This window comes from Neltuma alba, unplaced genomic scaffold (assembly GCF_004799145.2).
Source record: "Neltuma alba isolate B1F8T4 unplaced genomic scaffold, ASM479914v2 tig00011243_pilon, whole genome shotgun sequence".
In the NCBI taxonomy this organism is placed as follows: Eukaryota; Viridiplantae; Streptophyta; class Magnoliopsida; order Fabales; family Fabaceae; genus Neltuma; species Neltuma alba.
The window spans coordinates 211971-490497 of record NW_021635961.1 but is presented as its reverse complement, the minus strand read 5'-3'; the positions used below and the strand labels follow the sequence as shown (position 1 = coordinate 490497).

Here is a 278527-nt window from a genome sequence, read left to right as displayed (position 1 = left end):
CTTTATATTCATAATAATTTTTTGTGATATCTCTAAGATTTTAAAATATATTTAAGTCATTAAATTTCACTTCTTCATATTAAAATAATTTAAATTTATTGTATTATGTAAATTTGTTTCTTTATCATTTTTTATTATTTAATAAAACTCATATTCATTTTAGTAATTTTATAAATTAAATTTACTAAATTCATTGTATTATGTAAATTCATTCTTTTAATCATTTTTCATTATTTAATAAAGCTCATACCTATTTTGGTAATTTTACAAACTAAACTTATTTTTATTCAATCATAATCCAAACAATCTTTTATCTAATCTAACTTTTATAAATTAACTTTTGTAAAATCCAATCCAAACACAATTTAAATTACTTTTACTCAATCTAACTTTTTTGAAAATTAAATAAGTTACTTTTCCTACTACTAATCCAAACAAATCCTTAATCTTTTTCGACCACACTAACTCCCATCGTCTTATCGATATTAAGATACGTGTATAATTCATAATTTTAAATATATGCAATTGTCTACATATCATGAATCTCCTACACAAATACACTAATTTCACATATCTAGAACTAGAAGTTAAAGACGTAAAAAACTTGATTATCAGTACTCCCCACCCCATACTATACTATATACATATCCGATGTAAATCTTAGATGAATAATAATTTAGAATCAATATCTGAAGTCACAGACGAGTTTTTTTTTTTTTTTTAAAACAAAAGCCCTTCTAATTGATCAAAAGAGATCAGTTTTGGAGTTTAGAAAATATGGAGTTTATAATTCAACTTGAACAATCTCTGCACTTTAATACATCCTCTCTGATGCCTCACATGAAAGGAAACACCAACAGAAAAGAAGACGATGAAAAGCATGCATGTATAATAATCACAAGTCAAAAAGTGGGATTCATAAGGCAAATGAACAAAGTTTCTGCTACCTTAATAATCTGACGGACACATACAGATGGATATGATAGAATTGACGCCATTAATTAGTTGTCTGGTTTCTTGGTGGTGGAGGAGGTATCGTCGTTGAGGAAGTCGAGCAAGACGGTGCTCTTGCACTTGGGGCATTTAGGATCCACATCTGATAACAGAACATACATGAGGCACCGCCGACAACCTACGAGCTGCATCGACCTTGTCTCCACGCTCTCATTTTCTGCCTCCCAAGACACGCACGATGACCCCTCCACCGTCGTCTCCGACGAGTTGTTTGACCACGTCACTATCTCCGACGATGAGTTCACAGGCGACAAGTTCAGCCTCAGATCCAGCCTCGGACTTCTTCTTCCTCTTTCACCGCTCAACAATTTCCCAGGCTCCATTGCCACAGACCTGAATGCATATTGTGAAGGGTCATGAATTTTTCCCACATGTACATGCGTTCAATATTTAGACAGAGTAAAAAATAGAGATGAGTTTTTGAGAATACCTTAATATAATTGACGGAGATCACAGGAACAACTTGGGGTCGCGTCAAAATTGCAGGAGTAGATAGCTGGATGTGAAGAGGGGATTTTGTGTATGTGTGTTTTTGTTTGATTCAAAGGGTGGATTATATAGTGGATGGTATAGATAGAGACCACTAATTGCCCTTTAATAATCAAATTAATTTGCGAGTACGAGTAGAGGAGAATATAAACAATACAGGAGAGGCAACTTATTTCTAGTATTCCTACTTCGTTGATCCTTAATGTCGACATATATATGAAAGTTCATTTTGCTAGAGTCCTCGTAAAACAAAAGCAAGTGTTTGACGAGAAGAGGAAATACAAATCATTTTCACAGTCATAACTATTCATTAATCAAGTGGATAACCTTTAAAATTAATCACAGAAAAGTAGAGATGTATTTGTCACCCTGCTTTTAGTGATCACCATACTAAATTAAAGACATAAAAAGACTAACAAATTGTGGCCATTCAATGATGCTTGGATCAACTGCCCATGAACAAAAAAGGGAGGAGGAGGTTTTGTGATTGGTATTAATTATGAGAAATTCATCAACCAAAACTGCTGGCTTTAGATAACGTAAGTGGTAATAAGGATTGAAGAGAGTAGATGGTCTGTCTCATGAATCACATCACGCCCAACAGAAATTGTAGTTGACAGATCCATTCATGTAGTTGATAATTGCATGTAGCTAATCGTAATAATATGTCCACCGTACACGAGATCCTTGTTACTTGCACACCAACTCGATCCATCCCATATTTGTATGCCTTACCTGTTGCCACTTATAATTAAGACTGTCAAAGTTCTATCTCGCGTTTGTTTGAGAGTTACTGATATCCATTCGTTGTTGGATATATTTATTGTGGTTAGTTATTAGTTAATACCACATTTCATCCCTTATCGGATACTTCTTACTCTTGCAAACATTTTCTTTCGTGTTTCTGCCAAGGAAGTTAAAGAAAAATATGAATTAACCGTAGAGTTGAACTCTTCTTATGTAATGTTCGATACGGAGAAATGTACCCATCTGTCATGTACTTATATATGTTTTGATACATAGATATCTGAAATTATTTATGGAGAGCGAAGTGTACGTGGAAGGGAGAGTTTAAAGTGAGAGCAGAAACAAAGAGGAGAATAAATGAAAAGAGAAGATAGGGCATGGACCGGATTCCCACATTTTCAATTTGAAACACTTATTTTGGTTGGATACTGAATATGGAATCATATTTACAAGGCAATTTGTAATAATGGTGAAACACCAAGCTACGCAACAGATATTTGGCCAGAACAAATATTGACTCATTAGAAAAGGAATAAATAATACTACCCTGGTCTTAATTATAAGACCTTGTTTATAATCTACAAATAAGGTCTTATAATCAGGATCAAAAGTAATACAAGGAACGAGTTTCAGTGCGAAGCAGCTTGATAAGCACAAGGAGCTCATCATCGCTACGCACCGTTTCATTAACGTTCGAATTGATCTTGACCGTTGGATGATGAGCGATCTAAAATGCTGAAGGTGCGGGCGATTTCAATCCTCTCTCTTCGTTCCCCCTTCTTCTTTGGCATCATCTTCATGTGCAGGTAAACACCTGATCAATAATCTCAGCAAGATGCTTCAGGAGGTGCCTATAAAGAGTAGGTTTTGAAGGATCTTGCTTGATAGTTGGGGTGTAAAGTGCTGCGACTTTGACTTCTCTGACTTGAAAAATTCATTGCCTTGATCTTTCAGAGACATTTGTTTTTTTTTAATTTAGCTTCTGCTTCTGCTGAGACAGTCGCCATTGGTATTTTTCCTTTTTTTTTTAATGAAAAGGCAAAATGCATTAATTAAATAGAGATACAGATTTAAAGGTTCATTACACTAGAAAAAAACAGGACTAACCGAAGCAGCTGCTTTAAAATGATCAAAAGTAAAAGTCTAAGAGCTGCAGAAAGTCCGAGACGATAACATCCCGTGATTGTGCTTTGCAGCAGATTTAGACTTGCTTTTTAATTGAGAAAATATCCTCTCTTTTTTTTTTGAATGGCTGCCTCCTGAAAAGGAGAGTTGGTATCCAAACCAAAGCTGCCCTTAAACAACAGCGGAGGAGGTTTCTGTTGAAACATTTGAGTTTTTCCCAGGGGACTTTGATCGAAGACTGGCCCGGGCATTTTTCTTCGAAGAGGAAGAGAAGCGAAAATTTGGAACTTGCATATTATTAAAATAGAAAAAAATAGAACTTGCCTTGAATGGAGGGAACTTCGTTAACTTTATCTCAGAGAACGACGTCGCATGGCAATTAAATAGAGGGAACTCGTCCTTGGCTTTGTTAAAACGGTGCGCATAAATGATGAGCTCTCAGTGCTCATCATCTTGCTTAGCAGCGAAACTGGGTCCGTAGTACAAGCCACAAGGGTATATAAAGAGAGAAGATTTTTTTTTTCAGTGGCAAAAGGAAAAGCCATTCGCACATATGACTTGGATTTTGAAATTTAAATTTTATTTATTAACTTGTTTCTAAAATTTATTATCTAAAATTGAAACGTTACAACTTATTATTGTTAGAGAATATCTATCCAATTGATAACCATCATAATTGAATGCTGTTTATCCAAATTCATTATTCACGCAAAATAAGACAGCCTTTGCAAATTTTTGCTCAGCATAAAAAAAAAAAGAAGGGACAGCCTTTGAAAATATCTTTTCATTCTCTAAGAATGCACTCAACCAAAAAGTGAAAATGCTAAAATTGTATATTATAAGTGGCTAAGTTGTATTCTAAAGTAACATTATCTACATTTCTTAATAAATAGACAATATACGTTTTAATAAAACAAATGCCTATAGCAGGTCAGTAATTTACTCATTCATAAATCATAAATCTTCAAGGTCAAAAGAATAACTCATAAGTCTTAATTCTTACGTAATACTACCTTCTTTTCTTAATATAAAAACTAAATAACTAATTTAAAAATATTAAAAAAATTAATTGAATTAGTTATTTGTAACAAATATGTGTTAACTTCTTTAAGTTACCTTTATTCAATCATGTATTTTGAAACTACATTTGGGCAGAAGTACCTTGCAATCAATAGAGATATTTTTGAGAACACATTATAATTTGAGAGACAAAATGAACTGGAGTTTTATATTTAGGACTGTCAACTAGCTCTTATATTTAAAATTAGAGGTAGTATAACACACTATTCATATTCTCTGTTTTTTTCGCTAGCGATGCTTTTGTAATTCATGAAGACAATCTGTTCGGTAGCATAATTTATTGCCATTACGTGCGTAATACAGTTTAGGCTTCCCTCGTTGACTTGAACCTTTTGTGAATTTCTTACTATGAATTAACCGGCAAAGAATACGTATGTCCATTGAGGAAAAAGATACATACAAGTGTACTGACAAAAAGATACATAGGAAAATATAAACAGAATGAATGGTAAATTTATTTGCTTTTTAATTAAAATTTTAATTTCTTTTCAGAATCACTTGTATTGAAGGTCTTAATAATATAATTGGCAGAAAAGAAAAAGAAAGGTATTAATAATATAAAAGACTAAATGCATCCTCCCCCCTCCGCTGGGCCCCCTCATCTATTAATCTATTAATCAGTAATAAAAAATGTCAACGAAACATTGAGATGGAAACTCAACCAGGGGACGGCATTTAAGACTTCGATCTTACAATGCTTCCCTGAAAAAATCAGACATAAATGAATAGTAAAAAGCTTATAAGATAAGCGCTTGCACCGAGCATTGAGATACACACTTTTTTTCAAGAGAAAAAAATCTCGCCAAATCACGAGACCCTCATAATATTTCAAGGATGAACTTCAGCTTCCCTGTTTTTTATCCTCCGCGTAATTAGTTTCTTTTGCCGAAACAGTTTCTTTCGCCCAAAAAAAAGTAGCTTTTTAAACCTCAAATTTAATTCCGAATGTTCGACCCAAATGGTCGTTCTATATTATGTTGCCTTATCAAACATGGATTAGAAGGAGATACCGCTCCTTTCAGTTTACATTTGAATAACGTGGGACTCACATTTAAATGATATCGCTATCGTTGTTCCGATGAGGAAGCAAATCTATTACAGCCTTTTTCTTTCAAACGAATAGACAAACAGTTTTGCCAAAAAAAAAAGAAGAGAAACTTTACAAATTACAACTTAACGTAGGGACGAGCGTATCAGACATGCTTGTTGTCTCAGCCTAATCCTCAAGAGTTTGCTGTCGTTCAAGCTCAAGAATGCGCTCGGTCAGAGGAGTCACGGTACCATTAGTTGTTCGGTTATTGCTTCTACACTGTTGCAGTTGTTCCTGGAGATGCTTTACAAGCTCATTGAGTCTACGGATGTTCTTCTCTTGCACTAATATAATCTGCAGCAGGAAACATGCATTGATTATCGGATCAAGAATGATGTGGCCCTGCGGCCAATCCTGAGAACCAGCAGCTAAATTTGCTTGGTTGCAAATTTTCGATTTTAGCTATCAGGTATTTGAAGTTAGATGAGTGGAAATTGTGAAGGACATCACTTTTCATTGCGGAGCTTACATATGGTTCCAGACTTCAATGGCAAATAAACATTGCGTATTAACAGTTTCTAATACTGCTTCTGGTCCTTAATATAAGAACTAGTTGACTAATTTAAATAGAATAAGAAAATTAGTTAAGTTAGTCGTTTATAATAGACAAGTGTTATCTTCCCTATAATACCCTTGCTAATTAAGTGTCATTTGATGAAATATTTAATATATAAAACTACTATAAAGACTACCTCGGAAAAAAAGAATAAATATGAAAGTGGATTAGAATCTTATATTTGAGACCAAATTGAAAATCAAACAAGATCTTATATTAAGGACCAGAGGTAATATTTTCCAACAATTAATGTGATTTCATCACCAACATTACTACATTTAATTTAATTTCCCTGTATGTAGACAACCTCAACAAACGGGACAATGAGCTACATTCAAACCTAATTAAATGTGTCCACCATCTAGGTAGAACCTGTTCTGGGGTCAATGGACGCACTACTTTCAGCAGTCTGATAGCATTTGAATAGCATACAAGGCATGAGCTGTCACCAATGACAAAAGAATGATATTTTCTGAAACAATGCGCTAAACCAAATGCACCAGGAAATTCTTCCTCCAATTGGACCATTTGCATATATAATCATTAGAATTAGGATCCCAAGTCATGGATCCCTTGTTTACAAAATCAAAATAAAAGGGCTAGACCATTTCTTCACTAACTGGTTTGACTAATGTTAGTTGATTGTATATTTTATTGTAGTTCAATAATTCAGTGTACTATTTCCTATTTTATATCATTAAGTTCCATATTACCGATTTCAAAGCAGTGCGACGGGTAAACTGGTTTAACTTCAAGCTTACTACAATCTCAGCTGGTGACAAGTTATAAGCTAACTGGTAGCTTTATAAGGTTAGGCTTACTCATTTCTAAGATTTTTTATTTTCTTCTCTGACAAATTCTTAACCCCCAACTATGTTGAATTTTCATCTCGCATCAGCAAAAAGAAAAGGAAAAGGGATAAAAAGGACAAAACCTCCTGATGGTTTCCAAGAAACTTCATCCTTTCAATTTCATATCGGAAAACTACAGATTATCATGTAAAGCAAATGGCTAAAGCAGTGGCTAGCAAGTCATAAACAGGTGTGCCTCTTTACATATGCAACTGGAAGCAATCCAACTCAAAACAAGACCTGTATTACTGCCTAAATTCGGTAATATACAGGATCACCAAGACTGTTGAACTCATAGTATTGGGAGTAGAAAATTTACAATCTTTCGCATGCAGGAACTACTCCAAGAGCCAGGTTTTAAGACAGATCAAAAGAAATAGTAAAGAATCAGGAAACATGGCCAGCCCTTGGGTCGAGAAACAAATATGAAAGGAAATAAAATAAGAGGTATGAAAATTAACAGATTATTAATCCAAGCACAGTATCCAAATTCAATGCAATTTTGATTATCTTACAGTTCCTTCCACATTTTGTTTTCAAAAGAAAGGCTGAAGGTTAAACCAACCACCTATCCACCACTCCCACTAAAGAAAAATTGGACAACAAAGAAATGCAAAAAGAGCATGATCCTGCACTGTCAATAGGAGGCAATACAATTACAAACTGACAACGTTCCAGAGTTCATGTGCCGAATAATGAAAAGAATACATCTAAGGACAGCATAAACACAAACACTAACATACAACGAAATGCAGAAAGACAAAGGTGCAGACTGTGATTAGGTGATTAAAAAAATTATAAATAATCTCTATTGTAGTTTCAGATCTTTATTATACATAACAAACATGAAATATTAAGCATCATTCAGGTGGAAAAGCAGCTTGTAAGCATGACCCTATATGATCTTTTGGAAAGATATAATGCAAAATTGATAGTAATAATTCAATGCAGGGGGGTGGATCTCATCAAAAGAGAGTTTTGGATTGATACATGAAGGAAGAGGTAGAGCTATAATACCTTCTCCTTAACTGTTTCTTCTCTTTTCGAAATCTGGTTCTGCTTTTGAGATACACTGGGATTTGAATCAACATCGGCCACAAGCTGCTGTTTCCACTCAAACTGAGAAGTGATTATAAGTATAAGCAGCAAGAAAACAAGCAACATGGGCCTCGACATCATTACCAATTACAGACAGAAAACCTGCGGATAACAACAATTTAATATCAGCAATTAAAACTGCTGAAAAGGGAACAAATGCACCATCTAAAACCCGTCACTTTGCTCAACAACCAGAAAGAAAAAACCCTAAAGAATATGAGCATTTGTAGGAATGTGACCTAACAAGAATAGGAAAACTAAAATGCAGCACTATTAAAATCACGCCAGAAAGAAAGGGGAAAAAATCCGAAGCTCCCTTAAGGAGAGAAGGTTGTCGTACCAGTGATAACAGCAAGTTCTAACATTCACGGCAAAAGCCCCTCACCAACAATTTTTCTTTCTTTTGGGGGTCGGGGAGGGGGCATACCCATCGCGTCCAGTAATATTTGCAATTTCGATTTCCGAATTTCGAAAAACAAAAGTCAACCAGTTAAATCCGGTGAGGCACATTCAAAAAATTTTCAAATTAGGATATCTGCTATGCTGGATAGTGAAAATATCGGCCAACCAGGATAGTCTCCATTTTACGGGGAGTCCCAGAAAACGGTAAAAATGGTGATCAACGAAGAACTGCCCCGTATCAATTTCTGCATGAAAGGAAAGAAATCATATACATGAGAAATACTTACCGATCGATATAGCCGACAGAGCCCTATATTCATTATCGAAGCAAACTCGAGCTCCCCCAAGGTGACAGCGAACCGATTCGAGATCTGCCAAGAAGTGTCAGTGTTTCTGGAATCAGAGAGTAAAAAGACTTGAATTTGCTGGTCGCGGCTCCTATCGGAACTATCGAAGTCAAAAATAATTTAGGGTTGTATTCCGTTTCTAATGATTTTGTAAGCCCCGGCCAGCACCGTATACAACCTTCGAATATTATTTACTTTGTCTTTTTGACTGTGGGAGGAATTGGCAACTGCTTACGGCGGTAAGATGACGCGGCAAATGATGAATCGCATGCGGTTGGGACCATGGATGTTCCCGTGGGATGAAATGAAAACTCTGGGAACATTGCCACGTCACCTGGTCCCTTGCCGCCCGAGGCATTCACAACACCAGAAGTCCGCAACAAGCGCCTCACAAGAAGTGCCTGTTTGGCTGTTCCAGATGGGAAATCTCACAAGCGGTAGGTCAGCTAGAACCCAAAAAAAGAAAAATAGATGAAAAAACGTTTAACATATTCAGTGCAACAGATTTTTTATTCAAAGATCACTTCAAAACTAAAACAATTTTTATAATTTTTATTTTTTTGGTTTTTTTTTAAATTTAGCTCTTTTAGCATGGTTAATGGTACTAATAGAGTGAAGTTAAATTATTCAACTAAGAGAAAAAAATATAGGTAGCAAATACAATAATTGAGAGAAAGTATAAAATTTACATCAGGATCAGTTGTAGAAACAATTGTTTTTATTAATTAAGAGATGGGAGGTTTACTTCTTAATTTTTACAGTGTAACCGGACACCTGGTCACCAAAATTCCTAATATGGAAAGATGTTTGCAGTGTAGCACTTGAGAAAACGCCTACACATTTCATGAAATCATTCCTAAGATACTAATCCAAACACTTTCTTTGTCAACTTTAAATTTCTCTGTTGTTTGTGTGCTGTAAGAGTTAGGTAGCTGGGCCTTGGCCTATTTATAGTTGTATTGTAAGCCCATTTGTCCATTTATGTTTGGATACATATGGATCACTCTATGATCCTTTTTGGTGGATGGATTATCTTCAGGTTAATGACATACGTTTCCGATTCTTAGTAATGCATACTTTTCCCCGTTTTGTAATACAATTTATACTACAAGATAGGTTTCATAATGACCAGAGGGAGTAATATTTTTCCATTTCTCTGTTGCTTTGTGAGTTTATGTTAAGCCTTTACAGGCTATCATGTGCTATATATCAGTAACGTATACATTGGCTTGTGGAGGAAAATTTAGGTATTGAGGTCGAAAAATTGTTTATATAAAGACAATTTAACGCCCTGCGGGCCAAATAACATGGGGTCATTCTAGCATGACAAATAGTTCAGTGACTCATAAAATATTGAGTGTGCATATGTTTTTTAGGGGATGTCTGGTAACCATGAAAAGCATTTTTTAAAAACATTTTTCTGTAAATCGAAATAAATTTCTCTACTTATTTATTTCGTATGTCATAAAAATATTTTTAAAACAATAATTTTGATTCCATCCAGATATTTTTTTAGTTTATGTTCTATCTCCTGGATACAAAATAACTTGGAAAAGTAAAACAACAAAATTATATTGAGAATCGAATAAAAATTAGAAGAGTAAAATACTCTAGCCTTACTTACATTTTACCCTGATTACACGAATCTCCTTTTATTTTGAAAACATACATACAAGTTTAGACTATTAAATTCATTAAAAATATTTTCTTAATTAGAATTTATGGTGAAATACTTTTTCTTTACTAATTTACCCTTCATAATACTATTTTAAAGAATTTAAGATTTTTTTCTTTACTTTAATTTTTTATTTCTTATAAATAGTTATTTGTTTAATGTTTTTATCATATTGAAAAAAAAAGAGTAATTTAGTTAATGTAAACATAAAAAATTGAATGAAAAGTTGATTAATTCTTTAAATAAATAGATAATCGATCAAATAACTCATAAATGTTTTAAAAAAAGTTTTATTTAAAAAATTTTAAATTATAAATTTAAATAATTCATATGATGTTCCAAACCCACATGATTTATATTATCTGATAAAAAAAACATGAATCTAAAATATTTTCTACCCATTTAAAAGAAACCTAAATAAATAAGCTTTTAATACGTCATGAAGAACTAAAATTATAGATGCTATAATATGATAAAAATTAATAAATTTTATAACATATTAAAAAGTTTGAAACTACATGTATTATAATTAATTTTTGTTGTGTCAAAAATAATTTTTTTTGATAGACATAAATGTTTAAATAAAGTTTATATTGAGGAGGGATGTTTTGATCAAAATAAAAGTTTGAAAGTCAAACCTAGAGGTCAACTAATTGTTGGATGAATGTAAGTAAAATCTCAACCATATAAGAGAGATTTATGTAATATATATTTTAATTTTAATAGAGGTTTATATAAATTTTAAAAATAGAATGGAGGTTTATGTAATTTAAGCAAAACAAATGATGGTCAAGAGACAGGTGATTCCAATCAAGGCATTGAAAACCAGTAAGTATTAAATCTGTCGGGGCAAATTTAAGGATTAATAATCCAATCATGATTAAGTCCAAGTCAACATGTCACTTCTTTTATGGCCTTATATCTAACACTGCTACTATGATCTCGTTCAAGTATTGAGTTTAGTTGACCGTGTTACCCAAAAAAAAAAAAGAGAAAGGAATATTAAAGTATATAAACTGCACATAATCGAATGATATGAAGTTATTAAACACAAATCTATTTTTTATATAACTTCTTATTTTAAGATAACGACAAAAAAAAAACAAAAAATTCAATCTAGATCAATTTTCTCCCAAACTGTCGAGGAGTGATAAGAGATTAATTCACTGACATGAACTGGCGAGACGGATGGTGTCGCAGTATGATGATTCAGATGGAGGAAGCATCCCAGGTAAATGAAAATTGTAGAATCTGGAGAGATTGATCAATAATTGCTCAAGCCAGCGTTGAGCACACTGTAGCCACCATCCACCACAAGATTATGACCACTCACATACTTGGACTCCTCACTGCCCAAATAAAGAACTGCTTCTGCAATATCTTGGGCCGCAAGAGCAGTCCCTTTCAGATTAGAATAGAGCTCTGCAATTCCCTCATCGTCCATCTTCAGAAAAGTCCTAGTCATCGGCGTCGGAACCGCATACGGCGACACGCAGTTCACTCGAATCCCATATCTCCCAAGATCCACCGCTGCGTTCTTCATCAGCCCGATCACCCCATGCTTCGAACAAATGTACGCGCATGTGCCGACACCCCCCATGATTCCGCTCACGCTCGCCGTCGAAATTATGGAGCCCTTCCCTCTGGGGATCATCACCCTCGCCGCGTACTTGGTTCCCAGAAAAGAACCCACTAAGTTAACGCCGATCACTTTCTCGAAAACGCTCTTCTCGGAGTCCGCTATGCTGGATGCCGGCCCGTCTATTATTCCGGCGTTGTTGAACATGATGTCTAGCTTCCCGTACTTGGAAACCGCCGTGTTGACGGCGTTCTCGACGTCTTTTTCCTTGGTGACGTCGCAGTGGACGTAGGAGGAGGAATCAGATAGGTCTTTGCAAACAGAGAGACCCAAATCATCCTGGACATCGGCGATCACCAGTTTAGCTCCGTGCTTGGAGAAGAGTCTGGCAGTGTACTCGCCAATCCCCCTGGCGCCACCCGTGATCAGCGCCACCTTCCCTTCTAACCTGCTTATTAAATAAGTACGAGTTAATACTTTTCTGACTGTGTCTGTGTGTGAATCGTTAATCGAGAATGAAGAAAAGGTATCTCAGTGTGGGAGAGGAAGCCGGAGTATGTTATTACCTTCTGGCAGCAGCTGAGAGTAGAGTAGCCATGAGCCAGCCCGACAAAGTGTTGCAGAGCTTTGTCTGCCAAACTTGCTATTTACTGATTTCGGTGAGGAGGGAGGCCATAGTTGTCCTTATAATATTGCATTGCGTTATTGCCATGAAGGTTGCGAAAGTGGAGCCAGGACTGGATAATATATTTATTAGTCGCTACCTAATACCTCTTGGTTAGATGGGAAGGAAAGGATACGGCCAGAGAAGCTAAGAAGACATTAATTCCATGCCCCCACTGGGTTTGGTCAAATGATGTTTATCATGCAACCAGTTTCCACGCTCATGCTCATCCTAGAAATGAGCAGATCAAATTTCAAACATAAAGTTTTGATATTAATGGTTGAGATTTAATTGTTTATATTTTTTAAAAAAATAATTTTCTTTAATAGGTAAATAATCCAAAATAAATATAATATTTTAATTATAAATTTTTTAAAAACAATTTTTTATTTAAAAAATATTAGTTGAGAGTTTTAAATCTAGATCTTTAAAATTAAGTTTGAGTCGTGTAAATTTTACTAGCGCGATGAGCATTATGGTACTTATCACAATGATGAGCACCGAAATTGATTTTGTTTATCATGTGGTTGATATTATTATGAAAATCCATATGATGGAATCAATATATTTACTTCTCACACATCATTTCTTTGATTAAGAAATGCACAATCTCTAGCGAGTTTGGAAACTCATTAGAGTGATGAGCATTGAAAGCTCATCATATCTGGGCCATTTAGATCTTATTTGGATAGTTTAGATTTAATTCTTTTTTTGTTTTTATTTTTGGTTTTAAGTGAAAATTATTTTTAAAAAAATAATAGTTAAGAGATTATCTTTATTTTAGATTATATACCCATTAAAATAATTATTTTAAAAAAGTAAAAATAAAAAAAATTAAATTTGGACCATCCAAATTAGATATAAATGATTTAGATACGATGAGTTTTCAGTGCTTATCAGAAAACTGGTTCCATTGAAATTCAATGTTGTGTTTTCTTAATTGGACTCAAATAGATGGCTGTTGGACATAAATTTGACAATGAAAGGCTGCCCAATATATACCACTTGGCAGTGATATTTTTAAGCAGGGCAGGCCTAACTTTCTTTCTCTTTTTAATTTGGTGAAAATGCCAAAACATTTTCTGTCAATGAAATAATAGCTTTAATTTCACTGCATCAAGTGTCCTCAATATTACGCTTAGTTAAGACAATCTCGATCTCACAACTTCAATAGCTTTTTATCAGGATCCATCTCCTTCAATAATTGAAAGAAATTAAAAGAAATGGAGTTTCATTTCCACTTTCATAAAATATGCCACAACCATTCTGAAATGCGTGTAGGTTTGAACATTGGTGTATTTAATTGACTGGGAGGAATGAACGGAACAGTCAGTCGTGTTATTTACTTATTTATGAATAGCATACGCTATATGCTATATATGGTAAAATTCATAGTTTTACATTCATAATAAATATATATCGATATAAAATAAAATGTTATTTTGAGGAAAACATATATACCAAAAAGTTAAAACTCTTGCTTTCTCATTCCTATTATTTTCGTAGTTTTTTAAAAGCTGCTATCCCTTCAATGACTGGCAGCAAGAAAATCCACGTACCAGAAAATCCAACCCAACTTGGGTCAGGTATCGCGTTTGGAACTTTGAACTTGGTGAACCCACCCAAGCTCATCAGTCGTAGTTTTATCCTTAAGTGATCATACTCTGAATGCTAGAAACTTGTCCCTCCTTTTATGTACTTAGCCTTTTGTAATTTCTTGAGTTAATAAAATTCCCTTTTCACTCGGAAAAAAAAAGATATTAGTAGGACTATAATTATAATAATGCTTGTATAGGAGCATATAAAAAATTATAATTATGCTGACAAAAGATAAAAGAAAAGAAAAGTTTCTTCCGGTCTTGTTAAAAAAGTCATTGTGATAATAATAAAAGAATGCTGCGAAAAATAAATTGAATAATATATGGAAAATTTCTTTCAAGTTATTGAAAAATAAGATGTCATGATTTGTGTACTGATAATTGGTTTGAGAAGAGTGAACACGACTACGTCTTTCCTGCCCTTTTTTCCCCTCTTAACGTGGGCGTTCTCGAAGTACATCTACGAAACCACCATGCCAGAGCAAGACCTTAAGCCTCGTCTTTTTCATATATTCCTGTGAAGCTCGCGAAAGATAGTGCCGAGTCACAGTGTCAGTGTACTTCCCTCTGGGGATCATCACCCTCGCCGCGTACTTCCTCCCCAGAAAGAAACCCACCAAGTTATCGTCGATCACTTGCTCAAAAGCGCTCTTCTTCGAGTTCCCTATGCTGGATTCCTACCCGTCTATTATTCCGGCATCAATATATTTAATTCTTTTGTGTCATTTCATATAGTCGATTGAGAAATCCACCCTCTCTTACATATATATAGGGCTATCAGCGTTGTGTTTTCTTAACTGGACTCGAACAAATGGCTTGTGGACATCTATTTGACAGCGAAGAGTTGCCTAACACACACACACCACTTGCCAGTGAAATTTTTAAAGCAGGGCAAAACACTCTTTCTCTGTTTTTTTCTGGTAAACATATAATGGCAAATTATTTTCTGCCAATGAAATAATAGCTGCGATTATTTCATCGCATCAAGTATCCTCGATATTACGCTATGTCGATATCAAAACTTCAATAGCCTTTTGTGAGGATCCGTCTCCTCCACCTCAACGAAAAAGCGAATGTTGATGAGGGATAGTTAGTTACTCTGTTGTTTGTAATGGCTGTTTTGAATTTATGATATAAGTTTTCTATTAAAAAAGGGTCCGTTTCCTTCCATAATTTAAAGGAAAGAAATGGAGTTTCATTTCAACCTCCTTTAATTGCAAAACTCATAAAGCATGCAGCATCCATTATTTCTGAAATATGCGTAGCTTTGAACTTTGAACATTATGTTGATGTATTCAGTTAACTGGGTGGAATGAATTGAACAGTCAGTCATATTATTTACCAACTTGTAAAAATTTATATTTATATAAAATGAGATGTTATTCGGGGGAACATATGCCCAAAAGTTAAAGCTTGCTTTCTCAATCCTATTATTTTCTCAGTGTTTAATGATTCAACTTATCATTAGTGTTCAAATAATTAAATGGTGGATGGAATTAGAGATATAATAATTAAATCAAAATAATATTATATGCAAACATAATACTACATGTATAAAGAATAAAATATTAATATGATTATAATTATAAATAAAAGAAAATAAAAGTTTTTGCCTTGTAAAAAAGTTATTATTATAATAATAAAATAAATTTCCCAAGTTGTTTTCTCCGAATTTTTTGTAAATTTGATTGTCATTTGATAGAAGAAAATGACGCAATCTGTTGGGATTTTTTTTTGTCTTCTTTTTTCTTCATCTTGTTTGTGCATTCGAACGTGGTTTTTTTTTTTTTGGCCAAACCATTCGAACGTGGTTCAAACTTCATCTTTTGATTTTTGAGTCCGAAAAAAAAAACCTTCATCTTTTGATTTCGTCGCTAATTTGTTTTCATTATTTTTATTGTTCTTAGAGGGAAAATCATAAAGGGTAGGCACTGGGCTTTTTTGCTGGTGCTTCATCCTCCTCGTCCGTTGGGGCCTTTTTGTCATAATTTTTCCTATGATGAATTACGTATTTTGTTTTCTTTTTCTCCATAAACGTGAAAAATGTTCGCCCACTGATTTTCGGGGCCAATCCACAGACTTCATCCAAGGCATGTGAAGCTGATTAGCTGAGTAGGAGAGAGAGAGAGAGAACTGACGTTGGAAAGGTTATGGAAAAAATCTAGAACCCTCTCGTGTGCAATCCAAATAGAGTAAAGACGCTGTTTCAGCCTCCTGGAGAGTGAAAGATGTATTTCTTTAATGACTAAAATGGAGTAAAGATGTCTAGGTTCAATTAGTATTATGCAATCAATTGTGCCCACTGGGCTGAACCATTCCGATAAAGCCAGAGACAACGGAGAAGAAACCCGGCAAGGCATGGCGCTTGTAACTAGTCAAACTGTCAACGATGGGCCTTTGTTCGCCGAGGTTGATATGGGCTCCGATAACAACGCCACTACTGTCCGAGCCACGGTGGTTCAGGCCTCCACCATCTTCTACGATACCCCCGCCACTTTAGGTCCTGCTTCCTCCTCATTCTCCTTGTTCTTCAAATGAGTTGTGTCACTGATTGACCCGGATTCTCATGGTTTCAAATTGTTTGACTCCGAGAAATCCCTGTACTCTTTTCTTTCTTTTACTGATAAATCGATTTTTTTTGTCTGTTTTCAGTAAAAATGATCCTTTGGGTGCTTGGAATTGTTTCAAGTGAATTGAATGTGTTGTGTGATCTGTACATGTCTGGAGTTATTGCTTCCTCCTTGAACTATACTGCTGTTTGTTGAAATGCCGATGTTATATTGCGGGGGAATGGTATTTTATTTTTTAATCGCTCATGATTGCTCGACGCTTAAGCAGATAAGGCCGAGAGGTTGTTGGCTGAAGCCGCGAGCCACGGATCCCAGCTGGTTGTGTTTCCAGAAGCGTTTGTGGGTGGCTATCCCCGTGGTTCCAACTTCGGTGTTTCTATTGGAAATCGGACAGCTAAGGGTAAAGAGGAGTTCCGCAAGTATCATGCTGCAGCCATTGATGTGCCAGGTAAAGACTTATGACTGGCTGATAGTATTTGCTGGTACAAATTCTGTGAAGCTCGTAAAAGATAGATCTGACTGTGACTCACAGTGTCAGGGTATATGTTTTCTGGAGCTTTAGTAGTATTTTATATATTCACTGCTAATCAAGGTAATGTTGAAGTTTGGTTGATAATTAATATGGATAAGATTATTAAGGATATTTCTTGGTTAGTTATTTAGTCTCCAACTAGAAACAGCGAATAGAATCAATTTATTATCGTTACTTTCTTTAGTCTGGGTATAGTTTTATACATTGAATTGGGATCAATGGAACTCTAGGCATAACTTTTTACTAGCTTGTATGATGTTGCTGTAGGTCCTGAAGTTGATAGATTGGCGGCAATGGCCGGGAAGTATAAGGTGTATTTGGTAATAGGTGTTATAGAGAGAGATGGCTACACACTGTATTGCACTGTTCTCTTCTTTGATTCTCAAGGTCGTTACCTCGGAAAGCACAGGAAAGTTATGCCGACTGCGCTGGAACGGATTATCTGGGGATTTGGGGATGGATCAACCATCCCAGTTTTTGAAACTCCCATTGGAAAAATAGGTGCTGCCATTTGCTGGGAGAACAAAATGCCTCTTTTGAGGACAGCAATGTATGCAAAAGGTAGACATTTTTCTGTTAAATTCTATTGTGTCCGAGAAGATAACCTGGAATAGGAAATATCAGGATACCAAACACTATGATGCACGACCAACAGTAAATATGACCGAGCCATTATAACTTACATGACTTGTTTTAGGCTACTTGATTAGCATGGGAGAGTGGAGACAGTTTTGTTCGGTTTGGCTAAACATGTGGAACTTGGTTTCTTAGGTGTTGAGATATATTGCGCACCTACAGCTGACGCTAGGGATGTGTGGCAAGCATCTATGACCCACATTGCCCTAGAAGGTGGATGCTTTGTTCTGTCGGCAAACCAGTTCTGTAGAAGGAGAGATTACCCGCCCCCTCCCGAGTATGTTTTCTCAGGCACAGAAGAGGACCTGACACCAGATTCTGTTGTGTGCGCTGGGGGCAGTGTCATCATATCACCTTCAGGGGCTGTTCTGGCTGGACCAAATTACGAGGGGGAGGCTCTGATCTCGGCAGATCTTGGTATGTTATGCTTGTTTTGTTTACTATTCATAATTGCTGCTTCAACTTCAACTGCATTACAATGTTTCGCAGCAACCATGTTTTAGGGGGATGTGTCATGCCTTGCAAGAAACAATGAAAGATACGATAACCATCCAATGACTCTCTTTTCTTTTGCCAAACATAACACATAATGCATCAAAGTCCACTTAGTTTTTCTTCTCTCTCTGTTTCTTGGGCCAGGCACGAAATAAAACCAAGAGGCTATAGTGTGTCTATGTATAATGAAGTCGGGTGCTCTGCATTGTGAAATATACTGTGGTTGAACTCTCAGAATATTTTATTTCTGTTGTGTGTGGAAAGCAAGCTAAAATCGTTGATAGTGGTGAACACAGATTTGGGGGAAATAGCGAGGGCAAAGTTTGATTTTGATGTGGTTGGACACTACTCAAGGCCTGAAGTGCTGAGCTTGACGGTGAGGGACCATCCGACAAACCCAGTTATTTTCACATCAGCATCCTCAAAAATCGAGGACTCTCCCAAACCATGATCGGCATTTTTTTGAACGTCTAAATTTGGGGATTTTCACCCTTGTAATAATGTCGGATGGGTGTTGTAATATTGGACTCAAAACGTGTTTTTATTGTACGTACTTTTGTATGATTGATCAATATATTTAGTAAATAAACAATACTATTCCTTGACAATATATACGATGCATCGTGCACGTTTAGTGCAAAATTTGCTATGAGCATGAAGGAGTCGGAGGAGGAGTGGGGGAGCGAGGCGTAACCGCTCAAAATTTTGCTGCATAAAATGGTGTTTTTTTTTTTTTGGAATATAATATATAGAGCCCCGTATAAATTTGTACGATATAAAGAAATGACTGGATGAAAAAAGGCACCATTTTTTGGCGTTTTGGGTGCTCCGTTGACGGGAACGGAGAGGTCGGAAATGGGAACTGAGAATCAGCCCGAGCGATTACCAGAAGCCAGGAGAGAAGAAAATGCTAACGACTAACGATTCTCTCTTTTCTTTACTGATGACCAGACTTTTTAAGATAAAACAAGTACCTTGTGAAAATTTTCTATCATCAAAATTATTCCGAGAATTATCCAAGTCCCTATGATCAGCAAAGTGGATGCACCTCATCAACTCGAATTACGTTTAGAATGTAAACTCACTCAAACGTTGGGACCAAATTCACGACAGAAAAACATGGATACACAAGTACATACAAGCGCAGGAGGGGGAAAAACATTATTATTGGGGTAAAGATGTGAATTATACAGTCCTACATCACGAGAATGTGCTGTCAGTGTTGACATCCAAACAAAAAGAACGGCAATGGCAATGGAATACAGAGGACGGTGTTCAAACGTTTGAATCCTTGGAAGCATCCAATAATGCTCATCTCTGTCACCCTGTCTGCGCCAGACCCTACTCACTCTTGTTTAAATCTCAGCCACACCCCCCCCCCAACCCATTTTATGTGTTGTCATACCCCAGCCGGAATCTCGTTTCTCTTATTTTGCAGCCCTGGCACCCAACAGCTCTCCATTATTTTCTTCTCCACTCCCCCACCAAAAAAAAAAAAAGAATCCTTTTCATTTTCATGCCATCATTAGTCTCGCTACTCTGAATTAACAAGTTCAAATAGAAATGCTATTTCTCTTCTCCTTCCTCTTCAAACGAGAAACAGATGACCAGAAGCAAAACTGTTGTGTGCTATTGTACTTAATTTAATTAATATATACAGTTTTTTCGCTATATATAACTTGGATGGATGCAAACTATGATGCCAGCGATGATGACCCTTGAACATATTCAGCAAACCAAGAATTAATAATATGGAACAACATTGGTGAAACCTAGGTATTGTGCTGATTATCATCATCTCTTACCGTCCGGATTTTCTACCCGCAGCTTCTCGCATCAAATCTTCTCTCTCTATGACGACAGAATTATCCTCAGATTCGCCAACTGTATCCTGCAAAAACAATGGTTGACCACATCTCTGAGCAGGATTAGCACATGATATTCCATCTCGGAGACCCATCATAGACCTGTAACTCTCAATTTTATCCATGTCATCTCGCGCATGACCTCGTGGAGACAACCCGCTGGATATTTCCTGATCAAGTTCATCAGAAATTTCCTTGATTTCTATACCAAAATCCCTCTTCTTACTACCGGTATTTCCCTTGTTGAAACAAATGCTTGTCCACTGAATTTTCTCGGAGAAAGATTTCCTTCCTATACTTTCTTCTTTGTCCACTGAAATTCCTCCAGAATCGTCTTGAGCGTCATTTCCATAAGTACAACTCCACTTGCAGCTTTTGTTGTCATTGTCCATGTTTAATTCAATGGAATGAAGATCACTGTCAGCAGAGTCATCTCCTTCGTGATCCACTCCATCTCCAACATCCAAATCGTCCTCTTTCCGAGCAGTTTGATATCCCCAATATGTTTTGTTCCAATAAGATTCGAGATCCTTTATGTTTTTGAACCCTGGAGAAACATCATCTTTCCCTTCATCATCCTTAGTTCTCAAAAAGGCCTCAAGCTCGTTTCTCAGCCTTTCAAGGACAGCATTTTTCTCCTCAAATTGATATTTAGCCTCTGAAAGTTTCATTTGGACTCTCTCCTCACGCCAAACATCAGCCAACTGAAGCATCTCTTTCTCCTTTTCCACTTCTTTCCGAACTTTAGCTGACTCCCTTTTGAGTTCTTCTACCTGTGCTCTGTCTTCTCCGATTCCTTTAGCTAGCTCATCACAAATCTGCTCCAGAATCTCCTTTGCCCGTTTCTCCCTTTCAAGCTCCTTCGATGTTTTCAAGTGTGAAGCTTTCACATTAGCCATTTCTTCAGCAATCTTTTTGTTTAACCTTTCAGTTTGCCTTCTTAGCTTCTTCTCCACCTCAAGCTCCTCTGCAACATGTGTTATGGCATCTCGAACTTTTTCACGTTCCCTTCTTTTCCAAGCAGCCCTTTCTTCCGCAAAACGCTTCATGAGGAACTCAATATCATTCTGATTTGAGCTCTGGTCTCGAATCAGTTGATCAATCTGGTTGTAAGCCCGATCAAGTTCACTTCCCAGGGCCAAGATGACGGGTATGCTTGACGAATGCGGCTCTTGGAGGCACATTTGGTTTAAAATCTTCAGAAGCTTCCTAGATGTGGATAGACCACTTCTAGCCTCCTTCAAACGGTTCTTAACACCTGTTGTGCATTTACCACAAGTCTTGTTTCTTGGCTGATTTTCTGCCTACAGTTTAACATAATTCAGCTTCATACTTCTCGACAATCAGAAAATAGAACAGAAAAGCAATTTTATCCCCTTTTTTTTTCAAAATAAATTTACTGATATTAGCTGATATTTGCTAAAATGAACAGACTACTAGAATTTCCAAGCAATACTACAAGGCCGAATATGGAATTACATTCGCACTCAATCAATAAGATTGCATATAGTTTCATCTGCAGTTACTAAATATCATATCAGAACAGTTCAGAATGAAAGAATAACAACTGCTTGAACTTGAACTACGTGAAGTTTAAGTACGATTTTTGAGTAGCTAAGGTTGTGGTTGAAAACGAAGAAAGGCGAGGTGTCATCGAGTTGATCGAAAAATGATCATTTATCAGACAAATTTGAAATTTTGGAGCCAGCTCGTCTAATGTGTCATTATTATTGTCCACCTTCCACTCCTATATCAGTAGAGCAGAGTTAAATAACTGGACGATCATTACGAAAAATATGACTAGTTTATGTTCACATTTTTCTGATATTTATTGTACCTCCTTGAAAGCGGGACTGCTAAGAACATCGAACCCTCCGAAGTAGTGATCACCCGCCTGAAGTTTATTAGACACTCTTTTTTTCAACTTTTGACCTTTAGTCCCGTTCATCTGCGTCAGTCAACCAATTTTACAGCAAGAACAGGAACTTACGTTAGACGCTATAAACCAACATAAAAACAGTCCTCGGATGAAAATGTGATGAGAATTCACCTCTGATTTAGGAGTGTCCAATGGATCTGACACATGAGGCCGCAATAAGTCCGATCTCGATAAGCTCATGGCTTTCTCTCTGCTTCTCATCCCCTTACGTCTACTTACTCGTTCTGTCTCTAGATCCTTGTCGATCTTCGATGAAGATACATCGTTGATTTCCCACAATGCAGCAGCGAGTTTTCTCGCCGACACAGAGAATTCATTATCTTCGGCGGTGAAGCCAGAAGGAGGAGACAAGGTGTTCGGGAATTTAGCAAGGTGATGGGCGGCAGGAGAAGGGGACGACGTCGAGCGAGTCTTCCACATGGGCACGGGGGTGCTTGAACCTCCTTTCTTGGCAACCAAAATGGCTCGCTTGAATCGGTGTTTTCGTCGGACCAAAGAAGAGGAAGAAGAAGAGGAACAAGCACGCTTCCTGATGTTGTTTTGGTTGTCACGAAGCCCTTTTTCGGAATCCAGCGAGGAGCCAGAGGACATGATGAAGCAAAAAGAGACAGAGCAAAATTCAGGGAGCGGGAATAGTGAATAGGCGAAATTTATGAGACGAATGGAACATAGAGGGGAGGGAAAACAAGTGCACAGAGTTCATGGGGAGCGGCCTAGAATTCAGCAAACAAAAGCGGGCCAATCAAGGCAATAGAGATTATTATGAGAAGCGAAGAAAGTGGGAAAGTGTCGAGAAATGGAAAGATACGTTAGCGTTGGAAAGGAAAGGGAAGGAAGAAGGAAGGAAACTGCAGAATCTAGGGGTGTCAGAGAGAGAGGGGGAGAGGAGAAGAGGGCTGAAGCAGCAGAGGGAAGAGCGGTGAGTGGAAAGTTGAGAGAGATAGTCAGCAAAACACGACGGAGGGCTTAAAAAGCAGAAGGGATGGAGACACGTGAGGGGCAGGTGCGATGATGAAGGAGGGACGTGCATGTTCATCCAAAAGAAGGCCATTTCCAAATTTCCTAATTCCTATTGAGACTTGATTCTGTGAATTGATTCATTTTCACGCAATTCCCTATTATATTAACCCCCCCGGTCAGCTTTCTCTTTCTTTTCCTCCCATCTCTTGCGTAATCTCCTGCCATCCCTCCTCAATCTCTTATTATTATCCCATTACTATATGTTATTATACTACCATGTTTTTACACACCCACACCAACGATAAAATTTATAATTATTAAGCCGCGTTATATATTAATTATTTAAACAGCATTTCATTTTGATCTATTTCGTTTAAATGTTAACGAGAAAAGGTTTTAAAGCGTATTTTATTTGGAAGTATACTCACAAAATGTTGTATGTACTAAATTTTTTAAATCACACAGAGAAGTATGGATTTTAAATGAAAATATGATTAGGAAAAAAAAATTAGAATTAGCGCCGCCTAAGCAAAGCCAGGCCAGCTCTGGCTACGTGGGTGCAGTGAATGATGGATAATCATGGGGGCATCCACTCACGTAATTTGATCAGAGGAAAAGATAATCCCAAGATTGAAGCGATTTTAATTAATTAAAAATTAATTGCGGATTAAGAGAGAAAAGATCCGACCCAGAAAGGCTAGAAGCAGAACATTTTAGAGGGGGGCAAACTAACAAGTACGAAGGGGTAGGTATAATAATTGGATTTGGAGGCTAATCTTCGCCATCAAATCAATCACTGGCCTTCCTTTTAGCACGAGCATGGCCCCAACACAGCCCCTCCCAGTCATCGCTGCACTTTCATTTTGACATTTTCAGCTTCGACAAATGAGAACGTATTGCACTTTCAGACTAATAAAATCACATTTTACTACCCAGAATAATTGTATGCATTTTGCCTTTTTTAATTTAAAAAAAGAACATTTTACTATTAATTAACATATTTTATTTTACACTAGAAATATTGTCTTTTATTAATAAAGAAAGTGCCAAAAAAATCAATATAAAATGCACATGACCCCATTTCCACCTTATTCACCCTCTTCCCAAACATGCTGCGTGGTTTAATCCCCCCACTGCTTCCTCAGAGGCTATTACGCAGGAGTTCTACACTCTGTCAACTGATCAATTATTGTTTATTATGCATCAATTTGTTGGAGTTTGCGAGTGTGTGTGTGTGTATTATCATTATTTTCTAAACTCAGCTCTCTGATACACTGAATTGTATGTATCTGCTGTCTGTCTTCTACGCGACTCGAAACTACTAGTGTGTACCATGCATCGTTCGTGCACTTTGACACTTGTTCAAGTTTCAAAGCGTAATTACACGATTAATAAGAAGATCCTACTACTTTCCAACACAAAAACTCACCCGAAAGTTGCAGCTGACTCGCTAGTTTAATTCAGTGGGTTTTGGTTGGAATCCCATGCACGTTACAAAAATAATTCTCATCAGAATCCACCACATTATTATTTTAATTTCCTCGAAAATTGAAATGGCAATGCCATGTGGTTCTCGTTGTCTTTTTGTTCGTTTCTTGGAGCCAGCCTGCAGCTTTTGGCTATTATATATGGGTCCAATGTACCTCTCCTCAGATACACCCCACACATTACAGCTCGTGTTATTTATTTATTTATTTTTGCCTTCGCCAGATAATGATGCTCAGCCTCCATTATTGGTTCGGCAAAGATGAAATATTTCAATGAATTGACATAAGTTATATACAGGGAGAAAGACAGGAGCGAAATTTCATTATCGAAATTTCAGGTTTTGTTTAAGTGGAGGAGGGTAACCAAGATGACAAACATGGCCGATAAAGCATTTGCCTACGTTGCCTAAGGGAAGCGCGCGCCCACACACACTCATGTGAAAAGCCTTTGCTCGAACTAGGAGTTGCAGAAGCAAAGTGATGTCTTTTTCTTTTGAAAAGAAAAGGTTTGTGTCATAGGCTGCAGCAGTGGAAGTTAACATGAGTACTTTACGATATATTGAGAGAGAGAGAGGAATGTTAAAGGGACAGCATGAGTGGCCGGTTATTACATGCGATACAAGGAAGGAGAAGGCATTACGCAGATTTTCCAACAAAACAAGAAGAGAGAAAAAAGATGGCAGAATAGAGGATCCATTCAATAGATTACGAGGAGGTGATGATGAGAGGTACCAAAGCAAAAGGAACAGAGAGTTTACAGACCACAAAAGGGGAAAATTTAAAAGTAGTCTTCAGTCCTTCCCTTGAAGCCAATTTGCCCAAAAGTGAGGCACAGGAACAGCCCCAGGTGCCACGTGATCAGCCATAGCCTGCTCATAACGAAACACGCATACTTAGATATTACTTTAATCATGAATATTTTATTTATGATGCTTATGTTGGACGCAAGCCTTCGTCGTTGGTCCCATGGTCTAGTGGTCAGGACATTGGACTCTGAATCCAGTAACCCGAGTTCAAATCTCGGTGGGACCTTATAAATTCGGTTTTTAATTTTTTTTTTCTCAAAAAGGTTAGTGTTTCTGACTGAAACAAAAAATTAGGCCTTCTTATATTCTAAGGAATGGGCTTGAAAGTATTACTGTTTTCATACTACAGCCCATGTTTTTTATTCTTCACAACAGGGTAACCCAACAGTCATTTCATTAGTCAGGTTCTCCATCACGCGGCCGATCACATATAAAACTGGTGGATGCGAGATTTTCAATTGGGGACTTTATCATCTTCCAAGGATGATGATTTTCTTTTTACCAAAACAAGGATTACGAGGTTAAAGCCTATCAATATTTCATCTTCCTTTAGGATCAGCTACTCATCGCATGGCCCCTCTTTCTCCACTTTCAAGTCTATCGTTCTTCTTTCTCTATGTTTGTATCGCAAGACTACAATATGAACATTATTGACATATGGACTGTTCTCTATTTACTAAGTTTATTACTAGCCGAGAGATTTTCCAGTATGTTGATGAACCAAGACTGGGTTAGTTGAAGTGCAAAATCAATAAGCATGACAATTAAAATAAATATTAAGAAAGAAATATGGATGAAATGATGTAGACTTACCAGAACTGTGAGGTGAGAGCAGGAGGCGTGGGGAAGTGAGCGAGCTCAGCTCCGATGCTCTCAAAGAAGAGCCCAGTGAGACTCTTCCCATTGATTGCGGGTATGCTTGATGGAGCGAGCCACCCAATCAACCCGAACCCGATCACATTGAAATCCGTCCTCAGCCAGTTCCTCTCGAAGCTTCTCATATCCCAACCAATCAACAAGCCCACGATTTCATTCTTCAGACCCAAATTTTTACTCGCCAGACTAATAAATGCTAAATAATTAAACAATTGCAGGTACTGAAATCAGTAACTTACCATGTAAACCTCCCTCCTGAGGCACCCGCTACTCTCAGAGGATTCCTTGCCTTCACCGGCGAATTCAGAAACCCTGAAACCAAACAAGTCGATTCATATCCGAATACACTAAAGTTGACGATAGAAAAAGCGGCGCATTTTAAAGAGGTGACCTGAGGCGAGGCGTCGGCTGGACAACGGCGATGAGCTGACGAGTCCTACCACTGTCGACGGGGTGCCAAAAGTGGTTGCCATTTTCGCTATGAGATTTTCTTGACCACAATCGCGATACTTTAAAAACTTAAAATGCTTTCAGGCCATCGGTGGTCCAAAATCAATTCTTGCCGCTTCCCCTGTACGTTCTGATTGCGGAGATGAGGATGCTACTCAATGAATTTGTGCCACGTCAGGGTTTCCCCGATAAAGTGGAGCCCACTGTGATATTATCCATTCCCGCTTCATTATGTGGCCTGTGGGCATTTGACATTGGGCTCTCGTTCCCATACCGGGGAATATGGGTCGGTCAAACAGCCCATATGACCATTATATTAGGCGGGCTAGGACTCAAATAAAGACGTGTTTCTTCTTTAGCCCAAAGCATTTTACTTTTTATTTTAAGCTTATGTTTAAACTCAAATTTGAAACGATGTTAAACGACTGCTATTTTCTTTATTATTGATGAATGATCATTTGATTGTGATTGTGTATGTGAATTTCTTATTATTTGATATAGTGGGGGAACATGAATACGTCTTAAATTCAATTTTTTTTTTTGAAATTTTATCTAATGACTTATACTATACTTGCTATGAGGGAAGTGAAGGGAAAGAGAGGGGAAAAAATTTTAGTGAGCCAGATTTAAAAAAATTAAAAAATAGGATTGTACAATTTTAATAAAGAGAAGATGTAAAATAAAATAATAATAAAAATTAATTAAAAAATTTTAATTTCATCTCTTTAATTTTTTAAATCAAATTCGTTAAAAAAAATCATTTTCTCTTCGTTTTCTCCGTACTAAACCGACCCAGTTACACGGACGCAATTATGTGAGAATTAGTAAAAAAGAATTTACAAGTCACGTACCGTCAAGGATTCACAACTATGACAACGTCTTATGCATGCCAAGAATGGCGAAAAACAGAGGAGACAAGTGAAATTGCTACTCAAGTCGGGAAATGTCTGGAGCGGCGGAGGATGACGAGTTGCTGATCCTTTACATCCCCAGTGGACAACTTGACACTCTTCTGCAATCTCATTGGTTTTTGTGAATTTGCAATTCAACAACGATAATGATGACCTCAACCTTTCGTTTCTCTCTCTCTCTTTTCTTTTCTTTTCTTTTTTTCCCACTCCGTGTCCACTTTTATACCCGCAATTCGCTCTTCCAAGTTTCAATCATTTTCGCTCTCGGGAAACACTGATGTGACTCTACATTAGTTCTTTTACACCAACTCTCTAGCCCCTAAATCTTTTCAGCATATTATATGACATGAAGGAAAAACAACATTGATGTAAATACTCTTCTCATTCTAAATATAAGAATTAATAAGGAAAATAATTTAGTTCGCAGTGTAATATTTTAATTCATATTTATATACTCCTCCGGTCCTTATTATAAGACCCAATTTGACTTTTTATTTGGTCCTAATTATAAGATCCAATCCATTTTGTCTCTTATATTTATGCATTTTTTTCCAAAATAATCCTTCTAATAATGATAGTTTTAGCCAATATACTTAATTAGCAAGGATATTTTAGGAATGACAACACTTATTTATTATAAATAACCAACTTAACTTACTTCCTTAATCTCCTCAAATAAATCAATTGGGTCTTATAATTAGGACCGGAGGAGTACTCTTTTAAAAACTAACTTATCTCATCTAGGTCAGTGGTATGAATTAGGAAATATCAGAAGCAAAACAGAGGGGTCCGTCGTTTTGGAGAGCAGGATCCGAAGACCGGCGCGTTGGTTTATTGTCTGAGAGTCAAGTTAACGTCCAATCAGGGCGAGCTCCCAAGTCCATCTCGTCGTTTTCTCCCATACATTCTGTCGTTTGACCCTCTGGTCCAATACGTCCACTTCCCCACGCCCACACGGCTCTTCCCCTGCTTCATGCATCAATCCATCAGCCACATCGCCGTGCAATCTCATTTGCTTTGCGGCGGCCTATCCCATTTTTGAACCCCCCCCCCCTCCCCATTTTTAGTCCCTAACCCTTCTCACACGTATCCTTCCTCCACCCGGACACAACCCATTAAGAACACACTCCATCCTCTTTGATTGTTTTTCAGAGAATTTTAGATTCACTGCTGAGTTTAGATTAGCTAAACCTGAGTCTCAAATACTGTTACTTCTGATACTTAATATAATACTCCTCCTGTCCTTAATATAAGACCCATTTAACTAATTTGATTAGATTAAAGAAGTTAGGTAAGTTAGTTAATTATAAAAAATGTGACATGTTTTTCCTAAAACACCATAATCATCTTTCTTAATACCCCCTCCCTCTTCTACACTTGATTATGATTGAGGGAGTATCTATAGGGGTAATTTAGATAAAATTGATAAATATAAGAAATGGATTTTATATTTAGGACCAAAACCAATTCACCAATTGGGTCCTATATTAAGGATCGGAGGAGTGGCTAATTAACTAATTTGAGTTAATTAATGATTTGTAATAAATATATATTGTCTTTTCTTGTTAATCAAGTGTATTAACTATAACTATTGTTACTATAAGTACTAACTTGAGAAAAAATGAATAAATATAAGAGACAAAGTGAACTGGATCATATATTTAAGATCAAAATAAAAATCAAATTACTTTTTATATTAATGGTGGGAAGTAATATTTTCTAATTTGTAAATGGAATCCGTTAAAAATGTTGCAGAAACTATGATCGTAAAAGAATTTTCCAACTTGGACATCTGCTTGAATGCTTATGTATTCCACGAAGTCATGCCATGTTGTTCATTTTGGCCCCAAAAAAAAAAACTACTCCTTCGGTCCTTAATATAGGACCCAATTGTTGAGTTGTTTTTTATCATAAATATAAAACTTATTTCTCGTATTTATCATTTTTCTCTAAATTACCCCTATGGATATTCCCGAACTATAATCAAGTAAAAAAAAGAAAAGGGGTATTAAAAAAGATGATTATGGTGTTTTAAGAAAAACGTGTCACATTTCTTATAATTAACTAACTTACCTAACTTTCTTAATCTAATCAAATTAGTTAAATGAATCTTATATTAAGGACGGGAGGAGTATATTGTTCATTATTTTGGTCAAAAAAAGGGGACCGTGATATGTTTGATGAGTGCGATGTTTCGCCGTCTCTTGCTCTCGTCAAGGACTTAAGGTAGTCGCGGAAAAAAAGTAGCTGTTCGATTAAAATGTGCTGTAAAGCAATCTTTTCATGTTGGATTGGTGATCTATGTTCATTCCCCCAGCACGTTTTGTTTCAAGTCGTACTACTTGCAATTCCAAGCTATGAGCATCATGTGCAGACATTGAAGACCTTTACCTCCTCTGCTTTTCCTGGATTCTCAATAAACTAACACTGTACAAGATGAAAGAATTCATTACTATACAGTATACTTTACTGTATTGATATTAATTACACTATTCATTCAACTATTTCTTTCTGTTGCGTTAGGACTTTAGAACAGCATAAAACTGCAAAAGAATACAAAAACAAGGATGATGATCATAACTGAAATAATGTCCGTCGCTTTTTCTATCCTCTGTTTCCTTTCTCTCCTCTGTCTCTTCATCCCCAAGAATTTCTCATATCTCCCTTTTGCTTCTTCTTGGGTCACTTTTGTCCTCTCCGCACTTTCCATCGCCCTTTGAAGAATCCCCAGACTCTCCCTTCCAGTCATGCTTTTACCCTCCATATCCTCCACCATCAAGCTCACTCCCCTCACGTGCATCTCCCCTCCGGCCTTCCCACCGCACGTGACCTTTATCGTGCACTGCAAGCACTCCGATGACATCTGATCACGCGCCACCGTCACCGAGTACAGTATCTCCAGGTCCCTCGTCAACCAGTGCCGCTGCACCGAAACCGGCCTCCTGCTCGATAGATTCCCCGATCGCTTCCGGGTTGGGTCGATCAGGATCCAGCTCAAACTCAGGTTGTCCTCCAAGTGCTTCAACCACTCCTCGTCTTTCGGTACGTATTTAACGGGAGTCGGCACAAATTCTTTCGGGTCGAGCAGGTCGACCCACAAAGTCGAGCAGAGGAACCAGCCCGTTTGGGTATCGGTGCGCTGGACTTTGGAGAAGATGGGCGTGTCCTTGTAGTACATATCGACGGCGGAGATTAATTCCGTGGAGGGAGAAGGACGGTACAAATGCTTCTTTGTGGAAGGAAGAGGTTGGAGGGAGGGGAAGGAATCGTAAAAAATGGAACGGTGACCGTTGGGGAAGGCGGAGATGACGTCGCGCACAAGCGGGTCATCGAGAGAGGGCCACGTGGCTGCGCAGATATTCTTCCAGAGATCATCTTCGGCGCAAAGACGTCGTAATTGAGCTGATGCACATGCGGCGGAGGCGAGGGCAGGTCCGTCAAGTCGGGTGAGGATGTGAGTCTGAATGACGTCGGAGTGGATGGTGGAGATGGAAGACCCAGCACCGTCATCGACGGCGGAGATGTCTGCCGCTGAAGCCGGATCCATCACAACGGTAAGAATAGATTTGAATTGCTTCTTACAAGTGAGAACACAGGAAGATGTGATCAAGCCGTGACACCAAGAGGGTCTTGAATGCGAATGGCCTTTTATAGTGCTGAACAAGCCAGGTGCTCCGTCGAGGAGTTAGCAAAATAAATGAGAATTTTTTTTAAAAAAAAAAAGGGGGAGAGAAAAGCCACGTGGAGGAGTCAAGTCAACACGGCCTGTCCCAGCTGAAAACCAAACACTATTCAAAGATCCAAATTCCAAACATTGCTTCCCAACACTTTGCCTTGTTGGGGAACCATCCTAGATATTTCATTTCGGGTAGTACTAGCTTTTATTTCAGAATAAGTAAAAATAAAAAGTCCAACTAAGTAGCAGAATAGAGATCAGGATCTCAAATAATCAGGAAAAGTTTGACCATCATATTTATATATCACATACTCTCACTTTGTTTGTTTATTTACTATTAGTCTATTATTTGTAAACGCTGCGCATGTGTAACATGTACTCATATGTTAGTTCTTAATTACTTGATAACAACACAAGTGCGATTACCGGTCAAGTCATTGTTTATTAAATTGACTTTTATTCTAATTTCAATTTATGAAAAAAAAATTGGGATAAACAATCTTAATCTAAATAAACCTAGAATTAATTACTTTAGGATCTCATCAAAAGCAAGTTGCATAACGAAACTTGTAATTATATGGTATGTATAATGCCAATCAGGAATCTCGGGTGAAAGCTAAGGGCCCAGGCAGAGGCCCATTGACCCAGATAAAAGACAGTTTCTCAGGCAGAGTCGGCTTAAATAACATTTAATTGAAAAGCCAATGCACTCTATAAGAAAAATACTAATAATAATAATAATAAGCCGCCCCCCAACCCCAACTCAAAGGCATGAAGAAGATGACGTGTTCATTTATCTGATCCATTTCGGAGGTGGACTCCAGTTATCCATTGCCTAATCCTTGTAGGTCGTTACATGTTGTGCGGCACATCATTGTTGATTCATTTCATTTAGTGTACGTACAGTTTTTATTCCTTCTTGTCCACCACACGCACACACATCCTATCAATTAATTCGTACTACCTTAGATCCTATTTATAAAAGCTAGTTAACTAATTTGAGAAGTTTAAGGAAAGAAGTTAAGTTAGTTATTTATAATAAATATGTGTTGCCTTTCTTAAAATATCCTTACTAATCAAGTGTATTGGTTAGAACTATTATTATTAGAAGGACTATCTTAGAAAAAAAATATAAATATGAAAAATAAAGTGAATTGGCATCTTATATTTATGATCAAAATAAAAGTCAAACAAGATCTTATAGTAAGGACCGGAGGTAGTATTATTCAAAAACAAAGAGAGAGTTAGCTATTTTTCATCTAGAGAAATTGTCTTGCTTTTTAAGAAAAAATAACTACGCCATTAATAATTAGAATTTAACGTACGAATATAAAAATATCCTAATAAACAGGGATATCATATGAAAAAAAAAAATTAATACGAAAGATAAGAAGAATGACACTTCATATTTAAAATCAACGCAAAACTAGCAAAGGAGTTTTATACTACATTTGGGATAGAATTGGGCATATGCGTTCAGACCTTTTTTTCATCAAGAAAACTGACAAATTTTTGTCACGTTTTTTTTATGCGTATATGATACTACCAGTGTTTAATGTAAGACCTAATTGACTAATTTGAGAAAATTAAAAAAATTAGGTAAGTTAGCTATTTATAATAAATAAATGTTATTTTTTCTAGAATATGCTTAATAATAATGTGTAAAACTATCATTTGATGGAATCTTTAAACATATACAACTATTATAAGGACTACATTAAAAGAATGGATAAATATGAAAAACAAAGTGAATTAAGGTCTTATATCTAAGACCAAATTAAAAGTAAAACTAGCTCTTATATTAATGACCAAAAGTAGTATATATTGAATGGATCATTGTGACAAATGAACACGTGAGTAATAACATAATACAGTGCTAATTAACCACCAAAGAAAAGTAAGTAGCAAATTAGTGAACGGAACTGCATGATTAACAAATTAGGCAAAAAGATAAATCATCGCCTTCATGTCATGGGCACATGAGCCTGAGATTAATCAGAACCAGTTTCAGTGTTCATCATGTCGATAAGCATTACGATGCTCATCAGATCTCAATTGTGTAAATTTAATATGGACATTCAAGATTTAAATTTTTAAATTTTTGTTTTCTGAAAAATGTTGTTTAATATATATAATCCAAAATAAATATAATCTCTTGATTGTAGGTTTTTCAAAAAAATTAATTTTTTATTTAAAAATAATTAGTTCAAAATTTTAGATCTAAACCATTAAAAGTATATTTAAATTGTATAGATTTTACTACAATAACGAGCATCATAATATTTATTATTTTGATGAGTATTGAAACTGGTTTCGACATTAATTACTCTGATCATCTGCCAAATCAAGTACTCCGACTAATCAGTAAACAATCGCTATCTCATAACATTCTAGCTAGATTGCCAACAATATTGAAGAAAATGTCACCTAACATTGATTTGAATTCAAATAAAGATTAATTAAAAAATTATCTTCTTCGATCTTCTACTACATGTCTTCTCTTTTTTCCCCGCAAACTAACACATTTTTAAACTTGAAGAATGGTCATTTTTCTTTTTCGACTAGAGAGCAGTGACAACACGTTATTTGATTGGTTTAGAATTGACCTGAATATTCCATGAACTTTATTAATTTTAAAGTATAATTTATTCTAATAATAGTTTATGGTCTTCATCACCAGACAAATCCATTTAATTTGCATTTTTGTTAATTTTCCATGGCTTCTTCTGGGTGTGCTTTAATTTGATGTGTTTTCGACCCAATGTTTATCCGGATATACGCAACGTTTATGGTCAATAATATAGAAATTGAGGCAAACTCTCTCCATTTAAATCTCTTGTCACTCTTAACAATATGAGGCGGTCATTTAACTAAATGGTTTTTTCTGTATTACTACCTCCAATTCTTAATATAAGATCCTATTTGATTTTTATTTTGGTTCTAAATATAAGAATCCAATCCACTTTGTCTCTCATATTTATACTTTTTTTTTTCCAAAGTAACCCTTCTAACAATGATAGTTCTAGTCAATACACTTGATTAGTAAGGATATTTTAGGAAAGACAACATCTATTTAGGACAAATAACTAACTCAACTTACTTCTTTAATCTCCTCAAATTAATCAACTGGCTCTTATAATTAGAATCGGAAGTAGTACCATGTAAACGGAATTTTAACCATGCACAAGCCTTTATCTGCAACTCACCCATTTTAAACATCAAAATGAATAGTTGGTGGGGGGCGGGGAGACAAATGGGTTTTTTTAAAAAAAAAAATTCAAGTGTTTGTTAATTATTCTCGTATAACTTAATTACTTTAATTTGAAAAATACTTTTTGCTATGGTTAAACAGAAAAATAAACGCAGTTGAATGTGACATTCGTTTGAAAATTAAGATGCACGGAGCAGTTAACAACAGTGTGTATATATATATATATATATAAATGTAGTTATTTATGTTGTTATGAAGTTAATCACTTTTCTCATTTTTTTTATTCAAACATAAAATATTTTTTCTTTTCTTTTTCTTCTCTGTTATATTTATTTTTTTATCCCACGGTACGATGGGAAATTTCTTCGTCATCGACTCGCCGTCTTCACGGACACTTCATATACATTAAATTAACTACTCTTTTTTTAAAAAAAACAAATAAGTAACTCCTTTTTATTCTTATTCTTATCTTCAAACCCACGTCCTCATCTCATTTTGCTCCCAGCCTATTATTAAAAAACACTACACTTTGATTTCTTAACAACTGTCTTCGTCTTAATTAATGAATTAGGTCGTGCTGGGTTTAGTGTGTTCCAAGGAGATCCAAAATTCCACATTAAATTATGAGTTTGCCTTCTAGAACCTCATGCATTAAGTAACAACTACTTTTAATTCTAGAACTCTGCTAGATATGCTTGTCTTTTAGACCTCCGTTTGCACCAAACATTGAATTAACCTTATCAACTCAATTTTAACTAAGATTAGGTCCATAGATAAAAGTTGATTCACAATCAAATTTGCACAAGTCTAATCTAAAGACACTAACTGATAGAGAATCAATTTGCATCCTATAAACTAAGAAGAAGAGGAAGGAAAAAAGAATATTAACCCTTGATGAATAGGTACCTGGAATTGCTTATAAGATCAAAAAGCCTAAACTATATATACCAGACACATAAAATGGTTTGGTGATGACTATAAGAAAATGTCCCGTGGTTGAATGAAGAAATTGAGATATGTATATTTTAGTTTGTCTCCATGCGGAAGATGAACCAAAAATGGAGGCTACCAACTTCACCGATCAAATTCCATGTATTTGCCTTTTCGTTTTCTGATTCGTACAACTCCGTTGATTCCGCTCAATTTTCCCTTCTTTTTTTTTTAAACGCAAACTCAACAGACTTTTATTCCGACCTGGCCGATAAATTAATTTGACAAACTTGAGGTTGAGGAGCGAAAATAATGAAGGATCAAACAAAAAAGACGAAATTAAAGGTTCTGATCATTCCAAATACAGTGATTGTGACCCACAGTGTTCTCAGCTTCCAATAAAATTAATCAGATTCCTAATCAAGAATATAATTGCCTTCTTCTTAGATTTGCACCATCTAATTTGTTGATAGCTAGGCATAGTGTTGTGATGAATAATTATTTGGTGTTTGGGATGGGGAGCTGTATATCGTGGCGTTATTTCTGTTATTTAGTTATAAACGAAATTCTAGATAATTAGTGGCTGTTTTTTATTTAACTTGTTGGTTGTGGTGCTACATCCGATTTTAATATAAGAGCTAATTGACTAATTTGAGTAGATTAAAAAATTAATTAAATTAGTTATCCCTAATATACCCTTATTAACTATATGTATTAGTTATAAAACTAGTATTTGATGAAACATTTAATATGTACAACCATTACAAAGGCTATTTAAAATAAATAAATAAATATAAAAAATAAAATGGATTGAAATTTTATATTTAAGATCAAATTAAAAGTGAAACCAACTCTTATATTAAAAATAAAAAGTAGCATATATATATATATAAAATAAATAGCAAAGGAGCAAAGAAGAGACAGGGAACAAATACAAATTAAATTAAGAAGAAAAATAAATGAAGAAGGTGTATTAATGTAGGGTCAACGTTAAGGGAGAGGCCAGGCGTGTTGGAATATTGGACAGATGGATTAGCTTTGTATTGACTCATAGCGTAATCCTATTCCACTGGGTATGTGAATATTGCTCCAATATTACGTCTATTTCTGACGCGTATCCAGATAGTGTGTCCCTGAAATATCATCACGAGTCCTATCGTTAGTGTCATTCTAATTTGCTTGTTCCCCAAGTGGCAGCTGTTCGATTTCATACTTTTCCTTCAAGGAAACTTCTCAATGTTTTTTTTTCCTTAATTAAAAAAAAAAAGACTCTGGCTTGACCCATTTTCAGTAATTAAAATAAATGTACTAATTGGCAAATTATTTTTACAAAGTGTATCAATAAAAGTAAATATTTGTTGAAGAATAACATCAAAATAACGAGAATCATGATCAGAAACATACAACTAAAGATTGAATGCAGCTAAAAGTGAAGCATAGGTGAACATTAACATCATATAACTACATTTTAATTTGATTCGTTACAACTTGAGGGGTGTTTGGATGGAAACAAGACTATGGTTTTAAAAATGATTTTACGATATACAAAGTAAAAATATAAAAAAACTTGTCTCGATTAACGAAAAAGTGTTTTTGCAAGGCATTTTTATAGCTTCCCAAATACTCCCTTAGTCATAAATTTTGACTTACTGCAATTGAGTTATAATCATGTCAAAATTATAAGTCTAAAAGATTAATTATTTTCTTATTTTTATTGGTTTTTTTTCCTCCTCAGCTATTAAATCTATTGACTCGTGATGTGGTCCTTCGAATTAGAATTAGATTTAAAAAAAAAAAAACCTCCAACTACATAATAATAAAGTAACTATTTAGAGTGGAAAAATATATGATCACGTGGCATGGGCCAACGTGAATTGAAAAAGTGAAGTCATTTTTTCAAAGAGGCTGATGTTCAAAGTGTGGGCCACGTAAGCCGCCTCAATGGACGCTAGCCTTAATAAACCCATTAATCAAATGCCTACTCGTATATTCACCACACCCTCCTCATCAATATTTAAATATTTATTTTCTGCTTCGAATTAATATATATATTTAAATAGTTACAAGTGTCCTTATCCTGATCGATCCTTCATTTGAGAGCCTATCCATAATGCACTATTGGTTTATATTACGAGTATATATAATTGATCTTAATATGTTGTGCGCATTAGGAATAGCCATTTGTTATTAGTAGTGTTAACATCTGTAATTGGGTAATTTTAGTCCCTTAATTCAGTCAAAAGAAAGGTTCATGATTCATGATCACGTACAGGAAAGAATATATACTCCTCCGGACCTAAATATAAAACCCTTATACACACTAGTATAAAGGTCTTGTATTTAAGACCGAAAGAGTATTAATTATTATATGGCCCTAGCTACCAACTTCTTCATGTTAGTTCAATTAATGTGAACTTGTGTTCATTCCATTTTCCTGTTTGTACAACTGCATGCGTGCTTTCGGGTCAAATAATCATAGCCAACACAACAAAACTTGAAGGCGATTAAATTAACAAACGAATAATAATAATAATGATAATAATGGAGAGCCAAACATGGGATAATATTATACTACTTCCGGTCCTAATTATAAGAACCAGTTGACTAATTTGAGGAGATTAAAGAAGTAAGTTGAGTTAGTTATTTGTCCTGAATAGATGTTGTCTTTCCTAAAATATCTTTACTAATCAAGTGTATTAACTAGAACTATTATTTTTAAAAGGGCTATTTTGGAAAAAAATGTATAAATATGAGAGACAAAGTGGATTGGAGTCTTATATTTAGAACCAAAATAAAAGTCAAATAGGGTCTTATATAAAGGACTGGAGGTAGTATATTATTATTATATATATATATATATATTCGTTGTCTCCCTCCGACAGTGACAGATTCATGATGAGCTTCTTATAAAATTAGATCTCTAATGACTCTGCATGTTTGATTTTATTCTCCATTTGTCTATTAGAACACCCCCCCCCAAAAAAATTCTCATGGTTTCGTTATTGAGAGATGCATTATCATTTTTTAAAAATATTTCTGTTTCTGTTATCCAAGTATCCAACTGAACGGAAAATTCAAATCCTTACCTAATCAAAGATAATGTACGTGCATGATAGCCAGCGATGACTTGGAAAAAATTTCGGACTTGGAGTATCATTCGTTTTTGGCGAAATCTATAAATATATATAGATATATATTATAATTGATCTGTTTCATTCGGTGTTTTTATTGGTTCGAACCTAACGAACAAGCGGAAGCAAGCAGCTAAACATACCAACTCAATAACGGCCATTAATGACATTATTATTGTTATTATTATAATTGTCCCTCTTCTTCTTATTATAATTATTATTAGTATTACGTACCTATATAGGAAAATGTGATCGTGCTGCCGTTGTGTCTGGGCAATCCAAGACGGATTTGGTTGGGTTAGTGCAGACTGAATATTTAAGATTTATTTGAATTTGTATTGACAATGAGAGCATAAGCCTAAAAATTGCCCCAAATACCCATTTACCATGGGTTCAGTAGCAGCAATTACACCCTTTCACCTGAAAAGGAGGGGGTTTGATTTCTCGTCGCGGTGTTTGGAGAGCCATTCTAAAATGAGGGTACCTAAATTAACGTGTGAGGGTATACTGTAGGTTCGTCCTACCCATTATTAATATCACCTAGGAGGAGCTTGGCTTGGATTGAGCCCGAATCCTTATCTAAAATTTTTGTAGCAAAAAAAAAAAAAATTGCCCCCCATATTCCACTTGCATGTAATTTTAAATATACTACATATTTCGTTTTTTCTTTTTGAGCAGCTCATGTATAAATATAAGTGACTATAAGGTATAAGTTTTTTTGGCCAAAAATTATGGGGTTATACATGTTCGTATAGTGAACAAGGCTGGAGAAATTTTTGTTCATGTAAGGAAGCCACAGAATTTACTTGGGAAAAAAAAGTTAGATCAATAATGTTTGGACTTTGATATAACTTTGATCGCAGCTGACTTTTTGCCCCAAAAATCACTGTTTTTTTTTTTTCCCTGATTTTTGGATTTTATCCTTTTTTTTGGGTATATTTTAACCTTATAAAATCAACTTTTCAATATATCAGACAAATAAGTTACTTTCAAACAAATTTTCTTATAAAAATTTATTCAAATATAAATCATATTATATTAATTAATTTTTACCTCAATTTTAGTTTGTCAAAATCAGTTGAGATTAGAGTCGTTTTTGTTTTTGACAAGAAAAAAAACCTCATTTTTATCATTGTCAATCCAAACAAGCCCTATCTTTATGGGCCTACCGTGAGATGTTATTGCCATCTTTTTCAATCTGGGCCTTACAAATTGAAAAAAAAATTACTGAAAAGCCGTACACGTTACCATTCACCTCCACCTACAAGGTTGGGGCTATCAAAATTTGCCATTGATGGGTCTGACCACAATTAAACGCCAGTAAACAAACGCAGACAATTGGCTATTTTGGTAGACGGTCAAATTGCGGTGCCTGGTATGAGAATCTACTTCACACATTAAGATGTACTTCTTGGCAAAGCAACGATCAATACCTGTCTTGAAAGGAACAGTTTCTATCGAATCACAGATAGTGAGATGCAGCCCATCACTTGACTTTCAACCATAACAACGTTTGCTTTGAGCAAATAAAACATGGAGCCACGTTTCCAGGAGTAACACAATCACTTGAAATCTAAAGTATCGATTTTGCCCACCAAAGAAAACTATTTTGACCCACTCAATTTAACAACATATATTGGATAACAGTTAGAGAGACTACAATTTAAATTTGACCCTCTGTTCAAAACCTCTCATTGTTTCACGGCACTCCCATCATTATTGCCCTTATTTACGGCAAAAATGGTCAGGTGCTTAATTATCATATAGGAACAAGTAAACTCATCAAGAGCAAATGGGAATGCAATGGGAAGACCAACAGAACCATAACAGTTCGTTCAGTCTTCAACTTCTCATCATGAAGCATCGGCATAACTCCGGATAATTGTTACTCATCACCCCAGGTTGATGGCCCTCCCATTCCAATTTCAGATATCTGGTGAGATGGCGGCTCCACATTTCGCTTTTTAGAACTCTTGCGCTTGCCCACAGAGGGAACTGTGTCACTCACCAAATTCACATCCTTTAGCCCTTTTTCATTAACTTCTATTTTGCCACCCTGTTCTAGATCATCTGCGTCACTGACGTTAAAAAGATCCACAAATGAAGCTTCTGCATCATCAATAACATCAATATCACTTTGTTTCCTATTCTTTGGTCTCTTCTGTTTCTTACCAACCTTGGCAACATCCTCCTCAAAAGCCACACCCTCTTCTCGGGGCTTGTCATTGTTTCTTAGCTTTTTCTTTACAGACTTGTTCTCTCTGTCATTATCAACAGCGTCAGTAGAACCAGCATTCTTTCCCTCTATGACAGGATTTTTACGTTTCTTATCCTTATTCTGAGCCATATTTTCATCATCAATGACCAAGGCATCCTTCTCGGAGACAACATCAACCGTTTTCTTCCTTTTCTTGCTTGATTTCTTTCCTGTGGTTTCAAAATGAACATCCTCTCCTTCATCAATCTGATGATGTTTCACATCCTTCTTTTCGAAGGTACTTGTATTTTTATCCTTTCCACGTTCAGAACCTGCCAAAAAGTCTCCTCCATCAGCCCTGTCATTGTCCTCCTTCTTGGTATGCTTATCTACTGGTCTGGCATTGAATATCTGCAATTTTGGCAATGCTTTCCTAATCTGCAATATTGTATGCATGGCAGTTCACGTTAGAGCGGAAATTTAAACTTGAATGTGAGAATAACAACAAATGATAAAGAACAATAAAAAGGAATTACCTTTCTTGCTATTTTATCATTGGCAGCAACAGGATTTCCAAGAAGATTGAGATTTCTCAGATTCACCAGGGATTTGAGCACCTGCCATTGTATTACGTGAAAGAGATACATGGTAAAGACTATTTCCAATAATGATCAAAATCAGAAAATACGGAAAACTCCATATCTGCATGTCAGACCTTTAGGTCAGAGTATCTCATGATCACATTATTGCCCAAGTCCAAATTCAGAAGCTTAGAATTATGAGCTAATTCATCTGGAAGACTCTGAAAATCCCAAGAAGCACATAAAATGAGAACTCTTGAGTGAAAAAAAAAAAAACATGAGAAACCCAATTGCTGAATAAACAAAACACAAATTAAAAAGGGATTCCCAGGATAGTCAATTGTGAGTGTAGAAAGGGCAGGAAAGAGAGAGAAAGAGAAACATAAGCCATGTTTACAAACTACCCCAACTCTTTATTTATGGACCTAAGGCATTAACAACCCCTAATGGACTCACCTTGATCTCATTGTGAGCGAGACGGAGCTCCTTCAGATCGACACAAGACACGAGTGAGGAGTCAATAGTCTCAAGCTGGCAATAAGAGAGAGAAAGCTGGAAAACAGAAGTATTGTTATCTTTCAGAAGACAGTGCAGAACCAATCCCTAGAGAAGCTCAATATATTCGAGAGCAATTTACCTTAGTAATAGATTTCACTTTCGCAAGAGCATCCCCAAACTTACGGATAGGATTTTTGGACAGAACTGAAGGTAAAATCAAAGTGATAGAAAGATTAAATTCAAGTCACTAGAGAGTTCAACACTATGCAGAAAACAGACCCCACAAATCATATGGTACGAAGGGGGAGGGAGTGTGTTAACAATAGATTAAGACTAGTTCATATGTCGAAGTGAAAAGAAGAACACCCTATCTTCATGCATATGCGAGGTTAAGCAGCCCAGAATGTAACTTCTATGAAGTCAAAATTACAATATTTTTTCTTTTTAATTTTGTGGTCTTATCCAGATTTTGCACAAAGAAGAAGAACCACAAAATAAGCCATACCAAGAGTGTTCAAGTCTGTGATCTGATCAAGCTTGCAAATGGAGACGATCTCATTATCTACCCAACCCAAAATGAAAAATCAGTTAAAAGATGAAGAAAATAAATTAAAAGAAATCTGCTATCGATGTTAGTTAGTAGAAAATGTTATATTACAAGACTCACCATTCAAAATCACTGCTCTGAGGCCAACAAGCGACCTAACCTGATCCATAGACTTGAGCTTATTTTTGCCCGCATTCAACACCTGGTTGACAAATATGAGTAAACCTTGCCCTTATTTCCTCGTGTAACTCATTAAACTTCATAAGAAAAACTACCACATAGGCAGCTGAGTGCTCGTGAAATTATTTATCGATGGACACAAGAGTGCGCTAACAAACAAATACATGAACAGATACTTAAGAAACCTCATAACACAGGTTAACGTAGCAGCGTGTCAGCATTATCGCAACAAGCTCCAAAAATATCTGTCGGATTCTAAAACTAATTTTAATTAGATTAACACCTAACGTTGCATGTGAAAACGAAAATTTTCCCACAAACTTCATCTGAAAAAGTGTAGTCTTGAGCTTGGGCGTATCGATAACTTGTTCATACGGCTCGTTCAAATAAACACCTTCATCGCAGGTAAAGGAATATTACCGGTGGTTGAGTTCAATGCTCATAAGCAAATTGAAATTCTAGCTAATAAGTATCATAAGGAGAGCCATGACACTTAGTACATGAGACTACAATCACAACCATCCCAAGAAAATAAAAACTTCCACCTTGTCTCTATATGGTAGGTCCATCGTGCACTTACAGTGAGCTTAGTGAGACCTTGAATTCCTTCTAAGCTTTCTAATTTGTTTTCCACGACAGATAACCACTTCAAATTGACGCAAGACCTCAACCCCTGTTGTAGTGCGGGTGAAAACATTAGTCAGAGATGCCCATAGTTCAGCTTAGAAACAAAACAAAACAAGACGGGGAAAACCTCAAGGGAAGTTAGGTTGTTGAGCTTAAGGTCAAGCTTTTCCAAGTTCTTGAAGTCGGCCAAGACCGATACCTACGAATGTCCGATTAAAAAGGAAAACAGCACAACCTTTAGAACAGTTAGGCTCCAAAATCAAAGGGACAAAGAAATCCGAGGGAAGTGCGTAGAGTATTACATCGGAAAGAGCTTTGTGATTGAGGTGAAGAGCGGAAATGGAATTGGGATCGTGGGTATTGTTCTCCTTCAACACCCGCTCGGAGTTCAGGCGAGTCATCGTTTCCGGCACAATCCGATCACTGATTCAACCGCCAAGGTTCTAAAGCCATCGCAAATGAAAGCCCCCGCAATTTTATTTATTCTGGGCCAATGTTTTTTATGGGCCGACGTAAGAACCCTAAAATGTTTCTTCAATGTTATCTGGCTATTTTTATTGGCCCAAAGGTGTCATTTATTTTTTATTTTTCTTCTTTGGGCCAGGATAAAGTTGCGGCCTGGAATAGCGGCCTTCGGCTTCTTTACGGCCGAAACTCAATTTATTTGACACGTCAACGGTTTCCTGGCTTGGTGAGTAATATTAACATTCCAGCAGTAACTTTGCGGCCATTAAATGCTATATGGATGAGTTCAAGAAATTTAAAAACATGAACCTATTAAAATTTGATGCACATTATATGGAGAACATAATTTTATTTTCCCAAAAGTAAGTCTCCTATTTTTTTTTTTTGGTTGCAAGCAGAGACGATTACGAAGTCATAAGAAAGTTAACTACTAGCACTCTAGCAGGCCCAAGAAAGAGGGTAAATAGACACGATCACACAGCGTTTGACTCCACACATTCTGAATTACTCCAAAATCACTTGAAATAATAATAACTCGATTTTTAAAAAAATTATTAATTAATTTTTTGTCTAAAATTCCAATGACTTTCCCAAAAGAAAATATCATATCCACTCCTTCACTCATTATCATCTAGTTAAGCCTTGTTTGGAATTATGATGACAAATACTTATAAACAAACTTCACGTAAATCAAGATTAAATTTATCTTACATATTTATCTTGTGCTCTGTATAGGTCATTCCAAACAGACCTAATCTCGCATTTAGCAGGCTGACCACGTCAAGAGATTAAACCGACGGGAAGAGGAGATATTGTGTGTATCGCCGCTCTACATTCTCTACGAGTTCAACAAATGTTCGGTGGTATAGAGTTTTGGGGTCAATGGAAAAATCTAGCACCAAAGCTCGAACTGAACTAAAAATTGCGCAAAAGAAAAACGGAAATGTGTGAGGAAAACATATCACAGAATACATATAAAGTTGCCATTAAGGTTCAGTAATCAAGAGCAAGAATAGGTGGCCAACAAAGTCGAGTGATGAACATAAGACCCAAAATCATGAATTCTTTAATATATATTGGCCACTTCGCCCATGTTAGAATGCAGCACGCTTAATGAGATGCTCCAATATCCGACAGACATTCTCTCACGAGATGTATTTTTCCTGCTGCTCTTGAAGGAGCCTGGCCGATGATTTAGCATCCAAATATAATGAGCAAACCTCCTCAAGATCCGCCTACAAATTACATAAAATTCAAATCATACTCATTTAGTTGATGATAATGGCATAATAATACATCCAAGAACCTAGTGGAAAAAAAAATCACACAGTTACCTTGCAGATATTGTCTCGACCATTCATTTTGGCTACAATGCTGGCGGGGGATAAAAGCTGAACTGCGTGTCTGTCAAACCAATATAACTTGTAAGTGCCCAAGGAAAATGAAGCATCAAACCTAAGCCTATTCTATTGGATGAGGGTCAGCATTCAGATCGATTTTTAGCAGAACAGCAAGCTAAGGGTGTACCTTAAAGATGTCCTTTGTCCAATTTCCCCAAGGTAAGCTAAACTTTCCTCATCCACACCCAGCTCCTCTACTTGAGCACGGATAGCTAGAATCTGTCTCAAAAGTAAGGAGCATATACGTTAGTGAAACTCTAGATTCTACCAGACTTTCAAACATTAGAGGTTTGTCCTTGAAACAGAAGCAGCCTATTTAAATGCAAAGCAACCTGTATCATTTCAGCAGGACCATAGGTTTGTGTCCGAATTATCACCAACCGATCCAAAAGGTCAACAGGTATGCCATGAGGACTAGTCATATCCGTGCCTCTGCATAACAGGGCAGTTCAACATGTCAAGGTCGATAAATTGATTGTGGAGGGATAATGAAAATGCAACCAATCAACACCATAATCTGATCAGATATATACTGTTAGGACTTTTAGGACACAACAACACCTTTAAATTACAATAGTCCATCAATACTCCAAAATGCCCAAAAGCCAAGGAGGGCAGAATATGGAATACTATTCGTGTTTAGCAAAACAAAAATAATTGGCTAGCAATAGAAGCAACAAAGAGAATCATGACATGCTTTATTTAACCACAATAACAAGCAGCTTTATTCCACCATGTGGAGTTAGCTACATGGATTGTATGATACCATTATGCTCTGTTAACAACCAAGTCTTGGGATAAAATGTTAGCCATGAAGTCTCAATAAAATCATGTCTATAATTCAAATCTTGGGTGAACAGCTGATGCCATTCTATCATTTCATTCTGGTTTCTCCAAATTTACCTCTAAACCAATCTTTACAAAAGCAATTGCAAGAGTTTCATACCTTACACTGCATATTCCTCTATTAGTAGCAAAGATTACTATTGGAGATAAGGAACTCTCTAAAGCACGATTCAAATATGAAAAACACTCCATATCTAGCATATGCACCTGCAAAAAACATTTAGAAATCAAATTATTATAAAAAAAATAGGATGACCAGGTGAGAGAGTGAAAAAGTCACCTCATCAATAAATAGAACTCCAGGTACAAGCTCAGCTACTCCTTCATCGATATAACGGTTGACGACCTGTCAGTAATAGAAGCACATTGTAACACAGTCTTTTTAGTTTTTTTTGGCCTGAATCGTAATAAGCAGTCTACTTACATGGTCTATTATTCATTGTTCTCTCTTCCTATGGTTATTCTTCACACAAAAATTGACTACGTGGATATCATTGATTTCAAATCATTGCATATAACATCCAAAAGATTATAAAATTATAAAATATGTCAAGGGAATTTGAAAGCGGTCGACATTTGAGATTTGAAAAAGCAACTAAGAAGCACAAATTGAAGTTTCAACTCCCCCCATACACTTGGATACTGAGAAAACTTAGCATCTGCCAAAAGTTCTGCCTGTACCTTGTTAATTTCTTGTCTCAACTTATCAGTGATTTCAGTTTTCCTGGGTTTCATCATCTGGCCCATTAGAGACAGAATATCCTGGCCACCCTGAGGCCGTGCATTGGCAGCATCCAGATCATGCAGTGTTACATCCTTCAATTAAAAAAATGTAACTTTGATCACAATCAAGAACAAGCAATATATGTAATGTCTCAAAGAATTTACACTAGAATCTGCACCTTTCCGTTTAAATATTTCTTAACAGTTGTTCCAAAAAGTTCTGTGGCACAACTTAAAGTTACCCAAAAAGAGACAGAACTACTAGTTAGAAAACTTAAATCTCCTGAGTACCAGTAGCATAAGAACTTGATAAGGAATAGATCAGACTGAAAATAACAACAGAATTCACAGAAATGAAATGATGAATAATTTAGCTATCTCTCTCGTTCTCTCTCCTCTCTTCCATTCTCTCTCTTTTCTTCTTACCTCTTTCTCTTTACAACCTGGCATATAGAAAGTCTTGAGCCTGATAAAGTTAAAGCGGTTCTCATATAGACTAGTTACACTAAAATTGAATATCTTGAGAGAGATTTATCATTTTGTACAGATGTATTTCTTCAGATGAATTACCTGAACAATCTCCTTCTTTTTGTGAACCTCGCCCTTTGGAAGTGGGACATACTCCTCTGCTTCAAGGTCAAATTCTGTTGCAAAAGCATCACTTCTACCCACCCTTTTCACTGCTCCACTATTTGCTTCAATGTATATAACATCCCCAACAGCCACCTGTACGTAGAGTCGAACATTTTCAATTAAAACCTCAGATTATCTGGGTTCTCAGGTTCATATAATTATAAAATAGCTTCCAAGTAACCTTTTCAAGAGCTTATAACTTCTCTTATACATAAGAAAACAAGATTAAAAACACGAAGCCATAGAAATTGGAAAGCTCACCTTCTCCTTAATCAAGGCATCATATATGGTGGGATCCAACTTCAGTTGCTTGGTTCCTTTTACTGTTTTCAATCCAATGATGACATGACTAATTGCTTTACCATAGCCGCCTGTTAAACTCTCTGATTCTTCAGGTGAGAGCTCCGTTACCTAACAAAGGACTAGCAACACGTAAGGACTTGAAATCAACAATAATCTGAAGATGACAAGAACAGACTATGATACTGTCAACATTTTCAAATCGGCAATCAATGATAATCAACTCACCTCTCCTTCGTATACTTCCTTGTTTTCCTTGATTCGCAAGCCAATAGCCCGTCGGAAATTTTCCATCAGAACCTCTGTCTTCTTGACTTCTGATGAATACACTTCTGATCCAACCATAGGGCAGAATGGAACCTGCATATAAAAATCTAATGAAGCTGGCTCTGATAGGCCTTGCAACTAAGGCCAATAGCGGTAAAAGGACCAGCAAAACAAAATAGAATGCAGCAGTAACAAACTATCATGTGTAATGGAGTACAAGCTGGAAGGGAGATTTGGAGAGAGGAGAGGGCATAGCAGAAGGTTTTAAGAACATATTGCAGTTGGAGTCAGCAGGAAAATTCTGAGAAAATGGTTGGAAGTTTCTAATCTCTCAGACGCTAGAAAACCCCTTGTTTTTGCTCTTTTCTTTCAAGTTTTGGTTTGCTATAAGCTGAATACATTCATTTTGGCTTTGTTTTGAGGATTCCTACCCTTGAATATCATTACCAATAGGCCGGGGAAGTTCCCATCACTATTACAGTTTATTTTTATCAATAAGACGGACAAGAGAAGAATTGATATCAAAACATTATCCTTATGAAAGAATTATATAGCAACCTTGCTCCCAAGCTCCTGACTTATTCCAAGGGCTAGTGCAGTCTTTCCAGTTCCAGGAGGTCCAGCCAGTAAAAGTGCCCGGCCAGCCATCTTCTTTTGCCGAATCATATCAACCACAAGACCTGCTGCTTCTCTTGCCTCTGCCTGTCCCACAAAGCCGGCAGCAAAGGGCAGTGCTCTTCCATTGGCCTACACACACACACACACACACATATAGAGAGAGAGAGAGCGAGCAAGTCATTCACATGGTGTGATAATGGAAGAAGCAACTAATGATATACATATCCGACCAATAAAAAGCCGATGTTAGCCCACGGTAATACATTTGATGCTTCCTAAACCTCCGAGCTTCTCATTATTAGACAAAAAGAGGTTTCCCCCACAGCATTATATACGCGTATAAGAATCACCGCAAAAGGGAACCTCATTTAAACTTTGCAAGGTGCCACTGTTAACTGCGCTAAAGAACCAAATTTGACGAATAACAGAACGAGTATGCAACTCTTGCTTCACATAAAAGCAAAAGTTCAGTTTTGTCCATGGTGAGCTTCTAGCAATAATGAATTTGTAAAGACATTGAAACGCACTGATAGTATAAAATTTAAAGAAATGAAATTTTCCAGAGGTTAAGCACTACCCATTTGGAAAGTGAGAAGACCATTGCCGAGGTTGCGTAGCCATGGAAGTTTGAAAAACAAAATAAACAAAAATTAACAGTAACCAGGCTGCTAAAACCCACTGTCCTAAACGCTCAAGAGCCCGCTGACGATAAGGAAAAGTGGGGCAGCTTCCTTCGTTGGAATGTCAGTGATAAGTATGTTAGAGAGAAAGAAAGAACCTCGAGTCCTAGGCCTTTAATATGTGTATGTGTGGCAACGCGCTGCTTCTTGGTGGTAGATTGAACCTCTTCTATTTTCATCTTCTCCATGAATAACTCTCTTTAGCTATTCAGCTTTGCAGAAACTTCCAGTCAGGTGCTGAACGCTTTACACAGCCTCTGCACTGTTGCTTCCGTCGATTTCTGCGACAGATGGCTGTCGTTCTCGTCGTCACAGGTGGCTGCCGGAGGGAAACCACGGTTTCCACCTCTGTGGCCTGGGGTTTTCGAAAGAGAGAAGAGGAGGCGCGCGCGGGTTTTGGGTCGGGCCGTCGGCACAAGATCAAGGTTGTTTCCGCTCGGTCCTTTTGCTCACCGGTCACACTACTAAGGCAACCTATATTCCTCTTTAGACGGCCAAAAAAAAAAAAAAAAAAAGCAAGTACAAATCATTTTAAAATTATATTATCTAGCTAACTAATTTAGATAAATTAAAAAAATTAGTTAAGTTAGTTATTTATTATAATGTGTGTTGTTTTTTTAAAATATTCTTGTTAATTATATTTATTGGCTAAAACTATCATTATTAAAAGAAATATCTTGAAAATAAATAAATAAATATGAGAGATAAAGTGGATTGAAATCTTATATTTAGAATTAGAATAAAAGTTTAACGAGACTGGAGGTAATATATATGTTTCTAATATTTTATCTAATTAGTATATTTAAAAATATTAAAGAAGTAAAAATATTGTAAAAAAATCTAATAAAATATCGTGGAAGGTGGTCATCTTGTGGTTTATTTGCCTAAGAATTGACCTAGAAGGAAGGATAGTATCCAATGCACGCCATATGTTGCTCTTTATCGTTTAGAGTGTTTGTCTACTCTCATTGCATTCAGCTACTGTGTGGATCAACATGCAGACAACCTATCCAGTGAAATCATCCTAAAGTTTTGATTTACGGAGGATTTAGATTTAAATTTGTAATCAGAACCGGGACAAGGAGCGAAGGCCTTCAGGACTTATTGGAGATATCAATCACTTACGGGCAATGGCATTTCACTTTCCATCCGCAAGGCTTGTTATCCCAGCAGCAATCTCTTGACTTTTGTGGCAGCCATGTGTTGGGATATTTGTGTACCAGGTTGTTGTTCTCGGGGCAAGTTTATAAAAGACAATGAAGATTTACAATTTGTATTCCCATTAAATAAGCAAGCCTCGAGTGATTGACATACATGTTCTACTGTTTCTCAGCACAGAAATCAGATTCCTCTTCCAAACCGAGCTCTTCACTGTGGTAGACTTCGTGTCGTGTTCATTACTTACGTAGAGGGTCTGCGAGATAACCAGAAGCATTGATTTTTGAGCGAAATTTTACAGTCAGATACTCTTTCCTCTTGAAGCCTTGTTGATCTAATTTAATTTGTGTTTTATTTTGGTCTGTCTTTGGCGCTCGGAAATGGTTTTAAGGGGGTGCATTCGGCAAACTATTTTTCAAAGCTACTTGTTGAGTTAGATAATATTTATACTACTCTTATAATTTATAAATAAGATTTTATAATTAGAACCAAGGTAATATTTACCAGCTGTAATTTAGTCTCATAAAATAAAATGGCTAGTTAATGTTGCAAACTAATATTAAAAAATGTTCATGTTTAGCGTTTGAGAGGATTGTTTGCACCAAAAATAATAATTTGTTTATAGATACATGATGCCGAAATGATTTGTTTGGCACTTTGGCCAACCAATGCATAACTAAATTGATATCAATCTCAATATTGTGTAAAATTGCGTTAAACCTCATCATGAAGACATGAATCTTCTTTCAATTTAATTTATGCATATTAGGCTTTAAACATCGATGATCCCAAACCCAGCAACGTGACAACTGACAAGTGACCACAAGGCAGTAAATCCCGGTTTCACCTAACACTGGCTACACTGGAACTGAGCTTCTTTCTCCGTCTTCCATTCTCCCCTTCTTTTATCTCTCTTCCCAATCCTCTCGTTTTCCTACTGCGACCACCCTTACGACGTATAAACAATATATTTATGTGAGCCTGCTAGATCGCCACCATCATTCGCAGACCCCCCTAACCCTAGATCTCCATAATTATGGCGCCAAGAAAAGCTCGGGAGCCCCACCTGTTCCTGGAGTCCATGTACTCAGTTATTGCACTCCTCTTCCTCCTCGTTACTTGTGTTGAGCTCTGCGACGCTGCCACCGTAGTTGACGTCTACCGCCTGATTCAGTATGATATGTCCGGGGCTCCATTCGGATCTCGACTAGCTAGCCTCAATCACCATGCCGGCTCTCTCCACTTCTCTCCCCATGCTGATCTCTCACGCACTGTGCTCGTCATACCGCTTCGCGAGTTGAACATGACATTTGTCAAAGGTTTCTTTTTTCTTCCTATTTTCGTTTTTGTGCTGACTTGATTGCGCATCAAGTGATTTGTGACGCAATTCTGAAGCATAAGTCAATTATTCTTATGCTAGTTACAGCAGTTTTTTTTTTGCCTCGATAGTTACAGAAGTCTCAGTGAAGCAGCAAAATGACCATGGCGTTATGCAAGACTCCGAATTTTCTCGATTAATGTATGGGTTTGAACGCGTGTATTCATGGGGTCAACGAACCGAACTAAATTTTCATAACACTTGCGCTAAGCTGGAATTAGGGTCTATTCTGTTTTCTTATCAATACAAATCGTTGTATGACAATTTGACACCTTTTCAGATCCATGGCAAGGAGTGGTGGTTCAAATCGTTTCACTTGATTTTACTCCTCTTCACTCGCGCGAAATAATGGATATGCTTCTTCTTGATTTATGAGTAATAAAATTCTGAAGTGTTCAAATAATTAAAGTACTCTTACTAATCTGGAGAAACAAAGGATAATTATTAGAATCCCATCATGAGGTTTTGGAAGTGTTGAGTTACTTGGAAAGTAACAATATTTATGCTTGAGAGGGAGCTATATACCAATAGGAGGCATTAGGTAATGAACAATAAAGAGGCTTTCTAACATATTGTAATGTGACTTGGAGTGCTCATAAGTAGCTTCCATTAAATTTAGTCACGGTGCTTTCGTATGACTGGGAGGCATGAGAAGATATGCTGAGTTTATAAATTGTTAAATTGACAAGTTAGCTTTTGCAATTAACTTACTGATGTCATCCACTCCTGTTGCAGAAATATTAGTTAGCCACATATTATATTACTGTATTATCTTGTGTAGTTCTGTAGCTGAATGCTTAGCTTTTAATGCCTCTTTATCTGTCAAGATTATTATTTGAAGAATGTCATTAGATCTCTCACTCACAAATCTACCAAATGTTAATTTCTTGTGGATCCTACTGGGCAGAATATATCGTTGAAAAGAAGCCACTGGGGGGCTTATTATTTTTGCTGCCTAAGATGTTCAGTATAGAAAATAAAGGTGGCTTGAGAAGTGATCATCAAGATGATGGTAAGGAGCAGCTGAAGAATGTGTTGGCTGAACTTGAACAGATACTAATACACAACAACTTACCTGTGAGTACAGTGATCCAGTTTGTTTTGTACTATTTCCTCTTCTTAATTTTCTATAAAATGCTTTTCCAAGCTTAAATATAAGTTACTTTTAACCATCTCATCGGAAGTAAGAAAAGTTTGTCATCCCATTAAATTGGTCTTAAATTTGAAAATTGTCCATCTTTACTCCTAAGTAATATTGTTAATTTGAAAATCAAGTACTCTTTCTATCCTCTTTAAAGAAGGGCATTTTGGGAGACAAGCATCATATACCTCAAAAACTCATGCGAAGTGAGCCATAGTGAGGACCACAAATTCCTTCTAGAACATGACCTTTATTTAGGACCAGAGGGACTTTAGTTTTCCACTGGGGAGTGGTATACGAATTCCTTTTCATTACAACTGGTTTGATTTTTTTCCACTATCTATTATCCTTTGTTGTTGTTACATGTGTCTACAATATGTTATGTCACCTGTTACCTGGCCAAGCTGTATTCAAGAAGTATCTTCTCGATAGTATGAACTAATGGATTGATTTTTTTTTTTTTTTTTCCCAAAACTGTCCGTGTAAAATCATTGTAAGTGTGTATATTAGATGTTAGATTGTTTCATTATATGCATATCAGATTCATGAGATGTTAGATCTTTCCATTAATACTTCTCATTTTTAAAGTATGTGTTTCTTCCTTTTCATCGGAGGCGGAAATAATGGTTACTACAATTCCTCCCTTGCTGTCACGTTGTCTTTTTGCCTCTTTTACTTTCTTTTTTTGTGTTGTTGACTGAAGTGTAACTTTATGGGGTTGCTACTTGTTACAGTACCCTGTGTATTTTGCTTATGAGGATGACAACATTCATGCTGTGTTAGCTGATATAAAGAAAAATGATGCCACTGGCCAACCTGCTACTGCAACTAATGGCGGGTGAGTATCAATATGTGAATATAGCTTCATTGTTTGAACCAAATCTTGCTAAGTTGCTTGACAGTTGCGTTTTTACATGATTTTTTACTACTTGATTCATTGGTCTCTACGCCCTAGATATGGCACACTGAGTTGCAGTTTTCCCTGTTTGAATCCAATCATGCAAAGTTTATTGGCTGTCAGGTTGAGTTACATCGAGTGTTCTAACTCGTTTAGTTGGTCTCCATGCACCAGATGTGTATGGCATGGTCAATTGCTGATAGTATCATTGCTGCTATATCTTGGTCCTCTTAGTACTATTTGTTACTTTGCTGAATTATGTTCCAATCTATTGATTTTGGATTTGCTTTTTCTCTCTTGTGTCAATGCTGATGTTCTCATTTGTTTCTTTTCACGTGACATTGCAGATACAAGTTTGTTGTTTCAGCTCCGGAGCCAAAGAAAGTCGCATCTCCTACAATTACAAATATTCAGGTTTTTATTCAACCTTTTCAGTGTAGGCGGTGATTCGAACCATTATAAAACATATTGTAATACTACATGGTTAATAATCTTGATCTTGGTTTCTGATGTTTTAGTGTAGAGAGTATTCAAGACCTATAATAGTTTTAGGATCTAAAAAGCTTTCAGAAAAGCTTCTTTGGAATTAAAGATATATATTATTTTGATCTGGCTTGATTGTCGATAGATAGTTAGAGGCGTGATATGTCCCGAAATGCTACTTACTTGTATTGTGTAATATCAAAGGCTCTCTATGCTAATGCTCAAGAATTTTATCTATTTTCCATTTTCCTCTTCTTCTTTTTTGTCTAATATTTCCCTGTGTGAATATTATTGAACCTATTTTACCAACCTCACTCATTTCTACTATTCTGAAGAACTTGAATCACTAGTTTAACCACTATTCTGTATCAATGGTTTGCCTGCAGGGATGGTTGGCGGGAAAGAAGATGGATGATGATGCTAGTCAATTACCCACCATTGCTATAGTGGCATCATATGACACTTTTGGGGCTGCTCCTGTATGTATTTTTTCTTGCTGCACCTTCAAGATCACTTGGTTTGTATTTATGTATGTGTTGCAATTTGCAAATATAACTGTAGGCATTGTCAGTGGGAAGTGATAGTAATGGAAGTGGTGTTGTGGCTCTCCTTGAAGTAGCTAGGTTGTTTTCTCTCCTCTATTCTAATCCAAAGACAAGAGGACATTACAATCTACTCTTTGGACTGACATCTGGTGGGCCATACAACTACAATGGAACTCGTAAGGTGATAGACTTTGTTTGTAAGGTTCACTTTGTGCTGACAGATTGTCACATTTTAGTTAGTCTTTCCTGTTTATTGTCATGTTTTTTGTAACTTTGAATCTGCATGTTCCAGTGGCTTCGCAGCCTTGATCAACGTATGCGTGAAAGCATTGACTATGCTATCTGCTTGAATAGTATTGGCTCATGGGAAAAAGATTTGTGGATTCATGTGTCCAAGCCTCCAGAAAATGTGTATATAAAGCAAATTTTCGAAGTTAGTAAATTTTCACAGCAGAGTAGGTGGCTATACAGAGATGCATTGACTTGCAATTTATGTTTTGATGGTTTTGTTGGTGGATTTTGGTGTAGGATTTTTCTAGCGTGGCAGAAGAGTTGGGCTTCACTGTTAATCTAAAGCACAAGAAAATAAATATTTCAAATCCTCGAGTAAGTGCTACCTTACATATATGTTCAATCGTTAGTTTATAATCGGTTTTATTTATCGGTTTTATTTCACATTTCTTCTGTATTCGATTTCATTATAGATGCGACATTAAACAGTTATTTCCTTAACCCCCCCCCCTCCCTTTTTCCTTCCTTCCGTAATCTCAACAGATTGAACATATGTGCATAGCTGCATATACCTTTGTCTGTCCCAGTTAGCAACTTAGCAAGGTGCCCCACCGGCCGCATGGGGAGGAGGTGGGGTTTGGGGGCCTCTCTCTCACACACACACTCACACTCTCCATGCTTCTTTTTTGTTATCCTTTTTTACTTGGTTCTTGAAAGGAATATGTTAATGACTCATGGTTCATCTACTGTCGCCTGTTACTAATGTCTTGGCCTTTAAAGTTTTCTGCTTGATATCTTGTAGAAGTATTCTCTATTCTGCTACTAGTTTATTCTTTCATTTTCTTCCTTAAGTTGTCTCGAAGTTGGTTATCAAAGCTACTCGCTGTAGGTAGCTTGGGAGCATGAACAGTTTTCTAGGCTGAGAGTTACTGCTGCCACCCTCTCTGAACTCTCCACTGCACCTGAGTTGCTAGAAAGGACGGGGGGCCTTGTTGACAGCAGGTTCATCTTTTGACCTGAAAGCGAGATTATTATTCCTCTTATAGCATTTTTCTGAGAGCTTGATTCTGCAGGCATTTTGCTGATGAAACTGCAGTTGTCAGGAGTGTGAAGTTAATTGCTGAGAGTCTTGCGGTAGGGTTAATTTATTTACATTGCCTAGTGATCACAGGAACATTGTAAGAACAGATTGGCATGTGCATTAATTTTATGTTGTATCATTATGCTGTGAAGCTTCACTGTTTCTTAACCTTTGAAGTAAATCACCAGCTCTTCTTTCTGCAGAGGCATATTTACAGACATCAAGGAAAAAACATTCGGGTATTCGCAGACAACAGTAGTTTGGCTGTAAATCCTTCTTATATTCAATCATGGTTAAATGTGTTGTCACAAACACCTCGGGTGGCACCATTTCTGTCAAAAGATGATTCTTTTGTTGCTGCACTGAAAAAGGTATTGTTGTGATACGTTTGCCTGCTATGTTTTCTAGCCTTTTTACATAATGGGATAGTTTTGCTGGTAGGTTAGTTGAGGGTAAGTTTGCACCAACTTTAGGCTGTCTATGGCTTGGTTTTTGGTTGATTACGGACTGTATGTGCTGTGGGCAATGGGCTAAGCGCTGATAACTAATGTTGTGTAGTGTTTTAGGAGGAATGTCATTTTTCCAAGAAAAAGTTAGTGAAGGGGGCTAAATCCTCAATTCCTTTGAAACTGAGAGTTGACAACAAAGCATCCTGGTTTTATCACTTTTTTCTACTCACCCTAGTGGTATACTTGTTTACAGGAATTAGAAGATCACACTGACCAGGTTGATCTGCAACGAGATGTGCTAGATGGCATGTTCACTTTCTATGATTCAACTAGGGCAATGCTAAATGTATATCAGGTATTTGAAGATACTTTTGATTCATTGTGTCGTACAAGTTGTCTCTTCTTTTTTAAGTGGCTGGAGAGAACTCAATGGATGGATCTTTGTGGATAGAGGACTGGTTTAAATATTTTCAATCATCGTGCACCCTGATTGTTGTGTATGCTTCCTTTTTTTTTTGTGCTCCATTTTCTCAGGTTTTTTACCTGCCCTGCTTTATGTCTAAGTACATGTTATATATGCTTTTAGCTTGGGAAATAATCAAATTATTTAATTTTACAGGTTGCCAGTGTCACATTCGACCTTCTGTTGCTGTTAGTATTGGGTTCATATTTAATTTTGCTCTTCAGTTTCTTGGTCATCACAACTAGGGTATCATCTCTTACCTAACATCACTTTGCAAAATTTTATACACAGCGTTGTTTATGTGTAGTCATTGTTGGTGATGCTGTTAATCAGGGCCTTGACGATCTAATCAGCTTATTTCGACGTCCTCCCTCACGAAAAGTGAAGACCGCATAGTGATCATAGGCCAGATTTTCCATCAAGGTTTGGCCATGTATTGCAATTTCCAGTAGAACTTTAGGATGAGTCTCTAGCGAACTGCATAACGTTGATTGGTTGAGAGGTTGGGAACAGCAAGATGTATGATCTGTGTTCTGCGAAAATGAGGACTCCTAGGCTCAAGTAAAATTTTGATGTTTATTTTGAAAATATTGTTTGCTGCGTTTTGGCAGATCAAGGCATAATTGTAAGTGGGTAAACGATGAAATGAATTTAGCAGCATCGCGTCATTTTAAAGAATGAAACGTCGCTGCAATACCATTGCTATGGTCAGTTCTAGTAGTGAATAAGGCTGGAAAGCATAATATTGTTTTTCATGTTTTAGCGATTGCCACGTCAAAAACCATTAACGCTAACATAGGCGAACTGTTAGAATTGGTTTTTCGGGGGAAAGAAACCGTTAAAGATTTTGTTTGAAGAGCGCCTGGAATTTCCTGTACCTTGATCCTTGTTCAGCAAATTTTGTGATAGTGATTTTAGTTGAATCTCTTGGGATGATCAACTTTGCATTCCCATTGTTGCGGACTGATATCTCTCGGAGCGTTAGGCATGGGTATAACTATTAAAGTATCACTTGTCCAAAACTGCATTCGTCCTCAAAAATTGAATAATTGATTCGCAATAAATCACGTGTCGATATGAAGTTTAGTCTCGCTATAGTAATTAGAGAATATGTAGATCCGAAGATTCCTGAGTTAAGGCTGTTAAATTCATGGAAAGGCAAGAAATCTCTGGCGAACTCCTGCCTTCAGTGACCCTGGTACTTCCGGCAATTGTAGGGAGAACTGATGACCCCTAGCACTCCTTTTTTCGAAAGGGGAAAAAACGTTTTTCACGTGCTTTATTAGACTAAGTAACTTTTATGTCATCTCGCTAGTCACTACCGTACTAGAATATTAAAAAAATGAATACAATTTTTCAAAAAGTTATTTCTACCATAAAAGAAAAAAATATTAAGAGTTTGTTTAGAATGACTGATAAATAACCTTTCATTTATAGAATGAAATAAATATATAGAATGAATTTTGTCTTGACTTGCATACTCAGGGAATTGAATAAAAACAGCTCAAGTTTTCATCCCAACAGTTTCCTATCATGCACCAAATTTCAACCGGAAACGAGTGCACAAACAAGGTAAGATTTAAATCACTAAATTCCTCTTGGCGGTGGCATGGCCGAGTGTTCAGGCAAGGCATGACACTACCAAGTGACTGATGATCGTGCTAGTTGCTAGTGGTTTCTAAATGCACGAGGGATCAACATACATTCTGATTGACTAAAGTTCATTGCCCAAACAACTTGGGTCTCGTCATTTCTTTGTATGAGGCATGTCACCACTACAGTTGATGAGGCCGCTTATTTTGCATTAACAAGTAGCATAGTCGTAAGGCATGTCACCAATAAATTCAACTTATGTATATATACTTCTGTAATTTTTTTTTTTAAAAAAATACAATACGCCACGTCTGTCTCAAAATATGGCGACATTCAGAAAACTAGCAAAGACGCACGCGGACATCAGCAGCTTGTACAACCAATATTACAAATTGAGATACTTTACTGACATTCAAAGGCTTGTACATAATGATTAAAACCTGGCCTAAAAAATAACAGAGCAGATGTGAAGTGCCAAAAACAACGCCTCTAGCAAGTTGATGGTTTAACACCTCTTAAAAGTGATTATTGGTGAGCATTCAGCAGCGCTCTATAGACCATATCAATGAATTGGTTGTCCTAGCAGTAGCGCACAGCACAGTTAGGATACACGAGAATGGACGAGAAGAAAAACGGACAACAATCTACAACATATATAACAGATAGACCGACTCATACAATTTTGCTTGCAAATGGTATTATAGGCAGAATATCGAACAGTAACAAAGCAAGCAGACTAACCTGAACAAGCACTAGAAGCGCATCTCGAACCTTTTCCCTGGTAATCACTGGCCCATAGTTTGAAGGAGGAACGGAAGCAGGAGTAAGAGATGGCGGAGGATTTGGAGGTGGAAATGGTTGTAGCAGGGGAGTACCAAGTGGGCGTTGTATGCTAACAGCAGACTGAAGTGGAGGGGCCGCTGGATTGGATGCAGGCGCAGGAGGGACCATCAGCGTTGAAGAGGAAGGGGGAGGAACAAAAAAGGAAGATGGCTTCACAAGATTTGTGGCTAGGTTGTTGCTACCAGCTTCAGGAGTGTTGTGGAGGGACATTAGAGGTGTAGTTGCTGATAGAGCAGGTATCTGCAAGGTTGGCACAGTGGATGTAGCAGCATTCGTGGGCACAGAAAGAGAAGGAACCGTATGAGAAGATTGGTAAGACTGTCCAGAGATTGGAGCACTAGTCAAATTCCCAACGGTCAAAGCTGTCTGCAACATTGTAGGAGAAAAATCTTATCCTCATCAGAACTAAGTTCCAAAGGTTCACTTTACAATCAGAAACTCTGTTAACACCACAAAGTAGAATGTTTACATATGAGAAAGGCCACAAAACTCACAACACATCTAATGAAATACAGGCTAGAAAAAAGCGAAGATAGATCCATCACAAATTATCAGAAGCAAATAATTTTGTTTCTAAAGTACGTACACTGAAGAAGTTCACAAAGGAAGGATCATCAGGAACATCAACCGGATTGGAAGTAGAAGATGGTGACGGCTCCAGGGGTCCATCCATAACTGCCATAGTTGGTACTGCCTCCAGTTCCTCAAACTCACTGCAAGGAAATAAAAGCAGAGGCTTACTTCTCAAAGTCTAAGACAAGTAAATGTAGACAAGCTGTCAACTGCAGTGATAACCTACCAGACAAGAAAAAAGTAGAGGGGGTTGGAATATGAATGAATGAAATAACAGATCTCATACATTTTTCCCAAAGCTAAGAAATACTCCCACCGGTCCCAAATATAAGGTCCTCTTAACTAATTTGTAGAGTCCAAAAAAAGTAGTTGTTTGTAATTAATTCGTAAAGAACTTGTAACACTATTTCAAAAACAACATGCCCTAGGAAAAATAAACAAGCACCTTCAATAGAACATTAGGGCTACAGTTAATATGGTTACACAATCAGTACCACACGAGAACCTGGATATGATATTCTCAAGAGCATGGATATAAATATGGCATAATGAAAGAATTCTATGGGAAAGAAATAAGGAAAATAGAATACCATGAATTAAATCACATCAACCTTCCTTAAGGATGGATTGTGATAAGGAACAGATAGAATTAAACGAAATGTAAAAGAAAGAATTTTATTAATTTATTACCTCTTTGTCGAAGACAACTTTGACTTTTGAGGCACCTTCGAATAGGCGTTAAGAATCCTGAAAATCAACTGAACAAAACTGAATAATACGGTCGGACAAATGTTGTGACAATACTCAATTAATAATGTTACCAATTCCAAATAATTTGAAGCCCACGGCGACATTGGCATCAAATGCCATCAAACTACAACATCATTTCCTCAAACTTCTTTCTTTCCACGCTATCCCTTTTATTAAATAGTAACTATTCTGAGCACCCAACCCCACCTACCACCCCCCCCCCAAAAAAAAAGGAAGGTATCAAATTTAAATTAAAGTATATTAGTCAGTTGTGCTTTGGTCGAAAAAACATACATCCAATCAGCAAGAGGATGAAGGGAGAGATTATACTTGTTAGATTTGAAAATAGGAACCTCTCAATTAACATGGAAGGTTCACATCCTCACATGTTTCATGACCTAAATATGGGGGCATGGACGTACGAAAGAATAATGAAGACAGACTCAGAAGTAACCCATTGATTATTTATACATCACATTAAAGTGCCTGCAAGATAGCCGGTGCACGCGAAATTGCAAACCCAGTAAGAATAATACCTGTTAAAAAGATTTGCAACCTCTTCACATTCACGTGCATTATAAAACCAGATGCCATTCACTTCTTGAGTAGCATTTCTATAAAGCAGATATGGAATCTGAACTTCATACTCAAAATCTCCAAGCAGATTCTCCACCAAATTTTCTGCTTACGCCAACACAATTATATGCTAGTTCAAACATAGACGAGACTTAATGCAAGATACACAAAAAGGATACTAGAAATTTCCTTTCCCCATGTCTAGCACCAACATGATTATGTGATAAAATTATTGAAGCAAGTCATAGAAGGCATATTTGGCGTTCATATGTTCACTAATTTGCTATACTCACAATATTGAGTGTAAGAAGCCAGCCGTGGAGTGCCAATATCCAATACCTAAGCCCCAATCCTAAAATTTTAAGGCAGAAGCACACCTAATAACTACAAACATATTATATCATATACAAGAAAATACTAAATATACGGTATACTAAATATAAGACAAATCCTTCTGAAAACATTGTTCATGTGCAGGAGAGCTGAGCAAACATCACTGCTGCATTAACTTTAATAGTGAATCTACCGGAAGGAAGACTAGGAAGCAAACCGCAGAGTAGGTGCAGGCCATCCCCACAATCCACTTCTCTTTAAGATAAAGGTTTCATAAATTCATATCAACACTAAGACAAGTCATGAGCCAGGTTGAATTGCCAATAAGCCACGAAAATTTATAATTTTGGATTCTCAAGATTGTAATAGACCAACTGACGGCAGTAAACACAAGGGAGGTGGACTCACTAACCAGTATTGCGACGATTCATCACTATAAACTGAAATCGTGGCTGAGTATTCCTGCAGCAAAATAGAGCAACAAAGTTAGGCTTGATTAACATCAGCAGATAAATAGAAAACAAAGATTAAGAAAATCCAACATAAAAGCCCTGAGCTTCCGAAACATAGAATCATTCGGAACTTATTGATCGTTGAGCCTAAAAACCGTTTGATAAAGGTAACAGACCAGGTATTCAATTTATGTCACACCAATTTTATATCCTCTGTACATGGATTTCTCAACAGATTCCCAACTAACCATTAATCCACTTGCAACACCGTTTTGGACACAGTAATGTAAAAAGAAACTAACCTCTTGACAACGAAAAGAGATCCCTCAACGTCCTTGCGGCTCTGCAAACCAGTCATTCGAAAAGCAGAGAGAGAGGATGAGAAAGCAATCAGAAAAGTGCAAAACAGAAAAATGAAAAGTGGATGAATGGCAAACCCATTGGCTAAGGTCGATGTTGAATTCGTAGAAGGTGACATGAGCGGCGGTGATGAGAATTTCCTCGACGAAGGGATCGATTCGTTGAAGAACAGTAAGGTTGAGATGCCGGGTGCTCTGCTGGTCCAGATTGGGCATGAGCTTGCCGTTCTGAGACATTGTGGATGATCTCTGCAACGCAAACCCTAGAATTTGGGGCAAATGGGAAGCGTAAGGAGACAGGGACGGGCGAGGGGCGACGCAGGCAGGTGAACCAGTTGTTGTCCCTTAATTAAATAGAGAAAAGTTGATACGTAAGGAGCCTTGATATTGGGTTCTTTTCTACTTACGTAAGAATAAAAAATTTGTCATTCTCTTTATCAAAAAAAAAAAATTGTCATTCTAATTTCTAAACCCATCTTAGGATGTTTGATAACCTTTAAAAATATTTTTAAAATTTTTTTTTCATAAAATAAAGTAAACTTCTCTGTATATTTATTTTGTAAATCGTAAAAATATTTTTGAAACCATGATCTAATTTCTACCCAAACACTCGTTTAATAGTATTTAGTTTTTACGTACTAATAATGTAGAATGAATAAAATAGGTAAAATAGATTTTAGTTTATTTGAAATATATAAAGTAATAAATTATTGATATATGCATATATATTCATTTAATACTGCAATACTACCTCCGGTTCTTAATATAAGACCTCGTTTGACTTTTAGTTTGGTCCTAATTATAAGACCTAGGGGTGCACATGGGCATGGGCAGGGCTGGGCAGGGCGGGCTTCGTTGCCCAAAGAGTGATGCCCTGCCCTCATATCATGGGGAAAAAAATTCTATACACACCTAAAAATTACATTTTATAATTCTACATTTTAACACATTAAAATCATCTAAAAATAATTCAAAACAAGTGAAGTCATCCAGAAATCATCCAAAACATATCTTAACAATTATCCAATTAAATAACATCAATAATGCATTTCAAGCAAGACAATCTCAATATTATAACTAAAGCTTTGAAGTTCAAAAGGCATCACTCTCCACAATTTCCACAAAAAAATAGAACACCTGAAAAAATACAAATAAAAGTAATTATAACTTTAACATATTAGAAACAAAACAATTTTAAAAAAATGTACTTCTAAATTCTAAAGAATGAATAGATGCACCTTACCAACTTAGCCAATCACGCTTATAAAATGACCCTTCAACCACCAATAGCCATTCAATTCTCTCCTCCAGATGTAGCAACACCTAGGAAAGAAAATCAAAGAATAATTACATACCAAATTATGAAGTAATATATGGTGAACACTTTACTCTTCAATGAATCCAAAAGGTGTAAAGTTGTTTCAGTCTTGGTATGATTGTTAATTGATTTAAGCTAAGAAATAAAAGCAACATATATATATATACCTTTTAATTATTGAGGCTATATGAATTGAACAAAGATAATCCTGGACAAATTAATTAAAAGGTATACCTCCGCAAAGGTTGAACAAATTAATGAGCTACAATAATACTTTACTATAACAATATAGCAAAATAAGGTGTTCCTTGAAGCCAAGGGGTGATTATTATTGAATTCTCATACCATAATTAATCTCCTTAAAAATTGGTCATATCTTCCGTATTTGGGTCTAATAAAAAGGAATGGCCAAAACAGCAAGGCGTCCAATAGTATCAAAACAAAACACATCAAACTGCTAGCTGCCTAAAGAATAATCCTGATGGGTGATGGCACAAATTAATGTCTATTCATTTTTTGGTCTACCTTTACGAAACCGCTAGCTAAGAAGCAATGTCTTCATTATCAAATTTCCAATCTTATTCATGTTCCCACCATTGCTTATCAGATTATTTAATCAGAGCAACAAACTAATTAAGTAATTAATCAGTGCATCATACATTCATACTTAATTCATTTCTTTGGATCGATTAAGACGACAGCCCAAAAGTATAAGTTAGACGCAGCCATATAAAGTAGTTATTTTAGTAACTTCATGCGAATTAAATTATTGCAGATTCACTTAACTAATATATCAGATAGCCTCAATAACATGCACACCAAACATGAAACACGGATAGAAAATGGGTGGGAGAGACTAACTAACAGAGTTGGAGGCTGCCTTGCTGTGAGTTGCTTCGCTGGTCAGTGCCGCTGCTTCACTGGTCGGTGGTCGCTGCTTCGCTGGTCGGTGGAGGAAGATGAAGTGGAGCTGGTCGGTAGTCGTTGCTTCCGGTAGACCGTGACACAGCGACAGGAAGAGGGAGACTGAGAGACAGAGGGAGAGCGAGAGGGAGACTGAGAGACTGAGAGGGAAGAGCCGAAGAGGGAGATTGGGAGAGGTAGAACTCGACACGGCGACAGGCGAGACTAAGAGAGTGAGACGGAGATTGAGAGCGGGACTTCGTTCGCGAGGGGTTGGCGGCTGCTGCTTGGCTAGGGCTGGTCGACTGGTAAGTGGCGTGCCTGAGCTGAGTGAGCGAGTGTGAGTGTAAGTGGTCGCTGGCTGCCGCTATGATTGGTATTTTGGAAGACAAAAAAATAAAAAAAAATAAAAAGTAATATGTCTCGGGCAGGGCCAAAACGGGCAGGGCAGGGCACCCTGCCCAAAGCCCGGCCCTGCCCGTGATATGCCCTGCCCAAAAGTTTTTTTTTTTTGGGCTTCAATTTTTCGGGCCGGGCTGGGCTTTTTTTTCCCGGGCTTGGGCGGGCGCACCGGGCGGACGGGCATCGTGAACACCCCTAATAAGACCCCAATCCATTTTGTTTCTCATATTTATGCATTTTTCTTAAGATAGTCCTTCTAATAATGATAGTTCTAACCAACACACTTAATTAGCAAGGATATTTTAGGAATGACAACACTTATTTATTACAAATAACTAACTTAACTTACTTCTTTAATCTCCTCAAATTAGTCAAGTGGGTCTTATAATTAGGACCGGAGGTAGTATATTAAAACAAATTCTTCACTCATAAAAAAAATAAAAGAAAGAAACAAATTCTTCAATGAACTTTACTTAAGAAAAAACTAGTATATTAGCATGAGTCATTGAACTTTATTTGCATTTAAGATGCGCTTAGTATGAGGAAAATAAAAGAAAAGAGAGATGAGGATAAATTTTAATGAGCTCAATTTAAAAAAAAAAAATTAAAGAAGTGGGGTAAAAACTTTTAATTAATTTTTATTATTATTTTATATTACTTCTTCTCTTTATTAAAAATTTAAAACCCCACCTCTCTAATTTTTTAAATAGAGCTCGTCCAAATTTTTTCTCCCATTCCCTTTATTTCCCTCATAGCAAATATTACTTTAATGATGAAAATAAGCATGGCCAGATTTTGGCTAATTAAGCTTGTGCTTGTAACGGGATCTATGGTTTGAGTCTAGGCTTGGGCTTGTATACAGGCTTTTTTTTATACTTGAAAAGTCCATCAAGCTTGAATATTTTTTAAAGACCTCATATTTGGGCCTTGAAAGCTATAAGTAGGCTTTGAATCTATTAAAGTGTACATTTGACATCCTTCTAATGTTATATATTTAAAACCTACAACTAACTAATAGGGGTTGGGTCTAACAGAAGAGGTTAGTCTCTCATAACGTGGTGAATCAATATTCGAATCTCTACTGGAAGAGGTGCTCACATTTAGTGCTCGATAGTGTCTCGAATAGGATTTCCTCCAATAGAAGGATACCTATGCTTTAGCAAAAAAAAAAAAACAAGTGTTGGTCTAAGTAGAAGGAACTTGAGCATCTTAAACATCATATCATGAATTTGATTCTTGGGGCAGTACATATGGAAAAAATACTGCTGGGAGGGGTCTCCACTATGACATCGATAGTACCCTAAGAGATTAGTCTCTTACTGTTCGAGTAAGAGGATACTCTGGACAAAAAAAAACCTGCATATGACTAAAAATAAAAATAAAGCCTGATTTTTAATAATTTGTAAAATTTGTTAGATGTGATCACAATGCCAAAAAAATCCCATTAGAATACAATACGACAATAGTGCTAAAACAAAAGAATAAAATACGATAATAAAACAATCAACATACAATAACAACGTATGACATACATGTGTTCATTAAGAAGAACATCTAGGTGCATGTGTGCGTATATTTTGCCAACATACTTGCACATATATATAAATGTATAAAAAAGGAGCAGCAGATTAATAAGAAATTAATTATAAAACTAAGAAGATTGAACATAAGCTAAGAATAAAAGGAAACAACATATCTATACAAATAAAATAAGTCTTAAGTTAAAATATAAATTAAAGTATTATATATATTAAATAATTAATTAAAATATATAATATATTAAACAGGAAAGGCTTGCAGGGTAGATTTCGAAAAAAAAAAACCCAACCTGTTTAAGCAATTAGGCCTTTAAATAGATCTTTAGTCATAAACAGGCCCGCTTTGTCATGTTATTTTCCTAATCAGAAACGTGCGTCAATGCTAAAAAAAAGAAAAAAAAAATCTAAATGGTCCCTTCGAACTTCATTCTCGTGTTCCTTCAGACTACAAACTTAAGCTTCACCTCTCTTTCTCTTCACACCGAAAGCCTGGTCATGCTTTGGTTGATTGCAACGTTGCTTGTTCCCCTCTCTCCCACCTTCGTTAGCCCCTCCGTCTTACTAATGATCGCCAGCCTCCCCCCGTTCCTCAGCACCATCATGTTCCTCAGCACTTCCGTCCTGCTCTTGATCACCAGCCTTACCTCCGTCTTGTTCCTTAACACTCTCAGCACCATGGCCACCATCCTGCTCATCCACATTCTCACCACTCAAGTCACTTGACTCCTCCCCTTCATGAACTCCCTAATAAACCTCAATCCCAACCTAATCCATCCATATTAAAAAAAGAAGAAGTTAAAAAGCAATAATAAAATAAACCAAAGCACCCATATTAATTAAACTTACTATTTCTACGTCTCCAATTCCAGGTTGATCCCCAATTCCTCCACCCCCAGTTGGTTGCAAAGCATGCTTATCGGCAACAGCCCCCTCCTCAATGATGTCACTCAGTTCACTGAACTATTAGTCCTCGGGAACCCAGAAAGCATCAACGCCCACCCATGTAACCATCCATATGTAAGGAAATGAAAAAGAAAAGAAAGAAAAAAATCAAATGCTCACAGGGCAGTCTCAGTAAATCGGTGTCTATAGATTGATTAACCGTTGGATTGGGCCAAAACTTAGTTAGCTTTGCAACACCTAGTGCGTTATTTTCATCAACTAGATTGTCGATTTATTACTTGGTTTCAGAGATATTGATCATAGTGAAGCTGTGTTTTTTTTTTTTTTTAGTCTGGACAACTCTTAGTTTTTACCCTTGCATTGAGGGGTTTTCCAAGTCAATAATTTTGATGTTTTTTGTACTATTTAATTTCTTCCATATACTTATTTTGTTTCCTCGAAGATTCTTTTAAGCGGTGAGAAAATAGTTTTACTGTATGCAACTTAGGCTCAAATTGTGTGTTTTTCTCATCCTAGTGGTATTAGAGCCAAGTTGTTAGGTTCCCTAGTTGTCTAGTTGCCAAGTTACTGAGGTTCTTAAAATGATTGATTACTGATCATTAAGTTATTTGAATATTATACCTGAGTCTTGGGAGACATTTCAAGTTTTTATTACAAACTCAGTCCCTTAACAGGGTTATCTCTTTGCAGACAGCAAACAGTGATCCCCTTAATGAGGAAATAAGAAGCAAGGCCCAGGATTCATCTTATCAATTATTTGGTTCTCTCACTGTCACTGTGCAGTGTCATTATTGTCAAAGTCGTTGCTACTATCGGCGACATTATGGTGGTTGCCACCGCCTGCTCCTTACTCATTGATATTCTCTTCGGGTGGCACCATAATGGTTCCCATTACCCTCCTCATCTATTCTGCTTTCTCGATTTCACCTCTCTGACCTTACTCTTTTCCGAACTTGTGCTTTTCATCTCCTCACAAATATAATAGATATCAATGGCTTTTTTTCAAATCACCTTCTCACCACGACTTGCCAAATGAATCATAGCATTGCTTTGAAGTCCCTTTTTTTCATCCTTCTACATTAAACAAAGTCCTTAATGCACGAGAGGGAATTTGAAAAACTAACGTATGATCTATTACTGTAGGCAACAAAATACATTATTTGTATTATTTATAAACAGTACAACTTATTATAAATTATATAATTTATACTTAGGATACTAACGGCATTGTATTTTTCAAAACAAAAAAATATTAGGTAGGTTAAATCCCTAAAGCTCACCGTTCATTAGAGTCAAATCCTCACAGTTTTTTTTTTTTATCATACGTTAGTCCACAAATTTCTTTTATTAAAAATTGTCATTGTTGAAAAAATCATCAAATATTTCCCTTTCATGATTGTTTTCTCAGGCCACAATATATCTCTAAGCGTTGTTGGGGTCTCGCCGGGTTTTTTATATTTTAAGAAAAGTCCCTTTTCGTTGCCAGCCCCATGACCGAGCTCTTTCGTTACTACCCTTCCCATTTTTATTCCTCCTTCCTCAAGCGCAAGCTCTTCCTCTTCTCCTTCAGTTTCTGTTTCCTGTACCGCATTACCCAGGCATGGCATCCTCCAGCCAATTTCCATGACAGTGCTCAGGATGCTGCGCTCTGCACCTGATCTTGTACGGCAAAATTTTATGCTATTTTTTTTAAAAAATTTTTGGGACAATAAGGAAAACTGATTTTGATTCATTATTTAAAGAAGCTAATCCATGGGTGATGTAGGGTCTGAAATATCATATGCCTCTTTAATCTATTGCCCAATTAATCGTGGCTCTCCACATTGGTCATATTTCGTAATTAAAAAGAAAAATACAACCTAGCTACGTGAGTGGATTTCGTTCATGATTTACAGCACTTATATGTCAAAGTTATAATTTTTTAACAAATTTCCGCCAAAAATATTTTTAAAATAAAAATAAAATCTGAAAATTATCCCAAATTTTATAATATCTTCAGTCATTAATATAAAAGCTATTTGATTCACTTGAGTAAATTAAAAAAACTAGTTAAATTAGTTATTTCTAATAAATATGTGTTGTCTTTCCTAAAATATTCTTGCTAATCAAATGTATTGGTTAGAACTATTATTACTATAATACTATCTGAAAAAAATGAATAAATAAGAGATAAAATATATTTAAATCTTATATTCAAGATCAAAATAAAAATCAAATAAATTTTTATATTAAAGATCGAAAGTAGTATTATTATTGTTTTAATATGATAATGACAATAACAATTTTCTTACGAGGGCTGCTACAACCGCTTCGGTTCGGCGCCAATCCCCCGGGGCCTAGTCTTCCTCTCTCACCCGCACGTTCCCATTCCATCATACTCACAATTAGCCGGTACCCGGTCAAATTTTTAGTTGCAATCACGGCAAGCTCTCTCAGTTTTTGTATGGTTTTCTTCCCCACTTCGTCCTTCTCTACTGGCTTAAAAAGATGAAATCATAAGCTCGTTATGGACAGCATAATTTGGCGTCCCATAGAATCTTCACCCTCTTTTTTTTTTTTTTGAAAAAATATTTCAGTGAAATGGAGGCCCTGTAATGTAACAACCAAAGTAATTTACTATCTTTTCAAGCGTAATTATGGTTGGAAGCCGTTGGGAGCGAATAAAGAACAATAAAGCAAAACAAGTTTTCTTAGACTATAGAATTAGAGTGTGACTGGCGTTTTATTTGTGTAAGGAGTTAGAGGAGACTAACCAAATAGGCTTGAGCCTAAAGCATAAATATAAACCCTGCACATCTAAGCTTAAATATGTCTAAATTTTTTCTCTAGGTTCAAGTATGAGCCTTTCAAAGGCTTGATAAGATAAAAAAAAAACTCTTTTTAAAAATCTACTTAAAATGTGAGCCTTTAAATATGCTTAAGATTGTATGTCTTCAAGGTCAAATAACAAGAAAAAAATCTAATGTCAAAATAAAAAAAAGTAATAACAAAAAATAATAATCAGCTCAATATTTTCCAGTCTAGTCTGAGCCAAGAAAATAAATAAATCAATAATGTAGTCTAGTTAACTATCACCTATTCAATTAAATCGATAAATAATAATAGGAAAATTCAACTCAAAGTTTCATAGCCAAACTCCAAACAAATAAATAAACAAATCAACCCAACCTACGTGTTTATTCATGTATCTAATTCCCTGAAAAATTTGAATAACTGTTATTGCTACTTATAACTTTGGCATTGTTGTCACCATTAACGTTGTTTGGCAGAGTAGAACCCATAATAGAAGTAATAGCCGCTGTTAAAGCTGCTGTGAAGTTAGGATCAGCTGCTATAGCAGCACTCAATTGTAAGGGGTCTTTGTTATTCACTTGAAGCCCCGACATACTTGTTTGCTTGTTGCTACAAAGCGCTTGAGCCAAAACTTGAGTGAAATCATGAGGGGCATTATTTGAGAAAGGCATTTGAAATTGGGTAGGAGATTGTGGTGTTGGAGGAATAGTTAAGTCCAATGTAACGGTTGGAAATGGAGCTGAGGCTGAGAGAGTTGCCATGTTACTTGAAGAACAAGGTAGCAATGTCGTCCTTGTCAAGAAGCTTGCATTCATTAGACCATCATTGCTTGACATTGATCCTGAAAGCAATGTCCTTGCTGCCGCTGCTGTTGTTTGAGCCATCGCCATTGCTGCTGGAGGCAATGCGTGGTTATGACTTCCTTCATATGTTGTTACCAAAATTGTTCGATCCTCTGCACACCTTTGTACCTATAATTTTGTCCACAAGATTCAATTGTATTTTACGGCAAAAGTATTAAAAATATATGTCTTTCTTTATTTATTATATTTAGAGTTTTTCAGTATACTTGTTGAATCCATCTTAATAAAATAGTGTGATATCTTCTTTTACAAAGAAAATCTAAATTCAAATAAAATGAGAATTTCAAGACTTAATTGTAAAATGCATAGTCAACGAGACAACTACTATATACCATCAATTTTTAATGAGATAATATGTAACAAACTTCTTATTAGCATGAAGCATCACTAACAATAATTAGTTATGAGGCAAGCAATCATAGGAAGAAGAGATCTACTTGTTTTAATTTGATTGAAAAATTTTGAGTAATCGTCGTTTTGTTTTGATTTGATGAGATTTTTTTATTTTTAAAAATGATGAAATCAAATTTCCCCCGTTTGTTTATTTTAATTAAATTTTAGGCCCATTAATAATTCACTTTTTAATCCCTCCCTGGATTTTGAAAAACTTGACTGGAGCTCTTGCAATGGCATAATATATGAAACGTATGATAAAAGAATGAGGATAGATAAATACCTGTTTCTTAACGGGACAACCCGAACCCATGGTGCAACGATAATAGCTCGAGGGCATGGATTTCCTTTGGCCATCTTCTGACCATATTTTCTCCATTGACATCCATCAGTAATCTGATTATCACATCATTTAATCCGCCTATCAAATTCACAATAAAAGTTTGGCCCCAAAAAAAAACATTCACAATAAAAGAAGTATCAAGTTCACAGTAAAATAATCCAGATACAATTAATGCTACATGACGCACCATAGGTGCTTCTGATCGAACTCTGACTGCAACTCTTGCCTTCCTCATAATGTCTTCCAGCTGATCATCAACGTTTCTGGGAGGACTATATTTTTTATTAGTCTTGTCAGCTTCTTCAATTTCAGTTTCTCTGGTGAGTTCCTTCTTATCAGAACCAATTCTGGCCCTGCATTCCACTTCCAATGGCGATCTTGATCTGTCATTGGAGGAAGACAGCGAAGGCTCATCACTATTAGCCTCACCATCATTGATCGAAGCTAATCCAAGATCTATAAATTGCCTTGGCACTAGGGTTCCTCTGTTACTATCTGTTTGTTTCTTTTCTTCTGGACTCGCATCATCAGGCACTTGGTTTTCGGGTTTCTCAGCGTCCTCACTGCCCTTGCGAGACTCGATAAAGTCCACATGCATCTTCAGGGCATTGTAATTGGTGTTAACCTTATTCAGAGTGTCTTTCAGCTCATGATTCTCTTCCATGATCTTCTCTAACTCAGCTCGAAGAAGAGCAATCTCAGTCTGCAACTGTAAATGACACAGCCCCAGACACAACGTAAATGATTCAATCCCCAGACAAAAAACAAGAATCACCCAACACAAAAACGGGTCATTCATTTCAGTTCAATGTTACATCTACGAATCTCACCTCACTAATCTTGGCTCGTTTCTCTTCGAAATTTGAATATACGTCAAACGCACCATCCACCACGGATTGGTCGCCGTCAATGGTCAAGAGATTGAGAGCAGTCTAAATGACAGAACAAGAAACAAAAGAGAGTGAATATGAAACATACAGATATGCGTGTGCGCGTGTTTGTGTGAAGATGAAGCGAGAAAGAAGAACTCACGTTTACTTTGAATTCAAGAGGACGAGGAGGAGTGGAGGAATCATCATTGGAAGAGGAAGAGGAAGGCTTGAGATTGTTGTTAGAGAAGAAGTCCATCTCTGCAGGGAAAGGGAAGGAAGAGTCCATGGGAGGTAGTCTTCAAAGACGGAAAGAGTAGAGGACAATGGGATTGGAGAGGAAGAAGCCGCTCAAAGGTGGATCTGAATCAATGGAGAGTCCACTCCCTGTGGCCATAAGTTTCTATAGAGAGAGGAAGAGAGAGGGAGAGAAGGGAAACAGATCGACGTAGACTAGAGAGAGAAGTGAAGTCTTGAAAAGTTATGCAATAGACTCGGCATTAAAATTGGAGGAGCAAGTCTCATCAAGTGTTCCCAAGACGCTCAAGTGATGATCATCTGCGTTTTGCGTTGAACTGTCAAACCATCCACATATCTCTCTCTCATCCCTTTTTTTTATTTTTAAAATTCCATTTCAATTTCAATACCTAGTCATTCTTCCATTGAAAGTTTGGTCAAAACAATATTTTAAAAGGGAATGAGATTTTTTAAAAAATGAAAACATTTTTTAATCTAACAAACTTTCAAAAATCAATCCACTACCCGAGTCTTAAATTACATTCTATTAATTTTAAATTTTAAAATAATCAGATAAAATATAATTTTTATGTCTAAAATTTTCTCTCAATTATCAATTGAGTCCCTAAATTTATTTTAACTCTTCTAGAGTATAGAAATTGAATTGTTTTGAGTTAAAAAACCATAAGGAATAGTTTGTTCCAAGCCAAGAAATTATGAAGATTAATTGTTTCAAATCAAAGTTTACAGATTAGATTAATAATTGATGCGAATTTTAGGAATACAAATTATATTTTCAGGGGAGTTATCTCCCAAAGTTTGTAGGGATTATATATATGTATACAAACATAAAGTTTAAGGGTTATATAATTAACAATTGTGGGTCGTCTGTACAAATTTAAAAATTAGGGTGATTTGTTGTTAAGTTGTAAACATTAAGAGAGTTATTTATATATATAAAATTTAAAGTGTAGGAAGTTTTGTGTAATTTAATGTTAAATTAAGATTGAGACGTGCATCTTAAATTAAATGAAAGAATGAATTAGGAGGAGGAGATTGACGCGGTCCACTAAATAATTAACGATTTCGAAGGGGGTGGGGCCCAAAACAGTCTGTAATCTTGACTTTGGACACGTAAGAAGTATGGATTCGATTTGGGTTGACCCGATGATCACATAAAAATAGCATCTATACTGAATGTCGTTATTTACTTATTTGGTTGTAATAAATCTGTCCAAGCATTTTAAGTCTCACTAACTAACCGCCAAAGTCAACCCTCTCTCTTCTCCACACCCTTTAATTCGTTCCTCTTCTTCTTCCACCTCATCATTAACTCATTCCTCTCCTACTTTTAATTTGCTAAGATCTAGTCTTACAGTATCATATCTTTCTGATCTCCATCCATCCACACGTATATATTACAATTTATATATACCCATGTTATTAGCTGTAAAAGAAAAGAAAATAAAAGAAAATGTTGCTTCAATTTAACTGCATTTTACTCTTATTTCCAATCAAGGCATTCAATTTAACTGCATTTTACTCTTATTTCCAATGAAGGGATATTGTTACGGTGAACTGTTCATATTAAACAGATTCCCCCCCCCACACAAGTAGGAGTGTACTGTATGTTGTGTGGCTATATTTAAATCATGGATGTGTATTTCGCATATGCAAGAAAAAAGTTGTTTTAATATGATATTGGAAGCTTATAATTATTGCCGTTCTCTAATATTCGATTTTAGATGATTCACATGATTGAGATTAAATTCAGATGAATGAATATTGATGATGCATGGGGTTGATAAGGGGGTCACACACATATTTTGACACTATTTATCACCAACCACAGTCATCTTTCAATCATCGAGGTTATTATTATTTTTTTTTTTGGCTACGCATGACATCCTCTTATTGGAGACAATCCTATTCGAGATACCGTGAGTCATTAAATGTGAACATCTCTTTCAATAAAATTTTGAACATTGGTTCACAATATTGTGAGAAATTAGTCCCTTTCACTAAACCTAATCTCGTTTTTAATTATTGAGGTTATTAATGTTTAATTGCGGTGAATTAAATGGGGAGAAAAAGGCTACTGAACACACTTTGCAGGAAATAAGCGCAAAAGAAGATATATTATCTATTGGGAATCCGCAAATGTTTTATATAATTTGTTTTTTCATGAGATCTAAAGAATGTTTCGCGAGGAAATTAAAAGGTGATTTATATGTATTAGTATATGTAGTTACTTGTGAGAGGCAGCTTTCGCACTTTCTGCTAACTAGTTAACCAGGTCAAGGAAGGCCCAGCACACCCACACACACAGTATGTGGAAAGATAAGAGAAAGATTCAATCGTAGTACTCCTACGCTGTTAAATATAAAATCCATTTACACTATAAAATAGGATTTACATTTAAAATCAGAGAAGTATTTTATTTAAATACGAAGTGGTCAAAAAGTGCTGATTAATAATCAATTGCTCGTCAAATTTTCCAAATCGAAGGTTTCGTACGTGAGGTCAGGGTTCTAAGCAACTATTGCCTTGATTTTTTTTCCCCTTCTTTTTTTTGGGTCTTCAATCTTTATCTTCGTTTTCTATTTGGCAAATCCAACTAAAGCAGTCAAATTTACGCTAAAAATATGCTCCTTCACAGGCTTAAATAATCTGCATAAAACCACTAATTCCCAAGAAATCAATATAAAAATAAACCAAACACCAAAAAATATCAAAAGAAAAGTTGTTAAGAAGTTGCCATATATATATATGGGGGGTTTGGTTCTTAAAAACGTGCAAATCAACGCCAGGGGTTGATGACTATGTTAAGCAGACTAAAATTTACACACATATATTTAAGTAGATCACAGTTTTGAATAAATATTATCCTTGGCCAGCGCATATATAAACCCTATCCTCTCCGGGGAAATCATAGGGTGTGACCAGACTTTTTGTGGAGTCAAAGATTTTGGTAACTGCTTTGCGAGATCCCCATCATAATCCCTATTATGTTTTGCTTTTACACGCTTCAAATGTGACAAAAACCAAAATAAATGTCCAAAATGAGAATATTTGATACGGCCTATGGCATTCCATGCACATAATGAGAAAAATGAACTTTTAAATTATGTTATCCTAATCTCTGTCTTAAAAGAATTTCGAATGAGCAAAATGAAGAAAATTATTCATTTTAAGTACACATAGAGAGAATTCAATTAATCATCTCCGCTCGATGATAATCAAATTCATATTCATTTTCTTCTAAACTCGATCAAACTAGAATATTAAATCTTATGTAGATAAATGAGTGCTGTTATGCTGTCAATCAGTTTGTCTTTTATTAAATTCTCCCTTTTCTTTCTCAACTTTAGTACTCTCCAGCATGTTAATTCTTTTTCTGCCTGATCATGATCATATTCCTCAATCTACATAATGAATACTCCTGTCTCTTCCAGACAGATTATCCCTTGTTCCCTTGATTTTTCCCTTATATATATATATATATCTCGATATCATCAGTTATGGTCTTTCCTTCTTTTCCATTAATTTTATCCCTAAATGTTTTATAGACAGTTCACAGCACTCCCCCTACTTCAACGTAAATGTTAATACCAAATGAGATAGACTTTCACAAAGAAGAAGAAAAGGATATTATACTCTAACATTAATTGCAAACTACAAGATGATGAGTTGGGTATAGTCAATAGTAACGGTTCAAAATACCGCCGTGTAATGGCAACGAGCAACAGAATCTATTTGAAGTAGCTAGAGCTTCCATTGTTTAGAGGGACTCTAATCATCTTCTCCATCGTCTGAATCATCTGACCTCTTTCTTTTGGCTCCACCCTCAGTTTCATCGTTGATGTCTTCACCAGTCAAATCACTAGATCCTTCCTCATCCTCATCAGGAATTTCAGCACGGACGTCGACGATCTGTTAAAAAAAAAAAATTGAAGCATGAACCAAGAATTGAAATAAAGAAACTAAAAAGAGAAAAAGGAAAAACGATGCACAGGAAAAATCTTATTCAAACTGACATCGTCTGCAGCTCCCCCCTCCTCGTCACCGGAACCGTCATTGTTGCCATCGGAATCGTCGACACCACCATCGTGCTCGCCAGCATCTTCTTCCTCATCGTCGTCCTCATCATTATCCCCTTCGCCTTCAGGAGCTTCAACATTGTCACCATCATCTCCTTCCTCCTCCTGCTGCTCCTCCTCATCGTCTCCTTCACCGCCAGCGTCGTCGTCATCCTCGGCTTCTTCCACTTCATACAGATTCAAAACCACCTCATCTTCCTCCACATGCTCTTCAAGAAAGACTCGCATCATTCTTGTCATCTTCATTGCGGCTACGGAAGATCTCAAGCCAGGCACTGCACACTCTTCTGCGCTCACTTCTTTGGGCTTCCTCGATAGACTCTGCGCCAGAAAGCTGTTAATATTCTGTTAAATTAACCAAGAGTGAGAACATTCGCTTTGCATGCTTGGGTCGCTCAATGGCCAAAATGCCCATGGACTTAATTGCCCGTGGAAACAAAGAGCTGTACGTCAAAATTGGAGTAATGGAGTATGCCTGATGGTCCCTCTCCCATGGGTGGGGCGGGAGGGGATTTTAAATGGTTAAAATAAAATAAAATAAAATTAGTTAGTTAGTAGAAACTCTCAAGGACTCCGAGTTTACGACCAAATTTATGCTCTCTCCTATTAAAAGAAACCAATATTCAGTCCTACGTGGAAAATAGAGAAAACACATATAAAACAATTATATAAAAATTTCAAGAATATAATCATCTCCCCGTGTTTTGACGTTGGTTAAAATTTGAAGAAAACACCAGTCCCTTTTTCCATATAAAACATTTTTAAGAAGTACTTCGTCTGATTTATATTGCTTTAAGTTTTTAGATTTGAAAATTCAATATACTTTTTAATTTACATATGATATAAAAATTCTAACAATAGGATTTTTCTTTTTTCTTTCTGTTTTTTAACAATGAAAGGGCAAGCAAAAGCTTGAGAAATAATAGGATTATTTTTTCAATGTATGTACTACCTTCAGTCTTTAATATATGATCTTATTTGACTTTAATTTTGATCTTAAATATAAGATCTCAATCTACTTTGTCTCTCATATTTATGTTTTTTTTTAAAGATAGTCCTTCTAATAATTATAGTTCTAACCAATACACTTGATTAGTAAGGATATTTTAAAAAAGATAACACATATTTATTATAAATAAATAACTAACTTAACTTATTTTTTTAATCTTTTTAAATTAACTAACTGACTTTTATAATTAAGTAGTACTGAGAAGAATAGCATTATTCTTATTCGCGAGCAAAAAAATTGGAAACAAAAATTCGCAAGATCCTGTCGAGAAAAGTGCCAAGCAAGTGAAAGCTGACAAGGGCTGAAAAGAGAGGCGTACGGAAAAATGAATAAGCCTACAAGGTTGATATACCTTCGAATTTGACCAACACGATGCATCTCATTAACTTGATTAGGAAGTTGAGGAAACTGGGATGATTAAATTGAATTGTTTTAAGTCAATAAATGCACGAAGGATTAAACTGAAATATTCTATTAGACGAACACCAGAGTTAACCATCCGAATCTAAAGTAGTACTTTAAAACAGATATTCACAAAACCAGCAAATTTAGGAGCAAAGATAAAACCTCTGAAGATAAAAGCAAAAGATAGTCAGACATACATAAACACCTGAACAGATTTAGGAAATATTTATTTTACCCAATTCTTACAGTAGCATAGCGAGCATTCATATAAAATTTGTTAACTGAGTTGTGGTAATTGATCATTTCCTTTTTTGGACCTCATGCATATGCCGGATATTAAATTCAAAAAAGCCTAGTACAAGATTATTATTTAATTAATGGACTAGGACGATAGTTGAATATTTTAAGTTCCAAGTTTCGTCTTCATAAATTGACCACAGTTGACTACATTGCATGTCGCCTCCCAGTAAGTTCAGAGTTCATTCGGTGGCCTTGCCTTTCCGTCTGCTGCTGCTGCTGGTTTCCAAGAGGTAACAAACCATAGATTCCACATCATCCCCAAATATGCTATAGGCCTCTATCGCCTGCAGGTAGCTGAATCCCATGGATAGCACCATCTGCATGCTATTGCTCAGATTTGAATCTCGCTCTTTCCCCGTCTCCGTCTTGCCATCTCCACCTGATGATCCTGCCACACATTGATTTATCTACTCATTCAATGGGTTTCATGCCAAAATGTAAACAAGCCTCAACTTTTTACCACATTTCGGTCTCCTTCAGTTTTAAAAATTTGTGTTTGTATATGCATGAAGGTGATGAAGAAACTCACTTGCTCCAGAAGATGATGGTTCGGCATTTGAAGTGGAGGATTCTCTATGAGCAAGCTGCTGCTTAAATGTAACATCAGCAAGATATTCAGCCCGAGAAGCTTCTATCACCATGTGCTCAATCTCCTTTTCTGTAAACTCAAGATCGGAGTAAAACCGTCCCTCTGCTAAAAGTGCCTGTTCAGAGAAACAAGAAAATGCTGTCAACGCTAAACTCAACAACATTTAGTTCGCACCCCATTTCAAGATACTTGCATTATCAATCTGTTGGTCTTGCTGAGCTTTGATTGCAGCCTTGACTTGATCTTTGTCAACGTTTGTCTGCATTATAATGCCAAAAAAGCCAGAGAACAAAAAAAGAACATCAGCCATTAGTTGACCAAATGATATATATATATATATATATATATATATATATATGATGAAGAGTCATTTTCACGAGTTATAGGGTCACTTCCACGAGCTTCCTGAACCTTGGCGAGGTTTATGTGCCTACCAATTGTTTCAATTGGTATATAAACATCAATTACCAACATTTTTTATCAGAACAGAGCACAATAGAAAGAATACAAAAGGGAGGCACTGCAAGAAACAGAATGATAGGTAAGATACACACCCCACGAAGGCAGCTAAACCCCAGTCCTGCACCAATTGTCAAGCGTCGTGGGTCAATAAGGGAATTGTAATGATTCCCATGATGATAACTCAGTCGTATGGGTGGTGTGTCAGTGTCATAATTTCCATGAAAGATGTTGATGGGTTCTGCGTCAATAATTGATGTTAACAAAGAGCGCGTAACTAATAATGACAAACATTCATTAAAATCACTCCCTCTAATATGAATTAGTACCTATAGTATAATAGTATATATGAATGGGACGATTATACATCTCACACATGGACTGAATCTCAACATTGTTTCCATAGACCTGCCAAGCACAAAAAATACACATTAGAAAGGCTCCACCCCCGCCCAGAGGACCACGTGCATTTGATAGATAACATTAAAAGGATTGCAATGTCTTCGTCACATAACCAAATATGTGAATTGATCTTATTTCTAGTGCTCCTGTTCTATAACACTGAAAAGTGGTGACCACTGTCCCTCGAATTGTGCCATGTATTCATATTTTAACTCATGAATGAATAGAATGATAAAATTCAGTAAGTAAATGCTTACTTAGGAAGCGTTTGGTTCCTGGAAATGGGCCCTAGGGAATGGGGGGAATATGGCATTACATCACTTTGTGCATTTGGTTGCAGTCATTGTCACACTAACAAATGCCTGTTACCATAAATTAAGGAATCATCATTCCTTTGAAAAATGAGATGGCACATTTACCAAAATATCAAGATATCACATCATCATCCATATCCTTCCTCGCATTGTCAGGTCATCCATCTCATTCCTTGCATCGACCAATCTCCACAACTCTCATCTAGATGAAAGGAGAAACCATCTGTAATGATTGCATCTAGATCGTTCTGACATGGTTCACCCTTCCCCAGGCAGCAACAATTTTGTGTAGGCAACAATTTCTTTTTTATTTTTTTCACTGGATATGTGTTTCTGTTTTTTTTTTCTTGCACTGGATCTGTGTTTGCTGCTGAGAGAGGGATTGAGGTTGAAGAAAGGAGGAATGACAGCAATTGTAATGTGGATGCCAGGGCACAGCTGGGGAAGATGTTCAATTTTGGTGTGGATGCAATGATGGCACGTGTCAAACAAGGAAGAGAAGGAAGGGGAGAGGAAAAATTGATGCAGGCTGTTATAGTCTGTTAACTTCTATTTATATTTAGTTACATAAATATTTTTCCAATATCATACTACAAAATAGTTTGCTAGTTATCCAAACCCAATCTCTTCCCTTCTCCGGTTGCCGTAGAATTGACCTAAGGTGGCTTCTTTTTTTTTTTTTTTTTTAGTTTTTCCTTTCATAATACATTTAAACAAACTTATGTCATTTTTTAAATATTTCTTCAATTGAAATTTATTTTCCCGATTAATTATTACAGCATCCACTCTCTCCAACCAAATCATTAAATAGACTCAAATTTTACTCCAACTATCAATCTCATATTATATACTACCTCCGGTCTTTAATATAAGACCTTGTTTGACTTTTATTTTAATCCTAAATATAAGACCTCAATCCACTTTGTCTCTCATATTTATGCTTTTTTTTTTCTAAGGTAGTCCTTTAATAATGGTGGTTCTAACCAATACACTTGATTAGCAAGGATATTTTAGGAAAGACAATACCCATTTATTACAAATAACTAACTTAACTTCTTTCCTTAATCTCTTCAAATTAGTCAACTAGCTCTTATAATTAAGACCAGAGGTAATACATAATATATCTCCTTACTCAAAATATGTGTTCATTTAAAAATTTTATAAATGGAAAAAAACACAGCAAACATGCATCCCACCATTTTAACAAGATCAGCGATCTTCTGGCCATATCAAGCAAAACTGAGTGTGTTCCAGTCATCTTTAGCCACACCCAGCACATGTCATTCTCTTGTTTCAATGTCGCACACAATGGGCACAAGCAACGTCACATTCGTCATGCACAAGACAGGCAAGATCGCAGTTGCAACACAAGGATTTTAATATACAGCCCCTTATTGAGGTATGCAGCACACCCCCAGAATTGGCAATCATGTCCAGCCAACATCCATTCGGATGACTATCTCTGTATACTCACCCAACAGGAGGCTATGCTTTACTCTTAATCAGCATGCATAATTTCAAGGAAATAAAATTAAAATGACTAGAATTGAAAAAAGTGTTCAAACTACATAATAAATGGGAAATGGCTCTCTATAAAGCAACAAGAGAGTTGTCAATAAACTGTTTAACTCCACCACCCATGCAAAAAAAAGGCAGAGACAACACAAATCAAGCACTAATTATCATTTATGCACCCTCGCCCAAATGCATGCTTTAATATGTTCCTTAAAAATTCACTTCCCCACACACACTCCTCCCAGCAAACCAAAAGAAAAACCTCCAATGCTATTTTTTTCCCGGTTATATCCCACATGCAGCTTTGAAGGTCAAGTTTTCCATCTTGCAAAATGGTAACAGTCAATTTGAAATCGATATTAATAGGAAGAATAACTTGGCCAGCATGTCTCCTAAGATGCTCAACATCTAAAAAGATAAGTGGAAAAAAAAAAAAGGAGGGGCAGAAAGCAATTTATATAAACGCATATAATCAGATAACCCAATAACTAGAGATACAAACCACAAAATTAGAATCAATAGCATCTCAAACTATACTTCGGCATACCTTATCTCTTCTCTTCCTCTTACAATAAGATGTGAAGCCTTCCGTAATAAATTGAGAAAAGTGGTCTCTTTCTCGCTCCTGGAGATAATTAAGAAAAAAAACAATTGTTCTAAAGCTCAATAAAACTTCTATCAATGGATAAAGGCAAGAAAATAAAATATCCAGGAAGTGATATTCATGCACTGCGGAAAAAAGCTACATGTTATAGAGCAGAACCACTTTGCCAGTGAAGCATCCAATGAGTCATATAGTAGAAATATCATATTTTTCAATCAAATTACAATATCTGCATAGATGCATGACAAAATGGAGGAAGGTAACAGGAATCTTTAAAAATTCTCTCAAACAACGTAATAGCCCATTGCCACTCCCGTTCAACAATAGCATAAAACTAAACGTCATAAATCCAAATTACAATGTCAAAGGCCACAAAAATCATAGGCACGAAGGAGGATGTCATCAAATGGATATGCAATCAACAAGGCAGATTTTCAGATATAATAATGTGAGCCACAGATAGAAGATGAAGATTTAGAAACAAAATAACTAGAACGTCACAGTACCATATAGTCTATGCACATCTGTCGGACCCGATCATATAAATCAGAGTCCCCATAAACCTGGTCTGCAACTGCACGAAAAAGACAGTTTCCATCCTCCAGCATTCTTTTTACTTCATAACCTTTTGCCCTTCTGATATCAATTTCAAATTGCCGCTCTCTCTCCTACATTATATATCAATACCTCATCAATAAAGGATGAATATCATGGGAAACACTGTCAAGCAATAAATTGTAATATCGAAGCAGCAAAAACCAGTGGTGCCTGATTTACACTTTGCCAAGGCACATGGTGTGTGTATAACTCAGAGTTAGGGAGATACAGAATGTGTGATTGTGTATAATGTGGAAGGAAAATAAGGGTATGTTCCTTTGTTACACAGCAGAGGGAGGCAAGAGACTTTCGTTTTTTTCTGTCTAGTGCCAATTTAATTATTATAGATTAAATAGTTTATTTTTAAATTATCAGCATTAAATATCCTACTCCCCATCTTCCTTTTTACCTCCTGTATGCAAAATACAAAGTCAACCCAAACCAAATCAATTTCCTATTCTCCTCATATTCTCTCAATTATATTCCCACACCATATTCATTCCCTATATTTCGCTCTCAACCATTCACTCTGATACTAGAAACCAACAATACAACAATTAAAAATTTAATACACACACATACACAAAATAATGTAAAAATATGACATAAGAGACCAAAAAACTAAGGACGCTCAACAAAAAACACCAATGATTCCCTTTCTATTCTAGAATATTCTCATCTATGTTAGAGCCCATCCCAAATTGCCTTGCATGATTTCCTTAAGTCATCCAACTTCCTTTTCCATGCCAATAGCTGGCTGCTTGCATAGCAAGCACAAGTTGAGGTGTACGTAGCAGAAGCTGAGAACAAAACTGGTTTATTGATTTTGGAATTCCAATACACGAACATATCTTATTTGGAAACAGAGGATCAGGAACGGAATTCAAGGGGAAACCCAATTAAGAAACAAGGAAAGAAACAACCTCCAAATAGAAAAATACGTAAATATACCAGGGCAAGCCTTTACCACAAAACCAGCATAGAGGCTTCAAGTTTCAACATAAGATTTGTTCACAAAATCAAGTTATCTAAATCACCTATTCATCTAAATCAAATTATCATCAAAGAGAATTTATAAAGCCGATGCACAAGATTTGTTAACTAAATAAGATTTTGTTAACTGTTAACTTACTAAATCATCATAAGAGGACGGACAGCATGGAATCTGTTCGTCAGCGCTATTGTAGCCCTCATTCTCATTAAGAGACTTCGGGGAAGTGGGTCGAGACCCAGCAGGTGAAGTCCTGGCTGAAACAACGGGCCACGCAGATGCTCTTCGAGACGGTCCTATTTGGACAGCATTTGAATTTGATGACACATTTTTCTTTGAATTCAAGTTCGGGGCTGACGGTTTTGGAGGAGGAACAGGAGGAGGTGGCGGATTTGGAGTACTGTTAGCACTGCGCAAAGAATCACCGCTTGAACCCTCGCTTCCTGTTGCAGGTCTTTCTGAAATTTTCAATCCACACAACCCGTTGTCATATTCTCGCCTACCCGCTACCTCCTCCTTAACAGCTTCCTCAACGTCAGCTATTTCATCACTTGTGTCATTCTGATTCTGCTCAAAATGAAGATTTTCTACCAAATGATCGTCGTTCTTTGTCTTCCCGTCACTACTCCCGGAATAGTCCAAAAGCTCGTTGTTAACAACTAGGTCCGGTACCTCCTGTCCACTGTCCTCATCTTTCGCAGTCGCAGGAGCCGGGGGAACTACTGCGGATGGCTCTGCCCGAGTTGAAGAAGAACCGGACAGAGAAGAACGACTTGGGTTTGATGAAGAAGTGCCAGACGAACCCCGCTGAACCAAAATCCTCGTCATCGTATTTAATTATTCTTGTCCACAGATAAGCTCAGTCCTAATTTCCCTCTCCCGAATTTAAAGTTCCAAAACCCTGTTCATCGGTTTGTCGCGTGTTCTTGCCTTGGGCACAGTGATGCCAATCCCTTGTCTGAACGATGACTTCCAGCCCAGTCCCACGCAAAACGATCTCTGCATTCCCCTAACAATTCTCATGAGACCCAGACCTCGGACTTCAAACAACAAAACCAGCTAAAGCAGTCAAATTTACCCTAAAAAATACGCCTTCACAAGCTTAATCTGCAAAGAACCATTAATTTCCCAAGAAATCAATATAAAAATAAGCCAAATGCCATAGAAAATATTTTCAATATAAATTATGTCAAAAGAAAAGTTGTAAGAAATCGCCAAGGCAAGCACTGACCAGCGCAAGGGTTAGAAAAGAAAGGGAGCCAATTATAACCAATCACAAACAGTCGATCACAGACAATCAAGATAAAACGAAGCCCCCCATTTTAAAAAGAAAGCGAGGAAGAATAGAACGTGAACAAGAACTGGAACTGGAACTGGAACATCTGATTAAGCATGAAGAAGACGACGCACCTGAGGAAGAATGATAGGCAGGGAGGGAAGACCGCAATCCTAAAATGATCTGTGTAAACGCTGAGTGAAACCGCTGGGAAAACCAGTCAGAGGAAGAGAGAAATTGATTAGGGTTGTTGAGAACAAGAAGCAGCGTATACAGAAAATGAGAAACTTGCAGATAGAGGGAGGGCACGGGATGTGGCGTCCTATCGGTGAGACCTGAGGGAAGGGACAGCCACGTGACGTGGTGTCAAAGAGGTTCAGGCTCGTCTGCACTGCACTTTCCAGGGGCTATGTTCGGCATGCCTTGTGGCATGAGCGATGTCGATTTTATGGTTATAACTAGCTTTGTTTATTTGTTATTTCTGTAACTTAATATTTTCATTATATAGTTTTGGGAAAAGATTTGTAATAAATATACTTGCATGGACAGATTTTAAGTTTTAGATCTCGAATTAATTATAGTATGATTTTAACTTAAATGCTTATACAAAATATAAAGTGAAAAATATATATTTATAAAATTAAAATTTTAATAGAAATAAAATAATGTAATTTTCTATTCTCCCAATCCGAAATATAAAGCATCTTTACCTAATTCACAAAAATTAAGAAAAGAATTTAAATTGGGTTTTTTAATTAATGGGCCAACAATTTTTGATAATTTTTCTGAAATATTTTTCTCCTTTGTTGCATTATTGACTTTCATTCATTTAAATTAGCAAAAAAAATGATGCATTATATAAAGATATTTTTAAAAAAATAATTAATGTAATGAAAAATAACTTCTTGTATTAAGAACTAAATGAAAATTTCTAATAAGGTCATATAATTAAGATAGGAGTGTCTTTTTTTTTTTTTTTCACCCTACATCAAAGTTACATGTACGTGAGCAAGCACAGATAAAATATTCCACCATTTACATGCTGATCATATTAGGTAGTTTTTTTTTTAATTAGATGTTAGTTTTACATAAAAATAGCTAGGGAGAAATACTACGAATAGATTGATAACTCCCGGCCAAAAAAATTAGAAAAAAGATTGATATCGATGTTATTCTTTTCATCACCCTCTCGCTGGGACGTGCCAAATGGGTCATAGTCTTGCTTTGAAGTCCCGTTTTTAATCATTTTACATGAAACTAAATAGGTTTTTATTGCATTAGATAGAACATAAGTCAGGGCCATTTTGGCCAAAGATCGCCAGAGGATAACAGGCAGAAAAAAGAAAACATAGAATACTACTATAGTTTGCTCACAAACAATTTTATTCATCTCATCCACTGAATTGCCATACACGGAAGCTTCTCTTCCATAAATGCAAAGATCGCATGATTTATAGTACATCACTTAAAAATTGTTATGATGAAAGAATCAGAGCACGCCCATCTGTATATCCTATTTGTGCTATCAAAGAAAATTTATGCTTTGGCATATTCCAAAAATAATCGAACAAACCCCATAGAAGGGGCCACCGGAAAAAAAAAAAAAAAAGGGCATTACTGCACACTCAAACTGCATCCTCTACGTCGTCTTCAGTTTCCAACCTCGCGAAGCAAGTGTTTCACGAACCCTTTTAGCAGCATCAGCGGTATCGTTAAGAGGTGGGTAGCTCCAACTTTCTTTCATCTGAAAGATTTATTGACCACACTAACCAGTTAAAACTACCATAGGTTTTTCAAACACAAGGCAAATTCCAAAGCCTCCATCCTTCCACAATAATGTCAATATTAATATGATATATTTGATAGCTCCCTTATAAGCCTTAAAAAAAACTGCATTTCATAGTTAAGCCACAATGACACTATAACTTACATCTTCAGACCCTGTAAATGGCCGAACAACTCCTTTCTCCCTCAACAACTTGTGGAATTCAGTGAATTTCCATCTGCATCGCTCTGCTCCCATAACATAGACAGGCTTCCTGAAAGAACAAAATTGTCACATTAATAAAGATACGGTACTAAAACACTGGAATCAAGGAAAGTAAATAAGAATATTTTGTCACAAGATGCTTCTTCATAGGTATACCCAGTGCTGCAAGCCTCGCTTATCATACTGACTGAATCAGCAGTGACAACAAATGCATCAGCCCAAGCTAGATGCCCCATATGGGGGTTAGGTTCTGACAAATGCGGAAATCAATGGCAGCGTTAATGACTATATTAAACTAAAATTTACATATTTAAGTAGATCACAGTTTTGAATAAATATTTACCTTTGCCATCCCATATATAAACTTTTGGATTATTTCCCAATTCCTTCACTATAATGTTTGACAGCTGTTCAAAACGGCGAAAGTGTCAGAAATGAAGAGAGGTTCTCATATTTCTTTCCAGAAACATCATAGGTGTGGCTATACCTTTTGCGGAGTCCTCCTGGAGAAGGATATTCTCACACTCCCGCAGGAAACAAGAACACTGAGCAAAGACCTTGCTAACTGCTTTGCAAGGTCCCCACCATATCGGCAGTTTCCTATATAAAATATAGAAATTACAATATTTAATCCCTATATTTGGCACACTTCAAGTGCGACAAAAACCAAAATAAATGTAAAAAATGAGACTATTTGTTATGGCATTTCACATAATGAAAAACTTAACCTCTAAATTATTTTATCTTAATCTTTGCCCTAAAAGAATTTCAAATGAGCAAAATCATGAAAGAGAATTATTCATTTTATGTACGTAAAGAGAAAATTCAATGATATCCACTACATGAATAAGAGATACAGTCGAAAGTACTTCCATTTGTATTATTTAAGTTGTTTCCAGGTTGCCGTGATTAGTCCCTGTCGTCTCCAATGATTTCTTTACATGCATCAACTATCACATATTGGTAAGATAAACAATGAAGGGCAGGCAGCGGCAGTCATATTCATATTCACTTTCTTCTCAACTCAAACTAGAATCATAAATCTCATGTAGATAAATGTGTACTGTCGTAACCAATTAGGTAATTTAGCATAATGGAAGGAGTACCTAGTTGTCTTTTATTAATTTTTCTCTCCTCTTTCTCAACTTCAGTACTCCCCAGTTCCTTCTCCTGCGATTCACTCCCTGTTTATGTTCCTCTTCTATTAAAAGTTCACAGGGGGAATGGAAGAAGTTACTACCTCTTGTCCTAAATATAAAAGCTAAGAAGTTATTACCTCCGGTCCTAGTGGCTAGTTTGTAGTGTAAATTGCATTACAAGCTAGCTACAATATTTGGGACCGAAAGTAGTAATTCTTTTTCTATCTCATGGCCATATTCCTCAATCTACTTAATGAATGATTTTGTCTCTTTCAGGCAGATTCTCCCTTGTTCCCTTGATTTTTTCCTTCTTTTTCTATCTCATGACCATATTCCTCAATATAAGACCCACTTTATAGTATAATTTATAGTGCAAATTACACTACAAAATGGGTTTTATATTAAAAACCAGAGGAATTATTATCCTGCAACATATGAAAATTGCAAGATCAAGAGTTGAGCATGCCCAATGATAAAAGTTTTGCAGAAATTACGTGTTGGTCCTCCAATGTTAACCACGAGCAAGGGTCTAGGAACATGTTCAAAATCATCCCGCCATGTAATGGCAGCATTACGAAGAGCAGCAAAATCAATCTGATGTAGGGCTCCCGTTGTGAGAACCTGAATATGCATTACAACATAATTGAACACTCAGGAGTAGACCACAGGTAGGATCAGAATAAGGTCAATATCCCTCAAAACATGAGCTATTTTATGGTTATATGTGTATTATACATACCACACGACTATCAGGAGGCTCACGTGGAGTAATCCACTTTCGAATAAACCAAGGGACCTGTATCTGTGCTTCTGGAGTCAAGGGATAATAATCATGTTTAGGTGTAATCACCATATCAAACCTATGCAAATGTGACCTTGGATGTTGTATCTGCCCAACAAAATTAAAATCAGAAATCAAACCTGAAGTTTTATCCACGGTAAAGAGCTTCAAATAAATTACCCCAAAAAAACAAAAGAGAGAGAGAGCTGCAAGCAAAATGCTTATCAAAAAATGAATGCAAAAATTCAATATTTATTGGAAAATAATTGAACACGGGGGATTTCAAAGACAAAATATAATTAGTTAAGCCAGTTTCCCTGGAATGCATTTATAGCTCCCATTTTTGTTAATAACCTGCTGGATTTCCTTCTTGAAAACATCTAAAAGGCATTAAATCTTTCACTTCAGAATAAATCACAACTAACAAAATCAGTTGAGGTCATACTTCCAAAAAAAAAAAAAAGCATAAAATAATACAGCAGGAATGGAACTGAACCATATTGATTATGTCTACAAAACATCACCAGAAAAACACAATGGTACATCCGGTATATATTGATCCAACTTATCTATAATATAAGATGTCACGGAAAAGTTGAATGAAAAATGAATTACAGACCTGAACAACAAAAACATTGTCAGATGCTAAGCGTTTAATTGAGCTAGCAACAGAAATGGTATCTCTTCCAGATGCAACCACCAGTAAGGGTCCCTCCCTGGATAAAAATATCAATATCAATCTTAGCAAGTAGCCAAAGATTAGGAAGAAAATACAAGATGATGACCGTGAGCTGAAAGGACATCCAAGTACAAGAATGATGACTAATATTACAGACATAGGAATCAAAAAAGTAAACCAATTGGATTTTGTCTATCAAGTTAAACAAGTAAAAATATTTTTCATTTGGAGTAACAAAAGGTGTGACCAACACAGATGTTCGAGAAATCTTGGACAAGTTTGTATCTATTTCTCCTCTTAAATGAAAAAGGTAGATGAGGAACCGCAAAATCTAAGCAGGATAAGTTAATCATCAACAAGAAATTAACTTGCAAATCAATTTAACTGCCGATGCAATGTAAATTTTTAAAAAACCAATACTTCACCTAGACATCCTGTTCTCATTAAATCACAAAATTACGAATCACAAAAGCATTTGACATCAGTATCTGCAATTGCCATGACATGAAAGAAGAAGAAAACTAGATTTCCTATGCTCTGAAAATCATTTTAATTTACATTCGGCTTTACAACTAAAAGAATAGAAATGGGATGTACTTCTCATAAGTTTCACGAGCCAAATTTACTATATGCTTTACATCTGCTTCTAGAATAGCTGATAAGCCAACGCCATTTTCTGAAGGAGGAGGCATTAGATTCTTTTCTTGCGATTTCGTGAGTAGTTGAGAGTAGCCATGGATAAGATTTAGTAGATAATTTATTTTTTTGTGGACAGAGACAGGAAGCCAGCGAAGCCAATTGTTAATCCCTCCTTTTGGCCTGGTAACCCGCTGCAATAATTCAGTCATGAATTGTTAAACAAATAAACTTTCATGGTAGCTATGTTACATGAACATAGTGCTGCTAAAGGAAGACGCATTGAACCAAAATATGAACATAGCTAGAGAATATCCAGCAAACAAACAACATGGCCAAGCATATGCGGTTACTTATTTAGTCAGTTCCTAGATGCGAGGCATGACTTTTAAATTTTAATATTGCATATTAACTAATAACGAAGAAAACAAAATCAACTTTTCTCTGTACGAAAAATAAATGTTGACAAAGAAAATTCCAGCCCTCAGTAACATTTGTCACAGGACAATCACTACCAGTAGAGGGAACAAAATATCACCAGGATGAAAATCTTATTGCAGTTACCAGCATAAATACATTCATTTCCCTCAGTTCTTAACTATCCTTGTTCATCAATATCATCCTCGTTGCCGCCCCATCATTGAATAGGGTGCCCTTCCATTTTTTCAACCTTTTTCCTGGTTTCATATTTCCATTTGCCAATTAACAATTGACAACATCATTATTGTCATCAGAGGTGGCTTTTCTCCCCTAGCTTCCATGATTAGTTGCGAAATATTTAGGGAATAAGTAACTCGGTTCTACACAATCAATAAGGTGCGAAACTAGTTTCCAGCCTTTAACAACCAACATCATCGAAATACTTTTCTCACTCCGGCACTACTACTAGTCATGAGGGTTGACGGGTGTAAACCCGAGGTCAATCGCAAACCAAGTTTCTCCCGGTATCACTCTTGGCAAGCAAGACAACGCAATTTTTTCCCATTATAGGCATGCTCATCAGAGAACAGCCTTGAGGGTAGTTCAGAAGGCCATATGATCTAAAAGGGCACAGAAGAGGTGTTCATGTAATCCTAAGTTTGTTTTCAAATAAAGATATGAAGCTTGAAGGGCAAATTCAAAATTCAAGACCAGTCAACAGCACGCCCCTCATAAACCGCTGATAATTACGCTATCGGCTACAATATAAGAACCGGATGCAATGTCGAGAATAAACAAGATAAAAGCTCTACAACTCCCCCCCCCCCGGGGGGGGGCCCGGCGGCGCCGCGGGGGAAACTTACATATAACACATGTTGATCAGATAGGCCAAGAGCGCGAACTAATCCGATGCTCTGATTCTCGCAACTGGGAAAACCGTTTCCAATTACGACGGCGCGTCTGATAACGCTGTGGATTCCAGATTCGAAGATGTCCGGTGTACCCCGGGAGGTAGGGCTAGGCGGCTCAGGAAGTCGAATTGGTCTCATCTCATGGATTTGGACGCGAATACAGAGGTTTAGCGGGCATGAGCTTTTGGCTATTCAAAAGAAGGAAGAAATTCAGCGAAGCAAATGGAATCTCCAGACAGACAGAGAAAACCAGCACGGAAGTGCAGTTTTCTCCGCACTGTGTAACCTCGAATGGCTTTTCCCAGAGTGCAAGCAACACTCGGCGACGTAAATGTTCCCGGCAAAATGAAACGGATTGGGCCACTTGCACGGAGGGAGGCCCATGGGCTTTCTTTGAAACGGAAGCCGATCCAGTTCAAGTGGGCTGGGATTTCCCGACTCTTGTGAGATGCCGCGTAACACTGGGATTTTTTCCTTGGCTAGCAAGAGACAATGAGCTAATATATCTCATAAAGGATCACCATAAAATAAAATAATGCAAGTGTGTACATACAAAGTCAAGCGAAAACAAATGGAATTTGGTTTGTGTCCTTCTTCTTGTTGTATGGACCAAATTGCAATTGAAAAGAATTTGGTCGCATGGGCGAGAGAAGTGAGAAGGCCCCTTCCCCGTTGTTTTAACCTTGTTCTCCGGGAGAACCGAAGTAAAGCAGTTAGATCAGAGACGGGATTTCAGCGGAAGAAAGGCGACACCTGTAGAAAGCAACAGAACCGGAAGTTGAAGAGAAAACGGCAGCACGGAAACCAACATCCACATGGCACTCACTCTCTCTTGACACCTACTACTGAACCTCACTCTCATTCTCTCTTCGCGTCCTTCACTTCTTCCATCCCGACCTAAGTCTCCAAGCATCACCAAATCTCTTCGATACCTTCAATTATGGCGTCGCTACGCCCGCCTCTGCCTCCGATCCACCGCATGACGGTTGTCCTCTGCACTCTTCGCCGCTCCCAATGGCTGAACCACATCCACAGCCACCACACTCATCCCCGATGCCGCCAACATATCCGCCGGCTCTTTTGGCATATTGATCGGCTCCTACTTTATATTCGCCGCCACGGGCTCATCCCTGCCACGGCGTCGATCCGCCAAGCTCCCAGTGATGGCCGCCGGGGGCAGGAGGAGGGCGTGGCTCACATTCGTCCCCAGGACGTGGAGCTGCGGCGGATGCACCAGCAGCAGCTTCAGGAGTCGATGACCCGAATCCGACATTACACAAGGCCGCTCCATCGGTACTTGCTGCGTCACCAGCCCGGCCAGCTCACCAGCGACCACCAATGCATGAACATCCTCCACATCTTCGCAAGCGAGCTCTAAAATTCGGCCCCTGACTCTGCATTTTCATGTGTCGTGTCAATGAAAATAGCTTTTTCTTTTCTCTTGGCCAAATTCTAATAAGCTCTTTCATTGTACAGTTACAGTTGCGTCAGACCTCTGTTGTTACGCCTCTTGTTTTCATGGATTCAGGGGCTTAGTTATGGGACATTAACTGAGCAAAATCCTCTTTGTAATTTATTATTGTTAGTAAATTGATTTCAATTTGTCCTTAATTACGTTATGGACGTTACATTTTTTTTTTCCAAAGCTGTTCATTTCCTTTTAAAAATTGCATTCTTACATAAAATTTAAACAAAATATCAGCAATGAAAATTGGAAATTTATTTATAATATATGTATATATATTCATAGTGGATACAATAGATGAAGTTACACATAACTTTTGTTTCGTTTTTTACGGTAAAAAATGAGAAGGGTACTTGTGACTTCATTTCTGAGGTTCTTTGAAGTTTAAACTACATATGGGATGAGAGATTGTAGTCTTACATGCGTCCACGATAGGAATATTAAGCCTATCAACGATTTAAGAGACTATGGAACAAAGAATTCGATGGACCTTATGGTATTTATGCTCACTTCTTCACAAGCTCAGTGGGATCAAGTAATGTAATTGAAGTTAACTTATATTTAACATGCGAATTTACTAATGAGAACGTTATTAATGTGGAAAGACTCGGTGATAAAATGCAGAATCAGATACAATGATTTAACTGTCTGGACTTTCAGTCCCAAAAAAAAAAAAACTGTCTGGACGGCATTTAACCTTGAAATCATCAAATTACTAAGTATTGATAATTGATAAATGGTTGTAATTCTTTGAAGTATATTAGGATATGGATGGACATTTAATTCATAACCTTTCCATCAACCAATGGATTCCAAAGCGAGATTTCCCATCATTCTAGCCAAAGGCAGAGGACACTTGGTCACAATATCAAACCTACAAAAATTCGAGGCATGTCCGAAGAGAGATAAGCTAAGGCAAGCTAATTCCTTCAGAGACAACCTTGAAGAGAGAAAGCCTTGCCAGTAATAAGGTTTCAAGTCAAAGAAAGCATCGAAGAAGCTCCTGCTTCCATTCAAGTCAAGCCTCAACAGTGTTTCCATTCCAAAACAATAAAACTCCCTTGTGAATCTTCTCTCAATTGGCCAAAGACTATCCCAAACCTTCGCATAAAGCTGCGTCCCCCTGATCATCCTGGTCGACCCAAGGCATTCCACTATAGCCCTGGCTACAACCGGGGCTAGAGCCATGGTTCGAGCCACCATGTACCCTGTTGAAGGATGGACTACCCCAGAATTCCCGCCAAAAGCCATTACATTTTGGGGTATCCTAGGAAGAGGCCCTCCCATTGGGATCAGACATTTCTCATCCTCCAATATGTTAATCACTCTTATGCCCAAGTGTCTCAGCCTTGCTACCATCCTTCTCTTCACTTGCATATATGATAACACAGGACGGCTCACAAGGGAGGTTTCTTCCAGAAATATGAGGTTGGAATTGAATGGCATTGCATATAAGAAAGTTGGAAGCTTTTTATTGTTGTCTCTCAGGTATGGCTCATTACCAAGATGGGAATCTCTCCAATCCATGAGGACCATCTTGTCCAAATCAAAAGGGTGTTCTTCCACTTCAGCCAGAATCCCATGAGCAATTTGATATCCGTGGTTTCTACGCTTAGTGTTGTAGCCTATAAAATCACTGTTAAACCCACTGGCATCGACAATTAAACTCGCTTTGAGCTCATGATTATCATCACACAGAATCGAAGATTCAAACTCCTGGTGTTCGATTTTCCATACCTTTGCTTTATAAAACGTAACCCCGTTGGAGACACATCGTCCGATCAGTTTCTCCTTCAGTTTCTTCCGACTGACCCGACCATAAGAACGGTCCAAGTATTTGACCCTGCCATCATTAATATAAACGCAAGCCATGGGCCATGTTTTGTCCAAGCAATCATGGAGGTCCAAATCCTCAAACTCGTCGAACCAGACACCATAGTTGTTGGGCCACAGAGAAAGCGGGTCAGGATCGACACAACAAACCTCAATACCATAGGTTGACACTTGCTCTGCAAGGCGAATGCCGGCTGGTCCAGCACCGATGATGATGACGTCGAATTTACGAGGACGATGATCTGACGACGGGTGAAGCAAAGGAAGATCGAAATCCAAGTTGTGCGGCTTGTTCAGAGGCTGTAAGTGAAGAAAACTACCAAACTTAGTGGTGCTAGCTCTGATCTTTGTTGGGGCCGTCGTTCTTGAGTAATAGGTGTATGAGAATAAAGGGATTGATGAAGATGGGGTTGAGTGGAAAATTTGATGAGGCGGTGGTGAGGAGGAGGTAGAAAGGGAATACATTTTTTTTCTAAGAGGCGGGTGATGGAAGAGAGAAAGCAGGAAAAGTGGAAAGAAGAAGAAGAGTGTGAGGCAGAGGGAGGAACAGACAACAAGTCAAGAAGGAATCCTCAAGCGAACCTAATAAATGAGATGCTCTCGTTGCTAATTCTGGCGTAACTTGGTTTGGTTGTTCTGGTTTCACATTTCGGCTACGTTGGCGTGTTGCGAATAATCTATAGTAGGAAAGTTTGCTACGCCTAACGAGATGTCTCCCCAACGTGAGAAGACTGCCAAATCCCTTCAAGTATAGGGCGAGGCAGAGTTTCAATGAATCCTCATATCAGGGAATGAGACAGGGATGAGATGTTGTTAGGCTTATAGGCTTCATTAGCCTCAGATGCAAAAAAGGAGAGATGACAATAAGCGTTGAAAATTAACAGTATTTCAAAAAATATAGTACAACTACATGATTAACTTTATAGAAACCTGTAAAGGAATGAACGGCTCTTGGGAAGTGTTTGGATAGAAACCAAACCATGGTTTCAGAAGTGCTTTTACGGATTACGAAGTAAATATGTGGAGGAGGTTACCTCGTTTTGCGGAAAAGTACTTCTGAAACCAAGGTTTTAGAACATCCAAACAGGCCCTTGGTCTGATGTAGGTCATGCATGTAGAATTGTATGATCCATATGATAACTGTGGTTTATGAAACTCGGGATTAAAGATATCCTGACGGGCACGTCAATTTTGCTACTATATATATGCTGAGTCTTTCTTCTCGTTCAGACTAGTCTAACAATCTCTCTCTCTCTCTCTCTCACTCTCTCTCTCACACACACACACACAGACAGACGCGCACATTTTATCTCGGAGTATAGTTGTGCAGGTGGAATAGTCATTAAAAATGTCCACCGACATGACCCAGACTATTGATTCTTTCTATTCTGAGAATTGAAATATCCTTTTATTAAGGAGGTTAAGGCTTACATATGGTGGCGGTCAGAGAATCATCATATAGAAAACATAACATAGTGCCTAGAAGGAATAGAGCGAATTTTTTAACAAAACATATCAACTACGGTTTGCAGATTTGTACGCGTATATATTCCCCTTACATAAATCAGAGAGAATGACATTTGGATATTAAATTTTAATCCAAAATAGTTACCTCTAGTCTAATTTGTGATTGGTTAGGAAGTTGGCACTTGAATTATATAGGAGTGTTGGATTTCAACTTTTTAGTTCAATTTTGGTGCGAGTTAAGGATGACTTTGTTACAAACAATCACAAATGATTCATTATTTAGTTTAGAAAAATTGTTATGAAATCTTAAATAAGGAATATAATTATTAAAAAGTCTCACTAATAACAAAGCACAACCTGCAATAATAAGTTTCACAGTAATAAATGGCAATTGTCCCTTACTATTGAGACTTGCAGATAATTATTATCTTTCTTTGAAACCTCATTGTAATTTCTTTTTTTAGTTTATCCAACTGTCTATAAAATGCCACGCGTCTTGATCTTTTTTTCTTTTTTTGGGGGGGGGGGGGTTCAGATTCAATTGCAAAACACAGAAGCCGAATTAAGTAACCATGGTGGGGCCGAAAAACACTTAACAAAACAAAGGCAAGGAGGTATCCTGGAGTGAAATCATGAGATGCTCAGTCATATTTTGCGCATTATCTAGTCTAGTGGCAAACTAAAATTTGTTTAAACTAAAACGATGTCAGTGTCAACATGAGATGAGCAATATACGAATCCTACGAAGTGAGGGGTGAGTTGGAGTTCCAATGGCCAGGTCAGCTTTCAGATGCAGGTTTTATCATAGGACAAGTGTTTAGGTGGGGATTTGGATCGTGCTAACTCTGTTACGTAGTCCAGCTCTTAATATTAAAGAAAGATGAACACGAAAATGAAGTTGAATAATTTCTTCAACTTCGAATTAAGCAAATATATATCCATTGAAGATGACACTTCAATGGATTCCCGGCTTGCATAAGTTCTTAATATTATGTCAATGCATTCATAAATGAAAGGAGATTAGATACACACTCAATCAGCAGATTCATGATACGAGATTGATCAATTAAGATAAATCACAATGTCAAATGACAATATACTCATAACAAAATTTATGGCATCAAGGGTAGCTTTTCTGTTCCTAATAAAACCGTTTTGCCTTGTGAAGAGCTCCTGTGTGTTGATGAACATATGATAAACCCTCAACCACCTGAACTAATTTTTGCACGTCTTCGCATGGCCCTAGATCCTACCCCCAACCCTCCTTTTTCCAAAGAGAAAGAAGAATAAGACAGAAAGAAAAGGGTGGCTTTAATTTGTTTCATCATCATTTGTCAACAATAAGCCCACGTATTATCAAAGGCATCAAACCAGGATCGCATTGAAACGATTACGATTTTCCCTTACTTGTGTCGCTATCTCATTCTGATCCAGCTAATGAACAAACAGGCGTGGCCATAGCCTATCCAATCACACTCCATGAAATTAACGAAGAAAAATTATTTTAGCATACATGGTAAAGCAAAATGTAAAGAATCCAGAGTCCAGACATTTACAGCGGGATGCCCCTTGATCACAGACGAGTAACTAATCAGACTTCGGCATGCATTTGTGATACTGTGCCAAAAATGACGAAAGCAATATATATATATATATATATATATATATAAGTTATAACTTTTTCTGGATCCTTGCAGATGGATGTCACTTTGACTCGCTCAACTCATAAATTGAACCAGGTAGCTTGAATCTTTCTCCAATATATATTGGCATGAAAAACCTTTGATAGTTGCAAGCCTCAGAAACATTAAACAGCAAGAGTGTCTAATCAAGATCTGCAGGACGGTAAGGTGATGCCTCCACAAGCAGCAGCAATGATGAAGTAAAGAAACAGAACAATCAAGAATGTCAACAATGCCCTGTCAAAGAAAAAAGCAAAATTAATTAAGGCAAAATTTGATGCAAGCCTTAGCACGTTCATCGCTAACATTGCATCCAGCAATCTAAGATGTAAATTTTGAATACAAAGCATAGAAAAACATATGTGCTTACAAGAGCTTGGCATTTTTCATCCAAAGAGCTCTTCGGAGGCGCTTAGACTGTTTCCTAAAGTGAAACGAACTGTCTTGCATTGTTGCCGTCTTATCCACAAGAAGCTCAATCCGGTCACCTCTCTCCAATATTTTCTCAATATTTTCCACCATGATAGTTCGAATCTGAATGACAGATTATAAGCTCTAATGATCACCAATTAAGGCCAAAGGAATATTATTATAAATGCCAAAAGAGGATGCATATTGCACCAAATACAATAAATGGCAATGTAAGTTTTTTTTTTTTTTCCTTTTTGTGGTTTTTTTTTGGGGGGGGGGGGGGGCGCTGGCTAGAGCCTAGCTAAAACTTGCCTCACCAACTTCGCTCCTCATTCGGTTGAGAGTATCTGCATTAGAACTACTTGAGAAAAATTCCATTTGCTGATGTAAAACCCTTGAAAACTCATCATTCATTGCATAAGCTGGTGCATAAAGGGCCACTCTGCTGTAATTCTTCATAAACCTCATTTGAATATCTTCCAAGTAAGCAAAAGGAATCCTCCCTAAGCCAAGCAGTAATGAGACATCACAGTAAGAAAAATAGCCATGAAAAAACAAGACCATACAGCTTAAAAATGAGTATCCAATTCGATGCATATTCACTGGAGAAAATTAGACAAAGTCTACCGCCCTGGTAGTACAAATAGCACAAAGTGCTGTATCAAGTACTGATACACATGCCGTCATGGAAAACCGTGAATTAGGGAGCACTGATCAGGAGACAGCCATAAAATTGATATGTGACCAGTTGTTGTAAGGCAAGAGAAAACATTAATGTTATGATGTTTCAAAAACTTGGAAACAAGGACAAGACCTTTCAGTAGCTGGATAACTAGAATGCATGAATAAATTTGCAAGGAGATTGAATCCTCCGAATTTGTTTCTGTGAATTGCTTGTCAAGTTGGAAAGAAAGAGTGGGTGGGCGGGAGGGAGATCCAATCTCCTTTGCAAGGAAAATGGCAAGTTAGCCGCATGAGTTAGTAATTGGCTTGTTTGAGATAGATGGAGCTTGGTGCATGCTGGTTCTGAAAGCCTTGTTGCCATTCAATGTTCCAATGTTTCTGAATTTCCAGCTGCAGCTCATTCTGGTAATCAACAAAAATTAGACAATTTGCGCTTGCAATAAATATGGAAGTCAAGTGATGCTGGTGCCTATATAAGCACTGGAGTGGAGTAGAGGGGTCTGGCCAAACAATTGCATGACAATATTTCTTGAAATTATTATATACAGGGTTTTCCAGGGTATGTTGCTTTGAAGCATTGCGCAGAAGGAAGGAATAATCTGTTTTTGGAAAGCCTGATGCCTCATTTAGAACTCCGAGTTTGCTTGGAAGATTTTCATGGTTTCGTTAACTGCTGAAGTTTTTGTCTTTCATAGATTTCGCTCTTACAATTTCCAGAGAGGAAGAGTTTTTAAGAAGTAATTAATGAATAGACTAAATGTTGAGAGCCGCGTTATGCTCAATATGAAGGCTATGGTATTGAAATACATGGCAGCAAATATTGAACAATGGAAGAAGTGTTCAGTACAGAATGATAGAGTGATGTCCTCTTTAGACTGCGAAAGATTGTAAAGAATATCTATCTTTGCCAAAGCTGAACCCCAGCAGCAAGCTCATCGTTTGCCTGGTTTTTGCCCAATGAATTTTGGTTCTTTCTTTGGAGTACTGAAATTTTGCACCCGTTAATTGGGTGGTAGTAAGGGGAGGGAAGGAAAGGAGGGGGGGGGGCTGTATTCGTTAGAATAGAGTCTATAGGCACTCCCCACTTCACAGACACATCCACTGGCAGAGAAATGACTACAACTCCCTCAGGTCAAACCCTAAATATTTCTTCCACTAGAAACCTCGCTTCCCTAGACATTTGTTTAGCGCATATTACCATACCTACAGAATATACAGCAGCGATGTCCCGACTGAAGCGAACATTTTCCAGTGCTCATCAATTAGAATGATCCGAATAAACGAAAACACAATCACTTCAGCAAATGGTCGGGGGGTAAAAGTAAAACTCACTTCCAAAGGTGTCGTTGGCCATACAGAGGTAGGTTAGGCCATCGGATCGCAGTATGTGAAAAATATAACGATCCTGAGAGAAGCACAGCCTAGAATCGACCTCAGCCGGAAGCTTCTCCAGGATCCGGCGAGCCACAGCGCCTGTATTGCCGGTGACGGCGCTGAATTCCGCCAGCACCACCGTGCCTCTCGCCACCAAAGCGTAAAGAATCGCCATCGGGAATTGGCGGCCTGAGAGAGCTTTTCCTTCTCCCTTTCTAGTTAGATCTTCGAAGCCGCATCACGAGAGGAGAAGGACATGATTGGAAATTTGAACATTTCTATTATTATTGTATACTGGTATAGTACTAGTATTATTTTATTATCGTGCTCGGCGCAAGTACGGTATCATTTTGGGTGAGGGCAGGATCGGAATTTTAAAATTCTCATATCGTTAGCCACCGGTGAGTCCAGTACTGGTTGCTCTTGTATAAGCCCTAACTAAATTTTCAGAACTCCGTGGATAAAATAAGAAATAATCTACCGACAGGAATTGAGTCTAGTAGAAGAAACTAATCCCTTATAATATGATAAACTAAGATTTGAATCTCTTTTAGAAGAGGTACTTACGTTTAGTACTCGACAATACCTCGAATAGAATTGACTCTAATAAGAGGATACATATGCTTGTAAACCACCTGCAGTTTGATCCGGAAGAGATTTAATATTTTAGCTAAGATTTTCGGCTTTATAAACAAATAGGTTCGGGTTCGCACTTGAAGCTCCTCTAAGCATAATAATATTTGAATTTATATTAGCTATCAAATTGTCGTTAATAAAAAAAAAAGCCTTCTTTAGAGGTATTTATGTATTATGTATTTACTGTAAAAAAATTTAAACAGTAACCAAAAAAAAAGTATTCTTATATGTCATTATATGTCATGAGATTATGGTTCAAGAGAAAATAAATAAGTTGAGAGATTGTTTTAACAACCAATCGAGAGCGAAATTTAAATGTGATTTTCTAAAAGATAAAGGGACGACTTCAACCATTGAATATGACTCCAATTGTAGTAAATAAAAAATAAAAAATAAACACATCAAATATAATTCTTTTATTGTAAAGATAATGACTCCCTATGTTTTATTTGATTGTTTAAATTCTCATTTTGTTTAATTTCAAACAAATCGCAGAACTCGATCTGAAAGTTTAGTTCTAATGAAGGGGTCTCTTGTCTGGCTAATTTTTAAACCCAGCTTGTATTTGAAAGTTGGGTTCATTTGAAAAAGTCGCTGCATCCAGCGTTTGCAAATTTGGCCCAAAAGAAAAACATTTTGCAAAGATTTTCGGATAAAAATACGATACTCAAAATCTATTTGCTATTTGGTTGCAAGGGTTCAAGTATTCTTAAATCCTGACCGCTAGTCATACTCTATCATTCAATCAAGCGAGTTTTTACATTAAAAATTAGAGATAATATAATCTTTGATCTTTTAGGTTTGTTTTTATTTTGATTTCAGTTTCTCAAACTTCAAACCGTAAATTTTAGTCACTCAGAGGGTAAAATAACGTAGATTTTTATTAAATTATAAAACCTAATATTCTAAATAAAAATAAACTTAAGAGACCAAAAGCTATTATTTAAACTTAAAGAACTAATGTCAAAATAAGAACAAGCTTAAGAGCCTAATAATTATATTAAATAACTTTTATGTCAATTTAAACTTATTTTTGAGATAGATGTTCAAAAATTCTCGCAAATAATACATTTCATAGCATGATCCTAATCCCAAACTTGCTTTCGGGATGATCACCTGAGGGAGAACAGAGGAGGGGACATAAAGGCAGGGGCGTTGAAGAAAATTCATGTTCATGAACATCCACTCTTGTTCGATTTTTATGTTTATTTATTTTACACCAATTATGATCCTATATTGATGGGAAATTAGTCAAATATTCTTGTATAAAGTCCCGAATATATCTTTTTTTTATTTTGTCATGTTTCATGTTCTCCCAGCTGTCAACCATGATCTTGACACGTTTTAAAGACAACAAAGACACATTCAATTTCACTGGTGAACCGCGTTCCCACCAATACATAGGAAATGGATTTACAAACTGCTATACTAATCTTGAGATGGATTGAATTAATACAAAAAACATATTCGCGTAAAATATCTTTCACGTTAAAAAAAAAATAATCCTAATCGCACCTTCTGTAAACTAAATCAAATACCAGTACTGTGTTACAAATTAAACACCTATTTCGTCATTGAAACCATCATCAGCTTCGCCTAAGGTTAGAGTCCTGCACTGAATTAGAGCCAATTAAGTTGATCCCGTTTCCATGATTATCAGAGCCAGTTTTTTTTTTTTTTTCTGGGCTTTGATTATTAGAGCCAGTTAAGTTGTTCCCATTCCCATAGAGGCTCCGGTACAGTCTCATCATTGACATTCCGATTTGCACTGCTGGATCCTCCCGCTTCTGCATGGTCTGCTCCTGAGTTTGAAGTGTCGTCCGACGAGCCTGCTCTATCGACGTCCCTTCTTCCGCCAGAACCAGAAGCTCCCTCCGCCTCTAATGGCCGTCGATCAAATGCTCTGAAGCTCCCCGATATGACGTAAACTCGGCACAAGCTGAATTCGTGCCTCAACTGTAACAAACCCACATGAATCTTCCATAATGAGATATATGAAGAATGCTATAGAGTTACGCATATAATACAGAGGAACTGATGATGAATATATATATATGTACATACCGTGGGAATGGAGGCGGCGGATTGGTTAGAGCTGGATGGTTCAATGGCTCTATATTCATGCATCTTCCACTTGGTTTTCCTTCCCGTGGGAGCTTTTCCTCTGTAAAAGACCATCGTTTTCTTCACGCCGATCACTCTGTTATCGGAAGAGTAAACGTGACCAGGAGAACCGGTGGCTTTCCAGTACCCTGAAGCAGTGGTTCTGGTTGGCCTCCCTCCTCTGGCTTCTCTTTCCTGCCTCGGGGAGAAGAAGAACCACTGCTCTGTATCACCACGACACATCTCTCCTGCAAGCTCTGCACAAACACAAGTAAATGTGAGACAAGACATGACCGTGAGGGACAACCTTATACTAAATGACACAGAAGAGTGAATTGCGGTCGTACGTGGGAGGTTCCAAGGTTCGACGTCGTGGATTTGAACAACAGGAATGACTCTGTCCATGTCTGGTCTGAGACCTTCGAGCTTGTTGTGGAGGTAGAAGGAGACGAGCTCTTCTTCTGTAGGGTAGAAGCGAAAACCAGGGTAAGGCGCCTCCATTGGGTAACGTTAATAATGTTGAAGCTGTGTTTTGTGTAGATTTAGTTGAGATTTGCATGTTTAGGGATGAGATGATGTAGCAGCGTATTTATAATACGGCCACCAAAAACAAGCAGAGGTGGGACAGGGGATAGAGATTCAGCGTGTGAAGTGAGAAACTTTGGAGAGAGGGTGTTCGAGGTTGATGGGAGTAGAAACTTCCACGCGGTTGTGGGAGTGAGAATTTGTCTTTGTGCCCCGATAGGGTTTTCCCCTTCTCTGTGGCCCTATGCCTCTGTGCTATCCCATGAACCTTTTGAATCAGTCTTGTGTTTTTTGTCACTTTCTGGGCTGATGTGTCGGTTTGTTAATAGATGTCTAAGACTTTTTCCCCCTTTTCTCTGCACTTTTGGGCCATATGACATAGAGAAACGTTATTATAGGCGTGTTTAGAATAGTTTATAAATAATTTATTAATAATTTTTTAATAATAATTTACAGAATACGAGACAAATATATAAAAAAAGTTTTATTTTGATTTACATAAAATATGTTTATAAAAAAATTTTTAAACCCTCATAAACAGACCCTATATTAGAAGCCAGGTTATTATGACATACTACCTCCGTCATATAATATAAAACCTAATCTCTAGTATGAAAAGTTTGCAGCATAATTTACATTATGAACTAGTTCTTATATTTAGTAGTGAATGTAGTATTTGATAAAGATTCAATTTATAACCTGTAAAGCCGTGGATTTAGCTAAAAAAATCTGGATTCAAACCTTATTACCCTCATGAGAATTTTATCACCGAGTTATTTTCATGTGCATTGTATAAAAGATCTCTTCTTTGTTGGTGCGCTTCTCATTTTTTCCCTTGTATAGAGATAACATAAATCCAACTAAAAAGCATGTATATTTTTAGTCTTGCTTGTGTCTTGGGGAATAAAATCAAGACTGTATAAGCAGCCTTGTCTCACAAGGAAAAACTTGAAAATGGTTTCTTCAAGACTTCAGCAATCTGGGAACATGACATCATCAATTCATCAGTTTTGCCATCTGACCATGACATGACACTTCCCATATATGATTTTTTTTTCTTGGTGAGATATATGAGGTTAGTTTTGACCCGTTAAAACTTATTTGCTCTCCTTGCTTTTCTGGTTACAAAATTCAATTAAAAAAAGAGCTTGATGTACCTGAAAGGCGTTATTCTGAATGCTACACTCTAATCGCCAAGAAATATAAACAAAAATTATATTTACTCATTTAAGTATCACAGATAGAAAAAGCCATATTAAAAAAACTACTACCTCCTGTCCTTAAATAAGATCCTGTTTGACTTTTATTTTGGTTCTAAATATAAGATCCCAATTCACTTTGTCTCTCATATTTATATATTTTTTTCAAAGCAGCCCTTCAAATAATAATAGTTATAGTCAATACACTTGATTAGTAAGGAAATTTTAAGAAAGACAACACCTAATTATAACAAGTAACTAACTCAACTTACTTTCTTAATCTTCTCAAATTAGTCAACTAGCTCTTATAATTAGGATCAGAAGAAGTATCACTTACGCCCAACCCATCTAAAATATTTTTATAAATTTAAAAGCAGTATGACTTATTATGAATTTTATATTTTATACTGATGAGTTACATGTTTATTATTTTCTATGAAAGTAATTTTATATATGAATGTTTAAAATACGGCAAAATCATTTCAAGTTATACGCATAAGTCTACGAGTAAGCTAGTATCCGTGTTATTTACATTCAACACCTGATGTTATTTTATTTGTGTATCCAATACTCTTGATGTTATCTTCTAGTTATATCTAGTATCTTTAATCATATTTATGGTTTACGATGCTGAATCCCAGATGGATTATAAATAATATTTCCTTCAGTTCAAAATATAACATGAACTTTGTGAGAAAGATTTAGTTTTTTTTTTTTTATAAGATAACATTCATTTTTACGTAAGCATTCTCATTTTACCTTAACACATATTTCATTTTTTTATTCATTTATTATATCTTTTACTTATTTCTTCATTAATAAAGGCATATTTAGAGAAAAATACATGTCTTGTATATTTACGGTTTTAAATTGAATTTAACTAATTTCCTGATAAACGTAAATAGATAAAGTTTATTTTATATTTTAAACTGAAACGAGTACTATGACATTGAAATACTAATAAAAAATATTACCTCCGGTCCTTAATACAAGACCCTATTTGACTTTTATTTTGGTCTCAAATATAAGACTCCAATCTACTTTATCTCTCATATTTATACTTTTTTTTCCAAAATAGCCCTTCTAACAATGATAGTTCTAGTCAATACACTTGATTAGCAAGGATATTTTAGGAAAGACAATACCTATTTAAGACAAATAACTAACTTAACTTACTTATTTAATCTCCTCAGATTAGTCAACTGGCTTTTATAATTAAGACTGGAGGTAGTATAACATTAGGATAATGAATAGGCTATAAATAAAACTCGGATATTGGATGTAACTAAAAAAAAATATTAGGTGCTCCATATTACTTTGCCCTAAATTTAAAGGGGCGGGTTTTTTATTCAAGAAAAATAAACGCCGAGGGGGAGCCCGTATTGTTGAGAGGGTCATAGAGACTACCCGGATATTATAAGCAATGTAAACGGGACTTGGTCTTTGGGCATAACTTTGGGCCACAAAGGGCAATGTCAAAACATGTGCTTGGTCCCACCCACGTACAAGAACACGATCCTTTTATGGAAAGATCCATCTGACATTTGACATCTATGTATTTTATGGGACCTTGATTTTTTGGCTTCCCTTCTAAAATAATAATTCAAATAATTCTCAGATAATCCAGATACATTTTGTAAATCTTATATTAATTCGCCAAAAAGTCCAACAAAAGTCTCCTGCGTATGCTTTGCGTACTGAAGACTTCTGTACGCTACGTCATCCATTTTTGTCTCTACTTTAAGGACCGAATCAACTTGTTACACATGTAGTAAACGTAGTTTTTTATACAGACTGAGACCCTTTTTTTTTTTTTTTAAGTTTTGTATGCCGAAAATACAGACGGAGCCTATAATTCTATAATTACCCAAATTATAATGGCAAATGACACAATAATTAATGCTGTTAAAGATCAGCTAACATGATGTTTTTTTTTTAAAAAAAAAATCTATAATCCGGTTGCCAAATGCATAAGTCTCTATCAAATCAGGGTTAACTCAGCGCATTGAAATCCATTTAATTTTTCCAAGTATCTTTAAATTAAAAGTGATCGTCTCGTATCAAATCAATTCCACGTAATTTTAATTAATTATCAATAGCAAATAGATAAACGAATACGGCGGTGGTGGAGATGCCAGTTAAGGAAGTGATGAGTAATGTAATGAATCAGCGAAAAAATATATATGGAGGGGTGAAATGAATTGAGGAATGAGGGAAGGATTAAGATTACTATATTGGAGATGGGAGCAGGGGTAAATATTAGAGAAAATCACTGCATAATCAATGAATGATAAGTTTTACTGCCCCCAATTCTTATTTATAGTATATAAATAAGATCTTATAAATAAAATTATATAAAAAATAATAACAAATTGGGTGACGGTGCATTATTTTTAAAAAAAAAAATCTGACAGTAATTTCACGTATTCTGGGGGAAGGAAAGGTTCAATGCGGGAGAAAAGGACAACAGCGAAACGTGTGGCCATTATTCGCTGCCTTTCTCTGCTCACCAAACCAAACTACGCTATCGCTTTCCTTCGTCTTTCCGCGTACATCTTGCCATTCGGGCTTATCTGAGGGGCCCACCTCGGTCCCACCACTTTTTCTTTTGGATTTTAACGGAATATTCTTCCTTATCAGCTACGAGTGGGCCTATGACCCGGTAAATTCTCTACGTGGTCATCTGTTCCACTTATTTAAATACTCTTCTAATTTTATTTATATCCTATTTATAAGGTATTTAAAGAATTTTTTATATAAATATATAATTTTATATTTTATTTATTATTATATCGGTTTTGTTTATATAAAATATAATATGTATTAAATAGGAAAAAGTTGAAAAGCTGTTAAATTTTAAATAAAAACTAATGAAATTTAAGATTTTTCGCGATTTGTATGAAACATCAAACATATTAAAAATGATTTATAAATAGGACAAAATGAGTAATAATTAATTTTATTCATTTAAAACTCAAAAAGGCACAATATTTCAATGATAAATCTTACTATTTAAATATATACATTCAGACCCTAAAACAGGTCATGTCGTATGTAATTAATTCTATCAAGTCCACTTACCTATTTTGTATTTATATATTTTAAAAATCTTCACATTATTCATTTTTTACAAAAACCTAAAGTATACATTTGATCTTTTAACTTCTTATAAGGTTTTAATTTAGTCTCTTAACTTTAAAAATCATAGAATTGATCCTTTAGTCCTAAAATCATTAGATTTCAGTGATGATTTTTTGTAACAATTATATATGTTTTGAAAATTAAACTTAATATGTTAGCATTTGAGAATATTTTATCAACATTTAAGATCTTAAGGTCATCATTTTCTAAAAAAAAAATAGGATTAAAGGATTAAAAATATACTTTTTAAAATTAAGAACCAGATTAAAACTTTGTACAATGTTAAAAGACCAAATATATACTTTAGCCTTTAAAAAAAAACAATTAATAAAGAAGATGAACGAGGATCATAGTTTTGAGTTTATTTTATCGACTCTCACTCCATTGCATAAACGCTTTATTTTATCATGTCCCGCACAAAATTTCTTGAAATTGAAATGTGGTCGAGATATTCTTAAGGACAATATTGATTTATGAGTTATGTATTTGTCAGGTCTGTATTTCACATTTGTGATTCATAGGCAGGCATATCTACATGTAGATACACAAACCCCGGGCGCCTTCTTTGATTTAAATGAATGTCTTAGTTCAGACTTTCAGACCAGGCAAAGGGGTGGGAAAAAGGCACTTCGATTGCGACTTTATCTTCTGGGTAAAATTTGGACTGTGAGGTTTAAGAGGCCTTTAGCTTGGTTTGGGGGAGGACTATTACAGTCGACACTTCCGGTCAAGTTGGTTCCTTATTTCTATGAGCAACCCTCCAACCTTAGTTTCACTGATCGGTTCTTTTTGCATACCTGTGTCCTTACAACTTCAACGAGTTTTGCCTTTGTATATTTAATTAGGTCACTTTCAATTTGTTTAAAAAAACATTAAATCTGGTTAACTCTGTTTAAAAATTTAACAAACTTTAAACTTTGCTCTTATTATTAAATATACATATTTTTAAAATTAAATTATACATAAACATTTAATGACAGGTAAAGTAACAAGTTATAAAAAAAATTAATGACATGTCTTATAATCAGAATAAAAAATTCCGTCCCCCCCTGTAAATAGGATAAAAGTGGTATGTGTAGCTGAGTAAACACCGACTTACATAGATATGAACAATTTAATATGTCTGGATAATTTTGTTTTATTAATTTTGCACAATCATGCATCTTAAATAATCAATCATTTTAATAATGTGTTATGAGGTGTCTAAAATCTTCCCAACCGCACAACTGACTCCCAAATCCAAGGACTCCATGTTTTTATTAATCCAGTTTTCCTTTGAAAAATCAAATTTAGGGCCCGACACGTACGTACACACACACACACATATATGAGCTACATATACATTATATGTTCACATTTAACTAATTACCACCAAACTAAACCTACACATCATGTTATATTATTCCAAGGAACGTGAATCACACAAATATAAGTAACATGAGATGCGGGTCACATTATATTATTCCAAGGCACGCGACTAGTTAATTAAGCAGTGAAATTCTACTTTGGCGAGCTCCATGATGATGAAGATCAGCACAGCCATGAACATAGCCGACAACTTTGACTGAGTCAGACTATAAACACACACACACACGCACAATCAAGATTAAAACAAAAAAGGTACTCAATAATATTAAGAGATTGAGTAATATTTTAAGAAATTTTACGAGATTGCTAGTTCCAGCTTTGCGGCCGGTATTGGCCAACATGTTTCTATAGACAACACGTCTTGTTTATAATTAATGTTACTGTCCTTTCTGTTTTCCCCCATATTGTTCGATGAGTGGTAATTTCCATCATCAATGCCGGCCAGGTCCTAGGACCCATCGTTGTACTTCTCTAATCTCTTTGCCGGAGGTTAAGATCGACCTGCATGCCTGACGCAGTGAAACCATTAACATATATATAGTAGTTCTGGTTCTTAATATAAGAGTTTGTTTGATTTTTATTTTGGTCTTAAATATATAACCTCAATCTATTTTATTTCTCATATTTATCGATTTTGTTTCAAAATAGTCATTGTAGTAATGGTAGTTTTAATCAATATGTTTGGTTAGTAAATATATCTTAGGAAAGATAACACATTTTTATTACAAATAACTAACTTAACTAATTTTTTAATCCACTTAAATTATTTAACTAGCTTTTGTATTAAAGACATAAGGCTATATAATCTTTTTAATTTGAACTAGAAGTATTGGAGAAGATAAAGCGCACAAGAGAGTATTAAATAACGAAGCCGACAGCTTCATCATATAAACAATACAACGTATAAAATCGCACGTTCTGTAGTGCGAGTACATAACCATAAACACATATATAATAACCACACATTTGTTATAATATAATGATGAGACAATGACTAAGGGATTCCAATGATGGGGAAGAAAGGGACGTAGTAGCTAGAAGGTGCGAAGCCCCACTCCGGAGGAAGAGGAAGATCGAAGGTTTCTGACGCACCAAACTGCTTCGCGGCCTCACAGAGTGAGTTCTTAGGGCAAGATGTAAGGAAGCCAAGGGGCGTGGAAATGGTATAGGTGTTGGGCTCTGTGCCCTTCACGACTGGGGACACTTTGTCTTTCTCTGAAGCATAGAGCTGACTGGGTCCTCCAAGCAGTTCTGCTACGCAGTTTTTGGGGTCTCTTGGAAGGTCCGCTTTGAAGGAGCCATCGTCTTTTGTGGTTGCCACTGCCACTTTTCTCACATTCTCGCACTTCACTGAGACCTTGATCTCTGTCACCATTGTATTATTCAACCAAGAAACATAACTCATCATTGTTTTCAATTCAGAAGCTTGAAGCTTCTCTGCGCAAGTTGGGTTGAATTTTTTTAATACAGAAAAAGATCGTGCTATGGGCAGATCGTATTATATATTCCGATACTACTTCGGTCCTTAATAGAAGACTTAATTAACTAATTTGAATAGATTCAAAATTTTAATTAAATAAGTTAATATGATAAGTTTTTTTTCTAAAATACCCTAAATATCTTTCTTAATTCCTTCTAGCTCTCTCCTACTTGATTATTTTTTATGGAATATCAATGGGGTTATTTTTGGAAAAAAATTGATAAACATGTAAAATAGGTCTTATATATAAGATCAACATCAACTCCAAAATTAACTTCTATATTAAGGATCTGATAAGTGAAATCTCTACAAAAAAAAAAATGAAATTGTGTTTGTTATAATAATATTATGGTCCCTAGCATTACGGGGGTTTTCCAGCAAAAGCCAGAAATAATACTTATTCTAATTAACTAATTAAGAATCTTTTTTATGACATTATAATACTTTAACATACCTAATACTTAACATACCTTCACACGTGAAAGTCTTGTGTGAAATATAGACGAAGTAACTGATTTTTATTTTACATGGGTTAAACTCGCGAAGATTATAAGAAATTCTACTTCTACGTATACCAATATTGAAAAAAAAATGTGTTAATCAAACTAAAATAAGTGAATAAGATAATTTATTGATTTCAATAATACCATGCATATTGAACGAGTACGTTAACCAGCTCATTCCGTTTTTAGCATAGAAATTTAAATCTCACCTAATGTTACAGAGGATATATATGCAGAGACACACATGCAACAATATATATGAACGAATAATGAAGGTTGAGGGTTAGATTAAGGGGAAGAAATTACGAGAGAGATATTGGTTGGGAATGGTACAATCAAAGCAAGAGACTTTGGCGCTGAGCAGTTGGGATGCAGAAGCTTCAGCAAATGCAAAGAGAAGAAGCGTGATGATGAGACGAGACCGATGAAACGCCATGAATGAACAGAGAGAGTACTGTGTAGCACGTAATAAAAAGTGATTTGATAGAGAAGACAAGAAGGGGAGGTTATAAATAGATATATGTGAGGGCATATGCATTAAATGGAACAGTCCTTGAGCCCACATTAGTGGTTGCTAACTTGCTATCTATACTTATTGCGCTCACACACACACACACACACTCACTTCATTTCACTTCCCTTATCGTCTGGTAATTCATCCATTTTTTCTTTTCATATCAATTCATCATTAAATAACATTATTCACTCACTCTTAGGTTCCCTTCTGTGCATATATATTCTTCAACTTTTATCCATGTTAGGCGCTCCAAAAGCTGGATCGACCGCCATAAATCGACACACTCACATGTTTACTTATAAATATTTTCTATTTATAATATAATCCGCACTAAGTTTAGTTTATTTTTTCACTAACTTCTTAATTTTAATCAATATCTAAGAATTGCTAATTACTGTCTCATTACTTTATTGCATGGGTATGCAATGATAACTTTTTTCTTTTTTCTTTGATTATACAAGATAATATCCATGCAGTTACATGAATGGAGAATAAATTAGTTAAAAACTGAAAATAAAAAATATGGTGTGTACTATATTTTAAGTTTTTTTTTTCGGTTTCGAATTCTATAAGGGGGCTGACCAGCATATAGAAACTTTGCATCATGATCATGCATATGGTCAAAACTAAAACTTTTCACTGTGAATGAATGAAATGACTATGCAAAACTTGTTGGCTTTTAGCCTAAATTTACCCGTCCCATGAGCCTTCGAACCATTCCCTCTTCACTTCCAACCTCTCTTCAACTCCAATTACTTTTTTCTTTTACGTTTTGAGAGAATTACAATGAGATTTAAAAAAAAAAACAGTTACAAAATACGTCCTGCAAATTGTTATTTTTTACTTTAAAACTTGTATTCAGATTGTTATTAAGATTTTTTAGTAATTATTTTTTTTTCTCGAAACATCATTATAATTCTCCCTTCTGTTTTTATTGGGCATTAGTTATATTCAATCCTAATCATACCTCAATTCAAATTCATTATCCCTTGTTTGGTTGAAATATATGATGGAAGTAATCTGTGTTAGAAAATTAACCATTAATTAATCCTACGAAAAAGGCAGTATACATATGCAAATTAAAGAAGGTATAATGCACCGACTTACTTTTTTTCCCCCCCAAATAATCGAGTAGGAGAAATATTATTGTCCACATAAAATTACGTATGGTAGAAGGAGAAATTGAACATCAGAAAATAGAGTTAAAAAGTCAAATTTGGCCATTAACTCAGAGCATTGAAGAACCGTAAGATGTTGTTGATATTCATGATGATGAGGGCCGTCTGCTTGAACAGGAAGGAAACACCACATACAAATAAAGATGATTCAATTTATGAATGTCATGTGTATTCACGTTAATTATATTAATTTCTACACAAAATTCCAAAAGTCTGGCCCTTGTATATATATATTCACATAAAAAGAAACTCGTTTCATATTTCTTACTCACTAATTCAAATCGAGTGTTACATGGAATATGAAAATGAGTCGAAGAGTGGTTTTTGTTAAAGATTTTATAAATACTATGCTTAGGTTATTTCCCCGAACAAAACTATGTGAGGAAGAAATCTTATTAATGGCGGAAAATAATAATAAAGGCGTGTTATATAAATTTAATGAAGCCAACAAAAGTTCAAGCAAAGGAAAAACCACTTTGCCAGTATGGAAGTAGTTACTTTCACTTGCTTCTGGTTGGGTGCATCTGCCTGTATATAGCTTTAGCAATCAAAATCACGTGTGTACATTTCCTATAACTTTTTTCTTTCATTCAGTTTTCTTTTCTCTTTTTTTTTCCTTTTAAAAAAAGTAAACACGTGGAATTGTGGATTATATATAATTTATTCTGTAATAAATTATTGTTATGAATATCATTATCAATTTACAATCCCTTTGTTTTGATTTAATTAAATAAAATTATGTTATACTGGGGCACATATATAACTATGTGTAATTGAAAATTTTGATATAATAAATATAAGAAATCTGATAATCATTTTCTATAAAAGTCTTCTCTATATAAAAGTACAGAAAATTAGGAAAAGGGTAGATAGAACGGCCGCGGAAATATTAAATGGGTGGAGAGTCCAGAGAAATAGTTTAAAGAGGGCACGCTTTTCTTGTTGGAATCTCATGATATTCTGATTATGTATTTCCGCGCTGAAGGCCACAGCAATCCCACAAATTAAAATTTTGCATTTTTTCTTTATGTTAACTGCCTAATTGGCACCGTTCTAGTAGTACTACCTCCAATCCTAATTATAAGACCCAATTGACTAATTTGAGGAGATTAAGAAAGTAAGTTAGGTTAGTTATTTGTAATAAATAAGTGTTGTCATTCCTAAAATATTCTTACTAATTAAGTATATCGGTTAGAACTATCATTATTAGAAGGATTATCTTGGAAAAAAATGCATAAATATGAAAGACAAAATGGATTGGGGTCTTATAATTAGGACCAAACTAAAAGTCAAACGGAGTCTTATATTAAGAACCGGAGGTAGTATTATTATTTGTTTGACCTCTTACAGCCCGCGGTTTAGCATTATTAATTTTTTGCCAACTTAGTGTCATTAATTAATGATTAGTTTGTTATTACAAAATACTACTTCCGGTCCTAATTATGAAAGCCGGTTGACTAATTTGAGGAAATTAAAGAAGTAAGTTGAGTTAGTTATTTGTTCTAAATAGGTGTTGTTTTTCCTAAAATATCCTTGTTAATCAAGTGTACTGACTAGAACTATCATTGTTAGAATGACTATTTTGGAAAAAAATGTATAAATGAGAGACAAAGTGAATTAGGGTCTTATATTTAGGACCAAAATAAAAGTCAAACAGGGTCTTATATTAAGGACTTGAGATAATATTATATCTAAATCCATTAAATTATTTAGTTTGCTTTATTCTTCAAGTGTTTAATGTCAAATATATATACTCCTCTAATTCTTAATACGAGACTTAATTAATTGTTGAGTTGATTTTGGTCATAAATATAAGACCTATTTCTCATATTTATCAAATTTTTTCCTAAATTACCCATATGGATATTTTCTCAATCATAATCAAGTAGAAGAGGGAAGGAGGATATTAAGGAAAATGATTATGATATTTTAGAAAAAAACATTTTATATTTTTTATAATTAACTAACTTACCTAACTTCTTTAATCTAATCAAATTAGTTAAATAGGTCTTATATTAAAGACCAAAAGAGTATATATTTTTGACATAGGTCCTTGATACAACAAAACGTTGAAGAATATCATTGTGTTGTTACATTTTTTTTACGATTGGATTTGGTTTTGTATATACCATCTTAATTTGTTTTGTCTCTTAATTTTAAAAATCTTCTTATTGATTGTAAAAAGTTTCTGCCAAAAGATATTCCAATACACAAGATTGAAAAAGATGGTTTAGAGGGGGGGTCAATAGATATTTGTGATAAATAATCAATTTAACTAATTTTTTTATATCCTTAATTCAATTATGTAACTCTTATATTAAAGGGAAAGTAGTATACAAATTATATTATTTTTTTATGTCTCTTTGTTTGTCTTCTCTCCTAAGCCGCAATCATCGACTGGCTTGGCCCTTCGCTGTATTATGGACCAGTATTATCCAGCGATGTGAAATAAGCAAGCAGGTCAAAAGATTGGAGCCCACAAGATTAATGAGGTCAAACATGCGATATTGGGCATAACATTTCTTCTGGTCCAAAATCAAAGAGGACTCATTGGGCTCATGATTTTGTGCCCATATTTAATTACTTATCATAAAATTTTACAGTGTAATGTGTATATGTGATTTAGATACAACAACAATCTCACTCGGTGGAGTCGGCTACATGGATCACACGATGCTATTGAGCCTTATCCAAAGCCAAATCTTTGGATAGATTGTTAATTGAAAGACCTCTCTCAATGACTTCATTAAGCGTTGTTTTCAGCCTTTCTCTACTTTTTTAGAGGACTCCATACTGTTTGCTTAACTCTTTTTACCAATGTGTCCAAGACTTTCTTTGCACGTGACCAAACCATCTCAATCGGTTTTCTACTATTTTCTTATCAATAGCAGTCACTTCAACTTTTCCTCTTATATGTTCATTACAGATCTTGTCTTTTCTTGTAACACTAATAAAATAAATCACTTTTCCTCTTGATAAAACAGCTAATCACAAGACATTTCAATTCAAATATTAAATTGAGTTTATTGTCTCATCAAACTGGGGAGCGTTCCAATCCAGTTCATCATGTTCAAAGTAATGAAAGGATAAAATGTTCATCAACCTGGAAACATGAAGCCACTGATAAGTAACGTTTGTTCAAGGTATAAAGTCGGTAAAATTGTCTCTCTCGTGTGCGCGTCCGATATGGTCAAGCATCTTCTGGTTTTTTTTAAGGCCCAAGTAATTTTTTCAATACTACCTACAATACAAGTACATTCCAAAGTTTATATAGTATAATCCTTCCGACATTATGGGCTCCTTTGTCTTGCTAAATGACAGTATCAAACAGCTTACAGCGCAACAAAGAATTACCTCGTAATCTTCAAAAGTTTTAATCACCTGAATGGCCAGCAAATCATTGTTTTCTCCTCAAAATTTCCGACCTCTGCTATAAATTGATTGCTTTAATCCTGCCAAACTATCTCCATCCTCAAACCATCATCCTTTTCTTTTCCTTCAAGCTTCAAGCTTGCCATCTTCACAATCTCGGAACATGACTTCCGTTAGCCTTAAAGTACTCCTCTCTCTGGCCGTCGCTGCTTTTGCTATTGTGCAGACAACAACGGCCGGTGACCCAGACATTCTCGTTGACTATATTGCCCCCAGCAACGTTGCTGGAAACTTCTTCACTTTCACTAGCTTTCGTACTGTTGCACAGAGCCCACCACCTCAACCTTTACGGTCACCAAGGCAAGCATGAAAGAGTTTCCTGCACTTTTATTCTCATCCCACATCCCCACACCACCCACCCTCGATCTGCTGAGCTTCTCCTTGTATCTCAGGGTACCCTGCAAGTAAGGTTTGTGGACACCACCACCAAGCTCTTCACTTCCACACTCCAAACAGGAGACATGTTCATATTCCCAAAGGGACTCGTTCATTTTCAATACAATGCTGATAATCAAACAGCTGCTTTGGCTCTTTCTGCTTTTGGCAGTGCTAATCCAGGCACAGTGTCTATCCCAAGTACTCTCTTTAACTCCACCATTGATGATACTGTCTTGGCTTTGGCCTTCAAGACGGATGTTGCCACCATTCAGACTTTAAAGAAGGGCTTTTCTCCCAACTAAGCTTGAGGGAGTCACCCATGCATGGTTGAAAGTTATGATCTTATGTTCCCGTTTTTTCATTCTTTCACTTCAATAATAAATGTTTCTGCCAAGAAGGGGTTGTGTCTGCAAATTTGCTGTTCCATCTTCTGGGTTGGTAGGGTCAGTGAAGGGTAAGTGCTTCGCAGAAGGGGATCTGTGTTTGCTATAAAATTATGTGTTACTTGAGGAGAAATGTTCGGGGCTAGGTTGGACATTATATTTCTGACATTTCTTTTTAATTACTGCTTCTAAAATTCGTTTGTGGTTAATAAACACCGATTTCTGTTCTTTTGATGGAAATTGGGCGAATCTCATCACCTAGCTAGTTAACAATTTATGTTCTGGGAATCGAACCATTTTTGCGCGCGCGCGCGCACACACATCCGTATACTAATATGAAACTCATCCTCGTTTGGAAAAGAACCAGGAGAAATTTATAATGAATGATTAAAGTTATAACTCTATATAATGAATTTGAAAAGAAACAATAGAGAAATTTCTAATATGTAAGCCAATATACAATTAGCAGTATAAATCAATTATAATAAATAACAACTTATCTTAATTCTATAAGTAAGAAGCACAACTTACAATTCTATGGACACAAAGTCACTTTAAAAGAACACACGCAGATAATAAGCACGGCCACGTACACTGGTACACATGCACACAACATACTGTAACGACCCAGTTGGACCCAGGGATTTAAGTAGGAAAACCCAACATACTTGAACAGCATGTACAAAGGCTAAAAATATTTTGCATAAAAAAAAAAGGTGTTAAGAGTTAAGGGGGAAAAAGAAATAGCAGTAATATACTCTAATTAATAATTTAATGCTTTAATCTTATCTTAAGTTAACAAAGCTGTCTTGCATGATGTCTTGCTTGGATTTTTATTGTTCGTTACTTGTTATAGCAATGTCCTGTCAATTTCGATCAGCATATCATAAAATCCATGCCTATCATATATTATATTTTATTGTTTAAATTGTTTCCTTCCCCCTTCTCTTATGTGTGTGTAGGACTAGAGGTGGCCTAATGGAATTTACATAGTTACATCTAAAGCTGTATATTAGCTTTGTATATCCCCCAACCATACATTCCAGTATAATAATGCAACATGTTAATAAGGAAAATTAAATAGATTTATCAAATCACTCAAAAAAAAGACAATGTAATAATTGACAGTAACACAAGTAAATAGCATATACAAAGTGGACCAAACAAATTTTATTAGTTGGAAGGATAATCCACAAATGCTTATCTCCTTCTTCAAGGAACACACGATTATCTTTCAGATCTTTCACACTTATTATAACACTATATCGAGTCAGCAAAACCAAATGACGAATCAACTAATTTGCGAACACAGACCCTTGTGCGGAATCACTTATTACTTATCACACACACACACACACACACACACAGATTCATTATTCGGTCTCTACTACAGTGGACCGCATGAAGCTTACTGGGGAGCAAAGCCTTTCTTCAAAGTCTGGATGGTGGCAACATCAGTCTTAAAGGCCAAAGCCAAGAAACTGTCATCAATGGTGGAGTTAAACAAAGTACTGGGGATGGACACTGTGCCTGCATTGGCGCTACCAAAAACAGAAAGAGCCAAAGCTGTCTGATTATTATAAGCATTGTGTTGGAAGTGAACAAGTCCCTTTGGGAATATGAACATGTCTCCCGTCTGAAGTGTGGAAGTGAAGAGCTTATTATTAGTGTCCACAAACCCTACTTGTAGGGTACCTTGAGCCACAAGCAACAGCTCAGCAGATCGAGGGTGAGTGTGGGGCGGATTGATGCTGCCAGCAGGAATTGTAAGGCAGCATAAGAGACACTCTGCCCTAAAAGTGCAGGAAACTCTTTCATGCTTGCCTTTGTGACCCTAAAGGCTGGGGGTGGTGGGCCCTGTGCAATAGTGCGAAAGCCAGTGAAAGTGAAGAAGCTCCCTTCAGCATTGTCTGGCGCCACATAGTCGACGAGAATGTCAGGGTCAGCTGCCATTAGTATCTGCACAATGGCAAGAGCAGAAAAAGAAAAGAGAGGCTTTGAGGTTGTTGGAAGACATGTTGGGAGAGCCTGATCAAGATGAAAACTTGATGCTATAATTTAGGAAAACTAAGATGATAGTTGGAAGATGAGATGGTTTGGATTGATTTCAGGAGCACCTATTTATATAGGTTTCCGGGTTGGAGATTTTGAGAAGAATGTTGCAGGTCTTCTCTGTCTATATGTGAAGAGGCCATCCGAATAATTATGAAAGAGTTGAGAAGATTACGAGGTAGTTTTGCTGTAAATATGTAGACCTGTTTTATCTTTATATTCTTGTAATTATATTGCATATTAGTATATTGATTCAAATCAAGGCCATCCAGGGATGTTACGCACGAAGATGGCATATATGACAAGAGGACAGTTTTCCATCGTTACCAAAGATTAATTTAAAGTTTATGATAATGACGAAGGAGGGGGCCTTCTTGTCATTTCATTGTTATTTATTCCCTTTTGAGCCGCTGACATTGACAAATGAAAAGAAAGACATGAAAAGGGGATTGTTGAAGCATCCCAAAATGGCTAAAAAAAGTGAGGAAAGAATATTATCACAGTTTGTTCTTTTGGATCACTATGTTCCCCCATTCTTGAAGATTACACCGACATGCAAAGCCAATGATTACGAACGTTAACCATTGTATGTGAAGACAATATAATTGCCTCATAAATGATTGATTATAAATTTTCCACTAACGTGGTCCTCCTATACTGCATTTCTTCTCATAATTCTTATAATACAAGATAATTTGCAAAAATTAATAAAATATTCACGATTCTTTTTCAGAAAATAGCTTTTTTCCCCCAAGCCAAAATATAAAGATAATTTTAAAAAATTACTCAAAAAAGGTATATCTTTTTCAGAAATATATAAAAGATGCAGATGCATGCACAGCCCATTTCTAAGATGCGAGAATCGAGCCCTTTAGCATCTGCCGCAGACCGTAGCAGATGGCAGTATTACGCTACAAGTTAAACCGTACATTCATTTTCCGGAAAAAAAAAAAACCCTTTATGAATTAAAATTGTGTTTTTTTTTTTAACAAAAAAAATCTCAAACTTTTCCTGTCACTAAATTTTATTTTTTTGAAATCATCTAGTGAAATAGGCTAGTTTCTTATAACATTATAAGCTAATGTTTAAATTTGTATTGAGAAATAAGTACCCACGTTTATTATACTAGCCTGTTCAGAACAAGGTTGCTTTTCCATAGTTAAATCCATTTGCATGCGGGAAAAAAAATGGATGCATGGCCTCTAACATGAACCATTCAACTAAATCGTCTTATTTTACTGAATTATTCTCAAGTGCAATATTGATATTAAAGTCATTCGTCAATAGAGTTCAAAATTCTCATAACCTGTGCTGCGCCGGGCCTGGAAAATTCCGTATCCATATTACTACTTTGAGGGTGTGTTTGGGATAGCGGTGGCAGAAGTAACTTTTTTTAATCTGACTTTTACAGAAGTCAGATTGAGTAAAAGTTAGATAGGGTAATATGATTTATGTTTGGATTGGGTTTTGAAAAAAAAGTTAGTTTGATAAGCTGAAACTTATTTGGATGATAAATGTAAAAATAAGTTTGAATGTAAAATAACTGAAAAGGACATAAACTTTATTAAACAATATATATTTATTTTATATATTTATAATGTGATAATTGTCAGAGAAAAATTAAAATAAAATTATAAAAATAAAAATAGTTATTTTTTAAACAATAAATAATTTATTTTTAAAAAAATGATTTTATTATTCAAAAAATAATTTTTTTAATATTGAAAACTAATTGGTTGGATTAAAAAAAAAAAGAACTCACATAATGTATTCTCTCTCCTCCCTCACTCATGAGCCCCACGAAGTGTGTAGTGGAGAAGCTACAGGCAGGAAGACAGAAAAACTGGAGTGCGTGCGTGTCTTTTTTTGTCTTTGAGCTGAAGTGAGAGAAAAAGTATGCAGGAGGGTTAGTCAAGTAAAAAAATTAACATCCTAATAAAATACTCTAACGGTTTTCTCAACGCAGCTGTGCATCCGAAAAAAACACCCAAAATAAGCTTCTTCCAAAAGCCCATTTGCGTCTCACAAGTCAGATAGTCCCATCGCAAATCCAAACATATAAAACTACAGTCACATTAAAAGCCACATATTGGGACGCACGTTTGGGGCCCAAACGTGGCCCCAAACGGACCCTGAAATGGATTAGGAAATCAATCACTTTATAACCCATACTGTTCTCATCTATGTACGCGCTTTTACTTTTTGCCTCTTTGGTGAGTGAATATTTTAAATCTGTTTCATTTAGTCTTTTAATTAAAATGATACTTCTGGCAAAAAAAAAAAAATCCCGTATAAATATTTGTAAGTGTTATTTGGTTGACCATCCTTTTAAGTGAATATATATGAGAGACAGGGAGAGCAACAAATACTACAATTCTGATTTGTATTTTGAATGACCAACCCGCTCTTATTAAATGTTGTCAGTAAAGATAAAATAAATATATTGATCATTTAAATACTTAAAAGGAAGAAAGGATTATAGTTCAATGTTTGGGACGATATAATATCTGCTTCGTTTTGTTTCTTCAAAGGGAACATATTATGGAATTTATTAATTCCGCAAATAGTAAAAGACATGTTTTGAAGCTGTTGGATTGTCTTGAAATTTATAAAAATAAATTTTGAGATGCGAGCCAAAACCAAATGTAACCCTCAAATAATGGAGGCTCTTGTCTCGAGTCACCTCCTCAATTAGAAATTTTGATTGACTTCTCGTAAGAGGTCTGAAGTTATCTCCATTCCACTCTTGGTTTCATCAATATATCAATATATCTTTTAATACTATTCAACTCAAACCACGACTCAAATGACCTATTCTTTAGCTTCAAACTCATTTTACTGTTTATAAGGGGCTTTTGGCTTAATAATAGTCTCTCGGTTTCTGTGTCATATGGCTCATATAAATGGCTGCATGCAAAGACTATATTTTGAATTTCAAATCCCGCCTCATTTCTTATATTTTGAAATTTGAATCTTCTCCATTTATGAATCTTGTCAACACTGTCTTGTCCTTTCTATTTCTCCGGCATCACACATTCTCTCTCTCTCTCTCTCTCGTACGGCTCACTTCTCAACCCCTCTCATATCCTCTTTCTAGCCTCCAACTGTCAATTTCTTTTCAAACCACCTCACTCAGATTTTCTTCATTGGTCTTCAGACTACGCCTTCACTAATGAGGAGTTAAACACTGAAGATGGTGGGGAGATCTGGTGACGATGACAACAGCGGAGAGGCACTGATGAGAATGGCGATGATGCTGGGGAAGCAGAGATGAGGAGATCATGGCCATAGGAAGGTGAGTGACAGAAGTGAGGGCTACACATTGGTCCTCACCCTCTCTATTTCATCGCACTCTTCTTTTTCATTTCTCAGTGAGGACGGTAGGGAGATCTAGCAGCCTTGGTGACAACAGAGAAGCCATGATCATGATGGCCATGACAGTTGGGAGGCAGAGATAAGAGGGATCGGTGGTGATTCTTTTCAGGTGAGGATGTGACAGTGGAGAGAAACCGCTGAGGATATGACGGATAAAGTCAGCTTGCGGTGCTTTTGTCTTCTTTCTTTGATGATTATTTCCCCCCTTCTTCTTACATTATGTCATTGACCTTCATACCCATTGCATTTGCCTTCAGGTTCGTTTGAAAAAGGATGGTGGATGTTTCCACTTCATGACATCCCCCCTTCTTTTTCACAAGTATGGATATTAAAGAGGACAGCGAGTCTACGAGATAATAGCGATTGTACATTTATATTGTAATCCTCTATCTCCCTTTTATATTTCCTCATTTCTGTAATATTTCAGCTATCATTTTTTCTCATGCTGCCAAAATTTCATCTTTTTCCCAACCAGATTCAATGTTGTGACTACCAACTCTCTCTAGGTTCTCCATCCTTGAACATGTTATCAGAAGGATCAAGGAACATAGCAGAAAGAGGGAGATGTATGAAATGTTTGCAAGTGAAGAAGGATCACTATCAAAAAAAGGAAGACAAAATGCTTCTACGCCCTGTCAACAATTATGGTCCCACAAACCAGACCTTCATTCGATCCAAGGGCCTTCTTCAATGCACGTGCAAATGTTGTTATCTTTTCCAAGTCAAGAAGCTTTGTCCAAACCTCAAGAAGTATGTCTCATTGCTCTCCTCTATTTACTTGTTTTTGTTGATTTGGCATTTGAAACGATGTATCAAAATTAATTGATGGGGTTTTTCTACATTCTCTGTCCAATTGTAACGATCTACGCAAAAGACGAAATTAATTCACATAGGTGAAAGAAAGACAGAGTACGTCATTTTCCAGAAAAGATGAAATTGAATAACATGTGTGTGTACCTTTTAAACATGTATTTCTCTTCCACCCTAAAGGGGCATCCTGTTGCAAATAAAAATTAAAGTCAAATGTAAACCTTGTACTTTATACGTTGTGCTATCGAAGTCCAACTATTAATTTCATCTATATCTATAGAATATTTTTGATACTATTAACTGACCATGTATATGTCTGCAGAACTTCCCGAGCCACGAAATGCAAAGGATGCTCCAAATTCTTTTATTATTTAGAATTTGAATGTTTTTTTGACTTTTTGTGATGATCAAATAATGTGCTTTGAAATGCTGATTCACATTTAAGATCTAGTGCGATGGTTCATGGAATAAGACGGGATAGGATGTCAAGTAGTAAAAAGGTTCATGGGGGTGGATTTTTCAATCAGTTGACGTGCTGCACATTGGAAGATGTTAGATGTTGCGCAATTTTTGGACACGTACTCTGACCTTTGCTTAGAATGTATGATATGGACCGTGGTGGTTTATCCTATGAATAATTAAATTCTAAGCTAATGACTTGTAAGTGCTACAGAGCTTCGTATGCAGATAACTTTTGGTAATGCAAAATTATCCTGCAAAAGTACGGTGCAGGCTCTAAAATTTGTCTCTAACCAAACCGGTCAAAACTTCTGAAAAAGTTAACTTGACAAGGAAAAGCCATTCATCCTTTATCATAAGGAAAAGTCCAAGAGCTGCAAGTCAAAAGTTTAAAATTACGTATGACAAGAGAGTTATTCACTTAACCTCTATTCCCTTAATTCCACTCAATTGCCGGATCAATTTGAAAGTGCGAACATATCTCTGCTGTAAAATATAGACAGTGAAGCTGATGATTACTTCAGATTATGGAAATGAGATATTAACTCCTCGCTGTTATGGCCAAGTAGTACTTTGAGACTATTAATTTGCTTCCTTGATTTGGACACTAACAATGACAATGTTTATGCGTCAAATTTAATGAGTGAGATTTTTTCAAAACTACAACTCACTAATGAGACAATCTATTTCTTTGTTGCCAAAACTTTTTTAGGACTATATATACAACTCGCTAAGGAAACCATTGCGACAATCACTTCAAGTAACTCACTAACATGGCAACATGTATGGTTGCATACACATGAACATAATTATATGTGATCATATAAACATTGTTACTTTTAGTATAATAATAAATCATAATCAGATGCAGGATTTCTGCGCATAAAAAAACCTTCCATTAACAATAACAATGTTTATGTTCATAAAACTTTAGTGTTTTCATGTTTAACATAAAACATAGAATATGTTATTGGTAGTATAAGATTTTCATCTGAAAAAATAGAAGTTAAGATCATGTTGGTTGTTTGTTGTTTGTACGCATCTGGTCCATCGGCTATATTATGTTATTGTCATTGAAGAAATAAAAGATTAATAGGGACAGTTGCGCAAGAGAAAAGCTGCGTGGGTTGATTTTTCAGTTAAAAATCACAAGGCCATATTTAAAACTAATGCTGCCATGTCAATTTGAGGAACCGCAACAACTTATTACCAAATAGATAAAAGGAATACTAAACTATTTAAAATCAATTTTTATAGTCTGGATTTAAAATTTTCAATTGATGATTTTCAAGTAAAAATTTATTTTTTTAAAAAACTTATAGTTAAGATATTATATTTATTTTGGATTATATACCTATTAAAAGAAAAATATTTTTTAAGAAACAAAAATATTAAATATTAAATCTCAGCTGTTCATATTAAATTTGAATGGTTGACATTTGATGAGTATCATGGTGCTCATCATTGTGATCAGCGCTGAAACTAGATCCCTTTCAAAATCACCAACGAATACAGGAAGCACATTCCATGTTCACCACAATGATAAGTATGGAATGCTCATCACAATTTGAACAATTCAGATCGATTTTAGATAGTTCATATTGAATTTAAGTTTTTTTTAATATATTTTAATCAACTTTTTATTTTAATAGATACAGAATTTTAAATAAATATAATATTATAACTAACATATCTTTAAAAAATAAATTTATCACTTAAAAAAATTATATATTAAAAAATTTAAATCAGAACCATCTATATTAGATTTTGGATGGTTTAAATTGTATTATAGTGATGAGCACATAATATTTATTATTATGGTGAGCACTAAATGAAGACCGTGAAATTGATGGAAGATGGCATTTAATGGCGCATTGATTCTGGTAACTTTCTTTGTATCAAATAATAATATTACTCCCTCCGTTCCTTATTATAAGAGACAAATAACCGAAGTACGTTAATAAAAAAAACAGTTAAAATTAGTTAAGAACAATTAATATGTAGAAAGTATAATTTTTTTCCAAAAATGCCCTCATTAATAAGGAGAGAGAACAATTAAATTATTAAAAGAAAGAGAAGTGGGAGGGAGAGAGAGTGTGAGTTGGAGATAATAAATATGGGTAAAATAGTAAATCAACACAAAAAAGTAGAGACAACTTGTAAGTGTCTCTTATATATAGGAACATGCCATAAGCATCAAATGTCTCTTATAATAAGGAACGGAGGGAGTAGTAAACAACAAATTAAGCACTATGAAAAGCATCTGGAAATTACGCATTTATTAGCTTTAGATATTTTCATCATATTGTTGTGGATTATAGGCCCAATAGAGATTTTTTTCCCCTTAGTGAGTAATGATATTCGACCTAATTACAATATCAGATATTTTCATCAGTACGTTAAAGCATGGTGGTGGGACGTGCTTAGGGAGAAAAACAAAAAAGAGAGAGTCAAATACCAATTTAATCTATTGGGAGATACTTAGAGAATTGCAAATAAAATGGTCTCCAAATGTTACGTGGAAGCATCGCCATATAAGATAAGGTTGAACCGCGCGATAGTACAAGAGAGGGAGAACTCAGTTTTTTCAATGTTTGTACTGTTAACACTTTGATTTTTTTTTTTTAAGTGTAAAGAGACATTATTTTAGGTGAGGTTCTCATTTAAATTAATTGCTTCCCGTGCAATGGACGGGACAGCACAGTCTAGTCAACGCAATAAATTAGTTGCACGGGACAGCACCACTAGTCAACGCAATAAATTAGTTGCACGGGACAGCACCATCTACTCAACGCAATAAATTAGTTGTTGGGGTTTTTGGAATCAAACATCAAAACCGCGTTTGGGAGCAAGACAGCCGTTTAGGCAAAAAAAAAAAAAACAAAAAACAAAAAAAACAAAAATTCTCAAATAAAGTGGCGCCGCCACGGATCACTGAGCGCTTCCCATAGCTAAACGCTATCGAGAGTAGCCTCCGTGCGTTTGGGCGGCAAACCCCGCGAACAAAATGGAGAAGGGCAGAAACGTGGTGGTTTCAGCTCTACAGTTTGCCTGCACTGACGACGTCTCAACCAATGTCGCCACCGCCGAGAGGTGCCCATGTTTGGAACTCACTTTTGATTGATCATCTTTCCTTACAGCCCTAATTCACACTCTTAATGTCTAAAAAGCTGAACTTGATCACACTTGTATAGAAAATCTTGAGCTACCCGCGATAAAAAGATTTCTACTTTACCCTTTCCATGATCAGAAGTCTGTACATCGCTCATTTATTACAGATTGTGTTAACCTTCGAATGTTTAATATCACTGCTTTGTGCAACAGCTAAAACCTATAGTTCTTCTCTATGGAATCCACATGACAACTTTCTTGAAGGCGGACTACTTCAAAGAACTTTGATTGTTAGACAAAGATTTGAACATTTCTTGAGGAATCCATGTTAAATTCGTGCAAAATTCTCCTCACAAATCTTGAGCCAGTTTCTTTGTTAGAACCCAATTTCTGGTTCCAGTTTAAAATTGTTTATAGTTGGGCTAGGTTCTCGAGCAAATCAGTTCAACTCATTGCGCATATTTCAATCCTGGAATGTTTGCAAATATACATAAATATATATATTTTTGGGATACAGTAATGTTTGCAAATGCTTTGCGATAGTTCTTGCTGCAACCGATCCAGCATTCTGCTCTTCTTCTTTGTCCAGGAAGAGCGGCGTCTTTTTTAAGTTTCCTGGCTGCTACTTAGATGTTTAGAAACAGTTCGATCTTACGGGTTCTGTGACATTTAGATGCTAAAATAAAGTACATATAGTTCTATCTTATGGGCTGTGTCTTTCTGAGGCTACTTCTTTTTCCGTTTCCATGTGATTTCAATCATACGACGTAAAAAATTACCGTAATTATCAATGACAATATATCTATGGATGTCATTTGATGTTTCTGGCTCTTCTGTGCAGGCTTGTTAGAGCTGCTCATAAAAAAGGTGCAAATATTATTCTTATTCAGGTTTGTAAATCTTGAATGCGGGCTGTCTAGCTCTTGCATGCTCCCTCCTTATTTTACACTATTATAGAAATTCTAAAACACTACATCTTTTGTTGGATTCATATTGTTTATAAGCGAAAGGCTTGTGCTTCCTAATTATTTCATGAAGGGATTATCTACAGTCTATAATCTGATTGCACAGCGGCTTTTCTTCCATTGCTTTTATAAATGCCATTGTTCTCTCATTGGGCTGGAAAAGATAAGCTAAGCGATATTCTAAATGCCAAATATAGGATCTGGTTAAGTGATGAAGAAAGCAAAATCGTTCATTTTACTATGTTGTATCAAATGGAATTGGTGTTAGATTTGAACGATGTGCTATTCCACCTATAAACTATTCATTTGTATAAATTGTTCGGCCAGGATTGATTCTATGATGGTCGTTGGTCTTGCTTCATTTGATGCTTAACTTTTAATTTCAGCTTAAAACCTTCCATCTAAGGGAAATTGAATTTCTTGGTGTTAGATGTTTTTATGGAAACAATGGATTTCTGTCCAATGGCAGGACATTGTAGTGGACTCATTACTTCTGATGGTTATTGCATTCCTGATGGGTTGTTGATTAGTTCATCCTCACGAATGACTGTAGGAACTCTTTGAAGGTTATTACTTCTGTCAGGCACAGAGAGAGGATTACATTCAAAGAGCCAAGCCTCATGAGGGCCACCCAACAATTCTAAGGTTCATAGGAGAACTGTCTTTTGTAGTTTCGTTCTCTGTGTCTTTTGTAGGTACTCTTTGAAGGTTATTACTTCTGTCATGCCATTTTGGCTTGAATCATATACGGTTCTTTTTAAGCCTTTACTGGACAGGAATAAAATTTGAATATGACTTTAACTTGCATTGACTTTGCAGTTAATCATATCTTTTATTTCCATTCGCATGCTATAGGATGCAGAAACTTGCTAAGGAGTTAGGTGTAGTCATACCTGTTAGCTTCTTTGAGGAGGCAAACAATGCACATTATAATTCTATAGCCATTGTTGATGCTGATGGAACTGATCTTGGGGTCTACAGAAAGTCACACATCCCAGATGGACCAGGTATGAAATTTTGAGGTTATTTGAGCATAGTTTACCATCCAAACAACTTAAATCATTAACCCTTTCTACAGGTTACCAGGAAAAGTTCTATTTTAATCCAGGTGACACAGGCTTTAAGGTGGGCACCAAGGATAAACTTTACCAATATCCACTGCTTTTAGTGGCTCGTTTTTGTTTTATGGTTTCTGGGATGATATTGTAACACTGGATGTCTTTCAAAACAGGTTTTCCAGACCAAATTTGCAAAGATTGGAGTTGGTAAGACCAAAGAATTACTTTTACTGTTCACAGTTTATTCTATTAACCTGCTCTCTGAGAAGGTGATGTTAACCCTTTGTTTGGTATTTAGCATCAACTATGAAGACGTCTAAGACAGACGGAAAGGCATTGTACCTGTAATTTTTTCCGAGTTGTTTGGCCTTGGTTTTACTGTAGGATATACTTTTGCTACAAGTAACATTTCGGAAGTTTTATTTTTAATCTTTCTGCCAGATGGAACTTCACTGAGGATACGGGAGATTGAGTCTGACAATTATTATGTTTTAATTTTAATGTCAGCTATCTGCTGGGATCAGTGGTTTCCAGAGGCAGCACGGGCAATGGTTCTTCAAGGTGCTGAGGTTTTGCTTTATCCCACGGCTATTGGGTCTGAACCTCAAGACGAAGGGCTAGACTCCCGTGATCATTGGAAGCGGGTTATGCAAGGACATGCTGGGGCCAATTTGGTAGGTTTTGTAGATCACTTGACATGCTCACAAATATTTCTTTTACATTTACATCAATGTTTCTGTTCAAGAAGTTTCACTAACGTGGTGTTTGGCATGTGCAAAGTATAATCTCCTTTGCCCTTGGAACCCTATTAATGAGAATTTTTTTGGGTCGGATCATTAATGAGATATTTAAGAAAAAGAAATATTTAAATTTATGTGCCCCAAATAGTATAGGGATTTTCAAATTCTTGGAAGAAATTAAGAAAAAGCGTACAGTAAATGCTACTGAAGTCTTTACTCTCCAAGCTATTGAATAAAATAATTCTGGAATTTGCAGGTGCCTGTTGTGGCTTCAAATCGAATAGGAAAGGAGATAATTGACACTGAGCATGGGAAAAGTGAGATTACATTTTATGGAAACTCTTTTATCGCAGGTAGTTATTCTGACCTTTGTTTTAGTGCGTCGGGAAAAAAAAAAGCCTTAATCCCTGACTAATAATGGAATGGGGTCTTTCAATGAAAAATTGAAAACTGATCATCTTTCAACTCTTGAATCTTGATGTATCTTCTTGCTCTGTAGCCCCCTCCTCTGTTTTCTTGTTCATGATAGTTCAGTAAACTCAATGTCATTTTCTTCATCATCTGAGGAATTTAGCTGCAAATATAACTATTCTGAATCTTGTTTACTTTGTTTCAATGAACAGGACCTACTGGAGAAATTGTTTCAACTGCTGATGATAAAGAAGAAGCTGTTCTTATCGCTGAATTTGACCTGGACAAGATCAAATCACAGCGACATTGTTGGGGTGTATTCCGAGATCGCCGACCAGAACTATATAAGGTGCTACTGACACTAGATGGCACCAATACTGTTCTGTAAAAAAAAAAAAAAAAGCCTCCACGACATTGTTATGGAATTATGTATGGGATGTTTTAGTCCTCTAAATGCCTCCAGGACATGTATCATCATCAATAATGAGGGTGAACAAATATTATTATCTACCAGTCCATTGTAATTCAATAAATATGTAGACTTGAGAGCCATTCAGCCAAGTACTCGGATATTCTGTATTAGATCTTTCGGTTATTATGATTAACTTGAATCACTTCATATCATCTCTCAAGCCTTGTGTTTTGTCCATGTTGATAGTGTGGGAGATTGCTGTTTACTCCACAAAAGATTAGTCAAATTGCTTAGATATGTGAGTTGCGAAGCATGATCCTGCAGATGAAGATTCATTTGTCCTGTGATCGCCTTGATATAAAGATCTTATTTTAGGCAGAAATGTCGTTTTCTCCCTTTTTAAAGGTATACGTCAATTCTATCAAATGGATTTTTTTTTTTTTTGAAAAAAAAATCTATCCAATTGGGTTCCAATCTGCTTTTATTGTGGAAAAAACTTTGTTGTCCACTTGCCTTCTTTAATTTACGAAGTTAAAAGTTCAATAAAGAAGCTACTCTCAGAAAAGAGAGATAAAAAGAGGAACAGGGGCACAAGGATTCTCTTGCTAGAGCTTTCTTGTATTCTCCCGCGGCCATTCTCGTGAGAAAAATATCCTTTTATTTGTGGACAAATAGATGCCATATTTCTTCCAAGAATACGCTGTGTTTCTTGACTTTTCATCTCTGTGAAGACCAGAACCAAAAGGAACGGTGATCTCCCCCCCCCCCCTTCAAAAGAACGGTTATCTCTCTCTAGTCCATCCCTTTCCTAAAATATGAGTATAATAATTATGAAAATTTTTAAACTTGTGTTATATTTACTTTAAATAATATAGAAATGGTGGGTTATACCTAAAATAATTTATCGTTCAGCTTCATGTGTACGTTCGAGAAAACCGCATGCTAAACATCGCTAGTTTCAAGTGAGTCAACCCCTTTTGGCCACAGAATCTTCGACGTAGCCAATTTTTTGGAAACAGAGAACGCGTCAGGTCAGTTTAACCTCACGAAACTCATATGCTAAGTGAAACTATGATCTGATTTGAAATAGCTTGAGATTTACGTGGACAAAAAAGGGCAAATGATGGGATATACTATATCGATGAAGAGATCACGTACACAAGTATCCAAGAGTTTCCTCCTATGAATCGATACAAAATGAGCTAGGCATTGTACCTAACTCATGCATACAAATCATCCCTTTTTCTTATTAAAAAAACTGATACATATCAGAGGAATGCATATATATGTTTAAACACTAACACCATTTTCTACATTCACTTGATCTGTTTCATTAGTACCACTTTCTCCATTTCCACTATCTTCTTCTGCTTCTTCATCATCTTCTTCGTTTTCTGCTTCCTCCTCCTCCTCCTCTTCTTCAGCATCTTCTTGCAGAAGAACATCATCATCAGGCTGAACAAAGTTGAGCGTCAGCCTTCCATTTTCCCTATGAGCATGAAGAAATTCCTTGGTAGGTATTCTTATTTCTTTCAGCACAAATCTCCCATTGTCTCTGTAAGACCTGAAGCAAACCCATGGCTTCCCGTTCTTCCCTATACAAGAAATAGGAGGAGGGTATTGTGTCTCTCCCACACTTCCCCTTGACTTCCTCCCATAGTGCTGGCCATTGCTCGAATTTCCTAAAGGAATATCCTCTTTCACTTTCAGCACCTCCCAAGTTTCATTCATTCCATTCTTCAATTCTTCAACATTATCTGAGCTTTCGAAGCCAAGTCCCTCAGTGCAAAGTTGCAGACTTTCACTGCCTCGGAGACTTTTGGAGTGGCTTTTTGATTCTGGAGCTCTCACAGTATCTTTCTGGGGAACCGATTCTAGTGATGATGAAGAATAACATGCTGGTGGAGGAAAGGATAAGTCTGGACTCTCTTTGAAATGGAGCTCACCAAATATCTCAGTGAATGAGCTTTGCTCTATGGGTTTTTTAGGTTTAATTTGGCTAAATGAGAGGGATTCAAGTAGAGTTGGGTTTTCTGGCAATGGGTTTTCGAAGATGTGCTGCAGACTTCTGCAAGCTGCCATGGCTGAACTTGCCGTGCAGTATTCTTCTATAGGAAGATCAATGTTCTCTAGAGAAAGGGAAAGAGAGGAGAAGATAGAGGGCACGAGAGAAGCATGATCTGCAAAAGCCAAGAGGGAACTCTGATTTTGGAGTCTTTTTGTGATGGAGTGGACTGCGGAATTAAATGGGTAGTTATAGGTGGGGAGCTTGGTTTGAATTCAAGTAATTTGGGTGACATTCACCCTACTATATGTAGAAGTTGGGTTTTATTATAGTCACTCAAGAGTGCATCGGGTATGAGACATCAGTGTTTTTATGACCACACCAACGCGGGTTTGATGATCATCATTACTTTTTTTTTTAAATTATAGTGGATTTTGTGTACAAAAGCATCTAAAAGTGACATTACATTAAAAACTAAACGTCCACTTAAACAAGAAGTGGGTCCCATAATGGTTGCAAGGAAAATTCAAAATAGATGTGAACATACCTTAAAGATAAAGTCATATTTATGACTTATGAACAGTATAACTTCTTGTAACTTTTATATTTATATCAATAATTGTGTTATATTCTTGGCACAATAAAATTTAAGATTCATAGATAGAAAGTCGCACTATTCGTGAGCTATAGACAACGTCAAACCTTAGCTTAAAATTATTTCTGAATGTATGGTAGACTAAAATTATGATTTTTCTCTTGTTCAATTGAACAATCATGTCAATCTTGGTATCATCAAAACAAATGTCAAATTTGGGGTACAAGTTTTCATAGGCCTGATAAATTGGTTTGAAGTGTAGACATGTAACACAAATTGTAGCAGACAAAAAAATGACAGCAAAATGCATATATAGCATTTCTTCTTTTGATACGTGAAGAAGGGCAGAACCATAGCATCTCAACAATGCCCTCTGGTGCAAACAAAAATGGGAGAGGACCACAACCCTCTTAGTATGTGGAAGCCAAATTCCATCAAACTTTTGTTGACGGTGTCATCTACTCTTAATGGTGGCGTCCAGACTATGCTGATGTGATTGCCAATACCATTTTCTGCTCTTAAACTCTCCACATTCTCACATAGTTGAGCCACTTGTTTCCTTCCCAAGTGGCCTTTCACATTTCAATATCAAAAGCTACGTGGCTTTCTCTAGTGGACTTTTGTGGCAACACGTGTCTATAAAATGATTGGACAGGTGGAAGGCTACCTAGTCGTTGAATTGTGATCACAAATTTTGGGAGGACCTCATCCAGCAACTCAGGGCTTGAATCAAGTCGTTAATAAACAAGAAAAACATGCATCTCCTTGGCTCAGAATACACCAAGTTTTCGGAAGGCAAGTTATGTCACTTGAACCAAGAAGACTTTTGAGTCACACTGGCCCAGGTTAAACCATGCTATATTACAGAGGTTGTCCTTGTAATGAATCTATAATACAACCCTCTTTTAAGCTACAATTTTATGGGTAATTGGTGATTTCTAGATTTATCTAACCCACTTCTCGCGAAGTTTAAGTCTGAAAATCATATATGTAAGGGAAGGTGGAGTTTTTATTACTACCAAATGAGTATCTTCTATCCTACACATATGCAGATTTTTGAACCAATGTGAAGGCAAGATACTAGTCGCCACGTGCCTCTGTGCCTTTTGCCTCCGGTAATTATCATTTCTGGAAGGAACAAGAGGAATATTCGGTTTCAATCCTTTTTACTTGTACCATCTTATCTAGGAAAATGGTTGATTCTCTGCCCTCGTTTTCACCGCCTTATCATGATATGCATATAAGTACAACTAATATAGATCGATTGCTTCCATGTTTTAAAAAAGTTCCAATGTTCCCATTATCATTATCGCCTGGTCTTCTTTCCTCAGCTCGCTTGCCACCTCTCATGAAACGTCATCAATTTTGTCTATATTTTGTGGACCTGACTTTTCACAATCGCGCAAATCGTATTGTATACATATATCACTAAAAATCTGATGTTGGGACGTACAGTCCTTGATTGAACTGAAAAATATCCAAGGGAAAATTGGAAAGATGAAATTTTCAAATGAAAATGAATTAATATTTGCTTGAATACAACTAAAGTTAAAATGGTTGAAAGCGTGATGCAACCCACTCCCATTCTAGAGCCACAACTTCTTGCCTTTCACTCCTCTCTCTCCAGGAATGAAAGTGAGTTGAAAGTGAATTTCCCCCCACTTTTCACCCTTCTCTAAGCAACAATTTAGAAGGATTTTCATGTTAATGTGGGAATCCAAAAGCATTGTGAATAAAGCAACATACATTTCAACTATTATTCGGGAATAAATATGAGAAGACAAGCAAACACACGATAACCAGGATTCATTACAATCTAGTGTATTCATAGATCCCGGCAAATAAACGAAACAATACAATAAACACTTAACAATCAAACAAATTTACAATGCCACAATGTTTATAGAATAAGTTTACTCCAGCATGTTTGTGCTTGTTTCACCGCCATGGTTCTGCCTTCTCAGATCTTGAATTTATGCGACTCAGTTTACTGGTTCCCTTGGTTTTCTCAACAGTCGTTGTTCCTTGGTTAGAGGATTGATGGTCTCTGGTTTTCTTGGATCCCTTTCTTGAATTCGAATTGCTTGATTGGCCTGTCTTGCTCTTCCCAACATTTCCTTTAGGTGGATAATCACAATACAAATCCTCGTGGCATACTGGGTTTTCAGAAGAAGTCTCCAAACCACCAGATTCTCCTCCAGTTAAGTTGGTTTCCTGGTGGGAATCAGGGGCAGGGTTACTTTCTGAGACAGTGTTTTCAGTTGTGAGGGCCTGAGCCTCTTCATTATCTTTAGCAGAATCTGGCTGGCAGAACTGTATAGGGCTATGGTGACTATTATCATCAGAGGGCTCTAAATGAAAACCAGGCGAAGGTTCCACTATAGAATCCCTTCTTTCCCTCAGCGTCCTTAGTATCAGTGTCTTCAAGAAGTTCATCACTTGAACTGCATACATCAACGCAGTCAGAGGGTCGGCCATCTGCATTCAGAAGGTCAGAATTCTGTCATTGACATCCCCGCCATCAAATTTGTATAGATAGACCATTGCACTGTCAAATTTACTAGGAATCATAGTACTTCACCAGACACCCCCTTTGGAGAAAGGGCACATCCCAATATTATAACTTTTAATTAGAATCAATATCAATAAATAGATATATGTAAGTCAGAAACTTGCGGAAAACCGCACAGTTCACAGTAGGGCTGTGCAAAAACCCGGTGGTCCGGTATGGTCCGGTCCAACCCGAACAAACCCGGTCCAGTCCGGTCTAAAAAAAATTGGCCCGAAACAAGACTGGACCAGACTGGACCGGACTGGTCTCATCGGGCTGGACTGGACTAGGGACTGACCCCTCAGACCAGTTGGTCCAGTCCAGTCTAGCCCGATTTTTTTAAATTATTATTTATATAATTTTAATTTGATTTAATTTTTCTATATAAATTTTTTATCTATTCAAATAATTAAGATTTATCTATTAACTTTCAAAGTAATGAGCATGCATATATATTTTCTACAATTTAAGATCTATATTGATGAGAATTAATTAATAAAACATGACTTCATTGGGAAATTGAAAAGGAATGATCAAATTTGATAAATTTTGAATTAAAATATGTGTAAAATTTTATATAGTAAGTTACAATCTTGCCTCCTATTGAAGAAAAAAAATATTTAAAAAAAAATTAAAATTAGCTCTGGACTGCCTGGACTGGTCCAGGCAGTCCAGAGGACCAAGTCCAGTCCAACCCGACCTCGGGTTGGCACTGGACTGGACCAGACCTCGGGCTGTTTTTTTCAGCCCGAGGTCTTTACTAGACCAGACTTCGGGTTAATAACAAACCCGGTCCAGTCTAGTCCATGCACACCCCTAGTTCACAGTGCTGAGTTATGAATATTATGGCTTCTAGTCTCAAGCTCCATGCATTTGGTGCATGAGATCCAGTTTGCAGCATTTAGTGGGATAATACCATGTCACTTTATTGTATTTCCTCTAGAATTAGGAACTTAGAGGAGCCTACCTGAGTCATGTTTGGGGCGAAAACCATTGCAATGTTGCGTGCATTCATTTTATTCAGATGTTCATACTGGACAACGTCAGTCATCAGATTGATTGCCCAGTCCAAGAGGGCAGCTTCAGTGGGAGGCAGATTCCTTGCTAGTTCAGCACACTCCTCTTCAGTTTGGCTTTTCATTACCTGCTCAGGTGATAAGGAATCCAGAACGCCTATTGGCAGTTCCCTAAACCAAGCCTTGGTAATGTACAAGAATATCAAACCAATTGTTAGATTAAGTGCAAACTAAGCATTAAACAGAATCACACAGACATATAGCAAATTTGTTAGCAGCAGCCACAGAAACTGATTTCTCATGGACCTCTAAATTCTCTCTGCAAAATACATTATTGCACTTTTATATCAATTCGATAGTCGGTTTGAACAATTGTACTGTTCATTAGACCTATACAAATAAACTAGTCGTGAATATCATAAATTCTGAGAGCAAATTCATTCATCAATACAATATCTATTTCAACACAAGGATATATGAAGAAATGCACTAGAAGAGAGGAATCGAAGGCAATTTGACCTGCGATTTTATACCTTGATAAGTCCCGCTAAGCAATGTACATCAACGCCTTCAGGGACCACTCCCCTGTTTAATTGGTCCCTAACATATTCCTCTTGACTATTTTCTGCATTAATTCTGAATATGCCCTCTGCCTGCACAAGTGAATTTAACAATTCATCCATTAACAATCAAATTGGCAAACGGTAGAAACTTAGAAAGAGAGTGTAAGTCCCTCTAGAGTCTAGAGCAGATGATACAAAAGCATCCGAGCAGGACAGTCCTTTTGGGCTATTTTATGCATAATGTTTGTAGCGGCTAAGAAGTCTAAATGAGAAGAAGCTGGAAAATAGGAAAAAGAGAAATTGATAATGATAATGAACTGGTTAAAACCTGCAAACCTCCTTCACTATACAGGCGTTTTTGCATTAATAGCAGAATAGTTGGCACGCTGTTCCCTCTGGAGTCAAATGATAGCTGCATGGATTCTGTTGAAACTCCAAAGACAGTGGCACTATATGGGACAATTCAAAGAAATAGTTGGAGTGCTTGCGTGAAGAATCAGCAAAAACAGATTATCTATAAAGGAATCATAATTTAATCAACATTCAGAAGTAAACAGTCTTATACGACCCCCGGGGGGGGGGGGGGGGACGAAATGGAGTCATTAGTTTACTTGTATAGGCAAGATCAAGCATGGAAGATATACGTGAAGTATGGAAAGCGAAAGGAAATGGGGATGCGGGTGACTATCACAAGACTCTTCACAATCATTTAAAATATTACTCTAAAAGAACTATTTGTAAATATTTAAAAAAGAAAGATTTATTTATTATACTCCTCCTGTCCTTAATATAAGACTCACTTAACTAATTTGATTAGATTAAAGAAGTTAGGTAAGTTAGTTAATTATAAAAAATGTGACACATTTTTCCTAAAATACCATAATCATCTTTCTTAATACCCCATCTCCCTCTTCTGCTTGATTATGGTTGAGGGAGTATCTATAGGGGTAATTTAGAGAAAATTGATAAATATGAGAAATGGGTCTTATATTTAAGACCAAAACCAATTCAATAATTGGGTCCTATATTAAGGACCGGGAGAGTATCAGATATATAATTAGATGTGTTTAATAAATAATATATATAATTAAATTCCAAAATACATTACAAGCATTAGGACAAATATAAGAGACAGATAGCAGAAAGGACTAAGCAGTAAAAAATAACGAAGACTAATGACAAAAATGAGTTTTTTTGCTATTCATGAGTATTCTTCTGTTAGAAACAATTCAATTTGAAGTATTGTTGGGTACTTAAATATCAGTACCTTTTGTAATGAGGATTTTAATCTTAGTTTATCATGAAAAAAATGTCTTCTACTAGACTTAATCGGGGTTGCTCAGCGGACAAAAATGAAATGGAAGGCGAAATAACAAAGAAAGTGAGAAAGAAAGAGAGTAAACAATGGAAAGGTCAATTTGCTCAAACTTGGGTTTCCGATGAAAAAGTTATTCGGCCCAATACGAATCTAAATCTCACACAGATAGCTTTTTTGGGGTCATAACTCAGGTATTGGGATTGCGAATTTTTTGGTCCCATCATAGTTCGCCCAAAAAAATCAGGACAAGACTTAAGGGCCCAGAGGGGGAAAACCATCCTGTAATCCGTGGACAATTTGGAATATGTATGTTGAATTTTGTCACTAAATCGCCCTTTGCAACTTGGAAACTTGGATTTTTCTCTAAAAGGGAAATAAATCAAAGGCCCAATGGGTATACCAGTTAAAATAGATCGATTGCCTCATCAATTATTACATGGGGCACAAAATGATTTTCAAAGTCATTTATTAAACTCCCTGATCCAAATCATTAAGATTCAAGCCCGTGCGTATCCCAAACTAGAGATCACGTCTGCCAAAAAGTAAAACGAAAAAAAAAAAAAAAATCGTGGTCTCAAAACCATTGACCTCACACTTGTAATCCGTCCATTTCGAGTCTAACCCATATACCATACACGCTAGCTAGACACATTAACGTAACTCCACGGTCGCAAATTTTTCTTGCCATGAACAGAGGTAAAGATATTACTACCTAATTAGAAGATCTTATTTGTATACTATAAATAAAGTCTTATCATTAGGATTGTAGGTAGTAATACTTAAAAGCATGCATGATTATAAACATGTCAACGTCGGTTTGGAAACCGAATTTCATTAAGCTTGGCACTTGAGAAGAAGTAGAAGAAGGAGAAATGAACTCGGCGTGCGATGGTTATAAAAAGTTAGAAGAAGGAGAAGAAGTACCTAGCACTGGGAGGCCTTCTGGGCACTTCAGGTTCGAATTCGTCAGGCAAACCCAAGAAACCATTGAACCTATCAAATGTGACGTGCGCAACATGGCGCACGTTAGTCGGCCATCCGATCTCCATCTTGCAGAGCTCCCTCCTATTACTCTTACAGCCAATCAGTGGTTTCCTGAAAAGCGTCGCAACAAGTGCCAACACAGAAAGTTGTTCGCTCCGGTGCTTATTATCCCTGTCCTTCAGCTCCTGATCAGTGTCTGAATACGCCGTTGTATTATTATTACGATGCTCCTCGATCACAGAAGACGAGCGAGTCTGTGTTTCTTGGATGAAGAGAATGCCATTACTGGGAAGTGCTGTGGAAGAAAGTGAAGGAGGAGGAGGAGGAGAAGAGCTTCTGCTTGACGAGGAAGAAAAATGGGAATAAGGGCAATGAAGGACCTCGGTCATGGCTGGCAATGAAAGGGGACTTTTCTTAAAATATAAAAAACCCAAGAACCCAAAAACGCTTGAGAGATATTGTGGACTAAGAAAACAATAATGAAAGGGAAATATTTGTTGATTTGTGCAGCAATATGAGAATTTCACTGAGAGAGAGAGATTTGAAGATGGAGTTGATTTGAAGCAAAAGGGTAAGCAGAATGTGGGACGTGAGCATCATTAACTGAATTTTTTAAAGTAGTTATATGTGTTGTTGCGTGTTGTGGTGCGTTCAGCAAGCAAAGACGACTTAGAATACAGAAGGATGCGGAAGTGAGGGGAAAGACGGAAAGAGAAAGAAAATTTATTGGTGGGAAATGAATTGAGAGCTAGAAAATTTTAGAATAGGGATATTCAATCACGTCCAAAATCAGTGTTGTTGAAAGTTGCAGGTTGAAAGAGCAATAATAATATAATAATATACAGTTTGGTGGCGCTTCAGATTTGTCGCTTCATCTGCGGTACAGACCTTATTAGTAGTAATCTTTTATTAAAAGCTTCAAACCATTCGACAAAAAGGAGGGGAGGAAAAAAAAAAAGGTTTCAAGCCTTCAAGGTGAGGACCGAGGATCCTTGTATAATCTGCATAGTGGGTAGTACAGTAATCTGTTATGCGCGTCTCCAATTATGGCCAAAAAAAAGAAAACTATGCTGGAAAGTTTTGGTAAATATCCAAGGTGTTTATGATCTGACTCGTGACAAGTACAAGTTAGAGTACAATCTTAAAAGATTAGCATAGTCTTTTTTGGTCGGAAAACTCTCAATAAAAACACTAATTGCGATTAACACAAACTTAGAGAGAGAACTTGATTCTAAAAGACAAGACAGAAAAAACCCTTAAATTTATGAACTCTGCTATATTTGTGAAAATCTCCAAGTTGGGATGACTAAAATTTTTTATCGTTTGATGTCAAAGAAATATATAGTTAAAAAGCAAAGTAAAACATTTGAATTACATTTGTTTAATGAAACGAGTGAGAGAAAGAAGGGGTGAATCATGTGAAAACGGACTCACATAAAATTAAGAAGAATACATTTGCACTTCTTAATTTTGTTTCTGATCACTCGGAAAAATCTTGATTTGTCTTGGTCATAATATCTACAAAAATATGCTAACTACCATACATAGTACTCGATCTTTTTGAGTATTCTTTACATAAGAGTTATCCAAAAGTTATCAAGTAAACTTTGAGATTACCCCAAATCAAATACATATATAACAAAATGTAAAAATATACTGCTGCAAGTACATGTTTAATATATGCTTGTCAAATCTGGTTCTGTGTGACAAGCCATGCGTGATATATATATTGGCATATAAAATAATGGTGTTAAATAAAATTTAGAATTAAGTAATAGCTATAAGCTAAATGATGATAAAATAACAAAGCGAACTAGTATATGGTGATATGGCGGCGAGCCTCGCATTCCGCGTTTGAAAGAACATGAGGTGGATGGGAGTAAAAGCTGGTGAATTGTTGCAGATCGCAGATAGACAATATGATAACAAAAAGAAAATTGAACAACCACGGAGAAGAACAACACTATTGTTTCCTTTGGATAAAGAATTAGCATAGTGCGTTATTTCCCTTCCAAGTCAAGTTAGAAAATGTCAAAAGTAAGACAAGTAGACAAAAACGATGGCCACGGCACGGGATCGCCTCCTGTGAGCATCTCTACACTGCCTCACGATTCCGAAATTTTGAACCGTTGATCGCATCCAACGGCTCTCACCTCATTTGCCCCTCGCTTATCTCTATCTTATGTTGCAACTTGCATCCCAACTCCCACTATTAGTCTATTACCATCCGTTTTTTATTACTTTAAACTTTTGTAATTAAATAGTTTTTTTACTTATTGATAATAAATTCAGAAAAAACTTAGGTCGAGTTGTTTATATCTATTATATCAAGTTCTCTAATTACACATAGTCACATTTTTCTTTTGTTTTATGTGAATTTATAATTAAATACTAACATTTTAAAAATAGGATACATGAACATGTGTGATGGAAGAACCTGATATAATGAATATAAAAAACTTAGGGTACGTTGGGTATGAATAAAGTGAAGGGGAAGAGGGTGAGGAAAAATTTTAATGGGTTCATTTAAAAAAAATGAACAAGTGGGGTTAAAAGTTTTTAATTAATTTTTATTACTTTTTTATCTTATATTTTATCTTTACTAAAATTTTAAAATCCCCCTTCTCCTATATTTTAAATCAAACTCATTAAGATTTTTTCTTGTCCAAATTTTTAATATTTGATTTAAATCTCACTAAAAGTTTTTGATTGCAAACACTGTTGGGTATTTTTATACCTTACTTTCTTCATACATATATTATGAAAAGTTATTTATATCTGTGTAATCTTTTTCCTATTCGTTCGGTATTTGTATTTCAGTGCCAGTAGGAATCAAATGCAGTTGTGAATCTATCCCTCGTGTAACGTGTGAGAAAGAAAAGTAATCATAGTGCAAATAAAAACAAAACAATAAAATTTTTCATTGGAGTTGAATAAATAATTTAAAATTTTTTAAATTTAAAAAAAAAACCAAAAAGGAAACAAAAAAGAAAAAAAGAAAAAAGGGGGGGGGGAAAGAGAGGATGGATTCTGGAGTACGCTAGCTGTAGGCCTGTAGCTGTTGGATATAATTGACGGTCCATATATGCTCGCAATTGTGGCGCACTGCAGGTAACAGGATCAGGGGATCCACGTCCCGATGACAGGTCTTTCTCCCCCTCACTCGCTCTCCATTTTTATTTATTTATTTATTTATTCTTTACATGGACTCTCTCCACATAAACACGCGCACATTTACATTGATCATATTAAAATTGTGAATGAGGGGATGATTAAAAATCAGAAGTGGAATCGGTTGATATGCGTTTGGGCAGCCGAATCATTGGATGTTTGACGCGTATTAGGTTTTGGGCTCCTTGACGGCAATGATTATCCAAAGAAGCTAACCGTTAATTCGGAAGTTATGGAAATTTACAATTTACGCAGAAATTTCAATGCATAGGGAAGCAGAAGACATAAAAAAAATAACTAATAATAATAATAATACTCGTATCATTAATAACTGAACAAATTGCTCAGGTCGTTTACTCTCTCAAGGAACACACAGAGGTCGAGAGAATGTATGATTATGAATTTATGATTAACATGACTCCACTGGCAATACCAGCCAGGAGATCATTTTGGGTTCACTAAGGGTGTGTTTGGTATGAGGGATTTGGGGGGAGGGGAGAGAAGGGGAGGGGTTTTAATCATTTCTCCTTGTTTGGCAACACACAAATTTTAGGAGAGGAGGGAAAAATTTTTAAAATTTTCCCTCCCCTCCCCTCTTCAACCTCCCCTCCAAAATTGGGAAGATTTGGAAGGAAAGGGTAATATTTTGTCATATTATGACCATTATACCCATATTTTCATTATTTTGTCATGTTGTGACCATTATGTCTATATTTTGTCATGTTGTGACCATTATGCCCACACCTTAAATAAAATAAGAGCAAAATTGTCCATATTAAAATATTTTTTCCTCCCCTCCCCTCTTTTTTTATAAATCCAAACAAGATAATATTAAAATCCTTCCACTCCCTTCCCCTCCATTAAAATCCCTCCCCTTCCCTTCCTCTCATTGAGCCAAACATACCCTAAGGGTTCATTGCACGAAATCTCCCAACTAGCGTTCTCATTTATTCATTAAAAAAAATTGAAAAACGGGTTTTATTTTATTTATTATCTATTGTTCAAATAACAATGTTTATAAAATTGATACCGTTGAAGTAAACCAAAAAAAAAAAAGATAGTGTTGAAATGGTTCACTTCATCTGGCCAAAAAAAGAAAAAAAAAGAAATGGTTCACTTCATAGTCCTCTGCCCTAGCGAGACGATATTATCTCTTGAATTAGGATTCATCATCGTTGGGTGCGAGGCATGGATTAAGTTCTATGCGGGAACATACCCATACTAGTACATTGGATTCTAATTAAATGTACTTAACTAATAGCGGTACTATGATGGGTAACTTTCAGAAAATTCCTCATGTTCATCTCTTTTTCAAGTTAATTCTCCACATGTAAGCAATAGGTGGATGTTGATGGCGGTTAGATCGGTAAATCCCGAGTTAACTACTGTATTTTAGCCAGCAAATTGCGATTTAAGTATGATTTTTGAAATGCGACTCTCCCAAAAGGGAGAGAAGAAGGAAAAAAAAAAAGCATAGCATCGTGAACTTGTTAATTAAGAGCTTATCTGGAATCGTAGTTTTATAGAATACAATATAAATATGCAAAGAGAGTTTTGTTTCAATTTATTTAAAAATGTTTATAAACATTTAAGATGTTGGACTTAATGACCTGGACTGATGAGAGTCTCCCCCCTTCATGCTCTTATCAAACGCCTCTGCGCGGTGCCTCCAAGCATACCTGAGTGTTCATGCACGTCTTTGGTGATAAATTCCTTATTATTCCTTTCACTTAAGTTAGGATTTATTCGCTACATTCATAATTACCCGCTTCGATCAAAATCGAGTCCGGGTGAATGGCGAGATTTCACCTTTTTGGATAAATTACCAAGCTGTTGTCATCTCGTGATGGTATGGCTGATTTTCTGTAGATTTTATGGGCACATCACACGCAATTTTTTCTTTTGTGCATGACATAAAATTTTGAACTAACATTTAGCTTTTTATTAAAAAGGTATATTTTTTTTTTATTAGATATCATCAAACACTAAATATAAATATCTTTTTGAGATTCATACCTAACCTCTTTCACTACGTATGGAAAGTGTTTAGATAAAAATTGAACTATAATTTTAAAATTGATTTTATAGAGTTAGATGTGATTATGTAAAAAAAAAATTTTATGCTAATGTAAAAACATTTAAAAAAGTGCTTCTAAAAGCTCTCAAATTCTGCCATACTGTCATTCGCAGTGCACTTTTTTAATGGAGATGCTAATTATATACCCTCCCGACTACTGTTGAGGTGCCCCGTGGCCCGTGCCCTTATCATTTTGGGTCTTATTTGATGGCTCCTCGGCTCCCTATTGAAAACTATGTTTCCAATGGGCTGGTTTTGGTTAGTCTAACTAGGGGCATTTTAAGGACTTGATTGCTGTGAAGGAAATATGAAGAAGAGGAGGGGAATTTTGTTTTGTTGATAAACTCGATATAAAAAATTGAAAAAGTAAGATTTTAAAATTTTAAAAATTTAATTTTTTAAATCGAACTCATTTCCCTCCTCCCCCACTTTCTGTTTGAGAATGAGAAGTTTTAATAAGTTTAATATTTTTAAAATGGAAGTCATTAAAATCTTAAATTTTCTACTCTCCGGCCAATCCAGGGTTAATTTTTTCAAATAGAAAAAAAATTAAAAACCATAAAGGATAAGATTTGTTTATATATAATGACGATTAATGGGTAAAAAATTATTAAATTTTGATTGAAAATACTAGTGACCCGGGTGAACAATGCAAATTTTAATCGCATTTATAATTTTGACTTTCCTCTAACCCAGCTCAGCTTGACCATTTATCAGACGTGGCAGACTGTGAGTGGCACAACTTATGTGTCGAGTTCCACCTGGCCAAACCCGTTTTGCTTCTCGGGAAACCGAGCAACAAGAAGAGCAGGAAAGGAAAACGAAGTTTCAGAATACTGAAGTGACAGATCGGACGATCGAGTCCCGTACAGTCTGCTTACATTGAGCAATCTGCATTTCTCGCTCCCTCGAATCCATGGCAGTGAGGGCAACAGTCTTGCATTTCCCAATTGACCCTGACGCCCAGGAGGGCTCGGGTTTGCCGTGGGGAGTGACGGTGACGCCCTTCGCGGCCAAGGACGAAAACGGTCAAGCTCCGGTGTATGGATCTGACGGACACCTCTTGCCCCGATGCGAGAATTGTTGGGCATACTTCAATACTTACTGCGAGCTCGAACAGTGGTCATGGAGTTGCTCGCTCTGCGGCACCCTCAATGGCCTTTCATCCAAGGCTATTACTCGATACTCTCACCCACAGTCTTGTGCCGAGATGATGTCTTCCTTCATAGATCTTGAATTACCGGGTAGGTGACTTTATGGCTATTTTCACCCATCGGCTTACTTGGAGGATGGTTGCTGTTTATATTATTTTTTGGCAGCACAGCTAAACATTCAACTTGAAGTGAATTGTTCCCCTCAGTTTTCTGTCTTGTCCATTGGCAAATGTTTATAGCGCACTATGAGACTTCACGCTGTTCAGATTGCTTACTCGTTATTAATTGCAGAAGAATCATCAGAGGATGCAGTAATGCAAGCTCGTCCAGTCTATGTTGCTGCTGTTGACTTGTCCGGTAAGATTTTAGTGGTTAATAAATATTTTATTTTGTAATATTTACATCACAGCGTATTTAGATTCCGATGGTAATAATTTTCAACGGAACCTTCGTGATTGAATGTTAAGAGTGGGGTTGGTTCAACATGATTGCTTGGTTAAGAAATTCGCACCTTATGTATTTAACTGCAATTTTTTGCATTGCCTTGGATGGATTGATTTTCATTCAACACGTCAATAGGTAGTCCTGGTACCTGAATATGCAAGTATGATGAATACTGAACTCAGTTAATTGTTGAAGTTCTAATTTAAATGATTGTACTGATATAGCGGTCAGTAAAGTGGTGGAGGTTATGTAGAATGAAAAAGCTATATCTGAAGAATTCTGGCTTAACTTCTGAAATTGCTTAGAGGGGAATTTAATATGACTTTGATTGCCCCCTCATATCCTCTTCTTGTCTGTTTCTTATCTATCTGATTCTCCAGAGAAGTCTTCAACGATCAATAAAAAACTAGTTTCCCTATGTATTTTTCTTATTGTGTTAATAATATAGTATTCTATGTTCACCTGCAGCTTCAGAGGAGTTTCTAGATCTCATTAAAAGCGCCTTGCTGGCAGCTTTGGAAGGTTAATATCTGGATCTAACTGTATGGTCCTTTCCTGCATAAAATTGAACCTTCAGAAGTTGGTTCTCAATTATTATTTTTGGTTCGCAGCTCTTGCTCCTGGTTCACTTTTTGGGCTTGCTACCTTCAGCCACAAATTAGGGTTGTATGATGTTCAAGGTCCTATACCTGTGGTAAAAAATGTCTTCATTCCTCCTGATACAGAGGGAACCTTAGCAATTGAGCTTGAAGATGTCATGCCTTTGTTACAGTTTTTGGCTCCTGTAGGTTAATAATATGGATTTCCCCTCACATTTCTCTGTGTTTTCTCATTCTGAAATGCAACTATTATATATGGATAAATTTTGATTCCAATATAAAATCTATAATTTTATTGCAGGTGGAAACTTGTAAGGAGCGTATTGCATCTGCCCTTGAAACACTGAGACCAACAACTTCATGGGAGAGAACCACAGCAGCAGGTCAAGGACTGGATGGTGTTCTGATAGGCGGGCGTGGTTTTGGGGTGGCAATGGAAGCTCTTTTCAATTACCTTGGATCTGAATATGGAAACACCTTTGCTTTAGGTGTGCATGACCAAACTCAAAGCTCACCATCTATGTTTAACATGTTGTTTTCATATTCGTTATACTGTACTCTTAAAGGCTCCAAGTAATTCTTGTTTCTATCACTGCCGCAGCTAGAGTTTTTGCCTTCTTGTCTGGTCCTCCTGATTATGGAGCTGGACAATTGGATACAAGAAGATATGGTGAGCAATATGCCAGCAAAGGAGAAGATGCAGACCGTGCCTTGCTCCCTGAGCAGACACCATTCTATAAAGATCTGGTATTATACTTATGTTATTTTTATTTTTATCTTGTTTTTGTGAGAAGTTGAAGAATTGACCTGTGTACTACAGGCTGCTGTTGCTGTTCAAGCAGGTGTCTGTGTGGACATATTTGCTGTAACAAATGAGTACACAGATTTGGCATCCCTAAAGTTCCTGAGCATTGAAAGTGGGGGTTCTTTATTATTATATACAAGTACAGAGGATTCAACTTTGCCCCAGGACATGTAAGTCCCGGTCTCTTCTGGTAGCGTAATAGTCACACCCATTAGTTGCCATGGCTGTAAAATTATCTTAGTCGCTTAATTGGTAGAGTTCCTCCTATCACTCACGTTTACTCTAGAAAGCATAAGGGTGCCAGGATAGGGGATATATGAAGAATTAGTCTTTGGGACTAGTTTTTAAATAGCATTTATATAAAACTAGCTTTTGCTTGTACTGATGGATTAGATAGTTATGAATATCTCTCCAGATGTGAAGTAGCAGTCCATGTATTACCCAAATGTCAGGTATTTGTGTTGTAGAGCTGCGTCTAATACCTAGAAGGCAGTTAGTAGCTTATGTGTCAGATTATTCTGGTTGATGTGGAAGTATATATGACTGTGACGTATTGTGAAGTAAACTGTGACGAGTTATTCAGGAACTTCCTTTGGCATTCCCCTTGGCTTTGTTGATTATGAGGTTAGATTCTAATTTCATAGATTAATAAAGAATTCCCTCCTCTTTTATCATTTCCCACTTCACCAATCCTTCGTTCTACATTTCTACTGGACCCTCAAAACAACAACCACCACCCTATACAATAATCCTAGATTTTCCCGTTAGTTCCCAACCAGTTCTGAATTACTCATAATTTAGATACTCTTTTTGGAAATTTAATAATAGTTAGTTTTGCTGAGACCAAATTGATAGCTTGTAGTTTCTTGGAATGTTTGACTTTGGGTGACTATATGTGGTCTCCTTATTTTGCAGGTTTCGGATGCTGAGTCGGCCATATGCTTTTGGTTGTATTCTACGATTAAGAACATCAACTGAATTTAAACCTGGCCATTCTGTAAGTCTGTGATATTGGATAAAATTTTCAAATTACAATTTTTTCATCTACATGTAGATTAATGCATTTTTTATTGCAGTATGGTCATTTTTTCCCAGATCCGCAATATGAAAATGTTCAGCACATCATTTGTTGTGACTCTTATGCCACATATGCTTATGACTTTGAGTTTGAGAACAACGTTGGATTTTCAAGGTACTAATACATCCGACTACTATCATGGCATGGTACTTACAGGCTTGAAAGCTTGCAAACTTTCAAAATGCTCATTCAAGTGATATAAAATCTTGCATTAATAATTTGCCTAAATTGCAAACTTAAGTCTATGATGTGATATTAATGTGATGTTAGCGGGATTTAGGTGATTTTAGATGCCCTTTTTGGCCTATAAATTGCATGCCAGAGAAAACTTATGAAAGATAAAAGCTGAATATTTGCCTTAAATTACACACTTCAGTCTATGACGTGATATTAGTTCTGCACCCTCTTGCCATTTTAATTGACTGCTCAAGTTATAGGACGTAAGAGAACGTAATGCTTTCTCTAGATACATTTCTTGTTCTGATTAAGGTCTATTGTCACTTTTTGACAGGCATGCATCAGAAGTTCCTACACTTCAGATTGCATTTCAGTACACAGTAGTGGTTCCTCCTGAAGAACTTTCCAGTTCAGGAACGGCCTCTACTAGTAGGTGTGGTAAATCCAGCATAGAATATGTTTTCTTTTGTTGTTTACATCTCCTATTGAAATGAATTGATGTTTTTCATGCTATCTAAAATAGGCGTAGTCCAATTAAATCTTGTAGCCAAGTCATTTTCTTAGTTTGTTCTTGTGATTAAAACAGTTATGTATCTTCTGAGTTTGTACCTTATTCCTTGAAGCTTTAGTTTATCCTCCAAGGCTTTCAAATATTTATCAATTACCAAGATCTTATCAAACGGAGATGTTGAAGTTTACAGTCTAGCTGACAGGGATAGTTGATGGACATTTTGCCTATTTTGTCGTTTCTATAAAATCTGCTAGTTGAATATGTTGAAAATGGAACTTCTGACAATTCATAATATAATCTTATCTCTTTTCTGGCTTCGTTGAATCTCCACACACACGCAACTGCACAATACACACACATCATTAGGTGAACATAATCAATAAGTCGGTTTTTTTTTTTTTTGGGTCGGAATCAAAGACTCTGCATTTTGAACATTTTGAAGGAAGTTGAAATGAATGTGTTGGGATACTATGAAGGAAAGATATCGTGTCATCTCTCACTTCCTAGGATTCATGAGATCATTAGTGTTATATATGTAAAGCCGTATATAATATTCAGTGGATGGTTGTAACTTCTTATCCATTCTTTTTTGATCATAAATCTGATAGAACTTTCTATTATTCAACACAAAATTGCGCAATAGATTTGCAGTGTTCAGTATCAAATCGTGATTAACAGATTAGTTGGCGTGCTTTTTCACTTGGGAGATCTTCATAAGTTGTAGCTTCATTCCATGATATACCCTTTCCAAAATGTTTATTCCTTTCTCTTTTTTGATGCTTTTGTTTGGGCAGCATATCCTGTGTTCCTTCATTGCTCATAGTTAAGCTTTCAGTCCTCCTTTTCTACCACTGTCTGTAAATAATTTTCTTTCTGCAAGATGGATTTCAGCATGTGTTGGCAATTGATGCAGGACCAAGCATTCCCTTAAACGTCGACTCAGGATCCGGACTTTGCAGTTCAATGCTGCTCAGAACATGGATGAACTTTATGATGGTGTTGATTCTGAAGTTGTGCTATCTTTGCTTGTTCACAAGGTGAATTTTAACTTACCCAACTCTCTTGCCCTTTGATTAACACTTACAGCCCCCTTCCCACTTTCTTGAAAAGCTAAGTTGTGCGAACTTTGCTTGTTCACAAGGTGAACTTTTTACTTAACCAACTTCCTCGTCCTTTCCCACCCCAAAAGAATGAACCAAAGTTCCCCTCCCCCAAGTTAATATTGTGTATTTGATAATTTCTCAAATTGTTTTCCATCTATCTACAAACTGTTTTCAGTAATAATAAGTGGTCTTCCTTGTTTCTTCTACTGTTTAAATATATGATTCCCCTTGTCTTCTTGGGCTTGAATCAGTAGAATAGATCTATAAAAAATAATTGTATGGGCATAGTTAAAAGAAAAGACAACTAGATTATTAATTATTCCTCAACTCTGGCACTGAGCAAGCAAGCTACGTGGGACATTGTATCAATAATGTTCCCGTGCTTGTTTTGTACCCTTGAGAAACAAATCTTAATCAGACCAATATTTTTACAATGGATACAATTATTCTGCAGGTCATATTAGCTTCTTTGAAGGAAGGAGTTCGAGAGGGCAGGATGTTACTTCAAGACTGGCTTGTGCTCCTTACAGCCCAGTACAATGATGCTTATAAACTTGTTCAGTATGGGACTGGAAGCTCCGTAAGTTCTCAGATTGATGTTTCGTTCTCCCAATGTCCACAACTGCAGCCTCTTCCCCGCCTAATTTTTGCTCTTCTTCGTAATCCTCTTCTCCGCTTTCATGAGGAAGGCGTTCATCCAGACTACCGAATCTATCTGCAATGTCTCTTCAGGTAGTCAATTCTCACAAATCTATTTGAACAGTGAAAATTGCAAAATCATACCATAAATGTCTGGATGATGGGAGACGAATGCATCTGCAATGTTAGAAATAGTGCTTGACCTCTATTTTGATAATTGTCCATTTATATGTAGTGAAAAGTATATTTCTTTTTAGAAATAACACAAAATAACAGTTTTGCTCACAGTCAGTCTTTTTTTTTTGGTGATGTAGTGCTCTGGAACCAAGTTCCCTTCACCGAGCTGTGTATCCAGTGTTGAGTTCATATACTACTCCAGATAAACAAGCATACCCACGCCATTCCTTGAGTCGTGCCGCACTAATTACTAGTGGCAGCCCAATATTTTTCCTTGATGCGTTCACAACTCTGATTGTATTTTACTCTTCAACTGCAGATCCATCACTTCCTTTCCCTCCCCCCCATGATTGTAAGCCTTCTTTTGCTATTCAAGTTGATCGAAATATAAGTCAATGATTCTGCCTAATCTATCTTGTGTAATCCCTTGTTAGGTTTGTTAAGGAATACAATCAATAAGTTGAAGCAAGAGAGATGCATCACTCCCAAGCTCATATTTATACGAGGTGGACAGGATGATGCCTCAATTTTTGAGAACTTTCTGATCGAGGAACAGGATGTTGATGGAAGCGGTCTCGCAAGTGTAATGGGTTTTGTTTCCTTCCTTGAAGGAATTACGCGTGATGTGTTAGAATACATGAAATAGAGCTCTTTCCGCAATATATAGTGGCTGATCATGAGTGCAAGAAATATTTCCCCCTAGGCAGCTTTCATTTTTGCCAGGATGGAATTTAGCCGTTGTATCTGTTTCTATCAGCCCAAAAGTCCCTTTCAAATGGCATAGATGATAGTTGCTGTAAATTATGATATATCTTCATCTTTTTGTTCTCAGAGAGTAATGTTTTCGGACCGAGAATCCATTTTGAAGGGCACACCAATAAGACCAGACATGCCAGTGCCTCATTCGCTTTTGTTGATCTTGTATACATTTAATTTGCTTTTATTAAATCGATGTCCAAAAAATGAATTTATTTTAAATAATCCGAATGTTTAATAACAACATAAAAACGAAATTAACAGTTAATTAATTTTATATTTTTTTTGAAATTTAATAAGCTCCAATTTAAATCTGAGGGCAACTCGTGCTAAAAGAAGAAAACTATACAAGCAAGCAAAATCAGCTGCCTTTGCATAAGCCAGAAGGAGTGTTTGAGAAGCCTCATGCCTAATTAAAAAAATATTTTTACATAAGCTGAGACAATACTTACAGTGAAAAGCCATTCCAATTTTCATGGGGTGTTTAAGTGTTTAACTAACCTAAAAGGCATTTTTAAAAAGTAATTTTATGTAAATCGAGATAAATTTTTTTTTACATACTTATTTCATATATTATAAAATTATTTTTAAAATTATGATTTGTTTCCATCTAAATATCTCTTAAATACTGAAAAATGAATGCTAATGGCGTTTATAACTTCCCAGGCTATTGTGCATTTCATTTACCGTCATTCATTCTCTGCTTTTTATTTATTTATTTTTTTCCGGCAGCCGCATCAAAATTTTCTGTGGGGGCTGAAGACACCTGGATTGTACAGATCCATTATTGTGCTTATCAGTTTATCTAACATCTCGACGCGTTGAATCTAGAGACAACGTCACCCATCGCTACTAATTTGAAAAAAATTAATAAAACTAAAAAATTATTTAATTAAAGTATATATATTACATATTTTTTAAAAATATTTATAAATATTATTAGATTATATATCAGTTTATAAATTTAAAAAATTATTTAAAAAACAATATATATAATATTTTAAAATAATTTATTTAATTTTTGTAATTCTTCCGAACTTGATTATATCAAGGATAAGTAATAATAATAATAGTGTTAATATAATAGTGTATAGGGAAAATTACACTCAGATCCCATAGAAGATAATTAATTTCAAAAAATCTCTAAAAATCCCGAAATGATTCCTAAATCTCCAGGGACCTGTGTGTAATTAATTGTAATTGTGAAATTACCTATTTGTCCCCATCAATTTGAACCCAATGTAATTCATTTACAACCTCAATAGGGGCTGTTGACAACCCGAGGAGAGGTGGTTAACAACCTCGGCAATGCCCCTAGTATCTTACAGAGTGAGTTGTCAGGAACACTGCCAATGTTGTCAACTACTTCTTCTCGGGTTGTCAACAGCCACTGTTGAGGTCATAAGTGAGACCTGAATTTAATTTTCCCTAGTGTATACTGTAGAGAAGGGGATCGAGTTGTGATTCCAACGCTTTCCATGCTAAAGCCTCGAACTTTCCCAGGGCGTCATCATTGCATATCCTCCCGCCGCTATTGATTGTTGACCACCGACCAAACTCCCTCTCTTATTCGTGATTGCGTTCGTAATTTAGCAAACTCCTTCGAGGTCAAGATCCCAGAACCGCCACAGATATCTGTGTTTCTTTCGGGAACGGAAATTAAATTCCTCCGATGTCTTCCTACGGCAGATACAGTTCTCAATCCTATGCTCCATCCGCTCCATCCCTTCCTGAGGAGCCCTCTTATAATAATGCTCCTACGACTAGCGAGGTGCGTCCTAGTTACTACCCCGCACAAGGTCACGGACAGACCACAGCTTCTCCAAGTTATCATCAACATGGGGGTGGTTACCAGCAAAGTTCATCTGCCCCTTCAAATTATCCCTATGGCAGTAGTTATGGACAAGGTTCGGCCAACACTACTTATGCGAACTACTATCAGGGGAGCGGTTATGGACAAGTTTCGTCGTCGTCCGGGTATCCTAGTTTTCCTCCAGGGACGCACCCTGATGTAATAAGGAGCTTTCAGGCGGTCGATAGGGATCGAAGTGGGTTTATTGAAGAGAGAGAGTTGCAGCAAGCTCTATCTTCTGGGTTTCAGAAATTTGATCTTCGGACTATTCGTTTTCTTATGTTCCTTTTCAAGAATCCTAATGACCCTCTCGGAATTGGTAAGTTCTGCGCAGTCCTTTTCCTTCCCTCTCTTGCCGATTAAATTTTACTTGAAATAAGTAGATTAGGAGACTAGAATATCTGATTTAGGGGGTTTAGGGTATTCAGGTTGATATTGAATCTAGTTTTTTCCGCATGTAATCATGGTGTTGCTTGAAAAGGTCTTTTCCTTTCCTGTCTTTATCCGTTGTCAGGCTGCTCTGGTTTTCCTTTATTGTGAATTAGAATCTTTGACTTTTATTGAGGAGTTATTCGATATGTTGATGCCAGCTGCTTTTGCTGTTACAGGGCCCAAAGAATTTGCAGCTCTCTGGAGTTGCCTTGGTGATTGGCGAGTGAGTTTCATTTTAATTGTTCAACTACTTGCTTGAGATAAATAATTATGTTCTTGTGTTGTTACCTTATCTTCTTTGTTAACTGCTGTTCTTGTTGTTTTGGTGGTGTATAGACATGGACTAAATAAATATTTGTGAATCTCAGTATAAAGTATACAATCTGCATTCGCCTTTCTCCTTATGCTTTGACCAGCCTTCATCTAAGAGCATCCAGCCATCCATGCCTAAGCTTATTGAAAGTTGTCTGCTTTGCTTTCAACTTGTGTAAAATTTTATTTAGAATGAAACAACGTCGCGAATATCTCCAATCCTGAGCTTCATTCTCTTGCATCTTAGGGAAGACACTTAAATGCATCAGCTAAAATGATCTTCTGGAACTTGGTATCCTCATCCTGTATGAAGTACATGTAGAATTGTAGATTATACTATTTCATCTGTATTGTGTGACTAGTTTCAATCATCTTTACCTTAACTACTGCGAATTGGCATGGTTTTCTGCATGCCTTGAGCTTTGGAGAATTTTAACGCAAAGTTTGAAGTTTGTGTTTTACATCAGAACTTCACTGCATAGATTCCTGTTAATGCCTCTGATCTTGTTTTGCTACATTGGCAGGCCATATTTGAGAGATATGATAGAGATCGGAGTGGGAAAATTGACCCATTAGAACTAAGAGATGCACTATATGGTATTGGCTATGCAGTACCAGCTTCAGTTCTTCAACTCCTGCTTTCCAAATACGGTAGTGGAAGTGGTGGAAGAGTTGAACTTGGATTCGACAGTTTTGTTGAGTAAGGCCCATGGATCTTTGAAGTGATTTTGTCTTTGCTCTTATTTCCTTCGGGAGATCTTATATATCGTTGTATGTCTGGTGTTTTATTACTGCATGTGCAGGTGCGGGATGATTATCAAGGTGAAATTTAAAGCTCTCCAAGTTCTGGATATGCCCTCTGCTTCTGTTTGTTCTTTCTGTTCTATATTCTGCTCTAGCCGTTGTAATAGGCATATTTTGCTTCTGTTTTTCAAATCTGGCTGGAATATTTCTGGGCAATGGCTTTTTCAATTCAGTTGTTTTTAAGTTTCCTCCTTCCCCTCAATCCATTCCCCCCCCCCCCCCCCCCAAAAAAAAAACACCAGAAAAGGGGAGAAATTTAGTGGCTTACATAACAAGAACTAAACAAGAAGGAAGGTGTTATAGCTTTAAGTCTAGAAAAGCATGGTTGCTCATGCATCCACAAATTAATGAATTATAGATTTTCATGAAGTTCAAAATTACACGTCAGAACTGTTATAATCATGAATCTCATGGGGAAGAACACTCTGGAGGACTAGATATTGTAGGGTTTCACTAGTTGGGTTACTGGTCAATGAGTTCACATTGCTAGAACTAGTGTTATTTCTCTTATATAAATATGCTTTTAGTTATAAGCTAACGTGTTGAAATTTTCAGGGCCTGACTGACAAATTTAAGGAGAAGGATACGCGTTATACTGGTTCAGCGACACTTTCATATGACGCCTTCATGTCTATGGTTATTCCTTTCCTCGTGTCATATGATTGAGAAGCTGTGGCGATATTCATTTCAAGGATTTATTTGTTTTTGGTGTTACCTTCAATTCTTTGATTCATGAATTTCCTTGACTATAAACGTTTGAGGGTGTAATAATTTTCCATACTTTTGTGTAATAAGCTTCATGTAAATATTATGCTAAAGCGGATATGCAGATATGAATAATAAATACTGGTTTATGTTTATGTATCGTTATTCCCTAGTCCCTGCATGGGCCAGCACTGCAAGTGGTGTTGTTTTCTTCTTTGTCTATTGCTGATTTGACTTTCAAATGAGAGATATGGCATTGAATTAAGAGAGTACATGTCTTCAATAATAGCAGCTAGGGGGGCTCTTTTGTGCATGGTAGATCCTTTGAGAATAGGTAGCACTGGGCTGTATATTTTATATTTAAGACGTTGGTTTTATTTTGATTGGAAAGTGGAAATGAAGATAAATGATTTATTTATTTGGTACATAAACTTAAGAGACTTTCTAATAAGCTGCTCAACACTCTCAGCTTCAAAGCACAATTTTATTCATTAACGAAATATCATCATACGAAGCTTACTATGTACAATGACAACTAGAAATTTATTTAAACAAACTGACTATATACAATATCAGAGATGAAGGTTAAAAAGAAAAAAGAGGATAAATATGAAGAGGGATGATTAATCGGTATTTATACATGTATTGTTGAAATGTGAGGTGTGAGAAAAAGTTTATAAGATATGGGGGTGTTTGGGTACATATAGAAGTGTTTTTAAAAAGTATTTTTTTGTAAAACAAGACAAATCTTTTCACATATTTACTTCGTATACTATAAAAGTACTTTTAAAATTATGACTTGGTTTCTATCCAAACACCCTAATATTTGGGCTTAAAGAATATATAAATAAATGTGAAAGAAGATGTAAACTTATAATGAGATTTTTGAGTTTTGATGTGTTGGTTCAAACTTTTTTTTTTTTGGGGTCAAAAGATTCAAACTCTTTTTTCCCCATTTGTATTTTTCTCCCATGTATATGAACTTTTTTCTTCTTGATCTCGAAATTCAACTGATAAATAATACATGAAATCTCATCATAAATTAAATTATTCTGTTTACTGATAACTTTTTAATATTTTTATTAGAATAAAAAAGAAACCTTAAAACCCATTAACCTTATCTAAAAACTAAATGAGTTTCCTTATTTGCCCATACAAAATACATCATTAAAAATGTTTCTTACCTTCCTGCATTAACATTAAAAAGGAAAAAACTGATTATGCATTAACATCGAATACGGATAAAGGAAAAAATTGTAATAAATAGTCAATATGATACCTTATGAAAAAAAAATTACAAAACTCCTCCCCTAGTACCTTAGAAGGATACGAGGGAGCATGTGACTGCAAATCACATAACATATATCCGTAGTCAATATATTCCCAGATAGAAAGATCGATGGGTGAAAATAAAAAGAGCCATAAGTCCAAAAGCCGTTGATGCTTTCTGTTTAATTCTGCGTGCAATTATATGAAGATTCCACTACTTTGCGTGCAATACATCTCTCAAATTATTAGACTTATCTTCATCTCCAAGCCACTCCTCTTTAGTCTTTATGCTCACCCTCCATTTGACCATATTATATACTTGTTGTTTGCTATGTGTTTTGTGTTGGTGTGGCTAATATGAGATTCACTAAAGAGCATGGGGTCGCATCCAAGTTTAATTTTTTTGACCAGCACATCGAAGTTTGATGCAAATATGAATACCAGAAGCATAACCATGAATTCGACCTTTTTTTTTTTTTTTTAAAGGAAACTTTACAAAAGACATAGTATTAAAAACATCGAATCCAACCTTTTAGACGTTAAATGAAGTATAAACAAGAAAGTGCATTTTATATTTTTTTTTTAATAGAAGCACATAAATAATGCAATAATCATCATTGAACGAGGGAAAGTGAGATAGATGGCTTGTTTTTTTGGGACCATTTTTTACGTGGAAAGCAAGATGTAATCAAGCCAACAGCCATGTGAAAGGGAAAAAAAAAAAATCTTTGTTGGTAGATGCAGGCCACCTTCATTATGGAGAGGATTAATTTATTCATTATATGTAGAATATCTCAAAATTAATTTTGACGTGTTTATTTCGTCACCTAACTACAGTACATCCTCTTTTTTTTTTTTTTAATGTTAGTACACTATATTCTAGCATGTATGAACACAATGCTCTTCGATCTTGATAAAACCACTCAAATAAGGAAGGAAACAAAAGACATGTTTGCGTGTTAATTTTGATGATTATTATGGCTTACTATTATCGCGTGATGAATAATGATAAGACAAAAAAGGTCCTTGTCCCCTGTCATCGTTGCTTGCACGACTAGTTTTTTTTTTTTTTATCACTTCTCTCATTTATAAAAATGACGTTATATAGAAGTTGGCTTCATTGTGGATGTTAATAAATCAATTTTATGTACGTAATTACATATTATCTCTTTAATCATATGTTGATGACCATTCAATTTTCCAATATAGTATAAGTTTGCACGCGGCATTGTTTCAAATGATTAAAGACTAATAACTCAACAGAATAATCACTCTTTACAAAATGCACACAACAAGTATCTCAATCACATCACATTTGAAAAGCCAACAAATTCTTTCCACCTCCACACGAAAACACTACCAAATCAATGTTACAATCAACTAACGGTAATAATGTTTAATTTCTAACTATCTGTGAGAAACTAGAAAGGAACAAAAAAAAAAAGAGGGCAAAAAAGGAAAGAAGAGGATATATATGATCTATAAAACTATTACTGACTTTCTATAAAAGAATCACATCACTACCACTAATTACTAAAATATCCCCATCTTTCTTGGCTTTCTCATGTTATTAAATATGATAATTAAAGCGTAAGAATAATAGTGAGGGGTTGAGGCGTTGAGCTATGGGATCTGCGAATGACAAGAATGAAGGAAGACGAGGCAATTATTTGGTTATGGTGGCGAAGCTGTCAACTTGCAAGCGAAGCATCTATGCCAACCAAGAAAAAAAGTTGTGTTGCTTTTGGTCTACCTGCAAAATAAATAAATAAATAAATAAAGAAAATCCATCCAAATGAATTTAATTCAGCAACATATATAATAAAAAAATAAAATAAAGCAAGATATTCCCACAAAATAATAATTAGCCTCATTGATTGACAATAGCCCCCCACCTTCCTTATCAATAGTAGCCTTTCTTCATAACAGGAATATCTCTTTAAATCGTTAAATCCTTTGTCAAAACTGGCCACCCAGATCCCACATGCACCTTACACACACACTTGCATCATGCGTGTGTGTATATATGCAGTAGGTTTAAGTTGCTTTCTTTCTTTCTTTATCATTTAATTTGATCAGGTACTCAGCAAATTGCAGCACAAGTAGTATTAAAATAAGCTCACATATCAAGTGGATTTTTTCCTTAAACATCTATATCATCATATTGACACAAATATTTTGCAATAAAATTCTATTTATTTATGATTTAACATTACACCATTGACTGGTTTTGAAAGGTCTAAAAAAGCATGCAGTTGTTTTGGAGTTTGTATGTGCAAAATAGGGTGAGAGATCACGGGAAAGGAATAAAGGGACTGATCTTTTAATGCACCAAAAGGCGTGTGAAGGCATGAAGCAGCTAACTAGTTGGCAACTAAAGGGACACTATTTGACCTTAAAAAAAAAAAAAATGATCAAGTGGATGAATGTATTCTTTCGTCAACCTTATCCTAGGTGGGGCCATGATGAGGTCACAGAGTTTTGTGACTCTCGTGTGTCATCTTTTTGAATTTCTCCCCCCTGATTTTTTTAATCAGGTTCATGTTCTGGATTTCCAAAACCATGTTCCTTCATACCAAGATGTTTCCTTCTACATTCAGATGCTCACAAGTAGGACTACGAGGTTGCACAAATTCCTCGTGATATATGTGGCCGTGAAATTCAAAAAGACAAATTAACCAAAGAGAGTAGCAGAGAAGATACTCGTAGCAGCTTGATATACGTGGCTGTGAAATGGTATGGGGAATTAGCGATGTAATGTGAAAAGGAGTCATCAATGCACTGTAGCCTAGTCACAGGAAACTTCCCTGTAACTGGGAGGTCGCAAGGTCGATCTCATTTATAATCTTAGGTTGTCCCTTTAGTTCATAAGATTGCTGTTAACTGGTACGATGATCACGGGGATGTATGACAAACAGAGAAGGAGGCTGAAGATAAGGTTGAGAAGGAGAGACAAAACACTGTGAGGTTTTGAAACCCTGAAGATCTGGCAAAGAGATCCTGACGACATATTTCTCATCTGATGCAATACTCTTTTGGACTTTTGTACTGCTTAAGACAAGGGGGATTTATTCACTGGCATGCCTTATTACATGTGGGATGATGAGGAAGATGGAGACCCATTACCAAATTTTGCTTTTATATATATATATATATATATATATATAAAACGTCCACTTAGTGCAAGCATGAAATGGACAGCATTTGACAGTTTTTGCTTTATTAGATACCATTGAGCAATAAGCACAACCTTTGCACACCATGGTTCCAAAAACTTTCCCATCATTTGATTTCACGATGAACTCATGGAAAATTGAATATATATAGTGGCAGGAAAAACGCTTTCCCTTTTGCTTCTTATACTCTACTTTTCTCCTATACACTTTCCATTCCTTATTTCTGTTTTGCATGATCATTAGCTCATTTGATATTATTATTCATTCCCGAAAATTTCATTTGTTTCTCCTATTTATGATATGCAAAAAGTAAAATTTTTTTCCCCGGAACAAATGCAGGAATGGAGGATCAAGTTTACTGACCTTATATGGCTTCCTCTTGCAAAATGAATCCTCTGTTTACCTTGATCTCTTCCTACTTGTGATCAAGACCTTGAAATCTCAAAAACAAAAACTAAACATGTAATGACATAGACAAGAAAGCCCACGAACAAGCCCTGCAGAACAACACAGAAAACCAGAAAACCTGAGAAATGAAAAAAATATAGAGAATAATAGATTTAATGTCTTTGATTTCAATGTATGTCCACTTACGTTGGACTTGGATACAGATTGAACTACCATCTCTGGTAAACGACCTTGTAATCCAGCATCATAAACAGGAGTACCATCAGGATAATAGAGACCGTAGTTTCTCTCGGAAGTAGGACCAGGTTTCATGTTTTCGTTGAAAAGTGCAAACACATAGATATCAATAGGAACCGAAGGTTTCGCTGGAGTCCCTTGTCTCATCTCCATCCTCTTCAACAAATTCCCGTTGTACAACATTGCATTTTCAAGTGAAGCCCCTACTTCATCAGGATCACCCTTAGAAGGCCAACCTGTCTCAGAAATCTTAACCTCAATGTCACTGTGACCCAATGCTTTGATGGCTGCGTACACAGCATCAATCTGAGCATAAAGCATGTTATCGTAGTGAAGATTCGTCTTTGGATCAACCATTCCTGCGTTTGGCTGAAACAATACGTAGTCTAATGAAATCTCATTGGGGCTTCCCTTGTACGCAAAAAATGGATATGTGTTAATCAGAAAAGGGGATTTCACTTGAGCATGAAAACTCAAAAGGGGCTGGATATATGGAATCAAATCTGCTCTAAAAGCTCCAGAGGAAGGAGGGTAAGAATTGGATAAAATATTGAAAGAATGAGCACTGGTGACAGCAACTTTTTGATCCAACCCAAGATTGACAAGGGCATGGTACACTGTTTGCATTGCGGGGGCGAGGTTTTGGTTTAGTTGTGTGTCGTTGTTGGTGAAAACCTCGTTTCCAACGACAATGGTGGTGATTTTGGTCTGTGAGAGGTATGGTTGCACATTTTGTTGAATCCAGGATTGTGCTTGTGATACGTCTTTCATGTTCTCCAGATCCCCGTTTCCTAGTCCAATGACGAATTCGACATCGGAATTGGAGAAGGCAACCAGAACGTTTGGATCGGCATCGTAGAGTTTGATTCTACTGACGTTGAGGGACTTTAAGAGACCAGCCACGCGAGAAGGAGATGGGAGATTGTTGGCTATTTGGCCGTAGTTTATTCCAAACTCTGAGCCTCGAATTTGCAGACAAATATCTGGAAAAACAGAGTACAAAGCAGATTCAGAATAATGAGAAACGTCTTACAGCAGTTTCAATAAGGATTTCATAATAAACAATTACTAAAAAACTGCAACCAGTGGAAATCTAAATTAACTGTGAGAACAGAGTGAGACACGTCATAAGATAGATGTAAGTTAGTCTTCGAAATGTCTAATGAAGTGAGTTACTTTCAAATGAAGCTAATGAAGATTGAGAATGAAGATTGAGGGGAAAACTATGCATAAATGAAGATGACATGTAGATTATTTGGCATAGAATTGGATTTCCATAACAAAAGAAGAAGATGAAGATCGTTCTAGGAAGCAATTCACAAAATGAGAAAGAGAAATTCAAAGCGAATTGCTGAGAAAACACATTGCAGCTGGAAGTTGTATCAGAGAGAAAATATGAAGTACATGGAATTTAGGAGGAAAATCTTGATGGAGGAATGGGAGGAAGTAGATAACGAACCAGGAAGGGTGAGAAGCAGGAATATGGCAATGATGGAGGAGGAAGAAGCAGAGAACATGGATGTGATGTTGGCCATGGCTTTCAAAATGAGAAGAGGAGAAGAGCAACCAAAATTTTCCAGAAAACGCGTGTCTTCATGGAATATATAGAAATAGAGGGAGGAACAGAGCAGAGAGTGAGACGAGAAGCTCTGTTTTTTCTGTAGTTGAAACTGGTTTCCTCTGTTTTACTTGTGAAATCTGCAGGCTCAAGCTTTTTATTTTATTCATTTAATATTTAGAGTTATATATATTTATGGTGATTATTTGTTGGAGAATTAATTTATAGAATTATAGGCGGTGGGGGATTAATAATTAATAATGAATAGTATTATAAAGAGAGAAAAAATCGGAGGATTTTCTCAAGCAGCAGACGCGTTTCAGATCAAACTCGTCCTCTTCCTCAGTATAGCCCAGCTCAAATTACCGACATGGCCGTTCTTAAATTACTATATTGTCCCTCCCATGCTTAATTGTTTCGTGCTAAGAATAACAAATACTAATAAATAAAATGTGAACGCGTCAAAATTTTTAATGTGTAATCAATTGTAATCTTCAGAAATATATATATTATTTTTAATGTGTAATAATTGTGGACAAATTTTAATTTTTTGTTGACACGCCTCTTTGATATTTTTGAATCCAAAACTGTCTAAATTTTAAGTTTTTGTTGACACGCCTCTTTGATATTTTTGAATCCAAAACTGTCTACCTCTACCAATTGGGAAAATTTAAGAAGTAAATGCAATTTATCTTTTTTTAATTTAGGGCATAAACAATAAAAAATGCTTATTAAAGAAAACAAAGCAAATAATTTAGACTTCGAGATATCATTATTTAAATTTATACTTAGATGAAAAATATTTATTTCTTAAAATTAAAATAAAATTTTATTAGTATTATTAGTTAGTAATTAGCATGATTTTATTTATATTTATATGGGCTTTGTGAACATTAAAAAAGAAGGCGGCACAATTTTTGTGAAAATAAATAGGAAAAATCTTTAAAAACATAGCTCCAAAATTTCAAAATTTCAAATCAAAAATCAATACAAAAATATATTATCATTTACTTTTTAGATGTTGTTATTAGGATTTTTTTAAAAAAAAATTCTTTAAAACATTTTGCCTGAAAAAGTATGCATAATTTTTTTTTAAAAAAAAAAAATAATTCGAAGCCTTGGAGACAGCGAGCTGCCGCGATCCTACAAAAAGCCTGAAAAAGAGATTTGTTTTTGTGAAAATAATTAGTTTGGGAAAATCCCTATAAAAAGGCTAAATTTTTAATATTTAGGTAATCACAAATGATTGGATCGTGATCAAATATATAATAAGAGAGAATTAACAAAAGAAAAAAAAAGAAAGAAAGCGGTATTAATAATAAGAAAAGGAATGTAAGCAAAGCAGCCACACGACCTGCCCATTAATATCTCCTCTTATTATTTTTATTATTTATTTCAAAAAAGGGCCCGCTTTTTTTTTTTTTTAATACAGCTATATGTTATGATCTCACAATCCCTATTTATCAATATTATCTCTGGTATCTATTTATTTTTGGGAGCGTGCTCCTCTCATTTTATCTCATATGGCGTGATTCTACATTTTCTGACCAATTCTAGCATTTAATTTATGTATCAATCCATTTGACGCAAATAATAATTAAACAACATGAAATAAAATAAAATTATAATTAACGTGCGAGTTCTCTCTCTCATGTATTCTGTCCGTGAATCACAGGTGATAATACTATATGATACTGACCCACAATATGATAATGTAAACCATTATCTCATTCTTTTAGTTTAATAATAACGTTTTATTGCCACATTTTACTGAAAACAATCATTAACAATAATATATTTAGGACCACACTTTTTTATTTAATATTAAAAAAATTGATTTTCACACAAAAACATCGCCTTCTTCATATTCCGAATTTAATTCAATTAATAACATGAGAAATTGATGAGCCGTTCAAGCATCATTCGTAATCCACAAGTGGGAATCCAACTTTTTTATTTTATTCTTTTTTTGGAAAAGAAGACAGCAAATCAATATGATCAACAGTTATAATTCTAATTCCTTTTGATTATAATAGTGATTATATCATAATGACCATATCGATTGACTCAGGCGTTAGGTTCAAGCAATCCCTCTGCAGTTAAGAGCGTCAACATCAAACCAGATAGATACACATAATAACAAAAAGTGGTCGTAAAACACATAAGAGAAAGTTAATTTAGAGGTAATAAGGTCAATAATTTGATTCCTTTTAAACACTTTAACACAAGCACATAGAGATGGCTTGGGAAACTAAATAAAAATATTTCACGAATATATTTTTCTCAATACAAAAGAAGTCAGAGTTTGGAATTGTCACGTAAGGAGAAAATGCAACCTGTGTTCAAATTAGGCGAGTCGTGTAAGGCTGAAGATAGAATTTGATTCCAATACCTGGAATTCAAAAGCAATAAAATTATTATTAATCTCATTTCATTTGACCCCATGGCAACACCGGAGCCGTCACGTTTCAACTACATCCAATGGGCTCCTTATAGGCGAAATATTTTCAATATTTGATCCACGACCAATGCTATGATCACTAAATGAACATTTGAATTGGCTGGCTTGTAACGTTGATATATAATATTCCTCCGATCTTAAATACTCCTCCAGTCCTTAATATAAGACCCATTTAACTAATTTGATTAGATTAAGGAAGTTAGGTAAGTTAGTTAATTATAAGAAATGTGACACGTTTCTTTTTAAAATACCATAATCATCTTTCTTAATACCTCATCTTCCTCTTCTACTTGATTATCGTTGAGAGAGTATCTATAGGGGTAATTTAGAGAAAATTGATAAATATGAGAAATAGGTCTTATATTTAGGACTAAAACCAACTCAACAATTAGGTTCTATATTAAGAACAGAAGGAGTATAAGACTTTTTTTGTATTTAAAACCGGAGGAGGATTAAAAGTGATGTTAGTTAATCTTAATAAACCCATTGTGAAAAGAGGAAATCTTTTGTATGAGGGCCAAGCTAATGGGCACATGAATGTATTGGTGTGTAGGGTTTTCTAAAACTTTTGGATTTATAGTGAGTGGGGCTTATACACAAATGTCCAAAGGGGAGAGAGGAAACGGGAAAAAGTGGATATTGCTTAGGAACCAAAAGAAAGGGAGGGACCAAATTTGTATGGTTGCACCGTCCACCGGAAGCGTGTGCGCTTCACAAACAAAGACGCATCATTTCTCTCAAAATCCACCTTTTGATTTGGCACGTAGTAATCATGGATGAAAAGATAGATCCGCGCCCACGCTGTGCAAAAATCCTTAGGCGGTGTTTGGTCGGAGCGTTATTGGGGAGGGCTGGTGTCTCTATTGTACTGCATGATGTGAGGCCTTCCTCCATTCCTTGCCGCCATGCTTTATCACTAATTATTAATTTAATTACACCTTGGTTAGCTCCCACCAACCTTTGTTGTTACCTACCTCACCAAACATTATCCCAAAACCGAGTTGACCCTAACACATTGTTATACTCCTCTTTTCATCATGTTTCTGTTAATTATAGAAATTTATAGTGCTAAACATACAGTAAAATTGGTCTATTGATTGTACAAATGTCTTGATGCGCTTTGAATCTTTATGTGGGATCCATTTTGGAGAATGTAGCATTGTCATTTGTACTTTTGTAAACGCAATGTTTTTAACGTAAAACTCATCTAATTTAATTATATTGATAAAGTTAGATAAATTAGTTAATTATAAAAAATGTTATATATTTTTCCTACAACATCATAATCATTTTCCTTAATATCCTTTCTTTTTTTTCTACCTGATTATGGTTGACGCATTACAAATATAAGTAATTTAAAAAATAATAATAAATATGAGAAATAGATTTTACATTTAAAACTAAAATCAATTTAACAATTAGGTTTTAAAAGAAAGAGTATGTTTTCTTCTCATTTGAGATCGCACAATCAATCTCTATTTCCTGGCATGCCTTCTGATTAGAAACCCTGCCTATTCTCCGTATTCAGGCCCAATCAATGCCAACAACATTCTCAATATAACATTGAGAGTAAAATATCAACATTGGCTCATATACCAATTTGACCGCGGTCTAGCTTTTCTATATTCCCAAGGAAGGTAATTTCTATCAGCACCTAATTTACAAGAGCATATTTCGACTTCACGTTTCTGTTTTCCGGCTGAACAATACCGTATCAATAACGACTCCCGATGAACAGATTTCGAAAGCCATTTATTGGGACGCGATACTAGCTCAAACTGGGTCAGGCTTGTTCGAAATTTTCTAACATCTAAAACTAAAAGTGACATTCGTTCAATATCGGTCATTCAGAAAGCAACACCATCTCAATGAAATAATGCCTAGCGAAAAAGCTTACCATATTAAAATCACAATGGTTCCTAGCACCAACAGAGGCATAATCCATCAAATCCTAAATTACTGGCAACCCCATAACGTTCATTTTAAACAACTTGATAACAACCATTGACTGTGCACGGAACAAAACAACGACAGGAAAATAGGAAAGAACAAGTTCAGTTGGCCTCAAGGTCTCCTTAAAATCCTGACTTTACTCCTGACAGCTCCATTTTACTGGTCTCAGTAGAGATCAGTTTCCTTGTGAGTGTGAATTACACAATCTGAAGTTGGGTAGGAGACACAGGTTAGAACATACCCATCCTTCATTTGATTGTCATCAAGGAATGAGCCATCCGACTGATCCACAGAACCAGATACTATCTTCCCAGCACAGGTAGAGCATGCTCCAGCTCGGCATGAATAAGGGAGCTCAATTCCAGCATTTTCTGCAGCATCTAGGATGTAGGAATCATCAGGGGCCTCAAACTCATTCTCTTGTCCTTCAGGACCAATCAACTTAATCTTGTAGGCAGCCATGGTAGTTGTCCTAAACGAGAGTGATGACTTCAAGCCAAGTGTTTTGGGAACACACCTCACAAATTCAACTGAGGATGGGCACTTAACTACGGCACTGGTGAGTTGGTTTTGGCATGAAACTCGGAACTCACAATTTGGGGAAAACTTCACACTTGACAAGGTTGACATGATTACTCTGACAAGGTCAACAAAAAGGCATCAAGAGAGGATGTCATATACAATGGAAAAGAGCCAATAATAAAAAGTGAGAGTTGGATTCAGACAACTGCATATAAGACTAAAATTGCTGGACAAATACCCTCATTCTTAACACCTTGATTAGAATGTAAAGTATGTTAAAGATTGCGAAGAATAACATTTCAAGTAACACAAAACTGCTGATTTAATACATCACAAGCCATGGCACATTTCAGAAACATCAAACAACTCATTCATGGGATACCGTGCTATTCATTTACACCATAGAGCCCGGCACGGTCCATACAGACAAAGATTAAACAAACAAGAGAAACTATTACTGTTCTCTGAACTGAGTCCTTCGTAACTGAATTCCTTAAGACTGCATTTCCCTTTCTTACAGAACATTCAGCAAAGGACTCAAGCTACCACCGATCTCATCACCTCCTTGACCAGGTCTAACTAGGTGAAACTCTAATCCACTGTATTGAAGTCAAATCTTGGCCGAATGAAAGGTATTCTGGGAAACAAATTGCCCACAACCTAATAAGATTTGAATGAGAAAAGGAGAGGTATCCATTTCAACATTGCTCGTAGCCTAAAGCTAGATAAGTAATGGAGTTCAGTCCAAACAACTTGCCTGCACAATCATAGTTCAGAAATATATGCCTTTAAAATTTGCAAATAATGGAACTGTTTCCATTCCTTGTTCGGTTAAGAACGTTGGTTTATCAAGCACTATGGAGAGAAGCAAACTAATAGCTCTGCTCTTCACAAGAGGCTCCACTTTTATTCATTTCTATAACATCCTCGCAATATGGTCTTGCTCTATCCTCACAAATGACTATGAAGCAAGGAAGGAACCGCATAAGCTTAAAATTGAAAAAAGTAAACATGTAAGCATATGCAATTATAATACATCCAATGTACTTTCCCATGATCAAATTAAGAACAGAGCCAGTAACTATGGCTGTTGCACTGCATTTCAAGAAAGAATAAATAGAGTTAAAGTCAGCACAGAATACAAGTATCTTTCATTTTATGAAAAATCTCCCACATCACTAAACTTCTCCTTCCTTTGTGGCAGTTTTCAAAAGGCACCGCATGATGGATAGATTGGACAAGAGACTCAAACATAGAAACATTGCCATCGACATCACTGTATGAGCTCCCATTTGGTAATGATTGTCTTTCCCCATCCTCTTGTTTTAGAGTGAAATATCAGAAATAACTAATATTTATGACAAAAATAACTTAAAAGCACCGTGGAGTTGGTTATAAATGAGTAAGAAACAGTGATTTGGTCATCATAAGGAGAAAAATCTTCAGTAACTCTGTTACTTATCCACACCACGCTGACATGTTATGGAGGATGTATATCATATAACTATCGAACTCGGTGAGCATGGCTGAACAAAGCTCAAAAAGGACTCAGATGACTCCAATAGAAAAACTTTTTAACACTTCCCCTGATTTCCCACCCCCCAACCCAAAAAAAAAAAAAGACAGACACGAACACCAGCTCCGCCGTCTTACTACTCGTTAGTAGCCATCACATAAATGACTCTGGGGAATAATTTTTGATTAGATGCGCATTACTACTTACAACTAAGCTATAACATTATTTTCGGAGCGTAAGGGGGGAACCATTAGAAAGGACTTAATTTGTCGGACAAATGAAACTGATCAATAAACAAAACAACCACCAAGCAATAAAGTTCCAACCACGCTAAACAAATCACTCAGCACACATAAATATCGAGAACATGCAGCAAACTTTAGAAATCCAGAGATTAAAATCATAATCATAATCATAATTTATAGACAGGGAGCAATCTTCACTGCATGAAAATAAAGCATCGGGAAAGAAGAAAAAAGGAGGAGGGAAGAGGAAATCTAGAGCCGAAAACAGGATCTAGGAGTTCTAGGTGGTGATAAAAGCAAACGGCGCACACCGGACCTAAGCCAGGTAAAAAGCAAGAATACAAGCAACTAGAGAAATATATAAAATTCCATGATAATGGCAGAGAAGGACAGAGAATGAAAAGGCTTACAGAGAAAGTGTTGGTGACGCAGGAGTGGAGGCAAGAGCGGAGAGAACGATGAGGAATCACGACAAGAGTACAGTGTATGAAGCGAGGAACCCTTGTTTATTTATCGATAGAGAGAGGGTTGGGTTGGTAGACGTAGTCAAACATCGAAAAGGATCCGAATGAGGATCCATTTTCATCCAACGCAAGATCCACCAAATCGCCCATCGTTTTCTTCTCTCCCCTTTTGTCCCTCTCACTCATTCATCTCCCGGCCATAATTTCTCTTCTTTACCTGTCTTTCTTTTCTTTTTCTTTTCGTTTTTTTAAGGAACTAATGCCTGGTTGCTTTAGAAGGCAAAAGCCTTATCATGCAAATTAATACTACTTCCGGTCCTTATTATAAGACTCCATTTGATTTTTTGTTTGATTCTAATTATAAGACCTCAATCCATTTTGTCTCTCATATTTATGCATTTTTTTCTAAAATAATCCTTCTAATAATAATAGTTCTAGCCAATATACTTAATTAGCAAGGATATTTTAGGAATGACAACACTTATTTATTACAAATAACTAACTTAACTTACTTCCTTAATCTTCTCAAATAAATCAACTGGGTCTTATAATTAGGACCGGAGGTAGTATAAAACCTTTTTTTACCCGCTTGTTTCATGCTATCTCTGCTTCTAATTATAAGAGTCAGTTGACTAATTTAGAAAAATTAAGAAAGTAAGTTGAGTTAGTTATTTGTCATAAATAAGTGTTGTCTTTCCTAAAATATCCTTACTAATCAAGTGTATTGACTAGAACTATCATTGTCAGAAGGGCTACTTTGAAAAAAAAATGTATAAATATGAGAGACAAAATGGATTGGGGTCTTATATTTAGGATCAAAATAAAAGTCAAACAAGATCTTATATTAAAGATAGGAGGTAGTATATCATAAAATTATTTTAAAATTATGATATAATTTTTATCTAAACACTCATTATATTATAAAGAAATAATTTTGCAATATATGAAAAAAAAGAGTTAAGGTACATCTAACACTTCGAATTATTTTCTCAGTACATCTAGTACTCTAGAATATTTTGCGATATATCTAACATCCTGAGATATTTTTTAAATACATTCAACACCCTGAAGTATTTTTTTTGTCTGGGTGTTAGATGTACAAAAAAATATTTTTAGATGTTTGACTCATTAAAAAAATACTTTGAGGTAATGAATGTACTAAAAAATATTTCACATGAACACACCTAAAAAAATATTTTAAAATGTTACATGTGTTTGAGAAAATATTTGAGGGTACAACTTGACCCCCCAAAAAAAAAATTCTGTTTCGTAAAAGATAAAATTACTAATTTTAATATTTTTTTTTTCCTTCACTTCAAGTCCGCTACATACCCACACCTCACGCATGCACCCACTCTAATTCTAGTTGTGGAACCCATGACCTCTTCTTAAGAAGAGGTGTGATGTGCCGTATAATTAAGAGATTTTTTTATCATAATTTATATTAACCCAGACTATTGACAAAAAAAAACCCAGACTATAAAATATGTAAAAGCATATTATTTTAGCACTTAAAACTGTATACTTATCTTAAATCGTTTCACCTCATCTTAGATTTTAATTTTATATAGAGTAGGAATCACGACTATGAAATATTACAGGGTATATATAGAATCATACTACTTCCGATCCTAATTATAAGAGTTAGATAACTAATTTGAGAAAATTAAGGAAAGAAATTAAGTTAGTTATTTGTAATAAATATGTGTTGTTTTTCCTAAAATATCCTTGCTAATTAAGTGTGTTAGTTAGAATTATAATTATTAGAAGGATTACATTGGAAAAAAATATATAAATATAAAAGACAAAATGGATTGAGGTTTTATATTTAGGACCAAAATAAAAGTCAAACAAGATCTTATATTAAGGACCGGAGGAAGTATTATTCATAATATGAACTGCTCACTTTGTCTAAAATTTTATATAAAGTAAGGGAAATATGGTCATTGAAAATCATTTAAAATAAAAAGGAAAGCAATACTGTATAAATAGAAAAAAGATTAGGTCTAGCTTCTATTTACAATTTTTTGCATTCAGTAACCACTTTGAGTCAATGGCTTATCATTGTAAATAATAAATTTAAATTCACCCACCCGCCCACACGCATATGTTGTCAAAGTCTTCCATTCAACCATAGAAAATACATAATTTTTATATGAGTAGAAATTGCAGGCAGGAGATCATTAAAAATTAAAAAATAAAATAAAATAATATCTTTCGCTTAAAAACTTAAAAGAAGGTGGGGCAGGTATTTTCATTATTATTGATTCTTATTCTTGTTGGTTCTTATTCAAATATCCAACTTGCCCATGTTTTTCCAGCCCTCATCAATAGTCAATGCGTACTCTCCATTTATGATTCCAATTAAGCCATTGCTTTAGATTTGACGATGCTAATTAATACTACCTCTGGTCTTTAATATAAGACCTTGTTTATTTTTTATTTTAATTTTAAATATAAAATCTCAATCTACTTTATCTCTAATATTTATGTTTTTTTTTCCCAAGATAGTCATTCTCACAGGTCACAATGGTAATTCTAACCAATACACTTGATTAGTAATGATATTTTATAAAAGACAACATCTATTTATGACAAATAACTAACTTAATTTTTTTTTAATCTCTTCAAATTAATCAACTAACTCTTATAATTAGGACCGGAGATAGTATCATATCTATGGTTCTCCCTTGTATCGTTCATTGACTTCCCTGTTTTAAAGCTTCAACGTCAGAGCCGCCCTCCCTCAACTTGAGTCTCTGACCTTATGCCTTTTAAATCATAGTCTTATTATTATTTTATTTTTACTTATCACTATCAATTTGATTTGCTCAAAAATTCATATGACTTTTATTTAAAAAGTCATATTCCCGTGGAAAAATATGAGAGTAGAAAATAGTTAATTTTATATTTTAAAAATAGCACAGAATTTTAAAAATAAATCATCAACGACATCAATAAAAAGTACACCAAAAAACTATTTATCTATCTAATACAATCACTAATAGAGTAAATATTCAAGCATTAATATTACTTTTCCTAATAAAAGGCTAACCAATGTTAAAAAAAAACTGTTATAATGCAAAATAACACTTCACATGGCAAAACAATGAAATGCTAGATATATATATATATATTGGATATATTTTTTATACCTTCCTTCTCTCTAAAATCAAAGAATCCATTTTTATTTACTATCCATTTCCCATCCCTCGCTAATCTCTAGTATGTTTTTGTAGATATGATTCTTGACATCCTAGTTTGATATGCTATGCCTTATCTTAATTGTTGTTTGGAAATTGTCTATTTCTCAATCATAAATTCCTTATCCTGCTAGCTTTATTATTCTTGCTCTTAACTGGTTTATTGATTTGATAAGGGCTGTTTCCTGTGTTGCGAGCTTGTGGGCGTAGTACTGTCATGATGTGAATGTGAACCTAATTCTTCGTATATTACTCTTGATTTCGGTGATTGATGAATTCTCACATGGGTCTTGTTTGGAAATATGTTGAAGGATATGTGCATGTGTAAGAAATTAATGCCTTCACATGGCAATTCACATGCATTTTCGTTGCACTTACAAATTCTTAGTTTCTTCTCCTCCCACTTAACGACTCTTTTTTATCTTCCATGTCTTGTATCAATCATTTAGCACCTTCTATACCATCCTTTTCTGTCTTAAAAACTTAATATTATCCTCAACATTTGATAACTCATTATTTTGAATATTTTGAGTGATTTTTGGAGAGTTATCAATAGAATTTTGGATGATTTAAAAGGGATTTGAAAAACAAAAATTCGTTGTGAGCATTATTTGGGGGATTTATTATAAATATCTTAGTTTGATATAAATAAAAATAATTAATATTAGGTTTAAGATTTAGTTGATTTTATCTTATCTTATTTTAATTTCCTATAGTTTATTTCCTTTCCTTTTATTTTATTTTTCAGCTTTTCCTTTTTATTTGTTTTATTTTATTTTTCTCCCTTCCATCAGCTTACACGTGCTGCACGAGAGGAGCATGGGGGGCAGAGGTCAACACACTGTTTGGAGGATGAAGTTTTGGGAATTCCACAGATCAAGACGGCCGCGTTTAGGGAGAGACCACTTTGGGGGGGAGACCTGGAGATCGCTGTTCATTATCGGGTGTGTTTGGATTGGCGGTGGAGAAGTAACTTTTTTTTCAATCTGACTTTTCCAAAAGTCAGATTGAGTAAAAGTCAGATTGGGTAATGTGATTTATGTTTGGATTGAGTTTTAGAAAAAAGTCAGTTTGAGAAGCTGAAAGTTGTTTGGATGATAAATGTAAAAGTAAGTTTGAATGTAAAATGACTTAAAAGGACATGAATTCTTAAATGTGACTATTTGTCATAAATAAAGTAATGAAAATAAAATTATTAAAAATAAGGAAATTTAATTTATTGTTATAAAGAAATTATATATATAATGTGACTATTTTAAAAGAAGTATTGAAAAAATTTTTATTAAAAATAAAAAAAATTAAGTTATTACTAGAAGGAAATTGAAAAATAATAAAAAACTTAATTAAATATATGTAATGGATAAATATGTAAATTAGAGGTCATACATACGTAGCATTTTTAAACTAAATACATCAAATAACTAATTGGATGCCATGCTCAATACAATTTGGTCTCTGATTGTGTCACGCACATGATTCATTTGTCTTGATCTAGGTAAATTTGAAGAGGATGTCTCACCAGCTTCATCATGATTGTCTTCGTCAATTGTACCTTCAGATTGAGCTTCTATGAAATCTTTATCAGTTTCAGAATTTCTTCGGAGGAAATTATGTATAGCCATTGTAGCACAAACTACTTGGACTTGAGTTTTATACTTGTAACTTGGCATCTTCTCTAAGATGCGAAACTTATTCTTCCACACCCCGAAAGTCCTTTCTATAGTGCACCTCAAACTTGAATGGTAGTAATTGAAGACTTCGTTATAATTTTCAAATCCCGGTTGTCGCCTGAAGTCTGGAAGGTGATAGCGCTCACATCTGTACGGACCAAGATATCCTGGTGGAGTTGGATAGCCAGCATCGACCAAATAATACTTCCCTAATAAATCATGAAATTATGTTGACATTGTGAAATTAATGAAAATATCAAATGAATTTGATATAATTAAAACTGAAGCTACTGAAAATATACCTGGAGGTGGATGAGGGAAATCCAAGGCTGGAGTTGAGACAGCAGTGTTAAACACACGAGCATCATGTGCAGTACCTTCCCATCCCGCTAACACAAAAGTGAAGCACATGTCCCAATCACATACAGCCATGACATTCTGTGTCGGATATCCCTTTCTCCCGATATATTTGTCTTGCTTCGAAAGACTCACCACACATCGTACATGAGTGCCATCAATTGCTCCAATTGCATCATTGAAATATGGCGAATATCGTTTATCGTTTTTTATTTTTGGGTGAGTTACAGAAAACGTAGGATCGAGTGGTTTGATGTATTCCCTGGAAAGACTAAGGCAAGCCTGTAATACTCTATGAAAATGCCTGCTTACAGTTTCTCCTGAATGTTGAAACCTTTCTTGAATCATCCTATTACATTGTCCATGACCTACCGTGTTCAAAAACATACCAACAATTTCTTCCACTCCCAGATACTTAGAATTTTTTAAACCATGTTCGACCAGTTTAGAACATAATCGCATGAACATTTCTTTTTCCATTCGAAACATGTCATAACACCGAATTTCATGATCTCGCAAAATTTCTTGCACCCATAAATTACCTGTTTGCTGACTAGTTCTTCGTGGCTCTTTGCACACATAAGGCATCACATATTGACTCACCAATACAGCTACCTCTTCATATTGTGTTATCTCTTCATCTAGAAGGGAAATCAATTGAGACTGTTCATCTTCCTCCGACTCCTCTTCAGACTGTTCATCTTCCTCCATCCACTCAAACGTAAATTGATTGTTCCAATTTGCCATAGATAATGTCACCTGTGAGTGTGGTTAAATTCAACTGTAAGAATTTTTTTAAACGACAAATAAATTTTTTAGGTATGTGCAAATAAATATTTCTTTCTGTTAAACATGCAAAGACATAAAAATTAGTCTAAAAACATTCATAAGCTGCAATTACCATTATAAATAACACATGTAACTTAAAAACATTCATAGTCAGTTAACAAGTTACATAATTTCATAGTTCCACAAACATTAACTTAAAAACATATAATAACAACTCTGGTCCGAGTTAGACAAAATAAAATCATAACATGCGTCCTAAAATATAGTTCAAGCAGGCGGGGGTTTCAGCCATGATGGTGGATTGTATGCCATATCCTGTAGCCATGCAACCAAGTATTCCGGCTGTCCTTTTAGTGAAACAACCATTTCCCGAACACTCTTGTGCAACAGAAGTCTTAAGCACCGGTTCCGGAAATCAGAGTCACTTGTAATTTCCTCAAGGCAGAGCACTTCAGCCGTAACCTCAGAAATTGATACCTCTTTTATTTTCTTAAGAGTTGCAGCTCTATCCTTAGATGCAGTAGCTATTTCACTAACTGAATCCGCTATTTGTCTTGAGGCCGGAAGTTTTTGCTTTGTTTGCCTGCTAGACCCTTCACCTCTCTTCCTCTTCCCATGGCTTCCTGAACCACTAGGTCCAGTATTTGCTGTTAAGTTTACGCCTGCCATCTCATCCGTAACTCCTACACTAGCACCTCCAAGATCTTCTTCGCTATCCCCCGATCCTTCAAGGAGATCTGTATCAACTCTACACACATTCTCTTCATCATCCTCTTGTGTCTGAGGTTGGGTTAAAGACGGTGCCCACATATCCTCTCCAGATGCTATCACACCCTTGAATATCGTGTTTAATTCATAAGCAAACTTTAACCCCTGGTACCTAAACTTTTCATATTGGGGATTCTCCTGCAAGAATACAATCAACAAAAATAAAAAGCCTATAACAAGTAATAACACAGTTTATAACTCAAGATCAACAATTATATACCAGTTTTTTCTTCTCCCACCACTCATTTGTTGCCACCACTGTATTGTTTACAGGGTCCCAACCTACACCAGTCTCTTTGTTTAAATCAACCCATGTCCTCCAATCCTTCCTCAAGCTATCGAGCCTATTTTTCAATTGCTTCTTCTCATAAGATTTTCCTGTTTTTGCATTGAATGCAGAGTGAATGTTGTTCCACCCAGTCTTTGAAAATGATGTTCCTTGACGATTTTTCCGGTAGATTTGCTCCATGCATTCTTTAAGTAACACCTCTGTAGTGCTTGTATCCCATGTTGCCTTACTTTTTTCTTTGTTCATAGTTCTATTAAAAAATGTCAATCAAGAATGCAAAAGGGAGTTACAGTGAACCAGAACACTTTTCTTCCAACAATGCAGAAATATTATGTTTATTTTGTAAATAAATATGACAGGAAATATCTAATATATATATAATATGTATAAATTATAATATCACAATCATATATATTTAGGTTTGTAAAACATACTTATCAACAATAACCATTATTGATGAATATATACGCCACTTTTTACAAACACCGAGCTTCAGATTTTCGAACTAAAAAACGTATACTTTTCGGAGCTTGTGGCAAATAATTAACAGCAAAGGGGTAGTCAGTTTGCCAGAACCACAAATCATAAAATAGAAACATAGAACTACAAATAAATAGAAACACAGATCTTCCAATTTTCAAACTAAAATGCGCCTACGAGTCTGACATTGTCACAAATAATTAACAGGAAACACAGATAAAACACAGCCAAAAAACCACATTATTCCATACGTTCAAGTCAGTTCTTCCTACTACAGGCCACACTGATCGAAAGACCATCAGATTAATAGCAACAATATCATATTAAGGACTCCTATAACAATCGAAGAGCCAAGAACACTCCTATAACAGCCATGCATCCGCCGGCAGCCATATCACAATCGAAGAGCCAAGAACAATCGAAGACAACCAGATCTGGGACCAAAATTGCGTATCTCTTACCAGGCGTACAAAGGAGACTCTGAGCAGTGTGGATCTGGAGCAGATGCGATCCGGCGGCACCTCAAACGGACGGCGACGCTTGCAACCGAACAGGGGAAGAAGATCAACGGCGACGGTATTTGACGGATCTGAACGAACGACCAAGGTCCAGCCACTCCCACACAACAACCGCAACTGACGAGACGGCGGGACACGGCGGAGACGCGGCGGGAGACGGCGACGCTGGAACAACTCAACGAACAGAGGAAATAACTGACGAGACGCTGGAAGAACTGAACGACCGACCACACTTGAACCCGAACTGTTGAGACGGCGGGAGACGGCGGACGCACGGCGGGAGACGGCGGGAGACGGCGGGCGCACGGCGAGTTGGCAGCAGACGTCGGGAGGATTTTTTTTTAAGTTTCAGAGTGTGTTGTGGCTGAGTGCGTGTGTGCGTTTTTGTCTTTGAGCTGAGTGAGGTCAGAGAAAATACATGCAGAGAGGGTCAGTTAGGTAAAATAATTAAACACACTCCAACGGTTTCCTCACCCCAGCTGCACGTCCGAAAAAAAAGCTCAAAATATGAGCTTCTCTCAGAAGCCCATTTAAACCACAGAAGTCAGATTGGGCAATCGGGTATCCAAACACCCCAAATTATCAGCCACCCCACAAGTCCGTTTGGGACGCACGTTTGGGCCCCCAAACGTGATCCCAAACGGGCCCATCGTCTTGGAGAGAGGAGGCGCCGAACGGGTTTTTTAGTGCGCCCGCATTCGGTGCTCATCAGCTCGACGAGCACCGAGTGCTAAGCACTTAAAACGTCCCCGTTTTGAGTGCTGGGCAATAAACAAATTTTTTTCCCAACGTTTTTCTTTCTTTCTTTCTTTTTTTTCAATGTAACATTTTTTTAAGCACATGCAGCCTTCCAAAATTTCCCAATGTATTTGTATTTATCCATATTTTTTGCTTCACCCAAACATTACTGGAAGATATCCTCTTTAATTTAATTACTTTTTATTTTATTTATGTTTAATATATATTTCATCACAATGATAATTGATCTAACTATAATAAATGAAGAGTACAAAATTATATATTCATATAAAAAATTTAATGATTTAACTTATAAATAAGATCAAAATTTTTTCTCTAAATAAATAGGACCATATGAGTAGTTTATCATTTAATCACGAATATGATTATCTATTATTATTTTCAATTTTTAATATAAGAGCTAATTTGATATTTTTTTTTATTCTAAATATAAAACCTCAATCCTCTTTGTTTTCTATATTTATCTTTTTTTTTAGAGTAATTCTTATAATAGTTGCACATTTTAAATATTTCATCAAATTAGCTAATACACATGATTAATAAGGGTATTTAAGAAAGACAATACATATTTATTAAAAACAACTAACTTAACTAATTTTCTTAATCTACTCAAATTAATCAATTAGTTCTTATATCAAAGACCATGGATAGTATTTATTTTTATTCTTAACTCTTCTTCTTAATAAACGGATTGTAAATCTATAAATTTTTGGGTAAAGTAACATCCAACACCGATATTATTTGTAAATAGTATCCAATATTTTAATCTTATTTATGGCACATTTAATTTTTTTTATCCAGTACTTTTGAAATTATTTTTTCAGTTACATCCAAGACCACAATATTATTTATAATTTAAAGGTGCTAAATACATTATAAATAAGATTAGGGTGTTAGATACATTACATATAACATTAGGATACCGTATATACAAATGAAAAATAGTATAAGGATACTAAATATTATTTCTAGTCCTATTTATAAGAGCTAGTTGACTAATTTGAGGAGATTAGAAAAAGAAGTTAAGTTAGTTATTTGTAATAAATATATGTTGTCTTTCCTAAAATATTCTTACTAATTAAGTGTATTGGTTAGAATTATTATTATTAGAAGAACTATCTTGAAAAAAAATACATAAGTATGAGAGACAAAGTAGATTGAGATCTTATATTTAGAATCAAAATAAAAGTTAAACAAAGTTTTATATTAAGGACAGGAGGTAGTACTATTTTACTCTAAATTTTTTCACACATCAATACCATTTTATTTAGTTTGGGTACTCTTTTAATAATGTCTGATAAAGTGCAAAAAACTAAAGATAAATAGAATCAGGTTGAAAAATTATGGGAAATTGCTGCATCTTGCATGTGAGATGGGAAAAAAAAGTTGCAGTGAAAAAAAAATAAAAAAAAATTGGCCGCCCAGCACGCAAAACGTTTCTGTTTTGAGTGATGAGCACTGATGAGCACCGAATGTGGACGAGGTTTTTACAAGGGAACTGTTCATCATCTTCCTCCCTTGAATCATAGACGCCGAGACCAGTTCTGAGCAGGAAATTGGCGACAGCCACAACCTTGAGAGGACGAGTTCAGGCGACGGCTTGATGAGAGGAGGGACGAGGATTCGTGACTGGAACCAGAGGTGAACGCGATTTGAGTTAGAACCAGAGGAGCATCTGCAAGTTGGAGTTCTTCTTTGCTAGTCAAAAGGCCAGAGAAGATTCATTGTTGACTTGTTCTTCGGTTTCAATTGGTTGCCAGTGTTTATTTCCCCTGTTTCTTTTGATTTCTATTATGAATTTTGAATCTGGAATTATTGTTGCTGAGACTGATTATATTTATGTGTAGCTAATTTTCTTTATAGCATAGAGGAACTATAAACTTGTTAGTAGATTGAGCTTTGTTTTCACTGAATTGGGGATGCTTAATGTTAAAGTTTGGTTACTTGTTTTTTTTATTTGTTTATTTGATTGATGACTGGCCATCATTAATTGTGAATTTGAGAATTAAAATTTTTCTTAACAAACGAGATTTTAATTAACCTTAGATTAAGTAATATGGGATTAGATGATCGGAACTCACAATTTGGGGAAAACTTCACAGCTGACAAGGTTGACATGATTACTCTGGCAAGGTCAACAAAAAGGCATCAGGAGAGGATGTCATATACAATGGAAAAGAGCCAATAATAAAAAGTGAAGTTGGATTCAGACAACTGCATATAAGACTAAAATTGCTGGACAATTACACTCATTCTTAACACCTGGATTAGAATGTAAAGTGCATTAAAGATTGCGAAGAATAGCATTTCAAGTAACACAAAACTGCTGATTAAATACATCACAGCCATGGTACATTTCAGAAGCATCAAATAACTCATTCATGGGGTACCATGCTATTCATTTACAGCATAGAGCCCGGCATGGTCCATACAGACAGAGATTAAACAAAGAAGAGAAACTATGACTGTTCTCTGAACTGAGTCCTTCGTAACTGACTTTCTTAAGACTGCATTTCCCTTTCTTAAAGAACATTCGGCAAAGGACTCAAAGTACCACCGATCTCATCACCTCCTTGACCAGGTCTAACTAGGTGAAGCTTTTAATCCACTGTATTGAAGTCTAACCTTAGCTGAAATGAAAGGTATTCTGGGAAACAAATTGCCCACAACCTAATAAGATTTGAATGAGAAAAGGAGAGGTATCTATTTCAACATTGCTCGTAGCCTAAAGCTAGATAAGTAATGGAGTTCAGTCCAAATAACTTGCCTGCACAATCATAGTTCAGAAATTTATGCCTTTAAAATTTACGAATAATGGAACCGTTTCCATCCCTTGTTCAGTTAACAAAGCCCTAGGGAGAGAAGCAAACTAATTGCTCTGCTCTTCACAAGAGGCTCCACTTTTATTCATTTCTATGACAGCCTCACAATATGGTCTTGCTCTATCCTCACCAATGGCAATGTAGCAAGGAAGGAACCGCATAAGCTTAAAATTGAAAAAAGTACACATGTAATCATACGCAATTATGATACATCCAATGTACTTTCCCATGATCAAACTAAGAACAGAGCCAGTAACCATGGCTGTTGCACTGCATTTCAAGAAAGGATAAATAGAGTTAAAAGTCAGCACAGGATACAAGTATATTTCATCTTATGAAAAATCTCCCGCATCACTAAACTTCTGCTTCCTTTGTGGCTGTTTTCAAAAAGGCACCGCATGATGGATAGATTGGACAGGAGAGTCGAACAATTGTTATGCAAACACAGAAATGTTGCCATCGACATCACTGTATGAGCTCCCCTTTGGTAATGATTGTCTTTCCCCATCCTCTTGTTTTAGAGTGAAATATCAATTTTTGATATTTATAACAAGTGTTGAAAAGTTATTCACATAAGTTTTATCAAAAATTGGTATTATTTTTATAATTTAATTGCTAATAACAAGTCTACAATGAAAAATAATAAGTGTTGAAAAATTATTCGCAATAACTTAAATTTTAGGGAGAATTACAGTGAGGTCCCAAGTAATTAAAAAACCAAGTCCCAGAGGTTGTCATTCTCACTGTAGGACTTGTTATTTCATACTGCTCAGGTTGTTACTTGGGACTTTATAGTGATTATTTCTCTTATGTGGGACTTGAATGTAATTCTCCCTAAATTTTATCAGAAATTGATATTATTTTCACAATTTAATTACCAATGCAAATCTAGTATAAAAAATAATAAATATTGAAAAGCTATTTATATTAACTTGAGTTTTAGCAGAGCAACTCTTCTCAAAATAAAAACACTGATAAAAACAACCGTCCTTAGAATAATAAAAGCCAATCTGTACCAGTCATTTTTTCTCACCTTTTTCTTCTCTCAAAATAAAAACACGCAGCGTGAACATCACATTACTTTATCAAACCTAAGAGGTGAAGGAAAGGACAATGAGTCTAAAAGTGATCTTCATGCTCGAGCAACATTAGCTTGGGGAAAGGAGCTAGAAGAGCACTTTCATTCCCAAAAGACATAGAAAGCTTGACTCAACACGAGTCGGAGCTGCAACTTCAAAGTGAAGGCAAAGAAAATGAAGCCCAAGAGCTAAGTGCCAAAAACTAGCTGCTTTTGAAAGCGGCGCTAATAAACGCAGCATACAAGTCATCGGCACCATTGAGTTCTTAGCATCCATTTATACTCCATCACACAAATTTCGCCGCATCTGCTCGTGGCTAGAGGCGGCCTTGCTTGAAGTCTAATGATGAATGCCTCTCTCTCAGTATGTGTTCCAGCTCCAACTATCTTCCACGCGCCGCAACCCATCTACACGTTCCATGTTGGATTTTATTTCTTCATTAAATTTGGTTGTTTGGATAGCTATGATATATGGGTATGCTGGAAATAGACAACAATCAAATACCATCAAACTATTTCAGAGTACCGCAAAAGAACTTGTTTTCTTGGACAGCTTTGATTTCTTGGTTGATACAGAGTGGGAAGGAACGACAATCAAATAGTATCGAACTATTTCATGGAGTACAGCATTAGAACTCGTTTTCTTAGACATTTTTTTTTTCTTGGTTGATACCGAGTGGGAATGTAATTGATGGGGAGAGTTAGGGAAGAAAATAATAGAAAGAGAGAGAAGATACAAGTCTTCTGATATTTTTCCTAATTTTTCATTATTCACATTTAAAACCCAGTCTCTTGCAGCGACTTTATCAATTCAAATACTCATTTCACAACTTTACTATTTCAAGACTCCTTTTTTCCCATTTTCCCTTTATAAAACAGGAAAATCTAGCGTTTAAGATTTACAATGGGAACAAAACATCACACGCAAAACGCGAAAAAGAACAAATAAATTTAGAGCGTGATTGTGCTGACCATTCTTTCAAGATAACGGAGTTGACTAAACTGTATTCAGATACGATGAGAATGTGGGGTCCGAAGGGGTAGGCTTAAAGAAAAATATTATGAGATCGAAGAAAACAAAAACAACTGATGTTCTTAATGTGGCTAGTATTTAACTTGGGATAAAACGACGAACACCAAAATGTAAAGAGCATTACAACCAAAAATGTTGCACCAGAAAAGTAGTTCAACTACTAGGATTTAGGACGCTAGATATAACCACAGCAAACTCGAAAGAGGCAATTAAAACACGCGATATGATCTCCCCATTGTGCTCTTGAGATACAAGCACCTAACCTGAAAGCAACACAAACCAAGCTCATTAGGCGACCGGTCCAAGCATATATCAGGCACAAACTATACGGATATTCAGACTTCTAAGGCGCGAGGAGGAAAAATTCTAAGGTTGTGTTTTCTTTAGCCCCACAGTAGTCCTTTATATACTGATAATAAAAGAGAGGACAAAGCCAGCATTCAGCGATGCCACAATATATATCCAGCAGAATTGAAAATGGCATCACAAACAACCACAGTAGATATGCTGACAGACCCCAGAGATGAGCTTAACCATTAAGACAAGCATTGACACCTCAAGGGCAAAAACTGGGAGAATCGAATGATCTATAAAGCTAAGGGCAGGAAACATAGCGGGTAGCGCAGAGAGGATAACTTACATTCTGCCAGTTCTTCTTCAATAAGGAAACAAGGAAGTTGACGCTCATTTGTACATTCTGGAAGATTTGTTTTTCCTCCATACTAACATTCCCCACAGCAACTCCCATGCAAAGCACCTTCTTTAGCTGAAACTTCACCATGGCCTTGGTCTCATTAACCTTAGACTCAAGAGATTCTTGGTGAGTAACAAGTGTGGGGAATTTCCCTACATAATCAAGCAAAATAAAAAGATCAGTGAGAATTAATAATAAATAATTTAAAATAATCATAATAACTTGAACAACAATAAGTCATATCCGGCTAGGTATCAAAATAGTTACAATTAAAACAATAATAACCCATATGGCGCCACAGCATGTAACACAACTGCAAAGATACTCATGCAAACATACAATAGATACATGGTAAACTTGCCTGCCTTATTGAATATTTTTAGGCAAATCAAAGCAAACACAGTGAACAACGTGAATTTTTAGGCAAATAACACTTGCCTGCCTTATTGAGACCAGGGCCCAAAAGACGGGGAATCTGCTTAATGACGGATTCAGAAGCTAAAAAGGCATGGTATTTTTTGGCAAGCTTCTTAACCAATTTCTTGTTTTTGTTCAGCTTCTTCAGCCCTTCCACATCCATGTAGTCCAACCCCATCTTCTCAGCCTGCAGATTCCAGCAACTAACATTAATCCAGAACAAATCAACAATTAAGCGATTGTCAAAGAGAAAACAACACGAAATCTAGCAGAACCACAAGCATCAAACATAAAAAATCACCATTAACCAACGGAAAAACTGTGCATGTATGGACAAAGTGGAAATGGAAATGATAGTCAACTAGATGAGTTTCATTGTGCAAGCACGAGAGAGATTTGCTTTAGAGAAGGGGGGGCCGTGAAACAGATTGCTACACCGTATCAGAGTATGGGACAACAACTTCCACCAAAGGAACACTTAACAAATATCTAGCAACAATCAAATTCTGCTAAATCAAGTAAGATTTGCAGTAATATATGCAACCCAGTGCCAATCTTCTCATATAATTAGAGAAGAAAAAAATTTACAAAGCCACATTCAGGACTTAAAAGTCAACATGTCTCTCCAAAAACAAGAGAACTCGTATTCCATTTTATCACGAGATTAGTACCTCTTCAACGTGTTGAGCATCTCCCAGCATGCATATTTTCATCTTGGGGCGAGGAATGTGGGGCAACTTCACAGAACCGCTAAAACGCTTATCCTTCTGAGGATCATAGTTCTTCAGCCCAATCTGGAGTTCAATGGTCTCCACAAAATTACGCTTTTTCTCGCTGGAATCCCTCTTGATGTTTGAGATTGCTTCTCTCAACGCATCACTCTGAAGCTTACTGTACAAAAAAGAAAAGGTAAGAAGATGAGAATTTTCCCTTGAAAAGAAATACTTGACCGTCTAAACATGATAACTCACTCATTAATTCTGAGATTAAAAGGAGCAATATGATAGAAAACGAGGTTAAAACTACAACACTGCCTATGAATCCTCCAATAATGCAATTTTGACGAGCTTACATAGAAGTGATGGGCTAAATGAAAATGGGAATCAGCTTTTCAGCAACGGGACACTGCAACTAAATTACTTTTAAATATAGATACATAGTCCACCTCAGTGTTCAACAAAAAATAATCTGCGGCATCTTGATAATGTATAATAAACAGGACGATAGACTGGAAATCCACAAGACGAGCTAAAAACGGACAGTAGGCGTGCAGAAACTTGAACAAATACCTCATTATTTATCTTTGGCCTTTCCAACAAAGCGGATACAGATCTTCTCCTGTAAACAAAATCGAATCTGATTAAACGAAGAATCCATATCGCAACATACAAGTGAGAAACATTTTGACAGCAAGTAACTCGCAGAAAGTCCCCAAAAAAGTAATTTAGGAAGAAAAATTAAATAATGAAAGACAGATACAGTATCAAAATATCCTTTGTTTTGTGTGTTTGCTAGTATGGAATCTCAAAGACTGAGCAAGGAGCTGAGTGGATAGGGCTATGGAGATAGTACCAGCACAAGACGGCACGCTAGCGAGGCAGCGAAACTCGAAGCTCATCTGAAGTTAGGGTTTTCTGGCGGCAATATAATTTGCTATCTGTCCAGGAAACCCTTCTGAAGTTGGCTGAATCTGAACCGTTGACAAGTGAACGGCCACGATTATGTCACAACGTCGACGTGACTGTTTATAGTTCGCACGTGGCATTATCAGGGCTGTTAAATCATTCAATGGTCCAGATCAAACTTTATGGCCGGACAAATTTTCAGGGGAGGACAAGCCTGATACGTCCTCCATTATTTTCTGGCTTTTTTTTTTTACCTGGTATTATTTTCTGGCATTTGAATTTACAAATGAGGGAAAAGAATATAATCAATTGTATAATTAGAATCGTTAAATCAAGCCCGTAAAATCTATTTTTAACCCAAAAAAGCACATTATTTTTTTAAAAAAAATACGTTAAATTTCTATGCCTACGTTTTTTCTTTCATGCAACGGTGATCCTTGTAGAGGAGAGTAGATAGCGTCATTAAATATCTTTTTTTTTTTGCCAACGTTATTAGATGATATATCATTTTTACAAATCACAGTAAGCAGACCTTTTAAGACCTTGCACGAGGGCATTTTCAATGCAATCAATGTGTGCAATCTTCTAGTAAACTGATAAATTAGAATTCACGGCCATTCAAGTTTGGGGAAAAAAACAGTCACAGAAGTTTTATTTTTTCGATCCTAAATATAAGAACTATTTTATAAATTGTATAAGAACTAACTATTTTATAAATTGTATAAGAACTATTTTATTACAATTTATAAAATAGTTCTTATATTTAGGACTGGATTAGTACTATTTATCTTTCTACATGGTGATTTTTAGATTATTTTTTCAGCCTTTTAAGAATTAATTTTAAGTTATATATGTGTATTTTCTCATTCTCTGCTATCTGTGGTTATCAATTTATTGCATATTTAATGTGCTATTTCGAACGTGCATGAAGTGATTTTTTCATTCGTAGGGAATATTGATTTATCAATTAATTAGAATTCAAAGTTTAGGACTACGAGATGAGATAATCTTGACATGTACGCAGTTGCACTTAATGTCGACTTTAGTTGTATAATTTTTTTATTACACAATTGATGTTTTATTTATAAAAAAGTCCATAGTTACACGAATTGTCGTAAACTTTGTGGAAGAAAATTTTTTAAAAAAAATACTACCCCTGCAGTTTAATATAAAAACTAGATAATTAATTCTTGAATATTAAGAAAATTAGTTATAAGTTAGTTATTTTTAATCAGTATATGTTATCTTTTAAAAAATACTCTTACTGGTTATGTGTATCATAACTATCTTTTGAAGGAATTTTTAACATATGCAGCTACTATAAGAGCTATTTTGAAAAAAAATGAATATGAGAGATAAAATGAATTAGATTCTTATATTTATGATCAAATTAAATATCTAATTAGTTTTTATATTAAGTTCGGAGGCAATAACAAAGATGAATCCGCTGTGACTTGTTTGATAAAATGTGATGTAAAAACTAACTAAATATGTGGAGATTATAGGCTCGCAACGCACAGCCTATACAAGCATACACGTCTGAAGGAAATCAAAGGGCAAGGACTTATTTTGTTTAATGCGAAGTATTAAAAATGAGAAATAAGAATTATGATTGGGATTGAAAATACATATTAAAAAGATATTTAGTATGAGTGATTTCTTATCACATAGGATGAGATAATCCTATTTAGATAGAATTGGAGAATATCACCTCCTTCATAATATTTTCCAATCCTACATATATAGATTTGTCAAATCCCAACTATCAAATAACTAGTCATTTTAAACACTCTTTTAATAAATTTTTTCACTCTCAATCAAAATCTTTATCCCTCATTTTTAATATTTTGTACCAAACGGGACCTATAAGTGTTAAATAACCAAATACCAATAAACACCTAGATGATGTATATAACTAGTGAGAATCTTATGCAGGGCATAAATTAAAGTTTAGGAAACAAAATACATTGCTTATGGCTAGTAAACAATATTACATTTAAGATTTAGTTTGTAATGCAAACTCGAACTAATATCACATATATGTTAAGTATTTCAATATTCAGATCAATTCTCCAGAGGAACCTCTATTAACAATCATGAACATCACCAACACAATGATCGCATTAATTACTGTCTGTAAGAGAACCCAATTCTCCGTATACAAAACTCCATAAAGAGAATAACCTTAAATTCAACTCAACAATGTTTTTATTTGACTGATGTGAAAACTCCATACAATGCTACTCCAATTCTCATCGGCTTATAGTTTATTAAGATGATAGCTCATATTGAACAGTAAGATTCTCATATTGAACAGTAAGATCTAGTCAACCAAAAAAGTTGCCTAAAGAAGAAAACTCATATGTATACTGATGAATTAACAGTATATTAGTAGTACTATTCCAATACAATAGTAGATTAAAGTTGTTTCTGGCCAAAAACACCCGCGATAAAATTTTCGAACCGGTGATATGATATCTGCTCAAGAAACTCCACAAGAGAGATCAAACCAAACTAAACTAAAATGTAAAAATTATGAGAACATGCAGTTCACGGGACCATTTCTAGATTTCGAATAAAACTTGACTGCTTGAAGAAACTACGAACAAATATCTGATCTAAATAATAGCCATTCAGTAACGTCCATCCCATTCCTATTCCTATTCCATCGGAGATTAACTCATTTTGGGCGTAGATGAATTTTATATATTCATGGGTCTTAATAATAACTATACTAATGCTCTCGTTCACGTCTTTCCCCTTATTTTTGTGATGAAGAATCACAGGAAGCAAAACACAAAAAAAAACAAAGGAGAGAGTAGTTCAGAAACTGGGTCGATAGATGGGGAGAGGACAAGAGAGAGAAATTAATACAGGAATAACGCCATTTAAATTAGCAACTACTCTGTATCCTTAATCTGCGAGACTTGGCTTTCCTTGCATCGGCAATAAGCGCATCGCGAGCAGCAATAATCATTCGGTGAGAACCCAGGAGTGCATCGAAGGTAGAAAACTCGATCCAATCCTTCATCATCTGCTCCTGACCCCATTTATCTGGAATCTTCACCTTCCCTGCGACCTCGTCTCTGTGCCTCTTGAGCCTCTCGCGTCCTGCATCGTCTGATCCGGAACTCGACGTCGACGACAACTCACTCGGCTTCTTCGGCGCCGCCGGGGCAGTGTCTGGGAAAAGCGAAGCAGGAGGAGGAGGTGGAGGTGGAGGAGTGGGATTCCTGGTGGTAGATCTCGAGTCTTCCATGGATGAAAGAATGAATGAGGGAGATTATTGATGAGGGGGACGAGTGAGACGGAAAGAAATTTAAGAGGAGGGGAAGAGGAAGAGAACGAGTGGGGGTTTAAGAGCACACGTCATGGTAACATGTAAACAGCGTTTGTATGGCATGCGACGTCTCTACGTCTCGCGCCTGACTTCGATACACTATTTGTGTGGTTTACCTCCCAAGTTTCACAGATCTTCTCTCGCTTATTAGGGCTTTTATTTCTGAGGTGGGCGACCACCGTCACCGCACGTGATTTTTTCACCTTCACTTTTTAAGTGGGGAAAAACAAATTCTTACATATCAAATTGCCTATTTATTTTTCCTCATGAAAAGTTTCAATTCACAATCTCAGTTTAAGAAAAGTTTTTAACAACCTTGGATTACAAGGTCTTGACAAATTACCTATTAATGATCCCTTTTTTATTTACCTAAGAATATAATTTTTTGTTGTCATTTTGTTTTTTAAAAAATTAAGCTCTCATTTGTAGACATATATATATTTGTGTGTGTAGAAACTTTCTCAGTATGTGTTTTTTCGCATGTTAATATAGATTGATTAAAATGTGTAAAATAGATTTTAGTTTATTAAAAATCTAGAAAGCAGTGTAATAAATTATTAATATAAGTATATATTCATTTAAAAATATAATATACGTGTACATGTGTACAAACACATATATACAGAATCAACTTTTTCAGTGAACTTTATTTACTAAGAAAGAATTAACATATTGAAATCAATTTTAGAAAGATGTTTCAGCACAGATATCAATTGCGTGGCGGGATGCATTAACATAAAAGTATACTTGTTTGTCTTGTGGTTGCATTTATTATGAGCTTGATCTACTTTTCATCAGACCTGCTTAAACAGTAAATTAATTAATTAACTATAAATAGAACATGTCCAATAATGATTCATACATGACTGTAGTCCTGAGGTGTCAAAGGAAGCACTATCCAAATTTATTGTTGATGGGAGAGATGGGGGCCAGAATGAAACGAGTCGGGCAGATATTTTTTTAAAGGAATAAATGTACCAACGGCCAAACGAATTCATTAATGACAAATTCTATTATAAAAAATAAATCAAAGTTATAGTTGAGGTCTCTATATTTCAAAGGAAGATCAAAGATTACACGTAGATTAGTCATATTTTGGACTGGGGTTTAACCTTTGATCTTGAGCAACCACTTGACTAAGTAAAAATGGATCCCCCCCCCCCTCTCTGTACTGCCGTTCTCAACTATGCCCCATGGAAGTGCATATTTCATGTTTGTTAAATGCCATGCTTGATTGTATAATGAACATTTTTGAATAACCTTACAGGAATGAAACTTCATTTCTTGGTTGGTATCTCCATTTTTAACGTCTGGTTTCAAATTGATCGATATTACTCTTGGTTGTAGCAACTTATTTTGACTCTGCTAAAAATAGCTCATATTTCAACACTTGAGCTGACACCAAAGAGCAGGCATCTCATACTGTAATAATAATCAATACATGAATAATCCTGCCATTTCCGCATTTCATTCACAATGTTTCTTCAGCTCCAGCTGAATCCATTCAAATCCAGTTGTTTGCAGCTCATCGCAGCATCGTTTTCTTCACGGGTGTTCAGGTCGAGTCTTGATGCTGCAAAGTAAGGCAATCTATACTCCTGAGGGACCTTCTCTTGCAGTGGTTTTGTCGATTCTGGCTTACTTGTGTTTCGGTGTGGGAATTCACCATCTGATTCTCTCCCCATCATTAATCTCTCAGGAAACATGCTGCTTCCATTATTCTCACTTTCTCTTTCAAGTCCGATGCTCATAGATAAGTCACTGGGACTTCTTTCTGCAGCATAACCCCTTCTTTCGGCAGTTTTGCCCAATGGGTTGCTCAGAAATGTGCTGTTCTTTTTCACTTCATCACGCCACTTGAGCTCGGAGTTCCTCAAGATGGGTGCTTCCATGGCTTCCTTTCTTTCCATGAACGTATGGCCATTGAAGGATCTTAAACCCATCCCTGGATTTTGTATTTCTTGTTCCTTTTGAGATCCATCGCAGGATGTGAGGCAGCTGTCCATTGAGCAGTCGGTTGGCTGGTTGTTTTGTGTTTGCTGTGGGTAGAATCCTTGTAGCTCCTTCAGTTCTGAAAAAGCAGAACTCAAGCACTGAGAAGATACTTTGGATACAAGCTCTGAGAGTTGAACTTTTGCTGTTTCAAGTCCCACCATCCCTAAATTCTGTCTACCAAGTGTTTCTTGAGCTTTCTCAAGCACAGCCTGCAGGTATTTCCCTTGGGCCTCTATGCGAAGCTGCAAGTGTCTCTGTACCTGGATGGGTTCAGAATGATTTTGTCAGTTTTTCAAAGTCTGAAGAGACTTTAGAACTGTATAAAACAAGGAGCCAGGATAAATTATGATTCTCTCGACCACTCCACCTAATTTTTTGTTTGACTTATTAAAAATATGAAATTGATATCTTATAATTTGATCTCTGTGATCAAAACACTTGTGTGTTATTAAGTTCTGCTAAACTAATTACGTGGCATGCATGTTATTCATATCAACTAAAAGGGATGAACTGGATAATAGATTTAATTGAGTTGTGTAATTTGTGATGTCATCCACGTTAAATAACATGTGTCAATTGGCAATCCCCTATCAAATAACCATCTTGTACGTTTTTCATAAAACAAGCTCATGAGCAGTAATAACTCAATTATTCACTCTTAGATTGTGGAAATGAAATTCAAAATTAAGTGAAAAACTATATGCACTAACGAATTGATTTAACAATGTCAGTGGAAGTTTTCGTTTAGAACTTTAATGGATAAAAGGAAAAAAAATCTTGCATGATAGTAGCGACTCACACCTCAAGTTGTTCATTTAGCCTTCTCTGCACCTCAATCTGCATCTGCAGGGCCTCGCTTATGTGTAAATCTCTGGGAAAAGAGCACTGGATGTTAGAACCCGAAGTGATTAAAAATTTCTGATTCATAGAAAAAGCATGTGAAAATGGTGAATTTTTCTCACTTGTTAGCCTGTGGCGAGAGGTTTAGATTATTCATATGAGTTCCACCTGTTTCAGGAAGTCTTTCCCCCGTTGCTGCACCTGCATTAATTGCTGGTAAGATACGTTTGTTCTTCATGAACAAAGTTTTGTTGTTCATAATTTGCTCGTCATCAAATTAAGAAGTGGAGGAGATTTTGTTCTCTTACTGATTTTGTGTGTCACGTTGTTACTTTGTCCATGCAGATTCTTGCTCAATCTATACTTCTGAAGATAAAAGGAAGGGATTAGCAATTGTTGTGCGAATTTCATGCCACACAACTTAAGGAGAAAAGGATGTTAATAGGTTTAGTGCAGACTATACAAAATATATGAGACGGGCGTTAAAATGGCGATTAAATTTGTTTTTTGGCCAACCAAACGGCAATTTAATTAGCGAAGCCATACAATATATTCCATACTAGTAATTTCATGACTAAATATGAAGCATCTGGAAGAATATGACAGATTATGGTGAATCATGGATGTGATAATGTTTCACACATAATTTATACATGCAATTTGTTCCTTCAATATGATCTGTGATGTAGATGTAATCACTTCTGAAATATTTGAGTTAGTTACTTAAAATGAAGGTGGAAAATATTCAACAACAAAAAAAAAAAGAAGAAGCTGGAAAAAGTTGGTGATTTTCAAAATTTAATCTATGAATAGAGGAACGAGGAGAACATAAGGACGCCAACCTTTTTAATTTGTATTAATGAACCTTTTCTTGCAGCTTTTAAGATCGAACTTATATTGATAATACAAAAGCCAGTTATTCCGTAAGTGGAGATTTTGGTTAGCATGAACTATAATTGATTAGCTGTGAATGCTACTTTCTCTTCTTGAGGGGGAGATTGAGGCTAAGATACCACTTGATGACTGATAAAAAATACATGCATTTGATATGGCAGATCTAAATTGACAATCTTGCAATTAAAAAAATTTATAATTCAGACACTTAAGATTATTACCTGAAGATGGCTCTTTAGATGATACAAAGTGAGCCCTGGAATCCCCATGAGCTTCATTACTGTCTTAGGAGTAGCCTCTGCAGGGAAAAGGATTGTACTCTGCATTAGTGAATCAAAAATTCTACAGAACATGACATTGTTATGACCATTCACTAGAAGATTGTGAGTACTCACTGTCAGCTCCGCCTAGCTGATTGACCGCTTCTATAAACCTGGCATGTAGATCTGCTGTCCATTTCAATCTGGGTTTAGCATCAGTGGAGAGGACAAGTCCAGAATCACCAGAGCCATTTCCAGTTTGAAGGAACATGTGCCTCTCAGCTGAGATTGGCATTCTGGAAGAAGAAGAATGGATGTTCTTTCCTTGGTGTTGGTGATGGTGATACATGATTCTATTCTCTGGGTTGCTCTGCTAACTATGGAATGTGGACGTGGAACTTGATAATTCTCTATTTTCAACTAGTATTGCTTGGCCTGACACAAACAAATTAACAAACTTCTTGTTGTGCTTGTCTTGTTTCTTTTCTTCCCATATGTCCTCACCAGGAGGCATGCCATACTGATATTTATATCTGAGAGAAGGTGAGGGAGTTAGTAAGTAACGCATGGAATCTTTGGATAGAACCAATTGAAAACCAAACTTAATCCTTTTTGTGTGGTGACCTGAGAAATAGAGATATTATTCCTTCCTACCTTTGCTAACTTGTGTGGGCCCTGTCCTCGTTCCATTTTCCATTCTCAGACTGCAAATACAAACTTCCTAAACACCTCAGACCTTGCATTAGGTTCCAGAATTGATCCTTCAAATTTTAACCCACTGACATTCTTATTCGTTTGCTAGACTAAAGTAGGAATCGTATTCCCAAATTTGAAAGAGGATCCCCCCCCTCCCATTTCTCTGACTCTGTTCCGGGGAAGCCGATATCCCTCTCGACTTGGAACCACCAAGGCTCATCCTTTTAACTTGTTTGGTTCTAATGGCGTTGGACTTGGAAATTAAAGATTAAATCTTCAGTTCCTTAATTTGATCTTGGGGTCATTTTATCAGTCCTTAACGTACTTAGCTCTTTGTTGGCATGATGAAGTGGGTTTTATTCTAGCTGAACAGTTATCTACGGTAAAGGAAGCAAACAAAGACATGAAAGAACGTATTAATTGGTTGAACACGGGAACCTTGAGGAAAGAATCCATTGGCTAAAGCATCTTGAAAATCTGCAGCAACCGATGCAAGAAAAAGATACAATAAAATAACATAAAATAAAAATTTGAGAAGATGCTTCCCATGGGACTGCTTGTGGAGGTAAGGAATAGAATAAGAATACGTTCTGTTTTGTCTGCTTCAATAAGTTTGGTACTTATTCAGCCCCCACCGTATAAAATAGGAGAAGGATGGGCCCTGAATTATTCATTCTTTGTTTGGCACAAAAACGCAGGACCCATCCTCTGGAATCCTAAGCAGGTGGGACCTGATTATAAAGAGAAAGCGAAGATTGTACTTTCTTCTATACTTGCTTTTGGTTAAATACAGTACTACAGCAAAAGACCACTCGCCTCTTCCCTTGACTTGTACCTCGGTTAATGAAGCAGATTCTCATATATGAATCCATCCATTTTTCCGTCTGTGCTTATCCTCTAGAACTCTTTACAAATTATAATAAAACCATTCTTAGCCCTTCACTTAACCGCTTAAACTTTTAAAGTCAGAGTACTAAATGACATGCTATCAGGAGTTTCTCTAACCAAATAATTTTAAGTTTGATCCATGAGTTTTGTGATCAAATGATTTGGAGTTCAATCCTCGTCATTTCTTTTTCTCTTAATTAAGTCTAAAGGATTTTTGATAGCGTGTTAGATCTTATAATAAAACCACTCATGGGCTTTTGTTTGACAATTTAAGCTTTTGAGTTAAAGCGCTTCTTGACGGAACTTTTACCAAAATCCTACTCAGAAATCATAATTGTGTAGTTAGATACAAATGATAAAAAAAATAAAGTTGTCCAAACAGATGCGTATCAGAGTGTTGGGCAATGGATGGATTAGTGTATGTGGAGCTGTGCATGTGGGAACAGTAAGTGCATGGCACATCCAATGCTAAACCACTTAAAATTTGTATTATAGAATCTGATTCAGTTTTAAGACAAACGCAATCCACAAGCAATTCATGTGTCAACTGCATGTATGTCTGCATTACTTAAATAGGAGAGATTATGTTTTACAATAATAGAAAGTAATGAAGTAATACATGACCAAAACGTCAGGAGTATAATATAATGATCACCAGCTAATGCAGAATAAGTTTGATTACCTATATATGTCATAAAAGACCAAACCACTTGTTGTTGGACACTAGTATAAAAGTAGAAGCTTATTCATAAACTGTATCTGATATTCCAGTACACATTCATCAGGCAATAAAGAGATCTGTGAGGCAAACATTTATTATTTATAGATAACTTAATAACCATAGAGAGAAATAAACTGAAGATTCCTTGAACAGTATCTTCGCATCACTTCTCCTCATTCTTGTTCTTGATTCTGATTTTTGGAATATTTAATGTGGCCGTAGGGAATCTGTGGGTAAAGTTAAAGCTGAGTTCCTAAGTAGTTTTCTGTCATGTGGATTGGAATAATTTGGGCAAGAGGATTGATTTGGTGCTCTCATATCTTGATATCGAATTTGCTCCCTCAGATGGACTTGATATAGCCACATGGCAAATTCTCTGTATCACAATAGGAGAAACCTTTCATGACAGCTTGAAGAATTTATGTTATCTGATCGTGTAATGAAATTACCTACTCTAGCCATCAGATGTCCAGCATTAGTTTTGTGCTGCAAAAATATACCAGTCTGATATATTATTAGGTCTGATGGCGTCATGCTGATCTAAGCATGAAGCAAGAAACAGGCTATTACTAGTTCTCAGAAAACATATTTTGAAGATGCTATCTTTGACACTATTTAAACCCCTACAAGATTTTAAAAGTGAACAGCAAACCCTTCTCTTTTATCAATGCAATTCAACTCAGTATGTCTCAGTCATTTAAGTATATTTAAGGTGTATTATCAGTTTATGACTTACTAAAACAGAGGATGGAAATGGAAGAGAATAAAGGAAATTAACTTTATGCCTACTTTTACCCATTGCATCTACCAATTAGCGTGTTGCTTGTTTATTTTATATCATTGTCGACCGTCCAAATAATAGGTTCTGCACTTGGCAGTGTCAATGATGTATTAGTGTGTGTGTGTGTGTTTTTTTTTTTTGATGCAGTCATAATTAACCATTTGCTGAATATTTGGCTTCTAAATCTTTCATAAGAGTATGTTTTGGTGCTGTTCAGGGGTGTTGATAATTTATAGAAACTGTAAAGCTGTGACATACGGAATAACTTTGCTCTGCAGCTTTCATATCAAGTTTCTAGAGGACCATCTTTCCCATATTGGCAGTCATCCTCAGTTGATGCTTTAAATCTGTCCTTATTACTTTCAAGTCTTGTGCTCCTTTATGAGTATGTCTTGTACAGTGGATTACTTAGCTTTTTTGGCTAGTAGTTTCCAATCCATCCGTCTTCCTTTACCTTCTTCAATATGGTGGGGGCCCCACCCATGCCAGTGGACATAGTTTTTATTCTTCTTCGTACTTAAATTTCTTTGTTATATTATCATAGATTGATTCACTTTTAAGTGCAAGGAAGAACTTCCAATGAGCAGCACAAAAGGGCATGTATGAGAATCAACTTGAAGGCTGCTGGTCAATTATAAGCTAAACTATTTGCAGGGACAGTAAATGGTGGCATTTTACTTCCTTTTTTCTTGCCCTTATTCTATATTTTCAAGTGTTGTGAAAGAAAGAAAAAAGGAAATTCAATGTGTCCTTACTCCAAGAAATTAGCTTAAATAAGATTCGATCTTAACTCTTAAGGCTGCATGGCCAATCATACATCACATACTCATCTCAACCGCTGGACTGTGATTTTGTTGTTACCATGATGGCATTGGATGAAATGCCAAGCGAGAAATGACCACGGAATGCTATTCTCACGGGGAAAAGAAGAAAGGGAAAAAAAAGTAGAGAAAATGAAAGTTTCAAAGATGCTGGGGAATAAAAAGATGAGAATCTTAACTCAGACTAAAGCCTATAGGTCATATTCTCAAGCAAAGAATATGGTTATTCTTCTTCTCCGAAAGCCACAAAAAATGGATTCTCACATCCCCACACCATCTTTTTACCTGATGTAATCAGATGCCCTTGAAGAAGCATTCAATATTATAACTTATGACTGCCATCTCCTTAAGTTTAATAATACTGTTATCTTTTTCAGGGGGATTGCTATTTTTATGGATTGTTTAATGTTCTTATAAGATTTGGGCTTGCCTTCTGCTTTTTACCCATCATGCTTCTAGGAAGTGACCTGGTTGACATTTGCACTTCTCTCCATTGTGATTCCTGTCTATCTGTCTCTTCATTGGGATGATTCCAGTACCTTTTTCCACTTGCTTCTTCCCACTTTGTTTCTCATAGTTGGAATAAGGATCCATCTGTCCAAGTCTGTGATCAACTTTTTTTTTTTTTTAATTTATTTATCAACTAGCTATATCCTGTTAGACTGTCTTTTTTCTTTTGTGAAGATTTACTGTATTTGATTGCGGTAATTCTTCCAATGAGACCATGCATGTTAGATCTGATTGGATGATTTAAGGGACTTTGGATGAAATTTCATGATATGCAGATATCAAAAACATTTTGAGAAAGAAATCAAAGAATAGGATTCGTTGGATAAAAAGGCACAAGGTAAAGAGTTCCCACTTCCTGGAAGATGATTCATACAGGTACATATACCATCAAATAAAATGACAGCAATTGTCCCCGAGGGGAAAAAGGAATTAAATGCTCAAACCATTAAATTTGAGAACTTCCATTTTAAAATCTGTATATTTCATTCTTGTCAGAAGAGGAAGGAAGAATGTCTTTATGAGTCAGAGGAAAGAGCTACCATAATCTTGCATGGCCACCGTTCACCAAAATTTCTTGTCTTTGCTTTTGGTTAAATAGGCTTGGACTGATATTTAAATCTAGATTCTTCCACTTCAGAAATGCCATCTAGCCAAAAGCTAGTGATAGCATTTACTAAGTTTGAGAGATGAGATTATTTGTGTTGTGATCTGATGAAGTGATATTCAAGTTTACATATGCGTGTTCTAAGAAAATTAGATCTATGATCACACACACACACAAACAGAATTTTTTTTATAGTGAAGCTTATTCTCCACGTTAGCAAGTGATGTGCTTGATCCATAAAAATGCAGAAATAATGAAACAGAAGAACACAACCAAAAAGAACCTAAAACCCAAAGACAAAGTTGCGATGTTACAGTGTGTGGGGTCACTTTATTCCCCACTTTCTGTTTGTTTCTTATTGGAAACAGAGTTACAGCATCTATACAATGCATTGCGCTGCATGTATCTATCAGTTTTGCGCTTGTGTTGCACACACATATGCCAGAATATGTGGGATAGGATGGGCATTGATAGATATTTGATAACTCTTATCCTCCTATCCTTATTGTGAGAGTTTGAGTTGTAAAAAGTGCTCATAGTATGACACTACAGTTCCCCATTCTTATCATCATCTCCCCTTTACTGAGAGGGCCTCAAATAGGTCTCTTTAAAGAAACCAAATTATTCATTTTATATGCATAAAAGACAAAAAGTAGTTTGTGTTTCCAACTTCTTTTAATTTTCATTTACTTGTCACGGTTTTCTTTTTTTCTAAAAAAAAAGGACTTTTTTCTTTTTAGAAATAATCATATATATAATGTTTTAACTTATTTGGAATATCTATAGATGGATTATAATAATTGTTTAAACGTTGTTGTGAGTGACAGACTTTTTGTTCGGTCAAAAATGACAATTTCTTTGAATTTAAGCATCAACTAAACTTATGAATTATGAATTATTTGATACAAAAATAAATGAATAAATAAATAATAAGCTGAAGTATACATTTAATCAACTAATTTCATGTAAGTTTTTGAATTAGTTTTTTAATTTTAAAAGGTATATTTTCTGATCGGATTTTTTTTCCCTACGTATCATATCAATTCATATGTTTTATTGAGAATCGATTTAAGCATTCTTTTAAATTATGAAACATTTTTTTGTTTTTTATTTTAAAATATAAAATATTTCTGCTTTTTATTTTCATCCTCCTCCTCTCACGTACATGTAGCATGCATAGTCACAGAGTAGAATGTCTCTATTGCACGTTGTCTCTACTTCCTCTCTATTTAAATAAAACGACACCGTCTTCTGGCTTTTCAGCAATCCAACGTCTTTTATATATGCAGTGACGCCGTTTTACTGCAGAATGCTATCCTCTTACGTTAAAAGAAAAAAAAAACAATTTAGCGCCGTCGCTCATATCTCATCGTCATTTGGGCAGGCAAGATTCCTTTCATGAGACATGGTATTCACTTTTCACCTTCGCTTGCTTTCACCCTTCCGTTGTCACATGCCTTCTCTGCTCAATCCTCATCTAATAAAATCACTCCCCTAACGTTCAGATGTGTGCGTCTATACATATATCTCTCTCCAAGTTCCTTCTCCTTCTCCGCTTAAGGCTGTTTGATGAGTCTCTATTAAAGTTATGCTGGATGCTAGTTCTTGGGTAGCTAAATTCTAGTTTAATTTTTGCATTTTAAAACTTGACACTAAAGATAGTTAATTATTCAAGGCAACTTCCATTCAAATACCTCTTCACATGATATTAGGGGGTTTTTCAATATATTATCACTGCAATTTTTTTTTTGGGGTTGGGCTTGTTGAAAGCTGTGTTTTTTTTTTTTTTATATCGTAGGAGAAAGAACTCAAATTTTGCGTACATAAAATATTCACCATGAAGTGAAGTGATACCCCGACATTTGATGGCCTTAACTTCCAGAGGAGAAATCAGATCTTTTTGCAGCAAAACGGGCCATTGCAAGAATAAAATATCCTGGACTGTTGAAAGGAGACAAAACGGCGTCGTTTTATGTAAATGAAGAGGAAGTAGAGACAATTTGCACTGCGGACATTCTTTGTTCTGCTTACTCAGGTGCTCAGTCGCCAAAATGGATATGACTTAAACCCCCTTAAATGGTGAAATCGTGACCGTCTATTTTTAAGCGTGATCTCATCCGTCCACGTCTTTCTCTGCTTTCGTCCTGAATTAGAGTCCACCCGCCGTTTTGCTTTTCTCCCTCCTTTCGGCGGTGCGCTCTTCTTCATTTTCCTTCTTTCCGATCATCCTTTTCTCTGGTTGTCGTCAAATCGTTGCAGGAAGCAAGTGACGCATGGCGTTGGATATACGTTCGGAATCGGTCTCCAGAAGGAAAAGATTTGTCTTATAGTGATGTGCAGTATTCGAGACATTTGTGTGCATTGCGTTCAAGAGGTACTTTATTTTGTTGCTTCGTCTGCAGCAATCGTTTGGTTCTTTCTCACTTCTCCGAATCCACTGCGGAACTAAGGACTTATTGAAAATTGGAGAATGTATATTTTGATTTGTGAAGTTAGTTTTTGGTTGTGTTAATTTTCTAGTTACATTCTTGGGGAGAATCCCAAATTTGCTGCTGCTATGTATTACAAAGGTTTCTGTTATATATAGCATGGATTTGTTTTGTGTTTTCTTGAAGCATTGCAAAACGATGTAATATCATTGTGGTATAGGGGGAATAGCAATTGCGGATGATGGTAAGATTTATGGTATGACTTATTTAGTTGCTATGCTTGATCAAAGGTTTCCGTCTTTTGAAGACCCACACAATATGATTGTTAACTCATTAGTATATAGTTTTCTTCCTATATATTCCTTTAAACTGGTTTTTCTTTTTATTTCATCTTTTTAGCTATGAATGCAACATTGACTTCATAAAGTGTTTTGGGAACAACAGGACTAGTTCTGTGTTGCCATGGTATGGTTGCTCGTCAATCACGTTAACATTTCCACGGCGAACTTCTCCTGATTGCGCCATTTTCAACCTCATTCATGCTGTAACGCTCTGCTGTCCACCGCCGTCTGAACCCCCCCCCCCCAAATGGAGTCTCTCTTCGACACTATCAATGTCCGAGATCTTCTATCCACCCAAGACCTCTCTGACCCTACCTCCCCTCTCTCTGCGCCTGATCTCCGCCTCCTCATCCAGCGTCTAGAGTCCCATTCTCTGCACATTAAATCGAAAGTTCAGTCTTATCTCGTCTCTCACAACGAGGACTTTGCCAACCTGTTCTCACTCTGCAACGACTCCGTTTCACAGTCCCATCAGATCTCAGATGGCGTTTCCAACATCTTGCGGTTACTTTCTGATTCTCCGGCTGACACTGCAGTACGCGAGGTGTTGGAGGAGATGAAGAGTAAGAGAGAGGAGCTGAAGGTAAAGAGGGAGCTGCTGGGACTGGTGAAAACCATTGTGGAAGTGAATGGGAGGTTGAAGGGTGTGAGGGATGGATTGACGAATGGCAGACTAAAATTTGCTGCTGAGGGTTTGAGAGACTTGAAAATGGGTTTGGGGATTGCTGATGATGATAATCATGGGGTTGATGGTAAGGAGCCAGTGGTATATGGTTTATTGAGGAAGGAGTGGTCTCAATCCTTTGAAGAGGTACTCAATTCTCTTTCCTTATGTTTTTTTTTCCCAGCTATTCTTTAATTGTGCTTAAGTTTTAAGCTCTGAGATTATTGCTGAGAATGTAGAGTTAAGGAAAATTTCTTTGACACATGATGCTCTAAATTCTTAAATAGGAGAGCCGAGGTTTACTGCAGGTTTTAGCTTCAGAAATAAATTGATACAACACTTTGACACCTCTCTCGAATATGGAACCTTAAATCATTAGGTACTTAGAAATGTTGGTACTTTTGATTAAATTTGTCTTTCAAGTGAAATCTTAGAGAATTTAAAGGAGAACTTGTCCGCAAGAAAAAGAAAGCATGGTTACGAAAATTTATTGAACATGATAAAAAGTATGCCTAGAATTTGTTTGCAAAATTGAGGTAGGTTATAGCAAATAAAATTGTTGGATGAACAAAGACAAGATGCACTGCAATATCACCATATATTTACATTCTATCTTTCTCAAATGTAGGTTACATGCTAAGCTATCTGGATGAGAAATGTTTTATATTCTACCTCTGTAATTAGCTTTGAATTCCGTTTTGCCTTTGGGTGTTCCTGCTTTTATTTCATTCCTTTCTCTTTCCTCAGTCTGAGAGTTTGTCCATCAGTCTTTGAGGCCTGGATACCTTTTTCTTTCTTTCTTTCGAAATAATAATGAGCCCGGTATAGTAAACTTGTTTTTTACACTTTCTTATTAAAATCAACTCATATTTCTTTTTATGGCTATAATCAAATTGTATTGGCAGCATGATTAACAATATGTTGTGTTTTACACTTTCCCTTCATATGATGTGTTTGATTATTTCATAGTACTGATGATTAGATAGTTTGTGACTTTCACTGAATTTGTGATTGTATTTAGAGGAATTTGGTTTGTTTTGGGTTTGTAGATTCAAGAGGTCTTATTAAAATTAATGGAAAAGGCTGTGCAATTTGATGGGAAATCTAATCGAGTTCAAGTCAAGTATCATTTGGAAGTTGATGGTATTAATGGCATTGAACTCCTGACAGTTATGGAGGCAATGGAAGTAAGCTCATTCGTTTTGGTACTATACCCCGTATTTGATGGCCTAAATTGTATGAATTCATTCCTTTCCTAATTAAACACTGCTTATAGGTGGTTGGCATTCAAGAATATGGGCTCACTAAAATCGCTGATTTGATGATCAAGTATATCATTACTCCATTCCTCAATGCCGGACAGCCTGTTTCATTTCTAGAGGAATTGAATGAAGAGTCAGCAGTATTGAAGACCGTCCCATCTGAAGATGCTAAAGTAAGCGTTTCACTTTATGATTTCATAATTTTTGTGCTTTTATGCCTTTTAGGTCATTGGCTCATCGCAAAGCTGTCAGTAGTGATATATATGTCATAGAAAAAGGTAGGATGGGTTCTCTCCAGGTTATGTTGTTGAGCTTACCCCCGGCCTGAAAGAATGCCAATCTCATTTATTGATTACTGATTTCTTGAATGAACTGGCAAGCATTTCCAATCATTGATGTCTAAAAGGATCCAAGCATTTACAAGGTTTTAAAATACAATAGGTAGGTCCCAGTGCAGCTACATAGAGCTCAAGATTGAGCCAAACTGTACGCAACTTGTGAGAAGTGCATCTCCCTACCTATTTTGTAATTTATATTAATATTGATGATAATGATATTGATTATATGTTCACCTCTGCTTATGAGAAAATATTGTTTTTGTTAGAGTCAAATGTTGAACAGCATGTTGCTGGCATGACTTCGATCGATTTTCCTTTATATTGCATGATTTTTTTTTCTTTTGTTGACAGTAAGGGTTGACTTCATGTTCCTGTTACTTAACTGCCATGGACTTTTCCTAAATGTCTGCTTTTCCAATTGGCAGATTGAAAATTCGGATGGAGATTTCCTCTATTCAAGGATTCTACTAGTTATTAAATTTATTCACAGAAGCATTTGCTACCAAAATGCTTCTTGGATACAGTGTTTTGGACGTTTGATGTGGCCCAGAATATCAGAATTGATAATATCTAGCTTTCTTTCAAAGGTTTGCTTCTACGCACTGTGTCATAATTCTTTCCATGTAATTCTTCTAAAAAGACCTTTATCAAATCAATACTACATAGGTAAATTAAAATTTATTTGGGAGCTGCTGTTGCCTGCAAACTGGTGCAATGTCTGCCATTCCAGCCGGTGGATCTAATATTTATGTATAGATTTATTTTTAGAAAAACTATTTAAAGCTTGCAGATAAAATCACTTGAAATTTTTTATTTCAGGTTGTCCCCACAGATGCATCAAAACTTCCGGACTTTCAGAAGATAATCAAATGTACATCAGATTTTGAGACCGCCTTAAAAGAAATCATGTTTATTTCAGCATCTGATGACAAGGGTAATAGGCTGAGCAATTTTTCTGAGAATGTTGAGGTTCACTTTGCATCTAAGAAAAAGATTGAGATCTTGGCAAAGGCTAGAAATCTGCTGCTGGGTTGTGACTTTGCCATTCCTAAAGTGAGTTTTCCAGCTCTGGTTAATCATTCTGTTCTATGTCATGACATCATGGGTATTGACAATGAATGCTGCTTCAGGAGTATACAAGGGATGGCCCTAATTGGAAGAACCATGAAACTTCTAATCAGTCATCCAACCATGTTGTTGACTTATTATTCTTATCAGAAAGGTGTTTGGTGTCCGAGGCAGCTAAACAATTGATGGAACTAGTTCATCAGATACTGCAGGTACAAGCCAGAACAACAAACATTTTATGCGTTCTGCATTATGTTGAATATTGAATATTTTATGTGCATTGTATTGTTCCGTTGCCAGTGTATGTTTGAGCTCCTTTATTGCTATATAACCTATTTTTATGAGTGCTTTCGAATTCCATGCTGTTCAGTTAATTGACTTACAATATTTTGTAGAGACATTCATCTTGATAAATGGCAATGTCTTACAGGACGTTTGCCTATCATCTACAAGAGTTGCTTTGGAATTTTATCATGCGGCTAGAGATGCTATACTTCTTTATGAAGTTGTTGTCCCTGTCAAGGTTAGTTCATGTACGGCGGTGGCATACTGGACAGGTCTTGATACTGAATTTAGTATTTTTATATTTTTGGAGTAGTTTTGTTGGCTAAAATATATTGAAGTGACTCAAAATTGAAAGTCACATTGATGTTGATTATTCTCAAGTAATGTCTTTTCCAGTATTACTTGTATGTTTTCAGGCCTTTAGCCGAGATGAATCTCTAGTTTATTCTTAATATGGATGGCGGTGGTGCTCTTTGGAGCTTTATTTTATTTTATATTATTTTTTACGGAGCTGAGGTGCTTCTTGGATCTTGGAGAGCTAATATTAATATACCATAATGGAGCACATTACGGACTTTACAACCAACTACTTAGAGGACAGTTCCTTGCAAACTCGATTATACATGCATGTTTTATAGAAGATATTCTAATGTAGCATGGGAATGGATGAGACTGGAATATATACAATGTGGTATTAATACTTGTAAATTCTAATTACCCGGTGTTGGGAATTTATCATAAATAAGTTATGCATTTGTATTTTGGATGACTGGGATATCTAATAACCTATCAGGATAAGAAAATCAGGATTATTAGGCAAAGATAGATGCTTGGATGGGATAGTTAAAGCTATGGCCAACTCAATTCACGTTTATTGCTGCACTTAGATGTCATGTGACTGTTCTGCTTTTATTAATAATTCTATGTTTGACTTGTGAAGCTAGAAAGGCAGCTTGATAGCATTAATCAAGTAGCTGTACTGATGCACAATGACTGTCTTTATTTATCCCAAGAGATACTTGGACTTGCATTTGAGGTAAGCTTCAATAATTGAGAATAAGTAAATTCTGATTACAAACTAGTTTTGTATTTTTTAATCATGGAATTTTTTTTAACTTTATTATGGATTAATTTAAAGTAAAAGAGTTTATTTAATGTGAGATTGTAGCATTTACTCAAGTCACATTATTCTCCATTTTATCTATCGGATTTTCAAGAAAGGAAAAATTCAAAGAAATATTGAATGTAAATTGTCTTGCTGATATTATGTTCTTTGTATTTTCTTTTGGCTCATGGATTTGGACTCTCTTGTCTCAGTATCGTACAGATTTCCCAGATTCCATCAAGGAGCACGCTGTGTTTGTCGATCTAGCTCCAAGATTTCAGCTCATGGCAGAAGAAATACTACAAAGACAAATACATCTGGTTATCTTTAACTTGAAGGAGGTACTCTTTCCTAAAGTATTTTCATCATAAGTAGAGTATCACCTCATCACATGGCATGAAGTTTTGGTTTGCACTCTGCCTTGACATCCTGTCACTTTCTCCTATTTTTATCTTTATTCTTGCAGGCTATAGATGGTGCTGGCGGATTCCAGAATACTCATCAGATGCAGCAATTTGAATCAGCGAAATTTAGCATAGATCAAGTAACTTGTCAAAAACACTTGCATACTGTAATCTGTTTTGTGGAAGTTGTTTAATCATTTTTTTACTTCATCTTTTATCTGTCTACTCTCTGTTGTCATGTACACTGGTTTGTTGCCATTGTTTACTTGCATTAGTTGAAGTGTTTTTAATTTCGTGGATGAATTGGAGCTGAATATGGTTGATCAGGTTGTATTCGTTCTGGAGAAAGTACACATCATATGGGAGCCACTTTTGATGCCCTCAACTTACAGGAAAAGCATGTGTGCTGTTTTAGAGTCAGTTTTCTTAAGAATTACAAGAGATATACTTTTCTTAGATGACATGGCAGCAGATGAGACATTGCAGGTAGAGTTCAGACCAGAAGTTAGCATAGCTATCATTTTGGTTTTAGAAGTCATTCTAATACATTCCACTCATATTCAGCTACAAAGACTTATTCATATGATGCTGGAAAATCTGTCATCTTTATTTGAGTCCCTGCTTGCTGTGGATCGGAAGTCATATGATTTCTCTCTAGAGTCTCTTGATGATCTTATCCCATCATTACGTAAAATTCGCAAACTATCAGGCATGTCCCATCACCTACCAATTTTCTGTATAAGATGGTTGTTAGATCATCACTTATCTGTTAACTAATATTTTCATATTAACATGCATCAGAATTATTAGATATGCCTTTAAAATCCATCACAGCAGCTTGGGAGAATAAAGAATTGCTGTCTTGTGGCTTTACAATAACTGAGGTATTGTTTGATTCATATTGACTTTGTTTGGACATCATATTTCTTTCACTACCCTTCCATCTCGTAATTAGTTTGGGATTTGAAACATTCTCTGAGGAGACTCTTTCACTTTTTGCCCTTACGGATTACTTCTGTGCTACCATTGTAGTATACCTTCCTTTCTCTTCGAATTGAATGTTTGAATATATTTAATTATGTAAAACTTAATTTTTGATTTTTTTTTTACTGGGATATGCTAAAATTTCACTTAGCATCTAATTTATCACCCAAACCATCTTCTTGGTTTACTCTCTCAGATCCAAGGTTCACGCTTCATTGGGACCCACCATTCCCACTTTTTCCTTTATATGGTTTCAAATTTCTTCCTCTGCAATTTTTTTTTGGGACGAAGTCGTCTCCAAAATCAGACACTTCCTAATTTATTTACTTTAATGTTTTTGTATTCAAAATTGCTTGCATTACTAACAAACGAACAGGTTATGCTAGCAAATTGCATTTATGTTAGTAAATTAACGTGTACTCTATGCCCTAAGAAAAATTATGCTGCATGTTCATTTCCCTTCTTCCTGATTTTGCTTTCTTACTGATTCGCATGGGGGTAAGATTACAATATGGGAATGGAACCAAGGTTCATGAACGTTTGCATTCTTATCGATTACATCTTTTGCAGGTGGAAGATTTTATCAAGGCTATATTCGCAGACTCACCTCTGAGAGAAGATTGTTTATGGAGGATAGAAAATGCTAACCTATAAGATTCACGTAATTTAGTACAAATCTCACAAGGATATAAAGTTTTCATTAAGCAAGAGGGTGGAACATTGAAGTGATGATCCCTCGATGGGGGAATCATGTGGATGACATGCTCTCACTCGAAACATTATGGTTTTGGCTAGAAAAAACTAAGTGCAACTTTGGCTGCATGAGTAGAGATGGTAGATTTCTTGAAGAGAGGGATTCCCCGAGAAAATTTTCTTGCTGCAAATCTTTGCCGAGAAACTATTTATCGTCTTCTATTTAGTCCTTTTCCCCCTGTAGATCAAATGATCAATGTATATCCGTCATACGCTTCTTAAATGCCGCAGGAATCCCGGCCAAAAAAAAACAAAAAAGCATTCTGCCGGAAGAAAGCAGACTACGCGGAACTTTATTAAAATTCTGTGCTGACAAGATTTGCAGCCCTTTTAGGTCCTGGTTTTTGCAGGTTAGAGCATGTCAAAAAATCAGGGAGTGTAGGCATTTTCCAAGTTCATTTACTTGTATTTTGTGTTAAATAGCTATCGAACAATTATTGTTATGTAATATATATATATAAAACTGTGAGCAGCACTTATTAAATATAATTCATATCCCGATGATCCCTATTTTTATCTCCTTTATGCATGTACGCCGAAATACGCAAGAGGGGTTCAAATGAGTCGCTTCAATGACGAGATTATTCGATTTTATTTGTATAAAAACAATGAATGCGGTAATTTTTCCAACGTCTTAGTGTCCAATTATTTATCACACTTTTTTAAAATAAGAATCCATCGTTTCTTTAAAATAACCATTAAAAAATTATCTGTAATATTAGAAATTATTTGGAATATCTATAAATAGATTATAGTTCACGGCAAAGTCAAGAAAAGATCATAGTTCGTTGAGTGACTGACAGTTCGGTGGATAATGATAATTTGTTAAAATTTAAGCCTTAATCGAAATAAAATTTTGCTGGTGAAAAAATCGAAATAATATTTTAAAAAATATATAGGTAATAATTTTTTAATAAAATAATAAGCGGGAAAAATTAAACATTTCATTTTAGCGCATTTTTCTTCCCCCGTCCCTTGTCAAGAACAAGTGCGCCAGCGCCGAGTTTTAATATTTGGCGGCGGAACCCCTTGCCATGCATCCACATCAGCATTGTGCTGCTGATGTGGACGTTGTAGGGGCCCATTTTTAATTTTCGGGCGTGAATTGGAAATTTTTGGAACTACAGGAATGAAAAATTACAAGCTGATCTGAACGGTGAATAATCAATCAATAAGAATCCACAATAAAAAATGACGTGGTCATATTTTCTTCCCTTGGTCTCACGTAACTAAATCTCAGGCGTCCACTAAATCCTGCCCGAAGCCAGTGTAACGAGAGAGAGACTCTTTGAGGGTTCTTGTCTGGCTCTGATCAACAGAGGGCTCAGCCATGGCAGCCTCCAATCGGAGTAGCAGGGGCTCCGCTTCTTCCAATACTAAAAACATCCGATGCCATCACTGTGCGGGACCCCTTTCGAAAGAGATGGTATTTCTCAACTTTTCTTACTTCCCTGAATTGTTTTCGGTTTCAGACAATTGTTAAATTTCTGCCCTTTATCTGCAGGAAACCAGTGATTGGACCGTTTCTCCCCTCATCAGGGATAGCTTTTCTATGGTGAATTATTCGTTCTTGGTGGCTTGCTTAATTTTATTATCCAAGTTAGTTTGATTCAGATATGTGCTTTGGGAAAAAAATGTTGACCATCTGTTTACAGTTGAGCACTTAATTTATCTGAGTTTTATGGGCGTTTGAACTTTCACTGATCATTTTTTGGGTTCAAATTTTGTGCAGATTGGTTCTGCGGTTGGCGGCACGGCAAGTGCATTTTATGGATTTAACCACGGTATATAACATTACTATGCATCAATTTGTGCTCACGTAGTCGAGCTTCACTAGTGAATTTCATTATTGATCATCCTCTATTGCTTCCTACTATTTGACAATCGGTGCACCTGGTATGCTTGTTGCATGAAATTTGTAACTATTAACGTCATATGCCCAGATTTGATTGTTCTGTATTCACTCTTTCTGCCCATAATAATATAAAGAGCACATCAATTGCAATTTTTCTTGTAGATTGGTTTGAATAACGTGATGAATGAGATCATAACTGTTTTAATAATTTGTTCATGGTATTTGTAGAAGACATTTGATGTTTCAAAGCGAAAGAATGAGCATTTAATTTTCATGTTAACAACCAAGACAGTTAATTTCAAACAAGAAACCCATAAACACAATATTTTGCTTCTTTTTATGGATTATTGCACGATGTCATTTAATTGATTTCTGCCACAGATTTCCTGAAGTCCATGGATTCACATGTTATTTACGTGTGTAGAATATGAATAATTTATTTGAAGAGATTTTCTTCCGTAATGCAGTTATGCCTGTTGTTCGAAGATGGGTGAAAGGACCCATGTGGTTGCATTTTCTCGTTGGTGTAAGTGACTCAATTCTTCTTTTTAAATATGTTTTGTTCATACTGTAGTATGGAATAAAAGCACCACGATAGAAGTTTTGAAATCATTGCCAATTATATGGCCATGGTGATGTACTTGACCAAGAATTTGGGCCTCTTTCTTCTTTCCTTAACATGGATTGTTGAGTGCACAGAGTAGCCACAAACTCCTAAAATCATTCTTGTTCGGTGAAATAATTAGACCATGTTTGCCTTTCTTCTACATGATAGTTGAAACTTTTAACAAACAGCTCCTTTTTATCGGATTGCCTGACTCTCTTTATTGCATTTAGCCATTCATATGGTGTCAACGGAAGAGCCCCCATGACCTTGACGTCTTTTTGGACAACTGCTTTATAAATCATTTTGCTCTTGAAATCTGTTGCAGAAGAAAACCAATATCTCATTCCTAAGTTAATAATTATTGCTGCTGTAGAACTTTAAAATCAAATAGCTTTTTCTTGAGATTATCAATTTGTGGTGACCGTGATTGCTACTTACGCACTCTCTTGATGGGGATGATTGTCATTGGGATATTTGCCTTGCTTTATTTTGGGTTGGGGGGTAGCGCATTTTTTTTCATATTCTTGAACTGGCCGTTTTATTAGGTGCTTTAACATAATCCCTGAACTTGGTTTCAGTGAGCAGAATCACAATCCGAAACACCAAATTCTGTGGAGTCATTTCTTCTTGGTTTAATTTTTTAATTTTTATTATGGTAGGCCGAGGTTGTTAATGCTATTATATAATATTTTGTGGCCTGGTTTGGAATGCAGTTTCTCGTGTGCTGATTTATATGGTGATTGTGCTTGTTCATAATGATGCATTCGGGGCATCTTTTGTACTACCTCCTATCCTAAATGTGGGAGTTGGATAGCTAATTTACACATATTTAAGAAATTAGTTTAGTTAGTTATTTATAAATAATATGCATTGGTTTCCTGCAAATACCCCTCAGTTTTAATCGTTTACATTGAAAGCTACTCATATTGATGTGTGCAGTTAATGGAGATAGGTTTTTTTTTTTGGGGGGGGGGGTTAGATGAGGGCAATAAAAGAAGATTGAGGGCTTACTTTTAAGATCAAAACAAATTCCTTATGTAGCTCCTAGCCTCCTACGTTTAGAACTAAGAGTATATTGGTGTATTTGAAGCTGAGAACTTGTGTGTGGAAGCATTACAGAACTTGTACATGTATACTATGCGCCGCAGTACTTTTACGACTATACTTCCTGCCTGCTCAATATTTTGAATGCTACTGTGTTAGTGAGCATCTTATTGACATAAACCTCTGTGCATTTCAGACACCACCTGTGATTGTATTCTCTTCAGCCTGTGCGGGTCTGACAGGTAAATTTCTAAATGTGTTGTTTTGCTTGATTTACACGTTCTAAATGATCCTTAGTTTTTAGTTTGAGCTTGTGTTATTTATGCTTTATAATGTCCATTTTGAAGTCTTAGACTGAAATCTATGCGCATCTTTTAAAAAAAAAAAAAAAAAATTACTTAGACCTACCCACAATATTAATTTTTTGGTTACATCACTTCTTTGAGCCATAAACGTAATTTGAAGTTTCAAGTCGGTCCCTTAAGTTTCAAATAATGCCAAAATGGTTCCTTGTCGTTTATTCCGTCCCACAAATGCTTTAAATAGTCAAATTGATGAACTTGGTTGATAAGTTAATGGGGAGATGACTGTATCAAGGTAGTTAGCTTTCTGGTCGTCCAATTTCTGAAAATCCTACATCAAGATCAAAACTAATTTTGGGGAAAAGGTCATGAACAACTGCAAAGGTAACAATCATTCGGGGCTTATCTTAATAGTGACTTGTTTGATAGACCTCACTCTTCAGGTTACTTGTGGGATGAAATAAAATAAGGAAATAGTATCCATTTTAGCACATTTTAAATTTAAAAATCATTTAGGCCACCCAAGAGTACGTGGAAAGATTAGGGATACCCTTTAAAAATCATTTTGGTGTGGATTTACCAATTACTGTGTTCAGTTAATAATACCATCGCTTGAAAAATTGCAGGTGGGGCTGTTCCCGCCATAGCACAGCTCGTTTCTTCGTCTTACCATGCAGCACGATCATCCCAGACCTTACCGCCACCTGCAAATGATGATAAGCTTCACAAGTCTAGAACTTCCTCCACTCTTTAATTCAGCATATACAATGGCTTTCTTACCTCAAGCAGGCATACTCACTGGTTGTGCAAAGAAAGCTCTGTTTTCCTCTTGTAAATGACGCCCCTTCAGTTTTGTCCGGTTCTCCGCGATGTAGCACTCCTGTGAGGTGCGAACCGTGTATTGAGACCACAGAGGCTAATCTTATGTGGTTCATAAGTTTTGTAACTTTTTGGGTTAAAAATCTCGTTATATTTTTATTATCCCTCAGTTTTATGTGAAATTTGGCCCATTGTTTATACTTTTCTAGTGGCTAATTAGAATGTGCTAATGGTGCATTGTAGAGAATTCTTCTTCCGCCAAAGAATTATGATATTTCAATATTAATATCTGCCGGGACATGGTTGATAATTTGAGATTACTCTTCAAAAAGTTCTCCCCAGGTTAATCACTGCTATGTTGCAAGGCACTACTCTGTTTCACCTAATTTGGGATATAATAGACCCAACTCCGTTTTAAGGTCGGGCTTGAACTTGAGTTTTGTGCAAAATAATTCGCTGGTGTATTGTTTGGAAACCAGACGATTGGAGGAGGAAGTAATTCATCATGGAGAATTATAATGAGTTCTAAAAAAATAATAATTATTATCAATGACAAGTGAATAGTTATTATTTATTATTTTCAAACTTTTCATTGTAAACTGTTATCACTAAAACTTTTTAATAATTATATTTTTTATTTAAAATTTCATTGCAATTCACTCATTCATCATTTTCAGAGGCCCCAAAGAAACTTTTACCGAAAAGAAGAGGAAGAGAGTGGGAAAAAGAAGAAAATTATGTATAAACCTCAATAAGAAAATTAATTATTAATAAGTTGCTCAAAAAGTTATACCGTTCTAAATATAAAATTTATTGGGTTTTATATTTAAAATTATAAAGTTTAGCACGCACGAGAATAAGAGATTTTCATATAAGCACTAGCCATGGAATTAGGGGGAAACACGCCTCTTTAATTAGACCCAGGAGCCGGGGGTAATTGGGGGATTCTGAAAAAGAACCCCCGAAGAGCCTACATAAGGCAAGCGCAAACCCTAATGCGGTGTAAACACTACTTGATCTTATCTGAGCAGGGAACACTGGCTTGGTCGATGCCTTCTCAAAGCTCTCTGTGCTGCTCGCGCTGGTGACGGTGGAGCCACCCTTCTTTCTCCATGTGAACGGTGCCGGAGGCTCCACCCCCAGCGGCAGGGCTGCTGAGACTTTGTGGCATAAAGGCAAGGCCTTTGCCGTCGGACCCTGCGGTGAAGACTGCTCGCGGTCAGAGCCCTTCGATTTACTTTGTATCGGTTGGGCGGTGATGGCCTCGCGGGCTTGCCTATACATATAAATCTTTAATTTCTATTTGTTTTGTTTACTTGTGTTTCTTTTTTCTGTTAGTTGATCTTTTCTTTTGATTTCAGTCCAACTCATTTTTCTGTGCTCTTGTTTCTTCGTGTTTCTTTTTAGACTCTGGTTTTGTCATGCTCCGTGAACTCTGATTCGTGGTCTTAGGGGAAGTGTTATGTGTTTTAACCAACTTCTTTAACGTAGGTTTCCTTTTCTGCAAATACATCTTTGCTGACCATGACATTAGCGTAAATTAGAATTTTGGCTCTTCTTGCTAACATGGTAATGTGGTCTGTCTATTTTTTTTTTTTTGGCTGGTATGAATAACTTGTGGAGATGATTGATGTCAACACCACTTCACTCATGAATGATTAGTTGGAAACATTTATGTTAATGGACAATTATGTGTCGACTTGTACTTTAATAAAGCATTTTTTAGGCAGTTTTCTTGTGGATTGATTGGTTTGTGTCTCTGGAAGGGTGTCTTTGTTTGAGTCAGAATAATTGCAGCTTCAACTCACTTTATGGTTGACATGAATTCAAGCAGAGATCTTTCCCAGGAGAAATCAAAATGGTGACTGTCCGAAGTAGAGCACCTGGTGATAAAGTCGAAAGTCTGCTAGGAGATTACGCGATGGTCTCACGTTCGAGGAGTTTACATTATTTTCTCTCGTCAAGGAGTTAACTTTTCACTGTGACCGAACAAGTTGTTCTTTCATTGGTTTTGTTATATTTATTTCTTCTACATACATATTCATACTGATTATGCCATGTTCGCTCAGTACTCACCAGATTATGCTATGATAGATCGCTAACCTAATACCATAAAATAAAGATCTTGCCAGGAAATTGCACAGTGAATTTGAATGGTTATTAACGAAGAAGCTCAAATTTCTGTGGGAGTTGTGGTGAGCGAGGTGTGCTAGGACTAACAAAGCCACGATCGTTCTTGACTAATGTCTTCATCTCCTTTTACATCAGAATACCGATTTTGTTAACTTATCTCTTAATCTCATTTCACATACGAGTGTCAAATTTGCAGATGAAAATTTAGTATTGTGCTCCTCTAGAATTATGAATAAAGAATGGACTTAACTTGAGAAATAATTCTTCAGATGCAGCATCTGAAGCTGGACAAGCCCGTCCATTCAGAGTGAAAGGATGACAATTGATGAGCTGGTGAATTAAAATGAATAGCCTTTGATAGACTGGAGCTCGAGTGATTGCTAGTGGCTTTCCAGATATAAAATAAGGGAAATTAACGTTGATTTGGCACTCCTCTGTTATACCCTGTGCATGGTAAATTGCCATGTACACTTTGATTCGGTTCCCACAGCATAGAACACAAAATTCAAAATACAATATCATCACAAATTAACAATACATCTCGAAGTAGAAGTTCGTCAACTTAAGGCCTGCTTGTGTGCCCAGCAAATTCAACTAAGACCGTTTCTCCAAAATCAGTCAGAAGGTAACCCGTGGAGTTCAGAATTTCCTTCCTTATTTGTAATTAAATCAAATCAGATATAGAGGCTTGTTACGTGAAGTTAAATGAAGTTAGACGTTTAGAGAGGTGTATGTTCGTTTGACAGATTTTAATCTTTCGACAGGGTGCGGCTTCTTTTCTCGGGGTTGAGCGATCTGCAAAAACATTCTTAAATTTGAACTTTAAATTCGCCGAAGTTAAACCAATCAATTTGTCGCAGAACTTGAATGATTTTTCAGTCTCTGCATGAATGAACCAATGGAATTATCGGAGAACGCAAGAGGTCCCACCGAGTGAGAGGGATATTCCATAAACCCAGTTGTTAAGAAACAGAAAATGGAACGAAAACTAACCAAGTCATTCAATTTATGAAGAGAACATCAGGACAATGGTATAACAGTGACCATATCTGGAAAAGTGCAGCTCATGAAGATAAGACAATAAGGAGTTAGTTCACTCTTGCTAATATCTTTTGCTCGAATCGTTCACGGGAGAAAGTTAGTTGAAAATATTGGCAGAGGGATTGAGGAGAGTGCGAAATGATGGGAAAAAGAAGTTGGGCTTGTAACAACGCTAACACTTAGAAACTTTACTTCATAAAATTTTTCCCCTTCTTTTTGCGACAGGAGTTAAGTTTTAATTTTGGTAAAAAAAAAAAAATTGTCATCAATCAAATCAAAAGATAAAATACTTTTATACAGGGACAAGTTGAGCTACGCATCACTGACTGTAATATTAGCAATGAAGGGAGAAAACACATGTTAGAAACATAAGAAAAAGGCAATCTTTAATTTATAATTTATAATCAAATTTCTCTATCAGAAGTCTGGCGTGCCTGCGTACGTGTCATGGGTTTTTTTGCTAAAAAAACAAAATTAATGTTTGGAACATCCAAGTTATTGATTGATTGATTGATTATGGGGTCCATTTCCATTGATAATTGATTTTCTTTTCTCAAACAGTGAAAATGTTAGTGCCATGGTCTATTCATCAGTTTAAAAAAAAAAAATCCTTTTAATTTATTGCTTAGGTATCAAGAAATGAATTAACATAGTCCAGCAACGTCTTCCTCGTATAGCAATCGATTGTAGGATTTTTGATCCAAGCGAATCAATCACCTTTCTACGCCAACATAGGAGAAAAAGGAAAACTCGAGAGAATTAATGCTCTGGTTTTCCGAAGAAGCAAAAGCTACAAATATATCGGAAATATTTGCTGAGGTGAGAACATGTTTTAACTTGTAAGGAATATTGGGAACAAAAATACAAATAATAAACCTAATCCATATTGTAGAAGGCTCTCTATAATATAATATTATATGAACCTAACCACTTGTTTTGTTTTATTTTATTTTAAAAGGCCAATCATTGGCATCATGAAAGAATAATTTGGTTGGAGAGAGGGCATATTACCTGCAAAAAAAGTGCTAGATGAGAACAAAAATTTATTATATTTGCATTCAGCCTGGCTCTCTTTGTTGAGATAGATCATCGATCCATTACCTAAAAGTCTGTCTCATCTCTCTTTGTTCTTTTTTCTGTACAGATATATTAATATATTTTTAATATATTTTTATGATCCCAATAATGATCATGGACTTGAGTATTAAAAACCTTGATGTTGTCTGCAAATATATATTACTTAATCTCTCCCTCCTTTCCGTCTTTTAATTAAGATTGATTGATTTTGATTACTATAAATAAGGATAGCAAACTAATTGTAAAAAAATAGAAACATTAAAGAGGATTTCTATTCAAAAACAAACATTGACAAGCTTAATTTTATGTCTTAGCTAACCTATCCACTATTCTAGACGAAGTCTGATTACAATTTTTTTAATAAGACAGAGCTGACATGTAATTTTTAAAATTTTTTATTAATTGTATTAAACTACTATATGACTAATCTTCCAAAAATTATTTTTCATATATCATATTTCCATTGAAGACCTTGGAGGTTATCAGAATAGTTGTAGTTGGTACACACCGTAAAAATGAACCAAAAAAAAAAGTATTATATATCTTTACTTAAAATATATATATAAAAAGAGAGAACAATTATTAAATACTATCTCTTATCCCTAATATAAAATTTAATTGAGGATTATATTTGGTTTGAAATAAAACCTCAATCCATTTTATTTTTCGTACTTAAGAGGATATTTTAGAATAATTAACACATATTTTTAACAAATAACTAATTTAACTAATTTTATTAATTCACTTAAATTAGTTAAATAGATCTCATGTTAAGTACAAGAGTCACCACCAATTATAATAAAATAATATAAGTTAAAAAATAAATAACTAATAAATCCTTAATTTCTTCCTCGACAGCAATTGGCTACTTAAAATTTCATTTTATTTATGAGAGTCTATAGAGATAATGTGCTTATGGATATAGTCTGTATGTCTCTTGAGGCAGGAGGCTGGAGGATTAATTAGCAGTTAAACATACACTCAAGAAACAACGTTTGAGCTAAAGAGACAACACATGTAATGATGGGGGTATGATAATTATGGGAGAGTTCAATGATTTTATTTTCCAAAAGCCGATGATTACTCTGTGAAACAAGGGAGCAAGAATGCTCATCAATCTGAAAATTAACATGTAATTGCTATAAGTAGAATGGAATCTGAACGTGGTATTGCTTTAGGTGATGACAAGGAATGGATGTTGACCCCTCAACAAAGGGGATAATACCAACCAAATCCATCCCTCAATACTTTCATTAATTACACAAAGAAAGTGCCTGTCCCTTCCTTCCATCCCTTCCTTCTGTTTCTCTACTATTCTATATTTTATATTCTCTCATGCTCTTTGTTCTGATGCATGCTCTTCTTCATCCCCACAAGCTTATGCCAACCACTCTCATGTATATATTTGTTTTCCCCACGTTGTGTTCTTCCTATGTCAAACTAATAGAATACTTTCTCCTTAGTTTTTGCTGTGAGATGTTAAAAAAAAAAAAAAAAAAAGCCCCTCAGATCAAGTTAAACTAATCTCAAATGTTTTAGTTCTATTGTTTCTTGGCTTCAAGTTTGGGGTAAATGATAATTGAAGACCGGATAAGGACATTAATTACAATCAAGAACCACAATTTTGAAGTTTTAAAGAAGGACCAAATAACCTCATATGATTTTTTTTTTTTTTAAAAGGATGGACAAGATGGTTTCTAGAACCCCATCTTTGTGGCCAGTCCTACAGATGGTCATTTTTCTGGTTGTCCGCGATGATCTCCAGCGCAGGCAGCTGGTAGGCGGGCCCTCGGCCGGTGGCTAATTTTCCCAAAAAAAAAAAGTTTTAATTTAGAATCTAGGAGATGAATCAATAATTGAGACCAAATTTGAGAAATAATTAAAAATTAGATAGTTCTTTAATAATTTAATAGGGAAGCTTAAATTGACTAATCAAAATATAAAAAAATTGAAGAGATTTAAAGATAATATAACTGAAGAGATTAAAATTACACAAGTCACAGCTCACAAGTATATATGACTTTGTTGTGCAAGTACATGCAGCTCAGAACAGAACCAATAAGAAAGCACAGGCGGTTAGAGAGAGTGGAGCAGGAGGAGTCAGTGATTCCAGTGGCTTCTTTCATATGTCCCTACCCCTCCCTTTTCTTTTCTACTAATATAAATTTGTTTGTATCTTTCACACTTTTTATTATATTTCTGCTCTCTTTCATGCCCCACAATTTCAAATACAGCCCAGACCCAGAGACAAAGTCTGCCATGACAACATTTTTGAAACCATTAAACTCAAATATTCATGCCACTAGACGCTGATCATAAACCCGCTTGCTTCACAGAGAAGGAGAAGAAAGTTGCAAAGGAGGAGCATTTCTGAGAAAAAGACCTCATGAACCTCTTTCTCTGGCCACTTAAATATCTGACAAGAAAGCTTTGATTTTTCGTTCCTCTGTGACCATCTCCGTATTGGGTTCTATTCATACCTTGCGAATTTCAAGGGAAAAAACAAGAGGTAAACAGATTTGATTTGCTGGATAAACCTTTCAAATTGTTCAGGTTCTGGTTTTTCAGAGTTCAGCTCCGGGAAATTAAAGATGATTAGAATGGTCTGAGAAGGAAGAAGCTATAGCTAGCTTTATTTGCATGGCGAGTCACAGAATAGGACAGACTGGTTTGTCTGAGTCATCGCCTTCAGGTCATCACTATGGAGTAGTTCACGGAATTAATAATACTGCTGCAGCATCCACCAGCTTAATGTATTCTTCCTTCAATAATTTCTCCTTCTGCTCTGTTGAAGCATACTTGAAAAAGTTCATACTTTTTTCATACATCTGACTTGGGTGTTTTATTTTCATTATGATTTATATCTTTTCTGTTTCAAAGCAATCAAGGGACTGCTTTTGATTTTGGAGAGCTGGAAGAGGCAATTGTTCTGCAAGGAGTAGAGATTAGAAATGATGAAGGCAGAGCACGTACGGTTCCCTTTTTCTACGATTTTTCTTCTTTTTCTCTGACGTTAGCGAAGTATACAACCAAAACCAACTCCTTGAAAAAGCGAAGAGAGAAGAAAAGAGAGGATGAGAGCTTTTGAATATGTCTTACCATATCAGATACAGTAATGATTCCGAGGCAACAGAAATGGATGGCGTGGGGGTTACAATCTTAGAAACACGTCTTATAACTGCTGAAAAAAGAGGATTAGGTTCCTCCTCCTATACGCCTTCCCATATATATTTACGACTATTATTATTATTATTCCAGTATATAATTGAAGATCCTCAGAGGTTTTGTTTTCGTTTTGATGATTCTGTGAGATGTGAGATTTTGCTTTTATGATTCGTGCAGCTTTATTCACGTCCAGGCCAGCAGCTACTACTCTGGAAATGTTCCCCTCTTGGCCAATCAAATTTCAGCAAACCCATAGAGTAGCAGTATTACTCTTCTCTACCTTGCTTTCCTTCTTTGACTGTTTTGCCTTCCAAATTCAACAAAAATCCACCGATATATACATATATATTGGGTTGTGAACTGATTCTTGGGAAGACGATATCTTTATCTTTATGTATGATAAGATGAAAATGGATTTTGTATGACTTTTTGATACAGGGAGGATCAAAGTCAGGAGGAGAAAGCACTGATTCTGGGTCAGGTGTTAACACCATATCGAGCAAAAGTGAGCATCAGTTCGAATTTGAACCAGAATCTCCCATTAGTAAGAAAGCTTCTTCATCTTCAGACCTTCATCATCATCAGAAGCAACAGCAACTTCAACACGAGATGGCAGGTGATGCCTCAAGAGCAGGCCCATCACAGAATCAATCACCTGCCAAATCACCGCAGGAAAAGGTCTCCTTTTTTTTCTTCTTTTTCTTTTTCATGGTTTCTGACTACTGTTTTCTACTATTGATCTCTTAGTTTTTTTTCTCTTTCCATGATCCCCAAAACCCAGGAAAAGTTTCCCTCTTTGATGCAATTATTACTGTTTTTACGATCCTGTTGCCTCTCTCCCCTTCTGGGCATATCTTCACAAAAGAACAGCACAGATCCCAACAGCTCTCAGAAAATCAAAAGAACACAGAGTTTTCCTGATTCCTGAACGATTTTCTGATGAATGTCTGACATGAAACATCAGAGAGAAACAAACAGCAAGAGATAAAGAAAGGGAGAGACATGTAGTACAACACAAGAAAACAAATCGAGAATCTTTTCGGTACTTATCAACGGTTCTCATTATCATAGTGACCCACTTCTCTCAATCCCTCTACATAAACCTCATTTTCCTCTCTCTCTCTCTCCCCCCACCTCCTCAACTCCAAGTCGATTCTCGAGTTAAAGAAAGCTAAACAACCACCGTTTAATAGCCTCAAGAAAGAAGAATGGCAGAAAATGATGCCTTTTGTTATCCATATCATATTGAAGAATGCTTGTCTCCTCCAAAATGGCCCAACGGCCAGCTTCATCCAGAAATGCTTCCCAGAAATTCTGTAAACCGGCTACCCCTCTCATCATCTCTTCTTGTTCCTCCGGATTGAAACCATAGTTTTTCTATTCCGCTTTTCTGAGATCAAACAGCTAAAAAGCACATTTTTTCCTAGTCTTCGTCATTCCCCCTCAGAAATCATTCTTCTCTCTTATTTCTTTTCCTGAGTTGAATTTTTTTGGGTTTTTTTTTTCTCTCTCTTGCAGAGGAAGGGAGCCGGTTCTTCATCCGAAAAACAACTTGATGCAAAGGTTTTTAAAGTGACATTACATTATATGCACGTATCTCATCCCCCACAAAACTTCGATGTTTTTATTAAAGGAGCTAAGATTTTCTTTTCTTGATTCTGGTTTTCCTGCAGACACTGAGACGTCTAGCTCAAAACAGAGAGGCTGCTCGGAAGAGCCGTTTGAGAAAGAAGGTATTATTTGGTGTGGCCCATTAAATCGTACAGTTAGTTGGTGAAGATCATAACAGTTACTGTGTTGGAAAGTATTGTAATATGTCTTTCTCTGCACTTTCTTTTTCATTTTCCCTCTATCCAAACAGGCCTACGTGCAGCAGCTAGAGTCCAGTAGGATAAAGCTCACTCAGCTTGAGCAAGACCTTCAAAGAGCTCGCTCACAGGTTTCCAAATCATACTTCCACGCTCACAATAATTGAAAAGTGAAATTAAACTGAATAATGCAGCAGTTAGTAATTATATATTTCAATTTTAATTATGTGGGTTTGTTTAAAATATAGGGACTGTTCTTGGGCTGTGCTGGTGCCGGGGGCAACATAAGCTCTGGTGAGTTTATCTGTTCATTCCACTGCTTCTTTTCATATTGCAATATCATAATTTTCTTGTTACTAATTGCTAAAATAAAAAACTGTCATGAAATGAATTAAGGCGTAAAGCCGATTTCTTGCAAATGTGACTATGATATAGATAATTGCCGGGTCAAGAAAAAAATCAGGATAATCAACATAGTTGAAAGATCTTGTCTGTGTTTATTTGCTAATATTATTTTGTCATAATTTGCACGGAACTATGACTGATGAAGCTTATATTAAAACAAGTGATAAAAGTCAAATTTGGGTAACCCCATTTTAAAATTTTAGTTGAAGTCGTTGATTTGACCAAAATCTTTTGGCTAAATTCACGTGTCATTCTTAACTAATTATAGAGGAATGATAATAGATGAAAGATACAGTAAAAAGATGCCAATGTTAAGTGAGATCGCACTAATTGTTTGAGCTATATGTACTAGTACTTTTTCTAAACATTTAAGACAGTCCATCGACTTTAACTTTTCAGCGAATTCTTAATGAATAATGATGCTATTCTTTTTCACTTTTTGGTAAAATGTTAGGGTTCTAAGAGGAAATGACACGTAGAAACGCCACTTTTTGGTGAAAAAGAGGATTATTGCTAATTTTTAATTAATTAAGAAAGACGGTGCTGGGTCTCTTTCATTAATTGCATGCCACCATAACCAAACAATCTTTTAATATGAATTTAAGGAAAAAAATCCCAAAATTTAGGGACTACTCACATTTACCTTCGAAGTTTTTCAATATATATAATTAACATGTATGCAGAAATGCTTATTTTTACAATGCAGTACGCCATATCCTTATTTTTAAGAAAACAATTGTTTTAGAATTATACACTTATCAGACAACTTAAACTCTAATTATCGGTTGCTAATTTTGCAATACATATTTTTCTTTCTAAGAAAGAATCATCGTAAAAATAGCAATATTTGATTAAAGAAATGTTGGTGAGCATGCAAAGTTTATCATAGCAATAACCACATAACATGTATACTGAGAAGCAGGAGCTGCAATATTTGATATGGAATACGCAAGATGGATAGAGGAAGACCACCGGCACATGATGGAGTTGAGAGCGGCGCTGCAGGCGGCGTTATCGGACAGCGAGTTAAGAATAATGGTGGATGGATATCTGTCGCATTACGATGAGATCTTCAGGCTCAAAGGCGTCGCTGCAAAAACAGACGTGTTTCATCTTATTACTGGCATGTGGACTTCTCCTGCTGAACGCTGCTTCCTTTGGATGGGCGGTTTCCGACCCTCTGAGCTCATCACGGTACAAAACTAACCACTTTGATTTAATTAATTCGTTTGTGTGTGTAAGAGAGAGAGAGATTTATCATTAATATCCCATATTATAAAACTGAGAAGTATTTTAGAGGCCTAAAGCGATGTTTTTGGTGAGATCAGATGTTGATACAGCAGTTAGAGCCACTGGCTGAGCAGCAGATTATGGGAATGTATGGCCTCAGACATTCCTCACAGCAAGCAGAAGAGGCTCTCTCTCAAGGCCATGAACAACTCCAGCAGTCCCTTGTTGACACCATTGCCGGTGGCCCGGTCGGCGACGGCGTTCAACAGATGGTCATCGCCATGAGCAAGCTCTCCAATCTCGAAGGATTCGTCCGCCAGGTAACACATTTATACTCGTAACCATAGATATATATTCATAATACAATCCTGAGCACGTAGTTTCATATTGTTCGGGAAGTTGTCTGGGATAATCTTTCATTCGAATGGAAAGACAAAAGAAAGAACATATCTTTTTGAGTTGTACATATTCGTGTTGATATATGAGGGTAATTATGTATACATAATATGTGGAGAGTCAAAAAAGGAGAAAAGGAAGCTTGCTAGGGCTTTTTGAAAGGTTGATTCTTTTTTTCTTTTCATTTGGTGGGGGGAGGTTTGGTTGACACAAAGCCGATCAGGTGACATCTTTTGTGTCAAACTTATTTGGAGCAATTTTCTCTTTTGACTATAATGATAGGGGGGGGGGGGGAGAGAGAGAGAGCTTAAGTCTTACTAATACATGATTAGTCAAATTTTATATTTGATTCATACTTATTTTTCATCTCATAAGCTTATATGTTTCAAATACCCATTTGTTCAGAAACTTACTGGTCGAAAACGGAATCTGTTAGCCTTAAGCTGTTATGATTAAATTCCTTAGCTTCTTTTAGACCGCTCCTAATTCATACTAAAGTTTTAGTAAAGTCAATTTCGTATTTGTTTCCATGTTATTTTAATCAATATGACGTGTGAAAATAAAAATGCTCGTTTTGTCTTATTAATTAGCACCGTCCTTAATACGTTTTTTCTCATCAAGGTTAATTGACTTCTGTAATAAAATTGGAAAAATTATCTTTTGGCTGGGGCGAACAATTCAAAACCAACCTGCCCAGTAATTAATATGCGCGTTAAGGTCTTGATAATTATCACGGCATCGTTGACCCTGTTGTTTTTAATTTTTTTATCATATGAAACCTGTCGCTATATTTTTCCTGTATATAAGTTGAATAAAAGTTCATAATTATTTCATGTTATTAAATCCCCAATACTTGCTCGGGACGTCTCTATAAACAATGTTTTGTTTATTGTTGCCGGGTACTTAAGTTTATTGGTGATACCTGTTGCTTTGTTGCTAAGTTGTGCGTTAAAATGTTGGGTGATTATAAGCATTTGATGTCGTTTTCGCATCTTAAAATGTCGCAATCAGAAGTTGGTTTTGAAAGTAATGGCTGTTGAATCGTGAACCGTAGGTGGATTATATTAAACATGAAGAATTCAGAAAAACAAGAGAGATCAATATGAAAAGTTATTTCTATTATTATACTCAACTACTTGTGGTATTATAGTATTAATAATCAATTAATGGTATGAAAAGGGAATACAATATTATTCTAGACTTCGAATAAGACAAAGTCATCATGCATGTCAATTGTTTTGAACCATGTGCTCCCTCCTGGATTAAGACGCATTGAAATTCTTATGCGGTGGTTGGAGAGTTTGCTTCTGTGTTTTGATATGTATACAAACATATATATATTACTACCTCCGGTCCTAATTATAAGATCTCGTTTATGAATAAGATCTTATAATTAGGACCGGAGGTAGTAAATAATAAACGAATGTCTTGGTGATTTTGTTGACTTGATGAACTAATGAATATGGTTCCGGTACGTTTGATGAAGGCGGATAATTTGAGGCAACAGACACTGCACCAGTTATGCAGATTGCTGACAATTCGACAAGCCGCAAGATGTTTCCTTGTAATGGGAGAGTACTATGGTCGCCTTCGTGCCCTTAGTTCTCTCTGGGCTTCAAGACCTCGAGAGTAATTAACCTTCTTTTATCTCTTTCTCATTGCAAGCTACAACCTTCATCTCTAACTTTAATCATGTGTGTTTTCTGTCTCTGGGGAGTCATATATAATAATGTTGGTGGTGTTGTATATATTATAGGACGTTGATGAACGAGGATAACCCGTGCCAAACGACAACGACGGACTTGCAAATGGTGCAACCTCATCATCACCATCATCAGAATCATTTTGCTGGTTTCTGAGGTAGAATTAGATAGATCCGACTCTTTAGTTTGAACTTAAAGCTCCTCTATATATATATATATATATATATATATATATATTGCTTGTCAATTGCTTTCTCCTGCTTTACAAGGAAGGGTAGTGACGTCTAGAAGAAATATATATTCCTTTTTTTTATTTATTTTTTTCCTTTATATAACGTGTCTGTACCCCATTTGATCATATTCCCTTGTGTTGTATCGTCTGTGTTTTTATTGTAAATGTAAATTAATCTCGATTGCATATGATTATATATGAAAAGAGGGAAGTCTGTGAGTAGGCGCATAAGAAGAAACGACGAAAAAGTGTGACACAGACAGATAACCGTTCTGCTCTACAGCAGACGTAATATAATATCAAATGTTGGAACAATGATGAAGTTGGTCATAAGCGAAACGAAATGGTGGCAGAAATTAAGGAATGGATAGGATACTGAGTTGATAAGAGAAGACACAGAGTGGGAAACAGATGGGTGCGTGTGTGTGTATCCTGTGCGTCTTGTTTGAACCAAGAAAGTTGTCAGGTTCTGGGGTGGTTACTGCATAACATGCATGCATAGCCATGCAGCTCTTTTTTCCCCCTTAATAAACCCTAATTAACTACTTTACGTAACATAAGAACATAACTTGAAATTAGTTATTTCTCATGAAATCTTAATAATATCAAAAAAGAGGGGATAATGTAGTAAAAGAAGTAATAAGTGGAAGAAGTGGGTGTGGGGAATGAACATGAATAATAAGGAAGGAGAAAAGAAGAGGAGGGAATGGCGGTTTGGGGTGTCCGTGCATGTGCTGGAAATGAGCGTACTTTGTTTTTGTTATTTTATTATATATATATATATATATATAATATGAAGACACAAAGGACAAACATTAATATTAATAATATCATGAAAGTGAAAGTATGTGGGGGAATTGCACGTAGTGGAAGTGACACGCCAGAGAATCCCGCCTACTATTGTAGTAGTATTGTACAACGCAACAACTCTTCCTTTTTGTGTCCTTTTCTAATTAACCTGAGCTGTCTCTTCAAAATGAGACTCCATCAGTCATCTATATACACACACTAATTGAGACAAGCACAGACGTATGTACATAGACAAGCTTCACAATCATGTGTTCCCTTTTTCTTTATATACTCTTCCAATTCTAAATATAAGATCCTTATACATACTGCTATAAGGGTTGAAGAAGTATATCCACAATAAGAGACGGTTTCCAGGAAATGATATTGTTTTCCCTTTTTTCAACGTCCAAAAGATAAAAATAATCTTTTCAATTGTAGTCTTTCTTGAATAAAGCATTAAAAATGAAATTATAGTATACTACCTCCGGTCCTAATTATAAGTCTCTGTTCATAGAATATAAATGGGGTCTTATAATTAGGACTAGAGGTAGTAGAAGATAAAAAACTGGTCTAATGGACAGTAGAGATGGAGCATTAGAATTAGAAGGGACAGAGCATGCATCTAATAATCTCATATCGATCCCTAAAAATCTTCTTCCCAATAATGCTCGACATTGTCAACAGCAAGTTGTCTCAATAGCAACACTAATTAACAGCTTGGACGAGATCTCGAACTTAAGTCCAATCTTAACATGTTTGTGTGCACTTGTGTTTAAATTTTATGAAATAAAAATAATAATAATGCTCAACATTCAGTCAGCAAGATAATTAAGAGCTTGTTTTATCCAACAACCCCTAGTTGAGTATAGAATTGGATTCCAATTATTTATTTTTAATGCTCAAGCCATTTTTTGATAACTTTATTTAATTATTTAATTAATTAATTAGGCTTTCGAACGTTTTCTACTTTTGGATCCATTAAGGGCTATCGGAATTAAATTATTGGTAAGGATAGGCTTATAACATTAATCTAATCAAGTCATTATCATAAGAGTGCTACATCAAGCCTTTCCCCTTGACTTTTCCTTTCTTTAGTTTACTTTAATGCATACGTCCCTCTAGATTAGGTATTAAAAAATTGCTGGTTGTATCATTAGTTTTAGTGCATGAGGTTGAGAGAATAATTTAAATATTAACAACAATAATTAAGGAAAAAAGAGAAGATTTTACGGTTCAAATTCTCAAAATTGCCTCAGATTATGAAAATATTGATAATCCTTCCTGGCATTGACTATAATATGATGGTTAAATTTAAAGCCTTCGAGAGCAGGTTTATAATTAACTATTATTTTCAGTAAAATTTATTATCTTGTATATATAAAGAAGACATATCTTCTTCCACCTAAAAAATAAAACAAGAAGAAGAAGACATGTGGTTAATATTGTAGGTACGGAGTCAACAGTTTTGGTATTTTAAGCAACAAGGTTTTAAAGTCAGAATTGGCCTCCTTTGATTATGCAATTTGTATCAGGGCTTTCCAGAGCATATTATCATAATGAAAATAATTTCGTACCAACCCTTCACTTCACCACTTGAGCACCAGTTTCTAATAATACATCCAAATAAATCAAGCGAAAGATATGTTATCTGGGGAAAAAAAAACAAATGGGAATCCGAAAACTACTCGTGAAAAGATGGGGAAAATGGGAGGAAAGATTGGACAAAATAATAACAACAGCAACAATAATAAAAAATAATAATAATTCAATAAAGGTTAGTGCAAGATTTAATTTAAATGAATAATGATGAAAATAATTTATTAGTAAAAGCCCTTTATTTAGTTGACAATGAGTGGTTGATAATTTGAGGTACTCGGGAGCAAGTGGAATCATTATGATGGAAACAGGTAAATGCAGTGGACCTGCTCAGAAGTTTTCCTGTTTGTGAAGGGTGAATTTCTACTCAAAGCTTATTATATTATCATCCTATAAATTTTTAATGAAATTCAAACTTCTGGCGTATTTCTATAACCAATCAACTATTCACATCCCTGTCATGTTTTTATTTTCCACATGTATGAGAAATGGGCGAGTATTTGATTTCATTATAAAAAACCATAAAAATCGTATTTTGATGATTTTCAATATGAAACTAACATGCACCTAATCCTCAATTTCGAGAAGAAAAAAAATCAAGTCCTTTGTATGCCGCGGGTGAAGCAAAGAATTGCAGTTTAAACAAACATGTAACACACAAGACCGAATATATATATATATATATATATGTATGTATGTATGTAACACACAATGGCACAAGTGAACCGTAACAACTGAGGAAAGGAAAATCATTTGGGATCCAGCTTAGCTGAAGGAGAGTTGAAAAGTCAGTCCGTTTGCCTTCAAATAAACTCATTCGGTTAGATGTTGAATCTAACCTCTAAGGGCACATTTTAGTTTGTCTTGCGTTGGCAGTGCAGGATAGGAGGAAAACTAGTTCTATATTTTAATGGCATTAATTAAAAACGTTACATTATAGACAAAGATTTTCAGACAAAAATTTTCAAACATAAATCACGATCATCCAGACTCAATCAAATTCATCCAACATCAAGTTTGCACAACTCCGGTCCCGGCGATACACATCTTTTAATTGAATGAAGCTGATTCCTGAATGCTAATAAAGGGCCAAACTTTGTTTGGACAAAGTGAATATTTTCAAGACACGCGTAGTCCTTGTATCTTGCTGAGCAAAAGAATGGAGAAGGACCAACAAACTTCCCGACAGCCATGAATCTCAGATCTCCCAATAAATCACTTGCTCTACAATTTCCAGCAGAAAGATCACTTGCGATTCAAGGTTTCTCTTCACCTCTTAGTTGAACCCCAAATGGAATGAAAATTCTTAGCCAGAACAATTAATGCCTAATCCATGAGGAAGAACATGATCTGAATGACGCATCATCCACCCAATCAGTTTCGAGGCCATCAGAAACGTGGTCATCGTGATCTGAATTGACCAACAACCAACAACAAAGATCTTGCTGCCCGCCAGGTTTGCCAAATACACCTGATATAACGAAGCTGCACAAGCAAGCAGTTTTCATAAGATGTATCACTTCACATAATCATATTTAACTCCGACAGGTCATCCATCGGTATTTCAAGCCCAACAGTATCATCTTCTGGCAAACCATCATCATCAAAGTTGAACCAAGAACTAAGATCTTGGTGGCCACCAAGTTCACCAGATACGCCTAATTCTTCCATTGAATCGAATTCATGTAGCTGCAAATTACCCAACTCGGCCGATTCCTTCTCCTTCAATGTGTCCTGGTTACTAGACAATGGATCAGTCTCCTTGCCATCATTAGTTCCTGCATTACCCACAAAGATATCTTGATGTCCACTTAGATTACTCTTCTGCTTGGGCTTTGTTTTAGGTTTGCACTCATTTCGGCTATTGTCCAATGACAGGTCTCGGGAGATGGATATGTGTCGACTCTGGTCCCTGCTTTGATTCCTCTCTCTCTCACTTCTCTTTCCCTTTACTCCACCGTGAGCAGTGCCATCAAGATTTGGTACTCTTGAGGAAGAACCAACACCATTAACCAGCATTTCCTTCTTTTTCTCCTTGACAAGCAGAGACCCATTTTTGGATGATCCTTGTTCTGATGAGTGAACTGAACCATGGAAAGAATCCTGCATACCTCTGTCTGCATTATCTCTATGGGGATCATACTTCTCAGAAATACTGGAAACCGCACCTGCATATAAATCAATTTATTTTAAAATAAGAAATGTGAGAATTCAATAAACTCCTAGCACAAAAAACAAAGAGGAGGGCGGGGGAGATTGTGATTTCTTAAAGAATGCTGAGATATGACTGGAGCACGGACATTATCACAAGAGCATGTGAAAGTAAAAATGAAAAACTACCTGATCTTCCGGCCTCCACTTGATGGGAAACTTTATTGCAAGTGTTGCTGGCTGTCATAGAGCCAATGCCTTCACCGGATTTTGCGTCATTGTCACATGAAGGGGCCAAGAAGATGATATTTTGAAGGGCATGTTCACCAAAGCAGCTGTTGCCAGTTTCTTCATAGTTTTTACATCTTCCAAGAGCACGCTGGAGGAAAGACAGGGCACCTTGTTTTGACACCTTGTGAACTACACTTTTAGAATTTTTGCTTCCACGACATGCCTGTTCAAATTTCATTAGATAGGAAGTTTGTGGTCACGGGATGCCTCAACTCACCCATTAAATAATATTAATACTACTAAGCCTTCAAATTGCAAAGTTGACTAATATAGCAACAGATTTACTGTCCAGTACAATTATCCAAAGATAGATAAAGTTAATTCAGAGTAATCTTGATATGATATTGTAATAAATAAATAACAGAATTATGTGAGTTAGTTAGAATAATAGTTAGTTACGAGCCGTTGGACTCTGCCTATTATCTCTCATCTGTAAAGGTGCTGTATTGTGATCAACCTAATGGAACTCTTCACGTCTATTGCCTTCTACTCTCTTCCACTTCTCCCTAATTTCCCCTATTCTCTCTGTTTCTCTTCCCTCTCCTCTCTCTCTCTCTCTCTTCCAATAACATAACAAATCTATTCATCAGTAAGCACGTGTACCCGGAATGCCGATATTGCATACTCGTGTCAATATCCAATATCAGACAAACTGGGAAGCAGCTACTGGGATCAACCGATCAACTCATTAATGAAACAAAAGGAGGGAAAAAGATGGCCCTCAATGTGAAAATTAAAGTTGAAAAGGAATCAAAAGGTTTTGAACTTCTACATAAATTATTCGCAAATATGAAGACCACTTCTCACGTGTACGTCTTAACAGATAGTGAGGTATTAGAATATTACCATTCTCTTTCTGTAAGCCGTCTCAATAAGTTGGTCATATGCAACTTGCTCAATCTTCCTGCAACGTAAGCACTAAATGTTATTAAGAAAGAAAAGGAAGTCATGAATGCCAAGATGATAGTGAAAAATGAACCCAACTTTTCAACACATCAACTCAGTAAGATTACAAAGGAAATATTCAAATCATTATAGAACATACCGCCTTTCTGTATCTCTCACTTTCTGAACAGCTCGATCAATTCTGTCCAAGTTTTTCTTCTTCCTCCCAATCTAGTAGTCAATCAAAATAAAAGACAATGTTATATGAAGGCAGAAAATTCAAGGCCAATAAAACCAATTCAACAGATTTCATCATGAAATCATGCTCTAGCAAAAGCTCAGTTTTATAGGTTACAAGTGAGGTGCCGCACGTACCTGTTGATGCAGCCCTTTCTTGAGTTCCATAATATCTTGATTTAAGGCTTCATCTTCCTCAGCCAAATCAGGCTGCAAAAAGCAAAGGAAGTCAAAGGAATAAAATGTGTCCATTAATTAGGTAAGAAACAACGAACTATGAAATTGACAATTCAACATATGAAATAAAGTCTAACCAAAATTTCTGGATATATGCCAATACTCTGCAACTCAAGCAGAAGCCTGTCATCCAGACACATCTGCTGATACTGAACATCCGAAGAAGGAAATCCAGGACCACTTAGTTCAGCGCTTGGAAGCTGATCAAGGTCATTAGAACATATTTCACTAGTATGTGTGATATCAGAATGGGAAAACTCTTCATCTCCCTGCCAAACTCCAGTGCTTTGTAAAGAACTGGATGTGTTGGGGTACCTAAATGTATTAGATGCAGTGCTCTTATCACAAGATAGTCTGTCCAAAATAAAATTCTTCTGAATTTGAAGTTCCCCCTTTGACTCAACTTCAGAGTCCATTTTATCGTAATCTTGGGTTCAAAATCAATTTGATTACAAGATCCACAATGAGAATCATCACTGGCACACTGTCTAGATGTATTCTTTCCCTCGTTGTGGTGGTAAGATTCTTCAATTTCATCTTCTTCAATCAAAGCAGAAATAACTCTTTGGAACAATGGGGAGACCTTTTCCAGTCTTTCAAAGTCACTCTTTCCACTAAAAGCATCATTCTTAGTTGACTGCTCATCACGTTGCCTCCTCTTTCTTTCCCTTAAACCATGCATAGCTTCATTGTTTACCACAGCACCCTGCACAATTAAAATTAAATATTCAACCACACCAACAGCGGGAGTTACAAGAATAGCAGCTACAGATCTAAGCAAAAATTACAGACGACACGAAAGATATAGACTTGTTCATATATACTGTTCATTAATTACCAAAATATCATGATCAACATCAAACATCTGAGATAAACTCTTGTCAAGTTCCTCCGCAGAATTTAGCTGATGAAGTATCAACCAAAAGAAAAAAAAGGTTTGTCAGAATCTTATGAAAAAATCAAGAATCAAATGAAAAAATCACAAGGCTATATGATCAATGAAATGTGTGATTTCAACCCCACAGTTGCTAGTTGCTACCTGTTGTTTCAAGTATGATGAATCCTCCAAGCAGATAGGACCAAAAATAGACTCCATTTTACGCCAAAATGGACCAGAACATGCACGATCTACATATAGAGCACCAGCAAACTAATAAGGCACAGAATGTAGCATAGAAAGTTATGCCATCAAGGATAACAAGGAAAATTTGGGGGGATAATATGGTTCAAGATACATACTGCCAGCATTACGTGCAGAATTGGCAGCTTGATATAGCTCTTCACGGTCATCATCACATTCACCTGGACATACATATTTCAATATAGTGTATAACCAAAGATTCTGTAGGTTATAATCAAATAATTAAAAAATCAAGAGAAGAGTATAAAAACATTATATAATACAGTAGCCTTTAAGATCCTACACTAGGCAAAAATTGATGACATGATAATTAGTGAAAATAGGCTTGTCATCACTGCTATTTGTTAGAGACTTGGACGACCTTTTTCTCCCCCAACAGACTTGCAGGACTTTAGATGTCTTGGTCATAATGAAGATAAATTCCAGAAAACAACTAAGCCAGGTTTCACAGACATAATATTACCTGAAAACTTTTTAGCACCATCGCCCAAAACCTGCCCCACATGAGTCAAAACCTTGCGATCTTTTTGCTTTTTCGACGGAGGACGGCCATACTTGCTGCACTCAAAAAAGGTCAGGGTTTCATGACAGTTTAAGCAGTGAAAAGAAAAAAATGCTAGGTCTTGGAATAAATTCACCATACATTTTACTCTTGTCATTAGATCCCATGTTCTGCAGCGGCTTCATTATTGGTAGACTCTCTGTTTTCTCCCTCCCTGAAGGAAGGCCTGGCCTTACAAAGGATAAATTTCTTCCAAGTCTTCCTTGTCTCTGCACACAATCTCCAGATTCATCGATTGGAATCTTATTCTTCCTCATCTTTAATTTCAAAGCCTCAGCTTTTTCTGCTGTCGGAGTAAAGTCACTATTATTCAATCCTTTCTCTTTTATTTTGTTTTCCCCACCTCCGGACTCTTCACTTTCAGATAAGCCAAACGGAGATGAAATATCATCAGATGGTCTCTTATATTTTTTAGTACTGTTATCCACACTGCTAGCCATCTGAGATCCACTGCTTCCAACAGCAGAAGTTCTAACGCTAAAATCAGGAGTTGGACAGCCTTCAGCTGAAACCTGAGTTTCTATGTTACGTGAAACAGGAGAAACTACATTTGCTCTTCTTGAGCGGGAATTTTTATGGGGCCTCTGACCAACCCACTTGGTCATTGGATGTATAGAAGAACCTGAACCTGTAAATGTGGAACGATTTTGGTGATTTGTCATACAAACCATTAAGACTTCATAACTGAATATGAAGGCTTTAACCAACCTGGGAAAGAACCAGAAGAAGGCTGAGTACTAGAAGAGTCTAGAGCCGTAACTGAACCTGTTCGTGGTGCGCGGGATACCTTGTTTTTAATCAGCGTGTTCGGACTACTTGCCAGACAATCCTCCTGAGCGTTTGCCCTATTTATAGTGCCATTAACAGAAAAAATTTCAAATTTGTAACATCCAAGACCCAGTCTACGACATATATTAAGGCAATGCAGGATCAAGATAGGTTTCCAACCTGTTGTTTCCTTTAGCTACTCTATGCTCTAAAGTAGGCATGCTGTCCCTGTGAAGAGAAGCACCCTCTTGCTCACTCCCAAGCATCGTACGCACACCTGCATTAGTAGGCTCTGAAGAACTTTCAGACTTGTTGATTCCACAAGCTCCAGGAAGAGGCTTCGATCTACAATTTGAAAAAGCATATTGGGGAGATGGTATTATCTATCCACTTGATTGCCAAGAATTGAATGAGTTGCCAAATTAGAAGCGATCAACAGACACTCCAAGGGATGAATAAATTGCTCAAAGTACATAAATAATTCTCAGCATGTTCCGAAAGGCTTCCACATCATTCTTTCGCTATAATGAACATTACACTTGGTGAATAATCAATATACCCAGAATCAGTGAAAAAGATCAAACTACCTGAAACCCTGAGGATCATACAACCGCAATTTTAAATCTGAACTGGCCTTGGCAAGAGTAGCTCGCTTTACATCTCTGTCACCACCTATAACCCTGTTACCTACAGCCCCAACAGACCTTTTCTTCTTTATTTTATGATCTAACCCTTCTCCTCCAGCAAGCAATCTGCGAGTCTTCTCTTCGATTCGGACTGAGCTCCCTCCAACTGTCTGAATCAAATTACAATCCTGCTGCCTCATAGCAGCAGCAGACCTACTTTCTGACTGGAAACATTATGAAGAGACCACAATCAATAAGTGAAAGATGGGGTAAAATAACATGGGCAATTTTAAAAGCGGTCACAAGTGTCAATAACGCTTCACTCGAGTTGAGAACAGTAAAAAAGATCTCAAATATATCAGCCTGGAGAATTTCAATACAGGCTTAAGCAGCTTGAAAAGTAGTTCATTTTCAAAAGCAGCATAAAAAGTACACTATGTCACAGGGGCTTTGAAATGAATTCAGTGAAATTCACCAGAAAATGAATTTAGCATCTTGCACAGAAAGATAATGCCCTTATCCTCATAATGCTAAAGCCATAGAAGCAGAGACAACAGATATGTTCTCACAGTTAACAATAGCATAATACAGATACACACCCGCACATCCGCTACAGATGTTCGAATCCGTTTGTTCAGTGTAGAACTTGAGGCCTTGGCTTCTGATTTTTGAGTTAGAATATCACTAGAATTTCTATGAAGCTGGCTACCCATCTTTGTTAAGTTTACTCCACCTCCCCTGTCCGTCGGAAAATCAGTTCTTTGTCGCTTCTTTGAGCTTAATTCCTCCCTATATTTATCCAATTTAGATATAGAGTCCCGCAACATTTTTGCTCTATCCCTGATCAACAGTAATTTACAATAAGAAACCAGAATGAAAATTCTCTCTCAAATATTAAAGATAAGCAATCCACATATAAAGCATACGTTGCCATTCCAGAAACCAACAATTTAAAAAGATTCACACTGTTATGCAAGGTCATTGTTTACAAATGTCAAAAAAGACTAAGCATTTAGAAAACATTATCGACATTCAAGAATATATTAGAGGAATCTGGGGTGAAATGGAAAACAATATATACCTCGCCTTTCTGGAGTTAACTTGCACGCTTTCTTTGAAGTGCTTTAGCTCCCTTGAGGCTAGTGGGGCCATGGGTTTTTGATGTGGAACACCAAGAGAATGATCTTCTGAAGTGCTTCCCAAGGGGACACCTAGAACCTTCCTCAGCTCTCCAGAACGAGTATACTTTGGATTGCCTAATACAATTGGATCAAGTGGCAAGCACTGAGGCAAGGGTGGCATATCTGATGACGTTATCCCGCTGCTGCTGCTTGCGTTATTTTCAGAACCCAGCATTAAGCTGATCTCCTTGGTAAGACAGGTAAGTGAATGTCTGTCTTGTTAGCCTGAAATCAAATTAAAATTTATAACTCCTGCACTCAATTATACATGACGGGGTAAAAATTGTTAGTGCTCCATTAGGCATCCGCTAAATGCATCAGCAAACAAGTATATGATGGCAATAATGGCAAGAGATACAGAAGGTAAGATTTACTTTTCTGAAAAAAATACTGAATGCAGGCTAAGAAACTACAGCATTATATCAATTTCAAACGATGCGAAGCAAAATACAAATCTCGATTTTCCAGAATCAACATAAGCCTAAATGTTTTGCTTATTTTTTCCTACTTTCAGAAAACGATCCAGCACGATTACCATAAGGGTCAATATACCCCATCGAACATTACTAATCACTAGTTCCATAAAATTCCAAGTCCTTAAATGAAATGATGAATAAAACTAAATGCAGGGCCTCCAATAGTCAATGAAAGGCGAGAAGAATATAATGAAGAGCCGAGAAAACCAAAAAGTTTCCGTTTTTGCAATAACTCAAGATAATAAATGCATTAAAAATAAGCACAGATAACAAACGCGTCGAACTACAAAGCCTCAGTTTCCCAAGAGCTGAACTAAGGATAACCAATAGAATCAAGTGTTTTTGAACAGTAAGAGATGATTCAACTTGACAGGCCAAAAATCGTAAACCCTAGGCGAGAAGGTCAAATCCTCACCAGTAAACAGATCGATTCGTAGAATTAAGCTGAACAAGTAATGATTAGTTGGAATTGGAGAACTGAGAGGTATAAGTACCGGCAATTAAATGAAGTCAACTTCGGATCAAAATCAAATCGTCGCAGAGGTGAGAAAGAGCGGAGCCGGGGGGGGGGGGGGGAACGCGGGAGGACGACGGACATTATCAAGTTTTCGTACATGCGTCGAAGTTGACTACTATTTTCACGAACCAAAGCAAAAAAAAAAAAATTTGACTAATTTAAACGGATTATAAAATAAGTTAAATTAATTATTTATAATAAATATATATTATTTTTTAAAAAATATTTTTACTAACCAAGTTTATTAGCTATAACTATTATTAATAAAAAGACTATATTAAAAAAAATAAATAAATATATGAGACAGAATGAATTAGAATTTTATATTTAGAATCAAAATAAAAATTAAATAAGATCTTATATTAAGAATAAGAAGTAGTAGTTTATTACTTCCTCCCAACTGCCAAGTGAAAAACAATTTTGTTTCGACCAGTGAGATTTTAGTATTTCATACTAGTTTTAGAAAACAACTAGAGATTTCTTCCCCGTGCGATACGCGGATTAAAATATTTGATTAAATTTTAAATGATAATAAATTGTATTATTTAAAGCAGCTTAAAATTATATTCACCTTTCATAGAAGTGCAATTTTTTTTATTAGAGATTCAAAAATTAAGAAGACCATAAAAAAAAATTTAAAATTATTTATTTATTTTTCTATTTAAGCTCCCAATTGACGTACTATTTAATTATAATGTTTCCCATTTAATTCAATATATTCAAATCTCAATTAAGATATCATTCAAACTCAAAATTAATTATTAATTCCTTCATTTGACTCTCAAATTGAAATCCCATTTAATAATGATACTCCTCATTTAATTCAAGACACATAGTTCCCAATCAAAATATTATTCAAATCTCATCAATTAAATATATTCGGATGTCTTAACGTTATACCAGACCCGTTTTAAAAACGAATCGGGTATTACAAGTTTTCAAGAATATAATTGATTGATTGATGGTTAGCGACTATTATCTGAAACCGGATTTTTATAAGGTTAGTTAATTAGTTAATTAGCGTTAGATAAGGTTTGGTGAATTTTAAAGTCTGTACAAAGTAAATTAATAAAATATAAATAAAGAAGACAATTTTATTTTAAAAAAGGATATCAATCGGATATTCTGTAGGTAAAATTACAAATAAAGACTCCTAATATGTAAAATTACAATCTGGACTCTAAATTTAGAAAATACTCCATCCGTTCCTTATTATAAGGGACATTTGATGCTTATGACATGTTCTTACATATAAGAGACACTTACAAGTTGTCTCTACTTTTTTGTGTTGATTTACTATTTTACCCATATTTATTATCTCCAACTCACACTCTCTCTCCCTCCCATTTCTCTTTCTTTTAATAATTTAATTGTTCTCTCTCCTTATTAATGAGGGCATTTTTGGAAAAAAATTATACTTTCTACACATTAATTGTTCTTAACTAATTTTAACTGTTTTTTTTATCAACGCATTTCGGTTATTTGTCTCTTATAATAAGGAACGGAGGGAGTAGCAAATAAGACTCGGTCTCACTTTTGTAAATATGAATCATGATGAAATGTCTGAAATACTCCTCAGTCAAATGACATATTAACTATAAAAAATGACAAGTTCACTTTAGCGAATGACAACTTCAGTAGACCAAATTACAACTTGACTAAGAACATGCTAAATGACGAGTTAACTATAGGAAATGACAAGTTCACTTCTGTGAATGACAATTTCAGTAGATCAAATCACAATTTAGCTAAGGGATATTTTAGACATTTCACCCACATTTCATATTTACAAAAGTAAGACCCGGTTCTTATTTGCTATTTTCTAAATTTAGGATCTCAAATCATAATTTTACATATTATGGGGTCTTTGCTTACAATTTTCCCTATTCTTTAGCCGTTTTAAAATGCTTACTCTAATTTCGTGATTACGTGATATTTTAATAATAAATAAATTAAGGGTATTATAGGGCTAAACGGATAAGATAAGAAATTATAATATACCCCAAATTATACACTCCTCCGGTTCTTAATATAAGACTCATTTAACTAATTTGGTTAAATTAAGGAAGTTAGGTAAGTTAGTTAGTTATAACAAAAGTAACGCATTTTTCCTAAAACATCATAATCATCTTTCTTAATACCTCATCTCACTCTTCTACTTGATTATGGTTGAGAGAGTATCCATAGGGGTAATTTAGAAAAAATTAATAAATATAAGAAATGAGTCTTATATTTAGAACCAAAACCAACTAAAAAATGAGGTCTTATATTAAGAATCGGAGGAGTATATAAAATTCTGCGCAGGTTGAACAAAATAAATGAATTGCAAAAAATGTCATCGAGCTGTAAAGGCCTCATATAAGATATACGTTTGGGGTGGGGGGGGGGGAAGGTCCTCATATAAGATGATGTAGAGGCAAGACAGCATTGCGCCTAAGTTTAGATGATATATTTAATTTTCTTTTCCAACAAAAGAATGCATTTTTTTAATGGAATCATCAGCACAACAAATGCTAGTAAAAAGAAACAGTACAAAAGGCTATTACCCAATACCTACTCGCTCACCAGTACTCATCCCTGGATCAAGACTATAGTTACCATCTAAGGGTCTGTTTCATATAAAGAAAACAAAAGAAAAAGGAGGGGAGAAAAATTTTAATAAACTTATTTTTTAAAAAATAAAGAAGCAGGATTATAAAATTTTGATAAGAAAAAAACGTAAGATAAAAAAAATAATTAAAATTAATCAAAAAATTTTAACCCCACTTCTTTAATTATTTAAAATAAACTTATTAAAAAATTTTCTCCCATTCTCTTCTCTCTGTTTCTTTCGTACCAAACGGACCTAAGTCAGAAATGTCAGATCTCAAAATCTGTTAGAAATGAGGTGATGCTAAGATTAGCACTCCATTGTAGCTTATCCCAGTTTTTGCACAAGCTGCAATGCAACCTGCAGCACAATTCCCCTTTCTTGCAACAAGGAGAGGTTTGAAATGAAGCCTACTGTCTAATAAACGAAGGATCACATCGAAGATTTGCCCCCACCGCCATTCAATCGTATCAGTAGCCTTACCTCTGATGGCTAAAAATAGCTCCTCGCAATCAGTCTCTAAATACACCAAGGAATAACAAAATTGATCACCAATTTTGATGTATTTAATTAAATGAACATTCTTTTACAATTCTATTGCACACAGATATTTTCATTTAGTAACAAAAGTACGGAAATTTTTTTTAAAAAAAAAAGTGAAAATAACTTAAATCAAAATCACCATCGTATATTGAGTGTAATAAATTTTTAAAGTATTCATTACACTGATTTTTTTTTCAAATTTTTGGTTCACATGCCTCGAATAACTCTTGCACTCGTTAAAACTTGAAAGTGTTTAGTAATTAAAAAAACAATTTTAAAAAATATTTTTATAAAACTTCTCTCTCATGTCTATTTTTGTATATTGTAAATAAAATTAGAATTTTTATTGCTTCCAAACAACGAAATATTTTGGGTGTGCTGTGCAAAAAGCCAAAAACGGCTTCCCAGGTCACGCTAACGGGGGGACGCTTTTTTTCCTCTACCGGCTTCGTTTGAATGACAAGTGTCAACTGAGCACACGTATCCGAAAGTCGCAAAGTCAGAAAGATGGAAACGACGTAGTAACAGTCGTCTGCCAGCAGATCATGAATTAAAAAGGCCAGACCGCCAAGAGTGGGAAAAATCATCACAATATTACTTTTTTCTTTTAGAGATATGGTTACTATTTTAAATTATTTCCATTGCTCCTATTTCTCTTTTTTATATCGAAATAACATGATTTAGTTAAATGCTTTGTCTCTTTCACACCCGCATGTTAAATCTATCTTTTTTAAACATAGAAATAAAGCGGGCTTAAATTGAACCAGTTGGTCAAACGCACGAGTTGGATGAATTGATAGAACGAAGGAAGCATAGTTCTTGTACTTATGTATGCATTATTTTGAGTTATTCTGACATCAGAGACTCGTGTCTGTGATTTAAAAATGATTAAGGATGTAATCACGCCCCGTCAATAGCCACTAATCAGAGCAATTTATCTATAATACATTATTTTTATGTCCAAGAATAACAAGTAGAGATGGTTTTACGCAGCACAGATGATCCATTTGCATTGACCCCTTCCTCTGTTTTCCCCCTTGCGATTGACTTTCTTGGCAATATATGCAGCATATAATCACCATTCACAACCTGTTCTTCTCTTTTTTCCAAAAGCTGGGAGCTGGACACACACACACACACACACATCAAAATATTGGTGAGAAAAAATGAATGCCAACTTAAGAGGATTTCTTATTGCTAATCTTGAGTGGGATACCCAAAACTAGTAATGATTTCACATGAAGCTTTTAGCAAACAAATTGTGATTTACATAGAATTGGACATTTTCTTCCCTTCTTCAAACTTGCCAATCAACAAATGTAATGTTCATAATTGGATATCATCCTAAAACGACATGCTTGGGACAATCATGGCTTTTTATTAGAATGCGAATGTGGATGACATCCTCGGCTTATATGAAACATTTTCTTCTCCAAGTAAAAGGGCTCTTAAAATGGCCTCGCACAAGCCACTATAATGTACAATCAAATGGCCGCCATCTGGAACTTCATGATAACGTATCCAAGGTAGCTTCTCTGAAACAAATCTCTGGATTTGAGAGGGCACAACCTTGTCCTCAAAACCTTGCCAAATGTGAGCCAATGTAGAATTCTGAGGGAATGGATTGCTTAGTTCTGTCGGGTCAAATTCCCACTTTCCAAAAGCCACCATCCAGTCATGTCGCAGCGTGTCAAAAACATCCTGATCCTTTAATTTCTCCTGCCAGGATAAACATACCATCATCACAAATTCTCTTCAAACACACCACATTTATGTTAATTCACCATAAGAGTGCATTAAACATTCGTGCAGAGGGTCAGTTTCACTTATGTCTTGAACACTGTCATTGAGTGGACAGTTTCAATTTTATCTCATTAATAGTCTTAAAAAGGCTATGAAACTGTTCAAAAATGCAGGTCAAAACATCCCCCAAAAATGGTTTAGGGCATCAGAGCAAACCATATAGGAGTTGAATGAGACGCTTTGAACTAAAGGGGCAAAAACTGATTTGGAATAATCCAAAGGAGGGTAAGTTATAAGGAAACGTTTAAGGGGAAAAAAGTTACATAATTAATTACCTTGGTAAGCATTGGAAACCCAGGAATCATCTTTAAAATCTCAATATCTCTTGTGTTGAAGAATCTGGGATTTTTTTCAATTACAGAAGTTGAGGGGAGCCATTTCTGCGTCACCCACCAGTGCAATAGTGTTGGGGAGAATTTTGCAAGCCACATAGCCCACCTCATAAGTTTCCTTCTGTAGTCCTCCTTTATCAAACTCTCAGGAAGTGAAGGCCAATGGTAATTTATGACAGGAGCCACTAGAGCCACACCAGCAAGCCTGCATAAATGGTCTTGTTAGTGAAACTAAGGATTAAGTCCTTTGAAATCAATAAGCCAACCAGCAGCAGCAGCAGCAACAACATTGACAGGATCGTATGATGTCATTGAACTCTATCCAAGGCCAAATCTTTGGATATAATGAGCCAACCAGCAATAAAACAAAAATAAAATACATATACAGGAGCATGTAATTTACCGGTGGGGGATGTATTTCAGGCAGCTCCAGGTAGCATAGGATCCCATTGAGACTCCGACCACATAAAACTTTGGTCCTAACTGGAGCTGATCAGCAAGTTCTTGAATGTCATGTACTTCAGATTTCAGCGAGCGTTTTGGGTTTGGATCACTTTCTCCATATCCAGCCCGGTCATAGTGCAGAAGATATATACCCAGTTCATCTATTAGTTCCTGCAAATCCGGAGTAAATGCTTAACATTTGGCACTGTTGGATTGCGGAATGCTTCTCTAAGCCGGAAGTGTGAATATATACTATAAATCCAGTACAAATAAAGAGGGAAAAGGGGGCAAACAAATCATACTTTCAAGGAACCAGAACCATAATGTACTGATTCGATTAAAGTTTATGCTTTGTTGCGCTTGGGTAAACTTTTTCGATCAAGCAAGCCCGACTCGGCCGCAGCGAATTTTAATTACACTTCAAATTCAAAATTTGTTCTGTTTTCCCCCCTGTTACAGTAGTATTTAGATCTAAATCCAACAAAAATTAGCGTAAAAACAAGAAGAGGGGTTCAAGTTGGGGGTACTTGGGGAGCCAGAAAATTCATCTCTTTGGAGCTTCCAAATCCATGGACAATAATGATCTTGTGTTTGGCTTTCTCCTTGGGGACGCCTAACTCCCTGTAAGCCAGATACCTTCCATCACCGAGTCTGATTCTGGGAGAAGCCACGGGGAGTTCACCATTGGAGGGCTCATCAATACCTTTGGGAGGAGGAAGCTGAGTGGCCTGATAAACCATGCCCAGAAGACCTATAAGCAAAACTATGGCTGCTCTGGAGACCATCCCTGAAGAATTAAAGGGTAGATCTAGCAGGGCTAGCTTTCCAATTTTACAAGGGAAGACGAAAAGGGAATTGAGTAAAGTACGATTAGCTAACCTGAGAAAAGTTGAATCTGCAGAGACTTAACAGAGTGCGCTTTTGACAGATGGATCTAAGCATAATAGCCTGTCATGAGAATCAACGCAAAGAAATGAAACAGAACAGGCGTGAGGATCGAAAATAGAGGGATTGGATGGTATTTTGATTTTTGACTTTGAATTTGAAAGGCCATGTTCAGAGTATTTCACTTACCAGAGCTGGGAGCATATCCCTTCTGAAGGTTTCCATTTGAGAGCATCTCTCTCGTCCCGCTTCGTTTCCTTTGCTTGTGATATTTCAATTGCAGCTCCGGCGCTTTCTGCTCTTTCACATTTCTATTTCAATTTCACAGCTTTCCTCCTATTTACTGCGTTTTTCCAAATCCCTTCAATCATGCTTCTTCTTTTTCTATGATTATAGGATATTGAAATTTCAGCAAATTTTTTTTCTGAAATTTAATTAATCTCTACAGAAATAAACTCAAATCCTTTTTCTTTGAAAAACCACGCATGGGATTATAAGATATAAACAAGAAGATTTAGAATTAAAAATATATATATTGACTGAGAAGTAAATCCATTCTTTAAACTCAATATTTCAGTCGAGCAAAAAATATTATAGATTATAAAATATATTGATGCGGATTCTGAATATGTGCTGTAATTTTTTGTGGATTCTTTCTATATCTTTTTACAGGCAATATTACTTTATAATAGTTTTAGAAAAATTAATAAAAAGAGTTACAGAGGAGCTTATTGAGATGATGCACGACAAGTTGCAGCATATTAAAATCCATATCAGTGCCAAAATAATACTCATGTCTTATTTATAAGACACTTTCAATATATTTCACACACATCAAGAAAAATTTTAAACTTTATTAACTCTCATTTAAAATTTAATAACTTTTTAACTTTATCCGTATTTAATATGTATTATACCTCATATAAATAAAGTCAACACAATAATAAATGAGGGGTAAAATTGTACTCCTCCGATCCTTATTATAAGACCCAATTTGACTTTTTATTTGGTCCTAATTATAAGACCCAATCCATTTTCTCTCTTATATTTATGTATTTTTTTTCAAAATAATCCTTCTAATAATGATAGTTTTAGCCAATATACTTAATTAGCAAAGATATTTTAGGAATAACAACACTTATTTATTATAAATAACCAACTTAACTTACTTCCTTAATCTCCTCAAATAAGTCAATTGGGTCTTATAATTAGGACTGGAGGAGTATATCTATATAAAAGATTTCTTTCAATACTCTATAAATAGGACTAAAAAAATACCTTTTTTCTCTATCTTATAAATAAGATGAGAGAGCACATGTCTTGATTTTGGGAGAAAGTAATTATTGAGTGATTACGCTACCAACGCTCCACTGGAATTAAGGAATAAGCTATATATTTCATTAAACAATTCGATTTTTCCAATGATTTGGTTTGGATCCTCTCGTCATGTGCCCCACTTTCTGTCCTTTGGACAGATAATACCAGGCCGTCTCCTTTTCCGGGCAGAGAGGGACAGAGCTGGCCAGTTGTGACCTTTTGAGAGTTCAAACAAAGACTCATGTTTCTTAATTATGAATCCCGTGAAAATTATATTCTCTCCTACTTTTATCTCTACGATACAAAATATTTTCTTTTAAATATCATCATTAGAAGATATGAAAATGCAAGAATTCTTGTAGAAATAAAATACAAGAGGGGTCATACTATGTACCACTTCTACTAATTTAAGTAAATCAAGAAAAATAAGTAAATTACTTAATTTTAACGAATGCAATATGATCTTCTAGAATATCATTGTATAATATTATATTATACATAAGTGTGTAAGCTAAATAAATTAGTTTAGAAATAAATGATATATATGAGTGAAAAGATAGATTAAGGTTTTATGTTTATGATGAAAATCAACTTCCTGATTAACCCTTACATTTAGAATCAAAGCATCTCAAATTTCAATTTTTTCGTTAATGATCAGTGCTTGATATGTTTTGATTGGTTCTCATAATGAGAAGGAAGTTTCTGCGTATAAACCCGGAAATTAGAATTTTCTTTGGAGTTTCTTGCTGGACTGTTCTGGCAATTTGACAACAACGTGCTTCTTTGTAACTTGGTGAAAGCTCCATCCCATTTTAGATTATTATCTACTGAACCTTGGGTCGTGAACCAGAAAAGAATTATGAATCAGGATTGCCATAACATTAATTTTTGTTTCAAAACAGACTATTACCTCTCTTTCTTATTATAAGAGTCTGTTTAAGTTTTAATTTGATTCTAAATATTAGACCTCAATTTATTTTGTCTTTTATGTTTATTTATTTTTTTCCAAAATAATCCTTGTAGTTGTTACATATGTTAAATGTTTTATTAAATAGTAATTTTAGCTAATATACATGATTAACAATAATATTTTAAAAAAAAATAACACATATTTATGACAAATAACTAATTTAATTAATTTTTTTTAATCTTTTTAAATTATTCAACTGTGTTTCATATTAAAGACGAGTCTATTATTTCTCGATATTGAAAAGAAAAGCCAAACTACAATTGGCGGCGCCACTTTTTGGCTCTTATTTGCCAAACTGGCCTGTTGCCTTGTTTTCCTAGAGGCTATTATTATTTATTAACTCCATAATACTGTATTTTTCTAAGGTGAAGGCCGATACTATATTATATATGGGAAAGTGCAGGTTGAATTTTATAAATTAAAAGTTAGAAAGGGAAAAAAAGATGTGAATTATATCTCTCTGGTATGAATTAAATTAAGGTAAATACGAATAAGTCTTTGTTTTTTTCATCTCTTGATACTAAATTTTTACTGAAGTGTATTTTGGGGGAAAATGAATCAGAGGAAGTTGTATTGAACAAATGTGATGACAATTTGCTGACATAAAACCCTAATTTTTAGAGTAATTGCCTAAAATTAGGCAAATGGATGGAAGATTAGGAGGAGGTCAAAGTAAGATAATAAAGAGGAAAGAGTGGTCAACCTGGTTTTATCCCCCGGGGCAAAGCGGCCCCACCGTCCAAGCCTGCCAAACACCATTAAAATTAAAAGTCAAAACACACACGCGCACTCTCTCTCTCTCCCTCTCTCAACCTGACGTGCCCACAGGGGAATGATGGGATACTCCCTCTCTTGTGATTGGATGAAACCAAACTGTGGTTTGGAAAAGTGATTCTGGAGAATAGATTCTGGAAAAAATAAATTCTGGAAAGAATAAATATTATGAAAAGTGATTTTGAGAAGTGAGAGTGTTTGGATAGTTGTTATCAGAAGCATTTTTTATATATACAAATTACTAAAAAAAAAGACATAAGGTAATATGATAATTACAGAAAAAATAGATTTTATGATATATTTTAATTTGAAGGAATAAAATTGTTAATAATATATTTTTTATTAACATAATTAATAATACATAAGATAATATAATTAATAATTAATTAATATGTATATATATTTTTAAAATATAAGATTAAATATGTTTATAAAAAAATATGTTTATAAAAAAAATAACAAGATACATATCCTATAAGCTCTCACACTCTCTTTTTTTTCTCTAAAAGCAAAAAATTTCTGTTTTTTTCAAAACCATGGTTTTAGAGCCAAAACTACGGTTTGCCCAAAACCAGTGGGTGTTTGGGTGACTTATCACCCAAACCATGATTTGGAGTGTCACCCAAACGGGTCTGAATCGCAGATGGAGAGCCGAAAGGGATGATTTTAGAAAAGAAGGGCAGTTGACCATTTCTTTTTATGTTTGTAGTAGGCGGGAAAATAACTACCGAGTTATAGGTTAGTAACTTTAAAATGGAAATAGTAGTAACTTTTTTACTTTCGCCGACTTTTGATTTTTTTTTTTATTTAAGCATTTTAATAGGCAGGTCTCCTCACGGGTCACTGAGACTTAATTCTAAATGTCATGAGATTTTATCAAGTAAGGTCACTAACACAATCTCTAACTATAAAGGTCATGTTAGGACCTCGATATCGTGATCTCAAAGCTAAACTCAAATCACGTGAGTAAGGAGATTATTCCTCATAGATCATAATCAAATTCTTTCTAATACACATATCCTCTATGTGAGGTAAGTGCAGAGGATACTCAAATATCTAGAGATATAGATAAAATATTATAGAATCAAGCTTTACATAGAAGACACACTTGTATTATTATGCCTCAACTCAACTTATATAACATCTCATCTGTGTCTCCAAAAATTCAAATATGCTCTATACTTCCTCGTATGGAGGACCATGTGCACCAGAAAGAATCTGATCATAATCTATGAGGAGTAATCTCCCTACTCAAATGATTTAAGTTTAATTCTGATGTTATGAAGTTGAGGTTCTAATGTAGCCTTTGTAGTTAGAGATTGTAATGGTGACCTTACTTGGTAAGATCACATGGCATCTAGAACCAAGTTTTAGTGATTATGTTAAGGAGACACGTCTCGAACTAAATAAATTTTTGTCAAGCTAATTTTTTTCCATAACAGTCTTTGAAAACATAAATGATATTAATATAACTTCAGTTTGCAAAAATCATTGAAATAAAATTTATTTTGTCAATATTAATCCAAGCAAGTGCCTGGTTTAAGTAAACCAATTGAATTTATATTTTCTATTATTTATTTTCTCATTTAAGAGTCCATCTTCAATGTGATAATTACTAATTTTCTTAAGGTTAACGATTTTAAAAGGACAATAAACAAGAAGGGTAATCTTTGTCCCGGTTGATTTAAAAATATTGTTGGGATATTGTATCACGCGGCATATTCTATTATCTCTCCTTTTTTTTTTATCACAGTAAAAAATTCAATATAACTTCACAGAGCAAATAATAATACTACCATCATTTTTTAATATAATACTCATTTAACTAATTTGATAGATTAAATAAATTATTAAATTAGTTAAGTATAGCATATGTTATATGATCTTTTTAAAACACTTATATATATATATATATATATATCACTAGATTGTATGTTAATTTATAAGTTAGGTAAATTAGTGTGGAAAGAAATAATAAATATAAGTATTTTAAAATAATTTATTAACTTTCTTAATATTTTTAAATTAGTTAATTGAATTTTATATTAGGCATTGGGTAGGATATTACTACTGAAGTATTGAGTCCTTCCTTTTTCTTCTTGTTTTTCTTAATCCAAGTTTTGTTTGGTAGGTTATTTCTTTTCCATTTCGCCCTATTTTTTGTTTCTTTGTGATTCTTTTCTTATTTATAAGCCGATAATTTAATCTGCATAACCACGAGAAGACAGAAAAAAAAAACAGTATACAAAATACATCTTGACGAATGAAATATACAAATTACTACTAAAATCCAATGAGTTGTCAAGTGGCTAAGCCAACACTTCAAAGTTCAAATCAACCACCTCATATCATGCGAGGGGCATTAAGGTGATTTGATTTTCTATTTGATATGTAGTTTTTATTTTCTTTATAACCTAAGAAACCCCGTCATGTATTGTTTGGATTAGAAGAATCTCAAATATTTCGAGACTATATTAATTAATCACGTCTCTTTGCAATCTTTAACTCAATTTTGATAATCCAGTCTTCAAGTGGCGTAAACTTCATTTTGAAGTATAGAGTTTCTTATTTTCTCAAATGACAAAGTCAGTTAATTTTTTTGGTAAAAAAAAAAATGTAAATTGGATGTAAAGAAAGCGCAAGCCAGGAGCATGATTTTTGCCCCAAATTGGGCTAGCTTCAATCCGGGCCATAAAAAACACAATCATGTCAATTGGGCTGGACCTCACTTCAGGTCCACTCTTTTGGAGATTCTCCGGCCCAAAAATTTTGCAGAGATTAGTCATAAGGCTGGCCCAAAATGTTATCCTAATTACTCCTCCGGTTCTAAATATCCTAGTGTATAAAGGTCTTATATTTAAGACTGGAGGAGTAATTTATTATGCAAATGAAGTTTTGACTCTTTTTAATTAATAAGAGGACGAGATCGGATGTCTTGTTCTCCTCTGGGAAAAGAATTTTTATTTAAATAAAGGGATAATTGATCCACAGCTCGTTATAGTTTCAACTAATTTTGAATCAGGTCTTTATAATTTTTTTTTCTTTTTATCAGGTCCTTATACTTTCACCTGTTTTTAATTAGGTCCTTGTATTTATTTTTCTTTTTATCAAGTCGTTATAAGTTCATCTTATTTTTAATTAAATCCCTGAATTTTTTATTCTTTATTTTTTAAATTCTAATAATACTATTATATAAACATAAAATAGTATATATTATTTAATATTATTTTATAAACAATAATATTCTAAAGATATTGAATTATTATAATGATTTTAATTTTTTCAGCAAAAAAATTAATTGTTCTAAAAAAATTTCCTGAATTAATTAATTCTATTACTTTTTTATTACATAATTATTAATTTAATTTAATCATTAATATTTTATATTTCAGTATTAATCTATTTAATTAAGTGTATATTTAATTAATAAATAAAAATTAAAACTACATGGACCTGATTAAAAATTTAGTGAAATTATAAGGACTTAATTAAAAGAAAAATAAATACAAGGACCCAATTAAAAAAAGGTAAAAGTATAAGGACATGATAAAAAGAAAAAAAATTATAGGGATCTGATTCAAAATTCGTTAAAATTATAAGGACTTGCGGATTAATTAACCCTTAAATAAATTATGAAATAACCATTCAAATTTGATCTCCTGCCCTTAATATAAAATAATTGTACTATAAACTACATACCGGAAGTAGTAATATTTGTATTGTTATGCTGCACTTATAAATAGTCCTCGTCACACATGAAAAGTGTTAAACTCAAACTATCCTGACTAGTTCCATTTTTTATGAGTTGAACCACACGAATTGCGGAGTAGTTTGGATTTCACCTATTATTACTGTTTATGGTTTTCTTGACCTTTCAACTTCGGACCGATCTCTAGCGAAGTCAATTTTGAAAATCAAAATTTATCAAAACTTACCGCTATGATATCGACAGTGAGTTAAACTCAAACTCAGAAATCGATGGCCAAAAGCCTCAGAAATCCAAAACGACCTGGGTTGTGTCATTTTATTGTAACAGAGCTGTAACCGAACCAAAAGATTACGGTACAGGTTGAAAAAGCTACTGGAGAGAGGGTTGTTGGCCGAGCAAGAGTTGTCTGAAAATAGCTTCACATAAACCTGGTTCGTGAATCATAAGATGCCCACCATCTTCAACCTCAAAGTACTTGATCCATGGAAGCTTTTCCGCCAGATAGCGTTGCAGTTCATAGGGCACTAACTTATCTTCACGACCCTGCCATAGATACACACCACAACCTTCCTTTTCTGGGAATGGATTCTTCATCTCCATTGGATCGAACTCCCACCTCCCAAAATGCACCATCAGGTCCCTATGCAGCGATTCGAAATCGCCCTGCTGCCTAATCTTATGCTGCAACCCAAACACCAGAAAACCAAAACCTTCATTATATTGTGAAAGATATATAGACCATAAACACGAAGTGATTGAGAAATTAACGAACCTCGTGAGGCATAGGTACATGTGACATTTGCTTTATGGTTTGGACGTCTCGTCTGTTACCCAGAATTGAGTGTCCCTGCATTATAGAACAATAAGGGAAAATCTTTTGGGTCATCCACCAGTAGACCAGGCCAGGAGTATAGTGTGAAATTCTGAGTTTCCATTGATCTCTTTTGAGTTGCTTCTTGAATATCCTGTTCGCCAATTCTGGATCAAAAGATGGCCACCAGAAATTTATCACAGGAACCACCATTGTCACTCCCGCTAGCCTGTATCCAGCAAATTCCTTTCATGTTATCGATGACTCGACCATAGTTAAATTGTTTAACGGACATTAAGGAAGATGATAATGAGAGAGAAATTAAAGCATGCCTGTGTGGTAAATATCGAAGGCAACCCCAGACCGGATGTGTTCCAATGGAGAGACCAATGAGGTAGAATTTTTGACCCAGTTCCAACTGATCAGCCAGTTCTTGGATATCAAAAGCTTCAGTCTTGACGCTGCGTTTTGGGTTTGGATCGCTCTCTCCATACCCAGCTCTGTCATATGTCAGCACGTACAATCCCAACTCGTCCACTACTTCCTGCATGAGAGTGGAAACTCTGAGGCTACATTTGATCAAGCTCTGGTGACTAAAAGACAAAGATTTTAGCTTACTTGAGAAAGTGGCAAATAGATGTCCTTGGAGCTGTTAAAGCCATGAACAAGTATGACTTTGTGTTTGGCAACTTGTTTAGGGACTCCTTTTTCTCTGTAAGCCAAATGTCTGCCATCACTGAGCTTGATTCTCGGCGAGGTCACCGGCGGGCCGTTCGGCGTCCCGCAGATTCTTGGTTCTGGGGGCTTCATCGTCCTTTCATAGTAAGCATGTATTAGAATCGCTACTAACAAGACAGATACTGCAAGCATAAACATATTTTCTGCACTTATGTAAAATCAACCCGTCTAAATCTTGTGATCGATCGTATATAAAATTTCAGCTGAGAAACTCGGCTTCATTGGTTTGATCTTAACGTGTTGACTGGGGATCACGCACTGTTTGGTTGAACAAAATTTTGACTGGTTGTTGATAACTATAATACTTTAATTATTGTCTCTGATAGTGTTAATTCCATTGGAGATATGACATTAACCAGAACCACAAGTTTCATGAGCATTATTAGCAGAAGAAATTACATCAATTACTTGGGAGCTTATATATATCTCAGGACAACAATAATTGATTATTCATTGTAATCCAATTAACTCACCTCCACATACACATATCTAGTGAAATCATGCTTTTTGGTGAGATGTCAAGATCACATTACTTTTTAAAAATTTCTCTCCCTTTTCTCCCAATCGTTGGAAGTGATTAAATTCTTGCAAGACAAAAATTAAAAAAATATTTAGATGGAACCCAAACTATAGTTTTAAAAGTGATTTCACGGTATACAAAATAAATATATGAAGAAATTTACCTAGATTTATAGAAAAGTACTTCTTAAAAGTACTTTTCTTAAATGCCAGACATCCCCTTAAGTTACAATTACATATTAAGACATCGTTATATTATATATATTTATCATCTGTATATGATAAAGATATGGGTTAATATAAACTTTGATCTTTCAAGTTTACCCTCATTTTGATTTTGGTCTCTTAAATTTCAAATCATAGGTTTTGGTTCCTCAAATTTTCTTTCATTCAAAACATTAGTTTCTATAATCCAATAAAAATTTAAACCATTTACCTTTTCAGGGACCAAAACTTATGGATTAAAATTTGATGAACCAAAATCAAAATGAGGACAAATTTAAGAAACCAAAGATTATATTAATCCTAAAAATATTCAATGCATATTTATTGACTAATATAAAATATTTTTAATATACAATTAATAATAATTCTAAGAGAGCATAAAGTTGTATGATTTAAGCTTTTTTTTTTAAAATGATTTTTAACTTAGTTTCTACTTTCTAACATATACTTTTTTTTAATGATTATTGGATTAAATTTTACGATAGTTAACCATCTACTATCTACACACATACCTTTTACCAACACCTGTTATACAAATCCAGCTTGTTTATGGAATAAAAAAAGAATTTTATTTCCTCATGCTCTTCAGAATATCTACATCTCACATGATGCAAAGCATTATTTGAAGCGGCATTTAAGATAGGTAGAAGATTTCCGTGCTCAACATCCTTCTTTCTTAGGAGAGCAGAAGAGCTCTTACAGCAGCATCGCAGTGAATGTTCCTTAAGAACAGAAAGTGGCCTGCTTCTGCAATCTCGTGATACTGAATCCATCCAAGTTTCTGAGATATGTATCGATTCACTGTGTGAGGAACCACCCTATCTTCATACCCTTGCCATATGTGCACTGAACCTTCCTTCTCTGGGAATGGATTCCTGATCTCTATTGGACTAAATTCCCACTTCCCCAGTGCAGTGATCAAATCTCTGTGCAACGATTCATGCTCTCCTTGTTGTGTTATCTTCTCCTGGATAGCGAGCTTACACATGAATCAAATTCTGAGACATATATAAACATGCACAGAGAGAGAGAGAGAGAGAGAGAGAGAGAGGACCTACCTCACCAATACTAGGTTGTTTTGACAAGCTGTTCAACAAGTCCAGATCGTCAGGACTGTAGACAGACATATTCCCAGACAGGAAACTCAGTGAAGGGAACAGTTTTTGGGACATCCACCAATGTAACAACCAAGGGGCGTGATGAGCTACCCTAAATGTCCACCGGTCTCTATGAGGTAACCTCTTGAAGGCTTCTCTCAGTAAATCCTGAGGAAAAGAAGGCCACCAGTAGCTTACAAATGGAACCACCAGCGATGCTCCTGACAACCTGCCAACCAAATTCAGATCATTCATTCACAACCTTAAACTTCAGTTTTGATTTTGTCCATGAAAGCAATTAAGTGTGCAAGAGTCTGGAATAGTGTCATCATGCCTATGAGGTATGTATCTGAGGCAACCCCAAACAATGTAGCCTCCCATTGAGAAGCCCAGGACGTAAAATTTAGCCCCTATTTGCAATTTGTCAGCCAGCTCTTGAATGTCATACGCTTCACTCTTCGCTGTACGAGATGGGTCTGGATCACTCTCTCCATATCCTGCTCGATCGTAGAACAGGAAATATATGCCTAGTTCATCTATGAGTTCCTGTATCAGCAAGCTTTATCTATCAGTTTACTTCTCAGAATGTGATTATGAAAGTGTCGTTTGGCTATAATACAACATGAGTTCATACTTGGGATACAGGCAAGTTCAAGTCTTTGGACGAGGCAAATCCGTGAACCACAATGATCTTGTACCTAGCCTCTTCCTTGGGAACTCCTCCCTCCCGATAGGCCACATGTCTGCCGTCACTGAGTTTCACCCTCGGTGATGTGATCGGGCGACCTCCCGGCGAACCGCAGACTTTAGGACGAGGCGGCCTTAGGGCCTTATAAGTCAACCCTATCAGACCCACCACCACTGCTGCTGCTACTGGATTCACCATTGCTGCAAAAGAACCAGTTCAAATGTGTTGGGAGAGGCAGAAACCTTCAGTGATTAAGTTTACGAGTCATCTCTATTTAAGATCATATTCAAATAACAATCACCAGTTGAGGAACTTGTATAGGTGTATACTGGAGACATAACGGAGTATATCAAATCTGATATCCAACAAAAGCTTGACAACTCAGCAAAGCAAAGCAAAGCAAACAGAGAAAATAACAGAGTGGCGTCTGTTGGCGCCCAGAATTGGGCACCTTATACTGAAAATCGGTTCTAAATGAGGCAACTACGCGAAGTTGGTAAATTTCGCAAATAAAGATGGGCAGTGAGAGTATATGCATCAGCATATATCCCTTGAGAATATTTCTCAAAGAATGAATTTGAACCCAAATACACTGGAGTTTAACTATTAAAAGTTCATCATGAGAATCTCAAAATAAAAAAGCGTAAATCCTGGAGGTTATGTAAGCAGCAAACCTGGAATAAGTAAATTATCAAGGATCGTTCAGAAATGTTATCTGTTGATGCCAGGGCCAGCACGAAAGCGTGAACCCAGAACGAAGTAGTAGAGGGGGATATGAAACCGACGCTTGAGTTTTTGCTCGGAGTGTACCACATTGGCCATAACCATTGAAACGGAATCCCATTATTACCAGCAATAGCGATGGGTCCACTCTGTGATAGGGTTTTTTGCTGAATTAATTTTTCCTCGACTGATTTGATTGAAGGAAGTGACAAAGCACACTTGAGCGACATCTTCTCCGGATCTGCATTGACTGCTTGATGAGCCTCATCACTCTCTAGACCGTCTAGATCTGATCTGGACAGTCTATATTTATTTTTATTTTTACTTTTTAAAAATAATTATTTTAATATGTATAAAATAAAAAATAAAGATAATCTTTTAACTATTTTTTTAAAAAATATAATTTTTATATTTTAAAATAATTATTTAATAATATTAAATCTGAACCGTTCAGATTGCTCATTAGGTAATGAGCATTAAGTGCTCATCACTTGATGAGCACCAAATGGGAACCATCTTCTCCGGATGGGTTCAGTCAGAGTCAGGCGTACTCACTGAAATTTCAAACACAACCATTTTCAATGAATCTGTATGAGTGGAAAACAACACGTTTCTAGTTGTCATTGGCTGCTCTTTTTCATAGAACTGTGGCTAAAGAAGATGATGTCAGATTCAGTGTTGCTCTTAGATTTGTCACGTGGAATCCATAAGAATTAAGAAGCACAGATGACGGAGTGGTGGGGCAGGGAGGGAGAGGCCGGGTGTGGCTGTGAAGAAAGACAGTGAAAGAAGAAAGATATTAGGAGGTGTGGTTGAACATGCATCGCCCAACGGGTCCTCATGCATTGAGCGTGTTTGGATGTTGCAGTAAGAATCAAAGGTGTATGTATCAACCAAAATGAAGGTCCTGGGCTATCAATCAGGCTTCTATAGTTCCATAACTTTGTTGAACTTGTTTTTAAGGTGATGACAAATAACAAACAGGCGTCAGTTTCATAACCGTGCAAAAGTTCTAAACTTGAGCATGCATGTTTTTTTCAGCTTTGATTAGGGTAACATTTGAATCACGTTCATCAAAACGTAGTTTTAATTTTTAATAAGTAACCAAATATGCTCCAAAACAACAAAGATAGAGTCACATCTGGTTGCTGGTATAGAACTGACCATTGCGGAAGCACCAAATTGGCATTGCGCATCCTAATTTTCAAAGTCAACTTTCTCGGCAATGAATGGGCCACCATGGAGATCATTTTCAACTACTTATGACACACAAAGGTCCAAAAACAAGAGTGGCCATACATTCAGGGCTCTTTGAGTTGAATATTTCAGCCCAGGCCCAATATTATGGGACTGGTGCCCAGTACGGTCAGACTGCTTGAATACATATGTTTCAAATGATTATGACACACAAAGGTCCAAAAAAAGAGGGGCCATGTATTCGGGGCTGTCTGAGGAGAAATATTTCAGCCCAGGCCCAATATTACTGGGCTAGGGCCCACACTGGCAGATTGCTGGAATTCACATATTTGGGCCCAATCCCAAAACTGTAGCCCAATGTTAGAGCCCAAATTTATCTACTATTCTTCGTGGGAAAAAAAATTCTAGAATCGGTTATTCAAAAATGAAAAAAATTATAAATTCATGTAAAACAATATATATATGAATTTTATGTATTGACATTTTCATTTTTCGTATATTTTATTGTCACTTTAAAAATAATTTAGTTTTAAAGAATTTAAATTTAAATTCTAAGATTTATAATTTATTCGTCTTTGTTTTTTTTGGTCCAGGATTTATTCGTCCTTTCATTGCACGCCACTTTGAAAAAATTAATTAAAAACTTCTAAAGTAAATGCTTAAATGAGGTTTTCTACCCGCCAAAATTGTCTCCATGATTGCTCTGCGTCTGGACTTGGTCTTTAATGGATATTTAAATATTTTCCCTCATAATTTTAAAACTATTTTCTTCTAAAACATCTGTACTCCGCCGCCCGTCAAAGTCCAAATACAATTATAAAAATTAAGAATATCTGGAAAAGAACATAATTGCTATACATTTAATCCGACCATACATAAACGCGTAAACACAAGGAAGCCGGTGAGAGCCGCAGCTCGGAGTTGGTGTTTCACATTAATGGAACAAGAAAACAAGTTATTCCACTAGTATCGTAATTTAAAGTACATATTTTTCTAAGTTGGTAGTTATAAAAAAGAAATATTAAAGGCAGACAATGATGAAAGACTCGGAAAATACCAAAAACGCGAGACCAATATATTCCGGAACCTCCCTCTACCTTTCACATCCTCTTTTTTTTTTTTTTTTCTAATAATTAGATTAACATATTTCAACGGTTCAGATTTTAATTTTTTATAAACTATTTATTAAAAAAATTTAAAAATATTTAGTGTATTTGCAAACTACTCCCTCCGTTCTGTTTTATAAGATACAATTAACTAAATCACATTATTCAAAAAATTAGTTAAAATTAGTTAGGTGTAATAAATATATAAAGAGTAACATTTTTGCCAACAATACCCTTATTTATGTGGAAGAGAGATAATGCGTGGGAGAGAGAATGAATGGGAATTAAATACAATTATATGAGTAATTAAATAGGGGTAAAATAGAAAATCAACACACAAAATTTGAGACAACCTATAAGTGTCTCTTATAATAAGGAACATGATATACTTTACAATTGTCTCTTATAATAAGGAACAGAGGGAGTATTAGAATTAAATCTTAGGAAAAATTGCAAAAACAGACCTTGGAATTGTAAAAACGCAGATAGGGACCCTCGACAACTTCACTATAGCTTTTGACAATAATAATATGTCATGAAATTGTCAAAATCCAAAATGAAGTTGTCAAGGGTCCCTATCTGCGTTTTTGCAATTTCAAGGTCTTTTTTTGCAATTTTCCCTAAATTTTAACATAGTTTGTAATTTATTATTTATTTATTTTTACAAATTAATATTTTACTAACAATTTTAAAAAGGTTTAAATCTCAACTATTGAAATATTAATCTAAGGGTTAGGGGGAAAAAAAGAAGAAAAGGGAAGAGGAAATGTTACGAACTGAATATGTTCAATAAAGCGTACAAATTAAGAGTGTCTAGAACGCTAAAAAAGAGCCTTTCAACATCTGTATATGAAATTAATGAAATAATAATGACTCAGTAATCAAGTCTCTGGTTGGTATTCTCCCACATTCACTATATGCCCAACGGCTCAAAACTGCCATATATGAGAGGGGTCAAGGTCAATTAGGCAACCATTATCATATACACAGACTTCTACGCCTGCTTGACCAAGTAAACCCCCCCCCCTTTTCTGCGCGAGCACACGCACACAGACAGTTCACAGAAAAAATATAGATATATATATATCTAGAAATTTCATAATGATGATGATAAGAGTCATTAGAGTGCATAATTATGTTAGACCTCCTCACTAATTACTTGTAATCTTGGAATGTCTCGTAAGAAACTATGCATGTCACTAATTTAATCAAATGATCAAAGTCCCTGACCTACCGCCACCATGATATTATCATGTCATATTAAATCCACCAATCCTTCTGACAATTAATTCACCTTTTTAATTTTCCCTTTAACTGCATAATACAAGGAATAGTTTTTAACTCAAACAATTACTTTATTTCATTCTCATTTTTTAAGATACAATATCTTGATATATCGGTACATCACCATGTCATATTCGAACACTGTTCGGTTTATATAAATACAACTCTTCTAAAGAGATATTTTCCCATTCATGCATACTTAAACCAGAAACTCGATCTGTGTTTAGATGATTATAACTCAAGTATAACTTAATTTGAATTAATTGGGATACAATATATCTTTCCAAAACCAGGTGGGGTGTGTGTGTGTGTGTGTATTCATACATCATATATGTATGTATGTATATGTAAAAGTAAGAAGTTGGGGTGTGTATATAATACGTAGCCCGGCGTTTAGGATAGAATAATGGCAGAAAAGGAAATGACCTGGAAGAAGAGTGGCATGGAATTCCAAAACGTAGGGGAGATGGAATGGAATTGAATATGATTTGTGTAGGGTGGGTGTTTTGGTAATGCCAAAGTCCAGGTGAATAAATTTGAAACAGTCTCTGAGCAATGAAATTAAATTCTTTTCTGCGTTTGATGGTTTGTTTGAAAGCGCAAGTAGCTTCATCATTACTGGGAAGAACATCAACTAATGAATCCCTCTTTTTTTCCTTTCCTCCACCAAAGACGTACGACCCAATCCTTCAATTGCGGACTACTGTTTTTCTTTTCTTTTCTTTTCTTTTTTAAAATCAAACCCAAAATAGACTTCCTTCAATTTCAGCTAATTAATATAACTACGTGTTTTACATGTTACCTTTTTTAAATTTTTAAATCTGTTATTAATTATATTCAAGGTCTCCTTATTATATTTTTTTATGCTCGGAAATCATCACATGAATATGAAAAAAATTAAAAATTATAATATTTTAAATAATAACTTTTAATTATCTTCTGAGATATTGATGCATCAACAAATAGCTTAGAATCATATTAAATTAATGCGATTGAAACTCGCTTCACATTATCCAATCAATGTAATGTTCCAGGAGAGGAAAGTGCAAAGACCGGAAACAGACCTACGTTTTAATTCATTATCAGCTAAATAGTATTGAATTCGGAAGAAACTCCATCATATTCTTGGAATTCTATAGAATTTTTAAGCCTCAATTTCAAGCTTGTATATATGTGCGTGTCTATGTCCATTGTAAATGTTTAGAATTCAATATTTTCGGCCAAACAAAGACCAGTATTTATGCATATATCCGTATTATATGACCTTAATAGTGAACTAGGAAAAAATGAAGGCAAAACAATACAATTTAATTACTATTGAAAAATGATAAATGACAAAAGAGAGGAAAGGATAAGTCATATGGAAATCTCTTGATTATCCATCATGGATTTGGTGAATGAGCTCTAGGTAAATATATAGTGAAGTTAAAATGAATAGTAAACTATGATTTACCCTTTTTTACTGCATATTATTATAGAATCTCGTGGTAATTATTTTATTTACTTTAACAAGTGATCTTTAATTAAAAGTGAAGAGAAAATTAAAAAGGTGGATGCATGAATATATATCCAAATCGGGATAACATATAAAATCTTATGTTCTTCACTTCCACATATCAAAGGTTGATAGGAAGCAGAAAAGAAAGCAAATTAAAGCGTCATGTAGTTCTATCATAATCTGCAAAAGCTTGTCTACCACTAACCTCTTATATTCCAAATAAACTAAATTAACCAAAAGGTGACAAATGATTTTAAAAAAGGCATTGTCACGGGGCGATTTCTCTCTGGGACATAGCTTCAAAAAGGTCTCAGCTTAAAACCTACTACTTCTTAATATAATTCTATAGCTACTAGCTACCACCATTATATTGTGTGGTTACTTAGCTAACCCTAGCTACTTTTCACCTTTCCTCTTGTCAAAAACAACTGGAATTTTCTTTTAGCAGACAAAGAGATTCAATTTGATTTCTTCACTTTATTTAGTAGTTAGATTGTCAATATAAAAAAAAGGCCTTCACAATGTTCATCCTCATGAGAAAAGAACAGAGGGATTTTTTATTTATTCCCATCTTTCGATTCGAGCATGCATAATATAACAAAAACGGGTGAGAGATTTTGATTGGTGGGAGCTAATTAATTTAATTTTTGGATTGAGCATCTTAGTCTTTGGAAGTGACACTATATATTAACACGAGTCCAAGTTAGATGAACTCATTAACAAAAGTAAATTAAAACTTAAAACTTTGCTTAAGAAAAATGGAAACCCACCATTTACATCAACTGATCAACATGAAGTGAAATTAATTTTGGCCTAAAAATTAATCTGCACAACATTTTCTTAAACTAATCAGTTCCTTCATACACAATAATTATACATGTTTGTCCGGACAGCAGGTGAAGTACAAATTATATAGAGATATATTGTTTCACATCGCTCAAAGTGTGAAAAGGTTGAAAACGGTGGGAAAGGAAAGCCGGTGATACTGATAAGGAATCATAGGCAGTATCTGTCAGAAACAAGTGAATTGGCCTACCAAGATCGGCTCACAATTATTCTATCAGTGAATGACAAGTTTTAATTTTTATGCATCTAATAAATAACAAGTTTTATAATTAATTAACTTTTGTTAATCAAAATTTTGAAAATTTCTGGTGATGACCGTGCGCGGCGTGATCTGATTTACTATGTTTTCTTTGAAAAATCACCACATTTGTGAGAACGACGTTTTTCTTACGCGTCTGATGGTGTCATGCTCATGTATGGAGTTAGAATTATATGAAAGGAAAATCACTATATACGTATATATATATGGTCAAGTGTATATGTATGAAGAGCATTCATTAGTGTTGGTGTCTGATGAATTGTGAGTCGTTTGTTCCCACAAATTTACATATGACACATCTAAACTCACTGAGCTTTCTTGTGGCGTCCAAAGTCTTCCGCATATGTAGTTTCTGATGAGGATTATTGATACATAATTGACTTTATAAAATTTTCGTTGAAAAAGGTTGCATCCCATTCAAATTATGTGTGATTTTGAGAAGCTGCGGCTAGCTACCCGGTGCATATATAATTTTATATATATATATATATATATATTCCCTTTTGGCATCAAATATGTCCATGACATGGACAAACTGTTATTATTTAATTTCAAAGAAAAAAACAGGAGATTAGAACAAAGAAGTTGGTTTAAAATAATATTTTTAACTTGTTTGTGTTTGAATTATAAATCTTAAACCTCAAGCTGAAGCCATCATACGCATGTACCGACAATTAAGCCTCATTTAATGAAGACAAAGCGACGTGAAGCCATCAATAACAATTATTGAAGACTGTTTTAATTATTGGAATGCCATGGAAGGACCGTGATCTTTATTTGCAAATAACAAATAAATGACTTTATAAAATTTCCCTTACCACCATTAAATGTAGAAAATAGCTAATAGAAGGTTTTAAAGAAAGTTAATAGTGAATTTTTTTGGAGCAAAAAAAGGTTAATTGTGATTTTAGAGAAGGTCACTTATGAAATGGACACATATTCTCATGAACTTATTCGCTATCAGTTGTAAATTTTAGGAAGATCAAAGCCAGTTGTGAATGAATATTTAATTTAGATACAGAGGAGAGGGTCTCTAAATCATATATTTGCAATAAAGACTATTCGTATAATGAGTAATTCACAAGCGACAGTATAGATTTACAATCCATTCATCGCAACTGACATTATTTGAATTCACAATTGATTGTTTTCGAATAACACCTGACAATGCATAAATTCCCGAGACTATCTTTTCTTTTACAACTAACTTTCTATAAATTATAAGTGACTGCTCTTAAATTGACAAATGGTGATGCATAAATTTACAAGATTTCTTATCTATTCATATTTGATTTTTCATTGATTCACAAGTAGTTTTCCTTAATTAAATTCACAACTAATTTTATTTAAATTCATGAGTCACTCTTCATTGGCTATTTTCTACATTTAATTTGGTAATAAGAGCAATTTGAGTCATTTATTTTTTATTACAAACAAAGATCACGGTCCTTCCATATGACATTTCAATAATTAGATATCTTCAATTGTCATTAATGCTTTTACAAAGTCTGCAACTGTCATTTTTCCTTCAATTAATTGTTTCCTTATATTATTGTTGACTTAATTACACGGAAGTTAACCAAAAATACACGGAGCAAACTCTTTTAGATAACATTCTGTCTAGGATCCTTGTTAATTCTTGCGTTCAACATATTTAAATGTCTGATATACATATAATTCTCCTTTTAGGTATTGACCAAATGTGCCGTCTTTGCTTTGATCATCTTGTTTTCATTTGGCATATAATGTCAAATATGTGCGAGCAAATGGGCCCACATATGGGTCAAATTCCATCATATTTTTGTTGAAAGAGAAATGGAATTAATTAAGTAAACCATTAACCCAACACACAACTTATGTACTATATAGCTCGTTCACATTACAGATATATGGATCGTGTGTATACATGCACATGTGTATATATATACACACACACACACACACATATATTCATGTATAGTAACCTCTCAGACTATTCTAGGATTCCCTTTTATTAATTGGGTGAGTCCAATGTTGAATGTCATTTTCTATACCCTACCATTTAGTCTCTTCTCTCTTTTCTCTTCCCTTAAAAGAAACAATGGGAGAAAGTAATGGTTAATTTTTTTAAAAAGCCACTGCTTTGATTAATAATCAAAAGCTTTATTTTTCTCGGGGGGGTAAGTGCAGGCTACCTTTCTCACATAAAGTCTAAATATTGGCCCTTTCGTGAGGAGAGAATATCACCACTCCAATCTATAGGATTTGGGGAACTCTGTGTGAAGATAGAAGAACATGGGTCTGAGAGATCAGTACTGCAATGTACAAGACAAGAATAATCTCTACTTTCATGCTTCTCCAAATTTCATAGAATGGCTCAAGCCATCATCATCATCATCTTCTTCTTCTGATGAGACTTGTCAAAACGAGGCCGTTCGGGAGACCATCCAGTTTCTGCCCCCATCGAAAGATTTGGAAGTCGGAGTGGAAAAGGAGGTGTTTGGATCAGTGAAAGAAGAGAAGGTACTGCTGGAGCAAGTTGGGGTGGCTTTGCACATTGGGTTGCCTACTAATTACACAGAAGAAGACAGTGATATGAAGAAGAAGGTTACTGATGTTAAAGAAGAAGACGAAGAACAAGAAGAAGGCATGAGGATGAGGATGATGAAGAGAAGCTTCCATGGATCTTTCAACCAAGAGAGAAGGTTCTGGATACCAACTCCTGCACAGATCCTAATTGGGCCGATGCAGTTTGCTTGCTCCATATGCAGTAAGACCTTCAATAGGTATAACAACATGCAGGTAAGCTTCATTCCTTCTCAACTTTTCTCGTCAAGGGGAAAAATAGTTTTCATCTTAAATTCGTGTTTTTGGTTGACAACGAAAAACAGAATGTCGTTTAAAAAAAGAAATAAATGGAAACGATTCAGAAGCAAGCGTCTAATTATATATTAACGGCTAGCTAGCTGCTCTTATTTCTTTTGAAACGAAGATCATCCATATGCTTTCCTTATGCATAAACCATCAAATTAAATAGTTTGCACTTCAGTAGATCTATGGTATTTTCTTTTTCCTCCCTTCCTTTTTAAGGAGAGAAAGACCGAATTTTTTACCCTTTATAGTGAAAAATCCCTAATCAAAAATCACGTCTCTAGCTTCATGAGGTCTAAATAAAGTATTGATCCTTTTATATGGTATAGGAAAAAAGCTGTCTTCTGTAAAGAGGGTCGATAGATAGATATATCTACCTATAGAGGATGGAGAATTTAGATCACACACGTGTGCAATAAGATAGTTACACTTTAATTATAATCCTACTAGATACATACTTATTTAGATTATTTAATTTGATAGTAATGGTTCTGTAGAACTGGGATGAGTTATGAGGGTAGAAGTTTAGGATTAATCAAACTGTAGCAAAAAAAAGAGAAGTCCGGCGCATTGAATTGAAAAATCTTAGAGAAAACGATTTCTGGGTATATAATTATTGATCTCTTCCTAATGTAGCATTTCAGTTTTCTTCATTACCATGTATATCGCTAATGCAGGTGCATGCATGACAAATATATATAACTGGTTCTGTGTGCGTATAAACAATATCAAATTTAATTGTATAAATAACCATGCATATATATGCTTCGACCCCAGCCAAAATACTACGCATAAGCTAAGCCTTAAGTATATAGTCATGATGTTTTACATTATATATGAATATGATAATAAATCTCACGCGCATCATGATCAAAGAAAATCATTGAACTTCAATGAAGCATGGCTGCTTGATAAGCCTCCTATCTTTTGCTTCTCGCTTTAAGAAGTTTGATCGAGCGAGATCGATCGTGGCCTACATATATACCACCGCTCTTTTACTTTCTTTCTTTTAGCATAAAAGGTCCTTTTGTTCCATACAACATGTCAGAGAAAATTTACTCATCACATTTTCCCGTTTCTTCCTTTCCCGAGATTGCCCTTTTGGGGCAGAGCAGGTCTCGATCAGAAGGGGTAGCACAGGAAATGCTAAATAAAGGGTGACAGAAAATATAATCAAATAGCAAAGTTCTCGGAGCCACATGGACAAAGTTTAGGAAAATGTTCAAAACCTTTGCATCCGCAGAATTTTTCAAACTTATGCAGTTAGAGGGATAGAGAATTCAGCACGATTAGCTAGGGCTATAGCCGTAGCTTTTTGACGAGTGTTTGACTAGTTAGACTAACCTATCACTGCACACTGATAAGAATCCGAAAAGGTTTTAAATAAAGTTAACTATAAAAGAGAGATTAATTGAGATAATTATCAAAACATTTTTCAGTAAAACTCCCATTTATTTAACATAACTAGATCTGATAATATTTTGGAAAGCAACATGAATACTGTGCCGGTCCATTTTTTATTATTAGTCATCCATTAGCAGGTAAAGGAAATAGGAGGCCCTGAATTCAAGCAAGACATAGACTTGGATCAGATTCATTGGAAAAGTCAAGAACCTGTCTAATCTAAGCCAGATTATTGTTTTATACTGATAAGTATTATTCAGAGATTGATGTGTACGTTTTACTATCTATCACACGTAATCCTAATGAATTTGATCCATTTTTTTGGCAGATGCATATGTGGGGACATGGGTCCGAATTTAGGAAAGGACCAGACTCGCTTAGAGGAACACAACCAGCGGCAATGCTGAGGCTACCATGTTATTGCTGTGCTCATGGCTGCAAGAACAACATCAACCACCCTAGAGCCAAGCCACTGAAGGACTTCAGAACCCTGCAGACTCACTACAAGAGAAAGCATGGCTCCAAACCCTTCATGTGCAGAAAATGTGCCAAGACTTTCGCTGTGAAAGGGGATTGGAGGACTCACGAGAAGAACTGTGGCAAGTTGTGGTATTGCACTTGTGGTTCAGATTTCAAGCACAAAAGGTCCCTTAAGGATCATATTAGGTCTTTCGGAAAGGGCCACAAACCCCATCCTTCTCTCGAAGGTTTTGAGAAGGACTCCGAAGAAGATGAAGTCATTACTCACACATAATCTAACACATAATATATAGCTGTGTGTTTGCTGTCAAATTTTACACACGTGTTGAGTTCACATTGCAGAATTTGACAGCAAACACCTAAATAACTTAAATTTACTTTGAAGTCTTTGGCCTTACTGTTATTATGAGGCTTGTTCTTACGCTTGTGCTCAGTAACAAAAAGTTCTCTAGAATGGAAGTGCTGAGGCATGACCATAGGGAGCGGTTTGCTAGGGAGCACTTGCTGGGTGATGACGAGCTATGTCTAGCTAGCTAGTAGGATATATAGAGGTTTGCTTTGTGGTTAATTATAATAAGATGGTCATTACCTCTTAAGTGATGAAGTAGATGAATTTTCTTCCCATAAGAACAGGAAGAAGAAGTAGTATTTATTAGTAACCTCTTCAATATGGGGAAAATTTATCCGCTTCATTACCAAATGGTGGTAATCACCTTTTGAGGACTTTAATTTGTTGTCATAATCTATATTATAACTTTGTTGTATATTATGGATTTGACTTGATTGCTATATGGCATTATGGTTTTGTTTCTGCACAGCTAAGCCTTTTAAAGTGACCACTAGAGATGAGTTTAGATATACATATAGCCATGATAATGATCTAGCTCAAGCACCAAATTAAAAGCATGTGAAACCAATACACGTGTGTGAATGTGTAACAAAGTTGAAAAGTTTAGTTTCAGTGTTTCCCTTCAAATTCCTTAATCTCTATATATGTATAGTCGGCGATCCACAACTCCAAAAGAAGTTTTAGTGCAGAGAAAAGCGTTTATTAAACATGATTAAGTTGACAACATGATTAGAGATCATAACAACTTGAGCCTCGTGAGGTCAGAATCTATGCGACATAAAATGAGAGTGGGTATTAAATGAATCATAAAGAGAATATAAGTGTGTGCGCGTGTGTGAACTAAATTTGGCTTTATTTATATAATACCTGCCCCCATTTGCAGAGGCAAAGTGGGACTGAGAGTCCATTCTGGAGGGCTCCAGTTCACCAAACCATCCACCAATAATATATCATCATGTAGCTAGAGAGATTGATTGCCCAATATTAAAAGAATCAAATCTAACAAGCACGATTAATTCTTTATGTCCCATGCTTATTAATTAGATGATCTACTAGATTGAAATAAAAACTCCCAAAATGGTGATTAATATCCTTAATTATTACATCCATGTTTGAAAAGAGAGAGCATGCGTAGCAATATATACAAGGGCCTGCTTTTTCTCAAAGATGACATGGTGATGCTTGCTACACGTGAGGGAGAAGAGAGAGAGAGAGAGAGGGGGGAAATTAAAGGGTTAATTTGAAAACAGGGGTGGCTTTAGGTAAGATTGACCAAAGAATACAAAAGTAGAAGGAAAAAAGGGAGAGGAGGGTGTGTTTGGTTTATGAAGATAAGGGACCTCCACCATGTTTTGTCGGGTGAAAAAAGATCACAACCACCATCTTTAATTGCACTGATTTAGCAAACTAAACTTATTATCTAACTTAACCAGCTTGCCTTTCAATATTCTAAGTCCAAAACATCTAATTATTCTTAGCCTGGTTAACTAAACCACGCTCGCCCAACTGGTTGCCTTGATAGAGACAATACTATTGCACCCAATATGAACCCTTCTTTTCTCTGTTCCAAAAAGAAAATGACAGCTTAATTACTTTGCCCCATCCATATCTAGCCTTCTTTTACTCTAAACAAAACTCCAAATCGTTGGCTATGGGTTCAATTGCTCTTGTAAATAACGTAAATACTGATTTGAGCTGCAAACAGCTCTAATAACGTATTACTTATTACTTTTGTGAAAAAAATTTGAACTATTCCCATATCTCAATATATAAAATATGGAGTTGTAATGTTTTTTTTTTTGGGGGGACCGATGATGTAGTTGTATTGTTTAAGTCACGAATAGTCCGCTTTATTTATTAAACTTGGTATCATGCATGGGACCCATATTTAGTTTTTTGGGTTAATTTATGAAATTGGTAATATCGTGCTCGTCCGATTGGCTTTAAATATTATGTCCTAGCAAAATGTCTGCATTTCTTTGTTATTATATCGTGCCATACTTATGTCCGTACTGTCATAACAACGAAGTGTAGAAAATATAAATTATTATATATACTGCATGTGAGTAAGTAATATGAGATGATGGTCAAAAAAGAATAAGTAGTATGAGAATATAAAATGTGCCTGGAGGCGTCGTAGAACTATTTTAGTGAATCAACTGAGCATGCCATGGTAGTATTTTATGAATTATCCATAGTTGGGTATGAGTTCAATTAAAGAAGGAATTTTTGCATCCATGATCTCTTTAGAATTTTTTTCCCTCCCTTTTTTGTATGTGCAAGTGTAATTACATGAATAATAGGGCTTCCAAGTTATCAAGCTATCTCTCAAGTTTTCACATATATAGTTTTAAATTACTATCTCCGATCCTTAATATAAGACCTTGTTTGACTTTTATTTTAATTCTAATTAGAAGACCCCAATTCACTTTGTCTCTCATATTTATGTATTTTTTCTCAAGGTGGTCTTTCTAATAATGATAGTTTTAGCCAATCAACTTAGTAAGTAAGAATATTTTAAGAAACACATAATATATTTATTACAAATAACTAACTTAGTTTATTTTCTTAATCTCCTCAAATTAGTCAACTAACTCTTATAATTAGGATTGGTAGTAGTATTTTAAAAATGTATAACTAATAGATACTTGAAAAATAACACAATCTTGTGACACCGGAAGCAACCTGTTATAATATATACCGAAAACTTCGCTCGTATTTGCAATCGGGGACAAGGACTCGAGGGCAGCCTGCAATTCTAGTACTGGTAATTTGTCAAGCCCAAATGGAAAGGAAGGTCCATGTAAGCAACAGTTTCTGGTATTCTTACCTTGCTGGGTCCAATACCAAAAATGGTTTTACTCTGAATCAATCTGGCATTTAGATTGGACCATCAAAAGCCGAAGAACAAACAGCTAACTTAATCTTACCCATTATTACACTACCGAGCATCTGATGGGCCAACTCACCACAAGACCACCGCCCCGTAAGTCTTCGGATGTTTAGTTACGATACTTTTGTCACCGTGGTTTTGTTTTGGCAAGAAGCAAAGCATTATTGGAAAACGACTATTGATAAGCTTGAAGTTGGAACACTCCGTAATTGGTAAATGGTAATGGTAATTAGTAGTATAAGATAATGAGTTATTTTCTGTCCAAATGTCTTGTGTTATCATTTTTCGTCGCTGTTCCCAAATTGGATTGTTCTAGTTTTAAGAAGCAAGTTGATTGGTGGCCTGGCCTGACCTGCTGGACCAGAAAGTGTTGGTACATTCAGACTCGCAGAAGCCATGTGACTGAATGAGTAGGGCAATAGCTTTAGGTAATGTCTGGCTCTTGCGGTTTTGTGATATTCCTTTGTGGGTAAGAAATTATATGCACTTTGTTTGGTCCCATACCGGCCATACCTTGGACATTCGAACACTGTTCTATTGGCATCTAATTTCTCTGCTATAATCAATTACGCCTTCAGTCTTTGGCTTAACTTTTTCATCAGCAAATTTTAGAAAAGAGAAACCCCATTATATTAGAACAGTGCTAGAGACGAGAGTGTGGTGGTGTCTGATTAGATGCACCAACACGAACTTATAGGCTTACCAATTTCTTGAGGTGAGGTTGTAAGGAATTGACATAAGCGTTTGAAAATACAACACAGCTCTGTGGCACTGCATCGGATGGTGGGGCATTGATGTTATGTTGGCACAAATCCTCTAGTTCATAGTGGCGTGAACTGTTTTTGAAGACCACCTTATTTGACTTTCGAGGATTTCTTTTCCCTTCTTTTCTGTTGGCCCCATTTGACTTTCAAGATTAGAATACAGAGCATTATTATTATTAGTAGAATACATAATAAGCGGATTCAGAGAGGGCGTGAAGTTTTGTGTTGCTGGGTTTTGCTTAGGTGTACGAATATCACATTTTTGCAGTTTCTGATACAGTTTACTGCTTAACTCCTGAACCATCAAAGGCCACATTGAAACACTGCGGATGACCATTATGTATCAAGGATAGATGGGGAGGCAGGAGATAATGTTGATTCCTCAAAATGCCAGAGACCTTAAGCAGATCACATGGTTCGATTTGAGTATGTAGACAAGGCTTTTGATGATTGTTGTAAGGCTGTCAAGAACATGAGCATTCACGTGCCGTCATGAAGCTACAATACAAAATCAACCACATGAGAGTAGCAGATCAACATAATCTTGAGTGTAGAAAACAAAGATAGGTACTTAACCATTCAAGGATCGAACTTGTATTGATTTAACCGCAATTTACACTTAAAACTGTTGCTTCAGCCTGGTTTTGGCAGTAGTAGTTCTGAAATGAGGGAAAAGACCAAAAAAAAAAAAAAATCTTCAATCAGTATTCCTTTCCACACTATCTGCCCATTTCACAAAAATCATGAGAAAATTTCAGATGCTTCATGATAGACAAATTTGCTGACTGCTTCACCACAAAATCAGAACAAGGGGTCATTGATACAGCACCACGGGTGGAATCTTGAATTTGTCCGAGAGGAAAGGTATTGCCCTGCGTCCATCGACCAGGTCCCCGTAAAAAGCATATTCTGCTTCATAGTCATGCAAATGAAGCTCAGCCTTCTGATTCGTATGATAATGATGCCTGGCTGAGGCGGACTTGCCGAACCCAAATATACTGACTCTATCACAGATTCCTAAAGCTAACATAACAGCTTGCATACCAGAAGAGTAATGAAATAGAGCACCATCATGTGCAGAGCTCCATTCTTCCAAAGCCTTCCCTGTCTCCTCCACAAACCTCTCCAAGGAGTAGTACTTCACAATCCGAGCACATAACATATCGAACCGTGGATCGGTGACCAGCAATGGTGCTTTGTGAGAGGAATTGCAAACGGTGTAATCCAAGAAATGAGCTGGTTGGCAAATGTACATAACTATTGGCACATTAGCTCCATATGGGTGACAGAAGCATTCTGTCCTCCTTGCACAGAGATGCAAAATGTTGCTATTTACGAATGAAATGCTTGTTTTAGACCCCACTTTCTTCTCAAACTTCTCAACCCTTGCATTGTTCAATCGGATAACTGCTTCATGGCTATCAATGAGCTTCCCATAGTCGTTGTTCAGCAAAATTCCACTGTTGCCAACCACCGCACAAGACGAGTATCGCCGCTCGGAACCCGCCAATCCATTGTGCCTATCGATAGGAAGCTTAACTAGCCGCGTCAAATCGGACATAATACTAGGCTGAAACCTCTTTTTCCTGGTCCAATCGTTCAAAACCTTTCGGAAATCGAGCCAATACCTATAAAACAGCGGCGAGCGTATCGTTACCGCTAGCCTCCTCGGGTCCTTATCAGTGATCTCATGGTGAATGAATCTACGCCAAGAGACAAACGTCCGGTGCCGGGCTTGACTTCCAAAGTCTCCATCCAGAAGCTGCTGGATTTCTTGCTTCGACTTCTCTTCTCCGATATCGATGGCGGCGTGTTTCAGCAGCGTCGCGTTCAACAATGGTGCTGCCGGAACTTGAACCCATACTCTGCTCTCCAACTCAATGGACAATAAGCCTCTCCGAACAAAGGTTCTGCAGCTGAGAGTGGCAACGAAGACGACGACAATTAGAACTCCAAACAGCGGGCGAATCGAACGCTTCATTGGAAAGGCGTGCTTAACGGAACAACTTGTCGGTGTTGCTAAATGTGGCCAGAAACTAGAGATCTTGAAGCTAAGAGCGCCAGATCCATCTTTGTCTCCGAGAACATTAAGCAAGAGAAATGAAATAAGCGAATGAGGCCACAAGAGATCCCTGAGAGGTATTAGCGAGGGCAAATATACTATGAATCACGAACGTAACATAGGGTTGACTCCGGGTTCTGGACAAAAACAGGGCTTCTAATCATTGCGGCCTTTTGAAAAGAAATGCCAATACTAGATGAAAAACAAATTTCCAAGTAGGAATCACAAGTAAAATCAACAATAAGCTACAGTAAGGGCCTTCACTACGCAGATGGACCATAGAGAAGCTACGAAGAAGCAAGCAAAAAGACAAATCGAATGGAGCAGCAGCGGAAGCAGTAAAATCTGGAGGGGATGTAGAAGAAACGGAATAAAGAAGAAGGAATATTAAGTCGCAACTTCAAAACCCACATGGGAGCTAAAGCGAAATGAGAAAGACCGGTTGATAAAGCTGCAAGCCGGAGAAGATTCGAGGGCACAGAAGAGGGGAAAACGAACCCTAACAAAGAAAGAAGAGAAGCGTGCGTTGAAGGGCGTTGCGAAGACGGTGAGCAGCTGCGGGCTTGAGGCCATTAAAAAAGCATGCTTTTTCTGATTGCAAGCGAGGGAGAGAGATGGGGCCCACTCTGGGGGGTTTTGTGGGGTATAGTGAATACTTTACCGATGCGATGATGTAGACCGAGGGATTCAGATTTTAGATCCGATCCAATCCAAGCTTTGTTCCCGTTAAATTTATTAGGTTAGACGATTAATTATTACTATCACCTCTGATTTCCACTTTTTTGGTTTCAAATACATGTTGGGCAGATTTTCCATGGGTTTCAAGTTTTAACTTCTACTAATTTTATTAAAAACGATGTTCAGTAAACTGATTGAAATGGAAACAAATATAAGGACATGTTAAAAATGTTTTTATGCTTTTACATAGAAGTATTAAAAAACAAAAATATCAATCCCAGTATTAATATATATAAATTAATGGAAATTTTTTTCGCCAATCTATTGTAAATTCTCATCGTTTATAAATAATGCGACTTACACGTATATGTGACATGCAAGCCTAGTTTTGTTGGATATGGATGAGAAGATTATTAATAATATTATTTGCATAAACTTATGTCATTTTCATGAATTTCAACCCTACAATTATTTTCTATTTCTTTTTAATAAAAATACAGAATTTTTATGGTTGGTTTTACATTAAGCTGTACAGTTTTTATTTTTAAATAGATAACAAACACATTTAATGGTGTGCTCTCCCGACATAGTCTTCAGGGGGACAAAATATGGGAGCGTTTCTACTCATTCTATCCTTTATTAGCACTGTGTGAAAGTGGAAATAGAAAGTTGGGAACATAAAATCAATTGAACTGCCCAAATAGTGTCAATAAAGAGGTGTTTGGATGTGTCTTGAAGAGGTTTTTAAAAATATGTTTTTATAAATCGAGACAAATTTTTTTATATCTTTATTTTTTATACCGTAAAATTACTTATAAAACTATGATTTAGTTTTCATATAAATTTTTTCTGAAATCTTTCGGTAATTTGGTTTTATATATCAATGCACTGTATTGTTCAGGCAAACAACTCCCCAAAAAATTGATGAAATTAATAGCAACGTCACATGATTGAAAATGAACGCAAATTTCTTTTTTCGCCCGCTTTATTCTTCCCCGCTTGACGCGCTTCTTGGCAATCACCCTCGCATTGTTTATTTTCTCTCTCTTTTTTTGGCCTATTGTGAATCAAAATCAAACTGATTTCTTGTGTACTATTAACTTTATTTGTTTCTTTTTCAGTTAATAGTAGACATCGCGGAATATTAGGAATTGACAAAAGTCGTCTGGTTATAGCTTCCATGAAATTTAACTTCTTTTTTTTGGCCTGATATGAAATTTGACTTCTTGGAACAAGTTTCTAAGCATTGTCCTCACTTTGACATTTTCCCTTTCCTAATAATTTGAAAATGACCTAGAGATACTAATGGACCTGGCACCTGGATCTCATGAAAAATGTCAGTTCCTCATGTTGTGATGAGTCAGTATTTAAGTTATCACTAAGAGATATGTCCATATTTAATATCTGATAATATTTTAAATATGATTGTTTCTAATAGAAAGATATCCATACGTAAAAAAAATGAAAGTGATGGATATTTTTTAAATAAAATTATATTCCTTTAAATGCAAGAACTAATAATAATTATTATTTTAATTCTAAATATGATATCCCTCCCAGAGTGATGGTTGCATTAGTGTTTGTAAATTTAGATTTCCTCTCTATTTTTTTCAAATCTACAGTCTCCTTAATTTATCTTCATTTTATTAACTTTACAGCGTTGATTTTATGGAGATATTTAAAATCTCAAATTTACATCTGTCCATTTCTTCTATCAATAACAAAGACTAATTTTGACTAATTTCCGAATCTCAACTGATCCCCTTTAATTTACGGAGACCAGAGAGTAACGCTCTATAATTAGATGTACTTTACATGTAAGGGTTGTGGATCGCACTCCTAATTTCTTGCTCAAGGAACAAGAGCCTCTATCATTTACACGCAGCTTTCTTTTTCATTTGAATTAGCATTAGGTGATTTTGTTTTTTTCTTTTCTCTTTAATTATAATATTCATTCTTTTATTAAAATACACATTTATTAAAAAGATTTAAAAAAAACATAAAAGGCCGGGCCATTATATTTGAAAATTTAGAATTAAGTCCAAATTAACCAAACAACTCGGCCGGTCCGAATAGACAACAGAACAAGAAATAAGACTAAAAAAACTATTATATGAGAAACTAAAAACCAATTATAATATTCATTTAAAGCTTCCTTCTTCTTCTTTTTTTTTTTTTCTGGTAAAAGAAAGTTCATGTGCATTGGGTTCCTGAGACTCACTAGTTTCAGAACATACTTTTAGGATCAAATAACGCTTACAGAGATATTTACAGATTGCCCACCAATAAAGTCCCAACATCGACAGCAGGATTTGAACTCACGTCTTTATAAGTTATGAGTCAAAGCAATTCTTAGTAAGAATAATAGATTTGATGCATGAAGAATTACTAACACTAAATATCTCATCAAACCTGGAGAAGAATATGACTTGAGAAGCTATTTTAAGGATCCTGTCAGCTAAAAGACTAACAGATTAGATTTTGTTTGGATTGTGATTGGCATGGCCAAAACATTCGTTTTTAATCTGAATTAATTCTCAGTTACTCCGACTGGTTTCTCCACCCACCAATATAACCAAACTCCTCTTTTTGTTTTTCGATTAGCCCTCCTCTTTTTAGAGAGAGAGAGAGAGATTCAATGCAACTGCTACTATTAATCCGCTCAACTTGACCATTGATGATTTTAACAAGTTTTTTTTTTTTTTTTGCCAACGATTTTAACAAGCATGAATTGACAATGTCAACATGTGTAATCAATCCTTTATTTTTAACTATTACAACCCTGACCTTGGTCAAAGATGGTTAACAAACATTATTCGGGGTAACGACAATGACAGTGCCCCTGCACCGCTTTAACAGAAATTGAGTGCATGAACTAAACTTATATATTAAAAAATAAAACCAAACTGGTCAATATTAGACTTAAAACACAAAACAATATTATCTCCCAGTTTAATTAATTTAAGAAAAAATGATATAAAAATGACACTTGAACTTAAAAATGTTAAAATAGTCACTTGAATTTGCAAAATTCAATTTAGTTACAAATAACCAATTTGACATCTATAAATTTGCTGAAATAACCATATTATCCTTTATTTTATTTATTTTTTTTTTAAAAACCAAATGCCTTCACTGGTCGCCGGCACCGGAGCTCCAGCGGCGGGCAATAATTTTTTAAAATTTTTTTACAACTTTAGTAAAACGGTTAACAAGTTTTGTAATGCTATTAATAAGTTCAGTATATCAGTTAACAACAAATTTTCTAGAAAATTTAAAAAGTAGCATTTTTCCAACTCTAGTAATATCGTTAACAAGTTCCGTAACTCTATTAACAATGCGGGTATAGCATTTAACAACAAGTTTTCTGAAAAATTAAAAAAATAACATTTTTACAATTTTAGTAACAACTTTTTTTCAATTTTTTTTTCTGATTTTAATAAAATGATTAACAAGTTTTATAACGTTATTAACAAGTTTTGTATAACAGTTAATAATAGGTTTTCCAAAAAATTCAAAAATTAGTATTTTCACAACTTTGCTAATACCGTTTAACTCTATTAATAACTTCGGTATAGCATTTAACAACAGGTTTTCTGAAAAATTAAAAAAAAAAGACATTTTTACAACTTTAGTAACTACTTTTTTTGAAAATTTTTCCAACTTTAGTAAAATAGTTAACAAATTTTGAAACACTATTAATAAGTTCAATATAGCAGTTAATAAGGCTGTTCACAGGACGGATCGGGACCGGGACAGGCCCATCCTGGTTCCGTCCGGTGAACAGTAACTGGACAGATTTTC

The 278527-nt window shown here is 35.8% G+C and overlaps 39 protein-coding genes, 1 long non-coding RNA gene, 1 other non-coding gene and 4 pseudogenes across 54 annotated transcripts in view; 12 read left to right on the top strand and 33 right to left on the bottom strand.

The window, feature by feature from the left end:
* The window catches only part of LOC114762809 (probable CCR4-associated factor 1 homolog 9), a 22701-nt gene extending 5505 nt beyond the window's left edge, over positions 1-17196 (bottom strand). The window contains exons 1-2 of the mRNA XM_028952396.1: positions 17192-17196; positions 2912-2921 (exon numbers count right to left, since the gene is read on the bottom strand). The gene's annotated coding sequence lies outside the window, so the exon portion shown is untranslated. The remainder of the gene's footprint in view (positions 1-2911; positions 2922-17191) is intronic.
* On the bottom strand, positions 1002-1337 carry LOC114762839 (uncharacterized). Its single transcript, XM_028952428.1, has one exon. It carries the CDS (start codon positions 1335-1337, stop codon positions 1002-1004), a length of 336 nt encoding a protein of 111 aa, XP_028808261.1.
* Positions 5390-8952, bottom strand: LOC114762812 (uncharacterized). 2 transcript variants are annotated; one of them, XM_028952398.1, is made up of 3 exons: positions 8740-8952; positions 7970-8152; positions 5390-5839 (listed from the first exon to the last, which is right to left on the bottom strand). In XM_028952398.1, exons 2-3 carry the CDS (start codon positions 8129-8131, stop codon positions 5672-5674), a joined length of 330 nt encoding a protein of 109 aa, XP_028808231.1. In that variant the 5' UTR covers positions 8132-8152; positions 8740-8952; the 3' UTR covers positions 5390-5671. The 2 variants fall into 2 exon arrangements, with proteins under 2 accessions (XP_028808231.1, XP_028808232.1); XM_028952399.1 differs by lacking the exon at positions 8740-8952 and adding an exon at positions 8391-8660.
* On the bottom strand, positions 11604-12774 carry LOC114762811 (secoisolariciresinol dehydrogenase-like). Its single transcript, XM_028952397.1, has 2 exons — positions 12620-12774; positions 11604-12501 (listed from the first exon to the last, which is right to left on the bottom strand). Exons 1-2 carry the CDS (start codon positions 12649-12651, stop codon positions 11739-11741), a joined length of 795 nt encoding a protein of 264 aa, XP_028808230.1. The 5' UTR covers positions 12652-12774; the 3' UTR covers positions 11604-11738.
* Positions 16493-19158, top strand: LOC114762808 (bifunctional nitrilase/nitrile hydratase NIT4A). Its single transcript, XM_028952394.1, has 5 exons — positions 16493-16815; positions 17154-17333; positions 17685-17978; positions 18189-18470; positions 18845-19158. The coding sequence occupies exons 1-5, from the start codon at positions 16599-16601 to the stop codon at positions 18997-18999; spliced, it is 1128 nt and encodes a 375-aa protein (XP_028808227.1). The 5' UTR covers positions 16493-16598; the 3' UTR covers positions 19000-19158.
* Positions 19159-19684: 526 nt separating this feature from the next.
* LOC114762866 (uncharacterized protein At5g41620) lies at positions 19685-23474 on the bottom strand. Its single transcript, XM_028952465.1, has 3 exons — positions 22464-23474; positions 22251-22361; positions 19685-21717 (listed from the first exon to the last, which is right to left on the bottom strand). The coding sequence occupies exons 1-3, from the start codon at positions 22941-22943 to the stop codon at positions 20350-20352; spliced, it is 1959 nt and encodes a 652-aa protein (XP_028808298.1). The 5' UTR covers positions 22944-23474; the 3' UTR covers positions 19685-20349.
* A 1854-nt stretch (positions 23475-25328) lies between these two features.
* Positions 25329-27043, bottom strand: LOC114762793 (photosystem I subunit O). The gene is made up of 4 exons (XM_028952371.1): positions 26873-27043; positions 26721-26793; positions 26419-26598; positions 25329-25668 (listed from the first exon to the last, which is right to left on the bottom strand). Exons 1-4 carry the CDS (start codon positions 26952-26954, stop codon positions 25578-25580), a joined length of 426 nt encoding a protein of 141 aa, XP_028808204.1. The 5' UTR covers positions 26955-27043; the 3' UTR covers positions 25329-25577.
* TRNAQ-CUG (transfer RNA glutamine (anticodon CUG)) lies at positions 25760-25831 on the top strand. Its single transcript has one exon. It is a non-coding gene; the product is annotated as a tRNA-Gln (tRNA).
* A 3120-nt stretch (positions 27044-30163) lies between the features above and the next one.
* On the bottom strand, positions 30164-31450 carry LOC114762853 (F-box protein At2g27310-like). The gene is made up of 2 exons (XM_028952449.1): positions 30337-31450; positions 30164-30299 (listed from the first exon to the last, which is right to left on the bottom strand). The coding sequence occupies exon 1, from the start codon at positions 31387-31389 to the stop codon at positions 30370-30372; it is 1020 nt and encodes a 339-aa protein (XP_028808282.1). The 5' UTR covers positions 31390-31450; the 3' UTR covers positions 30164-30299; positions 30337-30369.
* Positions 31451-40375: 8925 nt separating this feature from the next.
* On the bottom strand, positions 40376-43848 carry LOC114762843 (leucine-rich repeat-containing protein ODA7). The gene is made up of 10 exons (XM_028952433.1): positions 43723-43848; positions 43548-43619; positions 43374-43466; positions 42734-42815; positions 42572-42628; positions 42206-42270; positions 42025-42120; positions 41703-41789; positions 41524-41604; positions 40376-41425 (listed from the first exon to the last, which is right to left on the bottom strand). The coding sequence occupies exons 1-10, from the start codon at positions 43819-43821 to the stop codon at positions 40676-40678; spliced, it is 1482 nt and encodes a 493-aa protein (XP_028808266.1). The 5' UTR covers positions 43822-43848; the 3' UTR covers positions 40376-40675.
* Positions 43849-44778: 930 nt separating this feature from the next.
* LOC114762844 (ruvB-like protein 1) lies at positions 44779-49540 on the bottom strand. The gene is made up of 12 exons (XM_028952434.1): positions 49451-49540; positions 48613-48801; positions 48016-48147; positions 47749-47898; positions 47425-47580; positions 46813-46947; positions 46412-46477; positions 46232-46338; positions 45618-45717; positions 45413-45504; positions 45220-45289; positions 44779-45120 (listed from the first exon to the last, which is right to left on the bottom strand). Exons 1-12 carry the CDS (start codon positions 49538-49540, stop codon positions 45031-45033), a joined length of 1377 nt encoding a protein of 458 aa, XP_028808267.1. The 3' UTR covers positions 44779-45030.
* A 1820-nt stretch (positions 49541-51360) lies between these two features.
* LOC114762856 (nicalin) lies at positions 51361-57795 on the top strand. Its single transcript, XM_028952454.1, has 14 exons — positions 51361-51829; positions 52796-52965; positions 53764-53867; positions 54275-54341; positions 54797-54889; positions 54972-55136; positions 55248-55388; positions 55484-55561; positions 56076-56188; positions 56260-56320; positions 56471-56638; positions 56970-57071; positions 57336-57425; positions 57513-57795. Exons 1-14 carry the CDS (start codon positions 51547-51549, stop codon positions 57573-57575), a joined length of 1698 nt encoding a protein of 565 aa, XP_028808287.1. The 5' UTR covers positions 51361-51546; the 3' UTR covers positions 57576-57795.
* Positions 57796-59009: 1214 nt separating this feature from the next.
* LOC114762850 (mRNA-decapping enzyme-like protein) lies at positions 59010-62941 on the bottom strand. 2 transcript variants are annotated; one of them, XM_028952444.1, is made up of 8 exons: positions 62737-62941; positions 62602-62642; positions 62260-62309; positions 61475-61619; positions 60879-60935; positions 60202-60328; positions 59514-59981; positions 59010-59416 (listed from the first exon to the last, which is right to left on the bottom strand). In XM_028952444.1, the coding sequence occupies exons 1-8, from the start codon at positions 62893-62895 to the stop codon at positions 59312-59314; spliced, it is 1152 nt and encodes a 383-aa protein (XP_028808277.1). In that variant the 5' UTR covers positions 62896-62941; the 3' UTR covers positions 59010-59311. The 2 variants fall into 2 exon arrangements, with proteins under 2 accessions (XP_028808277.1, XP_028808278.1); XM_028952445.1 differs by having other exon boundaries at positions 59010-59351; positions 62737-62939.
* Positions 62942-70910: 7969 nt separating this feature from the next.
* LOC114762838 (probable WRKY transcription factor 31) lies at positions 70911-73272 on the bottom strand (annotated as a pseudogene).
* A 3740-nt stretch (positions 73273-77012) lies between these two features.
* On the bottom strand, positions 77013-77566 carry LOC114762836 (prostatic spermine-binding protein-like). Its single transcript, XM_028952427.1, has 2 exons — positions 77258-77566; positions 77013-77153 (listed from the first exon to the last, which is right to left on the bottom strand). The coding sequence occupies exons 1-2, from the start codon at positions 77564-77566 to the stop codon at positions 77013-77015; spliced, it is 450 nt and encodes a 149-aa protein (XP_028808260.1).
* A 1366-nt stretch (positions 77567-78932) lies between these two features.
* On the bottom strand, positions 78933-101013 carry LOC114762848 (OTU domain-containing protein 5). 4 transcript variants are annotated; one of them, XM_028952440.1, is made up of 12 exons: positions 101003-101013; positions 86967-86969; positions 85916-86103; positions 85584-85612; positions 84647-85504; positions 83424-83585; positions 82861-82938; positions 80412-80490; positions 80178-80323; positions 79817-79882; positions 79564-79738; positions 78933-79422 (listed from the first exon to the last, which is right to left on the bottom strand). In XM_028952440.1, the coding sequence occupies exons 5-12, from the start codon at positions 85331-85333 to the stop codon at positions 79214-79216; spliced, it is 1602 nt and encodes a 533-aa protein (XP_028808273.1). In that variant the 5' UTR covers positions 85334-85504; positions 85584-85612; positions 85916-86103; positions 86967-86969; positions 101003-101013; the 3' UTR covers positions 78933-79213. The 4 variants fall into 4 exon arrangements, with proteins under 4 accessions (XP_028808273.1, XP_028808274.1, XP_028808275.1 ...); XM_028952441.1 differs by lacking the exon at positions 85584-85612; XM_028952442.1 differs by lacking the exons at positions 80178-80323; positions 80412-80490 and having other exon boundaries at positions 84647-85612.
* Positions 87144-92621, bottom strand: LOC114762849 (mitochondrial fission protein ELM1). Its single transcript, XM_028952443.1, has 10 exons — positions 92290-92621; positions 90968-91200; positions 90311-90407; positions 89650-89799; positions 89405-89531; positions 88259-88371; positions 88115-88178; positions 87928-88021; positions 87712-87820; positions 87144-87525 (listed from the first exon to the last, which is right to left on the bottom strand). Exons 1-10 carry the CDS (start codon positions 92473-92475, stop codon positions 87421-87423), a joined length of 1278 nt encoding a protein of 425 aa, XP_028808276.1. The 5' UTR covers positions 92476-92621; the 3' UTR covers positions 87144-87420.
* LOC114762835 (capsanthin/capsorubin synthase, chromoplastic-like) lies at positions 94601-96100 on the bottom strand. Its single transcript, XM_028952426.1, has one exon. It carries the CDS (start codon positions 96098-96100, stop codon positions 94601-94603), a length of 1500 nt encoding a protein of 499 aa, XP_028808259.1.
* On the bottom strand, positions 98555-101517 carry LOC114762852 (vesicle-associated membrane protein 714). The gene is made up of 4 exons (XM_028952448.1): positions 101212-101517; positions 99508-99698; positions 99155-99318; positions 98555-99021 (listed from the first exon to the last, which is right to left on the bottom strand). The coding sequence occupies exons 1-4, from the start codon at positions 101426-101428 to the stop codon at positions 98931-98933; spliced, it is 663 nt and encodes a 220-aa protein (XP_028808281.1). The 5' UTR covers positions 101429-101517; the 3' UTR covers positions 98555-98930.
* A 1798-nt stretch (positions 101518-103315) lies between these two features.
* Positions 103316-104493, bottom strand: LOC114762851 (NAC domain-containing protein 90). Its single transcript, XM_028952447.1, has 3 exons — positions 104340-104493; positions 103954-104249; positions 103316-103845 (listed from the first exon to the last, which is right to left on the bottom strand). The coding sequence occupies exons 1-3, from the start codon at positions 104491-104493 to the stop codon at positions 103585-103587; spliced, it is 711 nt and encodes a 236-aa protein (XP_028808280.1). The 3' UTR covers positions 103316-103584.
* Positions 104494-111130: 6637 nt separating this feature from the next.
* LOC114762865 (uncharacterized) lies at positions 111131-112661 on the bottom strand. Its single transcript, XM_028952464.1, has 2 exons — positions 112515-112661; positions 111131-111590 (listed from the first exon to the last, which is right to left on the bottom strand). Exons 1-2 carry the CDS (start codon positions 112642-112644, stop codon positions 111220-111222), a joined length of 501 nt encoding a protein of 166 aa, XP_028808297.1. The 5' UTR covers positions 112645-112661; the 3' UTR covers positions 111131-111219.
* Positions 112662-117438: 4777 nt separating this feature from the next.
* Positions 117439-118015, top strand: LOC114762834 (germin-like protein 9-3; annotated as a pseudogene).
* A 1489-nt stretch (positions 118016-119504) lies between these two features.
* LOC114762833 (germin-like protein 9-3) lies at positions 119505-121490 on the bottom strand (annotated as a pseudogene).
* Positions 121491-127722: 6232 nt separating this feature from the next.
* LOC114762846 (N-carbamoylputrescine amidase) lies at positions 127723-131704 on the top strand. The gene is made up of 9 exons (XM_028952435.1): positions 127723-127885; positions 128745-128793; positions 129422-129513; positions 129724-129875; positions 129947-129993; positions 130100-130133; positions 130434-130600; positions 130923-131019; positions 131290-131704. Exons 1-9 carry the CDS (start codon positions 127800-127802, stop codon positions 131463-131465), a joined length of 900 nt encoding a protein of 299 aa, XP_028808268.1. The 5' UTR covers positions 127723-127799; the 3' UTR covers positions 131466-131704.
* Positions 131705-132597: 893 nt separating this feature from the next.
* LOC114762822 (protein FANTASTIC FOUR 1) lies at positions 132598-133804 on the bottom strand. Its single transcript, XM_028952415.1, has one exon. The coding sequence runs from the start codon at positions 133569-133571 to the stop codon at positions 132780-132782; it is 792 nt and encodes a 263-aa protein (XP_028808248.1). The 5' UTR covers positions 133572-133804; the 3' UTR covers positions 132598-132779.
* Positions 133805-135815: 2011 nt separating this feature from the next.
* On the bottom strand, positions 135816-140989 carry LOC114762821 (rho GTPase-activating protein 1). The gene is made up of 5 exons (XM_028952414.1): positions 140462-140989; positions 138548-138668; positions 138190-138309; positions 137608-137838; positions 135816-136567 (listed from the first exon to the last, which is right to left on the bottom strand). Exons 1-5 carry the CDS (start codon positions 140908-140910, stop codon positions 136028-136030), a joined length of 1461 nt encoding a protein of 486 aa, XP_028808247.1. The 5' UTR covers positions 140911-140989; the 3' UTR covers positions 135816-136027.
* Positions 140990-146497: 5508 nt separating this feature from the next.
* On the top strand, positions 146498-153404 carry LOC114762820 (protein transport protein sec24). 2 transcript variants are annotated; one of them, XM_028952412.1, is made up of 14 exons: positions 146498-147013; positions 147218-147280; positions 147836-147889; positions 147979-148151; positions 148268-148454; positions 148568-148713; positions 148787-148941; positions 149687-149768; positions 149848-149963; positions 150361-150459; positions 151451-151574; positions 152095-152372; positions 152594-152808; positions 152891-153404. In XM_028952412.1, exons 1-14 carry the CDS (start codon positions 146686-146688, stop codon positions 153100-153102), a joined length of 2232 nt encoding a protein of 743 aa, XP_028808245.1. In that variant the 5' UTR covers positions 146498-146685; the 3' UTR covers positions 153103-153404. The 2 variants fall into 2 exon arrangements, with proteins under 2 accessions (XP_028808245.1, XP_028808244.1); XM_028952411.1 differs by having other exon boundaries at positions 146499-147013; positions 147215-147280.
* Positions 153405-154725: 1321 nt separating this feature from the next.
* On the top strand, positions 154726-157476 carry LOC114762794 (probable calcium-binding protein CML48). The gene is made up of 5 exons (XM_028952372.1): positions 154726-155383; positions 155673-155719; positions 156333-156508; positions 156612-156630; positions 157168-157476. Exons 1-5 carry the CDS (start codon positions 154885-154887, stop codon positions 157276-157278), a joined length of 852 nt encoding a protein of 283 aa, XP_028808205.1. The 5' UTR covers positions 154726-154884; the 3' UTR covers positions 157279-157476.
* A 2731-nt stretch (positions 157477-160207) lies between these two features.
* On the bottom strand, positions 160208-164062 carry LOC114762847 (glucan endo-1,3-beta-glucosidase 14). Of its 2 annotated transcripts, none has more exons than XM_028952436.1 (4): positions 163867-164062; positions 162357-163390; positions 162126-162259; positions 160208-160339 (listed from the first exon to the last, which is right to left on the bottom strand). In XM_028952436.1, exons 1-3 carry the CDS (start codon positions 163940-163942, stop codon positions 162188-162190), a joined length of 1182 nt encoding a protein of 393 aa, XP_028808269.1. In that variant the 5' UTR covers positions 163943-164062; the 3' UTR covers positions 160208-160339; positions 162126-162187. The 2 variants fall into 2 exon arrangements, with proteins under 2 accessions (XP_028808269.1, XP_028808271.1); XM_028952438.1 differs by having other exon boundaries at positions 160213-160297.
* Positions 164063-168254: 4192 nt separating this feature from the next.
* LOC114762824 (ferredoxin, root R-B2) lies at positions 168255-171237 on the bottom strand. Of its 2 annotated transcripts, none has more exons than XM_028952417.1 (2): positions 171073-171237; positions 168255-169016 (listed from the first exon to the last, which is right to left on the bottom strand). In XM_028952417.1, the coding sequence occupies exon 2, from the start codon at positions 169007-169009 to the stop codon at positions 168545-168547; it is 465 nt and encodes a 154-aa protein (XP_028808250.1). In that variant the 5' UTR covers positions 169010-169016; positions 171073-171237; the 3' UTR covers positions 168255-168544. The 2 variants fall into 2 exon arrangements, with proteins under 2 accessions (XP_028808250.1, XP_028808251.1); XM_028952418.1 differs by lacking the exon at positions 171073-171237 and adding an exon at positions 169659-169786.
* Positions 171238-175750: 4513 nt separating this feature from the next.
* On the bottom strand, positions 175751-177103 carry LOC114762832 (uncharacterized). Its single transcript, XM_028952425.1, has 2 exons — positions 176302-177103; positions 175751-176208 (listed from the first exon to the last, which is right to left on the bottom strand). The coding sequence occupies exons 1-2, from the start codon at positions 177101-177103 to the stop codon at positions 175751-175753; spliced, it is 1260 nt and encodes a 419-aa protein (XP_028808258.1).
* Positions 177104-177412: 309 nt separating this feature from the next.
* LOC114762831 (L10-interacting MYB domain-containing protein-like) lies at positions 177413-178646 on the bottom strand. The gene is made up of 2 exons (XM_028952424.1): positions 178134-178646; positions 177413-178051 (listed from the first exon to the last, which is right to left on the bottom strand). Exons 1-2 carry the CDS (start codon positions 178446-178448, stop codon positions 177413-177415), a joined length of 954 nt encoding a protein of 317 aa, XP_028808257.1. The 5' UTR covers positions 178449-178646.
* Positions 178647-184900: 6254 nt separating this feature from the next.
* Positions 184901-187638, bottom strand: LOC114762823 (60S ribosomal protein L10a-1). Its single transcript, XM_028952416.1, has 6 exons — positions 187576-187638; positions 187293-187341; positions 186675-186894; positions 186025-186190; positions 185533-185738; positions 184901-185155 (listed from the first exon to the last, which is right to left on the bottom strand). Exons 2-6 carry the CDS (start codon positions 187295-187297, stop codon positions 185102-185104), a joined length of 651 nt encoding a protein of 216 aa, XP_028808249.1. The 5' UTR covers positions 187298-187341; positions 187576-187638; the 3' UTR covers positions 184901-185101.
* Positions 187639-190059: 2421 nt separating this feature from the next.
* LOC114762803 (protein BIC2-like) lies at positions 190060-191048 on the bottom strand. Its single transcript, XM_028952382.1, has one exon. The coding sequence runs from the start codon at positions 190885-190887 to the stop codon at positions 190522-190524; it is 366 nt and encodes a 121-aa protein (XP_028808215.1). The 5' UTR covers positions 190888-191048; the 3' UTR covers positions 190060-190521.
* A 1133-nt stretch (positions 191049-192181) lies between these two features.
* On the bottom strand, positions 192182-195469 carry LOC114762801 (myb-related protein 2-like). 2 transcript variants are annotated; one of them, XM_028952379.1, is made up of 6 exons: positions 195093-195469; positions 194919-194995; positions 194112-194169; positions 193926-194016; positions 193765-193834; positions 192182-193223 (listed from the first exon to the last, which is right to left on the bottom strand). In XM_028952379.1, exons 1-6 carry the CDS (start codon positions 195304-195306, stop codon positions 192453-192455), a joined length of 1281 nt encoding a protein of 426 aa, XP_028808212.1. In that variant the 5' UTR covers positions 195307-195469; the 3' UTR covers positions 192182-192452. The 2 variants fall into 2 exon arrangements, with proteins under 2 accessions (XP_028808212.1, XP_028808213.1); XM_028952380.1 differs by having other exon boundaries at positions 193926-194004.
* A 6696-nt stretch (positions 195470-202165) lies between these two features.
* LOC114762800 (centromere/kinetochore protein zw10 homolog) lies at positions 202166-210132 on the top strand. Of its 2 annotated transcripts, none has more exons than XM_028952377.1 (15): positions 202166-202352; positions 202852-203559; positions 204462-204599; positions 204689-204847; positions 205438-205599; positions 205832-206065; positions 206143-206292; positions 206511-206637; positions 207310-207401; positions 207683-207811; positions 207937-208014; positions 208202-208360; positions 208439-208583; positions 208676-208758; positions 209429-210132. In XM_028952377.1, the coding sequence occupies exons 2-15, from the start codon at positions 202996-202998 to the stop codon at positions 209510-209512; spliced, it is 2304 nt and encodes a 767-aa protein (XP_028808210.1). In that variant the 5' UTR covers positions 202166-202352; positions 202852-202995; the 3' UTR covers positions 209513-210132. The 2 variants fall into 2 exon arrangements, with proteins under 2 accessions (XP_028808210.1, XP_028808211.1); XM_028952378.1 differs by having other exon boundaries at positions 202167-202352; positions 206511-206603; positions 207306-207401.
* A 746-nt stretch (positions 210133-210878) lies between these two features.
* On the top strand, positions 210879-214553 carry LOC114762802 (uncharacterized). The gene is made up of 6 exons (XM_028952381.1): positions 210879-211037; positions 211116-211166; positions 211344-211395; positions 211934-211992; positions 213314-213359; positions 214046-214553. The coding sequence occupies exons 1-6, from the start codon at positions 210942-210944 to the stop codon at positions 214171-214173; spliced, it is 432 nt and encodes a 143-aa protein (XP_028808214.1). The 5' UTR covers positions 210879-210941; the 3' UTR covers positions 214174-214553.
* A 662-nt stretch (positions 214554-215215) lies between these two features.
* On the top strand, positions 215216-216377 carry LOC114762798 (uncharacterized). The gene is made up of 2 exons (XR_003742284.1): positions 215216-215807; positions 216073-216377. It is a non-coding gene; the product is annotated as an uncharacterized LOC114762798 (long non-coding RNA).
* A 4209-nt stretch (positions 216378-220586) lies between these two features.
* Positions 220587-227632, top strand: LOC114762791 (transcription factor TGA9). The gene is made up of 12 exons (XM_028952369.1): positions 220587-221242; positions 221370-221458; positions 221832-221917; positions 222093-222332; positions 223173-223217; positions 223328-223387; positions 223516-223593; positions 223711-223756; positions 224790-225061; positions 225196-225417; positions 226980-227122; positions 227250-227632. The coding sequence occupies exons 1-12, from the start codon at positions 221130-221132 to the stop codon at positions 227350-227352; spliced, it is 1497 nt and encodes a 498-aa protein (XP_028808202.1). The 5' UTR covers positions 220587-221129; the 3' UTR covers positions 227353-227632.
* A 3569-nt stretch (positions 227633-231201) lies between these two features.
* On the bottom strand, positions 231202-238947 carry LOC114762845 (uncharacterized; annotated as a pseudogene).
* A 4284-nt stretch (positions 238948-243231) lies between these two features.
* On the bottom strand, positions 243232-245790 carry LOC114762797 (uncharacterized). 2 transcript variants are annotated; one of them, XM_028952374.1, is made up of 6 exons: positions 245672-245790; positions 245477-245545; positions 245125-245325; positions 244557-244768; positions 244097-244358; positions 243232-243737 (listed from the first exon to the last, which is right to left on the bottom strand). In XM_028952374.1, exons 1-6 carry the CDS (start codon positions 245705-245707, stop codon positions 243399-243401), a joined length of 1119 nt encoding a protein of 372 aa, XP_028808207.1. In that variant the 5' UTR covers positions 245708-245790; the 3' UTR covers positions 243232-243398. The 2 variants fall into 2 exon arrangements, with proteins under 2 accessions (XP_028808207.1, XP_028808208.1); XM_028952375.1 differs by having other exon boundaries at positions 245125-245384; positions 245672-245687.
* Positions 245791-252593: 6803 nt separating this feature from the next.
* LOC114762863 (uncharacterized) lies at positions 252594-253939 on the bottom strand. The gene is made up of 4 exons (XM_028952462.1): positions 253682-253939; positions 253396-253607; positions 253025-253292; positions 252594-252933 (listed from the first exon to the last, which is right to left on the bottom strand). Exons 1-4 carry the CDS (start codon positions 253937-253939, stop codon positions 252622-252624), a joined length of 1050 nt encoding a protein of 349 aa, XP_028808295.1. The 3' UTR covers positions 252594-252621.
* Positions 253940-255221: 1282 nt separating this feature from the next.
* LOC114762830 (uncharacterized) lies at positions 255222-257069 on the bottom strand. The gene is made up of 5 exons (XM_028952423.1): positions 257005-257069; positions 256277-256530; positions 255977-256188; positions 255604-255871; positions 255222-255512 (listed from the first exon to the last, which is right to left on the bottom strand). The coding sequence occupies exons 2-5, from the start codon at positions 256526-256528 to the stop codon at positions 255222-255224; spliced, it is 1023 nt and encodes a 340-aa protein (XP_028808256.1). The 5' UTR covers positions 256529-256530; positions 257005-257069.
* An 8362-nt stretch (positions 257070-265431) lies between these two features.
* LOC114762862 (zinc finger protein WIP3-like) lies at positions 265432-268799 on the top strand. Its single transcript, XM_028952461.1, has 2 exons — positions 265432-266024; positions 267826-268799. Exons 1-2 carry the CDS (start codon positions 265518-265520, stop codon positions 268249-268251), a joined length of 933 nt encoding a protein of 310 aa, XP_028808294.1. The 5' UTR covers positions 265432-265517; the 3' UTR covers positions 268252-268799.
* Positions 268800-272342: 3543 nt separating this feature from the next.
* LOC114762814 (beta-1,6-galactosyltransferase GALT29A-like) lies at positions 272343-274544 on the bottom strand. 3 transcript variants are annotated; one of them, XM_028952403.1, is made up of 3 exons: positions 272813-274544; positions 272560-272642; positions 272361-272481 (listed from the first exon to the last, which is right to left on the bottom strand). In XM_028952403.1, exons 1-2 carry the CDS (start codon positions 273962-273964, stop codon positions 272586-272588), a joined length of 1209 nt encoding a protein of 402 aa, XP_028808236.1. In that variant the 5' UTR covers positions 273965-274544; the 3' UTR covers positions 272361-272481; positions 272560-272585. The 3 variants fall into 3 exon arrangements, with proteins under 3 accessions (XP_028808235.1, XP_028808237.1, XP_028808236.1); XM_028952402.1 differs by having other exon boundaries at positions 272343-272642; XM_028952404.1 differs by having other exon boundaries at positions 272344-274544.
* Between the last annotated feature and the right edge of the window lie 3983 nt (positions 274545-278527).

Excerpts from the sequence above, each read along its gene's own strand:
- LOC114762839 (XM_028952428.1), bottom strand. The coding sequence starts at position 1,337 with ATGGAGCCTGGGAAATTGTTGAGCGGTGAAAGAGGAAGAAGAAGTCCG.
- LOC114762812 (XM_028952398.1), bottom strand. The coding sequence starts at position 8,131 with ATGATGTCGAGGCCCATGTTGCTTGTTTTCTTGCTGCTTATACTTATA. Across the intron at positions 5,840-7,969 it reads AAGAAACAGTTAAGGAGAAG|ATTATATTAGTGCAAGAGAA; the intron begins GTATTATAGCTC and ends TTCCTGCTGCAG.
- LOC114762811 (XM_028952397.1), bottom strand. The coding sequence starts at position 12,651 with ATGGCTACTCTACTCTCAGCTGCTGCCAGAAG. Across the intron at positions 12,502-12,619 it reads CTCTCAGCTGCTGCCAGAAG|GTTAGAAGGGAAGGTGGCGC; the intron begins GTAATAACATAC and ends TTTAATAAGCAG.
- LOC114762808 (XM_028952394.1), top strand. The coding sequence starts at position 16,599 with ATGCAATCAATTGTGCCCACTGGGCTGAACCATTCCGATAAAGCCAGA. Across the intron at positions 17,334-17,684 it reads TGCAGCCATTGATGTGCCAG|GTCCTGAAGTTGATAGATTG; the intron begins GTAAAGACTTAT and ends ATGTTGCTGTAG. Across the intron at positions 18,471-18,844 it reads TCTGATCTCGGCAGATCTTG|ATTTGGGGGAAATAGCGAGG; the intron begins GTATGTTATGCT and ends TGGTGAACACAG.
- LOC114762866 (XM_028952465.1), bottom strand. The coding sequence starts at position 22,943 with ATGTCCTCTGGCTCCTCGCTGGATTCCGAAAAAGGGCTTCGTGACAAC. Across the intron at positions 22,362-22,463 it reads TGGACACTCCTAAATCAGAG|ATGAACGGGACTAAAGGTCA; the intron begins GTGAATTCTCAT and ends TGACTGACGCAG. Across the intron at positions 21,718-22,250 it reads GCAGTCCCGCTTTCAAGGAG|GCAGAAAATCAGCCAAGAAA; the intron begins GTACAATAAATA and ends GTTAAACTGTAG.
- LOC114762793 (XM_028952371.1), bottom strand. The coding sequence starts at position 26,954 with ATGGCAACCACTTTTGGCACCCCGTCGACAGTGGTAGGACTCGTCAGC. Across the intron at positions 26,794-26,872 it reads CAGCCGACGCCTCGCCTCAG|GGTTTCTGAATTCGCCGGTG; the intron begins GTCACCTCTTTA and ends GTTTGGTTTCAG. Across the intron at positions 25,669-26,418 it reads GCTCTCACCTCACAGTTCTG|GCTATGGCTGATCACGTGGC; the intron begins GTAAGTCTACAT and ends CGTTATGAGCAG.
- LOC114762853 (XM_028952449.1), bottom strand. The coding sequence starts at position 31,389 with ATGGATCCGGCTTCAGCGGCAGACATCTCCGCCGTCGATGACGGTGCT.
- LOC114762843 (XM_028952433.1), bottom strand. The coding sequence starts at position 43,821 with ATGACTCGCCTGAACTCCGAGCGGGTGTTGAAGGAGAACAATACCCAC. Across the intron at positions 42,816-43,373 it reads AAGGTCTCACTAAGCTCACT|GTGTTGAATGCGGGCAAAAA; the intron begins GTAAGTGCACGA and ends TTTGTCAACCAG. Across the intron at positions 42,121-42,205 it reads AAGTGAAATCTATTACTAAG|CTTTCTCTCTCTTATTGCCA; the intron begins GTAAATTGCTCT and ends TCTGTTTTCCAG.
- LOC114762844 (XM_028952434.1), bottom strand. The coding sequence starts at position 49,540 with ATGGAGAAGATGAAAATAGAAGAGGTTCAATCTACCACCAAGAAGCAG. Across the intron at positions 45,718-46,231 it reads AGAGGAATATGCAGTGTAAG|AGGCACGGATATGACTAGTC; the intron begins GTATGAAACTCT and ends CCTGTTATGCAG. Across the intron at positions 45,505-45,617 it reads GTCCTGCTGAAATGATACAG|ATTCTAGCTATCCGTGCTCA; the intron begins GTTGCTTTGCAT and ends CTTTTGAGACAG.
- LOC114762856 (XM_028952454.1), top strand. The coding sequence starts at position 51,547 with ATGGCGCCAAGAAAAGCTCGGGAGCCCCACCTGTTCCTGGAGTCCATG. Across the intron at positions 55,389-55,483 it reads ATATAAAGCAAATTTTCGAA|GATTTTTCTAGCGTGGCAGA; the intron begins GTTAGTAAATTT and ends ATTTTGGTGTAG. Across the intron at positions 56,189-56,259 it reads GGGGGCCTTGTTGACAGCAG|GCATTTTGCTGATGAAACTG; the intron begins GTTCATCTTTTG and ends TTGATTCTGCAG.
- LOC114762850 (XM_028952444.1), bottom strand. The coding sequence starts at position 62,895 with ATGTCTCAGAACGGCAAGCTCATGCCCAATCTGGACCAGCAGAGCACC. Across the intron at positions 60,329-60,878 it reads AAGTTGTCTTCGACAAAGAG|TGAGTTTGAGGAACTGGAGG; the intron begins GTAATAAATTAA and ends ATTTCCTTGCAG. Across the intron at positions 59,417-59,513 it reads CGCTTCTAGTGCTTGTTCAG|ATTGTTGTCCGTTTTTCTTC; the intron begins GTTAGTCTGCTT and ends TATATGTTGTAG.
- LOC114762836 (XM_028952427.1), bottom strand. The coding sequence starts at position 77,566 with ATGAAGATGACAAGAATGATGCGAGTCTTTCTTGAAGAGCATGTGGAG. Across the intron at positions 77,154-77,257 it reads AGGGGGGAGCTGCAGACGAT|ATCGTCGACGTCCGTGCTGA; the intron begins GTCAGTTTGAAT and ends TTTTTTTAACAG.
- LOC114762848 (XM_028952440.1), bottom strand. The coding sequence starts at position 85,333 with ATGACGAGGATTTTGGTTCAGCGGGGTTCGTCTGGCACTTCTTCATCA. Across the intron at positions 82,939-83,423 it reads AGATGTGCATAGACTATATG|GAGCGAGAAAGAGACCACTT; the intron begins GTACTGTGACGT and ends AATTATCTCCAG. Across the intron at positions 79,739-79,816 it reads AAGACCAACAGATTGATAAT|GCACTTTTAGCAGAGGGACG; the intron begins GCAAGTATCTTG and ends TTCTCTGAACAG.
- LOC114762849 (XM_028952443.1), bottom strand. The coding sequence starts at position 92,475 with ATGAGACCAATTCGACTTCCTGAGCCGCCTAGCCCTACCTCCCGGGGT. Across the intron at positions 90,408-90,967 it reads GCTCGTGAAACTTATGAGAA|GGAGGGACCCTTACTGGTGG; the intron begins GTACATCCCATT and ends ATTTTTATCCAG. Across the intron at positions 87,821-87,927 it reads AGCGAGGCTTGCAGCACTGG|GAAGCCTGTCTATGTTATGG; the intron begins GTATACCTATGA and ends TTGTTCTTTCAG.
- LOC114762835 (XM_028952426.1), bottom strand. The coding sequence starts at position 96,100 with ATGTATTCCCTTTCTACCTCCTCCTCACCACCGCCTCATCAAATTTTC.
- LOC114762852 (XM_028952448.1), bottom strand. The coding sequence starts at position 101,428 with ATGGCGATTCTTTACGCTTTGGTGGCGAGAGGCACGGTGGTGCTGGCG. Across the intron at positions 99,699-101,211 it reads GGCCAACGACACCTTTGGAA|GGAGGATTCCTTTTGCTTAC; the intron begins GTGAGTTTTACT and ends TGCTTGGCTTAG. Across the intron at positions 99,022-99,154 it reads ATGAAAAATGCCAAGCTCTT|GGCATTGTTGACATTCTTGA; the intron begins GTAAGCACATAT and ends TTTCTTTGACAG.
- LOC114762851 (XM_028952447.1), bottom strand. The coding sequence starts at position 104,493 with ATGGAGGCGCCTTACCCTGGTTTTCGCTTCTACCCTACAGAAGAAGAG. Across the intron at positions 104,250-104,339 it reads CGAACCTTGGAACCTCCCAC|AGCTTGCAGGAGAGATGTGT; the intron begins GTACGACCGCAA and ends GTGTTTGTGCAG. Across the intron at positions 103,846-103,953 it reads CCGCCGCCTCCATTCCCACG|TTGAGGCACGAATTCAGCTT; the intron begins GTATGTACATAT and ends GGTTTGTTACAG.
- LOC114762865 (XM_028952464.1), bottom strand. The coding sequence starts at position 112,644 with ATGGCGTTTCATCGGTCTCGTCTCATCATCACGCTTCTTCTCTTTGCA. Across the intron at positions 111,591-112,514 it reads TCCCAACCAATATCTCTCTC|AGATCAAGGTCTCAGTGAAG; the intron begins GTAATTTCTTCC and ends CAATGGTGACAG.
- LOC114762846 (XM_028952435.1), top strand. The coding sequence starts at position 127,800 with ATGGAGAAGGGCAGAAACGTGGTGGTTTCAGCTCTACAGTTTGCCTGC. Across the intron at positions 130,134-130,433 it reads ATTTGCAAAGATTGGAGTTG|CTATCTGCTGGGATCAGTGG; the intron begins GTAAGACCAAAG and ends TTTTAATGTCAG. Across the intron at positions 131,020-131,289 it reads TGGAAACTCTTTTATCGCAG|GACCTACTGGAGAAATTGTT; the intron begins GTAGTTATTCTG and ends TTCAATGAACAG.
- LOC114762822 (XM_028952415.1), bottom strand. The coding sequence starts at position 133,571 with ATGGCAGCTTGCAGAAGTCTGCAGCACATCTTCGAAAACCCATTGCCA.
- LOC114762821 (XM_028952414.1), bottom strand. The coding sequence starts at position 140,910 with ATGACCGAGGTCCTTCATTGCCCTTATTCCCATTTTTCTTCCTCGTCA. Across the intron at positions 138,310-138,547 it reads ATAGTGAAGGAGGTTTGCAG|GCAGAGGGCATATTCAGAAT; the intron begins GTTTTAACCAGT and ends TCACTTGTGCAG. Across the intron at positions 137,839-138,189 it reads GCTTAGCGGGACTTATCAAG|GCTTGGTTTAGGGAACTGCC; the intron begins GTATAAAATCGC and ends TACATTACCAAG.
- LOC114762820 (XM_028952411.1), top strand. The coding sequence starts at position 146,686 with ATGGCAGTGAGGGCAACAGTCTTGCATTTCCCAATTGACCCTGACGCC. Across the intron at positions 147,014-147,214 it reads CATAGATCTTGAATTACCGG|AAGAATCATCAGAGGATGCA; the intron begins GTAGGTGACTTT and ends TATTAATTGCAG. Across the intron at positions 148,942-149,686 it reads TCAACTTTGCCCCAGGACAT|GTTTCGGATGCTGAGTCGGC; the intron begins GTAAGTCCCGGT and ends CTTATTTTGCAG.
- LOC114762794 (XM_028952372.1), top strand. The coding sequence starts at position 154,885 with ATGTCTTCCTACGGCAGATACAGTTCTCAATCCTATGCTCCATCCGCT. Across the intron at positions 155,384-155,672 it reads TAATGACCCTCTCGGAATTG|GGCCCAAAGAATTTGCAGCT; the intron begins GTAAGTTCTGCG and ends TTGCTGTTACAG. Across the intron at positions 155,720-156,332 it reads GTTGCCTTGGTGATTGGCGA|GCCATATTTGAGAGATATGA; the intron begins GTGAGTTTCATT and ends CTACATTGGCAG.
- LOC114762847 (XM_028952436.1), bottom strand. The coding sequence starts at position 163,942 with ATGGCCAACATCACATCCATGTTCTCTGCTTCTTCCTCCTCCATCATT. Across the intron at positions 163,391-163,866 it reads CCTGCTTCTCACCCTTCCTG|ATATTTGTCTGCAAATTCGA; the intron begins GTTCGTTATCTA and ends CTGTTTTTCCAG. Across the intron at positions 162,260-162,356 it reads AATCTGTATCCAAGTCCAAC|GGCTTGTTCGTGGGCTTTCT; the intron begins GTAAGTGGACAT and ends GTTGTTCTGCAG.
- LOC114762824 (XM_028952417.1), bottom strand. The coding sequence starts at position 169,009 with ATGTCAACCTTGTCAAGTGTGAAGTTTTCCCCAAATTGTGAGTTCCGA.
- LOC114762832 (XM_028952425.1), bottom strand. The coding sequence starts at position 177,103 with ATGGCAAATTGGAACAATCAATTTACGTTTGAGTGGATGGAGGAAGAT. Across the intron at positions 176,209-176,301 it reads TTTCCCTCATCCACCTCCAG|GGAAGTATTATTTGGTCGAT; the intron begins GTATATTTTCAG and ends ATGATTTATTAG.
- LOC114762831 (XM_028952424.1), bottom strand. The coding sequence starts at position 178,448 with ATGAACAAAGAAAAAAGTAAGGCAACATGGGATACAAGCACTACAGAG. Across the intron at positions 178,052-178,133 it reads GGTGGGAGAAGAAAAAACTG|GAGAATCCCCAATATGAAAA; the intron begins GTATATAATTGT and ends GTATTCTTGCAG.
- LOC114762823 (XM_028952416.1), bottom strand. Across the intron at positions 186,191-186,674 it reads ATGCTCAACACGTTGAAGAG|GCTGAGAAGATGGGGTTGGA; the intron begins GTACTAATCTCG and ends TGGAATCTGCAG. Across the intron at positions 185,739-186,024 it reads CCCTGGTCTCAATAAGGCAG|GGAAATTCCCCACACTTGTT; the intron begins GCAAGTGTTATT and ends TTGATTATGTAG.
- LOC114762803 (XM_028952382.1), bottom strand. The coding sequence starts at position 190,887 with ATGGAAGACTCGAGATCTACCACCAGGAATCCCACTCCTCCACCTCCA.
- LOC114762801 (XM_028952379.1), bottom strand. The coding sequence starts at position 195,306 with ATGTATCACCATCACCAACACCAAGGAAAGAACATCCATTCTTCTTCT. Across the intron at positions 193,835-193,925 it reads CTCTCGCCACAGGCTAACAA|AGATTTACACATAAGCGAGG; the intron begins GTGAGAAAAATT and ends CTCTTTTCCCAG. Across the intron at positions 193,224-193,764 it reads GGCTAAATGAACAACTTGAG|GTACAGAGACACTTGCAGCT; the intron begins GTGTGAGTCGCT and ends GAACCCATCCAG.
- LOC114762800 (XM_028952377.1), top strand. The coding sequence starts at position 202,996 with ATGGAGTCTCTCTTCGACACTATCAATGTCCGAGATCTTCTATCCACC. Across the intron at positions 206,066-206,142 it reads GTGACTTTGCCATTCCTAAA|GAGTATACAAGGGATGGCCC; the intron begins GTGAGTTTTCCA and ends ATGCTGCTTCAG. Across the intron at positions 206,293-206,510 it reads TAGTTCATCAGATACTGCAG|GACGTTTGCCTATCATCTAC; the intron begins GTACAAGCCAGA and ends AATGTCTTACAG.
- LOC114762802 (XM_028952381.1), top strand. The coding sequence starts at position 210,942 with ATGGCAGCCTCCAATCGGAGTAGCAGGGGCTCCGCTTCTTCCAATACT. Across the intron at positions 211,396-211,933 it reads ATTTTATGGATTTAACCACG|TTATGCCTGTTGTTCGAAGA; the intron begins GTATATAACATT and ends TCCGTAATGCAG. Across the intron at positions 211,993-213,313 it reads GGTTGCATTTTCTCGTTGGT|ACACCACCTGTGATTGTATT; the intron begins GTAAGTGACTCA and ends TGTGCATTTCAG.
- LOC114762791 (XM_028952369.1), top strand. The coding sequence starts at position 221,130 with ATGGCGAGTCACAGAATAGGACAGACTGGTTTGTCTGAGTCATCGCCT. Across the intron at positions 222,333-223,172 it reads CCAAATCACCGCAGGAAAAG|AGGAAGGGAGCCGGTTCTTC; the intron begins GTCTCCTTTTTT and ends TCTCTCTTGCAG. Across the intron at positions 223,594-223,710 it reads TTCAAAGAGCTCGCTCACAG|GGACTGTTCTTGGGCTGTGC; the intron begins GTTTCCAAATCA and ends TTTAAAATATAG.
- LOC114762797 (XM_028952374.1), bottom strand. The coding sequence starts at position 245,707 with ATGGAAACCTTCAGAAGGGATATGCTCCCAGCTCTG. Across the intron at positions 245,546-245,671 it reads GGGATATGCTCCCAGCTCTG|GCTATTATGCTTAGATCCAT; the intron begins GTAAGTGAAATA and ends TTCTCATGACAG. Across the intron at positions 244,769-245,124 it reads TGAATTTTCTGGCTCCCCAA|GAACTAATAGATGAACTGGG; the intron begins GTACCCCCAACT and ends CCGGATTTGCAG.
- LOC114762863 (XM_028952462.1), bottom strand. The coding sequence starts at position 253,939 with ATGTTTATGCTTGCAGTATCTGTCTTGTTAGTAGCGATTCTAATACAT. Across the intron at positions 253,293-253,395 it reads CTTCGATATTTACCACACAG|GCTAGCGGGAGTGACAATGG; the intron begins GCATGCTTTAAT and ends TGCTGGATACAG. Across the intron at positions 252,934-253,024 it reads ATGTACCTATGCCTCACGAG|CATAAGATTAGGCAGCAGGG; the intron begins GTTCGTTAATTT and ends TTTGGGTTGCAG.
- LOC114762830 (XM_028952423.1), bottom strand. The coding sequence starts at position 256,528 with ATGGTGAATCCAGTAGCAGCAGCAGTGGTGGTGGGTCTGATAGGGTTG. Across the intron at positions 256,189-256,276 it reads TGAACTTGCCTGTATCCCAA|GAACTCATAGATGAACTAGG; the intron begins GTATGAACTCAT and ends TTGCTGATACAG. Across the intron at positions 255,872-255,976 it reads CTCAGATACATACCTCATAG|GTTGTCAGGAGCATCGCTGG; the intron begins GCATGATGACAC and ends TTTGGTTGGCAG.
- LOC114762862 (XM_028952461.1), top strand. The coding sequence starts at position 265,518 with ATGGGTCTGAGAGATCAGTACTGCAATGTACAAGACAAGAATAATCTC. Across the intron at positions 266,025-267,825 it reads ATAGGTATAACAACATGCAG|ATGCATATGTGGGGACATGG; the intron begins GTAAGCTTCATT and ends TTTTTTTGGCAG.
- LOC114762814 (XM_028952402.1), bottom strand. The coding sequence starts at position 273,964 with ATGAAGCGTTCGATTCGCCCGCTGTTTGGAGTTCTAATTGTCGTCGTC. Across the intron at positions 272,643-272,812 it reads AATTCAAGATTCCACCCGTG|AACTACTACTGCCAAAACCA; the intron begins GTGCTGTATCAA and ends CCCTCATTTCAG.